The sequence below is a fragment of the Antechinus flavipes genome, chromosome 5 (genome assembly GCF_016432865.1).
Source record: "Antechinus flavipes isolate AdamAnt ecotype Samford, QLD, Australia chromosome 5, AdamAnt_v2, whole genome shotgun sequence".
NCBI lineage: Eukaryota > Metazoa > Chordata > Mammalia > Dasyuromorphia > Dasyuridae > Antechinus > Antechinus flavipes.
This window is the reverse complement of record NC_067402.1, coordinates 99,459,215-99,747,572: the sequence shown is the minus strand read 5'-3', so window position 1 is coordinate 99,747,572 and position 288,358 is coordinate 99,459,215. Positions and strand designations below refer to the sequence as shown.

The following is a 288,358-nucleotide window of genomic DNA, read 5'->3' as shown; positions in this document are numbered from 1 at the left end:
GATTTTTTCTTAGGAAGTTGATTAATAGCTTATTCTATTTCTTTTTCTAAAAAGGAACTATTTAAGTAATTTATTTCCTCTTCTGTTAATCTAGGCAATCTATATTTTTGTAGGTATTCCTCCATTTCACTTAGGTTATCAAATTTATTAGCATAAAGTTGGGTAAAGTAACTCCTAGTTATTGCTCTAATTTCCTCTTCATTGGTGGAAAGTTCTCCCTTGTCATTTTTGAGACTAACAATTTGATTTTCCTCTTTCCTTTTTCTAATCAAATTAACTAAAGGTTTATCTATTTTGTTGGTTTTTTCATAAGACCAAGTTTTAGTTCTATTTATTTATTCAGTAGGTTTTTTTTTATTTTAAATTCTATTAATCTCTCCTTTTATTTTTAGAATTTCAAGTTTGGTATTTGATTAGAGGTTTTTAATTTGTTCTTTTTCTAGTTTTTTTTTTTTTTAATTTCAAGCCCAGTTTGGAGCTGGTGATTCTTAATGAAAAAGAGTTCCTGTTCTCAACAAACTTACATAATTCTAGGAGATAAAACACCTGACTAGATAAACAAAGTATGAATGAGGAGGAGAGAGACTTAACATCAATTGAGATCAGGAAAGGTTTTTTGTAGTAGGTGGCACATGAGTATCATCCTTGATGTATCATCAGTTAAGATGTCATTTTCCTCAGGAGGTCTTTCATAATTCTTCTTTAATTCTAGTACCTCCTCTTTCTTCATTATTTCCTATTTATCCCACATATATCTTTTTTTGTAAATATTTGCTTCTTTATTGTCTCCACTTTTAGCTTATGAGTTCCTTGAAGTCAGAGACTGTCTTTGGTTTCCTTTTGTACCTCTAAGCATTGACTAGCTGACTTACTGAAAAAAATCAAGTATTGTTAGAGGTGAAGCTAAAGAGAAAGAGCTCTCATAGGAAGAAGGATGGTCTAAATAAAAACATAGAGATGGAAGATGGAATTTCATTTACTAGGAAAAGCAAAAAGGTTAGTTTGGGTATAAAAGAATGTTTCAAAATGAAGAACTTAAAATAAGGTTTAAAAAATTTGAATTTTAAAGAAATTCCATCTTGTTTGTACTTTAAAGACAAGAAGAAACCATTAAAGGTTCTTATACAGGGAGAATGGTGTGAATGAATTTGTGCATTAGAAATATTATTTTAGCAAACAGAATATAAGAAGGAAAGGAGAGATCTGAAACAGGAAGACTAATTAGGTATTCTCTCACTGGTCTAGGCAACAATGGTGAGGGTCTGCACTGCAGCAAGAAAGGAATAGATGGAAGAGGAAATAAAAATCAACGAGACATCAATTGGATAGGGGAATATTGGAAGGTAAAAAGAAACATTGAGAAGGGCCAGGCATCAGTGCTTATAAGAAAAGTGAAGAGGGAAGTCTTCAGAGGAAGATACGATATTCTGTTTTGTAAAGCTGAAGTTTGAAATGCCTATGGGACTTCTAGATGTAGTTTAAGAGAAAGATGAAAATTGAACATATGGATTTGAGAGTAGATGATAATTTTACAAATGTGAGCCAACAAGATCACCAGGAGAAGACATAAATAGAAAGAAAAAGAAAACAGATGCTCTAATAGCCACATCATTAAGAACCAGAACATAGACGATGTACTAACAAAGGATACCAAAAGGAAGAGTTAAATAGTTAGCAAACAAGTATTTCAAATCAGATTTAAAATTGAATCTTCCTAACGTCATACTCAGCACTCTATCCACTGTATCACACAGTCACCTAGCTCTAAAATGCTATAGTATGAAGAAAGAGAGGAAGAGATTAAGAGTGAAGGAGTAGAACCAGAAGAAAGTGTACAATGAAAGCAGGAAAAAGAAAGGATATTCATGAGAAGCACATGGTCAGGGACATCAAAAGTAGCCTACAGGTCAAAAAGAATGAGGCCTAAGAAAATTTTGGGGGGATTTTGTAATTAAATTTGTAATTTTGTAATTAAAATTGTAAATTAAAGTTAGAGACAGAAGATTCAGTCAAGTGGTGAGGATAGGAAATAAGATTACAAGGCTAAAGCATGGAACAGGAGGTAAAGAAGTTGGAAGAATGAATAAAGATGATTTTTAGGTGTTTAGAAGGAGAGATGTAAGGTAATATTTTAAGGAAAATGCTAGGGTTCATTGAAGAATGTTTAAGGATAAGACCAATGTGGGGATATTTGGACCAGGGAACAAGGCAGTAAATAAAAAGCTCTAGAAGATGAAATGAGAAGATGAGTGGGATAAGAATAATCTAAAAAAGAAACTACCATAGAAAACAGAAAGGCATTAAAAACACAAGGAACCTCCACTCAAAAAAGTTTGGCACAGTAATGCATACAGAGAGAGGAAAAAAAATAAGTGAATGAACATACCTTTTGCATAGGCAAAGATAAAAAGACAGATGGATAACTAGTTTAGTTGAAAAATGTACATAAATTAGGAAGAAACCACAAATGAAAAATTACTTAATCCAGAAATTGAATAGAAGGAAGATAGCAGATAAATTTCATTTGATAAACTAGATATAGTACTTCCCACAGCTCCATATGCCCCCGAAATAAAATACTACTTCTAACAATGATGGTCTTTGTGTGAAGCCACATGACCATAAATCTTGGAATACCTAAGTCAGCAAGCAATGACAGATGATAGAAATGGCAGGAGAGCTGTATCATGAACATAAATATTCTACAATCTATTCCTAATGACATTTGTAATAAGTGGCGTAAAAGATACGGCATATGATCAGTAAAGGAGATGATCCATTTAAGTTGTAAGAATGAGGAATATCAAATGAATAGCATGATGCACTGGCACTCACACACAAAAAAACTGTGGCAAGACAAGCACACAATATTTATGGCATGGAAGACATTTGCACAGAATAAGAACATATGAGTGAATTTTGACTTTTGGGAATATAAACATGAATGAGATCGTATAGCTATCAAAGTACAGAAGTCAGTTCAAAGAGCAAGATACTGGCTCCCTTTCTTGGAACTTGAATGATTAATCTGTAGCTGATGTTCTGAGCTCCCAGTATCTGCTAAAGGGGAAAAGAAGGCTCCTCTTGGGAGACTGGAGAGTTTGAAGGTGGGTAAAGTAAGCAGATGTGAGATATTAAAAGTCATTATAATCTGTAGGAGTTAGAGTGGTTTCATGGAGATAACTGTCAAGGTCAAGTTATCTTCCAAGCTTGACACTGCCTAGAATTGGAAATTCTAGGACAAACTGTAGAGATTGTATCCACACAGAGGTCCAAAACATGGCAGCTGCTACACATGGAAAAGAGAATGGGGGACTTCCGGTTAAGATGGCGGAGAGGAGGCACACATCTGTGTAGCTCCACGCTTTCTCTCACTATCCATTTCATTACAAGCCTCTGAATTAAAGCTTGACTGAAAAAAACCCACAAATAGTTACCAAGAGAAGCCATCCTTGAGATTCGCCAAGAAAGGTCTGTCTTTACTGGAGGGCTGGGACAGTTTTAGATCGGGCGCAGTCGGCGGGCAGCGGCAGTGAGAGTACAGGAGCAGACTGGAGAGGGGGTGGGGAGTGATTGCAGCCGTCTCTGCGGGGAGAGCTTCGCTACAGGACTGGATACTTTGCTCCGGCAGCAAGTCAGCAGCCCAGCAGAGAAGCTAAAAACACCGGGAGTGAAGAATACAACCCCAAACAGCTGGAGTCTCTCGGGACCTGGCCGCCTCCCCTTCCCCCCCCCCCCCACAGTGACTCAGCACGCTCTGGGATCTCAGAGCGCAGGCGCCGCACAGTAGGGCTAGTGCCTCACTGCTACCCCCCCCCCCCCTGCAGTCTATAGAGGAAGCTCAGTAACACCACCTAGCCCCTCCCCCAAAGAAAGACTCCAGTTTTTTTTGTTTTTCTTTGCTAGTTTGTCTTTGATTATTAGACAGAATGAGCAAGAAACTGAAGAGGACTTTAACCCTTGACAGCTTCTATACAGATAGAGAGCAGACTCTAAATCCTGAGGAGACTAAAAACAGACTGTCTCCAGGTGAATCCCCAAAGGAGGAGATCATCTATTCCTCAGCACAGATGAACCTCATAGAAGTAATTAAAAAGGCTCTCACAAGGGAGCTAGAAGAAAAATGGGAAAAGCAGAGTGAGGCTTGGCAAAAGGAGAGGGAAGCTTGGGAAAAGGAGAGGGAGGCTTGGCAAAAGAGCCTGGAGAAGTCAGTTAAAGAGAGAGTGGATAAAGAAGTAAAATCCTTGAAAAATAGAATTGGTGAACTGGAAACAGAAAATAGCTCTCTAAAAAACAAAATTGGCGGAATGGAAAAAAATTCCACAGAACAAAAGAACTCAATGGGACAATTAGAAAAAGATTTTTTAAAAGTGAGTGAAGAAAATACTTCACTGAAAATCAGAATTGAACAATTGGAATTGAATGACTTGAGGAGATAAGAAGAATCAGTCAACCAAATCCAAAAAAATCAAACAATGGAAAAGAATGTGAAATACCTTCTGGGGAAGACAACAGACCTGGAAAACAGATCCAGGAGAGACAATCTGAGAATCATTGGACTCCCAGAAAAGAATGATGAAAAAAAGAGCCTGGACACTATTTTCCAGGAAATTATCAAAGAGAACTGCCCAGAAGTCATAGGAACAGAGGAAAAAATAAACATTGAAAGGATTCATCAATCACCCACTGAAAGGGATCCTAAAATCAAAACACCAAGGAATATAGTGGCCAAATGCCAGAACCCTCAGACGAAGGAAAAAATATTGCAAGCGGCTAGAAAAACCCAATTCAAGTATCAAGGAGCCACAATAAGGATCACCCAGGATCTGGCAGCATCCACATTAAAAGATCGAAGGGCCTGGAATATGATATTCCAAAAGGCTAAGGAACTTGGTATGCAACCAAAAATAACTTACCCAGCGAGAATGAACATCTTTTTCCAGGGAAGAAGATGGACATTCAACGAAGTAAGCGAATTTCATCTATTTCTGATGAAAAAGTCAGAACTTAACAAAAAGTTTGATCTACAAATATAGAACTCAAGAGAAATCTAAAAAGGTAAAGATTAATCTTGGGAACTATATTTTGACTATATAGATGTATAAAGAATACATGTATACCTTGTTCTAGAAATTGATGTGGAAAGGACATTGTACCAGAAAAAGGGTAAAGTGGGGGTAGTACATCTCATGAAGAGGCATAGGAAACCTATTATATCTGAGAGAAAGAATGGAGGGGGATGAATATAGTGGGTATCTTACTGCCTTCAGAATTGGCTTTAAGTGAAAAATCTTAAGACATATTCAATCTATGGTGAAACTTCTCCCACCTCATTGAAAAGTGAGAAGGGAAAAGTGAAAAGGGAAGGAATAAGCTAAGAGGAAGGGAATACGGAAACTGGGAGGGAAAGGGGTAAGATAGGAGGAGGAACTCTAAGGCGAGGGGAGGGATACTAAAAAGGGAAGGCTGTGAGAAGCAAGTGGTGCTCACAAGCTTAATACTGGAAAGAGGGGAAAGGAGAAAGAAGGGAGAAAAGCATAAACCGAGGTTAATGAGATGGCAAGTAATACAGAATTGGTCATTCTAACCATAAATGTGAATGGGGTAAACTCCCCCATAAAGAGGAAGCGGTTAGCAGAATGGATTAAAAGCCAGAATCCTACAATATGTTGTTTACAGGAAACACACCTGAAGCGGGGAGATACATGCAGGTTAAAGGTAAAAGGTTGGAGCAAAATCTACTATGCTTCAGGTGAAGTCAAAAAATCAGGGGTAGCCATCCTGATCTCAGATCAAGCTAAAGCAAAAATTGATCTAATTAAAAGAGATAAGTAAGGGCACTATATCTTGCTAAAGGGTAGCATGGATAATGAAGCACTATCTATATTAAACATATATGCACCAAGTGGTGTAGCATCTAAATTCTTAAAAGAGAAATTAAGAGAGCTGCAAGAAGAAATAGATAGTAAAACTATAATAGTGGGAGATCTTAACCTTGCACTCTCAGAATTAGATAAATCAAACCACAAAATAAATAAGAAAGAAGTCAAAGAGGTAAATAGAATACTAGAAAAGTTAGATATGATAGATCTCTGGAGAAAATGTAATGGAGACAGAAAGGAATACACTATCTTTTCAGCAGTTCATGGAACCTATACAAAAATTGACCATATATTAGGACATAAAAACCTCAAACTCAAATGCAGTAAGGCAGAAATAGTAAATGTATCCTTTTCAGACCACGATGCAATGAAAATTACATTCAACAAAACGCCAGGGGGAAGTAGACCAAAAAATAATTGGAAACTAAATAATCTCATACTAAAGAATGATTGGGTGAAACAGCAAATCATAGACATAATTAATAACTTCACCCAAGAAAACGATAATAATGAGACATCTTACCAAAATGTATGGGATGCAGCCAAAGCGGTAATAAGGGGAAATTTCATATCTCTAGGGGCCTATTTGTATAAAATAGAGAAAGAGAAGGTCAATGAATTGGGTTTGCAACTAAAAATGCTAGAAAAGGAACAAATTAAAAACCCCCAGTCAAAGACTAAACTTGAAATTCTAAAAATAAAAAGAGAGATCAATAAAATTGAAAGTAAAAAAACTATTGAATTAATTAATAAAACTAAGAGTTGGTTCTATGAAAAAACCAACAAAATAGACAAACTCTTAGTAAATCTGATTTAAAAAAGGAAAGAGGAAAATCAAATTGTTAGTTTTAAAAATGAAAAGGGAGAACTCGCCACTAACGAAGAGGAAATTAGAGCAATAATTAGGAGTTACTTTGCCCAACTTTATGCCAATAAATTCAACAACTTAAATGAAATAGAAAAATACCTCCAAAAATATAGCTTGCCCAAACTAACAGAGGAAGAAGTAAATATCCTAAACAGTCCCATCTCAGAAAAAGAAATAGAACAAACTATCAATCAACTCCCTAAGAAAAAATCCCCAGGACCAGATGGATTTACATGTGAATTCTACCAAACATTTAAAGAACAATTAACTCCAATGCTAAATAAACTATTTGAAAAAATAGGGATTGAAGGAGTCCTACCAAACTCCTTTTATGACACAGACATGGTACTGATACCTAAACCAGGTAGGCTGAAAACAGAGAAATAAAATTATAGACCAATCTCCCTAATGAATATTGATGCTAAAATCTTAAATAAAATATTAGCAAAAAGATTACAGAAAATCATCCCCAGGATAATACACTATGACCAAGTAGGATTTATACCAGGAATACAGGGCTGGTTCAATATTAGGAAAACTATTAGCATAATTGACTATATCAATAACCAACCAAACAAAAACCATATGATCATCTCAATAGATGCAGAAAAAGCATTTGATAAAATCCAACATCCATTCCTAATAAAAACACTTGAGAGCATAGGAATAAATGGACTTTTCCTTAAAATAGTCAGGAGCATATATTTAAAACCATCAGTAAGCATCATATGCAATGGGGAAAAACTGGAACCTTTCCCAGTAAGATCTGGAGTGAAGCAAGGTTGCCCACTATCACCATTATTATTTAATATCGTATTAGAAACACTAGCCTCGGCAATAAGAGTCGAGAAAGAGATTAAGGGAATTAGAGTAGGCAATGAGGAAACCAAACTATCACTCTTTGCAGATGATATGATGGTATACCTAGAGAATCCCAGAGATTCTACTAAAAAGCTATTGGAAATAATTCATAATTTTAGGAAAGTAGCTGGCTACAAAATAAATCCCCATAAATCCTCAGCATTTTTATACATCACCAACAAAACACAACAGCAAGAGATACAAAGAGAAATTCCATTCAGAATAACTGTTGATACCATAAAATATTTGGGAATCCATCTAACAAAGGAAAGTCAGGAATTATATGAGCAAAATTATAAAAAAGTCTCCACACAAATAAAGTCAGACTTAAATAATTGGAAAAATATTAAGTGCTCTTGGATCGGCCGAGCGAACATAATAAAGATGACAATACTCCCTAAACTAATCTATTTATTTAGTGCTATACCAATCAGACTTCCAAGAAAATATTTTAATGATCTAGAAAAAAATAACAACAAAATTCATATGGAACAATAAAAAGTCGAGAATCTCAAGGGAATTAATGAAAAAAAAATCAAATGAAGGTGGCCTAGCTGTACCTGATCTAAAATTATATTATAAAGCAGCAGTCACCAAAACCATTTGGTATTGGCTAAGAAATAGATTAGTGGATCAGTGGAAAAGGTTAGGTTCACAAGACAGAATAGTCAACTATAGCAATCTAGTGTTTGACAAACCCAAAGCCCCTAACTTCTGGGAAAAGAATTCATTATTTGATAAAAACTGCTGGGATAATGGGAAATTAGTATGGCAGAAATTAGGCATGGACCCACACTTAACACCATATACCAAGATAAGATCAAAATGGGTCCATGACCTAGGCATAAAGAATGAGATTATAAATAAATTAGAGGAACATAGAATAGTTTATCTCTCAGACTTGTGGAGGAGAAAGAAATTTGTGACCAAAGATGAACTAGAGACCATTACTGATCACAAAATAGAAAATTTTGATTACATCAAATTAAAAAGCCTTTGTACAAACAAAACTAATGCAAACAAGATTAGAAGGGAAGCAACAAACTGGGAAAACATCTTCACAGTTAAAGGTTCTGATAAAGGCCTCATTTCCAAAATATATAGAGAACTGACTCAAATTTATAAGAAATCAAGCCATTCTCCAATTGATAAATGGTCAAAGGATATGAACAGACAATTTTCAGAGGATGAAATTGAAACTATTACCACTCATATGAAAGAGTGTTCCAAATCATTATTGATCAGAGAAATGCAAATTAAGACAACTCTGAGATACCACTACACACCTGTCAGATTGGCTAAGATGACAGGAAAAAATAATGATGAATGTTGGAGGGGATGCGGGAAAACTGGGACACTAATGCATTGTTGGTGGAGTTGTGAACAAATCCAACCATTCTGGAGAGCAATCTGGAATTATGCCCAAAAAATTATCAAATTGTGCATACCCTTTGATCTAGCAGTGTTTCTATTGGGTTTATATCCCAAAGAAATACTAAAGAAGGGAAAGGGACCTGTATGTGCCAAAATGTTTGTAGCAGCCCTATTTGTAGTGGCTAGAAATTGGAAAATGAATGGATGCCCATCAATTGGAGAATGGCTGGGTAAATTGTGGTATATGAATGTTATGGAATATTATGGTTCTGTAAGAAATGACCAGCAGGATGAATACAGAGAGGACTGGCGAGACTTACATGAACTGATGCTAAGTGAAATGAGCAGAACCAGGAGATCATTATACACTTCGACAACGATATTGTATGAGGACATATTTTGATGGAAGTGGATTTCTTTGACAAAGAGACCTAACTGAGTTTCAATTGATAAATGATGGACAAAAGCAGCTACACCCAAAGAAAGAACACTGGGAAACGAATGTGAACTATCTGCATTTTTGTTTTTCTTCCCGGGTTATTTATACCTTCTGAATCCAATTCTCCCTATGCAACAAGGGTTCGGTTCTGCAAACATATATTGTATCTAGGATATACTGCAACATATCCAACATATAAAGGACTGCTTGCCATCTAGGGGAGGGGATGAAGGGAGGGAGGGGAAAAAAAATCGGAACAGAAATGAGTGCAGGGGATAATGTTGTAAAAAAAATTACCCTGGCATGGATTCTGTCAATATAAAGTAATTATTAAATAAAAATTTAAAAAAAATAATAATAATATTAGGAAAAAAAAGAGGAATTTTGATCTGGGTATCTTAATCTTGGAAACTAATAACAAATAGATAGCATTAAACATATATTGTATCTAGGATATATTGCAACATATCCAACATATAAAGGACTGCTTGCCATCTAGGGGAGGGGGTGGAGGGAGGGAGGGGAAAAAAATCGGAACAGAAATGAGTGCAGGGGATAATGTTGTAAAAAAAATTACCCTGGCATGGATTCTGTCAATATAAAGTAATTATTAAATAAAAATTTAAAAAATAATAATAATATTAGGGAAAAAAGAGGACTTTTGATCTGGGTATCTTAATCTTGGAAACTAATAACAAATAGATAGCATTAAACATATATTTTATCTAGGATATACTGCAACATATCCAACATATAAAGGACTGCTTGCCATCTAGGGGAGGGGGTGGAGGGAGGGAGGGGAAAAAAATTGGAACAGAAACGAGTGCAAAGGATAATGTCGTAAAAAAAAATTACCCTGGCATGGATTCTGTCAATATAAAGTAATTATTAAATAAAAAAAAACAAATAGATAGCATTTATGTTGGAAAAAGTAAAACATAGCCCTCAGAGAATAATCATATTAAACCAGATCATACTTCATTGTGGGAGGAGGGGCAGGGTGACCAAATATCTTTTGAAGAAAGCCAGAGATAAAAGTTAATCTTGCCTTGTTTGTTCAATTATATAAAGAATTTTAACATATATATATATATATATATATATATATTTAAAAATCATTCCTCTAAATAAATTAATTGAAACTTTAAAAAAAAAAAGAAAGAAAAGAGAATGGGCACTGTTCAGTGGAAATAGCCCCTCATAGCTCAAGAGGAGGATAGGAAGGGAATAAAATGTGTTATAACACATTCCCTAAACATAACACAGCTCCCTAAAAATCAGCCCATTGTGGGAACAAATAAAGAGAAACTATCCTAACATACAGCATCTGGAAAGCTTCCTAGGGAGAAATTGAAGAATAGATGACTTAAAGAAGGCAGAAAAATCTCTGCCTGGGTAGAAAATTGCAGGCTATAAGAAGTGAAAGGAATTTTAGAATTTACTTCAGCCAATTTCCTCATTTTACAGGTAAAGAAAATGAGTCTCAGAGAGTTTTAAGATCACACAAGTAGTAAATGGCAGAGTACAATGAAAACCCAGATTTCCTACCCAGTCTGTTGATTTTTCTACTCTTCCATTTCTATCTTCCGATGATTGACAAAAGGAGAAAAGCCTAGCTTACAAGAAGTAACTGAGTAGTTGTTCTGTTTTTCAAGGTCCCTTGTAGCCTAAAGACTCTCTGATACTTAGAAATAAAGAAGGCCAATGCTAATCTTTACTCAGGATAATACCCTTCCAACAGTAGAGTATGTTGACTTATTTTTTCCTTACAAAAACAAACCTGATGGCAATAAGAACAGAAGAGGAGGAGTCAAGAAAAAAAGAGCAAAGCTGGTTGGTTATTTATTCTTCTAAATCATTTCTCTACCTTCCTCCTTATCACTATAAGTAGGGGTCCTGAGCTATTACTCTGGTTAGCGTGGAAGTCACCCTTTTTGCCCTACAAAATGTCTTTTCTCCAAGCAACAGTGAGATGCAGCCTCACTGCCTTGTTCCTGGGGCTCTGCCTACAACTATGCATTGGGCAAGATGATAAAAAGTAAGCACCCCTTATACAGATACTTTTTCCTTGTCTGCCAGGAAAAGCCCATTTCCCAACCTGGGGACTTCACATTCTCTCCTGTGGGGATTCATTTCATGCTCTGGGTACCCATCTTCCAATATCCAGATTCTCTGTATCCCCACTGGGAATCTACTCTCCCCACAGATGAGTGAATTTTTTCCCAAATCCCAGAAACTCTATGCCTAGTCTCTGATGGCCTCAATAGCCCCACATAGAAGCAGATTTCCCTGGATAAAATCTGAAGTTTAGGCTGTTCTTTATTCTCAAAAACTTCTTATTCTTATCCTGTGCCTTAACTTCCATCTCACCTAGAATCTCTTCAAGTCACTCCTAATCCATTCTTTATCTCGAGCTATGGAAAAAGAAATCAATTGTTCTTACTCACTAAAGCTGGCATTTGGGTTGAGTTTACCTGGACTCTAAAACTGGCCATTCTCATGCAATCCCTGGTTTGTTTGCTTTTTCATATATAATGACTGGGGACCAACTCAGGTTTGTGGCCTCCCAATAGCTCCCAACAGTGGATTAGCTACTACTCTTTTGTTGTGAAAATCTGTCTCAGGGATTCAGAACTGCATGGAGTGGGACTGAAGAGAATCTTGTCTAAGTCAGCAATTACCTTTTGGCCAGTATAGCCATAGAGAAGTTACAGAAAACATGAAAGTATAGTTCCTTGAGAAGGAAGGAAACACGTATGAAGTACTACTATGAGACAGGCGCTGTGGCAAGCCTTTTTAAATTACATCATTTAATTCTCAAAACAGCCTTGGGAGGTAAGTGGTATTATTAGTTCCATTTTACAGTTTTGGAAGCTAAGAATTTTGAACTCTTAGGTTATATTTGGGAAATGTAAGAAAAGTAAATAATACCATTTCAGGTCTTTGGGTGTTTTTTGGTAAACTTCACCAATCATGTAGACTTAAGCCTCAGAAAATGGGCTGAGAAAACTGTTACAGATCATTGTGCAAAATGAAGTAAGTGGTTTTGTGAATTTTCATATCAAATCTCAGCTGAAGTTATAGGTCCAGCTTAGAGTGGTAGGTAGAGACTGGAGGATTGGGAGGTTAAATCTAAGGACTTTCAATCTTTCTACAAAGACACATGCCCCAGGCCAGTGACCTGAAGTGCCTAGCTGAGTAAATATGACAGGAAACACTTTGCTCTCAATTTCTAACTAGGGGCCAAGTGTAGTTTTTCATTGCAGGTTGCTCCCAAAGTCTTTCAGAAATTTTTAAACTTTGTCAAAAGATTAAAATTTTAGGCCCTTGCCCAAGAACATTAAACTAACACAGGGAAAAATAAAACCACACTTCAGAAATGCAAGTTGCTTTGTTTCAGGAAAATGGATATTTAAGGAATATGTAGGGCTAAAGATGCACCTCTCTTGAGCTCCTATTGCCTCATTTGTACAAAATAAAAGCATGGGAAGGTGATCTAGTATTCCATGTAGCTCTAAAATTCAGGGTACCATGGTTATTTTGTATCTTTCCCAGGATACTATGGACCCCGGTTAAGGACTAAAGAGAAAAGAAGGGAATTACTCATTGGTCAAGGTATTTACAATCTGGTCAACAAATGAATAATCATCTCATGACTTTCTGGAGCTCAGTTTCCTTCTAGTGCCCAAGACTAAGGAATGCTGGAGTCCTAAATAAAAAAGAGACACTCATGCCCTTGACAACTCTCTGTTTATTTTTCAATCTTTCACCCTCTCCCTCCTCTATTCATCTTGCTTTTTATCCCTTGACCACTTTCCAAGGCCATAAGTTATCAGAGGTTATAAGGACTATCAGAGCTGATCTGCTTCTCTCTCTCTCCATTATTAGCCGGAAGCCACTTGTTCTGAAAATGAGCCCAATACCAAGTGTTAAAAGAAGTGAACAATGGGAAGTAAGATGTAATGTTTCAACTGAAGCAAGAGAATGTGTGCCAGTGAGTATGGAACATACTTTGTGTATCTTTAAGGAGGGGGATTTCAGAAAAATGAAGGAAAAGGAGGAGGGAAGAGCAAGAAAGGAAAAGATAACAAGAAGGAAGAATAAATATTTGTTGGGAGAGCAAAAAGAAGGGATAGGGAAATCTCAGAAGTCAAAGGAGTAGGAATAAAGAGTCCAGAAATCCATGCCAGAGCGATTGAGTGAACCTAATGTCATTGAGGAGCGAAGTACGCTAAGAAGACAGCCATCACCCTTTGTCACATCATGAAAGTAGAAGATGATGTGAAAAGGAGGGACATAAATTATTTGTAAAATGAGAAATTTGGACAAAATGGACTTTAAATTCTCATCTAAATCAACTATGAAAGACTTAGTAATTCTGAACAGTAAGATGATCCAACACAGTTCCCAAGAACTCGATAAGAAATACTATTCACTTCTAGATAGAGAGCTTATACACTCAGAATACAGACTGAATCATTTTTTTTTCTTTTTCTCTTGCTTTTTTCCCCTGGACATTGCTAATGCAGAAACTTGCATGACTTCATATTTGCAATGAGTTTGTATTTATTGCTTTCTTAATGGGTGGAGGAGCAGTTGTGGGGCAGGGAAAATTTATAACTGAAAATAAAATAACATTAAATTTAAAAAAATAAATTCTCACTTAGCTCTGTTCCCATCAAATCTCCCATCTAGAAGCAGATAGATAACATAAAGGCAGCTAAGTCACTCAGCAGATAGAGCACTAGGCTTAGAGTCAGGAAGACCCAAATTAAAATCTGACATCAGACATTTACTAGCTGTGTGGGAACATAAAAATATCTATTTTTCAGGGTTATTGTGAGGATGAAATGAGATAATATTTGGGAAAATGCCTATCCCATGCCTGGAATGTAATATGAACCATATAACAGTTTATTCCCTTTCTTTCCCCTAAACCCCAGGAGTCTGATTCTAATAGAGAGGAAAAGAGGTTTCATTAAAGATAAGTCAAATTCTACCTGATATGTACCAGAACTTCTCTGCTTACATGATTCCTTTAGAGATGTCTGTTCATTCCTTTCCCTCCATCCATGAATTCTCAGCCTGTTTATTTTCAGATCCATTAATTCTTCTTCTCACCTCTTCCTTCCTAGTTATAATAATGTTAATACATTCTCACTTCTTTTTTCCCAGATGCTAATATATACTACGACCGATTCAGCCACTAATTGTGCTTATAAGGAATACGTATATAAAGCCTGTATATGCCCAGGGGACAGTGCAAGGAACTTCTACTGGGACATGTGCAGCCAAAGTAAGAGAAGATTTGTAAAGGCTGGGTCACAGAGAGACAGCTAAAGGGAATCTCAAGCAGAGGGCTACCCAAAAAGAAAAGATTAGAGGTGGTAAATATGATGAGGAAGGACAATGAGTATTGATTGGGTGATGGGGAATAACAGGAGGGGCAAAAGAGTAACGAGAGGACTGAATCTAAAGAATAGCATCTGGGTGGGGGCTCAATTACAGAGTTTGCACAGAAGTTTCAAAGGTATGTGATAGATGGGATTTGAGAGACCTGAAGAATATAAGCTATTTGGGGGAAATTGAGTTTGGGAAAAGCTAAATGGAGAGTAGGCAGAAACCAATAAGGTGTTTAATAAATATAATTTATATAAATGAACAAATGATATCTATAAAAAGCATATAGTAAGTTGGGTTTTGGCTAAGAGATGTTTCTAAAAGTTTTAAAGTACCATCTCTACTTCATTTCTCTCCTAGATGATGTAACCGTGAACTGTAAGGCTGTTACTATTTTAGAAAAGGGCATCTGTGAATATGGTTACGTGCCAGTAACCCGCTATATTGCTAAAGCAAACCAAACATACACTCCAAGTGACTGAATTGGACTCCTGTTCTCCCTGTCCCTGGCTGGTCATGCTGCAGAGAGATGCCTTGGGAATGAACATCTGAAGCCACTGAGGTCTATGAGATAAACATCCTACAAAGCTTCTTGTTTGTCTGGGTTATTCCAATCTTGTTTTGTTTTGATTGCTTTCCTGCCCCACAATACCTACACTTAATGCCTGTATACCTTCTAATAAACTCGAGTGATCTCAATAATATTTTTTCTTTCTCATAACAAACACTATGGATTTCTAGGATGTCGTTTTTTAAAAACTACTTTCATAGCTGGGTGCAGTAGCCTGTTTCTGTATTTTCTGCTACTAGGAAGATGAGCCCTGGATTCTGAAGTGGATGGAATTAGCCCAAATCAGAAAAAAGGAGCAAATTAAAGTTCCCATGATGACCAATATTAGAATAAAGTCAATGTACTTTCATTTTGGGCAAGATAGGACAGCTAATCTAGAAGGGGAGGAGAAAAGAGAGGAAGGAGAGGGGAAGAGAGGGTAAAGAGAGAGGAAAGTATGGGGAGAGGAGAGGAGGGTATGGGGAAAAGAAAGGAGGGTAAGAGGAAAGTAGGGGAGAAGAGATATATACAGATATATACCCGTATATAGATATATACAGGTCCTTGAATCAATCCATCAGCTTAATAACTAGTAAGTACCTGCTTTGATGTGGCAGAAAAGCACCCCTATATCATTTATCTCAAGGGATTGTCCACATAATAAGCAAATGATAATAACCTAAAGTATTACACTCAACATTTCCTAGCATCACTTGGTTTTAGCTGAAATGATCCTCTTCCCCAAGATCCTTTGTATCTAGATCCCACAAAACCCTTTCCCCCAAAGTCTCCCTCCCTGTAGTAGCTCCATTTGCCTATTGAAGATGCTACTTTCTTTTACACTCTTCCATATTTTCTCCTCTGCCCTCTTGTCTGCCCTTTTTGCGATCCTCGAGTGATTTATCCTATATAATATCTTCTTTTTTCATGAAAAGAACACACTGTTGCTTTCTTCTGGATTTTCTAGGGGGAGTAGGAAAAAGCTACAGTAAGGTCTACTCCCAATATAACCCAGGGCTACACCTCTTTCAGAATTTGTAACTCTAAGAAGAGATTCCAGTCTGTTATACAGATTTATTTATCTAGATATCTGTATAGACACAAGGAGGTTCTCTCAGGAAAAAGATTTTCAATGGAAGCTCAATCCCAGCTTCCTCCACTTATCCAATTACATGACAAGCACATGGTACCAATCTTCTTCCAATGATAGGATGAATAAATTCAGTCTCAATTCTGTTGGTACACTAACTCTTGAACTTCCTGGAACAATATCATATTTTAACAAGAACACAAATCAAATAGTCCCATTGTTGTAGTTATTTGATACTTCATCATTTATTCTCTCTTCCTATGAGCTATTTCTACTTGTTGATATTAAGTTTGAGCACACCTTCAGGAAGAAAACTTAATAGATTCCTACGATAGAACTAATACTTATCAGTGTTCTCCTCCTCTTACCTCTATCAACATGAATGATGCTAGGTTTTCCCTAAAAAGCAACATATATGAGACTTCAGTCACTGAGGTGGAGCAAGGTTCAACTGTGTCTCCTTTGACATAGCTTTTCAAGTTCTAAAATTTTCTAAGGGTTGAACAACTAGATAGACTTACTCAAATCATGTATAATGGAGCTATGATTCTCCCAGTCCTTAAATCATAAATTCTCGCATGGCTTAGAGTGCTATTAATTAGCTTGGGGTAAAGCTGACAAACATTCACAATCTTCTTTTAGACTGAATCTTGAAGCATAAATGGCCTTAAGGAAATGGAGCTGTGAACCAGAAAAAATAATCAACAATGAAAAATCCATCTATGACTTAGATAAAACATAGGTACAAGTTACATAGAGATCAGGTAACTTTTCTAGGGTCACACAGCTAGTAAGGGTCAGGAACAGGATTTAAATCTATACCTTCCTTTCTCCAAGCCCAGCACCCTCTACAGTGTGGCACTCTGTCTCTGTATTATCCCTCTCACTTAATCCATATTGAATTCTCTCTGTGTGCTGCCTAATAAATCAAAGGTTAAGTCACCAAATATTTATCTTTCCCTAACTGCTATCCTCTTGTCCTCCAGTCAAAATATTTATCTTCCTTATTTTTTGGCATCTAAATACTCAAGGCCATTTTATTTACAAAAGACAGAGATCTCTCTATTTATTTGTACAAAATTTCACATTCTAAAATTATTTACAATGTTTCAAAAGATCCATGATACCACTGACATGAACAACTCAATTAATTTGAATCTTCTCACCATTTGTTAATCTTTATATCTGTCTTCTCAAAAATCCTCCATAAAGGATAACCCACATACACTGGAAGCTTTATTTTGGATCATTTAATATCTCATAGATACCAATACAGCTTTGGGTTTTTGTGAGAATCAAATGAGTTAACATATGCAAAGTATTTAGTAAATCTACTATGTACATGACAACTATTATTATTTTCATTATCTATTCAGGAATCAATATATTTCCAAAGAGGACCTCTGCCTGTTTTTCATGGATACATTCAACCAAATAGCAATCTAGAAGGAAATAGAGGGTCTCACATATCCAGTAAGTAGCATGATAATAAATGCCAAGCAATCATTACAATTGAAAACTGAAAACATCTGATCTACTTTTTCAACCTTACATTTTTTGACTGGCCCATTGTGCATATTGAATAGAAACCACTAAGCATTTTTTCCTGACAAACTCTTAGGGATGAGTCAACCATACAAAGCCATTTTTGGAAAGGATAACAGCCTTGATGCATGTGAGGAACAACTTATCTGCCTTGCAAATGCTCTGGACTTTCAAAATCTTAAATTTTACCTTTGAAAAACCAAATATAACTAACTTCTAATTCAATAAACTTTCACCAGTGGCTTGATGGGGGTGGCAATTGAGGGTAGATATCATTTCTACAGATTGAAACTTAACTGGACAAAATGATTATTAACCTCCTTTTTGTTGTATTGTTTTGAATAACACACTCATTTATCTATCTATATGCACAACTATTCTTCCCCAATGAGATCTCCAATTTTTACTACTTTGGATCTATCTTGTTTGGCTACATTCAAGGTCCATTTGAGCAGATACTCCAAAAGTTTATAAGAGTAACAAAACCTGCGATCTAAGGTTGCCATCATATCTGTCATAGATCACTTGTACTCACTTTAAGCATAATATGTCTCTCACTCCCACCTCCAAATTCTCCCACCTTTCTTCTGCCTATTGCAATAGATCTAATCATTTTTAGTCTCCCCATGAGACAACTCTCTTCTTTCCTCCAAACTCATACAAAGAAGAGAACAGTTTAAACTTGGAAATGTCAGAAACCAAAAGGAATAATCCAGTACTAATGGGCCAGAAAAGAAAATTCTTGCCACCAAAACTTAAGCACTATTAAGTGATTCAACATAAAAAATGGATATGGTTTTATCAGTAGAAATTACATTTTTTAAAAGTTGCATTATTGGCTGTTTCGCCCCATTAGAATGTGAGCTCCTTTACAACAAAGGAAGGTCTTGCCTTTCTATTTGTATTTGCTTTGCAAGGAGCAAAGGTTTTCTTTTCTATTCAGTTATAATATTATCATAGAACAACAGAACTAGAAGAAAACTTACATTTCATTTGCCTCAATTCCTTCATTTTACATGAAGAAAATTGAGTCCCTCTGAGGAAAAACAAATCTCTGCAACATCCCATAAAAAGTGAATGCCAAAGCTAGAACTTTAACTAGGTCTCCTTTTCTTCCAAGGAATGATCTGTATATTTCCCAATTCAGTAAGTTTTTATTGACAATTCTGTCTAATGCCCATTTTATCACACACTAACTCAAGCAAATCAAATAGATACTTGGTTGCCTCCATGACCACTACTGCTTTGGCAGGACACTCTGTGCCTTATGCAAATTCACATCAGCAGCTATATCTTGGCCAAAAAGGCAATATTGACAAGTAACTTCAAAAAAAATGCTAAACAATTCAAAAATTATTTGCCAATCTTATGAATTTAAGAGCATTTATCAATATGAAGAGAAGTGCTATGAGCTCACAAATTAGATATGATTATTAATAAATCCCCTCTTAAGTCTGAATTCTTTAGCCAGTTTCCTAGTAAAATACTTTGCATTAATCAAAAGGTAATCAAAATCATTTTAAAACAGTTTGAGTCAAAATTAAGCTACTTTGATAAGCTGGAATTTCCTTCCAGATGCTAGGAATCAAATGAGATGGTTTTATAGTTAGTATAATTCCAATATATGAATTAACTATGGTTTCATCAGTACAAGAAATTTTCAATGTGAGAACTCCCTCTGCCAATCCATATATGGTCTTATAGCATCATTGGCATAATATTCATCTAAAAGATGAATTATTGTTTGAGAAATCAATGAAAATAATGTGAGCTTTCTCAAAATACAACCTAGCCCATTTTCTTCATCTTAACCAGTTATGATCCCATCTCATTTATCCATTTGCAGTGATGATCTGGCTCAATGTGTCAACCATCCAAGCAACTTCATGTCATAATCTGAACAACACACATTTTCTATCCACCTGGTTTTTCCTATATAGATTGCTCAGTCAATTTGTTTTGAGTAAACATTCACCTACCTGAGCATATCTTGTAATGCTTTGAGCCTTGGGAGAATCATTCCACTATCATCCATAAACAGGAGCAGCTAGAGGACCTCACTATCTATAGGGAATCCCTTTCCCTTTTGGATGATACATTGTCTATTCTCCATAACAGAGGAAAATACTCTTAGGAATCACTTATTTCCCTATATGATGTTATATTAACTATTGATAGAGTTAAAGTCAATTGTGTAGCTTGTCTATCACAAAACAAATTATAAAACCTTAATATATTATAAGAGATACTTTACTGGAAGAGAATGTAAGGTTTTGTGCTTTGTGTTTAGCCTTAAGAAAAACAACTAATGTCTATATAACACCCTAATATTTAGAAATATGAATTAAGTATTACAGCTGGGGAAACTGAGGCACAGAGCAGTTACATGACTAAGCCAAGATCATACAATTTAGAAGTAACAATGTTGGAATTTGAACCTACATTTTCTGTTTCCAAGACCCAAGCTTCTGTCGCTCATACCAAGATGGCTATCAGCAAAAGGCCAAAAAGCATGACATATAAGAAATGGAAATTTGCATTATTCAGTTTCCATTATTATTTGCATCTGGGCTTAGCATGATAAATAAAATGAGGAACTCTGTCTCTCCAGTTTTGTTGGAGAGGCAGAAAGTCTGGCTACTATGAAATAAAAGAATAAGATTTACAAGTAAGAAAACACTTCCCTGTACCATCTCAATACAAATAAGTGACATGAATAGAATTTGAGGCAGTTGGAAAAGAATCTCCCCATTGTCTTTTGCCAGAAGCCAGAGAATAATTTTGGCAGTGTGGCAGCTTAAAGACTCTCAGAATCTTCCATTTGGAATGGAACTGGGAGGTTATCTAATATTATCTCCCCAAGAACATGAATTCTAAATACAGTATGCTCTAAAAGTGATCAACCAACTTCCATATGAAGATGTCTAATGATGAAAACTACCTGCTTTTCAAAGGAAACCGTTCTGTTGCTATAGAACTCCTCTATAGATCTGCAATCTGCTTTTTAATTTCTAGTCATTACTCCTTGTTTGCTTTTTTTATTGGAGGGAACAGTAAAAGAAATGGTAATGATAATAAAAAGAATGTCAAAAAAATTTTTTTAAAAAACAGTGATCTCATCTTGAGTGCCTTCAGTTTGTCATGATCCTTCTGAACATATTATTTTGTTTTGATAGCTTCAATATGAATTTGAAGGCAGAATTTCATTTCAGTAAATCACTCAGTTAACAAGGATTTAGTAAGTACCTACCATGTGCGATGCATTAAGCTACGTGCTGAGAAATACATAGACAAGCAAAAGATAGCTGTTACTCTCAAGGAGCTTATAATATAATAGTGAAGATAATATGAAAAGAATTATGTTCAATTAAGATAGATAAAGAACAAATTGTATATATTCAAAGGATGGAAGGCACTACCATTAAGAAATGTAAAGTTTTCTCATAGAAGATGGGATTTTACCTGGAACTTGAAGGAGGCTAAGGAAGCCTGAAGGTAGAAATGAAAGGGAAAGTTTTGCAGCATCAAGAAAAGCAGTGAAAATGTCTCATGGGGAGTATCTTGTGCAAGGAACAGCAGAGAGGTCAAGGCATTGGATCTCAAATTGTGTAGGGTGAGTAAAGTGTAATAACACTGAAAAGGTAGGAAGGGGCCAAGTTGTGAAGGACTTTGAATGCAATACAGAGAATTTTATATTTTATCTTCCTAAATATTGTTCAGTGGCTTTCACAATAATCATCATTCTTCCAAGCTGCCTAATTTGACATCTTCTAAGACATCAAGATTATATCCTCAATTACATTCCTATCATTGAAGCAAAGTGTCTCTGCATACCTTATTCAAAATGATTGAGCCAATTATGTATTTACCTATCTAGTGGTATTCTAGTTCTTTGGGTTTTTTTTAAACTACTTCTTATCACCTTTTAAATATCCCTTCTAATTCATAACATGAGATCCTGAAATATCACTGCAAAAAGTAACAAAAATGAAATCAGGAAACATGAATGTCCTAGCATTTCCATTTAAAATATTAATATTATTTTAGATAGATAATACAAAACATTTGGGAATCTACCTGCCAAGACAAACCCAGGAACTATAGAAACCATAATGACAAAACACTTTTCACACAAATAAAGTCAGACATAATAATTGGAAAAATATCAATTGTTCATAGGTAGGTTAAGATAATATAATAAACATGACAATTCTATCTAAATTAATTTATTTATTCAGTGTCATCCTAATTAAACTACAAAAAAAATAGAAAAATCTTAACAAAATTCATCTGGAAGAACAAAAGGTCAAGAACATTGAGGGAAGTAATGAAAAAAATGCAAAGCAAGGGGGACTAGTTCTTACTACATCTAAAAATAAATTATAAAGGGCAATAACCAAAACTAATTGGTACTGGATAAGAAATATAATGATGAATCAGTGGAATAAAGTATATAAGATGCAATAGTCAATAACCGAAAGACTCCAGCTTTGGGGATAATAACTCACTATTTAACAAAAATCAGAAAACAGTATGGCAGAAACTAGGCATTAACCAACATCTGACACCCTATGCCAAGATAAGATCAAAATGGGTCCATAATTTAGACATAAAGAGTAATACCATAAGCAAATTAGGAGAACAAGAAATAGTATTCTTATGTGATCTATGGAGAAGAATTTTTTTTACCAAACAAGGGATAGAGAACATTATGCAATGCAAAATGGATAGTTTTGATTACATTAAACTAATAGGGTTTTAACAAACAAAGCCAATGTAACCAAAATTATAAAGGAATCATAAAATTGGGGGACAGGAATTTACAGTCAATGTTTCTGAGATAGGTTTCATTTTTCAAATATATAGAGAACTGAGTCAAATTTAAAAGAATACAAGTCATTCCCCAATTGGTAAATGATAAAAAGATATGAACAGACAATTTTTACATGAAGAAATCAAAGCTATCTCTATCCTATGGAAAAATACTATAAATGTCTATTGAGTAGAGAAATTCAAATTTAAACAACTCTAAGGTATCATTTCACATATATTAGATTGGTTGATATGGCAGAAAATGAAAAATATAAATATTGGAGAGGTTATGGGAAAAAATGGGAACACTAATGCATTTTTGATAGAGTTATCTAGAATTATATTCAAAGAGCTATAAAACTGTGCATACCCTTTGATCCAGCAATACCACTCCTAAGTCTGTATTCCAAAAAGGGAAAAGGATTCACATGTACAAAAATGTTTAAAGCAGCTCTCTTTGTGGTGGCAAAGAATTGGAAATCAAAGGGGATGGCCATCAATTGGGGAATGGCTAAACAAATTATGGTATATGAATATAATGGAATACTATTGCTCAATAAGAACACAGCAACATTGTCTAATAATCAGTTTTGATAGACTTTGTTCTTCTCAGCAACATAATAATCTAAGACAATCCCAAAAGATTCATGATGAAAAATGCTATCCAGAATTTGAATACAGATCAAAAAATATTATTTTTATCTTTTTGCTGTTTTTTTCTTTCTCATGATCCTTAATTTTTTTTTATTCTGATTTCACAACATGACTATTGTGTAAAATGTTTAATATGATTGTTTATGTATAACTTGTATCAGATTGCTTACTGTCTTGGTGGGGAAGGAGAGAGAAATGCTTATAAAAGCAAATGTTGAAAACTATTTTTATATATAACTTGAAAAGATAATATTAAGCTGGGGAGATGTATGCCATATGATCAATCAGAGATCTGTGGTCTATTTCTAGCCCTGCCATTGACAAGTTTTATGCCCAGGATCAATTCCATAGTCTCTTTCAGTCTCAATTTCTTCACCTGTGTAGCATTAATGGGCCTGCATGTATAAAATGAGCCACTATAAAATGAAGTCTGAAGCTGAATTATATACATAGGAAAGTGCTGGAACAACTCCCTACTAGTGACTAGCTACAGTCAATTAAACCAATGTCCTCAGCAGCTGGGACATCAATGCCCTAAGCAGAAATGGTAGCAAGTCCCCAGTACCCTTAATGCCAAATTTCCTAACTCTCCCTTCTGTCTTTTCCTCCTACACTAAAGAAGGATGTTGAGTAATATATCAAGGAATTAGTGAGTTAATGGCTTTAAGAGACAGAAAGAAGAAGTGGGGCCCAAGTGGTACCTTGCAATTCAATCTTCACCAACACATGAGTAATTGCTGATATTCTTTAGCTCCCCCTCTCCAGTTCCTGCATCAGCAACTCACAATACTCATAGTAGATAGGAGTAAATGGCTGGGGAAGGAGGGAGAAGTCAGAGAAGGGCTCCACAGTTTGTTTCACCCTCTTATACCACTGCCATGCCTTACACTTCTATATGAACATGTATCTCGAAATAAATTTCTCTCATTTGCCTACTCTCTCTTTTTTTATATGAGCCTATGGATTCTTTCTTTAGGTTGTCATTCAAATTTAGAATTTTAACTCCTAGGAACAGAAAGACATATTCTATGGTCACTGACAAGCAAGAATATAGATCAAATTCTCCAAATCCTCTGTCTTTTCCACAGGAAATTCCACTCCTAGTTTCATCTCCCAAATTCTATCAATACTACTTCTTCTAGACTAATCCCAAGGAACTCAAAAAAGACAAAATATATCCTCCTCCTTCTCATTCCATCACTTCTACCATCTATCTCCATAATGCTCTACAAGGATCAAATCACAATAGACTTACAGACTTGAAGATCTAGGTCAATATCATCTATTAGTAGGATAGTCTCCTCCTAGAAGTCTCTATTTTTGGTGGGTATAGACAAATCTAGTTACATCTTTAAGATAATAAGATGATCTTTAAATTCTCTTACAATTGTTGAGTCTGAAATTCTCGTGATTTTTGCTGCCCCATCTAATTTTCAGGGAACCTATTATTTGGGTTAGATTTTGTAATTCTGGTAATGTATTAATTTTCTTTTTCTAAGTCTTCCCCCCAAAAAAAATCTTTCATTTCTTTTACAATTTTTCAGTATCATTTTCATTTCATTAATATTTTTAATTCATTTTATTTTTTGAAGGTACTCTAATTGACCTAATTGTATTTTTGAGGCTTAGAAAACTTCTGGCAACTACTCTAGATTTCCCAATCATTAATCAATCTGGCAGGTTTCTTAAATTTTTTGTTTAAGTAATTATTGGAGGCGACAAAGCATCTACTGTTTCCTTCTCTTTCCTCTTGGCTCCATACATTTCTCTTAATAAGAAGATGGCTGTTTTACTCTTTCTTACTAAACTTTCATTTCTTCATCTGCAAAATGGAGATTGATAATAAGGCTTGTTACCCTTTGATCCAGCAATGTTTCTATTGGGCTTATATCACAAAGAAATGTTAAAGAAGGGAAAGGGATCTGTATGTGCCAAAATGTTTGTAGCAGCCCTGTTTGTAGTGGCTAGAAACTGGAAAATGAATGGATGCCCATCAATTGGAGAATGGCTGGGTAAATTGTGGTATATGAATGTTATGGAATATTATTGTCCTGTAAGGAATGACCAGCAGGATGAATACAGAGAGTCTTGGAGAGACTTACATGAACTGATGCTAAGTGAAATGAGCAGAACCAGGAGATCATTATACACTTCGACAATGATGTATTTTGATAGAGGTGAATTTCTTTGACAAAGAGACCTAACTCAGTTTCAATTACTAAATGATGGACAGAAGCAGCTACACCCAAAGAAAAAACACTGGGAAACGAATGTGAACTATCTGCATTTTCGTTTTTCTTCCCAGGTTATTTTTACCTTCTGAATCCAATTCTCCCTGTGCAACAAGAGAACTGTTCAGTTCTGCAAACATATATTGTATCTAGGATATACTGCAACATATTTAACATATATAGGACTGCTTGCCATCTGGGGGAGGGGGTGGAGGGAGGGAGGGGAAAAATTGGAACAGAAATGAGTGCAAGGGATAATGTTGTAAAAAAAAATTACCCTGGCATGGATTCTGTCAATATAAAGTTATTATTAAATAAAATAAAATTAAATATTATTTAAAAAATTAAATTAAATTAAATTTAAAAAGATAATAAGGCTTGTGCTACCAAAAATCTTCGCAAGGTCACTTTGAATTACAAAGTATAATAGAAAAGTGAGCTATGATTATTGCATAATTATCATGATTTATTTGCTCACTACTTATTATTCTTCAGGATGGACCAAATTCTTTTTTTTTTTTTTTTTTGGAATCCTGCATCAAGTAGGTTATCAGGCAAACTCTGTCCAAACCCACAGTCTTTGAGGAAAGTGGTAGAACCCAAATTATGTCAGACCTAGCATAACAGCTCTTGTGTGTTTCATTTCTCTTCATTACACCTTCTACACTCCAAGGCACAACTTGAAGACAGAAAGCTAAAATCTGAGTAGGAAGAGAAGAATAAAAGAACTCAGCTTCTTCTGTCATGTATGTCACTATATCATATATGTTATTCTTTATTTTTATCAATTCATCTCTCTCTTTGTGTCTGTCTTTCTATCCCTCCCTCATCTCCCTTTCTATTTCTCTACCTTTTACTTTCATCATTCTATTCCTCTCATTTTTATTTCCTCTCTTCATCTCTTTGAGTTTCATTTCACTCATTTTAAGTAAATCCTCTGACCATCGACTCACCACTATAACTGAATACAAGGAAATCTACAGGGAGAAAGTGGAGAGAGGTATTGAACACTGAAAAAGCAAACCTCAATAAAAGGAAATTATAAAAATGAATGTTGAAAATTGTCTTTCCGTATAATTGGAAAAAATACAATTTTAAAAAAGCAAAAGGAGAAGAAACAAACACAAAAAAACACTAAGTGAACCTGTTTCCTCTTACTGTCTCCACTCTCCTACCAGTCTCTGATCCTCTTCTCTAAACTGTCCTTCAGATTAATTCTTGAGTACATAGGGGCATGTTTTGTGGTCACGCACAATTAGAAGAATAGATCAAACTTTCCAAATCTTCTCCCTCTCTCTAGGTGACTTACCATTCCTCTTGGAATCTAAGCTTGAACCAATTCCAAGGATCTCAAACAATCAGATGAAGGAAGGAGTTCATGGGACTGAATCTACATCTGTCTTTCCATTAATAAGTCAATTTATACTCACAAGCATTTTTTAATAAATACCTTAATTAACTATCTGGCTAAAATGAATGCTTCATTGGTCTGTCAGTTAAATCAAAATAATTGAAATGGTTATCAGTTTGAATCTTAACCAAAAAAAGTGACTTTGTTCAAAATGTTTTGAAACTATCCATGGCTATATACAGATCTTAATGCAATTAAAGAAAGAATAATAACTTTATATTTTCCAATTTGATAAAGTGTTTTATTTTTCACTCTCCTGACTTGTTTCAGATGTTGATACTCCAGTAGCTTAGAAAAGATAAATCTGTTTTGGGATTTATCCCCGCAAAAACATTTTCTATCTATTATTATCTCAGAGCCTGCCTCCTTATAACCATGGCCTCAATAACACACTAGCTGAATGGAACAGACATATTTTCTAAAATTATAGATTTCCAGCTAGAAAGGATATTAGAAGTCATTTCATTCCACCCCCTTATATCAGAGATGAAAAAAAAAATGAAGTCCCAAAAAGGCAATGTGACTTGCCCAGATTCACACAGATTAAGTGACAAAACTCAGATCTATACTCGCACTTGTTAATGATCAAAGACTATGTCCCTCTGTTCCCAGGACTTAAACTTCTAAATCTGAATGCCAGGTCAAGGAAAGGGGCCAGAGACTCCCAGAAAGGAGGCAAGAGAAAAGTTTCTTTAGAAATTCATCTTCATTTAGAAGTTCAGTGTATGATAGGTACATGAAAGAGCTTGATCATTGGTGCCCTTTCCTGACCTCTTCCTCCCCCATTCACTTCTGTGCACCAGCATCATTTTGGGCTCATGACGCAGAAATCAGAGAGGGGGAACTGCAGGGGAACAGCAAGTGACTCATGACACTCTCATCCTGGCAGTTAACTCATTTTTCTAGCCTGTCTACTTACTTGGAGATCATTTTAAGGGCCTTTTTTATGACTCAGTTGTCCCATTGGTCCTAATAATAAAATCTCACTGGACTAACAGTCAAAGTTCGGGGTCTGCCACTTATTAGTTGTACAATATGAAAAAACCCTCCTGGCAGTACTTCAGTTTCCCCCTACAAATGAGATTACCCAGAGGCCTGTGATTTTTATTAGTATCTACAGGAGATTTATTAGTGATTTATTAGTATTAGTAGATTTATTAAAGAACTCCAACTGAGGAAACTCTTGTTCTGAATAGAAATGCTGATTGACAATCAAATTTTTTACTGGAATTAAAAGGGATTTCCCAATCCTAAGTGAGATAGAGGGACTGGACTGAATTTGAAGATTTTTGAAGTCTCTAAATACTTGAATGGATAACTATATACCAAAAAAGCTTAACCTCTGAAGATCAAGATCTTGATTGGTGACCAAACCCCTCTTCTCTTAAAGAAAGAAAGTTGCTTTTCTCTAATCCTGCCCAGTTGGATGTTGGAAGGTCCTATCATCTTTAAAGAACTGGTTTGAAACAGTGATGGCTGACTTCATTCCTCCTTTTATGGCAAAGGGAGAACACCTCATCTAAAAGATCCAAATGAAGACTGGTAAATAGCAGCAAAGATAGGTAAAAAGGAGCAGAGACTTAATGCAATATATAATGCATTTATACCACACTCTGGTGGGAGAAGGTCAAAAAGACGAAAGCAGCCCAAGCATCAGAAGAAATGGGCAATCCTGAAGCATCAGTGACATGAGTCAACCCTGCACATCTAACCTCTGGCCATAGGTTCCCTAATTTGTGACCTCATACTCATGTACTAAGTCTACATGATTTGCCTTTCTATAAATGATCTGTATGTGTGTCTACTCATTCCACGGATAAAATGTATCCTACTACACTATGTGTGTACACTGCACTAAATGTATCATACTATACTATTTCATTAAATGGCTTGATTTGGATTAACTATGTTTGTTGGTTGATTATCAGTGGGAATTCAAAAGCTGTGTAGGGTTTGAACACGGTACTACAGAAGATCAGCAGTCTCTTTTCATAGTTTTCCAAGAGGAACTTTTATGTAAATAAGGGCTACTCCAGATGATGTGCAAAACACTTTACAAACTTAAAATATCATATGAATATCATTATGACATGCAAAAGACACCTCTAGCCTTTAAAAGCAATTTTCAATAGTCACAGATTAGAAATGACTAACAAACTAATGACAATTCCTGAGACCACTGAAGGACAATGATCTCAAAGCAGTATCACTGAATTTGAAAGAAGAGTGTAAGATAGTTCAACTCTGCTTGAGTCCTTTCCAGAATCCCCCAGCTGGTCCACTGCCAACCTGTCTTAAAATAGAGAGATGCCTAGGAATCAAATCCTTCAGTCATTTGCATCTCTAGGCTCAGAGCTAAGAATCCTGAAATAAACAAATCATATGAATTTAGAAATGCTACATCAACTGCTTCCTATGAGATAAATTCTCGATACTCCTAGGGATCTGCCAGTTAGGTGTCTGAACAACATATTTCTTCCATAAATAGAAGATCTGTAGTTGATAATAATGATTGAAACCTGCAGCTCCTCAGAAGATAAGCTATCAATGTTTGTTATTATCGTATCTTTCACAGTTCCAGGAATGGAATGCATCATTGGCATTATTGGGAATGGCTTCATTATGGTTATAAATGGGGCTGAGTGGGTTCAGAACAAAAAGTTCTCCCCAAGTGGTAGGATTTTGTTTTTCCTTAGCTTGTCTAGAATTGCTCTTCAGAGCTGCATGATGATAGAAAATTCTGCTGCTTTGATATTTCCATCATTTTACAAAGAAGATACTGTCTATGAGATATTCAAAGTCATTTTCATGTTCTTGACATTTTGCAGCCTCTGGTTTGCAACTTGGTTGAGCATCTTCTACTTTGTAAAGATTGCCAATTTCAACCATCCCCTGTTCCTCCGGCTAAAGTGGAAAATTGCTGGAATAATGCCCTGGCTACTGTGGTCATCAGTGATCATTTCCTTCTGCTACAGCATCCTTTTCTCCCAACAGGTGTATAATACATCCTGCATTCACTCAATACCTAAACCATTTTCCAACTTCACAAAGAAGAAACACAAAATCAATTCCAATATGATTAACTTGGCTATTATCTACAATGTGGGAATGTTCATCCCTCTCATCCTTTTCATGCTTGCTGCTGTCCTCTTGATCATCTCTCTGAAGAAACACATCTTACAGATGGAGAGCAATACCATAGGCTACAGGAATCCTAGCATGGAGGCTCACATAGGAGCCATCAAAGCCATAAGCTCTTTTCTCATTCTCTACATTTTCAATTTTGTTGCTTTGCTCCTCTACATGTCTAACATTTTTGATGATAACAGTTTCTGGAATGTATTCTGCAAAATCATTATGGCTGCCTATCCCTCTGGTCATTCAGTATTATTAATCTTGGGCAATCCCAAACTGAGAAATAACTGGGGAAGGTTTCAGCACCAGATCTGTTCTTGCTGTTTGTCTCACACAACTGGACCCTGTCAGCAAAATGAAGATGAATTTTTCAACTGAGACTCTGGGTTTTCATCCTAGAGCCTCTTGCCTCCTGGGACACCAATCTGAGTCATCACTTGCATTGGGGTTTTTTTGCCTCTCCCTTTCCTTCCTATAGCTTAAGACAAGCTCTGGAATTTGGGTTTTGTTTCTTTTTTTCCAAAACACTGTACTGGCCCCTCTCCTATCAGTGAAGCTATGAATTACTTCATAGAGGAGGTCATCATTAGGAAGGTAATATTAAATATAATAATCAAATTATGATTAGCCAACCTGCTGAGCAGAAACAGAGGTAATGTATTTTACCTCCATTCTATGAAGAGACAACCAGAAGTAGAAAGACTTAAAATGGAGCTAGGCTGTATACCTGCCCTATCTGTCTATGCAGAACAATCCCTGTATTTGTTGTCCTTTCCTTTTTATTAAATGCACATGTAAGAGTCTTATAATATGATTTTGTGACTAGAGATTTAGTCACAGAATTTGTGCCACAGAAAGGCACATTCATCTACTCCACGTTTGATTCAAATACCCTTCAAATGTGATTTTTTTTGGTCACACACATTTTTCCAGATTAACACAAAATGATAAAAGAAAGCAAAAACGATAGGAAATTCCAAAAATGTGATGAGTTTGAACTTTGCCTCATATACTTCCCTCTTCTCAGTCACTCATAAGTGACTTTTATAACTTAGACAAGTGTTTTGTACTGACTGAGGATAGATTGAGAAAGGAAAAAAAATACATGTATTTCTATGTTTTTGGAAGAAAGAACTGAATGGAAAGGGCTGTTATTGAAAGTTATATGACTTGAAAATAAAATACAAAATAATTCCTTCTGAGGAAGAAACAGTGAAAAGCTAGGTGGCTTATTTTTTAAGTGGGTGACATAATAGATAGAAAGTCAGGCATGGAGTCAGTAATTGAGTTTGAAGCTTGTCTCAGACACTTACTAGTTCTGGAACTTTGAACAAGACACTTAACTTGTCTTAGTTTCCCCAACTGTAAAACTGAGATTATAATTCTACCCCATAGAATCTTAATGAGATATGAAATGTCATAGGTAAAAGTACTTTGTAAATGTTAAAGAACCTATATTAATGTCACCTGTTATGATTATACCTACCTATTACTATCACTTATTAGGACTGCTCATGTACTCAAAAGAAGTAATTATAACCATGGGAATGGGTGTTTTTATAAGACATACCCTAACCAACTTGTTAAAAGTTAACTGTTCGGTTTTCATTATAAGTGTTTACACCTCAGAAATCAGCAATTACTATAAATCAGACTTGATTTATTGTTTTGTTGATTATCTAGACTTAATAAAATGTTAATAGTTCATATTAAACTTAAAAGTGGTATATATATATATTTCCCCACCCGGAAATCCAATTATTAGAAAATCCCTGAATCGCTCTGTAGATATTACTTGAGTTCAGCATCAGTGTAATAGAAGGCTCAGAGAACTAACTAGATCATAACCAAACTAGAGATCTAGTGACTCTAGATAATAATGATAACAACAACAACAATGGAAATTAGGGGATATAAAGATTTTATTAAGTATAGTCCTATCTTCATGCAGTTTCCAATTATCACAATGGTAGAGGGTACATACTAACATTCACAAATAACTATAAATCAAAATAATGACAATAATTTAAAATAAATGCTTACTTTGACTAATAGGAATCCTATAAGATCTTGTTTCTGTACTCTCCCTTATTTATACTCACCTTGTTGAAGGGCTGTTGTGAAGCTCAAATGAGATAATAGAAGCTAAGCACTTCACATTAATTAAATACCTGCTTTTGCTGTTGGTTTTCTTGTTGCAAAATACTTAGAATCTATCTATCAAGATAAACCAAGGAACCATCTGAACACAATTACAAAACACTTTTTACCCTAATGTCATATCTAAAGAAGTAGAGAAATATCAGTTGTTCTTTAGTAGACCAAGCTAACATAATATAATAAAAATAGACAATTCTACCTAAATTAATTTACTTATTCAGTGCCATGCAAATCAAACTACCAAAAGTTATTTTATAGAGCTAAAAAAAAATTTTTAAAATTAATCTGGAAAAACAAAAAATGAAGAATAACAAAAGAATCAATGGAAGAAAATGTAAAAATAGGTGACTTGGCTTTCTCAAATCTCAAACTGTATTAATAAAGTAGTAATTCAGTACTAATGAAGAAATAAAGTGGTGCAACAGTGAAATAGATAAAGTATGCAATACATAGTAGTAATCCAGGGTTTTATAAATGTAAAGATTCAGGCTTTGAGGACAAGAATTCACTATTTGAAAAAAAACTGCTGGGAAAACTGCAAAACATTTTGGCAGACATAGGGTATAGACAAATATGTCACACCATATACCAAGATAAGGTCAAAAAGAATATATAATCTAAACAAAAAGGATGAGACAATAACCAAATTAGGGGAGCATGGAATAGTTTACTTCTACCAAGGACAAGGGAGGAATTTAGGACCAAACAAGAGATTAGAAAGCCTTAGAAGATGTAAAATGATCATTCTGATTACATTACTTAAAAGATTTTGCATAAATAAAACCAAAACAGGTAAAAGGAGAAGAAAAACAGAAAATGGAGGTGAGGGGAGGAAGTTACAACAAGTTTCTCTGATAAAGGTCTCATTTCTCAAATATATACAGAGCTGATTCAAATTTATGGGAATATAAATTCCTCCCCAATTGATAAATGGTCAAAGGAAAAGACAGTTTCAGATGAAGAAATCAAAGCTATGTCATATGAAATAGTGGTATTAAGAAAAATGTTGTAAATCACTATTGATTAAAAATGCAAAATAAAACATCTCTGAGGTATCACCTCACACCTATAGGATTGGTTAACATAAAAGTAAAGAAAAATAACAAAACTGAGACACTCATTCACTGTCAGTGGAGCTGTGATCTGATCCAACCATTCTGGAAAACAATTTTGAAGTATGTCCAAAAAGTTACAAATAAATGTATAATATCCTTTGACCCAGCAATCGTACTACTCAATCTGTATCCTAAAGAGATAAAGGTAGGGTGGAGGAAGAGAACCTATATGCACACAAGTATTTATGACAGCCCATTTTGTGATGACAAAGAATTGGACATTGGTGGGGATGTCCATCAATTGGGAAATGGCTGAACAAGTTGTGGTGTATGATTATGATGGAATATTACTGTGCTATACGAATGATGAACAGGATACTTTCAGAAAAACGTGGAAAAACATACATAAACTGATGAAAAGTAAACTGAGCAGAACTAGAAATACAGTGATCCAAAACAATTCCAAATAACTCAGGATAAAAATTGCTATCCACCTCCAGAGAAAGAACTAATGGAATATGAATGCAGATCACATTATTTTTTTTTACTTTACATTTTTGAGGGGGTTTTTGTGTTTTCTTTCATAAAATGACTAATATGGAAATGTGTTTTGCATGACTGCACATGTATATCCTACATTAAATTGTTTGCCTTTTCATGAGGGCAGAGGGAAGGAAGGAAAAGAATTTGGAACTCAAAATTTTTTAAAAATGAATGTTATATTTTTACTATGTTTAATACATATTGGATTACTTGCCATCTGGGGAGGGGAAGGGGGAAAAAGAGGAAAATTAGAACACAAGGTTTTGCAAGGGTCAATGTTGAAAAATTATCCATGCATATGTTTTGAAAATAAAAAGCTTTAATAAAAAAGAAGAAAATTCCATTAAAATAATAATAAAGATCAACCAAAGGGGGGGATTAATGTTAAAAATGTTTACACATAATTGAAAAAATAAAATATTTTAAAAATAGGCATTTCCTGTATTCATGGAGTTTCCTATGTAGCATGAAAGAAAAGAAATGGTAATATACATAAACAACTAATTCAAAATAAAGCATAAGTGCATAAACTAGAAGTAAACACAGTATTTTTATTTGGTACAAGAATACTAAAGGTCATTATCAAGGGAAAGGGATAAGGTAAGACCTTGTACAAAAGGCAATGTTTAAACTGGGATTTAAAGAAAATGAATATGATTTTAACAGGCAGGGATAGAGAACAAAGTGAAGGATGGAAGGGCACCTCAGGCATAAGGACAGCAAAAATGGAAGTATAGATGTATGAAATCAAAAGAATTTGTCAGGTCCAGTTTGACTAGAATAGAGACAAAAGTAGTATGAAGTTAAACTAAAATGTATAAATAATGATTCCTAATAGGAGGGGGCCTTGAACATCGTGCCAAGGAATTTGAAAATTATCAATTAGGCAACAGAACTACATTAAGGATTTTGAGTAGAAGGGTGACATCACCACAAATGTATATAAGAAAGATTACTCTGACCAAAATTTGAAGGAAAGATTAAAGAGGGAAAGAGATAGCATGGAAGGATGTTGCAATAGCCAGGCAAGTAACAGGTAGTGACAGTGGAAATAATAATCAGAATATAGATGCAAACGATATTGTAAAGATGGAATCAAGGAACTGAGGAAAATATTGGGAGAAATAGATTTTAATAGTTGGACACCAAGGTCCATTACAATTCTGAAATTTAGAATAAGTAACTGCTTTACATATGCTTTACATATATATGTAATAGGATTTGATCCTCATAACCCAATGAGTCAGGTACTATTATTATCACTATTTTACAGTGAGGAAACTGTTTTCTTGATTCCGAATCCAATGCTCAATCTACTGTATCACTTAGCCAAAATTAAGTGATACTTCAAAGAAGTAGAAAAAGATAAGCATCAAGATTTTGAAAGTGTAAAATAGATGGATAATGGATATTGCCATTGATAGCCATATGAGTACAGAAGCAGTAGGGCAGGAGCACTGCCAGTTTCAGTTACTTATAGAAAGGGAGAATTCTTGGTTTGGGGTTCTAGTCCAGAGGGGAAAACTGAAGGAAGACCAGAGGCACTAATCCCCCCAATAGGAGTAGAAGTGATTCACTAACAAGCTCTTGTTTTTTAAAAAAATGAGCAGGCAAATGTAAGAGAACCCAATCATAGAATATACAATGGGAATAGGGAAGACTGAGGTTCATCTTCAGAGGAGCATATTGAAGTAAAAAAACAAAAGTCTCTCCTACCCCCAAAAGGTAACATTAAATGGTTACCTGCCAAAAAATTACAGAAGAACTGAAAAAAGACTTTAACAATCAAATAAGCAAGATTGAGGAAAACTAAAAATAAGAAGAACAAGCCAAGGAGAAAAAAAAAGATTATGAAGGGAAAAAATGTCAGCCAACTAGAAAAGGAGATCCAGAGCTTTAAGGAAGAAAATTACTCTGAAAATTAAAATTAGGCAAAAAGAAGGCAGAGAAGTTACAAGAGACCAAGAAATTTATATATATATATATAATATATATATATATATATTATATATATATATATATATATATATATATATATATATATATATATAAGAGAGAGAGAGAGAGAGAGAGAGAGAGAGAGAGAGAGAGAATGAAAAAAAGTAGAAGAGAATATGACACCTTGCATAAGGAAAAAACTAATCAGGACAACAGATGAAGAAGAAATAAAGAAGAAGAAGAAATAATAATTGGACTATCTGAAAGCTATGACCAAAAAAAAATAATCTTGATACAATAATATAAGAAAATTGTCCTGACCTGTTAGAAGAAGAAGGGAAAACAGAAATGGGAGAGGAGGGAAATCCACTGATCACCTATTAAAAGAGATCCTACAAGGAAAACATACAGAAACATCATTGCTGAATTTCAAATACTCCAGATCAAAGAGAGCACAACAACAAGAGTACAAGCAACAACAACAAAAAACATATTAAAAAATCAAATACACTGGATTCACAACTTGAATCATACAAGATTTATCAGCAGCTACAATAAAAGACCACAGATTTTGTGATCCTATATTTCAAGATCAAAATAACTATGGCTGTGACCAGAAATATTATATCCAGCAAAATTAAGGGTTATCCTGAATGAGAAAAAGTAAATGGATATTCAAGAAAATGACAAACTTTCAGGATTTTGTTGAGAAAAGTACCTGAACTTATTAGAAAATTAGAAGACCCAAGAGAAATATCAGATAAACATCAAAGACTAATATCAATGGACTCGATGAAGACAAATTCAATTCCTACATACTCCTAACCCTAAAACAGTATTGTGTCTTCCTTTTTGAATCTTAAAGTGACATTGTACTTCACAATTATAATAATAAATAAAACAATAAAAATTAAAATTAAAAAAAATCCAGCTTTAGAGAGAAAACTGATGATCTCTGAGTATAAATTGAAGCACATTTTCTTTTCACTTTATTTTTCTTGTTTTTCCCTCCCTCACAACATCCTTAATATGGAAATGTTTAGCATGATTTCAGATATACAATGGTATCATATTTCTTCCTTTCTCAATGAATAAGGTATAGAGTGGATGGAGGGAAAAAATTTGGACTTGAAAATAAAAATAAATTGACAAAAATTAGGGTTTCTCGGGTCTTGCATCTTTCTCACACTTCACCATAAGGAGCTACCAGTGAGAATTTCCTTTATCAGTAGAATTTGGCATCTTCTTAGCAACTTATATACTTATAATTGCCTGGGAGAACTGAGAGTGATTTACCAAGTTTCACATCCAGTATGTGTCATAGGAAGGACTTGAATCTAGGTTTTCTTGACAGAAAGATTAATTTTCTATCCATTATTCTCTGCTGCTCTGTTGATTTGATATTGTAACTTTTTAAACACTAAAATTGTTTTGGAAAAAATAAAGGTTGAGGGATTTCACACCTGAACTCTGACATCACAGTCCCAGATGTACTTATGCAAGAGACAGATTAGCTTATAAAAGCAGCTCTAATGAGAATAAAAATGAAAAACAGCCTGATTGGCTCCCTGTCCTTAGAGGAGTTATGTACTGAAAGTATCACCATTGAGAATGCAAGGCAGTGACTCAGAATGTATCTGAAGGGGAAGGGTAAACATACCGATTATGTGGAAGAAAATCTAAGACCTTCCTAATACTTTAAAAAGAAAAACAAAAGACATCAATAACTACTGACCTATATTCTCACTTTTCCAGCTATCAAAATTTTATGAAAATTACTTCCACACAAGCTAATGAACATAAACAAGTGAACCAAATCAATACAATTAATTGAAAGCAGAAAAACACAGAATTCCATTTTTTGTTGGCTATTGACTATAAAAAGCATTTGCTTTGACAGAAGAAAATAATACCTTAAAGTCTTGTTTGAATAAATGTGTGCCACTTGCCTACTTTTTGGGTATCTTTGGGACTATAATAACAATATTAGATCATACTTAGATAGTTTTTCTACTTTCTGCAACCTACAGAAAAATAGGTTTTTATTTACTTATGTAATTATTTAACCAGCAAGATCTTGTTGGTCATGAGATGATGCTTCTCATTAGCCAACAGGTTTTATTAGAGGTCAATCAGTGAGAATGAATTGGTTTTCTGAAAGCCTGCAGCATTGCTATTGCTCACTAGAGAATGGTATTAGACTACTTCATCTGTATGAATTCCTAGCTAATGACTAAATACTGTTTGCATAGGTGAAAAGCAAGAGTATCAATTTTTAAAAACTAAAGTAAAGGATATCTCAATTTAACTTAATCACTGGTTCAGCATAACAACAGGCTCCCTGCATTTACATATAGGAAATTACTTGCTATTTTTAATCAACCTTGTGCAGAGAACACTTTAACGGATTTCAGTGGAGCTACACCAGAAGCCCTCTCTCCGCGGCAAGTTGGTGGCTGGGCTCCCCAGAAGGAGATAAGAGAGACCCTCCATCTCTGTCTTGGTTGGAGGCAGAAGAAAGCAGAGGCAGAGGCTGAAGGACAGAACCTTTGGATTTGGAGACATCCGAAGGGCTCCAAGCCTCTAAACCGGCTGTGCTGTGAGAAGAACAAACTCCAACATTTGAACTCTAACATTTGGCGCCCAAGCGTGGGAACCAAGGACCCTACTTTCACTGAAGAAGTCTCCAGTGACCAAGAACTGAGTGAGTACAATCTTTTTTGGCTGAAATGGGACAGATCCTAGGTAAAGATTCTCCATCCCCCACCCCACCCCCCCCAACCCCAGACCCACCCAGGAGTGGTGCTATAGAAAGCCTGCTTAAGCTGATAGAAGATCAAGGGCTACTTGTAACTTGGGGACAGACAGCTAGACTTCTGGCTACATTAGAACGCACCTCCCCTTGGCTCTTAGAGGAAAAGCAAATCTCTCTAAAAAACTGGGCATTGGTTGGTCAACAGATCTCTGCATATAACAATGAAAATGGTCCTCGTTCAGTTTCCATTGCAGTGTTCTATTTATACAATACAATACAGATGGCCTTAAAATACCGGGATAGCCAAAGGGGGAAGCCTGAGATAAAGGAGGAAGACAAAAACAGATTAATGGCCATATCCCCACAGGGCAGGGAGACTTAAGTGAGGCTCAAGGGTGGGTGAATCTGAGGCAGCCTCAGCCCCATCTGAGGAGCAGGTAATTGACTCTCCTTCATCAACTCCACCCTCCGGGATGGAGGGAGAGGGGGGTAGTGGGGGGGGGGCAGTGACAGCACCAGCACCTCCCCCCCAGCATCTAGCACCTTCCCCCCAGCATCCAGCACCTCCCCCCCAGTATCCAGCACCTCCTCCCCAGCATCCAGCATCCCCCCCCCCCCCCCCCGGCATCCAGCACCTCCCCCTCCCCCCCCCCCCGCATCCAGCACCTCCCCCCCAGTATCCAGCACCTCCCCCCCAGCATCCAGCTGCTCCTTTGAGTAGATTGCAAAAGGGACTAATTAAGGCCAGAGAAGAAGGGAAAAATGTATCAGAATTTCAACACCACATTTTTCCTGTAATTCAACAGTTTAATTCTTCAGGTCAAGAAAGTAGAGGATACTCACCTTTTGATATAGAAATCCTCAAAGACCTGAAAAAAGCTTGCACTCTTTATGGGGCTACATCAGCTTATGTTAAGATGCTATTACAAAATTTGTCTTTTGAAATCTTGACCCCTAATGACTGGAAATCGATAGCAAAAATATGCCTAGAACCTGGACAGAACTACTTGTGGCTTTCTGAATATAGTGAGCTCTGTAGGATACAAGCCCAACAAAATATTCAAAGTGGAGTTCATACTGCAATCACCTGTGACCTACTAACTACAGATCCTTATGCAGATGTCACAGCACAAATTAGTTATTCTGTAGCAGCATATCAGCAAATTGCTGATAATGCTATCAAAGCGTGGGCTTCTCTTCACAATAAAGACGACAAGGGGGGGGGCCTTCACAAAAATAACACAAGGGCCAAATGAACCCTTCGCTGACTTTGTGGGATGCTTGAAGACAGCTATCATAAGAACAAATGGAGAAAATGCAATAACAGACATCTTGATAAGGCAACTTGCTAAGGAAAATGCTAATGAGGTTTGCAGAAGAATTATACTAGGACTGCGCAAGGATGCTCCTTTAGAGGAAATCATAAGACGCTGTGCCACAGTGGGCACAAATACCTTTTATAGCCAGGCTATGATGCAGACTTCCCAAAATCCAAACATGTGAAGACAGAGTCCCTCCTGGCAAAGGACTTCCAGAGAGACTCGTAGATGCTTTCAGTGTGGAAAAGTAGGACATCTGAAAGCTCAATGTTGGTATAGAGATAGAATGGGAAGACAAGGTGGGAGAACAAGACCCCAAACCCCATGTCCAAAATGCAACAGAGGCTTCCATTGGGCCTCAGAATGCAGACAGATTCAGGGAAACGGGATGAGGGGCCCAGCCCCAGGGCCCAAGGCAAAAAACACTTGGGGCATGATGGCAGCCAATGGTGCACCCAGAGAGTGCCTAGAAGTCCAGTACCCAGACATGACCAATCAGCCAGAAATCCATATGATGGGAGAAGGGGATTACACAGTCAACCAGCCAGGAAGCAACCTGATGGCAGAAGGGAATTACAATTGGGGAGAATAGAGCTGTATGCAGCTGGGACAACTGAGATACCCCCTGGAGAGGTGAAATCTGTTCCTCTCCAGCCTATGGATCCCTTACCTCCAGGCACAGTAGGCTTGACCATTTCACCTCCTTGTATGTACAAAACAGTGTCCATCCACACACTGATGTGGGAAACTGGGGAATGTGTAGATAATATCCCAGTCACTAATACAGGTAGTCAATGTGTGACTTATCACCCAGGAGACGTAGTAGCATCAGGTTTACTCATACAGAATCCTAATAAGCAGCCTCTTGATAGTCACCCAGGTTCTGACTCCAGACCACAAAAACCAGGAATATACTGGACAGCAGCAGTAACGGCTGACCGACCTATGCTCACTATCTATATAAATGGCCTACCATTGGAAGGATTGGTAGACACAGGTGCGGATCGTACAGTTATTAGAGGTGCCAGTTGGCCCAGTCACTGGCCAAAGATTAAAGCAGATACCTATATGTCTGGAGTAGGAGGATCAATAGCAGCTGAAGTTAGTGCTGCCCCTATGAGATGGACTTTTGAAGGCAAAACAGGAGTTTTTACTCCTTTTATAGTTGAAAAAATCCCCATCAATCTGTGGGGAAGAGACGTTTTACAACAATTGGGGTTAAAAATGAGTACTTCGGTTTTGAAGGCCTGCCAACACTTTCACCTATTCCTATCCAATGGAAAACTGATACACCAGTGTGGATAGAACAGTGGCCCTTAAGTAGCGATAAAATTCAGGCCTTATTGATATAGTACAGGAGCAGCTTGAACAAGGGCATTTACAACCTTCTCTAACTCCTTGGAATTCACCAGTGTTCGTTGTAAAAAAGAAATCGGGAAAATGGAGGATGCTCACTGATTTAAGAAAAGTGAACGAACAGATGGAAACTATGGGAACTCTTCAGCCTGGACTTCCATCTCCTACTCAGCTTCCTAGAGAATGGCCTCTTTGGGTTATAGACATCAAGGATTGTTTCTATTCCATTCCTCTGGATAAGGAGGATATGAAGAGATTTGCCTTTTTGGTGCCCAGTGTCAATTTAGCTGAGCCTTATAAAAGATATGAATGGACGGTTTTGCCACAGGGTATGAAGAACAGCCCCACTATGTGTCAAATGTATGTTGCTGCTGCTCTTGCTCCAATAAGAAAAGCATTTCCAAAAGTTATGCTATTACATTATATGGATGATATATTGGGATGTGCACCGGAGGAACAAATTCTAGAAGCATGTCTACAAAAAACCATAGAAACACTAAGATACTACAAACTTCATATCGCTACAGAAAAAATTCAAAGACATGCTCCTTTTCAATATTTAGGATATGAAATATATCCTAAGGCACTTACACTACAAAAACTGTCTTTAAGAACAGAGAGGTTGAACACCTTAAATGATTTCCAAAAATTAACAGGAGATATCCAATGGATGCGTCCAGTATTAGGTTTAACTACCAATCAATTGCAACCCCTATATGACATTTTAAGGGAGACACTGCTTTAAATTCACCACGCCGGCTTACAAAAGAAGCTCAAGAGACCTTGAGAGAAGTTGAACTGGCTTTATCCAATGTAGTTGAGAGAGTAACTCAAAAACCCTTGGAAATATCGGTTTTTGCTACGAAAGAAGCACCCACAGCAGTCCTTCATCAAGGAGACAATGTGATAGAGTGGGTGAACCTCCCAGCACAACCAGAACAAAGCCTTACGCCTTACCCAGTGCTTGTGGCTAGAATTCTATTAAAGGCCATTAAGCGAGCAGTACAATTATCTGGGACAAGACCTGACAAGTTATATACCTTCTATACAAATGCACAAATTAATGTATGCTGTGAAACCATCCCAGAGTGGCAGATTTTATTGGCCATGGCTCCAAATTTTGCACATGGATCTCCATTAAAGATAACCAGACTACTGCATAATTGGCAATGGATTTTTGAGGAGAAGGTTTCTAAGGTTCCTCTTGAAGGACCAACCATTTTTACAGACGCAGCCAAACACAATATTTGTGCTGTATACTCTCATGATCTAACCGTAAAAAGAGTAGTCAGAACTCCTTTTCAGTCCACTCAGCAGAACGAATTATATGCGATCATGCTAGCTCTCACTTATTACCCAGGCGACATAAATATAATATCTGATTCAGCCTATTCAGTAGGTGTGGTACAAAGAATTGCCACAGCCCAAATAAAATTTGCAGCTTCTAATATATATCAGCTCTTTAAGGAACTTCAAGAGCAAGTGAGAAAGCATCCAGGAAAGATTTATATCCTGCATGTCCATTCACATAGTGGACTTCCAGGTCCTATTTTTGATGGAAATTCAAAGGCAGATAGCCTTTTAACTATGTTGGCCAGTATGCCTTTATTTCAGGAGGCCCAGGAATCCCATTCTAAATACCATCAGGCTGCTCGAGCTTTGCGTTTACAGTTTGGGATTACAAGAGAAGAAGCTAGGAGCATAGTGAAAAGCTGTACAGCTTGCCTTCCCTTCCACGCTCCTACACTGCCTCCAGGGAAGAACCCTCATGGTTTGAGACCCAATGAAATCTGGCAAATGGATGTGACTCATTATAAATCTTTTGGTCGTCTGTCTTTTATCCACGTTGTAGTAGACACCTTTTCAGGATTCACTTTTGCCATACCAGCAGCAAAAGAGACAGCCCAAGTGGTCACTGAATTCCTCATTCAAGCATTCGCAATTATGGGTGTGCCACAAGAAATAAAAACAGATAATGGACCGGCATATACCTCCAAACATTTTGAACACTTTTGTGCACAGTATAGATTCTACACACTACTGGCATACCCTTCAATCCTCAAGGTCAAGCAATAGTAGAAAGAAGAAACAGAGACATTAAGACACTCCTCCAAAAACAAAAGAAAGGGGGAGCCACGGGTAACCCTAGAGAACTTCTAAATTTAGTTCTCTATACCATTAATTTTTTAATCTTTGATAAAGATGCACTGCTCCAGCAGACAGGTTTTATAACCCACCAGAAGAGCAGTGTCCAGTGCGAGCAGCTCCACTATCTTTAGATAATCGCCAGGTGATGTGGAGAGACCCAGAAAGTGGTGAATGGAAGGGACCAGATAGGCTAACTGCTTGGGGGAGAGGATTTGCTTGCATCTCTACAGGTGGAGAAGGAATCAGATGGGTGCCTACGAGCCGCATTCGCCTTGTCCATCGCAGAAAGATGGAGCAGACCCTTGAAACAAAGGAGAAGACCCAAGAAATATCGGGTGGTTCTGTTGCTGATTGTGCTCATAAGAATTATTAGATTCCTGGCACATGAACTAATGGACAATGGAATCCTATTGGACTGTTTCTAGGACGTATGGACATGTGTAAATTTTCAGATTGATTCTTGTTATTTGTTACATTACTACTAGCCTGTATTATATTGCTATGTGCTCATGTAAATTATGTATAATGCCTCCCATATTGATGGATTTATGTGTACCCCCTCAGAAACCCCCTATGTTTTAAAACAAAAGAAAGGGGGAGATGTTGGAATCCTTACTAACTGCTAAGTAATTAGAGTTGATCTAATCTTACAAGAAGGTGTTTTGGCCAGAACCTGAAACAAGGTACTAAGTAGAACTAATCAAGACAAGGCTTGTGTTCCCACCTTTACTCAAGGGAGTCCACACCTTAAAGCTCTTTGGGCCAGAGAGCACTATGGGAGAAAACCCATAATCCCATTCTCTCAGAAGGTTCACATATAAGGCGAGACAGCCATTCCAGAATACATTTTTTCCTCTTGGCTGGCTGATCGCGCTGGACTCGAAAGGAACGACTCTTGTGCAGAGAACACTTTAACGGATTTCAGTGGAGCTACACCAGAAGCCCTCTCTCCGCGGCAAGTTGGTGGCTGGGCTCCCCAGAAGGAGATAAGAGAGACCTTCCATCTCTGTCTTGGTTGGAGGCAGAAGAAAGCAGAGGCAGAGGCTGAAGGACAGAACCTTTGGATTTGGAGACATCCGAAGGGCTCCAAGCCTCTAAACCGGCTGTGCCCTTGAGAAGAACAAACTCCAACATTTGAACTCTTAACAATTATACACAGCAACAACAAGACTATATGATGATCAATTCTGATGGACAAAGCTCTCTTCACCAATGAGATTGTTCAGTAATGAAGAGAATCAGCTACACCCAGAGAGAAAACCATGGGAAAGGAGTGTGAACCACAATGTAGTACTTTCAGTCTTTTTGTTGTTTGTGTACATTCTTGTTTTCCTTCTCAGATTTTTTTCTTTCTTTCTAGATCCAATTTTTCTTGTATAGCAAGATAATTGTATAAGTATGTATACATATATTGGATTTAACATATACTTTAATATATTTAACAGTATTGGACTACTTGCCATCTAGAAGAGGAGGTGGGGGAAGGAGGGGAAAAGTTGGAACAGAAGGTTTTACAAGGTTCAATGTTGAAAAATTACCCATGTATATGTTTTGTAAACAAAAAACTATAATAATAAAAGAAATCAGCAAAAAGAAAATAAAAAAAGAAGTTGGAGGATCTGGAAGTGCTTTTCTTTCTTTCTTTTTTCATAGTATTTTATTTTTCTAAATACATTCAAATATAGTTTTAAACATTCACCTTTGCAAAACCTTGTGTTCCAATTTTTCTTCTTCTCTCCTTCCCCTCTAAAGATAACAAGCAATTCAATATAAGTTAAACATATGCAATTCTTCTAAACATATTTCCATATCCATCATGCTAAATGAGAAAAATCAGATCAAAAGAGAAAAAGCATGATAAAGAAAAAAATTAAGCAACCAAACAACAACAAAAAAATGAAAATAATATGCTTTGATCTACATTCAGTCTTCATAGTTTTCTCTTTGGATATGGACAGCACATCACAAGTTTATTAGAATTATCTTGAATCATCACATTGTTAAAAAAAAAAAAAAAGCCAAGTCTATCACAATTGATCACCACATATTCTTGTTACTGTATACAGTGACCTCTTGGTTCTACTCATTTCACTTAGTATCAGTTGATGTAAGTTTTTCGAGACTTTTCTGAAATCAGCCTGCTCATCATTTTTTGTAGAACAATAGTATTCCATTACATTTGTGTACCATATGTAGGAGGAGATACCACTCTTTTCAAAAACAAAAGGAAAATAATTTGCTGTTTTCTTTATTTGTGAAGTTTCTTTTGTATGTTACTTTATCTAGGAAATCAAAGATAAAAAGAAAGTTTCCATAGATGCCAAAACAGTCACAACATCTTTTTGTTAATAAAGAATTGTATATTAAATAAATATAAAGCAAATGGAGGATGGATAATTGTGGTACACAAATGTAATTGAATATTCTTCCTGTACTGTAAACAAATAATAAGATGGCAGCAGAAATAAGAAGTTGAACCAGGAAAACATTATGTGCAATAACTACAATAATGTTGTTTTATTTCTTAAGTTCAAAATAAAAGGCATGTTAGAAAGAGGGAAATGACATTTTAGAGGGAGAAAGGGAGAAAGAGAGAGGGAGAAAGAGAGAGAAAGAAAGAGAGAAACCGAGAAAGAGATTCAGAGACAGGGAGACAGAGAGAGGTGTTGGAGGGCACTGAGAGGAGCAGGATATTTTGATGGGACCAAAAGATGTGATTCCAGAACCCAAAAATGGAGGGATAAAACAGACAGCAGAAATAGTAAATATAGTTTTAATAATTAATGATGGAAAGGGCAAGTTCTTTGTGAAACTTACCATTTGCCAGAAGAAAGGAAACACCCCATGAGTTTGATGCATACCCTTAGCTGGCAGGCTAAATCCTGAAAGGAACTTAGCACCCTAAAAGAGTTAGCCATAAGGAGGAGAAGTGGGGTCAGAAAGCAGAGTGGAGTTTGGAGAGATACCACGTGGCATGGGGGAAGGAGAAAGGGAAAGACACCAAGATGCAGAGTGCCTTGGTGGACTGACGCAGGGGAGGGCAGTGGTCATGTGGTGACCCATAGGTAGATTTTATGGGGAGGATTTAATCTCAAGGACATGACTAGGATTTCTGGCAGGCATGGTGGAATTAGACTTTCTGCAGAGGGTGGGTCTCAGGGATTTTACATAACCTGGAACTCAGACTAGACTACCTCCCCACAGGCTGGAACCATGGAGCTGAACTGATCTTTATCTGCCTTAATCTGCCCCTGCCTCAGGCTCTCTAAGGTAGGGTTGAACTGGAAGGGGAGGTAGACCAGCCCAATTATTGAGGATAGGACGTAACAAGATATACACCTTTTATACCAAAGTATAAATTAATGTATGCTGTGACACCACCCCAGAGTGGCAAATTTTATTGGCCACAGCTCCAAATTTTATGCACAGGTTCCCCTTAAAGGTAACCTGGCTATTACATAATTGGCCATGGGTTCTTGAAGAAAAGGTTTCTAAAGTTCCTTTTAAAGAACAGACCATCTTTACAGATGCATCCAAGCATAACTTGTGCTGCATATTCTCCTGATTTAATTATAAAAAAAAAAAAGTAGTCCGAATTTCTTGAAGTCCACTCAGTAGAATGAATTGTATACAATCATTCTAGCTCTTACTTATTATCCAGGAGATATAAATATAATTTCTGATTTGGCCTATTCAGTAGTTATGGTACAAAGAATTACCACAGCCAAAATAAAATGTGTAGCTTCTAACATATTTCAGCTTTTTAAGGAACTTAAGAAGCAAGTGAGAAAGTATCCAGGTAAGTATTACCTCTTGCCAGTCCCCTTTCATACTGGACTTCCAGGACCTATTTTTTATGGAAACTCAAAGGCAGATAGTCTCCTCACATGTTAGCCAATACTCCTTTATTTCAGGAAGCCCAAGAATCTCATTCTAAATATCATCAGGCTGCTCGAGCTTTATGTTTGCAATTTGGAATAACAAGAGAGGAAGCTAGGAGCATAGTAAAAGCCTGTACAGCTTGCCTTCCTTTCCATGCTCCTACGCTCCCTTCAGGGAAAAACCCTTGTTACTTGACACTCAGTGAAATTTGGCAAATGGATGTGATCCATTATAAATCTTTTGGTCATCTGTCTTTTATCCATGTTATGGTAGACACCTTTTCAGGATTCACTTTTGCAATACCAGAAGCAAAAGAGACAGTCCAAGTGGTCACTGAATTCCTTATACAAGCATTTGCAATTATGGGTGTGCCACAAGCAATAAAAACAGATACTGGACCTGCATATACTCCTAAACATTTTACACACTTTTGTGCATAGTATCAGATTTCACACACCACTGGCATGCCCTTCAATCTTCAAGGACAGGCAATAATAGAGAGGAGGAAGAGAGATAGCAGGATGCTCCTCCAAAAATAAGAGAGGGGGAGCCACAGGTAACCCTAGAAGTTATCTAGAGAACTTCTAAATTTAGCTCTCTATACCATTAATTTTTTGGTTTTTGATGAGGATGCATTGGCTTCAGATTTCATAACCTGCCAAAAGGGCAGTCTCCAGTGCTAGTAGCTCCACTATTTTTAGATAATCATCTGATGATGTGGAGAGATCCAGAGAGTAGTGAATGGAAGGGACCAGATAAGTTAACAGAGGGTTTGCTTGTTTCTTTGCAGATGGAGAAGGAATCCAATGGATGCTGACACACCGAATCCATCTTATCCATCAGAGAGAGACAGAAAAAGAGAAGATCCTCAAAACGAGAGAGAAGAAACAGGAAACATCAAGTGGTTCCATCTCTGACTAAGTCAGCCACTAAAAGAGAATAGCTGTTAGCCTTATGTGTATAGCAATTGACTAACGAATATTGCCATGAACATTAAAATAATAATTAATGAGACTAATGCAGGATTTCAAAACCTGCAGAAATCATTGGATTTCCTGACACAAGAAGTGATGGACAACAGACTGGCTTTGGACTATCTCTTGGTTGCCAAAAGAAGTATATGTGTGGCTATGAATTAATAGTTATTTTCTATACCTTCCTTCTGGGATTCATGGAAATCTTTTACAGTATCTTGTTTATTCATATTGCTTGTTATATTACTACTTGCCTGTGTGAGTCCTCCCATACTGAAACTTGTTATATGGATTTAACCACTGATGTATACCTGCTCCAACTAAAATAAAAGAAAGTGGGAGAGGTACAGGGTCATAGATAGAGGAGAACCCTGGGCAAAGTATAAGACCCTTAGTCCAGTAGAAGAACTTGCTGATGTGTCTGGTTTGGTTCCTCATGTCCCCCGGGGCATCTTGGCCTGCCTGAGAAGTCAGGGAACATGACAATCTGTGTTATAATTAAAGCAGTTATACTAAAGTGGCAAGGAAACATCTGCACATAATAGCAAGTTGCTTATGTGGCCCCACATGCACAGTATCCTATAGTTAGTGTATGTGCACTATGTCATAGTTTTATAAGTATATTAGGATATATAAGGCTGAGAAAATTTTGAATAAATGGAGTCCAAGTTTACCATCTTCATGAGTTCCACCCCTTCACTTCTCATCCAAGATCAGGATTCTGGCTAGTGCCAAAATCCTATAGTGAGCAGGTCTGGACAGAATAGTTTAGGATCTAAAATCTGATTAGTGAAACTTGCTATTGAGATGAAATCTCTTGTGATTATAACTGTTAAGAGTTTTGTTAAGAGTTAAGATGAATTATTGTTAGTAACCCACTATTTGAGAGTTGAGTTGGCCATAAAATGGAATTGTTACCACATAACTGGTTGTCAACTGTGATTTATGTGTCCTTAGGCTGAGTCCCTGAAGGCTAAGTTTTGGTGCTATTATAACCATACCCCTGGTTTTTCCACTTATGGCAAATTACTCAGAGTAAGTGGTCAATAAAAACTTTAAGCGCAGTTCAAGTATGTAATAGCTTGCTGTTTTCAATCGTAACATTTATGTATACGTAGTCAATGTATCTTATAAATAGGTAAATGCATATTTAGCCCAGTCATCTATCTGTTGATAGATATATGTGTCTGTATGAAATAAGATCTTTTAAGGACCTTATATAAATGTGAAAACAATTGCTACAATTGTCTGTGGGCCTGTTATTTCCTTGATTATTGAAACTGAAGCTCAAATCTTAAGGTTTAGAGAATAGGATTTTAGTGTACTCAAGTTTTCTTAGAGGGATGTAACTTATGGTATATTTTATTATAAACTGGAAAGTCACTTTTTTAAGTTTGTTACTAATGTGGAAATAACATTTGTATAGTGTTGTATAATGTGTATAGTATTTCCTCTTGAATAATTTATATTAAAAAGCTGCAGTTCAATCTATATTGGCATTCTCCAGTCCATCCTACAACAGGCAAAAGAGGAGGAATATCTTTAAAAAAAAAAAAATATTGGCAGAAGCTTTACACATACATTATGCAGAAGTCTGGGTTAATCTCTATCACTATCCTGCTTTTGATAGCTAAATGACACCTGTTAATGAAGGATTTTGTGAATACCTCTGATATTCTGATGGGATTCTCCCTTTCTGAAAATTCTTTTGGGGTATAATGTAATCTATAAAAGGAGAGATGATACCGATAAATACCTCCCAAGAATGAGGGTTCTGCTCTTTATACTTGCTCTCTCTCTCTCTAGTTCTTTTGGGTTTGTTATCCTCTCACCTTTGAGCAATTCACCTTCAAATGACAAGGCACTAGACAGCTGTATTGACCAGTTTCAGGGGTCTGAGTCAACCCACTAGATCTTCAATCAGTTCAAACCTCTTCAAATGGGACTCTGTAGGATGACCTAGCTTAATGCCCATTCTCAGCAGGAAGTAATTTCAGAAGATGAGATCATCACCCCATACCCCAAAAGACTTTGGGCACCATTTGTTTGGGAAGAAACTAGAATCAGTTAGTTTGGATCCAAACTATCCAGTGTCTAGGTGGGTTCCCCATAAAGTCCATCAAGCCTGTGAAGGGGAGAGGTTATGTAAGATTAATGCTATTTCCCTGTTGCAATAGTATTTGGGGCTTAGGATGGGCACATAGGGTTAAGATTTAGGTTAATATTACTGGGAAAGATATATCACAAACAATTCAGTTTGATGCTTGTCAAATAATAGAATTATAAAGGCTTGATTGGCTGTAGATAAATAGATACAATAAGTGTTTGTGTCCTAATAGAGAAAAAGAGGACTTATGGACCTGACTGCCCAATTTAGAATAATGTTTGGTTTGCTACAAGGGCTGGACATTTAGAAAATGTAGATCAAAGAGTAAATTATTAAGAGTTATAGATATCTTAGGAAGATTTGGATTCAAAGGCTAGCCATAGACACTAATCCTGGGTAGAATTGGTAAAGTACTCTGTAAAGAGTCTGAACAAAAGCAATTCCTATCTTTGTGCTATGGTTGCCCAATATCCAAACAGTGCCATTCCCTTTGGGCATGGAAAAGCATTAGAATGAATACTTCCTGTTCCCCAAATAACATCTCTGGAGAAAATTGCAATGCTCTATACTAACCCCTTACCTCTGAAGCTCAATCAGTTTGCCTCTCATGGCAGGGTGAAAGATTCCAAAATCTAGGTATTGTCATGGCATGGGCCCAAGGCTGGAATGTAATTGAACTGAAGGTAGATCTGGCAATTTCTCAGGGATGAGAATACCCTGAGCAAACCTTGGGTGGTATTGTGGAGGCAGCACTCTCAAACTTGCTTTGCTGAATGGGAACTGAGTGGGCACCTGACCACCGATGGCTATTCCTTTTACCTTGGCATTCGATGAAGTAAGATCATCATACTGAATCAGGACAAATTAAGTCAAGGATAGTAACTGAAATTAAAGTAACTAGAAATCTAGTTCTGGATTTGGGTCATTCCTACTCTGGTGAATAAATATTATTGGATAAGTTAGACCAGAGAGGTAATAAAGGGAATTGCAGAGTAGTTAGATGTCACAAGCAGAATGGCATGGGAAAACAGAACGATTCTAGAAAGTTTATTGGCAGGAAGAGAAGGAATATGTGTTACAATTGGAAGTAGTTTCACTCCTAGTACAGCCCTATGAGAATTAGCTAAGAATTCAGGAATTATCCATCCTGTGTAAGGAGCTCTGTGCAGGAAGTAATAGACTTTTATGAAGTCGAATTTCAGGGGTTAGAAAAGAATGTGGAAATCAAATTATTAAAAAGAAAAAGGGGGAATTTGTGAGAAAAGGATGGACATTCTGGTTTCCAGTTATGGAAATCAAATTGGAGAAATGAAACTTAAATTAGAAAATTGAAACCCACAAGGACATTAGGAATAATCAAGGGTGAAGTTTATCTTCCTCCCAAAAAATGAAAACTCCTTGGGGGCAGTGGCCTGAGATTTGAAAAGAATCTTTTGTCCTCTGCCCTTAGTCCTTCTCTCTTCCCTTCCCTTTCCTCCGTAGCTCCTTTCTAGAATGGAAGCTCCTTTGTGGCAGGGACTAGCTATGTAATGAGGGGGACTTCTGTTACATCCAATTAATGAGGAATCAGGGGAGGGACTTGTGCTTCAAGATAGAAAATAAAATGCTGCCTTTGGAGTTTCAAAGGTGTGTCTACTCACCTAGGCACCCGTTCTTGCAAGAATGTAAAATAAATCTTTTCTACATTCTTCAGTGACTCAGTAGTGTTCTTGGTAAGATATTTTGTTTGTACATAACCAATAACCTTTTTTTAATGATAGTTTTCAATGTATTCAAGAAAACCTAAATTATCTCTTCTTGATTCTTTCTTGAAATCAATTGTTCTTTATAACAACTTTCATTTTTTCCTATTTTTTCAATCTTTATATTTTGTCTAATATCTCTTGTCACTGATTTCTATTTTGTTTATTCTGCTTTCTCAGGATTTTATTTCTTGGGCTTTATTTCTCTTCTTTACTGATATTTATTAGTTTGATTCTTCATAACCCCATGAACCATATTGTCCATAACGTTTTCTTGGCAAAGATACTGGAGTAGTTTACCATTTCTTTCTCCAGTAGATTAAGGCAGAGAGATGTTAAGTGATCTGCCCAAAGTCACACAGCTGATAAGTGTCTGAGGTCAGATTTTAACTCATCATTCTATCCACTGAGCAACCTAGCTGTCTCCTAAGTAAAAAGAGGATAAATAATTTGCCCAAGGTCACACACCTAACAAATATGTGAAGTCAGATTTGATTTCCAGATTCCTGGCTCCAGTGAGCCACCTAGCTGTCTCCTAAGTAAAAAGAGGATAAATATTTTGCCCAAGGTCACACACCTAACAAATATGTGAAGTCAGATTTGATTTCCAGATTCCTGGCTCCAGTAAGCCACCTAGCTGCCTCATTTCTCTTCTAAGCTGTTTATTATCCTTTCAATTCTTTCTCCAGAAATTTTATTCCAATTCTTTATTTCTAAATATATATGTATATATATACATGTGTAGATGTGTATCCATATAATATCATCTTTGGTTTACTTAGATGTCCTGAATTGGGGTCTGTTCCAGAGCTAGATTTTGCTCCCTGTTCCATTTTTGGTTGACATAGCTGGCCATTCTTGATCTCTCTCCTAGATTTCTGCCCATACTATTGGTGCTGGTGCTGATACTGGTGTGTATCTTACAGATTTCAAATCCAATATCAGATACTATCTGTATGATCCTGGTCAAGTCACTTAACCCGTTTGCCTCAGCTCCTCATCTGTTCAGTGATCCTCTATCTAGGAAGAAGGATACCATAATGATATGTTATTCGGTTCCTACCATTTCCTTGTACTATCTGTATTAGTCAATAAATCCAGCTCCTTAAAGATACCATGTCTATAATTTATGGTGTCAATAACTGATCCTGAATCACCATTAAAAGATGCTTTATTTCTATCAACCAATCCATATGATTCAGCCTTTTTTTCAATGCTTCTTAATAGCTGATTGAATTCTTTAGGATATTACCCAAGGAAGGCTTTTTGATTCAATTTTGCAAACTTTAAGGTTTGCTAAAGAATTTCTTCCTATGAGAAAGTAATCAAGTTTTGTTTTCAAATCTTCCAGAGCCCTTTGCACTACACTATGGTAGCAGGATATATAAAGCTGATGACACAGTTAGGAGAGCATTGGAATAAAAAGACTTGAGTTCAAATCTAGTGTCAGATATTTCTTAACTGTTTGATCCTGGGCAAGCCACAACTTCTGTTGGCTTCACTTTCCTCCTCTATAAAATGAGGATAATAATAGCATTTACCTTCCAGGGTTGTAATAAGGATCAAATGAAATAATAATTGCAAAGTGCTAAATGCTAAATGTGCCCAGCACATAATAGGTGCTATATAAATGGTAGTTATTATTGTTATTGTGATTATTACTGGAGGTGGCCAGATGGCACAGTGGCTAGAGTGCCAGGCTTAGAGTCAGAAAGCTTCCTGAGTTCAAATCCAGCCTCAGATCCTAGCTTTGTCAGCCTGGGCACGTCATTTAACCCTGTTTGCCTCAGTTCTTCAACTGTAAAATGGGCTAAAGGAGATAATGACAAAACAGCCCAATATCTCTGCCAAGAAAACCCCAATGGGGTCATGAAGATCAGACATGACTGAAAAATCATTAAGTGAATTGTTATTATTAAAAATTGCTTAGCCCAATAATATTATCCAATGATTAATTCTGATGGAAGTGACTCTTCCCAACAATGAAATGATTTAGATCAGTTACAATGATCTTGTGATGAAGAGAGTCATCTACACGTGGAGAGAGAACTGTGGGAACTGAGTATGGACCACAACATAACATTCTCATTCTTTTTGTTGTTGTTCTCTTGTATTTTATTTTCTTACTTATTTTCTTTCCTTTTTGATCTGATTTTTCTTATGCAGCAAGAAAATTGTATAAATATGTTTATATATATTGGATTTAACATATTTATCATGTATGACATATATTGGATTGCTTGCTATCTAGGGGAGGAGGTGGGAGGAAAGAGGGGAAAATTTGGAACACAAGGCTATGCAAAAGTCAATGTGAAAAATTATCTGTCTATATGTTTTGAAAATAAAAAGTTTCAATAAAAAAGATAATTTAAAAATTGCTTAGCCCATAATATCAGCTTAAAAAATAGTACTGGTTCCCTTCCTTTTATTTTCCTTTCCTACCTTTTGTATTCTTCCTATGTATGAGCAGAGATTGTCTTATCCCAACTTTGTATCTTCCTATATAAGTAGATACTTAATAAATATTGGACTAATAAATATGGTAATATAAAGAAAAAATAAAGTATTCCTTGTTCTTAGATAGAGGGCCACCTAGATAAATGAATTGAATTTCCTAGCTTTAAAATCCTATAATCTTAGCAAATCCCTTATTTATGCTGTAAGGTACTAGATTCCATCATTCTTTTGCAAGGTTGCAAAGTTATAAAAGGGCACTTAATAAAATTATGATTGTAATTATAAATGATTCCACAAGGAACTTCTGGTTTTATTAGAGCCAGAGTAAAGTAAAAAGAGTAAAAAGGAAAATTAGATACAATTAACAATCTATGTACCTGTAGATCCAGGAAACTAGAAATTCTCTAAGTGATGCCTAAATTATTGTGAATACAAACAAACATTTACTCTATGAAGAGAAGAATTCACCTCAAAACTGGATCAGATTAAAACCCGGATGAACAAATTGACTTAGGTTTGTGAGGAATGTCTCCCTTTGGAGAGATACATCTGGAAACTCATTAGTCTTCAGTCCAGCAGCTGTTTTCTACTGTCTCTTTCTTATATTTCCAGCTGTACTCAGTACCATCAATCTATGCTCCAGTTTCTGGTTTGAATAAGGCACTGATTTATTTGTTACCTCCGGGCCTGGAGATGCAAACAATCAGCTCTCCCTGCTGAAAGTTGGTAGTAATAGAATCCTCCACCAATTTGCATGCTGTAGGCTTGCAGGGTTTCACTGAGCCACATCTTGTACAGCTATTTGGTTGTTGTTTTACATTTCTGTGACAGTCAATAATGTCCCTGGGAATGAAAAGGATCATAAGATCATGGACTGAATCCTGGACAGTCCAGTCCTCTCATTTTATAGGTGAGAAAGCTGAGGATAAGAGAATTAAATGGCTTACCTAAGATCCCATAAATAAGTGGCAGAACTGGAATCTGAACTCAAGTTTTGACACTCTAAGCTCATCAACCTTTCTGCTGCAGCATATTGTCTTTCAAGGTGAAAAGCAAAGGAGATGAATAAAGATTTTCCAGATGAGCAAAAATTAGTGACCAAAGGTGAAATTCTTTGAGAAAAGAAATTTACAGTCTGAGGGGTAGCGGAAGCTGAAGATCAGGATGGAAATTTCTTGTACTAAACAATATTATAAATAGGTTATTTAGATAGTGCATCACATAGATCAAACCAGGCCTGGAGTCGGAACGACCCAAGTTCAAATCTGGCCTCAGATGTTTACTAACTGTCAGATGCTGAGCAAGTCACTCTTTTTGCTTCAGTTTACTCTTTTGTAAAATGGGAATAATAATAGCATCTACTTCCTAAGGCTGTTATGAGGATTATAAGAGATAACACTTGTAAAGTGCTTAACATGGTACCTGGCCCATAGTAAGCACTATGTAAATGTTAGCTATTAGTATTATTATTATTATCATTGGAATTTATTATCATTTACTAGGTGACCCTCTATCTAGGAAGAAGGATACCTATCATTTTCTTGGACTATCTGTATTGGTCAAAAAATCTAGCTCCTTAAAGTTATCATGTCTATAATTTATGGTGTCAAAAACTGGTACTGAATTATTGAATTGTCATTTAAAAGTTCTCTATGTCTATCAACAAACCCATATGATTCAACCTTTGTTTCAGTGGTTCTTAATGGTTAATTGAATTAATTTAGACTTTGCCCAGGGAAGGCCTTTTGATTCAACTTTTACATCATGGCTATTTAACCGACTTCATCTGGAATAAGCCACTGTAAGTTACTAACATTCAACAAATCCAGTGGCATTTACTATTTACCAACCTTTACTATTGTTTAGAGAAATTATGTTGATTATTTCAAAAGTATTTCTGTACGTTTTAAACATGTTCACCAATTGTTCTGAGGTTTGTTAATCCTCTTTCTCCTTTTGATGAGGAAATGTTAATATTTCTAATGAATTTAAGATGAAAGGCTCTTCTGCTTCATTAACATTATATGGAATTTTGGTTATGATACCCTCCAAGTCTGTTAATGGTATACTGTATAATTTCAAAAGTACATGTTAACATTGGTATTTTGAAGATTTTAATTTCTTTAATTTCCTCCTCCTGTTAGCTTTATCCTGAATAGTCACAGCTATCTCTTTGATGACTTTATATTTTTATTGGTTCAATAAATCACTTGGTGACAAATCAATCAAGTAAAGGAGGATGGAATAGAAGCTGTTTACATTCTCTCCTACTAAAACAAAGTAATATAAGATAATTAATTATTGCATTAAATTAAAAACTTTTGTATAAACAAAATTCAGCTTAAAAAGGGAATAGGGGAAAATCGCTGCATCATAATCTCTGACAACAGTATGATATAGAAAGTATTTAGAAAATTATCACAAATATGTGGCTAAAAATATATTTCTCAATAAATAAATAAAAGGTATAATATATGCATATATGTAATATAACATTTATATGTAATATAAAAATAAATAAGAGGAGATGAACAAATTGCTTTCAAAACTATTGAAAACTATTAACAGCCATTTTAAAGATAAACTTATAAGCTGAGTATTATCTTCTAATAAGGAAATTATCAAAGAGGTCAAAAGATTTAAAATGTCAACCTTGGAGACACTGTGTAAAGGCAAAAAATATTGCTATACTTTTGGTATAGTTGTGGATAGTTTTAATGATTCTACAAAGTAACTTGGAATTATATCCCTCCAAAAATGGTTATATTCTTTAACAGAGAAAATTCCTAAATTAAACCTATGTTCCAATGAAGTTGAAGATAGAAATAAAATTCTCTTATGCTTCAAAATATTTATAGAAGCATTTTTGTGGTAGCAAAGAATGAATTGGAAACAGAGTAGGTACTCTTCAGTCGAGGAATGATAAAATAAGTTTTGGTACATGAATATGTTGTTATAGTACTGCTCTAGGGCAATTGTTTGATGAATCTGTGGCTTTTAATGAATTGATTACCACTCACCACCACCGCTTTTTTATTCTTTGCTAAAAGGAAAGACTTACTTGGCTCAGGAAAGTACAAAGATATATTAGGAAACAAATATGCATGTGAGTTACAAATGAAAATAAGATATAACTAAAAGTGAAAATAAAAGAATAAACAAATGAAACTTAGAGAAGAGTTTAAGTGCAAAACAACCCAAATAGCTACTCTCTTTACTGAAAAGGAAAAAAAACATTCACCATATTTGTAATAGGGACCAAGCAATCAACAAGTATCTATTAAGAAGCACAAGGCAGGACATATTATTAAGGATAAAGTCACTGAGGATAAAGGAAAATAATGTCATAAAAAAAAAAGAAGCTGGTTCTAAGAGGAGAAAATATTGTTTTAAGAACAACTTTGAGTGACTAAATCACTTTGACCATTATAAATAACCAAATTAATTACAAAGTTCACATAAAGGAACACATTATCTGCATTCAGAGAAAAGAATTGATAAACAGAAGTATGCATTTGTGTCTAATTGTTTCTAGGGGAAAGGGAAGGAAGAAAAAGGGGGGAAATGAGAATTACATGATAACTTTATTACATATTTTAAAAGAATATATTTATATTTATAGTTTCATGCACAATCATATTTTTTATTCTACTATGTTGTAGAAATGCTTATTTTATTTCTTAAGTTGAAAATAAAGCTTTTCAACCAGAAAGTAGCACAAGTAATGCTTTAATGTGAAAATATCATAGATGAGGCCCACACTATTCCCAAGTTTAATCTAAAGCAGATTAAAATGTGATTGGAAAATCTTTACTAATATAAATAGAAATACAATAAAATTATGATATTACATTTTAAAACAAAGCCAATATGCAGCCTGCAAGGATCCAGCTGTATATTTTGTTAGCCTATTTTCTATTTGTGTCTTATACTACTACTTTAAAGAATAGTATTATGAATATTATTGTACCATATTCTTATGGTACAATAATGACAAATTACTGATTATATTAAGTTTAAAAGTTTTTATACAAACAAAACCAATGTCGACAAGATTAGAAGGGAAGAAGAAAATTGGGAAAACAATTTTACATCCAAGAGTTCTGATAAAGGCTTCATTTCTAAAATAGAGAATTGACTCAAATTTATAAGAATGCCACCCATTCTCCAACTGATAAATGATCAAAGGATATGAACAGATAATTTTCAGATAAAGAAATTAAAACCAATTCTAGTCATATGAAAAAATGCTATAAATCACTATTGATCAGAGAAATACAAATTAAGATAACTCTGAGGTATCACTACACACCTCTCAGATTGGCTAAGATGACAGGAAAAGATAATGATGAATGTTGGAGGGGATGTGGGAAAACTGGGACATTGATACATTGTTGGTAGAGTTGTGACCTAATCTAACCATTCTGGAGAGCAATATGGAACTGTGTCCAAAGGGCTATCAAATTGGATTCAGCAACATCTCTACTGGGACTATCTCCCAAAGAGATCATATAAAAGGAAAAAGGACCCACGTGTGCAAAAATGTTTGTAGCATCCCTTTTTGTAGTGGGAAGGAACTAGAAACTGAATGGATGCCCATCAGTTGGAGAATGGCTGAATAAGTTATAGTATATGAATGTTATGGAATATTATTGTTTTATAAGAAATGATCAACAGGATGATTTCAGAAAGGCCTGGAGAGATTTACCTGAATTGATGCTGAGTAAAGTGAGTAGAACCAAGAGAACACTGTACATAGCAACAACAAGATTATACAATGATCAATATTGATGGATGTGGCTCTTTTCAACAGTGACCTGATTCAGGCCAGTTCCAATGGACTTGTGATGGAGAGAGCCATCTGCACCCAGAGAGAGGATTGTTGGGATTGAGTGTAGATCACAACATAGTATTTTCACTTTTTTGTTGCTGTTTACTTGCTTTGTGTTTTCTTTCTCATTGTTTTTCTTTTTTGATCTGATTTTTCTTGTACAGCATAATTGAAGAAATATGTATAGAAGAATTGCACATGTTTAATATATATTGGATTACTTGCTGTTAAATGTATATTGGATTACTTGCTGTCTAAGAGAGGGGATGGGGAAAGGGAAGGAGAAAAAAATGGAACACAAGGCTTGCAGGGATGAATGTTGAAAACTATGCATATATTTTAAAAATAAAAAGGTTTTTTTAAAGAAATGACAAATTAGATAGTTTCACAGGAAACTGAGAGGATGCCAATGAATTGATGATGCAAAATGAAGTCAGAAAAACCAAAAGAACAATTTATACAATGATAGCAACATAGAGAAAAACATAGTTGAAAAACTTTAGAACTCTGATCAATGCACAGATAAGCCACAAATTCAAAAAGCTGAAACTTAACACAGTATTGACCTCATGTCAAATAGGTAATGGACTTAAACTGTGGAGATATAAATACATCTTTGGGCATAGTCAATGTGAAGACTTGTTTTATTGAAATATGCATATATATGGCTAGATTTTATTTTCAGAGGGATTGGGGAAGAAAATGAGAGGTATAGATCTATGATACACATACACATCTATTATTTTTTATATCTGATTATGCCTAATTTGTCTTTGGAGAGGAAAATCCTTCTCAAAACTCCTTTTTTATAAAGTATTCCTAAGCTTATGCCTCTTCCTTTCTTTCTAATGCTCTCCAAAGGGAAAAAAACTCATAGAGACTCTACATAGAGTCATGCTGATAAAAAATGAACAAGATATATAGAAATATTGTCACAGAACCTTTTTTCTATATATAATTAAGCTGACATTTTATTTTGATTTTTTTCTGTTCATTATTTCATCCCACCAAGCTTTCCTGAAGAAATCTGATTCCAAAGTAGCAGTATCTAAGGAATGGGAATAGAGAAATTCTTATATATGGCATAAAAATAATCTAGACCCAGAATTTCTCACCAGAGTAAGAAAATAAATAAATGATCTGACCAGGCTTCTGAAGTCAAGGAAACTAATTTAAAAGGCTAGGAAACCTAGAATGAAGAAGGAGTAGTCAAAGCTACCAAAGATTAATCAAAGTAAATTTATATGTGACACCAAAAAAACTTGCATATTGGCTATTCTATCAGACATGAATTCAGAAGGACTGATATGGATTCTGGAGATAGAAAGAAATGATGATATAAACTGTTAGCAAGTTCTTTCTTTACAACACCCTGCTGAAGGCCCAAACATGATGTGTCTATGACAAATGGAGACAGGGCTAGTAATCAAATCCTGTAGTAATTTGCATTCCCAGCTTCTCAACTTGTGATCACGTGACAAGCAAATTTAGAAAAATTGGGAATGATCATTAACTGAATTTAATAAGCAATAGGTACCTTGAACATCTGTTAGCCAGAGGATTAAGAAGCAAATGTGAACTGGAACCTCAATCTGAGAGTGAAGTTGAGGACACAAAAAAAAAAAGAAAAGAAAAGAAAAGAAAATGACAAAGGTAACTGATTACACAGATAATGACATATCTGAACCTGTTCTTCTGATCACCTTAATAGTCCCAGGAATTGAGTGCGTCACAGGCATGATTGGGAATGGTTTCATTTTGACTACAAATACCATTGAATGGCTCCAGAACAAAAGACTGTCCACTAGTGATTCTATTTTGATGATTCTGAGCTGTTCGAGGATTTTGCTACAATTCTGGATGATGCTGGAAAATACTTACAGTTTATTATTTCGACTTTCTTATAATCAAAATGTAGTGTATAAAACTTTCAAAGTCAACTTCGTGTTCCTGACCTATTCCAACCTCTGGTTTGCTGCTTGGCTCAATGTTTTCTACTGCATCAAGATTGCCAACTTCACCCATCCCTTGTTTCTTAAGCTAAGGTGGAGAATCACTGGATTAATGCCCTGGCTCCTTTGTCTATCAGTCTTCGCTTCTCTGTGCTGCAGTCTTCCCATTTTAAAGGATGTCTACAATGTTTATGTTAACACTTCCATCCCAGTTCCCTCCTTGAATGCCACAGAGAACAAATACTTTACAGAGACCAATGTGGTGAACTTTGCTCTCATCTACAACCTGGCCATTTTCATTCCTCTAATCATGTTCATCTTTGCAGCTACCCTATTGATCATCTCTCTCAAGAGACACACACTACAAATGAAGAATAATGCCATGGGTTCCAGAAATCCCAGCATGGAAGCTCACCTGAGGGCAATCAAAGCCATTAGTTTCTTCCTCTTCCTCTACATTTTCAACTTTGTGGCTTTGATCCTCTACATGGCCAATGTCCTTAGTACCAACAGCTTTGGAACTGTTTTGTGCAAGATCATCATGGCTGCTTACCCTACTGGTCACTCTATTCTTCTGATCTGTGGCAATCCCAAACTAAGGAGGACCTGGAAGAAGCTTCAGCATAATCTTAAATTCAACCTGAAAGTTTGGAAATAGTAAATGGTACCCAGAGTACTTGACAAGGATCTGATCCAACAAACTTGGCTTTTTCCTCATAGTCTTCACTGATTTCTCTTGTCTTTGGGACAAAATACTCTTTTCTCTGCCTAGCATTTGAAGTTCTGCAAAATCTGTCTCCAACTTACCTTTCCAGACTTATCATACACTACTCCCTCCATATATTCCATATTTTAATATGGAATGCATATTGCAGCTAAACTGGTCTATCCCTAGAACTCCCACCTACATGTCTTTGTACTACTTGTCCCCATTCTTGCAATATACTCCCTACTCACCTCTATGTCTTAGAGTTCTATTTCTTCCCAAGATTAGCTAAAGTTACACCTCTTTGGGGAAGATTTTTTGTGATATCATTAGTTACAAGTACTTTATAATTCCTCAAATTATATTTTAGATGTTTATATGTAGTTCCTGAATAGCATGTAAACTCCTTGAAGTTGGGGATCAGTTCTTATTTTGATATTTTCAATATCTCCTATATAGCACAGTATCTTGTACTTAGCGGGTGCTTAATAAAAGCTTGTTGAACTGAATTGCATTCTGCCTATCTCCAAAGGATTCTCTAGATATCCAAGAGCTAGGGATTAGATTAGACTCTTTTTTAAAATCATAATTATGGTGTTGAGGAGAAGGTATCCCTGAACCTACAAGCATAAGTATCCTCCTCAAAAAAAAAGTTAACTCATTGATATAAGTCTAAATTCTTCATCCCTAAAACGCTGAGCAAATTCCTCAGAAAGAACTTTTTTATACTTTGTGATCTCAAAACAAACAAAACCTTGCATATCAGGCCACTGCACATTACCTCCATCCCACCCAACCTCCTAACCAGTGCCCTCCCACCCACATACGCACATACACAATGTAAAAGCTATTTAGGCAATGTTTAACTGAATTGCTGGTACCAGGAGAATAAAACATTTATGGAACCTTTTTTGCTTCAAGTACTTTTTGGGGAAAAAAACTATTTATTGGGGTCATATTTAAAGCTTAATACAGTTTTATTGGGGAAATGTAAACTCTGGCTCTCCCAAGGTGGAAAGAATGGGTATGAGTCATGAACCATGTGTTTTTCATCCAAGGACTAATCTAAATGACTCTGAAGAGATTTATCTCTGAACTGGATGCAGCGATGAAATTTTTAACCACAGTACTAGAGGAACAGCTATTGAGTTGTTGCAATCTCTGTCAGTGAAAAAATGTCTACCACCACAATGAAATCAGTCCAGGAAATCTCTCAGTAAGTACTTCTAGTACAAAGAGATAGCTAAACTATTTATATATTTTTTCACTACTAAGAAAGCATTCAGTGTTTTCCTAAATGCGGATATACCAACAAAGGGCTAACCTATATTAAAATATGACTCTCTCCCTTCAATTCCTAATTCCATTGTCCTCACTATAAGGATGTTCCTCAGTATCCCAGCTGAGACATTGTAGCAGAAGAGAGTATTTAACTTAAGAGTCAAGAAAATTGGCATTCAAATGCTGACTCTGATATTATCTGTATGATCCTGGGTAAATTATTTAACTGTTATGAACTTCAGTCTCCTTGCCTATGAAATAAGTATAAGCTCACTTCTAGTTTTAAATCTTTTTAAATGTAATCTCTGAGTCCCTTCTAGTTTTAAATCTAGGATTGTATGAGTTCTCCCTCTTCAAACTTTCTTAGACCACCTTGTCTGGATCTCTCTTTATTGTAACCATATTCCAACTCATATCATATTGATTTGCACAAATACATATATCAGAGTGCTAGCAGCATCCCCATTAGAAACTTTAAGTCTTTACTGGCACAATCTATACAATTTTTCCCTATTTGCATCTATAGTCCCTAGGATAATGCTTTGTACATAATTAGTTCATCATACATATTTGCTGAATTGAGCTGAATTAAATATGAGTATCCTTACTTAACTGGGGTTTCAAAACCACCACAGAATAACACAAAACATGGTTACAACTCTACCAAGCCATTAATTTGAACTGTTCCAAAAAAGGAGAATAAATGAGACTTTTAATATTTTAATTCAAAAACACAAATAAAAAATAAAACTCTACAAAAACTGCAAGATCTATTGGAAAACATTGTCAGAATGTAATATAAAATTGAAAAATCTCTGCCCTAGAACTGTCACCAGATTTAATACCTTTCAATTTATCTTTATCTCTTTATTTAAAGAACCCTTGAGGATAGTGAGGAAGTCAGAGAGAGAGGGAAATAGAACTTGGAGAATGTCCCATCCTGAAGCAAATTGACCTCTGACAGAGCTGGCAGTAAGAGCAGGTAGGTGGCACAGTAAATAGAGCACTGGAGTTGAAATGAAGAAGACTCATCTTCCTGAGTTTAAATCCAGTCTCAGACATTTACTCTGAGCAAGACCCTGTTTGCCTCTGTTGATCTATAAAATGAGTGGAGAAAAAACGGCAAACGCTATATTATCTTTGCCAAGAATGCTCCAAACAGGATCACAAAGAGATGAACATGACTAAAATGACCAAACAATAGCAACAAAGAGCTAGTAATTCCAATGAAAACCCAAACTGGGACACCTCGGAGTCTAGGACAAGGACAAGAAATCTGGATTACCATGTCCCCCAAGGTCCAGAAAGACTCAGCCTATAAAGGAAGGGGTGAGTTGTTCTATGGGTGACCTCTGAATCCGGAAGGATATAGTGGTTCTAAGGAGCAGTTTCTTATAAATTCAATTAACTTGCTGAGAAGCAAAAAGATCTTGAGTTTAGAAAGAGTTCCGATTCCAAATTTCCCTATTTCTGTTGAAGACATTCTTCCAGTCACATGGGTCCACAGTTTCTTCATTTCTTCCTTCTTTCTCTCTCCATATCTAGTTAGCAAGTGTTTCTCTGTAATATTTTTGCATCTTCTTCCTTCCCATATTCACACACTCTCTGTGTAAGCTCAAATCTTTATAAACCACTTGCTAAGACTATTTCAATAGCTTTCTAACTGATTTTTCTAAATAATAATAATAATGACAATAGTCAAAAATAACAATCATCAGAGTTAGTGAACATTTATATAACACCTGCTATGTGTCAGGCACTATGCTTTAAGTATTTTTACAAAATATTATCCCTTTTGATTTCTTTTATAAATTTCTTTTTTATATAATATTTCATCTTTCCCCTATTGCATGTAAAAAAAATTAACTTTCATTTTTTTTTCAATTTTGACTACCAAATTCTCCTTTCTTTCCCTTTCCTCCTTCACTGAGAAGGCAAGCAAGTTGACACAGGTTCTACCTATACAAATATGCAAAATATATTTACATGTTAATCATGTCATGAAAGAAAATACAGACCAAAAAAAAAGAAAAATAATATATTTTTTATTTTTTAAAAAGTATACTTCAGTCTGCACTCAGACTCTATCATTTCTTTCTCTTTGGATGGCAACATTTTTCATCATAAATCCTTCAGAATTGTCTTAGATCAGTATTGCTAAGGATAACTAAATCATTCACAGTTGTATAGTATTTTCCTGGTTCTTCTTATTTCACCTTCCATCAGTTCGTCTAAGTCTTTCCAGGTTTCCTGAAAGCATTTTGCTCATTATTTCCTTTTTACAATAGAATTTCATTAGAACCATATACCATAACTTGTTCAGTCATTCCTCAGTTAAAGGGGGTTCCCTCAATTTCCAATTCTTTGCCATCAGTAAAAGGGCAGCTATAAAAATATTTGTACACATATAGGTCCTTTTCCCTTTTTAAGATATCTTTGGGAAACAGACATTGTGGTGTTATTGTTGAATAAAAGGGTATGCATAGTTTTATAGCCTTTGGCAAATAGTTCCAAACTCCTCTCTAGAATGATTTAATCAGTTCACTACTCTACTGCCAATGCATTAGTGTCTTAATTTTCCCACATCCCCTGAAATATTTGGCATTTTTCTTTTCTGTCGCATTAGTCAATTTGATATATGTGAGGTAATAACTTGGAGTTTGGTGGTGGGGGGTTTTAACATTTTTATTTAAAGTTTTGAGTCCCGAGCTTAAAGCCAAAATGACAGAGAGTAGATAGGTCTTTGCCTGAACTCTTCCTGGTTTCCCTTACATCAACACCAGATCAAGCCTCTGAATTGGTTTTGGAGTGACAGAACCCATAAATATTTGGAGTGTAACAAATTTCCAGCATAAGATATTTTGGAAGGACTTCAGAAAAGATCTGTTTTGATCAATAAAGGGAAGTGGAAGGGAGAGAGAAAAAAAATTTGGAACACAAGGTTTTGAAAGGGTGAATGTTGAAAACTATGCATATATTTTGAAAATAAAAAGCTTTAAAGAAAACAATAGAAATAATAATTGACAAAAAATAAAATAAAAAGTTTTTAAAATAATAATAAATAAATAAAGTCTTGAGTTTCGAATTCTATCCTTCCTTTCCTTTCCTACTTTCCCCCCTCCCTGAGTTGGTAAACAATCAGATATAATTTATACATGTGGAATTATATAAAATATTTCTTTATTACTGATTTTATACAAGAAGACTCAAAAGAAAAAATGAAAGAAAGCTTAAAAATAGCATGTCACAATCTATATTTAATCAATATTAGTTCTTTCTCTGGAGACAGACAGTATATTTCATCATTGGTCCTTTGGGATTGTTTTTGATCATTGTAATGCTGAGAATACTAAGATATTCACAATTCTTCATTGAACAATATTGCTGTTACTTTGTACAACATTCTCCTAGTTCTGTTCATTTCACCATGCATAGATCAATATAAGTCTTTCCTTTTTCTTTCAGTGAGTTTAGAGAAGGCCTTTTCTTCCCTGAATTTTTGTATACCTTTTTCCTCTGCTTTCTAAGGAGTTCTTGTCAGGAGATTTTTGTGCCCATTTACTAGTTGGCCTATTCTATTTTAAAGATGTTTTAAAGATGTATTTTTTGCGCCTCCTTTACCAAGCTGTTGACTCTTTTTCAAGATTTTATTGCATCATTATTGTTTCCTTTTTCAATTTTTTTCCTCTAGCTCTCTTATTTAATTTTTAAAATCCTTTTTGACCTCTTTCAGGAATGCTTTTTGGGCCTGAGACCAATTCACATTTTGCTCTGAGGCTCGGAATATAGCAGTTTTGATTTGGTTGCCTTTTGATTGTCTGTTTTCATTTTTCCTATCATCATAATAATTTTCTATGATCAGTTATTTTATGTTGTTTGCTCACTTTTCCAGACTATTTCTTGACTTTTAACTTATGGTGGAAGAGGAACTGTCCCAAGTTTCAGGCTTTTTTTGATGCTTTCTCAGAACTAGTTCTGGGGATCTCTGAGTTTTCAGTTCTCCCAAGGTGATAAGATCTAAGGGGAGATGTGATCACCACTCTCCTAGCCTGTACTTTGATCTGTGAGCAACTACTGGAATGGTGACCAGTGTCCCTACTCCCCTGAAGTACTAGTACTGCTCCTCACTTTGGAAAAGCCTACCAGGATTTCCATCGAAAGTCCTACATGACCCCCTTACTATCTGTGGCCTGATAGATCCAGAAACTGCCATGGCTACCACTGTTTCAGTCACCTCCAAAACATGCTTCTAGTTTGCTGTGGCAGGGCCTTCACTAGACTTTCATTCCAATTCAACCTTTTATATTTTCTTTGACCAAAAATAGTGTTTCACTCCTTCCATTTAGGGATCATGCTGCTCTAGAATACACTTTGACACATTATTTAAAAATGTTTAGAGGAAATTTCTAAGAACTCAAATAAGTCCTTACCTTTTCTCCATCATTTTGTTGTATCTCATTTGATTTTATTTCTGTTTCTCTTGGAAACAGGGTATACTATATCCCAGTAATAAATTCTCTGAATTTCTCCTTCCTTCCTTCCCTTCTTCTTCTACTTCTTCTACTACTTCTTCTTCTTTATCATCTTCATCTTCTCTCTCTCTCTCTCTCTCTCTCTCTCTCTCTCTCTCTCTCTCTCTCCCTCTCTTTCTCTCTGTCTCTCTCTCTCTTTCTCTGTCTCTCTCTCTCTCTCTCTCTCCCTTTCTCCCCTCCATCCTGTCATTCAAAATATTCATAATCTCTTCCATCCTTCACACCTTTCCAGTCTTTTACACTTTAAACTGCTCCCCAACCCCCAAATACACTACAATAAAATGACATCATCCTCCTTGCTACTCCTTGACCCCCAACTCTGGCTATTTTCACTGGCTATCCCCTGTACCTGGATTGCTCTCCTTCATCATCTCTACCACCTGGCTTCCCTGACTTCCCTCAAGTCCCAGCTAAAATTCCACTTTCTATAGGAAGAATTTTTTGATCCCCCACTTTGATTCTCATAGCTACCCTTATTGATTATTTCCAATTTATCTTATGTAATTTTATTCATCCATATTTGTTTGCCTATTGTCTCCTCCCATTAGACTTCAAGGTCTTTAAAAGAAAAGACTATCTTTTATCCTTCTTTGTATCACCAGCATTTAGCACAGTTGCTGACAGGCTCTTAGTAAATGCTTAATAAATGTTTATTGACTTACCATATTACATACACATCAATGGAGCCATAAACTTTCTGACGTATGTATTTTTCGCAATAATAAAGGGCACAACCTATCCAGTGGAGGAAAAACAAAGACATCATCAATACCTATATGAAGATTTAACAGCACTAAGCAGTAGGTAGGCCTAAGGAAAGCAACACAATAGACTTACCAGAATTACCTGCAACCTTGTAGCAGGTACAGATGAGTTGTCCCTCCATCCCTGAGCTCCTGATGCATGTTCCCTATATGTATACATGGGTAACTCCTAGACATAATCATTCTTCCCACTGATGTTGTCCATATTTCTACACGTGTATCCCTAGTTTAAGTAGTAAATTCTCTACTGCTATTCTTTTTACTATGTGATTTAATTAAATTAATTTGCTTTTAACTTATTTTGACCTCTGGCTTACTAATGTAATTAAACACACTCTTGGGAGCTTATAAGCTATGGTTTGATTGATACAAACCCATATAGATGCATTATGCATAGTTTTTCTGGGAGTCTCATTACAACAGAGATGTGCCAGATATCATGCTTATCTGATATTCACCAAATCTCAGTGATTGGTGATATTCACACCAGTGATATTCACCAAAAATCTCAAACATTTAATGTTAAAGGACATTTGATCTTTATATTTTATTTTTAAAATTCCCTTTTGAAAATAGTATGTGATGCCTTTTTTTTACCAGATTGGTTACATAATATGGTTTTCTTTAATTATAGTTTTGTCACAAAAATAGATGCTAATGTTAAATATTTATTGTTAAACATAATGCACTTTAAAGGTCACCTGCTAGTCCTTTTTATATTGGAAAGGAACTGGAAACTGAGTGGTTGTCCATCAGTTGAAGAATGGCTGAATAAGTTATGATATATGATTGTTATGGAATATTATTGTTCTATAAGAAATAATCAGAAGAATGATTTCAGAGAGGCCTGGAGAGACTTTCACGAACTGATGCTGAGTAAAATGAGCAAAAGTAGGAGACCATCATACAAAGCAACAACAAGATTATATGAAGATCAATTCTAATGGACATGACTCTTTTCAACAGCAAGGTGATTCAGGCCAGTTCCAATGGTTTTATGATGGAGAGAATCATCTACATGTAGAAAGAGACTGTGGGCACTGAGTATGGATCACAACATAGCATTTTCACTTTTTTGTTGTTGGTTGCTTACATTTTTTCTTTCTCATTTTTTTCATTTTTGATTTGATTCTTCTTGTGCAGAATGATAATTGTGGAAACATGTATAGAAGAATTTCAAATGTTTAACTTATATTGGATTACTTGCTGTTTGGGGGGATTGGGAAGGGAGAGAGAAAAAAATTTGGAACACAAAGTTTTGCAAGGTTGAAGGTAAAAGGATAAAAACTATCTATGTATATGTTTTGAAAATAAAAAGCTTTCAACATAAAGTCATCTGCTACTTAAACTGTATATGAGAATTTCCAAGTGAGCAGCTACACTGTAAAAACTGCTCATACAGAATGATAGGAGCATATGAAGGCTTCAGTCACATGAGTAGAAGAACTAGTTGGTACTAGGAATTTTTCAGAGAAGTGATTTAGAATTTATAATTCTTTAAGAAAGGAAAGAAAGCTTGGAATAGTCTAACTCTAGAGTTGAGAATAACCTTTCATTGGGTCAGAGAGAGAATAGTTATTCCCTGGATTATTCCTGTGCATACCAGTCAACCTATGAGAAATAGGAATGAACTTCTGAAGACACAATTATAAATGATTCTAGTGAAGAGAAATGAGGAGAGATGTCAAAAGATATGAATATGGATGCACAGGGGACCATCAACCATCTTAGATGCAAAATGAGTACAGAGTCAACAACTATACTCCTGATAAGATGGCAGAATATGTACCATAATCTCCTCAATGGAGACTGTGAATTTACATCTAAAGAAGAGGAGCTCTATGGCCCCATCTGTTAAGTTCCCATGTCTGAGCTACTGGATGCCCTTCCTATTATTCTCTCTCCCCCTTCTCCAAAGAGCTTCACCATCATAAGAATACAAGAGCTAGGTACCCATTTCTTGGGTGAGAAAATCAGAAATCAGCTCAGCAAGAGAAATAGCACCAGGATATATCTGACCACAGCTCTCACTAATGTTTACTTTTGTAAGTTTGGTAAACACTGTCATATGTGGGATCTGGAACAATATGAACCAAAGACCAAGACTAAGAGACAATAAAAATAACTAGATGGCACAGTGGATAGGGCATTGGGCCTTGAGTCAGAAAGACCTGAATTCATATTGGTCCCAGACACTTACTAGCTATGTGATACAGGACAATTCACTTAATCTTATTTGCCTCAGTTCTTCATCTGTAAAATGAGCTGGGGTGGAGGTGAGGACAAGGAAGAAGAAAAAAAAAAAGAAATCTACATGATAATTTTGTTGTATATTTGAAAGGAATAGCAAGTTGTGCATAGTAGATTTGAAGTTACTTGTGCAATTATCTTTTTTATTGTACTGTTATAGAAATGCTTGTTTTAGGGCATTAACTTAATTTTTTTTATTTTAAAAAGACCAACACAAATAAAAATAAGAGACCAATATAGGCCCTTCAGTCAAGAAAATCACATTCTAGTGAGGGAGGAGGAAGAAGCTGGAATATAAATAAGCAAGATACAAAGTAAATTATGATATAGACAGAAAAGAGATCTGGAAAAGGCAATCTAGGAAGATTTGTGGAACAAAGGATCTCCTTCTCTCTCTCTGGCTCTGTCTCATATCTCGATCTCTCTCCCATCTCCCTCTCTTCCTGGGCAAGTCACTTAAACCTTTGCTTTCCTCAATTTTCTTATCTGTCAAATAAGGATAATAATGGTACTTTTACCTCCCAGAGTTGTAAGAATCAAATCTTATAATGCTATATAAATGTGAATTATTCTTTTAGCTATAAGATTAAGAGAAAGCTTTCCCTAAAATAGTGAATGTGAAACCTGACATTGGCTTTGAAGAATAAAAAGAATTCCCACAAAGGAGATGTGAAGGAAATTTACTATAAATCCAGAGAATGGCCTATGCATTCACAGTAGTAACAAAGGACAGGATGAGAGGGGGAAATAATGGCAAACAGTCCACTTTGGCTGAGCCAGAATACGTGAAAGAAGGTTGGAAAGGTAAATTGGAATCATATGTGAAGAGATTTGTATGCCAAATTAAAGAGTCTTCATTTTATCTTTTGGATAATAATGATCAATACTAATAAGTAATAGCTAAGACTTATATACTGCTTTAAGATTTGCAAAGTACTATGTGTGGGTGTGTGGGTCTGTATACATATAAACATATAAAAAGGACAGTTAGGTGGTACAGTGAATAGAGCACTGGGCCTGGAGTTATAAAGACTTATCTTCCTGAGTTTAAATCTGGCTAGTGCTCTGTGACCCTTGGCAAGAAACTTATCCCCGTTTACATCATCTTTTTCATCTGCAAAAATAAGCTGGAGAAGGAAATGGCAAACCACTGCAGTATCTTTGCCAAGAAAATCCGAAATGGGGTCACAAAGAGTCCATCAGGATTGAAAAATGACTGATCAACAATGAAGGCAAAGAAAAAGGGGCTGAATGGACAGTGGATCTGACTCAGGATGTCAATCTATGTTTTTTATGTTCTCAATAAATAAATAAACCATTTGGTTTGATTTATAATGATAATAGAAAAATCCTACAGATGTTAAGTGAATTCTGACAGGGTATTATTCTTTCTGACATCAGGTCTTATTGGGCCAATTTGTAAAGATGATTGAGAGAGTATGAGAGGAAGATAGCATTTGTTTATTCTACCTCCCAGAAAGATTCAGATGAGGCCTAGGGATGCAAATCAAGCAGAGATCTATTACTACCAAAGCTTAACCAGAAAAGACTGTTGTTTGCATCTCTGGATCACAGCTCTTAGAGACTGCAAATAAATCAGTGGTTTATTCAAACTAGAAATTAGAATGTATGTTGATATCCCTGGGTACAGCTGGAAATTATCTGAGATTGGTACATTACCCTAGGAAATCCTGGAACATTCAGGACTCATCCCATACTATATATACTCAAGTCCCTCACCCAATCAGAAAAACATTTCATCTATTTGAAATGAATCTGATTCAAAGATGTGACCAGACCTTATTCATACTTCATTCTGAGTGAAAGATTCCATCAAAAAGTATTCTCATCTAGTTAAAGTAATGTGGGATAGGGTGATACCTTGAGGAGCTTGTATAGAAGCAGGAGCTAGTTCAGAATGGGAGGAAGATGTTAAAGATTAGCTATGGAGACATCAAGAACTAAGCCAGAAAGAATCAGTAGGATAGGGGCAACTACTGAAAGGAGGAGAAAGCAGGATAGAGCTATGGCAGAGAGGAAAGATGAAGAACCATCAATCCAAAAGCATCCCAGAGTAGGCGATTCAGACGGATAAAATCAGTGATATCCACCTCTGACTGAGGAAAGAAAGTTCTAAGAAAAAAAATAGGGAATAGTTCCCTATTTCTCCTCCTGGTACCTGACTATTAACAGATGCTATAATACAATGATATCAAACTCAGATAGAAATAGCAGTCACTAGCCATACATAAGGATCCTTGAGATGTCCAGATGTATTGACTTAGAAAACCACAAATTAACATTATTTATGTTTCGTGGTATTTTCATTTATTTTTGTGAAATATTTCCCAATCATATTTTAAACTAGTTTGGGACATACTTGGAAGATATGTGGACTGCTGTAATATACTCTGCTAATTTTTTTACCTAAATGTTTCCAGTAACCATGATTGTAGAGACATCTTTTTCTTCCAAATTATAAAGGCCCTCAGGCTATAAACTATAAACCAGGGAGACAATCCAAGTATTTGGAAGTCACTTGTATGAGGCCTTCAGTGAAAAAAAAATCATACTTTTGTCACTTTGAAAGAATTGAATTGTACATAGTTAACAGCAAAATTGTATGATAATCATTTATGATAAACTTAGTTCTTCTCAACAATATAGTGATCCAAGACAATTCCAATAGACCTGGAATAGAAAATGCTATCCGCATCCAGGGAGAAAACTATGAATACAAATCAAAGCATATATTTTCAACTTTTCTGTTTGCTTTCTCTTTCTTGTGGTTTTCCCTTTTGTTCTGATATTTCTTTCACAACATAACTAATATAGAAATATGTTTAAAATGACTGTACATGCATAACCTATATCAGATTGCTTTCGGTCTTGGGGAAAGGAGAGGGAAAGGAGAGAGATAGAAAAAAATGGAACTTAAAATTTTACAAAAATGAATGCTGAAAACTACCTTTGCATGTAATTGGAAAAATAAAACACTATTGAAGATTGGCTTAAGAAAGAGATTTTTTTTTAATTTTTTAAAGCATTTATCCATCAGTTGAAGGCCAAAAAGAAGAGTAAGTAGGGATGGAGCATCTATTTTAAGGAACTCACAGTACTGTTAAAATTCATGGAAACATGACAGCATCAACATAAGGGCATAGGCCCATGTAGGTTCAACCAATTGCCTTCAGATCCAGAGGACCAAATAAGTTAGCTGTTACAGTACCCTCTTGTGGTGAATAGTAGACTTTACATTGATAAACTCACAAGTGGCTTAAAGTTCTCTAAAAGCTCAATGAGTTCTTAAACTGTGAATCATACATATAACTGAATATGGGGGTCCCGAAAAATTTGGAAACTGTATGTGATATCAAATAGATACTTAATTCTTCATGTAAAAATAAACAAGCAAAGAAACTTTTGTCTTTAATAAATGGTAAATTATATGTATACCAAAGAATTGTTTTAAATATATTTCTTTGTGATTTATTATCAGGAAATGTTTTATTTGTTCACCTATTTTATATGCTATATACCCAAGGTTGCATAAAAATTTCTCAGGCAAAAGGGTTGATAGTGGAAAAAGTTTTAAAAGCCCTGGTGTAGAGGAAATAAGACACAATTTCACTCACTGTAAACTAACCATAGAATTTGTTGATAGCTTATCAATCCTTAATAAAACACCCAAATACAAGATCAATACAAAGAGGCACAGACTTCAAGCTCCCATCCATCTAAAGTCCCAGTGTTGTTCTGATTGAGGGAAATGAAACAGTACACAAAGCCACAACCCGAGCAATCAGCTCTACCTAGGTCTAGACCATCTGGGAAGTAAGGTCACAGAAATCAAGGGCTATGATTTTTTGTGAAGGACTGAGTCTGGAGACAGAACTCTAGAGTTCAAATCTAGCCTCAGACACTTATCAGCTATGTGACCCTTATCAGCTATGTGGGCAAGTCACTCAATCCTGTTTGCCTCAGTTTCCTATCTGTAAAATGAGCTGGAGAAGAACATGAAAAAAACACTCCAGTGTCTTTGCCAAAAAAAAAAAAAAAAAAAAAAAGCCAGGTTAAGTCAATTGAGTATCAAAAGATACTTTTGAATAACATTTGTCATCTGGTTCCTAGGGCTGTGAAAGTTTTATTATATAGCCATGCTTGATACCTGCTGCTCCTGTTGTAACCAAATGAATTAGGAAAGGAAGGAAAGGAAATGTAGGGAAACAAACATTAATTAAGTACTAAATATGTGTCAGACACTGCACTAAACATTTTACAATTATTATTTCATTTGATCCTTATGACAATTCTAGAAAATAGGTGATGTTATTGGTCCCATTTTACAGTTGAAAAAACTGAGTCAGATAGAGATTAAGTGACATACCTAAGCTCATATACCTAGTAACTATCTGAAGATGGATTTGGACTCAAGTTTTCCTGACTTCAGGCCCAATATTCTATTCACTGCACTACCTAACTGTTAGGAAAGCACATTCCTATGTATTACTCAAAGATTCTTCCTCTGCACTTTATATTTGTCTCTCTCTTGCTCACAGTAAATAGAATCATTGACTTCCACTGAAAAAGAACATGGGTTTTATCAACTATATCCTACCCTCATTTTGCTGATGAAGAAATTAAGGTACAAAGAAATGAAGAGGAAATAATTTTCTCTAAGATCATGTGATTAGTAACCACAAAAACTAGGATTTGAACCTTTCGCTCCAAATTAAATGTTCTTTCTGCCATACCACGATGTCCTCCTGGAAGTGTCTGTAGCTCTGGGTCTCTGGATATCCCACCATGACCTTTATAAAGTCTCTTCAGTTGAATAGAAGGCTAACATGGAAATATGTTTTGCATGATTGCTCGTGTATCACTCATATAAAACTGCTTACCAGCTCTGGGAGGAGAAAGAGGAATTTAGAGTTCAATTTTGTTTTTAAAATGAATATTAAAAATTGTCTTTACATATAATTGTGAAAAAATTAAATATTATTTTAAAATAGACAGAATCAAAGACTTTCAGACTAGAAAGGTCATTAGAGATCATCTAGTCCAATTTCCTCTTCACTAACTCATTCATGTAATAAACATTTATTTAAATTCTTACTGAATTTATTCTATAAGGAAGTAAAAAGACAAATAAAACAGGGCTATTGTCTTCAAGGAGTTTATAATCTGAACTGATGAGGAAATTCAGATCCAACAACAGAAAGATAAATAGCCTAAAGTCAGTTCTGCTTTCTTCTTCTCAACTACTTCTTGCTCAATCAATTCAATCAATCAATAAACATTTATTAAATACCTACTATATGTCAAATACTGTGCTGTGTTGGGGATACCAAAAAAAAAAATGGAAAAAGTCCCTGACCTAAAGGAGTTTAAACTCTAAGTGGGGGAGAGGGTAGAGAGAGACAACATAAAAATATTTCTATATAAAGCAAGCTGCATACAGGATAAATAGGAAATAATTAACAGTGGAAAGGCACTGGAATTAAAAGGGGTTTGAAAAGGTTTCCAGTAAAATATGGAATTTTAGTTGAGACTCTTATGGCCCTGTTTTGATGGCAGATACATTTCCACAAATCTGCATCACAGCAGCTCTCTCCCAGACAGACTTCCACATTCTTCCCATTGCCAAGTCCATTCCCAGTTATAATTCTATTTTTTTGACTTAGATCTTCAATGAACAGTTCATTTAAAGAACAGATATTGACCCCAAATTCTTAGCTCAACGAATGATCAAATGAGTTGAATGATTAAATTATTGGTGCTAATTACCATTCATGTTTATATAGGAGTCTGATGTTTACAAAATTTCCTTACAACAATCCTGTAAGATAGGTAATACATATTATTATACCCTTCTATATAGATAAATAAGCTAGGGCTTAGAGACTTTAAATAAATTTTTCAAGGTTATACAACTAGCAAAGTGCCTATACGAAAGTATAGAATTTAGGTCTTTTGATACTAAGAAGAGTGCTCTTTTTCTGATTAGCAACTCTGGTCATTTCCCCAGGTTTTCTTTGATGACTCATTATTTATGATGATAACAACTAATTATTATAATGATGGTAAAGGAGTCTTCTTCCCCAATCATCTCTCTAAATCTCTCTTCTATTAAAATGGTCAGGGAATTTCCAAACTGTACTTACCTGCACATAGATTATAGAAAGGGAATAACAAAGATGAATTATGTGTCTAGAACGACCAGCTCTGGGGCTTGGAAGGTCACAACATTGCACCAAATGTGAAGATTTTTACTCACTTCTAGCCCCTGAGACTCCAGATCTGCCTCTTTCATACTGATCCATGTTGGCTAGTTTTTAGGCACTTGAGATTTGTTGAGTTTTGAGCTGTTTGTTTGCTTTCTTCTTCTATAATCCTGAGCACTGGCAGACAAAGTCTAGGACTATGGCAAACAAAGCCTTGGATCTTGGCAGCCTGAAATCCCTGAAGTATTCTTTCCCAAAATCAGCCAACATGATGTTTAGCAAGGAAGCCACCAAGCAACTCCATATGATCAGCAAGAAATCTTTCTCAAAAGTAAAGTATAAGAAAACGGTCTGCCCTGAGAACTATATATTCATGCATAGATTCCATCACTTTCTAGTATTTTAAAAATCTCTTTTCCTCACAGGGACTTCTCAAAGTCCTTCTATTCCAAGTAGATAGGAAACATTTCAGAAGTACCTCCAACAAATACATACTACATAATTTCCAACCAAACTCTGTTATATCTTGCTCACTTCTAGATTACTAAATAGGACATTGTTTCATTTTTGCCAAAAGTCAGTCTTGAATAAATCAAGTCTGTGCATTTCATAATGGTATTACTGAAAGAGATCTTCAAGATCAAGCTTAAGTTTCTCCTCCTTCCCCAAATTTCACAAATGAGAAACTGATAAGATGTTTCAGTGCCTTATTCAAGGTCATACAGCTAGGACTCACCATTGCTCACTAGAATGTGAGCCCAGGTCACATAATTCCCAATTCTCTGTCTCTAGCCTCAGATTGATGTGTGCCCCCAAGAGTTTACATCAAGCTGGATGTAGTTTATTTGAATGTTCTCCTACAGGGTCATTCTTTCCATGTTCATAAACAATTTAGAGGGGGAAATTTTTTAAAATTTCTTTCCAATAAAGGGAGGATAATGAGAGTCTAGGACATCATGACATAAGGGGGTAAGTTGAAGGAAATTATTATATTTAATTTCATGCAAGGAAAATTTAAGGAGACATGATGGTTATCTTCTAATATGTAAAAAGCTATCATCGAAAGAATAGGAATAGCAGATTGCCCTCACTGGAGACATTCAGGCAGAGGTTAGATATCATCAAGGGTACTAGAGAGGAAATTCCTCTTCAGTTATAGAGTGGACCAAGTTTATCCCTGAGTTCTCTGAGCTGTGACTTCTGAGGACCCTTCCAGCTCTTAAAATCTGCAATTTTTTTAAGTGTAGTTTGTAACAGCACTCAAAGGCCACATAAAGAGGTTATAAAACCTCATGTGCATTCTAAACATTTCCCCTCCAGATAAGCACAAGAAAAATGGCTTAGTCTGTAGTATTCGTCTGTATTATTCATTTGCTTCTCCAGTCTTTCTCAAGCTTCAAATATTTCTGGGAACAATGAGATGAAAGATCTCTCTCCCCTTCATAGGTACATACTTGATGTCTTAATGTTTGTACAAAAAAGTCCAGCCACGTTACTCCAAGAACAAAAAGGGTTTTTTCTTCACCAAGTTACACTTTTCCTTTTGATCCTTTTAAAGTGTTTGCAACTTCTAGCTTTTCAATTTAACTTCGTAAGAGATGGTCCAAGGAACAAGCAAATCGTGAAGGTGCAAATAGATGGGTAGCATTTTGGAGGGTTGATAATTGGTATCCAGGACTCCTTCAGGAAGAGATGGAGGTTCAGGAAGACAAAATCAAGATTAAAAGGAAAGAAAAGTATTTGAATACAATACCATCAGCAAAATTTTATAAATAACAAGTGATTGTTGATTGATTAAGGTATTGTCTCCACACACTGCTACTAAAGTTACCGATGCAGTTTCATTGTTCTCCTCATTCAATCAGTTTTATGATTCTGGCAATGATTTGCTCTTCCTCAATAGTGCCTGTTGCAATAAACCCCATCATTATCACCAGTCCAACACACACACACACACACACACACACACACACACACACACACACCTCACACACACATCTTCATACACACTCCAGAATAAGGGTCCTTTGGTTTTTTTTTCCTTTTGGGTGAGCAATCTTAGGGAAAGAAACTGTTAAAACTATTTCTACCTAATATTAAGCTTGTTTATGTGTATCATAAGGCTTATAATAGGCTATCACCTATTATTTTGCCTCAGCTTTCAGTCGTAAAACCAAAAGGGACACTGAAGAACACTTAGTCCAATTCTTTTAATTTACAGGTAAGGAAACAGGCTCATGGACATGAATTTTGGTTTTCTGACTCTAGAAGTAAGAATTATTGATAGAACCCATGCCAGGGTAATTTTTTACAGCATTATCCCTTGCATTCACTTCTGTTCCGATTTTTCCCCTCCCTCCCTCCATCCCCTCCCCCAGATGGCAAGCAGTCCTTTCCATGTTGAATAGGTTACAGTATATCCTAGATACAATATATGTGTGCAGAACCGAACAGTTTTCTTGTTGCACAGGGAGAATTGAATTCAGAAGGTATAAATAACCCAGGAAGAAAAACAAAAATGCAAGCAGTTTATATTCATTTCCCAGTGTTCTTTCTTTGGGTGTAGCTGCTTCTGTCCATCTTTGATCAATTAAAGCTCTCTTTATCGAAGAGATCCACTTCCATCAGAAGACATCCTCAAACAGTATCGTTGTTGAGGTATTTAATGATCTCCTGGTTCTGCTCGTTTCACTTAGCATCAGTTCATGTAATACTTCTATTCTACTGCACTGTCTCCTTTTATCCTAGAAATTCAGTAACTATTATTTTGTAAATCACTAGATCATCTATAATAGGTAAATAGTAAATTAATTCTGGTGGTGTTAAAGTTATTGTGGAAAAATCAAACACATTTTGAGCTCTCAAATCTCTGTTTATGCCAGAATCTATAATGATAGCAACAGTTTAGTAGTGTAACTGTTTGGTATTTATAACATAAAGCAGTCCTAGGAGGTATTGTATTATCCATTTGTTATTGTTATATTGTTATATCCATTTTAGAGATGAGGAAATTGAGGCTCAGAGAGGTGATAGGACTTACTCATGATCACATAGTAAATGCACAACCAGGAATCAAACAGCAAGCCATTTCCACACAATATATAGAAACTTCAGCCTTCTTTGTCAAACAAGAATTTTTCATTAAAGACCTCCATCCCTTAAGATTTCAACCTTACAGCTACTTCTATCCCACAACCTGTAAGGTTTCTCTCCATTACTTAGACAATTTATTGATTTTTTTAAAATCTTCTTATTGTTATTTTTTGTCTCCTTCTTTAGCTCTTTGAGGAATTCCTATTGGGTTTGTGTCCAATCCTCACTTTTTTTTGATGTTTTCATTTATGAATGTTTTCATGAAATTCTTTGCTTCTGAGTTTATGATGTCCTGAACTTCCCTATAATTCTGATAGCTTTTCATGGTCAGGTTCTTTTTTGTTATTGTTTATTCATTTTTTAAATCTATTTCTTTACTATTAGCTTTAGAGTTGGATTCTGCTCAACTTGGGGTGAAGTCATTGCCCAAGCTTCAAACTTTGTCATCCTAATGTTTTTACAACTAGTTCTATGGGGTCTGTAAGTCTTCAGTGCTTCCAAGATGTATAATCTAGGGAAAGGTGCAATCATGGTTTTCCTGGTTTGCAGTAAGGCTCCACTTCCTTGCAACTGTCAGCAATAGCATTCCTTTCCACCATGGAACTGTGATCATAGAGTGAACATAGAGCCCCTAATTTATCTCTGCCTTGGAAGTGACACTAGGGTCCCTGCTCCCTTGCAACTATAAGCACTCCTCTCCACTCTGGAACTGTTATTTAGAACTAAGTAAAGAGCAATGGAGTTGCCAAACATCATTGTTCCCTGTATTCTTTCTGACCAGTTGTCCAATCCCTTTAGTACATTTGGGTTGTGAAAGCTATTAAAGCTGTTGCTGCTGCCATAGCCACTTCCACTGACACCACCACTGTCTTTCCAGCAGCTTCCCAGGTCTTCAGCTACTGATGCTGTAGCATGTACTCCTGGCCAAACCCTACTCAGTGTCCCAGACCTCTCCTTCCTCCCTCCCTCTCACCTTTACCTTTTTTTGTTTATGCTGTTCCAGAAATCAATTTGATGCTATTTTTTTTTATTTGGAAGGGAATGATTTGGAGAGTTTAGCTGAAGTGTTCCCTCTACTCCCCCATCTTGGTCCCATGACCTAGATTTAAATTATTGAAAAAACTGGATGACATTTCACAAGTGGCTACTCCTTGAATTCTACTACTTAAAAACTCTGAGAACTATCAATCATTCTCTCTTTCCTTCCTATCACAAAGAAAAGATTCCTCTCCTCCTTTCTAAGAATAATTCTTTTATTGCTCCCTTGATCCCATCATGTCCTGCATATTTTATTATATTAGTCTAGCCATGTTGCAGCTTCCATCTATTCCTCTCAAATGGTTCTTTCCTAGGAACCTACAATTAAATTATTCAGTTGAAATTTAATAAGCATTTAGTAAGTGCATATGCTGTACAAAGAACTATACTGGATCTTAGCACTAGACAAAAATAAAACCAATTCCAGTCTCCTAGGAGCCTATATTAAAAAACATATAAACAGAAAAGAAAATAAAGATAATTTGAGGAAGGAATTTGAGAAACATTAATAACTGAGTGGAACTTTTACTAGAGCAAAAGACAATGAATTGAATCATGAAGAAATCTCTAGGTGATCCTTTTCCAAAATACACATGTCCCACATCACTAAGTTCAATTTCAGTAGACTTAAATTGTCTAATCTTTGGATTCTGGAATCTTACCACAAGGGAGAGCCATTGTTCCTCATTTGATTTGAGCAGATCCTGAGTATCTGTTTTGCTTTCAATGCAGCCTCAAGAATTACATACTGTTCATTTTCCATTTCTTATAACTATCAGCACAAAAAATATAGAGCCATGTTTTTTACCACAATAAGTATCCTGGGCCTTCCCCTCCCATTTTTCATGAACAGTCCCAATTTTGTCTTTCATGTCCAAGTTGCCTGATAATAAATAAGAGTAATTATAACTGCTAAGGTTTACAAAGCACTTTTATCTCATTTTTATCCTTACAAAAAACCTGGGAGGGAGGTGCTATTATTATCTCCATTTTACAAATGAAGACACTGAAGTACAGAGAAGTTAATGATTTGCCCAAGATTATATTGCCAATATGTTGTTGAAGGTCAGTTTTGAATGGGGGTCTTCCTGAATCCAGGAGCAGTACTTTAGATCTTGGTGTCTTCCAAATTCCTGGACAAGAAGTCCCATCCTCTCTCAAGATAACAAAAGGGAGAAAGACCTAAGAAGTAACTAAGTCAGAAAATCAGTAATAATTTCATGAGATTTCCTTTAAGGAATATAAAGAAAACTTCTTTAAAATAAGGATCAATGTATAACCAATAAGAATACCAAAACTGATTACAATTCATCGGTAATCTCAATTTTCATCTCCATGCCTTCGTTGCCTACAAATTCTGGGGGCATGGAGGAAGGAGAAATCTGGGACTCAGAGCTGGGCTTATACTGGAATAATATAAATCATGGAAAAGACAGATCTAGAACTCTCCTTGAGGAAACTGTACTTCATCTAAAAGAATCCCTGAGAAAGCCTCTAGAAGATCATGATTTATAAGATATATAATTACCCAAAAGGTATTCTTTTGTATTTTACTATAAGGATGTATCAATACTGAGGACTGTGGACCCAAATCCTCATGAGAAAATTTTGATTATTTTCCCACTTACAGCATATTATTTCTCCTTTAAAATCCAGAATGCTAAATTTCTTAAAGGAAACACACATTAATAACAACCAAGTGATTAAACCTTCAAAATCTCCAACAGAGAAATACTCATTAAAAAAAAAATCAACCATTGAGATTCCATCTAACACCATTCAAATGAGCAAAGAGAATTAAAGACAATATAATTCAACACAAATGTGAGCATGGTAAGAGAGGTATAATAGCTGGTAACATGAAATGGTTCAAATTTCTTGGGAAGTAATATGTAGCAAGAATTACAAAAATGTATGTAACTTTTAACATGGCAGTCTCATACTAGGACTATATCCCCAAGAGAGATTACTTCTAGTGAAAAGAGCTCGCTGATCAAAAATACATCAGGCAGTATTATTTATAGGAGCAAAAACTGGAAACAAATGAGATGTACATAAATTGCACATAAAATGTGCAACATTGAACAATATACGGTTAAATGAATATAATGCAATATTATTATGTCTTCAGATGAAATTAATTTTAATAATGTAAAGAAAAAGTAACACTTTTATGAAGTGCAGAGTGAAGAAAGCATCAATAAAAATTGATAGCTGTTATTTAAGATAATAACAGCAATAAAGCTAGATTATATACAAATTAAGGAAGTCAAAAATCATCATGAAAACAAGAATGATGCTGAAGCTTCTATATTCAAGTCAATGTACACATCTCTGGGAGTAGGATTAATAATTGACATTTGGTTGCTTACAGAAATATTATAATTATTTGCAACCTTGGTATGTGTGTGGGGGGAAATATTCACTTCACCTTTCACATTTACTTTTTTTTTGTCATGCTCTTATTTGTGCATTTAAGTACCTGCATTTTTCAATGGAACATGAAAATAATATTAATATATTTTAAAAGAATAATAAATTTGATAGAGAAAATGATCAAGAGGATGAGGAAAACTTCTGGATATAATTAGTCTTTATACAGTGGCTACAGAGGTAATTGTTAACAACTTAATGAAAGGGAAAGTAAGGGATTTTGATGAAATATCGGTTGTCAGTAATGTGGCTCAAGGGAGTCTGGTTACCTGGATGACTTTCCCTGTGTGTCTGAGTGTTGTCCATGTGGGGACACTCTTATGGGATGATCTGTGCTATCTGAAAAGTAAAGCTTTAGCTATAGAGAACTTCAAAGAGCTGGCTTTGGGTCTAAAGATCAGTTAGAAACAAATCCTTTTCAGAGGTGTTAACATGGGCCTGCAGGCCACATATAGTCCATGACACTTTAGATTGCAGCCCAAACCAGGTTAAAATGAAACTGGGACATATTTAACAAAATAAATTAAAACACAACAAAACATATGAAACCCCAGTCCCAAAGCCCATTAGCATGAGATTCTCTCTTTATTGGTGGAGATGAATACCCTGTCCTACATGAGGGGGAGTAGAGTTTGCAAGAGGAAGAGAAAGCTCCTTGTCTCTTCAGTTTTCTTCAAGCTTCAAGTTGCTTCAGTCCCTGCAGTCTCTTCAGGCACTTCAGCTCTCAGCTTTGGCAGAGAAGATTGGATGGAATTAACTCTACTTCAGTTTGCAGAAGAAGCCTTTGTGAGGCTCCCTTGAATCACCCTAGTATTCCAAGAAAAAATATTTAAAGCTTGGTATTGCACTCATTTCTAAAATCTCGTCAAAGGACAGAGATGAATAATAATTATTGAGTAGTATAGATCGTAATATATATCGGGTACAGGACAGATATAATTTTTTTTTGTTTCATTTACACACACACTCATAAGAAACAAAAAGACTCACAAGAGTTCATTGTGAGGATACAGTAACTGATAAATACTACTACAATCTCCCCAGCAGTTGAAACAAAACTGTCATGGTACTAAGTAATTTATGGGATTGTTAATTTGCATTTCACTTATCATCTCAGCCTGGCACTGTCCAAAAAAAAATCTCTGCCAACTCCATGTCTTCTGGCAACAAGATGGTGGGCTGAATATCTCCCCCTGTAAATGGTTATTTTCTCCCATTTACAAACTACCTCTTTTGCCAATCAGCTCTAACCAAGAGAAGAAAGACTCACAGAAGGGATGGCTTCTTGGGATTGCTGTTTAGCTACCTATGTTCAAATCAAAAAGCAGAAAATACAGATAAGCTCAGACTTCCCTCACCTAGCCAAAAATCTGTTCCAATTACCAAAGGAGAACAATCACCTTAGGGTGAGAGGAGAGGAGGAAGAGCAACTCCTCTCTCACTCCATGGAAAGAGTGGCAGAAACATCTGTGCTTAACTCATAATCGCATCCCACCTTCCTTACTGCTGGAGATCAAGAGACAAGCACTTGCTACAGAGTTACCTGGTGTTTTAAGGCGCGTGCATACTCCATGAAGTTAAATCCCGCTGCACACTCTCCCTTGGTAGTCCCTTTGTTCTCCAAGAGGACAGTGACATGGGGGAAGGGATGCCATGACATGCAAGTGAATTAGATTGAAGGGAGAGAGGGCTGGGCAAGGTCACCTGCCTCACTTTCCCCTCCAGAGCCATTGGGGTCCAGTGACCAGATAGAGATCAGGACCACTAGAGATTGCCTTGGCTGCTGTGGGAAACCTTGACCTTTTTTAAGCTAAGGTCTTCAGCAGGTCTCAGTTTGACTAAAGCTACCCTCATTCAGTGATTAAGACTAGGCAGCAAATGAGGCAAAGAATTTTGAATACAATATTCTATGCAATACAATACTGAATAATCAGTGAAAATGGGAAACCTTCTTTTTAGATCCCCATCTTATTGGGAATGCATCTATCTTTACCTCATTACAAATGATGCTTACTGATGGTTTTAGACAGATGCAACTATTTATTCCTAAACTCTGTCTATACAGGAACTCCCTAATAAATCATTGTTTAATTGAATCATTAACAATATACTTATCTGGGATGTTAGTTGTTAAGTTAATAATTAACTATTACATAATTAATAGTTAAATAGTTAATAATGGGGACAGCTAGGTAACTCCATGGATAGAGTACTAGCCCTGAAGTCAGGAGGACCTGAGTTCAAATATGGCCTCAGACACTTAATACTTCCTGGCTATGTGACCTTGGGCAAGTCATTTAACCCCAATTGCCTCAAAAAAAAATTAATAGTGGGGAGGTTTTTTTGTTTAGTTTTGAATATTTCCATGTTGCTCTCTGGTTCAAAGGGATCTAGGAGGTTTGTGATTTTTTTTTTTTGAGTCATTATAGTCAGGCTCTTCATTTTGATAATGGATTTTAGGTATTCCAGTGATTTTTTATTACTCGAGTTTTTTAGATCAGTTATTTTTGCTGAGATACCTTCCATTTTATTCCCTCCCCTCCCTACTCTTGATTTTGTTTTAATATTTCTTGTTTTCTCATATAGTTTCATAGTCTCTGTTTGGTCAATTCTAATTTTAAGGGAATTATTTTCTTGAGTATTGAGCTTTGAGAATAACATTTTTTAAAATCCTTTTTCCAAAGTGAGGTTAGAATGTAAGCTTTTTAAATGCAAAGACTATCATGCTTTTTTTATTTATATCCCCTGTACATAGCTGAGTACTTGGCACAGAGCAAGCACTTAATAAAATCTTCACAGTTCTTTTTCTGAATGCAGATGGCATTTTCTATCCAAAGTCTATTGGTATTGTCTTGAAGATACATGTATTTCAATATAATTGTTCTTGTAATCCTATGTGTTTTATTTTATACATTTAAAAATATTTCTCTGAAAAGAAGTCTATGGGCTTAACCAGACTGCCAGTGAAGTCCCATTATATAAACAATGTTTAGAACCCCTGACCTCGAGTTTCTTTAGTGTAAACATTCATCATCCTAGAAAGCAATGAAGCAATCAAGAGTTGAAAATTTGCCCCATCTTTCAACATTTGATAATAGGAAGGAAAAATGAAACTAGCCGAATGACTTGGTTTATGGAATTAGAGCACCTATTTCAAAAGCCTTACCTAAGAGGCTATAATTATGGTCACTATAGCTTTATGAATCAAATTAAATGTTGTAGAAATGAAAGTTTTGATTGTGAGTTTGGGGAGACTTTTAAGAATTTTTGTTTGAGAGAAGTGGGATGAAATGGAAAAGTATTTATTAAGTGTGAACTATGTGTGGAAGATAGTATTTTCCTGTCATGGCTATAGAGAAGCTAGAGAACATAAAAAGGAAGAATGGAAAAACTTTTCTTGATGAAAATGTTTTCATCTTGTCTTGAAAATACAAAGAATTCTCACAAAGAGACTTTCTTGATTTGTTATTCTGAATTAACTAAATCATTGTGAAAATGAAAATGATTTCAGATGTAAAAAAAAAATTATTTCAGCATTCTTATATCCCATATCCCTTCACCTAAGGACTCAAAGGATGGGATTTATCTTTTCTCCTTACTCCCCACCTCCACCTACCCTCAATCAACAAATACATACATGTATGTAGAATAAATAAATACAGAATTCTTTATATAATGTATGTGCATGGATGCATAAAAATACAAAAATATGATATGTAAACACTGTATGGGATGCACTATACTAGGTTCCTTTGAGAGGTAAAAGAAAATAGTTCCATGTCTCACAGACCAAAGGATACACTTTTTCCAACCTATCTGTTCCATATTATTCCATTTTACTTATTTTTTAAAAATTCCAAGCATACTAGAATTTTTAAAAATTTGTGGGTTTTTTTTTTTTTGGTTAAAAAATTTTTTTTAAATCTGTTTCTCTCCCTTCATCTATATCTCCATTTGAAAAAAAAAGATTAAAGAAAAAAAAAGAAATTCTCTTTGGAATTTAGGCAACATAGTAATATTGCTAAGTCATAAAGCATACATGGTTTAATAACTTTGGGGACAGAATCCCAAACTGTTTTTCAAAATGGCTAAACTATTTCACAATTCCATCATCAGAGAAGTAATACACCTAGTTTCCTAAATCTCATATGAGATTTTTTTTATCATTTTTCTTTTATTTTGACATATTTGCCCATTTGATGGATGAGAGGTAGAACTTCAGCATGGCAATAATTTGCATTTAACAATTAGTGACTTGAAGCATCCTTCATATGTTTTTTATGACTTGGTTTTGTTCCTTAGAAAATTAGCTAATGATATCTTTTGACCATTTATCAATTGAGGAATGGCAATTATTCTAGTCATTTGAATCAGTTCACTTATATACCTTGGGAAATGGGACTCTTCAGAGAAACTTGCTGCAGACTTTTTTTCCTAGTTACCTGCATTCCTATTTTAGATGCATTGCTTTTGTCAAAAAACAAAAACAAAACTTAATTTTACATAACCAAAATTATTTTATCTTCTGTGATCCTCTCTATTCCCTATTTAGCAATGAACTGCTCTATTCGTAGCCCTAAAAAATAATTTCTTCCTTGTTCCTCTAATTTGTTTATAATGTTATCCCTTATAGCTAACTTGTATATCTTTGAAATTAGTTCTAGCATCCGGTTTTTGGATGTTGGTCTACACCTACTTTCTGCCAGACTGCTTTCTGGTTTTCCCAGAAATTTTTATCTAATCATGAGTTTTTACCCCTTTAGCCCATGACTTTGGGTTTGTTAATTACTACGTTATTGTGTTCTCTTTCTCCTGTGTGTGGTAAATTCACTCTATTTCCCTGATCAACCTGTATATTTAACCAGTACCAAATCATGTTGATGATTTCTTTCTAATATAGTTTAAGATCTGGTATTGCTGGGTCTCGGTCTCTGTCTCTGTCTCTGTCTCTGTCTCCCTCTCCCCATTATTTTTCTTGAGATTTCTACTCCTATTTCATTATAATCTTTTCTAACTTTATAACCTTTTGGTAATGTGGCAAGGTGGTAAATTGAGATCTATACTATTGTCATTTTGTATTTTATTGACTTGATCTATGAGCAATTAATATTTCTACATTTATTTAGGTCTCTATTTTTGGAAATTTTTCTTTGGATTACTCTCCCTTTCCATTCTACTTCCTCTCATCTCTCCATTCTCTGGTGCCCAAAACGACCTCACTGCCTTTCCCAGACCTGCCATCTCTTCTTTCCAGTTTTGTGAAGTCTAATCCTTATCAATTTGTATGCCAATGGCTCTAGGATTTTTCCTCTGAAATTCCCTCCACATGGAAGAAAAATGATCTCTCCCCATGTTAGATTAAATTGTTAAATTCTGTGAGGGCTGGGACTCTCTTTTGCCTCTTTTTTATATCTGCTGCACTTAACACAGTGTCTGGCATATAGTAGTATGTGCTTAATAAAGGTTGATTTCTTTTAGCATTTAAACTGTTCTCTTTTACACTTCTCATTCTTTCTCCCAGAAAGTTTTTTGTTTTGCTTTTTCTTCTCATTGAATGACAATCTAAGCACTTTAAAGAGCAGCATCCTTAACTACTCTCTGGGATCTCCCAAGGTTTTTTAGAATGCTTTTAATATTTAAGACACTTAACAAACCTTAGTTGACATAAAATGAAGTGGATTGCGGTCAGGTTCATTGTAAACAATCTCCCGGATTCCACCCTAAGCAAGAGCTCAGAGGCAGCTCCGCGGGCTGTCCGGCCCGAGGTGTACAAGGAGGCACATCCTTCCGGCCTTCTAGTCAGTTACTCATAGTCCCACCGCGCGTGGCCACACGGAGGCAGCAAGAAGTCCGCAAAGCAGCCCGTAGCTCCTCCTCCCCGGCCGCAGCCTCAGCCTAGGGCACCTTCTCTCTTCCAACCATTACGGCTCGGCGTGGGGCGGATCCCGCCCACAACCTATTGGGCTTAGGAGGAGCTGAGAGCACCGTGCCGAGGGCGGGGAAAGTAGAAGCGAAAGCTTTCTCTGGCCGCCGCAGAGCCGTGACATCTTCCAAGAACCAAGACCATGGCGAGCTTGCCTAGGAAGCTGGAGCTCTTCTACGATGTGCTGTCCCCGTATTCCTGGCTGGGCTTTGAGGTGACAGTCGCTTAGGGAGCTTGCTGGGGGTTCCGCTACGGGGAACGACCCGGGGATTTGCAAAAGGGGCCCGAAGCCTTAGCGGGAAGGCACTGGAGCAAAGGTTACAATTTGCAACTTCCGGCCACTGTCCTTAGGAGACTGGGAAAGGTACCTCAGTGCTGAAGGTTACTGGATAACTGGTTTCCTTGGAACCAAATGGAATTTATTTCCTTGCTCTCCAGAAAGATGAGATAATTCAATTAGCATTTTTCTTGCCTCCCTTCTACTCACCACTACTTCCACCCCATTAGAGCAGTGAGACTGATCCCGAGGTGATCTCTTGGGTTCTCCACCCGTTATAAGTGGTGAGATGTAAATCCACCTCTGACCTTGTGGACTTACCCCAAGTCAAGTTCCTACGTCCCTCACTAGAGAAATTATTCCAGCTTGAGCCGAGTGACCACTTGCCTGTTATCTGTGACCCTGAAAGTTTCGCTACCTACTCCACAGTCCTGAAAGCCAGGACTCGCCAATTCTTGTCTTTCTGGCAGGTCCTTTGTCGATATCAGAACATCTGGAATATCAACCTTCAACTGCGCCCCAGCTTCATCGCAGGAATCATGAAGAGCAGTGGTAGGGGAAAATCCCCAGAAAGGGTGGTCAGTATGAGTGCCCGGGATGGGGTTTTACAAAAGAATTACATTGCTGTCATCAGCTTCCCTTCTAAATCCCCAATATATATTGGATTTGAAAAAAATTTTCAGCAAAGTCCTCAATAACCCAACAAAATGGAAATTGCTTGAGGTCAGAAACTATCTTCTTTTTGTCTTTGTAGGTCCACATCCAAATGCATTATCTTGTATTTAGTAGTTATTTACTAAGTTTTTACAGAAATGGATTGAATCACTGACCCACAGGGAACAAACCACCTGCCTTGGTGCCAAGAAAAGGCAAATACATGATGACAGACCTCCAAAATCTTAAGAACTTTTACCAGGTTCCCATCCAGATTCCAAAGGATTTCCTCTCTGTCATATTAGAAAAAGGTGGGTTTAGATGGGGTGGGTAGGTAAAAAAGGGAGGAGGGAGGGAATGAAGATAAGGCACATCCTAGAGGGGAAGTTATAAATTTGGGGTGAAATAAAAGTCTGGGGTTACTAAAGTTGAACAGATAGACTCTAGGTCTATTGAAAGTTCTGGACAATATGGACAATATAAAAAAGGAACTGTAAGAAAATATAGGGGAAATGGGGAAAATCAAAGTTTTAATATATAAGGGATGGGGGAAGATAGGAAAAACTGATTTAGAGGGAATAGGACCCAGAGGGAAAAGGTGTACTGTCGGTGAAGCAAAAGTGTGCAATAGTTAGAAATACATAATGCCAGAATTGGTCCTAGACTTGAGAATCCAGTGAAACCTGGATTAAAATCCTTCCCTGTAACATGTGGTAGGAATGTGACCATGGACAATGTGACCACTTAACCATTTGTAGCCTCATCTGTAAATGATAATATTTATGTGATGATAATATCCAGAATGCCCATCTCATGTGAGGTTCCAGTGAGCTAATAATACCCTTTGTAAATCTAAGTATGCTGTATAAATCTGGACTAATATTATTATTGTTATTAAACCCTTCTCACCCATCTCTGATATCTTTCCCTCAGGAAGTTTGACTGCTATGCGATTCCTCACTGCTGTCAACATGGAGAAACCTGAGATGTTAGAAAAAGTGTCTCGAGAGTTGTGGATGCGTATTTGGTCACGAGTGAGTTTCTTTTTATGTTTTTTTTTTTCTTTCAAAAAACATATATTTTCTTTCCCATCTCCTCCTACCCTGCTAAAGAGACAAAAACAAACAAACCTTGTAACAAAGCATAATCACGTGCATTCCTGAAGTGCAAAAACTAGATGTGTCCTTGTGCACCCTTAGTCCATCATCTTTCTAGTGAGAAGTATAGGCATTTTTCTGTACTATCAGTACTCTGGATGGTTGGTCATTACATTGTTCAGTTCATTTTAAACAACAATTATCAAACATACTTTCTTTTCTAACTGCCCTTATCCATTGAAAAAAATAAAAAATATAAAACTCTTTTATTACATAAATCAGTCAAAATAAATTCTCATGTTAGGCATGTCTTTAAAAAAGTTTCCTATTTCAAATATTAGTTGTTTTAATAAAATGTGCAGTTCTCTGTAAGTTTATTAAATTTATCAGTTCTTAAGTTTCAGAATCTTTTATTTTAAAAATATTGACATTAAAATATAAATATTTCTTATTCACTTCATTCTGCAAGTTTGTATAAATCATTCCATGTTGTTTTTAAATCATCTTTTTTTTTTTTCATTTCTTATGAAACAGTAGTTTTCTTAACTACTGGATTAAACTTTCTAAAATCCCCTTTCTTCTACATGAATTCCATTCCTCTATCAAAAAGGTGATTGAATTCTTCTACTATTTGCTTTTATAGTGGTCCATTTGATTAATTAGCACCAGTGTTTCTCCTGCACCTATGTCTACAGCTACATATATGCCCTAAGATTTATGTCCCTTCCACAACTATACTCTGTTCATTACTCCTAGGATGAAGATATCACCGAACCCCAAAGCATCCTGACTGTAAGTATCCTCTCTGCCCCCATTTCCCCTGACTGAGTCTGAAGTTGTTGGAGGAGGGGCAGCTAGGTGGCACAGTAGATTGAATACTAGGTAGAATTCAAAGACCAGAGTTCAAATTTAGCCTCAGACACTTACTCACTAAGTCAGCCTGGGCAAATCACCTGACTTACATTTGCCTCAATTTTCTCATCTGTAGTGAGGATAACAGCCTCCCAGGGTTGTTGTGAGGACCAAATAAGGTAATAAGATAAAGCATTTGATACAGTAAGCACTATATAAAGGTTAGTTATCATCATTATTACAAATGAACATTTTTTTTTTAGGTGAAAGGAATATTGTGCTCTGGAGCAACAAAGTATCCAAGAAGCAGGGTACAAATGACTGGCAGGATAGGGGTCAGAAAGACTTAGTCAGATTCTTACTGATTGGCCAATAAAGGTCCCCAATCCAAGCCTCAGTTGGTTTTGTTTAGGTTTTGTTGACTTAGAATTAGTGTAAATAGCAATTGTTTCTGTTCTGGACAGAAACCCTGAGGCTGCCCTTCCCAAATTAATTTTCGTTCTTTTTTGAATAGATAAAAGAGGCCATTTTTTGCCTCATTCCTTATCTAGTTTTAATCACTGAATGGATGCTGCCTCAGACAAACAGAGACGAGGCCATTTTTTGCCTCATTCCTTATCTAGTTTTAATCACTGAATGGATGCTGCCTCAGACAAACAGAGACCTGAGAAAAGCCTTAGCTTTAAAAAGGCCAAAGTCTCCCACTGCATCCAAAGCCATACCTAGTCATCTTGATCCAAGTCTTGTCATTGGATCCAGATGGCTCTGGTGGGCGTCATTTGTCACAGCTAGTGACTGCTGGGGATCTAATTCTGACAAGCAGAATGGATCCCTTCATGTGAGAGAATGATAACAATACAAGGAGACTAAGAAGCAGTTGCATTCTCTGACCTCTTTCCTCTTCCTTCTTGCCTCCAACTTATTCATTCCCAATTCACAAGCAACATTTGTGTCAGTAAAGGCTGATTTGCAATTCCTTAAACTATGTTAAGATTCACAGCTGTGGGGGCTTTTGGAGAATTCATCTGCCCCTTCACACTTAGGCATGGTCCATAATAGTGTAAAGTCACTAGAGTCATCTAGAGAGGGGAAACATCCAGCAGCATCTTGGAGAAAAAGAGATTCATCATGTTAAAAGTTCTAAGAATCTTCCTTGTACATGAAAAATCTGGAAGCAATACTATAAGAAACCAAAGGACTAAAATCAATGTTATTTATTGATCTGTAAGACAGGAATAACTCAAAACAGTCTTTCTGTTAGCCATAAAGAAAATGAAAGCTTTCATAAAGCAAGCCTAAACAACGGATTGTATTCATTGAAGTGAAATAAGAAGCCAATCTCTAACCAGATTGGGTCAAACTCTAGGGTACATAAAGCTTTGTTTTACAAGCACTTTCCTCAAAAACAACTCCACAAATGTTAGCTCCACTTTCAATTGAGGGAACTGTGGCTCTGAGTGGTCAAATGCCTTGGCCTGAATTCCATAGCTAGTAAGTGGTAGAACCAGGATTCAAACCCAGCTCCCTGATTCCTAGAAAAATATTCTTTTCATTTGAATACTATTAGCATTTGTTGATGTTTAAAGTATTTTGATAATTTCTTGATAGTTCTAAGCTTAGAGCAGAAAGGATCAAGAACTTATAGCAAAAGTCCGATTTTTCTTTTGCAGCAAAATAACTATGGATGTGTGTGTGTATTATATTTAACATATAATTTAACATATCTAACATGTATGGGTCTACCTGCCATCTAGGGGAGGGGCTGGGGGGAAGGAGGGGAAAAGTTGGAACAGAAGGTTTGCAATTGTCAATGCTGAAAAATTACCCATGCATATATCTTGTAAATAAAAAGCTTTAATAAAAAAAAAAAAAAAGAACTTATAGTAAAATTACCCATGCATATATCTTGTAAATAAAAAGCTTTAATAAAAAAAAAAAAGAACTTATAGTAAGTAGTTCCACCTGATAGACCCGGATTTATAATACGCCTCCAGATCAATTGCTGCTATCCTTCATTACTTGGCCCTCTTCTCTAAGGTTTTTCAAATTTCCAATAGGGAAGAGAATGTAGTTCCTCCTTTGTTCCATGCACCACCCAGCACCTTTATTATCTCAAAACTTCAGGAAAATGAAAAGTCATTCCTGTAAAGTTTGAGAACTTTGGTAAAGAAGGAAGTAGCAAACAATATTAGAAAGAATGATCCCAGAACTGGGAATCAGGAGATCTTTATAAAAAGTTTTTGCCCTCAGGTTTCAGTTTTGTTATATGTGGAAAGGTAAGAGTTAGACTAGACAAATTCTCTTAAGTCCTTGAAGATCCAAAGTCAAAGTCAAGGGAATAGCCATGACATTAGGGATCCTCACAGACAAAGCCAAAAAAAAAAAAAAAAAAAAAAAGATACATACACACATTTATGTACATATATCCTTTACTTCTGAGATCACTAAGCAAAAGTTTAGATATAGAAGTTGACCCTCCCATCCCAACTCAACCATATCTGTTACCTATCTCACTTCACAGGCTGCAAAGAAAGCAGGACTTTCTGAAGCAGAGGCTAAGGGTCTACTGGAAAAGTGTTCAACTGACAAAGTGAAGAGCAGACTCAAAGAGACCACTGATGCAGCCTGCAATTATGGGGTAAGGAGCCTTTGCCTCCCTCCTTGACCCAAAACTCAATCTATGATACTTGAAGGAACTCACAGGCCTACTTCTCAGTATGGTACCTTGCTATTTCCAACCAGTCTTAGCAATCTTAAAGACATAGGAAGAAAGGAAATGAGGGAAATAAATGAAGTTAAAATTCTGGTATGAGAAAGAGGGATCAATATTAAGAGACAGAAAATCAAAGGCTCTCCTATCTCCTGCACTGATACTGGGTCTTCCACCCCCACTTTCCTTAATCTAAGTTAGCATCAACTCCCACCTTTCAGAGTCTTCTTCCTTGCCTTTTTTGTACTGTACTGTGGTCACTTTTTTTCCAGGCCTTTGGGCTGCCCACCATAGTGGTCCACATGGATGATAACAAATCCCACATGCTTTTTGGTTCTGACAGGATGGAGCTGCTGGCCAGCTTACTAGGTGAGTTGGAGACTCCTTCCTTTACCATTGTTGAAACATTCCTTACCCTACTACCTGCCAAATTTATCACTTAGGAAAACACAGAGAATGCAGCTATTCTTGAGCAAGTTTTAAATTTCCAAGAGACAGAGCCTTAGAGGGCATTTCAAGTAGGAATAGGGTCTATCTTAAGAAGTAGAAGTAATCTCTATTGTAAGGAAACCATGAACATTATAGAAGATATGGAGAAGCCAACTTCTCCTTAAAACCAAGAATGACCCCTTCCAAGAATTCTCTGGGTTCTTGTGGATAAAAGAAAGGATGAAGGAAGAGAATGGATAGTTTACTTTGCCCAGGCCCCAGGACCACACTTCCTCTAGAACTATATATATAGAAGGTATCTGGTTTTCTTCTTCTAGGAGAACAGTGGCTGGGGCCAGTGCCCAGCACTGTGAAGGGCAAGCTCTGAGCAGTTATTCCTAGGAGCCAGCTCCTTCCTCCCTACAACATCCATATCATGGAATCCAGCATGCTAGGACTCTGCATTCTGTATTCTCAAGTTTGGAGGAAATATGGTATGACATTCTGAACTTTCAGCTCTGGGCTCTTCCTGTTCCTTCTGCTCACAGGTGCCTTAGGTAGAACCCAAGCCTTCATTGTTTCAACCAAATAAACTCCCCACTGGGGAAAACACTTGTGTTCCTGTCACTATTCAGGTGTATTTTGTGTATTCTTGATTCTCTATCTATTCTTCTCTAGATTTAAGGAAAAGAAGTTCTCTCTGCAACTTCCTAACCTTTGAGCATAGAATACCTAGGAGAGAGATGATTTCATTAATAGAATGAGGGAGGGAGGACCGAGTTTTGGTGAAACCCAGAATTTGGTGGAGGTGGAGAAGGAAGAGGTAAAAAAGAAAAGAAAAGTAGGATTTCCGTTGGTCCTCTTTCCAAAAAAAGAAAGGAAATCCAGAGGGAAAGTAAGAGAGCTTTTTAAGTTACTTGTGGAATTTATTATGTACTTTAAAGGAAAACCAAGATTAATGTAACATAGAAATGTGGCAAACAGGAAAATCACCCATCATCCAGATGAAGACACTAAGACTGGGAATAGTGACTTGTCCAAAGTCATCTAGCAATCTGCAAAGCTACTACTTCCACCTTAGGCTATCTATCTTTTGAACATCTTCAGTGGTAACAAATCTTTATACTTTGTCATTAATATAAGTTACAGAAACAACTGGTAATAATTTATCAAAATGAATACAGCCCCCTTCTACAATTCATCTTTTGGTAAATCTGCTAGAGTAAACTAGGCTTGCTCAACCATCGGTCCAAAGATTATTCCAACTATAGTGAAAGGTGCAATAGGCCCAAGTGTGGCTATTCCTGAGACTAGACTTACATTAGGAACTGGCCAGTGTGAACCAAGGAGTCTTGAAGTGACTTAGATCCAGAGTGATGAGGTGGGAACTGATTGGTCTCTAGCTAGATGTCAGCGTATCTGATAGATGGGTAGCTCTGGAAGATAAATAATGACTAAAGATTACAATTAATGCAAAATTTGAAAGGACTCCAGAAGTAATCTAGTTCAATCCCTACCTACACATGAATTCCTTATACTTCATGTCTTAAACGAAATCAGGCAGAGCACCAAGAAGTTACATTCAGAAATACATACTGCTTGACAGCTGCCACAATAAAATAGAGAATCATAAACAGTCAACTAAAAAGTTATTTGGTACCAGAAAGTTATCAGAATATAAAACAAACCCATACAAAGTATTAGCATCTTTGTATATTTGTATATCATTGATAAATCCATCAGGACAAGGTAGAGGAATACCATTCAAAATAACTTACAGAATGTATAAAATATATAAATAAGTCTATCTACCAAGACACATATAGGAATCGAACTACAAAACACTGTTTACAGAAATGCACAGACCTAATTAATTGGAGAAATACTAATTGCTTGTGGTTAGGCCATAATAATGTCTTGGTTTTCTTTTTACATACATAATAAATTCAACATGTAACTTTCAAAACTTTCTTGCTTTGATTCCCCCTGAATTTCCTTTCTTTTTTAGGGACAGAGGACCAAGGGAAATCCTACCGATCTTTTTCCTCTTTCATCCCCTACTCCCCCCACTAAATTTTGGGTTTTATCAAAACCTGCTCCTTCTTCCCTTATTCTGTTAATGAAATCACCTCTCTCCTATGCATTGTATGCTCAAAACCATTTTGTCATATTTGATTCTTCCTTGTTCTTCATCCCCTATATCCAATAATATGCCAGTCTGTTCATTTCATATTCTCCTATTCATTTTCCTGACTTAGTTTAACCTTTGTTGCTAAGGTTCACATGAGTGATAGATATCAATCCAGGAAAATCTAAGTTCAAAACTGGCATCAGATATTCAACCTCTTGTATACTTTCCTCATCTATTAAATCATAATAATAACAGCACTTTCCTCCTAGAGTGAGAGTTGTGAGAATTAAATGAGATAATTTTTGTTAAGTACTTAGCAAACCTTAAAGTACTACATAAATAGTAGCTATTGTCAATCAATCACCATTATTATTTGGACTAGCATAATCTTGTAATTAATCTCCCAGTTCTGCTCTCTTCCTGACATCTGACCTCCAGATGTTTGCCAGAGTAATCTACTAAATGTGACCTCTGACCACAGTTATCCCTCTCCACAAAGACCTTCGATGGATCTCTCAATTGAGTAAAATCCAAATTCCTTATCCTGACATTCAGGGACAATCATAACTTTCTGGTATTGTTCCACAGTAATTCTTTGCCCTATATTTTCTCATTTTAGAGGGTCAACTGAAGGTTTCCAAAACAATCTGCATATGACTTCCTACATGGTACAAAATCACAAATTTGAATCCAAAATATTCCTCTTTATAACTTCCACACTTAACCTGGCCTTCAATCATTCTTACCTCGGCTCATCCTCCCTTTCTGCCTCAAAATCTTTGCTACATAATGTCTTACATCTGGATGATGCTTGCTCTGCTTCTCTGTTTTTTGATCCTTAAAGGCCCAACTCTGACACTATGAAAATTTTTCAATTCTTCTATGTAATCTTCCTACTCTTATTTATATTATAGCTCTCTCTTTGCCTATTGTTCAGTTGTGTCCAACTCTATGGCTCCTTTTGGGGTTTTCTTGGTGAAGATACTGGAATAATTGCCATTTCCTTCTCCAGCTCATTTTCCAGATGAGGAAGTGGAGGCAGGAAGGGTTAAGTGACTTGCCCAGGGTCACACAGCTAGGAAATATCTTACTGATGATTTTGCAGAGCTCTGCTTCACTTAAATCCAATTCACAAACAAATCAAGACATGGCCCTTCAAAAATGAAAGATGAATAATAGCTTGATGACAATAACAACTCTATGCCTATATGCTATCATTTCTCCACTGATCTATTCATAATAGTAGTTCACATGTACCTAATCTTTTAAGGTTTACAAAGCCTTTTTAATTCTCATCAATCCAATGAGATAATTAGTCAAATGTTATTTTTCACATTTTCTCTTGAGGAAAGTAAGGTTCAATAATTAACTCCCTTCAGGAAAAGAGGGAAAATTTACTAAGCACCTACTGTGTACCAGACTCTGTGCTAAGCACTTTATAAATATCATTTTATTATCCCAACAATTCTAGGTGAATGCTATTAACCCATATTCTTATGCAAATATCCTATGCATATTTTGAGAACTTTGCTCATTTTTCATAGTTCATATGCATCCAACCTAGAAATCCATGGTACCACCTGGCATTCTATGCCCACTCTCCCTATAAAAAAGAGTCTGTTCACAATCTTGGTAACAGAGAAAATCTTGGTAAAAGAGGGAAAAAAGCATTATTCTTTTCATTAAACTCTTTATACCCTTTATCCCCAGGATCCAAAGGCTGACCAAATAAATGCCCTTAAAGAACAAAAGATAGAAATAAAGCACTATGTGATCTACAATATGCCCCACATCATTCCAATGTCACTGGCTCCTCTCTATTCTGGCAACATAACACATTCCCGGGCATCATGCCTGGAATGCTCTCCCCAATTTCTTTCAGAACTTGTAGAAGTTCTTTCTGGTCTCTCCCAGAACTGCACTGTATTAATTTTGTATATATATACTTATAAATGTATATAGGGTCACCCTCACCAGAATGAAAGCTCCCTAAAGGCAGAGGTGGTTCCATTTTTGCCTTTATGTCCCCGTCATATACAATTAGAACCTAATAAACTCTTGTTGATTAATAGCACCTTTTTTTTATCAGCACCAAAAAAAAAAAAAAAAAAAGAAAACAAAGTGCCTACATTTCAATTGGGAGAGGACTGAATAAATTATAGTATAGTAATATAATGGAATATTATTATGCCATAAGCAACAAATGATATGAGGAATTTGGAGAATCACAAGACAATTTGTATGAACTTAATAAACAGTTAAAAATAAACAGAATCTGATGTTTAACAGTATTATGTGGAACCCAAAAAATATAATGTAGTCTTAGACTTTGTTAAGAGAAATATAATAACCAGGAATATGAATACTTCCTCTTTCTGTATTCTGCCCTGGTGGAATTATATTTAGACTATTATTTTCAATTTAAGAAGAATATTGAAAAACTAGAGAGTATCCAAAGGGAAGAAATCAAGATGGTTGAGTGTGTTGAGATCATATCATATCAAGATCTGTGGAAGGAACTCAGGATAATTATCCAAAAGAAGACTCAGGGAAGATAGTATGGTTATTTTCAAGTATTTCAAACATTGTCATGAAAAATGGATTAAAATTGTTCTAGTTGGCCCCAGAAGGCAGAACCAAAGACAATAGATGGAGGTTTAAAGGAAGCAAATTTAAACCTAATTATGGAAAGAAAAAGGAAAAAAACCTTTCTAACAATTAGTGGAATGAGCCACTTCAGCAATAATGGATTGCCATTAGTGGATTAATGGATTTCAATCAGTGATTGGATGACCATTTGTTGGGTATATTCTGATAAGGGTTTCTTCTGGGCATAAATTGTACTAGATGGCACTAAGGTATCCTTCCACTCCAAAAAAATCTGAGATTCCATGAAATTTTGTGAACCAGGAAAAAAAAAATTTCCAGTGACTTTGTTGTTGTTCAGTCATTTCAGTCACATTCTATTCTTCATGACCCCCATTTGGGATTTTCTTCACAAAGATACTGGAGTGGTTTACCATTTCCTTCTCCAGTTCATTTTACAGATGAGAAAACTGAAGTTTTTTACCTGATTTTACCTGAGCTAGCCATCTGACAAGTATCTAAGGCAATATCTGAACTCAGAAAGATGAGTTCTGACTCCAAGGCCATCACCCTATTCACTGGACCATCTAACTGCCTGACAATGACTACAATAACATAAATGAAAAGAATAATAAAATGAGGTCAAATGTTACATAATTGTATATAACTAATTTTAGTTAATTTCAGACAAGGTGACTGAGCTTATTGGTTTTGCTTAACCAATTTCATTGTCAAAAAGGAAGGCCCTCACAGATGTGTGTATATGTTACAATAAGTAGGATCTATGTCATAACTAGAAATTACTGAAATGAGGAAAAGAAAAAAAATCAAAATCTTAAAATCAGAATGAGTTAGGAGAGATATGAGATGGCTCTCTGGGACTGGGAAGGAGAGTAATGCTGGTGAAAAGTTTTGTGATGTTTAAAAAAAAAAAAGACCAATATAATTTATTTAAAATAAATAAGTAATAAACAGAAATAGAAGTCCTTGAATGAGTAATGACTTGTCCCAATGTAAATACCCAATATTGTTTGTCATCCTGAAATGTAGGACTTCTCCTTCTGAAGTGTTTGTTCCTTCTCATCCCAAGTTGTCTGTCACCTGCCCTGTATTCTTTGCCAGAAGCTCCGGGGCTCTGTGCCATTCCTTTCGCTGCTGCTGCTGCTGTAAGCTCTCCAGGTGCAGTTCTCTACTGCTTCCGGTAGTAAACCCTGAGATTGTTCTTTTCTCCACAGCAGAAACTGACTTTCACTTAAGTGGGAGAAATTTTCCCCCATGCCGGGGGTTCTCCATGTTCCAAACAAATGATGAGTCTTCCCAAAAGGAGCCTCAGCCTTACTAAGGCTATTTATTCCTTTCACCACTGGTCAATCAGCTTCTGAGCTCACAGACATCCCCAAAAGGGTCAAATATGGAACTCCAGTTGTAACGAATAAAGTCTAGCTTCAGGCATCCAAAATCAAAAACTGATGTCTTCTTTCCTTTTGTTCAGAATGGGTAGCCCCAACTCTGACAAAATTCCATTTATTCATAAGCTAAAACAGAACTCTATTTGTCTCCCCACAAAAGTCACATAATTAAAATTACCCAACACTGGCAAAAATCTTTGATAGCTCTTTGTCCTCAAGACCATACAATTCTAAGTTGGAGGAGGGAGATAGACCAAAAAAAAAAAAAAAAAAATTAAATAAATAAATAGCCCCAAACCCAAGCAACTTTATAATACCAGGCTAGCACATCGCCTCAAACATATTTCAGTATTTCAAAAGATTGGTGATTTCATTGATATGGTCACTCCTGCCATCAGGGCAGTCATCCACTCAAAAAACAAAAAACCGTTTATTAAGTACCTTCTACATGCCATGAGAAACAAAGGAAGGCAAAAGACACACTCAATCATGTACTTTAGGAGATAGTTTTCATGAATTATGACTTTAAAAAGGGAAAAAAAAAAGTGTGAAAGAAAACCTGACTACTTCATGGTTATTTGGGGAATGTCCTACTCTTTTATTCTGTCCACCAAAAAGCCCTTCAAAAATACTTAATCCTTATTCTTTGGAAGGCACCTGCCGTTTTGAGGAGAGATATTTAGTCATGTCTTACTGTGTTTAACAGAACAAAACAAAACGAGGGAGTTTTTTTTTTGTCTTCCTAAATGAATATTGGCTTCTTTAGACAGCATCATTTATTTTACTATTCTGGATTCTTTTTTCAAATCTGATCATGTACTTTGAGCAGGATAAACTAAGCAGGATTTGTCACCTGTGACTCCGAGTACCACTTTCTGGCCATCTCTGTGCCCTTCAGATTCCGCCTCTCACGTTCTCGTGCCTATAATGGGGCTGTTAAGGAACATATACTTATCTTCCAGGACCCAGATCGAAGTGACCGACCAGCATCTTCATGCCGTGCTACCTGCACGAACACCACCTACCTCCTTGCTTACCTTCTGCCATTTGCAGGAACAAGACTTCTGCTTTGTTCAGTTTAATTCATTTTCAATTCAAAAGTATTACTCGAGGAATAAGTAAATACTTGAAGCCTAGTCACGAATCGGGGCTTGTTCTTGTTCCTGTTCAGCTAAAACTCCAATTCGATCCGATAAATATTGAAATGCCCACTAAGGGCCATCAATGTGCTAAGAGTAGGGGATACAAAAAGGAGTCCCTGCTCTCAAGGAACTTACAATCCAAGGGGGCGATATTTTTTAAAAATATATCTATATTTTAATTATATATATGCATATTTATACACATATGGATTCTCATCAATATCCAAATACACATCCGTGCTCAGAAATGTGTGTATCAGCTTTGCACCGTACCCACTTTCTGACTCCTGAGCTCGTGGGTAATTTTGAATACCCAAACGCTCCAATCCTTACCGTTGTGATATTACCTGGCTCCAAAACCTACTGGAGAAGCCCTGTGATAAGCAAACGCCGAGATGGACGGCGCTATTTTTCCGAGGGGTGTGAGCAAGCTCCGCGCTAAGGAAAGCCTCGCTAGGCCGCCGCCGCCCCCGGCGCCGCGCCCCCCGCCCATCGTGCGGCCTGATCACCCTCCCGGCAGCGGCCTCGCAGGCGGCCGCACGGAGGCAGCAGGAGCTCAGGGCAGGCAGCCGTGGCTCCTCCTCCCGGACTCCGGTCGCTAGGCTCGTGACCTCCCCTTCTCCCAATCAGGGCCGCGCAGCGGCAGGGGCGGATCCCACCAGGAACCTATTGGTTGGGAGGAGCGGTAAAGAACACAGCTGTTCCCCGCCCCCCATTAAAAAAATAGGAAAAAGAGGAAAGAAAGAAAAAAAAAGAAAACGAGCTTGGGTGGGCGGCTACGGTAGCGGCGGCGCGATCCTAGTCTGCCCGGAGTCGCCACCATGGCGGGCCTGCGGAGGAAGCTGGAATTCTTCTACGATTTGTTGTCCCCTTATTGTTGGCTAAGCTTCGAGGTGACCCTCTGCCGCGGCGGAGGGAAAGGGGACGTTGAGGAGTGGGCTGAGGGCCAAGAGCCGAAGGCCGGGGAGGAGAAGGGCACCGGGGCGGTCCCGGACCCACTCTGATTCCCAGCTTCTAGGAGCCTGGGTTTGTGATAGGGAGATGGAGACGAGGGCTGAGAGGTGACAAAGATAAAAGCAAAGGGGTTGGCGTCTCCATCTCCTGCCTTGAAATAAAAAGAAAAAGCTGGGAATCTAGCGAGCCAACCCCACTCCCCTTGCCGGTCTCTATGCCAAACTGACCCACTGCCTTTACCGACAGATTGCAGTCTCCTCCTTCCACATCACAAAGACAATCCCAATCTCTCTGGATCTCTCTGACTGGAAAGTCAGTCCCCAGCCGTGAGAGGAGATTGGCTCCCCAGCCCCTGGCTGGCCCGTGGCCTGACTGACGAACTCACAAAGACTGAACTAGACCATCCAACTTGAAGCAAGAGTTTGGTCCAGCCCTGCTGTCCCAGGTGGCCCCCGGAGCCAGGGATTGGGAATGCCCCAGTTTCGAGGTCCTAAAAGCCCCCGGCACAGCTCACGGTCGTTCTGGTCTATCCTGGCAGGTCCTGTGTCGATATCGGAACATCTGGAACATAAACCTGCAGCTGCGCCCAACTTTCCTAGCAGGGATAATGAAGGACACTAATGTGGAGGAATACATGAAGGACATTGGTATGGGGGAATACCGAGGGAAAGTATGTGATAGAGAACCCCAGTGCCCACAAAGGTGCTGGTAAAAAAAAAAAAAAAAAAAAAAAAAAAACCATAGGGTCAGCCCAAAGGATCTGGGCCCTGTAGCTTCCTTTTCTTTCTGACCTCAGCTATAAAATGTCCTCCTTTGTCTTAAATACCCAGTCTGTTGAAAGCAGTGTTCTGTCCCCAGAAGCTTCCATGGCTAATAGAATAGAAATTCCTTGAGGATACCAACAATGTCTTTTTGTAACTCCACAGATTAGACTATTCTCTTGCACAAAAGAGCTATATAATATATGTTCATAGAAATGAATTAAATAACTCCCCCGCAGGGAACCTATGGCCTTTACTTGCACCTCAAAAAAATAAATACCTGAGTAAGGAACTCCAGTACATGGCGAAGTTTTACCAAGTTCCCCTTGTGATTCCCAAGGATCTTCGAGGAGTGATCATAGATAAAGGTGAATACCTTGTGTGGATGGATGGAGGGAAGGATGGGAATTCACAACAGGGCAAGGGGCTAGGAGGAGGAAATAGCTGACCAGAAGAAAGTCCTGCTGACTAGGGCTTAGCAAGAAGGGCACTAGGAGATACTGAGCAGTAAAGAAAACATGTCTAAGCAAGGGAAGAACCTCAGAGACTTAGATGGACAGGCTTGAATAAACAGGGAATTGTAGAAAAATAGAAAAGAAAGGGAAAGAATATATAAGGGATGCCTGACAATAAGAAAACTTCATTCTAGTGAACCTAGAGAGAAGAGAATAACCAGTGAAAAAAACAGGAAAGTCCATTTTTAAAATAATATGTAGTATTTATAATTGGATAATTATATAACAATATAATTATATAATATATAATGTACATCCTATATAGGAAAGAGAGGAAATAATGTCATAGGAAAAGAGTTAGTGTGTTATGGCAAACTGGTTTCTAGACTGGGAGTCTACAAACCTGGCTTCAAATCCTTCCTCTTAATACAGAGTTAACACCATAGTAGGGGTTGTAATCATGAGAAAGTGATTTAGCATCTCTCTGAGTCTCAGTTTCTTCATCTGTAAAATGGGAATACCTAAAATTTTGCCCCACAGAGGTGCAGTGAGATTAAAAATGTGGTGAAGAGCTTTGGAAATCTTAGAATGCTATATAAATCTGTTGTTATTGTTGTTATGATTATTACTCATTTCCCACACAGCTCTGGCTTCTTTCCTTCAGGGAGCCTGGATGCCATGCGATTCCTCTGTTCTGTCGAAATGGAGAACCCTGAGATGTTGGAGAAAGTGTCTAGAGAGCTGTGGATGCGCATCTGGTCACAGGTGAGGTGCTCAGAGAGTCCTCACACTCCAATTCTTGGGTTCTACTCTAAAATTTCCCTCCTTTGGTTAGTAAACATGTCCAATTCTTGTGACTCTCTGCCTTTAGAATGCTCCATCAGATTGATTTACGTAGGGCCAATATTTTCCCTGTATCCGTACCCATAGACACATATATCCTCTCAACATGCTTTGTCAATTTTTCTCTTGACTCTCCAATTCTGCCTTCTACTCATGACTCCCAGGATGAAGATATCACGGAACCCAAGAGCATCCTGATTGTAAGCATCCCAGTCCTGCTCCCATTTCCCCTAACCAAAGCCCAAGGTTGTTGGGAGAACAAATGAGGGTCATTTTTTGGGTAGAAGACAGCATTGTGCTCTGGGATTATAACGTGTCTGAGAAACAGGATACAAAGGTTTGAAGGGTAGGGCCCTGGAAGGCTTGGCTGGAGGAGATACCAATAGCAAATCTTTGTCTGATGAAACACAAATCACAGTTGAAATTTTATTTGAAAAGAGACCTTAGTGGTAAAAAGAGGAAAAAGGCAATGGAGTGTGTAGGAGAAGGAAGATATTCAGCATCATTTTGGAGGAAGGGATATTCACCATGTTAAAAGTTCTAATAAACAACCTTCCTTTTTACATGGAAAATCTGAAGGCAATAACACAAGAAATGAAAGATTAAAATTATTATTTTCTATTGGTCTGAAAGACAAATGAGAATAACTCAAAACAGTAATCTTTCTATTGGCCAAAAAGAAGAGAATGAAAGCTTTCATAAAGCAAGCCTATTTAAATAATTAATTACATTCATTAAATATATATTCATATGTGTGTATATGTACACACACACACACACACTATTCCCGATGTCTGTGTCCAGAAAGAGTTCAGATCCAGAATTTAATCCTCCCACTTCACTCTACTATGGTCTTTTTATATACCTCACTTCTGCAGGCTGCAGAGAAAGCAGGATTTTCTGAAGAACAAGCTGAATTTCTTCTGAAAAAGTGTTCAACTGAAGAGGTGAAGAAGAAGCTAAGGGACACTACAACTGCAGCCTGTAGACATGGGGTGAGGAGTCCCATAACCCCAAACCCAGCTCTTGATCCTTGAAGACACCAGATAAGGAATTCTAATAAACATTAGAATTTATTCCCTGTCACAAACTTACCTTCCCAGTATAACATTAACCAGTTATCAGCCACCTTATAAATCCATAGAAAGGAAAGAAAGAAGATAGGTATTAAAGGGGATGGGATAAAGAGAATGTTGAGAGACAAAAAGACAGAGAATCTCCTGCCTGTCTCCTGTGTGATCCTTTGCAATTTGCCTTGATCCCATCTCAACTTCTCTTCGTCAATCTAAGTCAAGATTGAATCCCAATCTTCAGGGTTCTCTTCCTTGTCTTTTCTGTATTGTACTTTGATCACTCTTTCTCCAGGCCTTTGGGCTACCCACCATAGTGTTCAACGTGAATAAAAAATCCCAAATGCTTTTTGGTTCTGACAAGCTGGAGCTGCTGGCCCACCTAATAGGTGAGTTATAGTCATTTTCCCTTTCTATTGTTAAGATATTCCTTATCCCATAACCTTGCCTATCTGCCAGACTTACTGCTAAGAAAGAGCTCAGAGGAAGCAGATATTCTTAAGCAACAAGCTTTAATTTAGTTTTCAAGAGGCAGAGCCTCGTCCTGGACACTTCAAATGGGAACAGAGCTCTGTCTTAAAAAGTGGAAACCATCTCTGTTGAAAGAACATCACTTATATTGTAGAAGATGTAGAAAAACCATCTATTCCCTGAAATCAAAAATGACCCCTTCCAAGAATTCCCTGTGTCCTTGTGGGCAACAGAAAGGAAAAGAATAATGGGAAGAATGGTTGACCAGACCTGGGGACTCCCTTCTTTAAGAACCATCTGTAGAAGATGCATGGTTTTTTCCATCCAGGGGAACAGTGGCTGGGCCCAGTGCCCAAAACTGTGAAAGGCAAACAAACTCTCAGAAAATGAATAGAAGGAGAAGCTGCCCAACGCTAGCAGTCAGGCCCTTCCTCCCCACAATGCTCCCTTCATGGACTCCAGTATGCTAGGGTTCTTCAATCCCATATTCTCATGTTTGTGAGAAAAAGGTATGGTATTCTGAACCTACAACCCTGAGATTGCCCTATTCCTTTTGCTCACAAGTGCCTTAAGTAGGGCTACAACCTTCACTGTTACAACAAAATAAATTCCCCAGTGGGGAAGAGCTTTGTGTTTTCACTAATTCTGGTGTGTTTTGTGTATTCTTGATTCCGTGTCAACACATATTCTGCTCTAAAGTTTATAAAAAAAAAGATCTGCTCAGCTAACATATCAGGGGAAGGAGCCAATGAGAAAAAGAAAAATATCACTCATTGTATGAAATTGAAAACCAGAGGAAAAGCTTGAAGTAGTAACATCCAAAATCTTACAGCTAGTCTGCAGCTAAGCCGAGGCTTTGAACATATGCTGCCTGTCTTTTGAATATCCTCATTGGTGGTAAATTTTTGTTCTTCCGAATTGACTTGAGTTGTGGAAATAGACAAAAATAATCTGTTGAAGTGGCTGCAATACACATCTGTAATTCATCTTCTGAAATACTACTAGATAATTCTAGCTTTGGTCAACCATGAATTTGACTTATTTGGTACTACTTATGATTGATTTGTTGCTGTCCTTCCTTCTCGAAGAGGACCAAAATGACATCACTATGTTAGCATCAAGTTATGGCGTGTCCAACTGTGGCTGATCAGACTAATATGAATTCAGAATACTCTGATGCAGGTCAGACACAAATAATCTATATGAACACTTGGGGTGGATTCTCCGATTTTGTCCATCTCCCATTCCTTCTGAGCTAATCCAGTTCTGCTTTGCTCATAACGCACAGCCCCTTCTCTGAGGAAGGTACACCATGCTGGGCCTGCACCAGTGTCTCCCATGTCATGCAATCGATTCTAAATTTTTTTTTTTTTCTGAGACAACTGGGGTTAAGTGACTTGCCCAGGATCACACAACTAGGACATGTTAAGTTTCTCAGGCCAGATCTGAACTCAGGTCCTCCTGACTTCTATCCACTATGCTACCCAGTTGCCCCAATCAATTCTAAATCTTGAGAGACCTTGAGTGACCTTTTATCGCTTTTTTTCTGACCACCAGAAGAACTGAAACTGGATCAACTGTACAGACCAAAATTAGGCCATGTCTGATACTTGATTGTATATAGGAAATGAATGCCTTGAGCTACAGACTCCCCAGGAGTGACCAGGACTCAGAAGTAAGTTGGGAATTGATTGGCACCTAACCAAAGGAACCAAATGATATTACTGATGAAATATGAATAGTGATTGTAAGATCATAATATCACGGGGCTGGGAAGAGTCCCAGAAGCCATTTAGTTTAACCTATACCTAAACAGAAACTTCCTCTACAACATATATTATAAATTGTCAGGAAGGTTTGAAGAGAAGTCTAGATAATGGAGAATCCACTCTTTCCAAAGCATTCCATTCCTCTTTTTTTTTTTTAATCTATAATTCTTAAGATTGTTTTCCTTATCTTTGTTTCTCCAATATCCACTCAATGCTTCTATCTCTGCTCTTTAGGGTTGAGCAGAAAATAGTCTGGTGCTTCAAATGCATAACAGTATTTTGAATACTTGATGACAACTAACATGATTCCTCTAAAGTTTCCTCTCTCAAGGGTCCTCAAACTACAGCCCACGGGCCAGATGCAGCAGCTGAGGATGTTTATCACCCTCACCCAGGGCTATGAAGCCCTTATTTAAAGGCCCACAAAACAAAGTTTTTGTTTTTAGTATAGTCCGGCCCTCCAACAATCTGAGGGACAGTGAACTGGCCCCCTATTTAAAAAGTTTGAGGACCCCTGCCTAGACTATCACCAGAATCTTTATTTTATACCTGCTTGTTCATTGTGGTATAGGTATAACATGTAGATCTTTATTTAGTTTCTGTCAAATTCCTTTCCAGTTTTACCAGCAATTTTTGTGAAATAGTTAAGTTCTTGTCCTAAAAACTTGGATCTTTGAGTTTATCAAACACTAAATTATTATGGCTATGTATTACTGTGTGTTGTTGGACCTATTCCGCTGATCTACTGCTCTGTTTCTTAAGCAGTATCACACCAGTTTTTATCTTATTTTTTGCAGGGAAAAGGGAGGATCAGGGTTAAATGACTTGTACTAGTAAGAGTCAGAGGTCAAATTTGGGCTCAGTTTTTCCTGACTCCAAAACTGGTGTGCTATCCACTATGCCTTCTAGCTGCCTCTATTTGTGATTATTTCTCCTTTGAAATATAATTTAAGATCTAGTACTAGTAGGCCAGCTTCATATGACTATAGATAGCTTTGATTTCTCCTGAAAACTACATATTTATGTCCTTTTATAATCTTTCAATTGGGGAATGGTTCTTAGTTTTTATAAACTTAGCTTACTTCCTTAACCTTACAGTCTTAAGTAACATCATGCTGGAGAAAGTTCATAGAGATATGAGGAATGTGGTACTGTGTTCAGATAAGGCTGAATCCTTGTTATCTTATCTGAAAATTCACATGGAATCCGGAGAGAAGTGTAATAAATATGCATAATCCAAACTTCTTTCAACACCTAAAAATTCATGGTGCATTTAAAAAAAAAAATTCACCCCTCCAAAAAAAATTGTTTTTTTTTTTTAATTTATGAATGCTTAGTCTGGTCTTTAGGTCCCTTAAACGTTCTGGTTATCTTCCTCTCGATATGCTCCAACTTGTGAATTCCTTTCCTAAAATGCACCCAATCACATCTGTAAATTAGGAACTCTAATGTATATAAGGTGGTTATTTGTCTGGACCTGCAAATTTAGGCATTCATAAATCCAGTTGCTGTATTGTTGCTGTTTACTTTTTTTTTTTTTTTTTTATCAATCCTTCCCATATTATCTTTCTTGATGGAAAAATAACAAAGAACAATAGGAGGTGAGTGATTTCTTCCTTTTGTCCTAGTTTGATATTAGAATGTTCTTCCTGAGCAGTGGCATTGTTGGGGTACAGGGACACTCCCAAAATACATTGTGGTTCTAAACCAGTGTTATTAGTGTCCCAAAAGAATTTGGAAGCTTAGATCATGTCTAAGTCAAGAGGCAAAGTTTTATTATAATTGTAACACCAAGTAAAAGTGGGCTAAATGGCAAAAGAGGGAGATAGCAAAGAGAAGAGAGCTAAAAGATAAATTTTTAGGGTTTGGGAAGTACCGAACAAAGAATAGAACAGGGTAAATGATGTCATGGGGTTAGGGTTCACATGATTGGTGGAAAGCTTGGTAATGGGAGCAAACAAGGACCCTCTTTCTTCTTTCATGAAACCAAGAGGCATTTATTGTCTGAGTCCAGATATGAGATAGCAGCTCAGACTCTTAGAAGTCAAACCAGACATCTTTGAAGGATAGCTTGGTAGAATAAGGAACATTCTCCAAGGTTGTGCCAAATCACTTCCAATAGCTACATCCCTAAGGTGCCTCCATCATTCCCAAGGCCAGATGGCCTAAGGTTTCTAGAAAAGTCTCTACTATTGGAGTTTGTACTACATAACCCTACTTATTCTTGTTCAAATTCAAATATAAATTTAAAAAGGTCCCTTCTTGTATAATTTTTCATAAAACTTATCATTTTGCACAAAGAATCTTACTGTTACAAAAGACTAGAAATCACCTGGTACAACCTTCGTTCCAAAGTACATATCCTTTTTCATTTTATAGTTCTATGATTACATCTTACACAACAGCTGCAACAGACTGAATCTCAGAAACAGATATTTTTGTAAATGGGAATTTTGCACAGTTGTGATATAACTGTCATTCTGTGAGGAGGGTTGATTATGAAAAACTGTTGATTGTGTTAACTTGAAAGAAACTGACAGTACAGAGAGAAAGAACTAAGTTAACTTCTTTCCTGAAAGAAATTACTTTAATTTCTATCTTGTGAAGAAACAGAGTTATTGAGAAGAGACAGTTTGACATCCTCAGAGAGCTGAATAAGATTTTGTTTCCAACATTTAGAAGTCAGAAATGCCAGTGATGGTTACAAGTGGCTGTCATATATGATATTTCATTAATAATTATATATTTAGCTTAGTGTTTATTACTCTTAATAAATTGCATAGCCAAGAACCTTAATGTTTGTTTAAGCCTAAGGAATTAGGAGTAGGAGGGGGTGAGAAGTAATAAATATAGAAAAAATATTTAGGGAAAAGAAGTTTCTCTAGTTTATTAAAGAAATTGAGTAACTGAGTTGGAGACTCAGAGCTAAGTAATTATTGAGAGGTTGTAATTTTGGGAATTGATGAAGAAATACCAAATTGCTTTGGAATCTGAAAAATAAAGAAGGAAATTAAGCTAGTGACAGATAGAGAGAGGGGTAATCATCCCATGGAAACTGCACGTAGGATTACGAAAATGCTAAGTAGGCTAAGCAGGTAGTTTAGTAAACAAGCATTTCATTATAGATTGACTATGAAAAATTGTCAGGAAGCCCCAAAATCTGAGAGAGGCGTGTGAAGGGAGAGAGAGAGAGCATTTATTAAGCCTTTACAATGTGTCAGGCATCTTGCTAAGCACTGGGGATTCATATGAAACAAACAAGATTGCCTAGCCCTCAAGAAATGTTAGATGGATGGCATTCATTAGATGGAAGAAGATCACACATTAATATTAGAAAAATAAGGGACATTGAAATGAGAATGCAGGGAGTAGCATAGTTGCCTAGTTCCTAGCAAGATAACAATGATGGTGGTGGTTGGTGATGATGATGCTGATGATGATGATGATGATGATGATGATGATGTTGATGTTGATATAATGTTTTCTGTGTCAGGCACTGTGCTGAGAACTTTATAATTTTTAATCTCACTTGATTCTCACAATAACCCCAAGAAGTAGATGCCCATATTATCCCCCTCTAATGAGGAAACTAAAGCAAACAGGGTATAAGTAATTTGTCCAGAGTTCCACAACTAGTAAATGCTGAGTCTGGATTCTTACCTGTCAGAGGAAGGAGCCAGGAATGGATAACTACTTTTTGATGGAGTGGAGAATGTTGAAGACAAAAGACAGGATGGAGTACTACATTACAATACAGCCAATATATCTTAGTAAAATCATTAATAAATTGGAGATTGAATAGAGGAGTGCCACATGGGTGATAAAAGCCCGAGAGTATGCTATATTAAAATCTGCTCAAAGGGATTAGGAACGAATTTGTTCTGTTTGGCCTCTCCTGGTATAGAATGAGAATCAGTGGCTAGAAGTTATAAAGAGGGAAATTTGGTCCTTATGTCAATTAACAAGCAGGATTAAGGGTTACCTCTGTTCTAAAGTCCATTAGCATGGAGCTCAGAGTCCCATGTGTTTACCAAGTGCTAGGCCAGAGCTAAGCCATACCCTTCCTCCCCCCACAAAAAAACAAGCAAAAAACAAAAATAAAAATGACAATTCCTTCCCTCATGGAGCACCTAGTCTAATAGGAGAGATCACATGTAAATAACTATGTAGTGGTAGATTGGGTCAATTGGAGAACATTTCCCAAAGACACCATCTGCTTTCTATCTCCCTGGAAGCTTTCAAGCAAAGACCAGGTATGGTATAGAAACATGGTTTTCAGGCAATGGTTTGAACTAGAAGGCTTTCTATTCTGGCTTTCTGTGATTCTGTATTGGGGCAGGGTGAGGTGGGAGATAGGGAATGTAGAGAAGTAAGGGTCAGACCAGGAACCAAAAGTTGAGGGTGTGGAATAAGGGATTTGAGAGTGGAGAGATAGGAACAACAATAAAATGAAGGCAGGGTCAGGTTCAGGAAATTTGGAGATCTGGTCAATCAGAAGTCTCTACCTTAGGTCACAGTTTTAGATTCATCCTTGAGATCACCTTGTATATGGTTCTTATAAGGGTTTATTTGATGTTGGAATAAAGCACAATCGACCTAAAGCAGTGCCTTCACTCACTCTTCATCAAATCAGAACACTGGAGACTGCCTTTCTATCTTTCCATAGACTCTTTGGTTGCCTTTTCACAAATTTATTTTCTTGAAATTGCCCTTGAAATTAATCTTAATCTTATTTCATCTATTTATAAACATGGTGCATGGTGTAGATCACAAAATTTGGGGTTGGAAAGGATTTGAAAGATCACCTTGTTCAACCTCCTTATTTTCCATACTCAGAAAATAAGAAACACAGAAATGGAGAGATAAAGTTACTTAGCTAACTTACAATGAGAAGCAGAGCCTGGAAAGCTATTATTAGAGGAATAGCCATTATTACAAAGAAATATCGGGCTCAGGGACAAACAGATGGCACAGGAACTGAAGATGGTCAAACAAGTCAGATCCCTGGCAGAGGAGACCATCTTGCTGGGCACTTCCTACCCCCCACTCCCTAACCCATCTGCCCTTTTCTCTGTATTTACTCCAATCCTCAATCATAGACTGTTAGAACTGAAAGGGAGCCTACAGAGTCATCCCTCTCAATTTAAAGATGAGGAAACTGAGTCCTACTTTTAGTGACTTGTCCAAGTCACACAACTTGTTAAGTGGCAGAGGTTTCGTCTTGGGACTTGTGATCTTCACACTAATCCCTTTGAATTCAAAAATGACTATCATACAGCATAGGAACTATCATTCATTCATTAGAATAATTTTGGGAAAGAAAACAATGCTAAATAAAACACAGACCATTCCTCTGATATAGTCACTGCAGCTTACAAGCTATTAAGAGATGGCACCCACATAACCACAATATAAAATAAGCCAGAAAAGATAGATATTAATAAACTGTTATGAAATTTCATAGCATAGAGATATTCCTCTTAGCTAAGATGATAAGGAAAGATTTCATTGAGTAAGTAGCCCTTCAGCTGCCCAAGTACTTTAACAATCTGAAATCAGAGGAAATCCATTATAAGTGAGGAAACCACATAAGGAAAGACATGGAGATTAGAGAATGAGATGTATATTTTGGAGAGAGAAATTGTTAGAGTATGACATGAATAAAGTGAGAAAGAATAATTGATAACACTGGAAGCAGATTTCTGGGGAACTGTGAATGCTAAACTGATTTTGGAATCTATGCTGTCAACAATGATAAGCCACTGAATGTTTTTTTATTATCAGAGTGATTTGATCAGATCTGCACATTGGAAAGATAAATTTATCTGGCAGCAGTGGTTAGGAAAGATTATAAGAATATAGGTTTAAATCTGGGACACTTTAGAGATTATTTCACCCTTTAGTTCTTATAGATAAGGGAATTGAAGCCCAAAAGATGTCACTTGCCCTAAGTCACAAGGTAGTAAAAGATTCAAACCCAAACCCTCCCATCAAAATCTGGTGCTTTTTTCATTACAGTATGTTGACTCTAAGAAGCAAAAACTGAGGGTGGAAAGAGAGTAAGAGACTAGGTAAGGTAACTATGATCCTTGTCACCTGATAGGAAGGACTCTAAAGTGAGAATTGTAACAAGGGCCCAGTCCTGGATTTCTTTAGCTATTTTAAACTAAGGCTTGTTCCCTCACCTAAAAAATGAGAGGGTTTGGGCAAAATGATCTTTAAAGTTTCCTCTGATTCTGAAATGTGATAAAACTCAGCTAGGGGATACTCCTCACTTCCTACCATCAGCCTGAGGCTTTGAATAAAGGGCACTAAGAGACAGACACAGAAAAAACTGAGATTTAGGCTGATAACTTAGTAACAAAAATGTCATTCCTCATGTCACTTTTAGTCAGATACACTCACAGAGTCTCATTTACAGACTCTGTACAGCTTTTTACCTACAAAATGGCCGTATGATGGGAAAATGGAATCCCACCAAACAGATCTTTTTATAAAAACATGGACAAGCCTATACCTAAAAAAATCAAAACGGCATCCCAAAACAAAGAGGTGCAGAATCAGACATATGGGAGGAACGAAATAATCTCTTTTCTCTCAACCCAGACTTTTTCAAGTTTATCTCCTTTATCACTTCCTCTGCCTCCCCCTCCTCAGTAGCTGAAACCTATGAGGATGGGAGAAGGAGACAGATTTGGATATAAAAAAACCAGAGAGTAGGAAGGGGTGAAGTGGAGATGGGGATCAGAGTTTAGTAAGGAAGAGAAGTTGGGGACACAGAGATAGGGAGGAATCTGCATACTGACAATAGTTGAGTTCTTCAAATTCTCTTTTTAAAAATGCCTGAGGAAATACCAGCCTCAACTCCCCTTCTCCCCATTTCATAAGAGAGATGAAGAGGGATCATCAGGATTCCTCATACTATTGGATAAAAATAGTATAAATAAATAAATATATATATACATATATATATGTATATATATATATATATATATATAGGATAAGATATATGTAATCATACATATAAATATATAGTATATAAAGTAAAAGTATAAAATAAAATATTAAAATGGTTTAGTACTTTATAGAGAGACAGCCAACCCCTAATTCCTAGGGCCCTTGGCTCTATTCCCTCCCCTCAGCTTCTCCATTTCCTATGTAGCACCCACTCTGCCAAGCTGTTTTACTGGTCATTTAGCCAACATACACCTTTCAAAGTTCCCTTCCCTAGGATTCTCTCCTGTGGTAGGAGAGAGTCCAATAATACAGCAGGTTGATGGGGGGAGGAGTACAACACACAGCCTAATCTGTTCTCTTCAGCATCCCCAAGCTCTCTTAGCCCTCACCTTCCCTCACTACCAACCCTAAAGAAAACACAGACAGGATCATAGAGTCAGAGTTAGGAGGAACCTTGGATGTCCTTATCTAGTCTAATCCCTTTTTTATGGAACAAGAAACTCAGGCTCACAGTGTCCATGACACATTGGTACACTACTTGGTACCCAAGTAGGAGGGCTTCAAATCCTATAATGGGACTCAAATCCACATTTTCTAACTCCAAAGCAAATCTTTCTGCTGCATCATGTGACATTATCCTCATCATCTTCCCCTTCTATCTCAGACCCACACCCCAGGAGAGGCCGCGTGGGAAGACTTAAGTCTGGGAGCTTGGGCTATTTTTCCCCAAACTGGCCTGCCCCTGTGCACCGCTACTACTGCATGGATATTCCTTGGTTTCTGGAGTGCTAAAAGTCTCTTTATTCAGGTCTGCACAGCAAGTGCTCAAGGCAGAGGCCTCCAGTCTTCCCCTTTTCTCCCCTCAGGTTCTTCTAACTCCGGTCTGAAGAGACAAGGATCACTCTTATTAAAGGACAGAACCTGGGAAACACTGGAGGTCATGTGGGACTGGATTCCTGTAGTCAGGGAATGAATCTGCTGTGGGACAAAGGGACACTTTGCCCCTACGTGCAAAGAGCTGGGCAGTGGGGGTGGAGAAGCCACTCCCATCTAAGGCCTTTTGGAGCATGGAGGTGCCGGCAGGAGAATATGCTTGGAGGTGGGGCTGAATGTCAGAGTTCCAGAAGGGGGGAAAAGTAGGGGTGCCCGACTGAGATTAGAACCCTGGGACTGGGGCAGAGGAAAGGGGTGGGGCTGGGACACTCCTCCCCTAATACCTTCTGATTTCAGAGGAGACTGGCCAAAGAAAGATAGGTGACATACACTACATACCTGAGACTAGTGACTCGAGAGGAAGAAAGAAGAAGGAAACCTCTAACCTGGGGGATGGGGGAGGTAACCATCTCTTTTTCTTGTCCCCTTTCCCTGACGGGGGCTTCCTGCTCCTGAATTTGACTATAGGGGTTGGGAGGGGGAGGATTAGAGTACTGCAGTGGGCTAGAGTCCTAACTTTGAATCAGGAAAGGGTTTGGGGCCCTAGATTGTGGGTGGGGACTCGAGGATCCTGTCCTCTAGAAAGATTCTGGAGGAAAGAGACGAAGGCAGAAATGGAGACAAGAACAGAGAAAGAGTTTGGGCGTCTCCGTTCCTTAGTTTTTTAAACATCCCTTGTCATGTATCCCTATTCTTGTGGCACTTCGTCTTTGTAGGTGGATCTGCCTTCATGGCTGGCCCTGTGAGGGGCTACCCAAAAAGGGACAGAGTTTGGGGGGTCAGATTGAGGAAGCAGCACCTGTGCTGAGGAGAGGTAGGGAAAAGATAGTCCTCGGAGTCAGTGGGGTAAGGACTTCAGACCCCCTCACCTAGATTCCAGGGATACTTGTGTGCATTGAGGTCTGAAGCAATATCTGCCGACCAGAGCCCGGGAAGGTACAAAGGATTGAAGTTGTGATGGAAAACTTTACTAGGGGAAAGGAGACTGGGAGTTCCAACTGGGGAATGTTGGGCCCTCATCTGTTTAATCAGTAGGGTAGATGAGATTAACCTAGTGTCAGGGTTGAGAAAAGCATTCTGGGTTTCTTCCTCTGTGGTATTGACTATGTTGTCACTATTAGTCATACAGACTCCTGTTGTCACCTGTACCCCCTAGAGTGATTGCTATAACCCCAAGTACCCTTCCTTAGACCTTCTTAATCTTGTGTCATGGCTTCTTTTGGCAAGCTGGTAAAGCCTGGGGACCCCTGCTCAGAATAATGTTTTTATGTCGAAGGTAATAAATTTCAGTCCAAGGTTAGTGAAAACAAATATATATATATATATATATGTATATACATATATATTTCTTATTCCAAGTTCATGAATCCTCTGAAACCCTAGTCCTCTGCTAATAGAGTATAAAAATGTGTAAAATATGGTTCACCTAGTATCTAATACCATTTCTCACTCCTCTCTCCTACACTCCCCAAAATATTCTCTTGTTCCTGTCTCTGATTACTTAGTATAGACATAAAAATTACGTCTTTAAAAAAAAGACAATTTATTCTGCACTAGACTTTAACAGAAGCAAAATAGCATATTATTACAACTATTTACACTTATAAATTATAAATTTTATAAATAGCTATGTTTAGCTATTGCATCATATTAGTTACTTCCTCCCTACACTCTTCTGTTCTCTGAATGTTCCTTTGCCTCTTTTTTTTTCAGGAGCCCAGGCAGGGGCAATGCTTCCAGGTCAAGTATGGAGAAAGTGGTGAAGCCATTGACCCTTTTGTGCTGTGCCTCCATCCTCCTAGGGTTCATCCTGATGGGCCTGCAGCCAGACATCAAGCCTGTGGCTTATTTCTTCCTCTCCTTAGGTGGACTCTTTCTCCTTATTTGCCTCTTTTGTTTCATAGAATGGGGGTTCCAGGCAATTCGAACAAATACTACAAGGGCTTTGAACTCAGCAAGGTAAATTGGGGGCAAGTAGAATGGGTAGAGAGACGCACGCGCTCCTTGGGCTCATTCCACTAACCCAGTTCCCATGTCTCAGATATAGGTAGCTTGCTCCCCTATGCTACTGGGTTCTGAAAGGGAAAGAATTAGTAAAAGAGATCACCTGGAGGTGAGGGAATTCCAAGGGTCTCCCAGGGTTGATTGGAGGAGTACTGACCTTGACTGTCTCATTCTTAGGGACAATGCAGCCTTTGAAATTCCAAGCTATGAGGAAGCTGTGGTATCACCTCAGGATCCCAACTCAAATTTGGGTGAGCCCCCACCCTACAGCACTGTGATTCCCTCACAGCTTCAGGAAGAGGAATCTAACCATGTAGCAGGACTCACAGGAGCCAGAAGAGAGAGGCGAGGAAGGTCAGAAGGTACAGCGACCCAGACAGGAGGATCTTTGATCACCCCTGTCAATCTCCACCTTCAGGGCCATATAATAGGGTCTACAGAACCCCCATTACAAAACCCGGCTCCATTGGAGCCTCTTACCCCACCGCCAGCATATGAGCTCAGACCTAATAACCAAGACATTGATGATGATAGCGTATTCTATGAAGAGGGCTGGACACCTCCCTAAACCTGTGTTCCCTGGACATATAAGATTTTTTCCATCAGTGACTTTCTTTTTATAACCTGGACAACCTGAGCAGGACCTGGTACCTGGCAAGAAGAAGAGAACATCAGATGCATTCTCCATGCTTTGTGTCCAGAGTGAAGAGTCCAAATGGTCTCCCCCATCCTCATCCCATAACCATGATTCTCTTACCAAAAACTGGATGAGGATGGATTGGTAAAATCACTGGGAAAGGGAAATTGGAGCCCTTTCTACTTGGAGAGTTCTCATTGTTTACAAAAGTCTTCCTTTACTCAGCCAAAAACTGCCTCTCTCAAACTTCCACCTATTGTTCTTTGCTTTCCTTTCTAGCCAGAGTTAGCCTAATTCTTCTTCCTTATTACTCCTCCCAGATCAGATAGACATCTCATTCTCTCTAATGTTCTCTTTTAAGACTTTTCTTTCCCAGGCTAAACCTTACATTTTTCCTCAGTTGGGCTCATTTAGCACATTCTCCAATTTTCTCACTGTTCTGTTTATTCTGTGGACACAAAAGTTTGTCAAAAATCCATAGTGAAACCTTGTCTTTAGAACTGAACATAATACCCCAAATATGAATTGACCAGGGCAGAGTAAAGGGAATTGTCACTTCCTTTTTTTCTGCTTCTATCCATTCTATCTAAAATTTAATTAACTTTTTTGGCTGCTATGTCATATCATTGACTCATGGATGTTGTTGACCTTTAAATCTTTTTAAACACAAAATCCTTATTTCTTCCTTGATTTTTTTTTTTTGAACCATTGAGTAGAATTCTAAATTTAACACTATTAAATATCACCTTATTAAATTCAGCTCGGCTCAGCTTTTCAAAGCCTTAGTATTCTCATTCTTAAAATCATTATATTAGTTGTGTTAACAATTCAGAATGTTGTCAAGATCAAATGAAAAAGAAAGCATTTAAAGTGCTTTGTAAAACTATAAATTTCAATAGTTTATGATTTAATTATTGTACTCTCTTCCCACTCAATCAATCATATTTATTTGACTACTATATTACAGCTACATTAGACACTGGTGATACAAGTCCAAGGTTCAAACAATCCCAAAAAATTAGCTTAATCTAATGGAGGAGAGTAAACATAAATATATATATAGCATAAAGTTAACAAATATATATGTTATATACACATAACACATGCATTATGTGTACAAAACAATTTGTATGAACAAACATAAATATTTGTATATATATGCATAGATGTATATTCACAATACATATATGTGTATATATATATATGTGTGTGTATATATATATTACACATACATCTATTAAATAAATACAAGTTAATTAGGGAGGGAGAGCACTAGCTGGAATTATCAGGAAAGACTTCATGAAGGTGATGCTTGAGATACTTAAAGGCAAAAAGGAATTATGATGTGTGGGGTAAAGAGAGGAGGGTGCATTCCAAGCATAGAGAACAGTCAGTGATAAGACAGACAAGTGACATGGACTATTATAAGTGAGAAACAGGCCAGTTTGGCTGGATCACAGTTTGAGGAAAGGGAAATAATATGTTGATGTTGAAGACATGTTGTTTTGATACTATAGAGATGCTGTGGAGATAAAAATAGTAAAATATAGCAAATTATTGGATATTTGGGGTATGGAAATGTTAGGAATGATGAGGTATAGTTCCCAGGGAGGTTGCAGTGATAACCCTAGTGATACAGGGAACCCCGATACTATCCTGACTTGGGGGGGACCATGAGGTAAACACTTGAGAATTCGTTGAAGGGAAGAAACTCCTTGAACTCTCTCCTGAGAAAGATCCCCCCCAGCAAATCAAAATAAGTGGTTTTATTTTGTTTATCTTGGTGGGACTAGCGGAGTCCAGGACCACTCCTATTTAGCTGGAGCCAGGGATCTAGATTTCTATAGACCTCTATTGAGTTGAAGATTAATCCATTCAATTGGAAAATTCCTATTCAATTTGAGAATATTTCCGTCTGATTTCAACTCAAACTGCTCCAATCCCTAGCTAAAGTTTCAAATTATAAAAAGGGGCAACTTGGAGCTCATTCCTCGCAGAGAGCCAAAAGCAGGAATCATGCCAAGGAACCTCTCTCTCTCCTTGGCATCACTGCCCTCGAGGACCTTCTGCTGGCTGAGAAGAATTCTCTTTTCAGCATTACTCCCTCTCTATCTCTCTCACCTATTTCCCTAACGGACCACATCCCTCTTTACCTCTTTGTCGGGATTTCTTTGCCAGGAACTTTACCTTGCCTCTGAGGAAGTCAGCCTTCCTAGCAAAGGCTGGCTTCTCTAGTCCAACAATAAACTTCTTTTGCCAGGCTCATTTTTCGGGTTCAGACGTTCTTTTGCAAAGGACCTGCGCCAACCAGAAGGGGTTCGCACAACTCTCTGCCCTGCGCCGAACATCATCATTAGGACGACCCCAGAGTCACTCCCAAGGCCGGGCAGATTTAGGATTATTGCGACACCCTCCCTGGTTGCTATACCTCGTCAGGAGGATAGGATAATTCTGAGATTATGAACTTGAAATACTGGAAGGTTGGTAGCGCCTTTGCCAGAAACATAAAACTCCACCCATGAGTATTCATCTGAACTTAGGTTGAATTGTTTATAGGCAAAGGACTTCAGTGAAGGAAACTGGTAATTGCTTTATAGATATGAGCAATTATTATTTCTATTAGTATTATTCCCAGGGAAACTGGAGAAGGACTTCTGTTAAGGTCAGGGCCAGGTAAACTGTGTTCTTGGTTTAGGGGTAGAAGATCCATAAGCCCTTTACCTTGTGGATCAGGAAGCCATATCTGAAAGAGCAACTGACTGAAAGTTAGAAAAACTGGATCCTAATCCAGATTGGGACTATTACGAAGATATCGGGCAAATTCTTTCATTTAAAAAAAAAAAAAGTTATTTAAAGGGAAGGTGGTAGGTGGGGTCTTAGAATGGGCGGTCAAAACGTCAATTTCCGCGGGAATCTATGACCAATCCTATCCCGACGTAGGGAGCGAGCACGTCGTCTCCGTCTTCCCCCCCTCCCCCCTTTTCTTTTCTCCAACCACTACGGTCTTCTATCTTCTTCCGGGGGAGGCCAAAAGCTCCGGGACGGGACGTTCTGCGCCTGCGCAAGCATCCCTGGAGGTGCCTAGAGTATTGTAGCTAAAGATTTGGCGGGGGCGGGGGTGAAGGTGGAAATGGCTGCGCGCAGGCGTATTCAGCGTCGCGAGGGAGAAGGGAGGGGCCAAAGTAAGGGTCGGGGGCGGGAGTATGAACCCCGAAGGGGCGTTTCATTTGTTTGTGGAGTGGGCGGCTCTCTCCCGGGCTGAGAAAGGCGGGAAATGGCGGAGGCGCGCGCGAGTGCCCGCCCAGCCCTCGGTCGAAGAGGGTCGACGGCCGTGGACGGGGGGCGCAGGTGAGTGGAGCTCAAAGCGTGCCGACTCTTCCCATCTTGCCGGGCAGCCCGGAACGGGACCGATTTTCCAGGCCGAGCGGGGAACCCTGAATCTCGGCTGCGGCTCCCCGGAGACACTTCTGACCCTGACCCCTTAACCCAGGGACCACCGCCCTTTTCCCCACTAGGGGGCCTGAAGCTGTCGAGATGTGTAGATAGCCCGGCCTGAGAACCAGCATCCGGGTACGAGGTGGGGGTCCCCTCCCCCCTTCCTTCCTTCTCCGGGTGAGCAAGAAACAAGCATTTATTCAGCACAATGTGCAGTGAGTTTTTACTGAGTTATTCTTAGCACTGAGTTAAACTCTTTGCAAACTTTTGATCCTCACCATCACCTGGGGAGGAGGGGCTCAGGGGCTCATATTGGTCCCGTTTTACAAAAAAGGAAACTGAGTGAGACTTCCATCCGGACACATCCTTGGAGAGAGTTGGCAGGTGTCCAGCGGGGGAAATGGGGGAATAGTGGGCAGTCGTATCCCGGCCCATATCTGTCAGCGCTGTGTCGCGCCCGGGTGATGTGAAAGACACAGACATTTGGGGGAGACATTCGGGGGAGATCGTGTCCAGTGAGGAGTCAGAGGGTCAGAGATCAGACACTGCTCAGATTAATGCTACAGAATATATAATATTGCAGAGGAAAGGCAATTATCCGAATATTTTAAAAAATTAGTTCAGGTCACTCCTTCTACCCTTTTAAATTAAGAAGCCCTAATCTGAACCTTGGATCAGGTGATTTCTGAGATTCCACGATTTTGTTGGTACCTTCTAGGTTCTCTTGCTTTATTACAAATATAATTCATAGACTTCGAAGGGTTCTTAGAGATTATCCAGAGCATTCATTTTTCAGAGCAAGAGCACCAGAGAAAAGCTATATATCCCTTAACTAATGCCACATAATTGATTAGTGGCATGTGCCTTTATAACTCCCAGTTTTGTTTTTTTTTAATGTCTTTTGTTTTTAATGTCAGTTTCCTTTAAGTCAGTATATTTAAATGGCAATTGAGTACTTTCCTGTGCACTGTGCTAAACACTGGAAGTAAAAAGCAAAAACAAAAAACTTAATTTAAATACTGGTACTCTTAATCTGGATAATCTGGAGCAGATAACTTCACCTCTCTGGAATTAGGTGACTTTAAGGGTCCTTCCAGTCTCTAAATCTGAGTAACCCTGGATTCCTTAGTTCATAAAAGTTTATACACTCATTTGAAGTGTAACTAAGTGCTAAATGTGTGATATAGGAAATGAATTCCTATGCCCTCCCTTAGTTCTAAAAGTGTTACAATTTTGTGATTCTGAGAGCTGAAGAATTGCAAAGAAAGCTGTAATCACTGAAGGGGCTGGCCTCCAATAAAGAAATGTTGAATATATCTACCATGAGTAAAACACTTCAGTATTTGATAGTGGCAAGAAAATAAATAAGACATGGTTTCTTCCCTGGAAGGATTTATAGCTCAGTATAGAAAGCTTCCACTAGGTCTTTAAGTAAAATAATGTCAGAGCAGTACAGAGGGGATTCCAAATGTGGTACTATCAGATTAGAATTTTCCTGGCACTTTTCCATCACCTTTTGGGCCCCCACACTTTTGTCTTGGCAGTTTCATCATCTCTCTGAACTAGACCTATAGCAGGCTATATTCTTCAGTCTGTTAGCAGTTTACTTTCATTTTCTATTAATAAGTGGCTTGGTATAGTCTTCCAAGATAATAAAATTTCATTTTAAGAGTCCTTTTGGAGTTACATTGGCATGTCTTTGGTCGAGCTGTTCTGAGGTACATATTACCTGTTAGAATCTTTTTCTCCTAAATTGTTGTAGCAATATTCAAGTGTTAGGAAATTATATTCCCTCAAGATAAGCGGTTTAACATTCCAAGTCAGTGTAAGTAATTTTGGAAATCCTACATTTTGAAATGCCCTATCTGCTCTAGAACCTCAGGTTATTTTGGGGCATAATGAGTAATGTTCTTTGTAGAGATCACTTACTTGCATGATTTTTTTTCCCTAGAAACATTGAGAGTTTTTGAAATGTTAATGTTACTGCCTTTCATTTGAAATTATCTCAGATTTATCCTGATATATCTTATTTGTACATAACTTTTTGTATATTGTCTCTCCTCACCAGATTATTTGCAGTAACTTGAGGGCAAGTACTATTTTTGTCTTTCTGTGTATCCCCAATGCTTAGTGTAGTAACTAGCCTATGATAATCACCCTTTACAATCACATAATAAACACTTATTGGCTTGACCAGGGAATAGACGAATGCATCATGACAAAAATCTAATTCTTTTAGGAGGGCCAACTCTTTCCCTTCCTTGGTTCTCTGGGCATATGGGATTACTGGGAATCTACAGGAGATTCCACTAATCAGCAGTATCCTTCCTTAGATCCCCATTGCAGAATCTGCCTGTGATAGCAGTGTGCCACTGATAAGCAAAGAGAAAGAGCCATTTGATCTGACTATACTCCTTAGGTTGTCATAGCTTCTCTTCCTTTTCACAGCCAGTCTTCTAGAAATACTTTACTGTGCTGCCTGCTTTAAGGTCTCGCCTTCCACTCACTTCTCAGTCACTTATATTCAGGGTCCCAGGAGTTACCCTTGGTTACCAATGATTTTTTCACTGTTAAATCTGATGGCCCATTCTGATTCCTCACTCTTGATTGCTGCTGCCTTTGATACAGCTGAGGGCCCTTCTTCCTGGTTACTTTGTTGCCTCCTTTCATGTTATTCTTCTTTCTACTTATCTGGCAGGTTTTCCTCAGTCTCCTTTGCTGGATTATTATATATGTCCTGGCTTCTTCACTTGATTTTACATCAGTATTTTGTCTTGGGCTTTCTTTTTTCTCTACACTTTGTCTTTTGATCATTATTTCCATGGGTTCATTTATCATTTTTGTGCTGATGTCTCCCCAATCCATAAAAATAGCCCAAATGCAATAGGTAGTATAGAGTCCCTGGACATTTCTTCTATGTGTGCCTCATAAGCATCTAGGATTCAGTATCTTCTCCCCCAACTTTTTCTCCAAACTTTTCATTTTTGTTGAATGTACCACTCTCCTTACAGTTACCCAATTTCTCAACTCTTCATTCTCCTTCCACCTTTTTCGTATAAAATCAGTCACAAATCTGATCATTTTACTCCCCTGCGATTATGGGACTTCAAAATTTTATTCTACTTTACTTTTCTCAACTTATTTCATGTTACTGTTTCCCTCTTTGTGCGCGTTAGGTTATAGCCAACTTGGCGTATTTTGTTTTTAAATCTTAGGATTCCATCTCCTACCTCTGTCTTTGAACAAACAATTTCTCAGGCCTAAAATATACTTTTTCTCCATCATTGTTTCTTAGATAGAAATCACAAATTACTTCAAGGCTGAACTCATGTTACATTCTTGTATAGACAGCTTTACCTGATACTTCTAGTTCTTAGTGCTTTTTCTTTCTTCAAAATATCTTGCATTTAGTTATATAAGTATGTGCTATCCCTCAGTAGACTATAAGCTCTTTGAGCACAACACTTTGCATATGGTTTTTTAAAATGCTTGTTGGATGTAAAGGACTGCTTGCCATCTAGGGGAGGGGAAAAATCGGAACAGAAGTGAATGCAAGGGATAATGCTGTAAAAAAAAAAAAATTGCCCTGGCATGGGTTCTATCAATAAAAAGTTATTTTAAATAAATAAAATAAAATTCTTGTTGGATTTATTCTTAAGAAAATCTAATCTGTGAGCAGAACCAGGAGATCATTATACACTTCGACAACGATATTGTATGAGGATGTATTCTGATGGAAGTGGATTTCTCTGACAAAGAGACTTAACTGAGTTTCATTGGATAAATGATGGACAGAAACAGCTACACCCAAAGAAGGAATACTGGGAAATGAATGTGAACTATTTGATTTTTGATTTTCTTCCTGAGTTATTTTTACCTTCTGAATCCAATTCTCCCTGTGCAGCGGGAGAACTGTTCGGTACTGCAAATGTGTATTGTATCTAGGATATACTGCAACATAATTAACATATATAGGACTGCTTGCCATCTTGGGGGGGGGGAGGGGAAAAAATGAAACATAAGTGATTTCAAGGGATAATGCTGTGTAAAAATTATCCTGGCATGGATTCTGTCAATACAAAGTTATTATTAAATAAAATTAAAAAAAAAAAAAAAGAAAATCTAATCTGTTATTACAGTGTGTATATCTTCTGAGAGAGCATATAGTAATTAAGTTGCAGAGCCTTGAATTGTGAAGGTATTCATCGAACAGTTGAAGGGGAAAAGAGAAGTGGAGGGGTCAATTCTGAGGAAAATTTTAAAGATCCTGGTTCTGAACATTACTGAGTTAGAAGATTTCACTGCTATCATATACTATGAAGTAGATACCAGTATTTTTTTTTTTTGGTAGTTATGACTAATCTGGTAATCTTGATATTTATATCAAACAGATCCACAAAATTTAGAGATCTATTTTTCTATTAAACCATGGCCTTATCACTTAATAACATTGATTCACTACTTCCTTTCTCAGTCTCTTTCTCTCACCCTTTTGCCAGATTCTGACAGTTTCTGCAGTGTCATTTCCTATCGAGACTGAGTTCTTTATAACCCAGTTAAAGTTTTATCAGCTCAACTAGGCCAGAGGTATTGTTTTCACTTAAAAAGAGTTTTCAACATGAAATTATCTATTGTGTCTAAAGTTGGTGTATTTTTTTTATTCTGCACATTTTAAACAGATCTCTGTTGGCAATCTCAGTCTGGAATGTCCATTAGATTTGCTAATTTAGTGATATGCTTTTCTTAAATTGAGATTTGCTTCTCTTTGCAGAATCCTCTGAAGAAATTGATTTTTCTTGATACTAAGATCCTTCTTCCCAAACCATATATATACACCTCTATCAAACTGTATTATACATACAGGCCTCAGTAGTCTATAAGATGGAGTTGTATTCTGAACTAACAGAATTCTTTAAAAGCCATGCCTATATTTTCTTTATAGACTTGAGTGTACTATATCTCACACAGTATAAATAAAATCAAATGTTATACAGAACTGAGGCTTTATTAGGCCTTTTCCTCTATGGTTATTCTTCTACCTTATCTCCCTCACAATTCTTTCCTTATGCTCCATCCTCTACACTAAATCCCAATAGGAGTAAAAAAAGATGCCTTCTCGGGAAAGGGACCTGTATGTGCCAAAATGTTTGTAGCAGCCCTGTTTGTAGTGGCTAGAAACTGGAAAATGACTGGATGCCCATCAATTGGAGAATGGCTGGGTAAATTGTGGTATATGAATGTTATGGAATATTATTGTTCTGTAAGAAATGACCAGCAGGATGAATATAGAGAGAACTGGCGAGACTTACATGAACTGATGCTAAGTGAAATGAGCAGAACCAGGAGATCATTATACACTTCGACAACGATATTGTATGAGGACATATTTTGATGGAAGTGGATTTCTTTGACAAAGAGACCTAACTGAGTTTCAATTGATAAATGACAGATAGAAGCAGCTACACCCAAAGAAAGAACACTGGGAAACGAATGTGAACTATCTGCATTTTTGTTTTTCTTCCCAGGTTATTTTTACCTTCTGAATCCAATTCTCCCTGTGCAACAAGAGAACTGTTCGGTTCTGCAAACATATATTGTATCTAGGATATACTGCAACATATCTAACATATATAGGACTGCTTGCCATCTAGGGGAGGGGGTGAAGGGAGGGAGGGGAAAAATCGGAACAGAAACGAGTGCAAGGGATAATGTTGTAAAAAAAATTACCCTGGCATGGATTCTGTCAATATAAAGTAATTATTAAATTTAAAAAAAAAAAAAAGATGCCTTCTCTTGACAACTTCCTTTCTTTTTCATTTTTCTCAGCAGAATGTTAGGAGTCTGGGGAATGGAGCGGGAACACCAGGAAGCTCTGAAGAAGAATCGGGTTGTGCTGGCCAAGCAGCTATTGCTTAGTGAACTCTTAGAGCACCTCTTGGAGAAGGACATCATCACCTTAGAGATGAGAGAATTGATCCAGGTAGCTTAGAGAAATAGTTTGAGAGTGAGGAAGTGATGCAAGGCATGAGCAGGGGGGATAAGAGGACATAACCTTAAGGAGAGGGTATAGCTATAAAAGCCAGGATATCAAAGATGGTATAGGATCTCAGGGGTGAGAAAGGGAATGTACTCAATTTTCCTAAGTATTAATAATTTGAGTGATGATGCTCTTTAAAAAATTATTAATAGCCTTTGTTTTTGCATCACTTTTATTTCTAGATATTCCCCTCCACAATATATTAAACCATATCTTCTAACTAACATTTTAAAAGAAAGAAGAAAAGCAATTCAGTAAACCTCACTGGGAATGGGAGATACGTTGTAGTATGGAGTAAGCAAACACAATTCTTTTTTAACCTTCTTGTCTGCTGTAGGCCAAAGTAGGCAGTTTTAACCAGAATGTGGAATTTCTGAACTTGCTGCCCAAGAGGGGTCCCCATGCTTTTGGAGCTTTTTGTGATGCTTACGGGAAACCAAGCAAGGACATCTGGAGGATCTGTTGCACAAAACCCTCTACGGTTTTCAGCAATTACTGCCATCGGTATGGGACACTGGGAATATGTTTGGGAAAGGAATCTTTGCCCAAGTGAGCTTTGTGTTGACAGTTTTGGAATATTGAAAGAAGAGATAGCTATGACTGGGATATCTCTTAATATTCAGTTTGGTAACTGTTGTTTTCTTACAGTTGAACTGTGATGATGACTCAAATCTCCCTCTCCCAGTGTGTGAATCCTGTTCCCCTCACAAGCAACTCCGACTGTCTGTAGGTGAGGATTAAGAGGAGAGGATGATAGTTGGATTTCCCATGGTCTGACTGAGCACTAGCTTCCTCTTTCCTGTGTGCTGGAAATAGTATTTTCAGTTAGTTAATTGGGACTATTAAAGCTAGTCTTTGGTTGGATGCTAGGTGTGGCCATCACCCTGTCAGTAGTGAGATTGTTATTATTTAGTATATCTATTAGTCAGCTAGGAAAAGACTTTCATATACTATGACCATGAAAAGTGACCTACTGCTCTGCTTCTATAAATTGAAAGACCCCATAGTTAATTAGTTCTTGCATCTATGAATCTTCCTTAATAAAACTAAGCTTGTTTTTCTAGAATGAGAAAGAAAATCACATTCAACTTCTTACTGTAGTAATTAAAGTTGTTCTTCAGTAAAGCTGTTCTCTAAGAGATAGGAAGAAGGATTAAATTCCTTGTAGTACTAGGTATAACCTTGGGTTCTGAAACTGTTTGTCTCTCTATGCTCAGAGACCATGGAGCATTCTCTGGACAATGGAGATGGACCCCCCAGCCTCCAGGTGAAACCCTGTACCCCAGAGTTTTATCGGACACACCACCATTTGGTGAGTCTTACAGAATGACTAGAGGATATAGGAAAGAAGAAGGGGATTCCTTCCTTGAAAATGTAGTCTCCATTTTCATCCACATCCCTTTTCTGGCTATGTCAGGATGAGCAGTAAGTCCTGATTAAGGATTTCCTTTTGTGCAGACCCCTATTAGTCTCAGTGGGAAAAAAAGTAAAATATATTCCCTATCTTCATGAAGCTTATGGAAAGTTAGCTTGGATAGCTAGATGGTCTTGGTACTCACAATGTAACCTGAGTCTTTCCTATACAGGCCTACAGATTACAATCTCGACCTCGTGGTCTAGCACTGGTGCTGAGCAATGTGCACTTCAATGGAGAGAAAGACTTGGAGTTCCGATCTGGTGGGGATGTGGACCATAGTTCCCTAGTAACCCTCTTCAAGCTTTTAGACTATGATGTTCATGTCCTGCGTGACCAGACTGCACAGGTACTACCTGGGAAATGGGGGGAAGAATTCTAGCCATTAGTTGTAGAAGAGAAAGAGGGATCAGAAAGTTGGGTAGAGAGATAAAACACTTATTTTTTTACAGTTTAATTAATAGTAGTTTATTTTTGCTATTACATATAAAGATAGTTTTCAATATTCATCTCTGTAGGATTTTGACCTCCAAATTTTTCTTCTTTTTTTTCCCTTCCTCAAAACAGCAGGCATTCTGATAGAGGTTATACTTGTACATTCATGTAAAACATCCCTTTTTCAGAGCTTCTGCTGCTACTTTGTACATTCTTCCATTTACAAAAAGGCCCTGTATCACTTTGTAATTTAGTAAAGATGGGTAAGACTGACTGCTTGAGAATCATTTTCATAGAGTACCAATTTCCTCAGTGTAGTCATGTGTTTGACCCAGATTATAGCGTCAGACATTGATTTTCACTTAGTTTGACCAGGGATACTTAAGTCTCTGGGACTGATTCATGCTTATCAAACTCAGAAGAGTGTGATTTCTAAATCTCAATGCCAATTCTTTTATAATGGAAAATATGCTTATCCCACTAATCAAGACTAGTCTGTATTAGGAGTTCATTTCTTGGCAAACACAGAATACTAAAGTAATGAACAGAAAGTTGTTTGGTGAACTTAGGATTAGAGAAAAGGGAAGTTAATTGTATGTTCTGATGGTTAAACAGGATCAAAGGTCTCCTCCCTTGAGCAGTATTGTAGAATGTCCTTGATTCTAATCCTTTTTCAATATTCCTTATTGTCACCAAGCCAACTTTAATGGCATTACCTGCCTCCTATTAGATTCTGATACTAGTTATTTTACATTATTAGAGAATCATGAAATGCAAATCAAGTTCTATTTCAACATTTCGTGGTCTAGAGGTAACCCTGTATTTTCATATATTTTGCCAGCAGAACACAAGTTCTACCAAGCCGAAAAACTTTCTTACATATACCTGGCTACTGATTTGTCTAAGAATTCGTTTTTCTAAGTTTGATAAGGCTGACCAATAAGGGATGATTTTTACTCAGCCTCAACAACTTACAAAGACCAATTTAAAGGTGGCACAATAGGGATGAAAAATCATCAGATGAAATAACAGATCCCTTCAAATATTAAAGTAAATTTCATAATATTTGCTTTTGTAACTACCTTATTTTTATATTTTTAGCTTTTATTTCACTTTTATTTCTCATTACAATTCTTTCCCCTCTATTGCCAAGCCATCCCTTAAAACAAAATTTAAAATAAGAGGGAAAATAGTTTGGCAAAACCAATTAATATATAAGTTTTATCTTATAGTTGAAGTAATATTCTTCACCAATGGTCATTCATCTCTGTAAAGAAAGAAGGGAGATGAATTTTGGGTTTTTTGGGATTTTTTTAGTTCTTCATGCCCAAACTTCTTCATTATAATACATTGTCCCATTTTTTTTTTTGTTCTTTCTATTTGCATCATTGTAATAATTCCATATGTTGTATTCCTGTATTCCTGGGCCTATTTATATCACTGTACATCAATTCATTCCATGCTTCTCTTTGGCAGTTTCTTTTTATTCCTTACTTTTAATAGTAGAATAGTATTTGAGTAAACTTAGCTTTGATTTGTTAACCACAACATATATTCTATTAATATTTTTTGTTGTTACATCACCTATATTTCCCCCTGATTCTTTCTCACCAACCATCCTCTGTAACTTTTTTTGAAAGAAAGAAAGAAAGAAAATGGGGGAGGGGAGAAGGAGGGAGAAGGGATTCAGTAAAATCAACATATCCAAAAAAAAAAAAAAAACCTGACTTTATAGGAAATATTCAATACTTGTGAAGACATTCTTTCCATTATCCCTGCAAAGGAGAGATATTTTCTCATTTTTCTATAATTTGATTTTTGCAATTTTTCTTCATTCATTTCTCAGGTTTTGTTTGTTTTGGTGCTCATTCTTTCCATTTCCATTTTTACAATTTTATTTGTTGTTTTTCTGGATCTGTTTACTCTACTTTTCATCAGTTAATATAAATCTTTCCATACTTCTTTGTATTCATCATGTTTATTTCATTCCACAAAGTAATATATATAAAATGAATATAATGAATATTCATGTACCACGATTTGTTTAGTCATTCCATAATTGAAATTTCTTATTCTTTTAAATGCATTTATTTTAATAGATCAGTTTTTATCTATCTTGTTCTTTTTTTCATAAGTGTAACTTTGTCATAGTCTCCATAAATAATGCTTAAACATTTTATATCTGCTTAAAAATGTGTGTGTGTGTGTGTGTGTAAGATTCTAGCATGTCTATAGACAAAGGAATAGGAATAAGTTTTTATTTACCAGCTATGTGTAATCATTCTACCACAAATAAATGGTTTTTGAAAAGTATATATTTCTTTTTTTTTTTTAAAGATGTGATGACTCATAGATTCAACTTAGAAGGGTAACTTGTATATAGTGAATTAGCTTGACAGTGCCTGTGACATTTAGCTTTTTAGAAAAAGATTTTCATTTTTTCCAAAGAACAGGAAAAAAAATACAAATATAGATTTTTAAAATACAAATATAGATTTTTAAATGATTGATAGTTAAATTAATAATTTTTAATTTTAGAGCCTGCAATTTATTTAAGAGAAAGTATATTATCTTTTTGTTTTAACTTTGTCAAGCCAATCAGACAAATTTTCTGTTTAAAAACATCAAGCTCAGGATTATATTTTAAACATTAAATGGATATATTTAGAACCCAAGTAAAAGTGCCATATGAATTTTTAAGGCTTTTTTTTCCTTTTAATATAGGTATTTTATTTGACATTGTAGAATCTACCAAACCTTTTAGATCATTTAAGAAAAACAATATCAGTTACTGTATTTTTATTAAAGTTATTTACAAAGAGATAGCTGTATTTCTTTTAACTAGGTTTTTGTTACTTCCAAGTTAGGGTTTTAGAGACAAAGAAAAAGTTGCAATCATCCATAATCTATAGGAACTAGGTAATTTTAAAATATTGAAACAATATTTAATAGCAATAAAATAAAAAATAATAAATTACATTAAATGTTGTTCAGAGCAAACAAGTCTTTATTGCTGATTCAGAATATGCATCTATCAGGATGATCTATTTATTCGTAGTATTTTGCATTCCAAACATGTTAAGATAGAATTTCTATTAAAAAAAAACTGCAAAAATTTATTCCATATAGTAAATTGTATAGATTAACTTAACTTTGGTTGCATAATAATGTTTTCCCTTTCCATTATTCATTTTCTCTTTCATTAATTAATTAAAGATATATTTTATATATATGTATGTATCTTTTGTTGGACTCATATTGAATCATAAACTAAAATGTGAACATTAATATCTTATAAATAGTATTTTTCTTGGTAAATGATTTCCTAGTTATAGGAAATTTTCACATAGCCATTTTCACATAGAAATAAATATGACAGTTTCTTTTTGCATTTTTACTGCCAAGTTAAGAGTTTTCTCAGTAGAATTCTTAAAAAAAGAAAAGCTTCAAATGCATTCATTCACTAATTATTTACCATAAAGTGAGTGTCTCAAGTTAATGAGAAGTTGCAAATCTACTAGCATCTTTTTGATAATCCCTTAAATACACTATGCATTTAATAAGAGCTACATGTGTGTATATGTATATTTATGTCATCCAAAATATTAATGATATAATAATAATAATTGGCTTTTAATGTAGCACTTTAAGTTTTGTAAAGGGTCTGTTTACTTTTTCAGGAGATAGCAAGAAAAGATACAATTTTTAGATCCAAATCCTTTGAAAGATAGAACATTTCTAAGTAATAATTACAGTGAATTTTACTTTAGTTAACTTAGTTGTTAATAAGAAATGTATAGCATAAATACCATAGATTGTATATTGCCATTTTAAACTTAAATTAAATTTCATTCTTCAGCATTCATCAAATGTCTATATCTAGATTGTCTCAGAAATAAGCTCACTTTACTATACCAGTTAGTATTGTTATAATCTGTCCACCTAGATCTGGGGCCTTCGGCCCAAATTATGATCTCCAGTATTTGACTACCTTCAATTTTCCTATGTTACATGCCTTCAGTTACTAGCCTGAATTCTTATATATTCCTTGTTCTCATCTAGCTCTCCCAGTAGTAGCATTTGCATATATGCCTTTTCTCGTATGTTAGCAATGAATTAGACAAAAAAAAAAAAAGCCTTTTAAGGTTTGTTTATCTATTCATTCAAATATATTTATATTAGGAGTCAAGTCTCAGTAGAATCTCCCTCCAACTATGCAGATAGGCAGTCGTTTTCTAAATTATATTCCCAGATTGCTCCCTGGTACCATGAGAACTTAATTAATTACCACTGGTGGTGTCTCTGCTAATATGTCTTACAGAGGAAGTATTCAAAGTCTTGTTTTCCCTGCTCCAAAGCTAACATATCTGTTATACCTAGCTACATCTAAAGACCTGAAGCTACAAAGACAAAAAAAGGAAAACGTTATTTTCAAGGAGTTTACTGGGTAGTATTCTGGAAAGAAAATCTTCAAATTTATTTTTCACTTATAATTTAAGGAATTTCATTTTAAAAATAAAGCTGAAAAAACAAAATAGAAAAGCAATTAATTTACATATCAAAATTATAATTGCTTTGCTTGCTTCATCCTCCCAAATATACAGATACTTCTAAATTCAGCAAATACAAGCATCTCCCAGTTGACAGATAAGTTGTGTTCCAGAATTTATTGAACATTCATTCATTTATTCAACACATGTTTAGAATTGGGAATACATTTTCCCCAGAGAAACAATGTTTTAAAAGGTGCTTAAAATTTACAAAGAAATCTGTAAGCCATAGTATGGCTAAAATATAATCGAATTTATGCTTTATCTTTGAATTAACATAAGTATGTTGTCTTTCTTTTTTTTTTTTTTCCCCCATTTTGTTTCATTCATGTTTTCAGTCAGACAAGTTTTTGTGCTTCTTTCTGGGAATCTTAACTACCATGTTGTATCATATTGTTTCTGTAAGAAAATGCTTTTGCAGCAAGAATGAAATCAAGTAGCATCTTCCTCCTTATTACAAGTTCATTGGTGACAAGAAAACAGTCATTCTGCAGTTACTTGTCATTTGAGGAAGTTCACCTCCATGATATGTTTGTGGAATTTTCATAAATTAGGGGATTTGAGACTTTCTATTTTATAGATATTTAATCCATTAATTCACAAACCTAGAGTTTTATTTTTAAAACATTTTTCATTTTCTTTTAAGATCTCTTGTCCCCTTTTATCTGGACTTAAAAGCACATTCTTTGGTGATTTTTGTCCTTTAAACTTGTTAGATCTGGTGAGCAAATCAACCATATCTACTTTGTAGTAGGTTTAGTACCTTTTGAATCTGACATTTTAAACTAAAATGTCAATCTGAATTTTATGTAACAAATTGAATTAGGCTTTTTTTGTGTCTAATTCATTGCTAACATAGTGAGAAGAGGCATGTATGTAAATGCTACTATTGGGAGAGCTAAATGAGAACAAGGAATATATAAGAATTCAGGCTAGTAATTGAAGGCATGCAACATAGGAAAATTGAAGGTAGTCAAATCCTGGAGATCATAATTTGGACCGAAGGCCCCAAATTTAGGTGGACAGATTATAACAATACTAATTGGTATAGTAAAGTGAGCTTGATTCTGAGACAGTCTAGTTCATCAAGAGGCTTTTCCTATATTTCCTAACAGGTTCAAGATTGATCCATTCAAGAGGTAGGGTGCATTTGGAGTTAGCCATAGGTTAAGCTATATCAATTACTACACTCAACCTTCCACTAGAGGGCAAGAAAATAGTGGTATATCCTTAGACTGAACAGATTATTTCCTTGAAAAAAGTGCTATTTATTTCTCCAGACAAATGTTTTATAAGGAACAACCTTTTCCTCATGATATTTCATTAGTATACAGGAATAGCCAATTTCTTTATTAAGGAACTTCCTTTTTTTTTTTTTTTAATAGTATAGTGTTTTGTTTTGTTTTAACCATAGTTTTATAGTAGTTTGTAAGATATTCCTGCATCTCATTTTTAATCATTTTTTCTCTATTTTTCAGATGCTGTCATAACTATTATATAGATTATTTATTTATGGAAAATAGATCATTTTAGCTGCTGTTTTAGATGTTCTTTTTAAGCTATGAGATTATTTTCCACAAAATCAGTTTGAGTTTTAGCTTGATATTTTCATATAGTTTAATTATAGATAACATAAAATCAATAATTTCCTCATATTACCATTGAGAGTATTTAGCATTAACACAGAATAGAATTTAGGTAAAAAGTGAAATAGAAATAAATTTGAAGGGAGATTAACATAGGAAAAGATAGCAGTCAAAAAAGACAATTTTATGTCTTTTATTCAAATATTTAATTCTTTCCCACAGTCTCTATATATATTAAGTTTTTTTGAGGAAGTTGTCAAATGTTTTTTGATTTCAGATAGCATTGACCCAAGGAGAGAGAGATTGTAGCACTGTGTCTGTTTATTAGGGAGAAAAGGAATAAGTACCCTAGGGCTAGGTACTAACTAGTATATAATAAAAATATCTATCTTGTAGATAAGAAAATATGTAATGGGGAGCAAATATTCCTTTAAATGCTGCTACTATCACATCAGTATAAATTCTTATTTTTTGTGTTTGTTAAACATCAGATAATCACAAATATATCATCTCTACCTTTTGAACCATACTGACTCAAAGGCAACATAAAAACAATGTCTTTCATTTAATTTGAGAAGATTTTACTGTTCACATATTCATCATGCTTTTCTTATGAAAGAGATAGATTTGTGCTCCATTTGTGCTTTCACATCTTGACAAGCCTTATAACTATGTGCATTTATAAAATGTCTTTTTAAGAGTTCAATAGGTTGAAAAGAAATTAGACCTTAAAATGCAACCTAAAAGTGTCCTTAGAAATACCATGCTCTTTCCAACTGACAGTAGGACATATTAACATAATTCTGTATAAGAAAATCTTAAAATTGTGGGCTAATTGGAGCTTTTACCTAATTGCTAAGTCACATGGGAATCTTATCTTTCAGGAGATGTATGAGAAGCTTCAGAGGTTTGCACAGCTGTCAACTCACCAGAACACAGATTCCTGTGTGGTGGCACTCCTTTCTCATGGCATAGAAGGTGGCATCTATGGTGTAGATGGCCAACTGCTCCAGGTACTTGGGTTATCTAGACACAGACTAATGAAATTAGGGTTTCTCACTTCTCTCCCTTTCTTACATGTGACAGCTATTCTAAGTACTGTGGAACTCTAAAAGTATAGTCCTGAAGATTTCTTAACCCACTTGCTTCATTTACTCTTTTTACTACAGCTCCAAGAGGTTTTTCAGCTCTTTGATAATGCCAACTGCCCAAACCTGCAGAACAAACCCAAGATGTTTTTTATCCAGGCCTGTCGTGGAGGTGAGTGCCACCGCCAGCCCAGTGCCTGGATAGTGGCTCCTAGGCAGCCCCCTTGCTGGTCTCACTTTCCTGTTTGCTCCTCTCAGGTGCTATTGGATTCCATGGGCACCCCCTTCTGTTCACTGCTGCCACCGCCTTTCTCACTCTGTAAGTGTCTCGCCCTCTGCATGGGCTGTGCTAGGACTTGGGCAGCCCATGGCTCTCAGGTTGGTCAGCTCTTTGTCTTGCATCTTCATGTCATCTTCTCATCAGGGCACTCTTACCAGTATCGTCATTTTCCTATTGGCCCTCTCTGTCTCTCCAGCTTTTAGCTCTGAGATAATCTCTTTTTGGGTAAGAGTAATGAATGACAAAGTTCTCTGTATCTCATCTCTGTCTCTCTTACTTTTTATTTCTTTGCTACTTTCTTTCTGCCTTTTCCTTTAACCCTATTTATCTGTATCTGTCTTTCTCTTCCTTTCAGCCTCTTTTCTTTCTTAAACTGCCTTTTCTTGACTACCCATGCATTCTGCAGAGGACCCAAAAGTTACTAATTTCTGTGCTATCCAGCTGCTGCCTGAAGTGCTTCTCTTTCCTTTATTTCTATGCATTCTAACCTTTTTCTTCCCTTGCATGAAGTTTTTCCAGCTCCTTTAGAAGCCAGAACCTTGAGCATTCTAATCTTATTTGGCTTCCAACCAATGTAAGAACTTAATTTGAGTCCATATTATGCTAATTACTTTTAGGGATAGAAAAGAAGATATGATCCCTCTCTTCACAGTGCTTATAATATAGTTTGTGAGATAGAATATATATCTATAAAATAAAAAGAATTCTAAAGCAACCCCAAACAAATAGGCACTGATATAGTAAATTACGAACATAAACATTGAAGTAAGAGGAAGAGCTCATTATGGGGAAATTTACAAGTAGCTAAGGGGATTAGGAAAGACTGAACCTTAAACAAAAGTAGGGCTTCTAAGGAATGAAAGTGAGAAGTGAAGAGCATTCCAAACTTGGAGGGCAGCCAGTGCAAAGACAGAGGTAGAAGATCGTGAGATTGAGAAAATCAAGTTAGGTTATGAAGAGCCTTAAGGGCTTCATAAAGGCATTTATATTTGCTCCTAGAGGTAATAGGGAACCACTACAGTTTAATGTGCACTTTAAGAAACCCACTTTTGCATCTATATGGGGGATCATTTGGAGGGGAAGAGTCTTGGAACAGAGTTCCAATTCTTAGCTATTGAAGTAGTCCAGGTAAGAGGTGATGAGGATCATAGTTTAAGGTGGTAAATATGGGTAGAGCCAAGGGGGCAGATGTGGAGATAGTTACAAGATTTGACCAGTAATTAGTTATATGACATGAACTTTCTGGGATTGGAAAAACTTTCTTTATCTCTAGTACATTCATGTGTCCATTACCAATCCACTTTCCCAACTTTTCCACAAAACCTCTAGGGAACCACTTAGTATCCAGCCTCTGTGATAATTAGAACCCCATCTACTTGCCCTTTTCTCTTGAGGAAAGAATTATATATATATATATTGGCTTTCATCCCATTTCCCCTCCCCAATTCTGTTCCCTGACTTTTCTTTGAGTCTTACAAAGAGGGAAATATTATAAGATTCAGAAACTTTCTTTCTGCTAGAATAAGCCAGCAAGAGGCTGAATGCATTTGCTTTTCTTTTTTGTCCAAAGGTAGATGATTAATTAGATGACTTCTAAGGCACCTTCCATTGTATGGAGTCTTTTTCAGCACTTCCAACCATTCATTCTATCCTAACAGGGCTGGAAAGAGCTCATGTTATGTCAGAGGAGGGAGAGACATAGTGCTAAGTTTGTATCTACAAGCACAAACTTTGCTGAGGCAACAGCCAGAAATGGCTGTCCTGATTGGGTTGGGAAAGAATTTTGGTTTCCCATTGTCAGGCCCGGGGGGGAATGCCGTTTTTGTTCATTCTCTCTGCAGATGAGACAGACCGAGGGGTGGACCTTCGAGATGGGAAGGAGCACATGGCTTCTCCAGGGTGTGAGCAAAGTGATGCCGGCAAAGAAAAGATACTGAAAATGCGACTGCCTACACGCTCTGACATGATCTGTGGTTATGCGTGTCTCAAAGGTACTTGGGTCCTAGAGCAAGGGGAAGGGAAGGGAATAGGCATTTGTATAGCATCTGTTAGGCACCAGGCACTGGGCTGCATGCTTTTGACACTGTGGTATGGCACAGGGAGAGGGGAGTGATGAAGGAGTCTGCCAGTGTCCTACTCAGGTTGGTATTATGTCAGGATGGACTGTGGGATGGAGAATGAGCCAAAAGGCGGGGGTCTCTCATTCAAACATAGTCCTGGTCTACCTGTAGGCACCGCTGCCATGCGCAACACCAAGCGAGGATCGTGGTACATTGAGGCCCTGACTCAAGTATTCTCTGAAAGGGCTCGAGATATGCATGTGGCAGACATGTTGGTTAAGGTAAGTGTCCCTAGGTTTGACTCAGCAAATCTTCACAGTTTGCCCTTCCTCCATTTTGCTTTCTTTCCTTCCTCCCTCGTCTTTTTTCCCTAACATAGCTTCTCTTACTTTTTTTGGTGATCTTATAAAAAGTCTGAAGTCTTTGGCTTGAAACTTAGCAAATTTCTTCTTCTCCAGGTTAATGCACTTATTAAAGATCGAGAAGGCTATGCCCCCGGTACAGAGTTTCATCGATGTAAGGAGATGTCTGAGTACTCCAGCACCCTCTGCCGCCACCTTTACTTATTTCCAGGACATCCTCCTACACGATTGGCATCTATTTTTCCATCTAGCCCAGAGTGAGACCACAGAAGGCATGATTGAACTGTCCCTCTTCAGAATGGACCGTTTATTCCTCCCCTCAGGGATAATGGGACTCTCCCAGGCTTGTTTTATAAATATCTTTTGTTTCCCATTTTGAAGATGGGTTCTGCAAGCCAGCTCTTCTTGTATGTGAAACTCTAGAGCTATTTCTTGGCAATCCCTGGTCTGAATCACTGCCAGGAAGAGTGCTTAGGGTGTACAATAAGGGAATCTGGCAGGTATTTCTAGAATACAATGCTTTTATGGGTTAAGGGATATGTGAGCTTTAGTCCTGAGTACTAGTATTCAATACTCAACCAAGCCTCAGCCTTAGCCTCTTGTGGATATTGAGTTCACTCCCCAGGATTATTGTGAATAGCACTTTGAGTGTTGTTTTTATTTTGTGAGTTAAGCCATTTTGATGATCTTCTCCACTTCTTATCTTGTCTGTTTTCAAATACTACTTTCCTTGCCATTCAGGGATATTTGGGGTAATGTCCTTTAGTACTACTTAATTTGGTACTTTAAAAACCTATGATTTCTTCAGTATGAGTATCACTCTGTTATATGATGAAACTTCTCCATGATTTAGTAAGTGGTAGTCCAGAATTACCATGGCCAAAAAATCATTGTATCCTTTCGGTTTGGTGATATTTCTTTTGAAATTAGACTAAAGCTAGATTCCTCTTTGGACATAGGACCCATCACTGAATCCATTTTCAAAGCCTTTCTAGCTTTGTGTAGGTTCTTTCTATTAGAATTTGTACTTCACTAGCTTAGTCTTTGATATTCCAATGGATATCATTTAAAAGGGGAATTATTTGGTCTTAGAGGACCAAGCACAATTCAAGACACTGTATCAACAGTAATGACCTATGCATTCTCCTTTTTAGTACTGTAAAACTTCCCTCTGGTGGGGACTGTCTTCCCCTGATCACCTTCTCTTCATCATCCCAGTGCTGGAGAAGGTGAAAACTCCCCATACCAAGTGATTAAGGTGACTTTTTCTTATTCTTCCCCCAGGAAGTTTCCTAGATTTCATATATAGTTACTTTCTCCTGTATTTTCCTATTGAAATGGGCAATACAGCATAAGAGTGGAGAATGGATGGGAATGGTACCTCAGAATAATCTAATTTCTTTTTTTACCTTTATCTCCTATCCTGAGTTGTCACCATGTCCCCATTTTCTTCATTTCAGATGCTTTGCCTTTCTCACTATTCCCATTTTCCATCCAAGCTAGGTTTTCCATGTTTTCTGCCAGAATTGATTTAAAATCTTCCTAGCTAATATCCCTATTTCCAGTCTTTCACTCTCCATCCGTTCCATATGCTACTATTAGATAAATTTTCTAAATTATTCCCCTGCTAAAGAAACTATAGACTCCTAAACCCTTGTCTCACTGGATTTATTCAAGCTTTTCTTGCTCTATTCTTCAATAGGCACCCTCTGTTCCTCTCAAATTAATATGCTCACTTTCCACAGTGTTCATTTCTTCTGTGGTGCCTTTGCTCATGTTGTTGTCCCCCTTTAATGCTTTCCTTCCTATCCTATATTTCTACACAGCCTTACCAATCCTTTGGCTCAGCTCAGTTCTCATGTCAGTCAAGCCTTCTTTGAATTCCTTTGCACTTAATACTACCACAGTTTAGTACTTAACTGTATTCCAATTTTTTATGTATGTTGGTTACAGTTGCCCAAAGAAACTATAAACTTCTTGAGGGCAGTGACCATGTGTCATACTTATGTAGCCCCCATAGCATGGGCACAAAGTAAATACAAAGATCATGTATTATACACACAGCGTATAATCTCCCACAGTGCCCTGTACTTTGCTAGAGTCTATAGGTGCTCAATAAATATTTACTGATTGGAGTTGGGGTCCTGCAGGAAGATATTCATTTTCCCCAACCTATCTTCCTAATCCCAATCTAGGGGTTAGTATGATGTAATAGGGTCTAGAAGTGAGTCTTTTCCCCACTTCCCACTGCCAAGGTTTTGTATTACTTTCAGGTGCCAAATAAATACTTGTGTTTGTTACCAAACTTCACCAGCACCTCTCCCTGTGGCTTACCAGATGCCTGAAATCTTTCATTTACCTTGTAAACCTACCTCATCATCCTCTAATTTCATCAAATGTTGTCTCCAGAACCCCCCAAAAAACAAACTCTAGCCTCCTTTTATGATAAAGAAACAATTATACTTCACCTTTGAATAACCACTCTGGCTGTGTCCATGGACAAATACATCAAGCATTCAGAGTTCTTGAGGAAATTTGGCAGGTAGTAGGTCAAATGGGTTCAATAAGTCTGTCAGTCTTTCAATAAGAATCTAGAATAAATGAATGGTCTACAGTAGGGTTATATTTCTCTGTCTGGATTGAACTAAAGCCTTTAAGTACCTTTAAGGAGTCTTGATATAAAACTTAAATAACTACGGTGGCAGGAAATAGTGAATTGTATAGGAGGAGGACAGATTTGGGGATCAAAGGGCCAAGATTGGACTGTGTTAAAAGAAATGAACTTTGGTAACTTTGATAAAATAAAGGGTAGGGTGGGAATGATAGGAAAAATAAATGTTAAAATGATGATGGGTTATAGAAAACTTGTGGAACAATGATAGGAAATGTGTGTGTGTGTGTGTGTGTGTGTGTGTGTGTGTGAGAGATAAGGAGTTACTCACCAATAGAATCACCAGTAGGAAAAATAGGCTGAAGGAGATTGATGAAGGATAGTTATTTATGATTTAATGTGAACTTGAAAGGAAATCACTAGTGGAATGCCCCAGACATTTGTGCTTATACTATTTAATGTATTAGTGATTTGGATAAGGCATAGATGTCATGTTTATGTTTACCATATTTGCAGGTGACCAAGGAGGGATAACTGTTGAAATACAAAAACAGCATCCAAAAAGATCCTGAAGACCAAAAACTGACTCAAATCTGATACTAAGAAATTCAATATGAATAATGGAAAGTCTCATACTTGGATTCAGAAAACCAACCTCATAAAGTACAAGGTGGGGAAGGTTTGACTAGATTGTAGCTCATCAGATCTAAGTGGAGGATGTTAATATCTTAATATATGTTATGAAAGCTCCCAAAGCTAAGTCTTAGGTTACATTCAGAGAAATACAGTGTATTCAATTAAGGTCATTGACAAACTGGAGGGTCCTGATGTTCATGAGAAGTCTCAGGTGCACATCTTGGAAAAATATTATTGGTAAAATGAACTTGGGATATTTAACCTGGAGAAAAGTAGACAGGGCAAGGAATGGTAGAAGGGGATATGAAGATTTGGGGGTTTTAGACAGTTATAACTATTTAAAAGTAGAATAACTTGCCCTGGGAGGCAATGGGATTCCCTTTACTGGAAGTAGTTTGACAATAGCTAGAAAGCTACTTGTTGGCAATGTTATGGAAAGAAATTTCTCTTCCTATTCCTTTTTTACAGAGTTTCCATGGTGAGGGTGGGGTTCTGTGAGTAAGAAGAATGCCTTAAAGGGGATTTAAGAACTTGAAGAAGTTGAAAAAACTCCAAGATAGTTTGAGGTATCAGCAGGCAGGAGGGAAGTAAGTACGAAGATGAAAAGAGGTTGCCCAATGAGACTGAAGTGGGGAAAGGGAAAGGGATTTTTAGAGTGAGGATGTTTTTTAGTGATGTATAACACAAGAGATGAAGTACTTTCTGTCTCTGAACTAAGGATTCTTTGCCTTTCTCCCCAACTTCTTCAAAGGTGTTAGAGGTTGGATTTCACAACAACTCTCTTGACCACCTTCACCTTCATCTCTTCTACAATTATTTCTCTTCCTATAATGGGGGCTCTCCTCTTCTTCCCACTCCCTTGTTTAGAGCTTAGTGAGTAAGAAGTAGAAGAGGTAGGGGTAAAGTAAAGAAGGAAAGTGTGTTGACAAGAGAAAGAGGGAAGTACTTCCTTCACCCCAGAACCAGTCTTAAGATATCAGAATGAAGAGGTATCATTGATAAGAAAGGTATTCCTAAATCCTTTGCCATGGGGAGCAGGTGCCCAGGTCAGCTCCTTTTGTCTTCACCATCCCCTCCCTCTCCCAATATCCAGATATTGGCTTAGAAAATCCCATACCTCCCTTCTTGTGAGTCTCAGACTTTCCTCTAGCTTTCAACATAAAAGCACATATAGTCCATTTCTTGGTTTCTTTTTCACATTTATCATTGTATACCTATCCCTAGACTTCTTTTGGTTATGAGAAATAACCTAATTCCAATATATAATTCAACTTTATAAAGCATCCCTGCAGTACAAGCTCCTTATTCTTAAATTCCTAACTCACTTAACATTCTGTCTTCCAGATCTTAGCCAAACTGATATAGAGCTTGTAGCTCTTTGTTCATCACTCACTTCACTTTCCAGAAACTGTTTTCTCCTCTGGCCCTTACTCTCCAGTTTGAGAAGGCAGTGCTGGATTAACAACTGGATGAACTGTCCAGATAATTGACTCCTTCCTCCCATCTGTTGATTCTAGCTCAAATGTAGAGAAGTATCTAAGCATAAGCACTTGTTTTTGAGCTGTCAGACTCTTTCAGAAGTAATATTGTATTGTCAAGGGCCATAAACATTTAATGTAAGAGTGTGTATAAGAATATATGTATTCATATATGTACACACACACACACACACACACACACACACACACACACAAAGACAGTATTAATCCCTAGGATGAGAATCTTCTCTTTCTTAACACTTCTTTGAAAGATGGCTTACCCCCTCTTTAAATCACCACCATGCTCCTGACCACTTCTCCCCCTTTCTTCACATAATACCTTTCTACAGAGAGATTTGGGGGTTATTATAGTATGTTTGTGGAAATAGATGCATGTTTATTGACCCATTCCTTTCTCCTCCCTCCCCCAACCCTGTACATTTTCACTGAGCCTTGGCTAGCATTAAATTGAAAACTAGACTTTGGATTTCTCTTTCATACCAATCCAGAATCTTGAGACAAACCCATACAAACAGCCCCAGATCCGTATTACTTTTCGAATATCATTTTCCATGTCCATGATTTGCCCTCCTATCATCTTGAGGTCTGAGCTACCTGTTCATTTATAACTTGTAACTGAGGGATAGGGCTCGGGGGTATGAGGATTGGTGGGAGAAGTAACAACTGAAATAAGAGAAAATGTCTCAGGTGGGGGGAATATCAGGCTATGGTACACATGGCATAATTTGCTTCTGCATTATTTCTTATGTTTCTGTCAAGCTCTCATGAGAAAGTCTACATACATATGTCTTACTAAAACATCAGCCCCAAAGACCTCACATCACACCCTGGATCACAGGTTCCCAACCTTTTTCAATCTCTGTTCTCTTGGATTTTAGTGAACCTTCCTGTATCTCTTAGTAAGAAATACTTTAAAATTTACATCTTACAGGGCACATGCACACAAGAAATAAAGATTAACTTTTCATAAACTGTCCTCTTTATAACTTTCCATTCCCTGTGAGGCAATACATACCCCAGATTGAGAGCCCCTTCTGCTCTACATCTCTATTTCTAATATCCCAATTTTGATCCTATTTCTCAGGATATCCTATTCCTTCTCTAACTAATAGACATCCCACAAGCTTTCTGAGAACACAGCCCTTCCCACTCTCTGGCTCACAGAATAAAGAACGTGACATTCATAAATCAGCCTAGGATGTGGGAGAGATCAGAGTCCAAGGTCATTATCCCTCTGTTTCCCACAGGCACTCCACACCTCGAGAGATAAAGGCAGGGACAAGGGAATGGCATCAGTAGCAACAGCTTTTACTGAACATAAGGATACTGTAGAAATACAGAGGATCAAAGGGACAGAAGCTCAAATAGACTGGCAAGGATGGAAAGATGGAAGATGTTGCACAAGGAAAAAAGCCTTGGGAAAGATAGAGGGCTAGGGATGGGGCAGCAAGTAGAAATGGCAGAGCAGCACCAGCTCCTTTCCAAGGTAAGTGACTGGATGTCCTCCATTCACTGAGCCTCAGACCATTCATCCTTTCCCACCCACCTCTACTTCTCCCCCCAAGGAAGGATGTGAAATAGATTAGAAAGATAAAAGTCCTGAGCAAGACTTCATTCTGGCCTCCAAATCAGGGACAGATTTTTGCTTGAAAAAAGGAAAAACTTTCTAACAATAAGATCTGTTCTCAAATGGAAAGGACTGTCTGTGTGGGTGGTGCCTCATTTCTAGAAGCATTCAATGAAGTAGAGCTGGATGATCACTTGTCAGGAACGTTATAAAAGATTCCTATTCAGGTATGAAGCAGACTAGTGATGAGACTGGATCTATGACGGGTATGTTTGGCTGGGACAGCTGAAAAGAAGGAACATCTATGTCCTCATTAATGTTAAGCTGGAGGAGGCACTTGGCAGTGGGATGAGGAAGGGTACTTTTCTCAGGGAGTCCCCTGTGGGCCCTTCCCCCCTCCTCACACCTGCTTTGACCCCAAGCAGATCAGATGTGGCAGTGGGGGGTCATGTGACAGGGGGTAGCTATAAATAGCAGGAGGGTGGGCATGTTGCCCTAGACTCCTTGGGGCCAAGTAGGAGGTGAGGTTCAAGGAACTCTTGGGGAATAGGGGACCAGTCAGGCCGGGGCCCAGCCCAAGGCTGGGATCATGGACCGTGCTGGGTCACAGAGACTAGGGGGAGAATCAAGCTGGTGGGGTAGTGCCCCCCAGTACCAGTATGTCTCATTTGAGCACTGCACCAGTTATGGCCTGCCCTCTGAGAACGGAATCCATGAGCACAGACCTCAGGGGAATACAGGCCCCCGGGCCAACATTCATCCTACACAGGTATGACAGTGGGTTGGAGGGAAAGAAGGCTTGGGAGGGGGATGAGGTGAGAAGAAAGAAGAGATAAAAGATGCTAGGTAAAAGAGAGTTTGAGCAGATTTGGGGCAAGGAGGAAGAGATTGGGCACAGACTAAGGGAACTAGGAGAATGGAGAAGAAATAGCAGAAAGTGGAAAGATATATCTTAAAACTGGAGATCTAGTTTTAAAAGCACTGTTTTACACAAGTAGAGATGGTTATACTGAGGCCAAAAGAAACAGATATGTCTATAATTATGCACATATGTTCACATGTGAATTACCTAGCACATTGTAAAAATAGGTATGTTATTTCTTTACCTGCACATTCATGACTGCTCTCCAATTCTCCTCTATCCTCTATACCATCATGTATATATCAGTATTTATTTCCCAGTCTGTTCTCACTGTCTTACCTGCACACATACAGGTTCTTATAGAACATTTTGGATTGTACAGGGGCATGCATACACAGGCACACAACTACTTTCTGAATTTTGTAGAAGTAGCCATGCTGCTGAGGTTACACTTACTCATGTGGGGGCATGCTCACTGCCTAGACACCTACATACAAACATGCAAACAGATGTCTATGCAAACTATGGAAACTATTGTTACTTCTTATGGATACCCCATTCCCAGAAAAAAAAAATGGAGAAGATTGAGAAACTGATTAAGGCCAGTATTTCAAATACATCAGTGTAGGATAATGTTGCAAATTGTTGCCGCATTTAAAGAGGGATATCAGTTGTATACTTCTGTCGCTGAATTTAAATTTGACCTCAGGCACTATTAGTTGTATGACTAGGCAAGTCACTTAACCTCGGCCTGCCTCAGTTGTTCATCTGTCAAATGAGCTGGAGAAAGAAGTGGAAAATGATCCAGTATCTTTGCCAAGAAAAACGCAAATGGTTTTACAAAGAATTGGACATGATTGAAAAAAATGAACAACAACAAAATTCATGGTATTGCATCTGGTGCTATGGAAGATACCAAGATGCGACCCTTAGCCATGAGGAGCTTATAGTCTAGTTGAGTGAAACATAGATATGAATTAAAAGATAATGCAAGACAGTATTGAAATATATGTAAATATATAATAAATATAAAGTGAATATATAGTGTCAGAGATTTAGAAGAGAGAGCCATAATTGTGGCTGATAATTCTTAAGAATAATACACAAATTGGAGAAAGAAAGGTTAGGAGGAAACCTAGGAAAGACAGAGCAAAGATGGACATAGCCATAGAGAAGAAGAAATTAGGGGAGGTGGAAGGAACCAACTCAGCTCTGAAATTTTTCTGGAAGAAACTGATTTTGCAAGGAAATATGACTGATTAAAGAAGGCAGAAAGAAATGGCAAAAATGTGGAAGAAAGAGATTGCAGGGGAAAAAAAATGGGAACGGGGTTCGATAAGGAAGAAAATATATTAATGAAGGACATGTGGGAAATGTCAGGAAAAAAAAAAGGAAGTCAATAGAGAAATTACTTTATTTCATGGGAATTGTGTTGCATTGGGGAAGGACTGAAAATTGAAGAGGATGGATTGTCCAGGTATTATGGGAACTAGACTCCCACAGTTACTGATTATGGAAATTTGTCAGGGCCTCTTGAGGCCAGACTATGAGCTCTGTGGGGGCACCTGCATAATAATTAGTGATGTGGTAAACTCACTTTGGTGTTCAGGAGAGAGGAAAAAAACAGTCATTAATTAGAAAGATGTACTTGCCTCAATGGTGGGGAAGGCTCAGAAGAAGGGGTATGGATTCTACTGTTACACTGATCAACTTAAAAATATGTTTGAAAACCCATCTTGTGTCAAAGAAGATACAATTTGTGGAAGAGAAAAGAAAAGCCTATTTTAAATATTAAGGAACACTACAAGGTAGTAAATGATAAACTGTGATGTTGGCTAAAAGTGTTTTTGAGCAGTTAGCAAGCTTCAGAGCTTTACCTAATTAGTAAATGTATAATCTTCTCTGAGCCTTAGTTTCCCCATTTGTAAAACTGGCTTAAATAGCTGCCCATACTTAGGGCCTACAGTGATATCCTGGAGGAGATCCAATATGTCAAAATGCTTTATAAACACAGTGAAGCACTTTAAATTGTCACCCATTACCAGCCATGTGGCTGAAAATGCTGAGATTCCTTTTGACTTTGAAACTCTGTGATTCTGTGGATTGAAATGTGAAAGGCGGCTTCATGGAGAATGGTTCTACTTCTCCTGGGGCTCTTACAGCAAGGGAAATAGCCCAAAGAAAGACTTCTGGGTGGGAAGCATGACATTGCAGGAAAGAAGAGATGGACTTGTCCAGGAATGAAAGTACAAGGTGCTAAGTAGTGAAACATTCCAGAAAAGAGGTAGGGTGGCCTGAGATCCTGAAAGGCCTTGAAAATATGGCTGGAGTTTTTATTTCTCCTTTTCCCTGTCCTCCCCTCTTCTCTTCCAGCCAAAGAGTACATATTTAGCTCTTTTAATCTCCTCCCACCTAAGGTCTGATATCAACCCTCCCTCCCTCTAGTACACACCTACTTCCCCTTCAGCCTGGGACCCAGGGGAAATCAAGCATCAGGGCCAGTGAAAGTTAAGCAGCTAGCCTTGGCTTTGCTGGCTTAGCCGCTAGTGGAGGAGTAGAAACATAGTACCTTAGAATTTAACCCCAATGCAGAGAATGGGATGCCCCTAGGAAGGGTCTCTCTCTGGAGCCTGGAGCTAAAGTTTCCAAACTTAGTGGCTTTTATTATGAAACCTAATCTCCCCTAGCCCAGGCTCCCAGAGCCAACCCTATGACCTAAAGTCACCTTGGTCTCAAGAAGTGGTTGCAGAAGGAATGTCATAGGGTCTATAGCTCTTCACATATACACATGTTTGACACTAGGCTGGTAGATAGGTGGTTTGCTGAACAAAACCCCTTGGTCCTTCTCTGAAACCTCATCACATCTGATGAATGGTGTGATCTTTGGGGTATAGGGTTTCTAGGCTATGAAAATCCCTACCATCAGCTCCGAGTCCATCTCTGGTCATCTTATTCTGGAGACAAGTGAATTGACAACTGTGGAACTTGTTCTTGTGTTGAGTTACTGATTCCTCAGGATAGAGAGAAAGGGATGGGAAAGATGAAGTGTAAATAGAGAAGGAAAGTGGGTGGGTGGGGCCAGCTTGAGTGAGGGAAGCATCCATGTACTATCTCTCTGCCTTGATAGGACAACTGGGGAGATACACACTAAGATAGAAGTAATACAATTTTATAAGTCAGGATGGTCTGACAGAATAGGATAGTAAGATGGGGAAGGGTCTTGAAGGATTTTGTTAGGAGAGGACCTAAGGAGAAGCTGGTGTTTTAATATTATGAATTAATTACATGTAAAAGTATCTAATATTAGACTGAGAATTCATAGTTTCATGTATTTTGGATCACAAAATAAGGCTCTAACATTCAATGCTTCCTACCTTGTTCAGTCATTTCAGTCATGTCTGACTCTCCATTGATTCAATTTGAAGTTTTCTTAGCAAAGATATGGGGAATGATTTGCCATGTCCTCCTGCTCATTTTGCAGATGAGGAAACTGAGGTAAACAGTTAAGTGATTTGCCCAAGGTCACACACCTAGTAAATGTCAGACTAGATTTGAATTCAGAAACATGAGTTTTCCTGGCTCCAGTGCTCTAATCCTATCTTATGCCAAAACAAAAAGAAATTGGGATATCGATAACAAAAGCATAGTGGATAGACAATGATGGTGGAGGGACAAAAGCAGGTGTAAGAAAGATAGAAGCTAGAAGACTTGAAATAAGTGGAGAAGAAGAAATTCAAAATGAATGGGCAGAGGCTAAAAGGGGACAGTTAAAAGATGGAAAAAGAGAAGTAGAGAATAAAAAATGGATAGGAGGATGAATGGTATCCCCAACTTCTGATGCCTGCTTTTAAAAGGTGAAAAAGCCTACACTTCCAACTTCTTTTTCTGTGGGTGGCTCTATCTCTCTCCATCTGCTTCAGTTCAATAAATATTAAGTACCTACCATGTACAAGACACCATCCTAGATGATGCAGACAAAGACAAAATAATTTAGTCTTTGCTCTCTAAGACAATGGCAGAAATTTTGGTTGTATGCTCCATTGGTAATAAAAGAAATTATGACTCTCATCTACAATATATGTACATTTATTTATAAATCTCATGCTTTGGCTGCTGTTCCAATATTTTGGTATTAAATATATACAGAATAGAAATAAATAAGCAATATTTTAAATAATTTTTGTGTGATTTCTTTAACAGTACCAAAACATTTTGCTCTCACTGAAAAATTGAATATACATCATTATTTTAAGATCTTTCTGATTAACACTTTATGATATAGTGATTCAATGGTCTGGGTCTACATTCAGTTTATTGATTCTTAATAACTATCATAACTGGAAGAAGATACCTCACGATGATATATAGAGCCAGGCATAGTGCTACAATTGAGGTTGAATCTGGTAGAAACTTGAGCTTTGGACTTCTGAGCTGCCTAGCACTAAACTAATTGGGGTCCACCCTAAATTCAGCATTAAAATGGTAACGCCCAGGATTAGAGGCATCAGATTTCCTATTGAGAATGCTAAGTGGTTAAGTGCCTAGAATGCTGGACTTGAAGTCAGGAAGCCCTGAATTCAAATTTATTTTCAGATACTAGCTATATGACCCTGGGCAAGTGACTTACTCTTCGCCTCAGTTTTTTCGAGTGTAAAATGGGCATAATCACACCTATTTGTAAGAGTTGGGAGGATCAAATAAGACTTTTTAAAGCACTTAGCACAACTGTGCACACAGGTACTATATGTTTATTCCCTTTCCCTCTCCAACTCCCAATCTCCTTTACATATCCAAGAAAAAATGAAGTACCCTTTCTTGGAAATGGAGCAGGTCAAAGTTCTCTGGTCCTTCAGTAGTGGGATTAGGTCTATGAGTGGCTGTTATATTTCTAGCCTTGGTGAGACTCAGTCTTAAATAATATAAATAAAGTTTGAAAATTTAAAAAAAAAAAAAGATTTGTAGATCCAATGAAAGAAACATTTTGTTGCTTAAATTTAACCAATTCAAAATACCCATTTTCAATCTTATCCATCCATTATTTTAAGATTTTGGCAAAAAAATTGCATCATTAGGAAAATGGTCTATGGTTTCTGAAGGACAGATCTGAGGCCCAAAGGGTGACAGTACTGGGTAGGGAGAAGAGATTTTATGAAGCCCAGATAATTCCTGATTTCCTTGTGGTAAGTGGGCTTCTCACTTGCTTCCAAATATAATGATGTGGGTTGAGGGATTATTGTTTTGTTTTGGTGGGTGCTGGAGGGGGGGAGGGTGTCTTAGGAGCAGGTTGCAGAACCAAGAGAACTCTGTATATGACTACTTGAGCACCAAACCCAAGGATAGCCCCCAAAACATTGTTTGGCCTCTTGCTTCTGTAGATTTTTCTGGTCTATTATAAACCTTTCTCTCTTTTTTTTTCCTTCTGAGGATAAAATGGGAAAGGGAAAGAAGAACCTGAACAGATAGAGAAGGGCAGCTAAGTCCAGTTCAGGGAAGATTTGTGCAGCTGCTGCTGCTAGTGTACCAGTAATGCAAGTCAAGCTTGAGCACTAAACTAATTGGGGTCCACCCTTAATTCAACATTATCAAGACTTCCTGAGGACCAGCCGGTGGCTGCCTATAAATGTCCATGATGGATACTGGCAGGAGAAAGGATAACCAGAGTTGGATGAGCGTTGCCATTATGTTGAACTATTTTGTGGCTCTCCTTGGTTCTAATTCCTGCCACAACCATCCTGCTGGCCTTCAACCAAATGGATTATTATGCATACCCCCAGGAATGCTCTGAGGACCAAAACTCAAGGAATTTATACACTCACTTTCTGTTTTCTCAGGTGAAGAGCAGAAACTAATTTGCTTCTTTCTTCTCCTACCTAGCTCTATGGCTACCACCCTGAACAACCCTTGGATTTCTCTGGCAAGGAAAAGAGCATGGCAGGTCCCAATCAGAAAGCCCCCAGCTCTGCCATAGAGAGCAGTGAGGAAGATCACCATTCCAAATGCCAAGGTAGTAAGGACTGAGGATCAATGGAGGTACAGAAATCAAGGGCAAGAGCATCATAACCAGCTTTAGAATCTAGATTTCTTGATAGAACATTCTGAGCTTTTCCCATATACCTAGCATTTATATAGGATCTTCTACGTGCTCCACTGTGATGAGTACTTTATAACCATTATATCTTTATATTTTTATGATCATTATTTGGGATTTTCCCAATAATCCTACGAAATAAGTACTATTATCCTTATTTTGCAGTTGTGGAAACTGAGGCAAATAGAGGCTAAGAAACATAACTAAACTCACCCAGGTTGTAAATGTCTGGGGTACAGCTGAATTTAGGTCTTCCTGATTCCAGCCCCAGTTCTTTATCCACTGTGTCACCAATAAGATATCTGTAGCATCGAAGAGAGAGAATGACACTGAAGGCAAAGCACGGGAGGGATCTTTGGAACTCTTCCAGGTGACTATTCGAAGCTGATCACCTTGATCTTCCTCTCCCTCAGACTGTGCCCATCGAATGGGACAAATCATGCGAAGGAAATTGGGAGAGGACTGGATCTTCCTGGTATTGCTGGGATTAGTCATGGCACTGGTTAGCTGGAGCATGGACTATGTCAGTGCCAAGAGTCTGCAGGGTATGTCGGACCCCTTGACCCCATTTTAGAACTTGACCCTCAATTCTCTCAGTTCCCAGTCCCTGGATCCTTAATCTCTTTCTGGGGTTTTCCCATTCTTCCCACCCTCTCTCCAGATTTGAAGGGGACAAGATGATTTTAAGATCTCTAATTTTCTATGCTTTTTGGGTCTCTGATCCAAGATGGACTTATATCATGGGTGAGGAAACTTCTGTCATAAGTTGAGGGTCTAGCACTGCCCCTTTTAAATCCCTGACATCTTTTCTATGTCAATATCTCTCAAGCTGTGGCTCCCTTTTGTTTATAAATCTATGTTTATTGGTCTGTTTTCCATATCTGATGGCCTGTCTCTGCCTCCCCAGCCTACAAATGGACATACTACCAGATGAAGCCCAACCTCGCCCTTCAGTTCCTGGCCTGGGTCTCATTCCCACTTACCCTCATCCTCTTCAGTGCCCTCTTTTGCCAACTCATTTCCCCACAGGCTGTTGGTAAGATCTTCCCATCAGACTTTTATTTCAGCTCTTCCAAAAATTTCATTCCATGGGTCTGTAAGCCATTAATAAGAGCTCTTGCTTCTCCCCTTTCCTCAAGCTCATTCCCCAGTCTCCCTGATCTACTCCCTGACTAGTCCCTCATGACTAGACTCCTTACCCCATCCCTCTCTTCTGGCTACACAACCCCCCAGATCTCAGGGCCAGCTTGTCTTAGTTGCCACTCTCCATGTACAGGCTCTGGAATCCCTGAGATGAAGACCATTCTTCGTGGGGTGGTTCTGAAGGAATATCTCACTCTCAAGGCCTTTGTGGCCAAGGTCATTGCCCTGACTGCCGGCCTAGGAAGCGGCATCCCTGTGGGCAAAGAGGTAGGCACAGTCGGTGGTGGGGTGAGACCAAAGGAAGAGCTGTGAAGGGGTGGCAGAGGCAAAAAGGACCTAACTGGAGGTTGAGGTATCCTGAGGACTTGAGGTATAATAAGAAATATAGGGAACAAGCTGAGAGTGGAATTTTTAGGCACTAGATATTGTCCACCATTAACCTCTGGACCTTTTTCTCCTTCCCTTTTCTTCATGATTTTCCCCTCAGGGCCCATTTGTGCACATTGCCAGTATCTGTGCTGCTGTCCTAAGCAAATTCATGTCTATGTTCTGTGGCGTATATGAGGTAAGGACTGGGAGGGAGGATGAGGAAGAGGCCAGCTTGGGAAAGGGCTAGCTGCTGTGATGGCACCAGATAAATATAGGGGAGGGGGAGAGGGAAGCATTGCCTTTGCTCTGAGCTGGCCATGATGCTAGGTGGGGTATTGGCGGGGAGGGAGAGGCACTGCACTAACCCAGGCCTTACCCTCAGAATTCGTGGCCCTTTGAACCATCATACCCCTCCTGTGCCCTAGCCTGTCCCTGTCCCCATGCCTGTTCTCTGTCCTTGTGACCCCATGCCATGTCATTCCCCCACAATCCCCTTTTCTTCCCTCTCCTCCCTTATGCTGCCCTATCACAGCCCCACCCTGTTTCCCTCCTGTGCCGAATCCCCCCAGTTGTGGACCCTCCCCTTTGTTGGTCCTTCTCCCCTCTCCTGCCCTCTCCTGCCTGCTTCTCTGTTGCAGACCGTGCCTGGGCAGCTTGATCTCCTGGTGTCAGCCTGTGCAGTAGGCGTGGGATGCTGCTTTGCGGCCCCCATTGGAGGCAAGTTTTACTTCCTCCCTTACCCTGATTGCATTGCTTGAGCAAGATTTGGGAAGGGTGTAAGGGAGGAGCTTTAGGGTAAGGCACAGAGGATGATACTGAAGGCCTTGCTCTCCATAGCAGGGGATAGGTAAGGGCAAGGATTAGCCATTCAAGGAATAACCGTGGACCTCCAGCCAAACATCAGCACTTCCAGCCAAGGAGAGTTTCCTGAGGGCGTTGTGAAGTTGCTTCCTATTTCTCATAACCCCAAGGGTGCTCGCTCCATCTGAAGTCACTCCATGTGTCTCTCTGATGTCTATTGCTGATCTGGCTGGACCCGATTTCTTTGGGTGAACCTACGAGAGGAGCTGGTTATCATGGCTTGACTACTTTGTCTAGGCTTTCTGAACTGTTAAACATCTTTTCCTATTTCTGGGGATATGCTATGAGAGGTCTCTTTCTATGGGTCAAATCTCCTGATTTTTTGCCACCTTATGGCAGTAAGGTTTCAAGAGTCTTGAGGACTGATGGATGAGGTTGATAATCAACTTCAGCCCCATGATTCAGGCCTCTCTCTGCCCTGTTCCTCACCAAACGGTGTTTTTCTGTCTCTGTCTGTCTGTCCATCTCTTTCTCATCTCTCCCATCGGTCCTTTCACCTGTCTCTTCCCCAGTAGCAGCCATACTATTACGCTGATATCCTGACGGTGGGTGTGCCGTGGGAGTCGGCTGTTGCTTTGGGACACCACTTGGAGGCAAGTGATTGCTGACGTACTATTATCTCGCTAACCCAAGTTTCCAACTTCCTTTCCCTTCTTCTCTTACCACTAGTATTAGGAAATTATGTGTGTTTTTTGGTGTGTGTGTGTGGGGGGGAGGGTTGTAAGTGTGTATATAAGACATATAGGGTGTGTATGTATATATGTATCTAAAGCTATGTAGTGTGTGTCCATACTAGATGCTGGCAAGAATAAAGATTCCACACACATTATTCCTGTGAAGTCCCTTGTCCTAGTTCCCCTTTAGTGCCCTGCCCCTGCTGCCCTTTAAAAACCAACAATTCCAACCCCCTGCTTCTAACCATAATAATTATTCTTAGGCCTGCTATCATATTGCTTATCCTCTAGAGAAATTTGCCAGCCTGACTCATACTCTCTTGCTAACAGGAAGTTCCTCTTTCTACCTAACCTCAATTCCTCTTTGCTGCAGTATAAATCCTGTTTTGTCTTCACTAGCCAGGGAAAAACAGCTGGTCATCAGCCTCTTTATCAACCTCTTAAACATACAAAGCCAGAAATGCATTATTCTAATAGGTTCTTCTCAGGTACTCAGAGTCATCATCCTTTCTCATTTTCAAATATAGACACTAGTTTCTTTGGTTCTTGTCTAGATATTTCTTTTCCTTCTGTGAAAGTTTTCAGCAATAATACTCAAAGAGGAAGCTAGATTTTCCTGCCCTACTTCTGAAAAAATATTATTTGGACTTATGGGCAAGAAGAGGAGCAGCCCAAAATAATATATTCCTGCCCAGAATTATACTCTGGCTTCCCCATGCAGCAAGAAATTAGTGTTGGGGTGCCAGGACTGGACCCAATAACAGCCCCTTTACTGGAAGCTCCCAAATTGTTTTGCATTATCTTTTCAAAATTTAAAAATTCAGGTGGTCTTTGCTTAAATGATTGAGTCATCTTAGATTAAGAATGAAAGGTAACTGCTTGGGAGTGCCAGAGCTGAGCTTAGCTTGCTCCTCAGTTATTAGGCAAGCAGTTTCATTCACATATTTTTTAATAGCAAGTAACAAACTAATCAGTGAGGCCCAGAGAAAGAAATAAAAGCACTTGTACAAGTTTGCCCAGTATATATACACTTAGTAGAACTCAGAACCAAAGTCATTCCCATGGATAGAGAAAATAGATTTTATCAGACTGAACATTTCTTTGGAAAATCACTCTTTCCAGTAAGATTTTGACTTGTAAATTTTAGAGAAGAGAGGATAAGTCTGCAAAACAGTGATAAAACAATAGCAAATTGGAGGGACAAAACAGTGGAGGAAAAAAAAAAAAGATACATATTCCCTGAGGATGAGGCATTGGGCTAAGTGAATCTCTAAGGTCCCTTCCAGCTCTCACATTCTACATCTAAAATGTCAGCAGTATGAGGCATCTTTTCCATTATGCAAATGAAATCAGTGCTTTCAGTCAAGGAGCCAGTTTTCCCAAGGTTAAGATGGCTAAGGTGACCTGGATCAGGAGAGGAATGCTAAAGACAAAAGCTTAAAGAGAATGACAAATATGTATGTGTTTGTACGTCCATACATATATCTGTAGATAATGTAATTATTCTATGATAATTCTAATTAAAAAATATTCTTTAGCCACACTGGATACAATATTAAAGAATGAATAAAGGTTCATGTGGGAATAGGATGTGAAACACCAAGCAAGTACAAAGATATGTGCCATATAGCTGTATGCCTCTCCCAAGGTCTAGGGAGAATTTTGTATATTTTTTTCTCTGGTTTAGGCTTATGATCTTATCAGTATAGGGAACTTGCTTCAAGAAAAATCTCTCTGGCAATGCAAATCTGTCACTGCAATTTTTGGTCCTAAAGGGTTATCTGGAAGTCCTGAAGATGGTAAATGACTAGCCCAGGGTCTCACAGCCAATGTGTGTCAAAGATAAATCCAGATCTTTACTCCCAAACTTTTTCTCTCCATTCTAACCATGTTGCCCTTCATAGTGCTTTGCCCATGATTGGCCTTAATAAATAATTATTAAATCAACTTTGTCATACTAAAACCAAAACTCTTTACTAAAAAGAATTGTTTAAAGTCCAGGGGGCACAAATTCATTAATTAAGGTTCTGTTTGCATTTCTGCTGTCAGTTTCAGTCTTTGTAGTCATTAGTGTCTGTCAGTGAATCTGAATTTCCCTAAGTCCCTTAGAATCTGCCTTCTATTATTCCTACATGAGCCTTTATTCATTTATAGGTATCTACTGGGCCAAAAGAATAATGTTGGAATGGAGTTGGTTGGTTTGTTGTTATAATGTTGTATATATTGTATGAAATGAAGAGATTTGCCTTTTAACCAGAAGTCTTACTTTCAGCATAAGGATCCCTCCCTCTCTTTTCCTTCCCCCACTGGAATGAGCAAGGAATGTTCTTTTCCTTCCTGTAGATTAGTACATGGCAAAGACCCAACCCATAGGGAGACACAGACTGCAGCAAGCTATTCCTAGCATAGGATATTGGAAGCATCCAACTGTCAACTTTGAGAAACATACTAAGGTACCTCATGGCCCTAGAATGAGCACAAATATAAAATGACATTACTAATACTACAAGAAGGAAAAATAATCAGACTTAGAACACACACACACACACACACACACACATACACACATATCCTTCATACAATAGATATGTCTTCTCTTGAGTTCTTAGATAAAAGTGTAAAAATAGTGGTCAGATAATCCCAAATGATGAGTGATTCCCAAACCAATTCCTATATGTTATGTTTTGGGAGCTCATTTCTAATTATAATCAGTTTAGAATAATATTAAACTTAGCTTTCATGTCTTGAAAGGACACAATGACTAACAATAGAAATGTCCTGGAAGTGAAGTGAGGAAAAAGATGTCATCCAAGGTGACTTGTTGGCCAAACATGATCAAAAAAATCAGTCAATTTATAATTGGACCATCAAAAATGAGCTATCCTCTAGTGCTAGTAAAGGAAAGAAGAGGTCGCTTCACCTGATTTCTCAAGAGCACCATTCTATCACTAGCTGTACTGGGAAAAAAGGCTTCCACCATGATTAGATGTCTTAGTATCTTAGGAAATTTTGCCCTGAAAGAGATCCCTGTTACTATCTAGTTCAATCCTTTCTTTTAGCAGATAAGGAAACTGAGGCCTAAGGAGGCTAAGAACCCACAGCCACAGAATTTAACAAGTGTCAGAAGCAGGATTTCAGATTAGCTCTTTCCTGATTTTAAAGTCCAATGACCTATCTACTCTGCCATACAAATTGTCATCTATACTATGGCAGACCACTGACCCGCCTGGAAATTATGATATGGAAATTGAAGCCAAGAGAAGGAAACTTGAGCAAAGAACAATTCACTCACAATCCCAGAGATAAGTAAACAGCAGAGCCAAGATTTGATTGTGGATCCCATTCCAGTGACTCAGATTCTAATAATTGTTCCACAGAACCAGATTGCTTTGTTAAAATCCTATTATGTTACTTGAAAAGGGGTAATACATAAAGATTCTGTCCTCATCACAAAAATTATTTATTAGCTAGCTGTCAACTGTCAAAGCCAGGTAGCCTGAAGAGTATTTGGTGAGATAGAAGGAGGTGGGCAGGGGGAGTAAAGAAAAATGAGCAGTCAAAAAATAACTAGTGTTGCTTGAAGGAAGTAGACCAAGTAGAAACTGTGGGGAGTTGCTAGTTGGGCATTAGTTACCAGTATAAGGAGTGAAAAGCAGGATGCTTGGTAGTTTCTGTTTCTGAAGTGCTTTAAAGTTGACAAAGCATACTACATTGTCTGCTTCTTTCAGACTTTGCCTTCCGAATCTCAAATTTTTCTAGAGCTAGTCGTGTTTTCCACCCATCCTGTTTGTCTAGGGTCTCAAATCACAGTTTTGATAAAGATGAAGTTAAAAAGAAAAATAAACACTAAAAAGACTTCTTTGGTGTCTCTATTATGAGTTTGCTCTCAATTCATCTCATCAAGGGCCCAGCATCTTCTTTCATCTTTTCCATTTATAGAATTTTTTAAAATCCTGTCGTAGTTTCTGTAAATTGCATCTCAGGGCAGCATCTTTTACATTTTCCCTACCAACACTTGTGTTTTGTTTGCTTTTTGTTCCTGTCTCAATCTTGGTAGTATTCCTAACCTGGGATTAGATAACTAAACTGGGATTAGATAACCCTGTTAGGGGCTCCTATGAGCCCCACCTCTTTTTGGAACAGGCATGGGCTTGTCTTGTGGTATTCATCTCTCCCATATTCCTTTACCCTGGACTTCCCTGCCAAAGAGCTTTTTCAGCCAATTCTTGAAATGTTTTCTCCTTCCATTCCCTATTCTTATTCTTCACCCTTCTTATTCTCTTCCTCTTCTCTTTCTTCCCCTCTTCTCTTCCCTCTACCTGTTCTCTTTTTCCCCTCCTTTCATTTCCTCTACATCCTCTTTACCAAATGATTTATTCCTAATCATTTTCATCAAATTTCTGCCTAGACAGCTGCCTCCTTAGTACCTTGAGTCTTGTGCCTAGTGGCTGTCTTTAGTAGAATCCTCATAATTTTGGAACTCTGGCTTTATAATTCTGTTCAGGGCTTGTATGTATCCCAAAGAACCTTACTGATTCACTAGAGAGTTTATCTAGAAGTTTTCTCTCAGACCAACATGGCAAGCCCAAGATTGGGAGAAGGAGGGAGATTGGTTGAGAAAATTCTCATTCCTTCACAAGGACCACTTTTTTCCTCCTTACCATCCTCATTACATTTAGGAGCATAAGTAGGACATTTTCCTGAGACATATAATATGGAAAATATAACTGAATTGGGAAGAAAGCATTGGATGTTTCTAAGTGAGTGAGTGGCTCCCCATGCTTTAATATAGTCACGGCTACTTCTTCCATGAGTGCTGAAGAATGGAACCCACAGCTGCTTTTACCTCCATATTCTGCTTACTCTGTTCCTGCATTTTGGGTAGTACCACGAGAATGATTTGTAGAATTTCATCAGGACTTGGCATTGTGCTAAAAAAAAAAACAACAAAAAAACAAAAAACAAAAAACCAAGGTTCAGAGAGGCTACTGCTCTCTCCTTCAATATGCACATTTATAGCAGAAAACCCTTTGGGCTCTGGGTTGAGGTTGTCAGATCATTTTGATCTGGACTAACACTGGACCCCATAACTCAATAGGAGTGCTATTTAGCATTGAAGTTACTTCCACCTATTTTGCTGTCCGGAATTACTGGCGAGGATTCTTTGCTGCTACATTCAGTGCCTTTGTCTTCCGTGTCCTGGCAGTGTGGAACAAAGATGCTGGTAATGGGGATGAGAGAAGGGTAGTAGGTCTGTGGGGGCAGTGTGTAGAACAAGGATGCTGACAATGGGGAGGATGCTCAGGGGAGTCTTGTGAGACTTATAAGTGGGACAAATATGTTGGTGATGAAAGGGGGAAAGAACAAAACTCATAAATTTAGGACTTAAAGGAAAGAAAGGTGATGAGAAGGGAAGACAAGGGTCTGTATGTTACAGTATAAAGGAGGCATAAAGGAGTTAGGAAGTATTTTAATACCCTAGACACTGAGTATCTTCCTGTCAGTTGAGTTTTTGTATCATCTCTCCCTCTCCCTGTTTCCCTACAGTTACTATTACAGCCCTGTTCAGAACCAACTTCCGAATGGATTTTCCTTTTGACCTACAAGAGCTTCCTGCTTTTGCCATCATTGGGTCAGTGTGGCTAAGTAGGGGAGGGAGTGAAGAGGGAGATGGTGAGGGACTGGGCTTAGGAGGAGACAGGGGAAGGCCAGGGGAGAAGGACCTTGAGAAGGAAGTCTGATGCTTCTTCCCTTTGGAGGCTGGGGTCATGATCCTTTGATCCTCTAAGTCAGGTTGCATCTTCCTAATTTCATGTCTCCTTTCAGGATCTGCTGTGGGTTCTTGGGTGCTGTGTTTGTCTATCTGCATCGACAGGTTATGCTGGGAGTCCGAAGGCATAAAGCTCTCAGCCAGTTCCTTGCTAAGCAGTGAGTCACTGCTCTCTAAAGGCCCACCTTCTAACCATGCTCACTTTCTGCCACCCTTTTCTGCTCATTAGAAGCCACTCCTTCAGTGTCTCTGGAGGGCATTATGCACCTCCACAGCCGGACTTGGATTTCTATCCAGAAAGGGACTGGATATTTAGGATTTAGGGAAGGAGGGAGAGGGGCAAAATTAAGAGACATTTCTCCCATCTCCAACCCAGTTCCTGTATAGTCTCTGTCCCTTTTGAAAGCAGTCATTTTGGGGAGTAGAGAACTCTTTAGTTGGGGAATTATGATGGCCAGTCTTTTCATTTGTAACCCATACCATCCCAACACTAAAATTCTATAACTTAGGATAAAATGGAGGAATGGGATCTTGGGAGGGGGCTGGGTTGGGGGCAAGTGCCAATTCTGTTTCCTTTGCAGCCGTCTACTGTATCCAGGGATTGTCACTTTCATCATTGCCTCATTTACCTTCCCCCCGGGCATGGGCCAGTTCATGGCTGGAGAGGTCAGCTATGGGGAAACTGGGAAGAACCTTTAAAGTCAGCCGGGCAAAGCTCAGGTTTAAGGGCTCAGGATATAGCTATTCCTTTTTCCAGGGGGTTCTTGAACACTCATTCCAGTCACTGGCCATGGGAAGAGTCTTGCCTTGATCCTGAGTAAGAAAGGATTAGATCCCTGGGAGGAAATGGGGGCTTTCCAGAGGAAAGGGCTGACTTTTTAGAGACCACCTGTCCCATGCAATTTTCCCCTTTATTAATAGCTTATGCCCCGAGAAGCCATCAGTACCTTGTTTGACAACTACACATGGGTGAAACATGCAGGTGACCCCCAGAACCTGGGTCGCTCAGCTGTTTGGATCCACCCCCAGGTCAGCGTCATCATAGTCATCTTCCTCTTCTTTATCATGAAGGTATCATTCCTTTGTTCTTCTAACCCCCTGATTACCCAACCCTCAATCCAGTCTGGATCCCCAGTGGTATAGGGGTAGGGACAGGTTGAAGAATAGTAGCTTTACTCCCACCTTCCTAAAAAGGCAAAAGGTATCAAGGATAATAACCTTTGCTGCCTTTTAAGAAATAAACCATTGTCAAAGGAAATATATGACATGTGGACAAATTGTGGAGTACACTTTGCTGCTTAGCAAATGACCATATCAAATCTAAGTTAATTATATTATTTTTCACAAAGTAATTCAGATTGTTCATCCCTTAGACTTAAGAGTATGTTTTATGAAGTGTAGAACAGGTCTGTAGAACAGTTGTAGAACAAAAATAGACCCAAAGATTTCAAGCAGGTTTTCTGTAATGAACATCCTGGTTTAAAGGATACAAGCATTGAAGTTAGTCTTAGGACTATGGGAAAAGTAATTCTGGTTGTTTTATGCCTTCTCCCAATCCCATTCCTGATTGACTGTAGGAAATATAGTTACTTTCACTAAGAGAAATATGGTTAGATACTAGGAAGAACTTCCTGATGGGCAACATAGGGTTAGATTAGGAAAGGGAGGATGAGAAATGAAGGAAAATACAGAAATAAGGAGCAGATATTTCAGAAGTTCCTAATCTAGAAATATTTTTTCCTGCTCCCCTATCCTCCAAAATAAGTATTAGAGGTAGAAATATAAATATATTAATTTCCTGAGAATTTAGAGAGTAATTGTAACTACTAAGAATGGAAGGGCATTTAGGAGAAGGAAAGGGGGGAAACTGGCAGGCTGGATCCAGGGAAAAGACTGTCTCAGCACTGGGGGAGGAAACCACCCTCTCCCTGCTCTGATATCTCTATCTGACCCAGTTCTGGATGTCCATTGTGGCCACTACTATGCCCATCCCCTGTGGGGGCTTCATGCCTGTGTTTGTTCTGGGTGAGTGCTTAAAGGGTTGCAGAAGTTTGGGGTTCTGGGAAAGAGATGGAAAACTTGGTTTTGTGGTTCTGGGAATAGGGTTGAGCTTTTGGGCTTTGAGGAGGGATTGGCTTGATTCTGGGAATCTAAGGGGTAGAAGTTTTGGGTCTCCTGGAAGGACTCTGATATTCTGTCTCTCAATTACCCATTCCATCTGTCACCCAGGGGCAGCATTTGGGCGACTGGTAGGAGAAATCATGGCCATGCTGTTCCCTGATGGGATCTTATTTGATGGGATCATCTATAAGATTCTTCCTGGGGGCTATGCAGTAATTGGTAAGACTCTTGCACTCTCTTTCCTCCCCTGCTTTCCCTACCTCCACCTCCACACACAATCAAATACTCTAAACTAAACCCAAGGGCTGTGTCATTAGCAATTAAACGCCTCCACTCTCCTCATCCAGTAACTATTATTGAACAATAATTCTCTAGCTCCTCAAACTTAGGGATTGTGTCCTAATAAGGGAGACATAATCCACATGTCTCCTTTGTTCATCTAACCCAGAGACTTTACTGTCATTGGTGAGAATTTTTCTAAAGATGCCCCTGTGCTATCTTTGGTGAGATTTCCCAAATAACTTTATCCTCTAAGCCAAGGCAACACATTTTTATCAGTGGGACTTCTTCCCTTCCTTATTTTGCTGCCTCCCCCACCCCCAACAGAAACCTAGACCACTAGAGTCAGGAGACCAGAATTCAAGTTTCATTTCTGCTACTTATTATGATCATACCAGTTATAGATTTAGGGTGAGACATAATCTTAATGATCATCCAGTTTAACTCCCTCTTTTTTATACATGCAAAGTCAAAAGAGATTGAGTGACTCACAAAGGCAGGAAAAAGCTGAGCTAGAATTTGAATTCTGATCTTCTGACTAAATTTAGTGTTTTTTTCACTATCCCAGCCTACCACTTGTTAAATTTTCTGTAATTCAGTTTCCTCATATATAAAATGGAGGGGAGGAAGAAAGAAGTAGAATTGACTAAATAATCAGCAGTTTTCATAATTCATGATACTATGAAAATTCCCATTTGCTAAAAATTCATCAAAGCCATGCAATTTCTAGAGCTATAATACCCACCTTTCAAAATGTCCAAGTCCAGGCCTCCCTCAGGAATACAAATACTAGCTACTGTGGCCTTCATAGTAACCATATTCACCCCTCTTTTGCCCCTCTCTGGGCTAGTCCCTCATAAGCCCCTGGCTTATCTGTAGTGATGACCTTTAACATATCTTCCTCCTTCCTTTGTATCATTCTCTCATAAATTTCCACTTGTATATCTCTCTCCCCCCATCAATGTTCTTTCCTATCTTCTTTAGTGTCCTATGCTGGTGGGATCCTCCGCGTGTCCTCCAAATGACCCATTTTATATCTTTTTCCTACTGAGGGAGAGAGTCAGAAGGGAGGATTCATGTCATGTTCTTCCTAGAGTTGGACAGCATTGACCAGCATAGTGCAACTCTATATTCCTAATCCAGGGGCAGCAGCACTTACTGGTGCAGTGTCTCACACGGTTTCCACAGCAGTAATCTGCTTTGAGCTGACTGGCCAGATTGCCCACATCCTACCCATGATGGTGGCTGTGATCCTAGCCAACATGGTAGCCCAAAGTCTACAGCCCTCACTCTATGACAGCATCATCCAGGTCAAGAAGCTGCCATATTTGCCTGATCTAGGCTGGAACCAACTCAGGTCTGGAAGAATAAGGAGGGGTGGGAGGGGAAGGGCGAAACAGAATAGGTGAAGAATCCTTCCTGGGTGGTTTGTCTTGGTTGGTATTAGATTAGGTCTAGTGCAAAATGATTTCGTTATCATTGGGAAAATGGAACAATGAGGGGTTCAGAGGCAGAAGAAAATATAGGCAGTTCCTGGTATTCTGCAAAGGAGATTCCTAAGAGTAGTTTCATCAGGACTTTGGGGTTACCCAGAACAGCTGAGAAGAGTGACAGCTTCACTATTTTATGAAAACTGGTTTAATAGGAAGAAGGTCAGCCTGTATATGATGGTAGGAGCACCAACCAATGGAGAGAGTTCAGGCAGTTGACGCTTGAAAGTACAGTGACTATGGGGACACTGATGTTTTGTCCAGAGTCTTTCTTCCCTTGTGTTATCATTGTGACATACATGTTCCTTGTCTATTTGTTGCTGTTCAGTTACTTCAGCTGTGTCTGACCCTCTGTCACTCCGTTTGGAGTTTTCTTGGCAAAGTTAATGGAGTTTGCCATTTCCTTCTCCAGCTCATTTTACAGATGAAGAAACTGAAGGAAACAGGGTTAGTGAGTTGTCCAGAGTCACACAGCTGGTGTGTGAGACTGGATTTGAACTCAGGTCTTCCTGACTCTAGGCCCACCATACACCCAGCTGCTTCCACTGTTGATGAGTTAGTCTTGGTCTTTGGCTCAGATTACTCCAGAGCCTACGTACACATGTACCAGACTTAGGGAAGGTGAGAGCTGTGATCAGTATATCCTAGTGCTATTTCTTTGTATTTGTTGAGCTGATTCCTGGTTTTATGATTTCAGAAAAGAGTGCACTTATACTCTTATGATGGTAAACTTCTTTGGAGGAGGGGAAGAGATAATGTTAGGAAGGGTGTTTGGTAGACTAGGCATGGGAACCTGACAGATGGGACCACAGAGCTCACTCATTATGCCTTCTTCTTTAGCAGCAAATACACACTCTTCGTTGAGGACATTATGGTGCGTGAGGTGAAATTTGTTTCAGCCTCTTGCACTTACCGGGATTTGCGAGCCCTGCTTCAGGCCACTACAGTCAAGACCTTACCATTAGTAGACTCCAAAGGTTAGTGGAAAAGGAAAGAGGCATGTTCCCAAAGGAAGAACTGAGCTGGGAGGATGCCCTCAGAGAACACTTCTTATACTGGAAGGGATGTGTCCTTTTCCCCTTGAAAAATTCCTCAACTGATGAGGAGAACTCCCCAACTTTAGGGAGAAAAATAAAGTTAGGATAAAAACACAAGTGGACAATATCAAGCAGGCAGTGTTATACAGTAGAAAGTTTTCTGGATTTCACCTCAGAGGGCCGAGGTTCATGCAAATCTGAGCTTTGTCACTTGCTTCCTGTAACAAGGCATTTGGCAAGATATTTAAGATCTTTGGGACTAAGTTCCTCAATTATAAAATGAGGGGTTTGGACTAGATCACCTCTGAGGTTTATTCTAGCTCTAGAGCCATACTTCTAGAATTCTGAAATAGACAGCATAGTTCTGCTGTCTTCCCAAAGTCTGAATTTATAGTGTCTTCTAATGGGTTTTATTGTTTGGTGACTTCACAGTAAACCAACTTTATTATTTTAAAAAAATAAACAATCAATATATTTTGCTCTTTACATCACCAGAATTGTTCCCAGTATCTCCTTCTTCTCAAATAATCATCCATATAACAAAAATTCTTTATTCATTTTTTTTAAAGAGAGTAAAAGAAAAATCAGCAAATGCAATAAAAAAAAAAGTCTGAAGAAATATTCAATATACTGTACCTGTGGACTTTTTTTTCCCTCTGCAAAGAAATAAAGAGTGTTTTCTCATGTTTATTCTTTGGGGGCTATGCTTGTTCTGTGCAATTTTACAATGTTAAATTTTGATTATTTTGTGAGCTTTCTTTTTATTAACGCTGTAGTTGTATATATTGTTTATAAACCATGAACATCAACTTTCAAGGTGTATAGACATTTTATATCAACTAAAATGAGGGTAAAGTGAAAATTGAGGCTCAGAGAGGTACTCAAGTAGCAGAGCCATGATTCAAAGACCTTCTGTTCTGTCCAAATTAGTTTCATTTTCCAATGTAATATGCACTGGAATCATATGAGATCAATCAGAAAAATTATTGAAAAAAAATTTTTTTTTCCTTAAGAAGGGAAGGGACATAACAGCTCACAAAAGCAACTGCTGGGCCTCCTTGGCTCATAACTTAACATTGCTGAACTTATGGATCATGACTTTCCCCTAGACTCGATGATCTTGTTGGGCTCAGTGGAGCGATCAGAGCTTCAATCCCTTCTTCATCGTCACTTGAGCCCTGAGCGGAGATTGCGGGAAGCTCAAGAGATGGCAAGGAAGTTGGCAGAACTGCCCTTCAATGGGCAAGTGAAGCAGGCGGGTCAGGAATTCTCTCAGAGCCCTTCATCACAGGGCCGGCCACAGTCCTTCGCCTTTGTGGATGAGGATGAGGAGGATGATATCACTGGAAGGACAGAGGTGACAAAACTAGAGAAACACGGGGAAAAGCAGAGAGATGAGGGAGACAAAGGGAAATCAGTCTGCAGGAACAAGCAGATGGGATTGGGATTTTTTTCCTCCTTTTTCTGGAAATGAGGGGACATGGCAAGCAGAGAAAAGGTAATTGGAGGGTGGAGGAGGACATGAGAGAGAGACACAGAGAGAAAGAAAGAGAGGCAGAAAAAGAGTGAAGTTGATACCTAAGAGACCAGAGGCTCAAGACTCATAAGGGTTCTCTACAGCTAGGGCCTGGAAGACGGCATTTCTGAGACTTACCATTCACAGATTAGGTTGGAGGTGGTGACAAGAGGTATGAGTGCAGACAATATAAGAAAGGCAGAGGAAGTATATGAGGCATAAGTATGATTAGACTGATTAGGATCCATCTGGGGTTTGTGTGTGTGTGTTTGTGTGTGTGTGTGTACATGTACATGCACGCCTCCTTGCTAGAATTGATTCTGTTGTTTCTCACAGTTGCCTCCTCCTCCTCCTTCTCCTCCTCCTCACCCTTTAACTGCTCCTTTGCCCCCTGAGGAGCCCAATGGGCCTTTGCCACACCATAAGCTGCAACCAGAAGTGCAGGGTGCTACAGGTAAGGAACAACTTATCTCTTAACTCAGCCTTCTTATGGCTACTTCCAACCTCTTCCACCTGCCCTAGGAGGGATGGAATATTCCTCTGGGTGGCTATCAGTGATACAGGGAAGTTCTAAGGGAATGGGGAAGGGATTTTCTTAGTTGTGAAAATGCAGGGAGTGATTTTAAGAAAAAGCCATAAGCAAGTATTGTCTAGAAGGATCTAAGGGAGGAAGCTCCAGAAACGGTATCAGTCATTCTCTCCTGCTCTGGCCCACCCTTCTATTTAGGTCGAAGGTTTCCCATGCTACGATCCCTGCTTCGCTGCTTACTGGGAAATAGCTTCCGCACTAAGAAGAGAACATTTCAGGTAAAAAAAAATCTCCAAGGAATATTCTGAGAGAGGATCTCAGAGATAAGAATAACTCCTTTGGGGGGTGGGGAGTTGGGGTGGTAGACTTGGGTATTGTCTCTCAGGGAAAAGGGTGTTGTGACCTGGAGGTGGGGGCAGGTACCACTTATCTTACTTACTAGGTGGCCTCTGGGCCTAGAGGGAGCAGTGACCCAAAATTTAATTCTTTCAGGATCCCATCAACTTAGTGGACAACATGCCACCTGAGGAGGTAAGTATGGGATGTGAGTATCAATTGGACAATGAGGGATATGGGGAAAAATAGGTTGTGACAGATAAGGAATAAAGTAGGAGGCATTATATTTTAACATAAGGAAAATCAGGAGATTTGTGTTTTGGATTCTGTTGTCACTATCTGAATGACATTAGCCATCTTACTTTCCTGTGACTTGATTTTCTTTTTTTTAAAACAAAGCTAATAACATCTGCCTCATTTGTTATGGGGCCATAGGAAGTCCTTCTGATGATATTAAATGCCCAGAGAGGCCTCCCAGATCCAGGGCTAATTTCCTACTTTGTTCTCTTTTGAGAGCCCCAAGGCTTGGCTGGCTGACTGCCTTAGTGCACTGCCGCCCAAGCTCTCTCTGGTGACTCATCCTTCAGGTAATCCTTGGGGAGTGATTTTCAGGAATGCTATCACTACAGGTTTAAAAAAAGAAAAAAACCCACTTTACATATGAATACACATATACAGTAATAAAAATGTTCTAGCATTTCTTAGGGTTTATTGTATGGCTCAAAGGTGATAAAAGATGTGAAAGGTTTTTCTTTGAAAATGTAAAATTCTGTGCAGGCAAAAATGAGGTATTAGTTTGGGGGGCCAGGAGAATAAAAGAAGGAGCAAAGATTCCATTGACATAAGGCTGGGAATTGTCTCAAGGGAAGATGAGAGACAAAGACATGTAGATGTTTGTAGAGGCAGGATTACCATAGTACATATCATTGGATTTAGGCCATAAGAAGTCACCAAGTTTGATCTCTCCACCCCCCTTTTTTTGAATAAACATAAAGCTCTTTCATTGCTAAGGGAGTTAAGATTATGACTCTGAGCATGACCTAACTGCTTTTCCTTACAAAATAATATTAAAATGTCCATCTTAAATCCCTTTCTGATGATTAAATTAACACAGAACCTTCCCTTTCTTCCCCCAATCCTTTTCATGGCAGTGGCAGTGAGAAACTCATTCTGGTCAGCTGGAAGGAAAGGGGATTGGTCTGGGGGAGACCTGAATAAGAGTGGTAAAGTAATGTATCCAGGCTCACATAATTACCCTTTTAGCCAATATATACTTTACCTAGACCCAAATGGCACCAGATTGTAGATGTTAATAACTTAAACACCAAAAAATCTATGGTTAAACTAAAACTTGGAGAAGAACCTGAATGACTTTAAGCTTTAAGCTTTAAAGCTTAAGCTTTAAGATGATCCATAACATAAAGGTTCAAACCTTCAACAAAAAAATCTTTCTACAATATAATTAGTCATCCCAACTTTACTTTTGGATTTTTAATAAGGGGAACCTACCATTCCATGGATCTAAGCAGAACAGGCTTAGTCTCTTATGGGTGAAATTCATTGAAAAACTCAAAGACAGCTACTTGTTCTCCCTAAGTTTCTCTTCTCTAGGCTAAAAGAACCTAATTCCTTCAACCAACCCTCATATAATATGAATTCCTGATCACTTTTCTCTAGATGGTCTCTAGCTTATTAGTATCCTTCAAGTAACATACTTTGCAAACCTTAAAGAACTATAGCAATGTTAGTTTTTATTATTCTTGGAGCAATTAAGGACAGTGGATAAGAAAGTTGGACTCGTAAGTCAAGAAGACCTGGGTTTAAAAGCCTGCGTCAGACAGTTACCAGGTCTGTGAGCTTGGAAACATCACTTTACCACTCTGAGACTCAGTTTTCTCACCAGCAAAATAGACATAATAATAGCATTTATCCCTAGATTATTGGGAGGATCAAATGAGTTAATAATAATTAAAGTGCTGTATAAATGTGAGCTAGTATCATTATTAGTATTATCTTCCTACAATGGGATGCCCAAACTGAACACAGTAACAATATAGGTGTATCCTGACTAGGGCAGAGTACAATAGGAGCATAACTTTGCCAACTATTAGTGCTATGCCTCTTTTAATGAAGTACTAATGAGTACAGAAGATCAGAAAACTGGAATGGACAAATGACATGCCATAATGACCAACTGATAAGTTGAACAATTGTGATAAGACAGGAAATAATCACGGAGTCACAGGTCAATAATAACAATAATATTGGTTAGCATTTATACAGCACATAAAGTGTAGTGTGCTTTCTGGAGCCCCCGTGCTGGGTTGCCAAAATATACCTTCCAGACTAGCTCTCTGGAGGATCTCAGGACCAGTGGGAGTCCTTGGTCTTAGTAGAAGAGTGATGAGGCGGGACTCATGGTCAAAACATGGAGTCCGTTTATTCCAGATTCTCTCAGCCTTATATGCCCTAATATCCTTACAAATCATAGCATTGTGCATAGGCTAACTGTATACTGCACATGTGGGACCACATAAACAACTTGCTGTTGTATGTAGTTTGCCACCTGATATCACTCTGCCTCAATCACAACACATGTTGTCACTGCCCCTTGACTTCTCAGGAAGAGTGAGAGCCTTTAGGGGAGCCGAACCAAACATTGTCAGCAGGTTCCCTCTGGGCTGAAGGGTCTTATATCTCACCCAGAGTTCCCCCACTCTCTATGGCCCTCTACAATGAAGATTTGGAAAGTACTTTCCATATGTCATTGGTACTTCATAATAACCCTATGAGGATGTTAGATTTGGAAAGTATCTTAGAGTACCTTAGAGATCTTCTGGTCTAATTCCCTTGTTTTTCAGATAAGAAAAATAGGCTTAGAGAGTTTAAGTGATTTTTCCCAAAATCACACAGCTAGGAAGTAGCCTTCTGACTCCCAAGTCCAGGCTATGTGAAAAGTTTGGGTAATTTGAATAAAGACCAAAGCAGATCACTTCTCTCTCAGACTTGATGTTGCCTTGTTTCTTAGGGAGAAGACCCTAAAACAAAAGCTACTATTTTTGTAGGATGCAATAAAAGTAGTGAGTGCAGTGCTCATAGACAGTCTATGTAATGGGATCTTCTGTTAGGGAATCACACACTTGGCATAAGACCAGATTCTTGCATATTATTCCCTGTACTTACAGCAAATTCAATTAATTCAGTTTCTATTTATAGCACTAACTGTTTCTAGGAGTCTATTAAATCATTTTGGGGGTAGCTGGGTGAAGGAATAGACAGGTGGAATCAACGCCTCTAAGAAGGTCGTAATTCTTTGTCCACTATCTTACCTAGTCCGCCATCACCACTCTTTCTTGTCACTTAGCCTAACTCATTTTTGAAATATTTGGGATGCTACTAGTAGGGCAGCTGCTACCCAAGGGCCCTACTTCAGGCCCTGTGCAAATTGTTGATGCCAAGCAACAAAAGCAAATACCAGTTTGCTTGGCATACCCTGGAATGGCTTCCAGGAAAGAGATTTTGCAAGTCCAGAGAAAGCTCATGTGCCCCACCTACATATTAATAAATTTGTCTAGCAGTATGATACTTAGTTCAATGATTATACAATTGCTTAGCCCTGAGGTGACTAAAAACATAAGAATGGCGCAGAATGCCAACCAGGTACCCAGACCTTTTTGAAAATAGGTAAACTGATATTCATGAATTGACTGAAAAAAAGAATTATATCCTAAATTTTCACTGCTAGGCTTTTTTTTTTTTTTTAAATAATGGCCATTTTCCAGCTCCATTTTGTCTTCCAAATTAATTTTTCTTACTTTGTCCTAGCTTTCTCAAGCCTTTTTGATTGATTACAAGACACAGATTATTAGAGCATTTAAAAGTTTACAAAGTGTTTTATGGACAAAAGGTAGATAGATGGTGCAGATAATATTACCTCAACCTTAGAGACGAAGCTGACTGAGGCTCAAAGATGTTAAGTTGACTTGCCCAGGCTAATACTAGAAAGTGTGGAGCAGTGACTCAAAGAATATGTCATGACTAAAGACTGGTGGCCTTTCCAATTAGACTAACCTATTTTATTTAGTTCAGAAAGAGTTAAGATTGTGTGGAGCTGAAAAATCAGGCCAGAAAATAATAAAGGGGGACTTGAATTAACTAAACACAGCCTGGTGAAACACCTCACCAGGAGGGGATGTGAGCTGAGCCTTTTGGACAAAACAAATGATGGCTTACAGGGAGAAGTAGTCCTAGAATCCACTTATATATTGGACTCAATCCTAAATAGTGAACAAGAACTGGGGCAGGAGGTAACTGTGGGTGAGTGATACAGCACAATGGAATTCAACATCCTGGTGAGAGACAGAATGATTAAAAAAAAAATCTATCATTCGGTTATTCAGTTTTAGGGGGGAGGGAAGAGGAATTATGATAAAATTCAGACATAAAATTCAGAGAAAACTATTAAAGGAAGAGTTTTAAAAGGTAACCTACAGGAAGCATGGATTCTGTTGTTTAAAAAAGTTTATTATTATTCCATAATAAATAGTTTTGAGGATCAAAATGTCAAATGTTTGGTTTGAAGGAGGACTAAATCATAGATTTAAAAAGAAATGTTTTCCCCTAAAGAATAAACAAGGGAGAAGAATGATTCCCTTTTTGGATGGAATGGTGTACCAATATATAAGTGAGATCTAGAATTACCTCTCTTTGAAGCTATCATCAGATCCAAACTAGAAAAACAGCAGCCCCAAATATAAATGACTTTTCAAATGACTCAGAAATCCAGTAACAAACCCTTTGTGATAATATTTTAAAAGTGCTTATCAAAATGCATGACTGCTTAATAAATACTTTGTTTCCTCTATTACCTTCCTTCCTTTGAATACCCTCCCCCAGAGAAGCCCAGTATAATGTGGGACAGCTCAGTGCTCATAATGCAAAAAGTTTGCCAAGAGATAACAGAATATAATAGAGAGAGAATGAATTCTTAATGGGTAAAATTTCCTCAAGACAATGTTAGGGTGAGCCCCATTGCCAAACTAGTTTTTGAAGGGTCAAGTTGGAGGAACTGAGTAGCAAGTAGTTGACAAAATTAGCAAGCAAGAAAACAGGTAAATCACAGAAACCACAGGATAACTTCCACTTAGGAATTTTGAAAGAATCTATTTTAAGTGACCAGGGATCAGTTCTATAGCCAATTTTATTTTAGGTCTTAAGATTTGATCTGGACAGCTAAGTATGCATAGAACTCCAAGATTGTGGGTAATGATGGCTAGCATTATATATTATTTTAAAGTTTTTAAATTGCTTTACAAATAATATCTCATTTTATCTCCACAACAATGCTAGTAGGAAGGTGCTATTGTTATCTCATTTTACAACTGAGAAAACTAAGACAAGAGTTTAAATGACTTGACACACAACAACATCTAAGGCAGGATTTGAAGTTCTTTCTGCTTCTACATCTATAGAACCATCAAACTGCAGAGGACATTAAACTTCTTAGAGGAGGAGGAAAAAAATACAGATCCAGGATGTTAAAGCCAAAAAGGATCTTTGAGAAATATTTAGTTCCATCTTCCTGGACGGCTAAGTGGCCCAGTGAATAAAGTGCCAGTACTGAAGTCAGGAAGAATCATTTTCCCACGTTCAAATCCAGCCTCAGACAGTTACTACCTGTTGTGTCTCAAGTAACTTAATGCTGCCTCAGTTTCCTTATTTTTATAATGACTAAGAGAAGGAAATAGCAAATCAGTCTAGTATCTCTTCCAAGAAAACCCTAAAGAATTGAACACAACTAAACAACTTCCCAAAGTCATGCAGTTACCTAATGACAGAGCAATGACTAAACCCTAAGTTATTTGTTTTGAATTCTCATGCTGTTTGGACTATTCTGTGCTGCCTTGTTGTCCTTAAATTTATAAGGTGCTGCTTAGTGCAACTTCTTAAGGAATCATGGATGTTTCCTTGGGGGATTCTACTATGCCACAAAACACATGGTGCACAACATTAGGATGCTAGGTCATCTGCCACCTCCAAATTTCTGGTGCCTAAGGATACAACGCTTTGCACTTAAGAATTCATGTTACAAATGTTTTATGAGCCCTTGGATGGATGGTGTTGAATTAGCACATATGGAATCTAATATGTACCTTTGGTTGTCACACTGCAAGACATACTAGGATCAGGGGTTGTCAAGGAGGACTTAAATACCAGTCTAGAATTCTTCAATTGGAAAGGAAAACAGTATATAAAGCTTGTTAAATCATAAAGGAAATAGAGAGGGTAACCTTGTACCGGAGCACATTTAGGATAGAATTTCATGTTTGAGTTGAATTAGCTTGCCACTGAGATCCCTTGCAACTCTCAAATTCTGGTTTTTGAGTGAACAGTGAACAAGGCCTTGCTGAACAAATCCTTGCATATTCTAGAGATTGAGGGCATCCCCAGAAGCTTGAAAGATGTTGTTTAGAACAAACCTCATATTTTACATAGTAGATAGCAAACTTCAGAAATTCCTTACCTATAATCAGTAATACTGGCTGTGTGTATGATATATGTATATAATATTATATGTGTGTGTGTGTGTATAGGACATGCCCCACATTTTATATTTATATATACACATTCTAATTTGTGTATACATATGTATATACATACATATATACATTATTTATATACATTCTAATCTTATACATGTATACACACATATGTGATTTTATATTCATATTCCTATGTATACATTTTAATTTTCTTTTATACATGTGTCTACATGTGTACATACATTATATATTTATCCTCTATTTGCATTCTGATTTTCTCCTATGCATATGTATATAGGAAAACACACAGCCTACAGTATCATTGTTTTAGAAAACTCCCTTTACCAGTGTAGGTCAGTATCTGTTCTGTAACATATAGTCTGGAAACACAGTTTCCAAATTTATCAAGAGATTTAGTGACTGGATTGTGGAGCCAGTATATATCTGAGGTAAGACTTATACCCTGGTGATTCTGCCTTAAAAGTCAGAACTATCATGATATCCATGAAATAAACTCCTTGGCAGATCTGTAATAGATTATCTCATATAAGGAAGAACCCGATCTGACAGCTTTCTGTTACACATACACATATGCTTCTGTCAGAGGCATAAGAACACAGGGCTAGAATGAAGACTGAGCCACTGTGTCAGTCCTTAAGATTTTAGGAGAGGGCTTGGTTTCTTAGTTTCAGAGAGACATCTATGAGAGTCTCATGTTTAGTAGTTTTCCTTCAGATCATAGATCTAGAATTAGAAGGGACGTTAAAGATCATCTCATCCAAACTTCTTATTTTATAGACAGGAAACAGACCCAAAGAGGTTTAGGGATATTTCCCAGATTACACAGTTAAAAAGTGGCAAAGACAGAATTCAAATTCAGGTCCTGTGATTCCAAGACCATCACTCTTTTGGCTGCCGCACAATGACAAAAGGACTCTGTAAGAGGCAGAAAAAGTGATAGAGGTGTGAGGACTTTATTTGATAGTTCTCAAACAATGAGTAGGGAGAAGGAATCAGCCTTCTATTAAGCACCTACTATGTGCCAGGCACTGTGCAAGGTCCTTTATAAATATCTCATTTGAGCCATACAACACTGTATGGTGTTGTTATCCCCATTTTATAGTTGAAGAAGCTAAAGGAAATAGATAAATGAATTGACCAAGGTTACCCACCTAGGAAAGGTCTGAAGCTGGATTTGAACTCAGGTTTCCTTTACTTTGGGCCCAGTGTTCTATCCACTGAACCATCTAGTTGCCTCTAGGCAAGAAGAAAAGATAGTTTTTTTGGGGTTTTTTTTAGGGTCTTAATGGGCTGAAAGAGTTTAAATAACATCAAACTGGTGATGGTTGTGTGAGAAAGGAAACTGGACACTGGGGCCAGGAGGACTCCTTCTGGGGTAGATCAGGGAGCTCTGTGGCAGTGAGAGTTGGGTCCAGTTGGCTGCCATAGTGACTTCCTAACATCCTATTCTTTCTCTCTCTACAGATCGAGGCTTGGGAGCAGGAGCAGCTGAACCAACCTGTCTGCTTTGATTACTGCTGCATAGACCCTTCTCCCTTCCAACTGGTGGAGCGGACATCTCTGCACAAAGTTAAACCCGAATACCTCCCTTTTTTCCTTGGTTCCTAACATGGCCTCTCAGCCCTGGATGAAAATGGCAAACTATTCATTTGGCAGGGGAGGGGGAGGTCCGAGGAAACTGGGAAAGCAGTTACAGCTTTTGAGCCCTTGGTGGGAGGTGTGGAGGGCTGCCATGCTATTAGTTTGACCCTAATTCTCTGATTCTTCCACTCAGACTCACACGTTGTTCTCACTCCTTGGCCTCCATCTTGCCTATGTGACCAGCATGGGGAAACTCCGGGGTGTACTGGCTTTGGAAGAGGTAATATATCTCCTGTCCTTCTGAAAGGGCTGAGACATAGAATCCGGGTTGGGGGACGTGAAACACGTTTCCTGGGCACAGATGGAGAGCCGATGCTCCATTGAGTTCCTTTGGGCACATTCACCCTTTTTTTCTGCCATCCCTTCCCAGTAAGCCGAACCTCCCCCACTTTCAGTGCTGAGATTGGGAGTCCTGTCTGTGATTTGCTCTTAATGCTATCTCCCCTGATTTCTGCCCTGTGGATCTCTATCTTAACTGTTGTTGTTGGGTTTTTTCCTTTCTTCCCATTTCCCTTTCCCTGTCACTATTTTTTCATCTTCTTTTCCCTCTCTCATATCCTCCCTAGTTACAGAAAGCCATTGAGGGTCACACCAAGTCAGGCGTCCAGCTGCGGCCCCCACTTGCCAGTTTCCGAAATACTACTACAACCCGAAAGACCCCGGGGGGTCCGCCCCCACCTTCTGATGGTTGGAACCTTCCAGAAGACAACACTGGGGGTGGTGAGATAGAGGGGATGGTCCCAGCTTGTCCTGAAACTCCAGAATCACCCTCCCCTATCCCCCCTACCTCCTGTCCCCACCCCTGGCAGAGGGGGAGCTAGAGGAGCTGGAGCTGGGGGGAACCTCTGGGCCCGAGGAGGATCTGGCTGACATTTTGCAAGGCCCCAGCCTTCGATCTACCGATGAAGAGGACGAGGACGAACTGACCCTTTGATACCTAAACCAGTAACTCCCCCCATTTGTAATAGAGGGATACTCCTAAGGAAGGGCCCTGTGTTTCCTAATGAAGATATAATAGTCTTAAAGGAGTCAGAACCTAGTCAAGGAATAACCATGATCCACCGTCCCCCCTGAGTCCTGGCTGGGTGGTCTTGCTACCAAGATCTTCCTATCTTCCCCCTCCCCATATCTGTGATACTTCAGGTTCCCTGAGGCCAGGCTGAGGGGCCTGGAATGGTAGAGGTTCTTTCAAGCTCCTTGTTGAAAATGAGGGAGAGGGCCACCTTTGGGGTCTTTCAATAAACCCGCAAACTACAGGTTTCCATCTGTTCATGCTTTCCTGATGCCCACTTCTCTTTGCACTTGATTCTACCTCTTTCCCATTGGAATCCAAGTAGGAATGGGATGTAGATAGCGAATGTGCTGTGATGGGTCGGGCAAAGAAAGAGCACGGATCTTGGCAGGGGGTGCAGAGTAGGAGGGAAGTAAGCAGCTTGCAGGGGAGCAGGGGAGAAGGAGGCGTAACAGTAGACAATTTACTGAGGCCTTCTAGACTGTCCCTAAGGGAGTGCAGAGCAGATCACACTGGGTGCCAACACTTTTTATTCAGATGAAATTTGGTTAAAATAAATGTCAAGGACAGCCTTCAGAAAGAAAGATACGCCCCAAAAGGGCTATATGCAATATAAAGGGGATATATAGAAGGGGGGAGGAGGCTGTTGTTGCCAGGCAGCCAGCACCAGTTCCCCCCCAGTCATGTGCCCAAGTTCATGGTTTTTGTTGTTGTTTTTAAGCACCAGCTGATACAGCCACCACTTTCTCCCCCACCCACAGTCTCTTTGCAGCATCAGCTGCCTAGTCACCCCTAACATCTTCTTTGGGTAGAGAGCAGGGCAGGCCCTTCAATTTGCCACATCCCAAAAACATTTTAGAGGGTCGTCCATTTGCTTTCCTTTGTACTAGAAGCCACCAGCCCAGCTGTGGAGTGACTGAACATTAGAGCCAGAAGAGAATTCAAAGACCTAGTTCAATCCCTCCCACCCAACCCCATTTCTCAAAAGAAAAAACAGGCTCAAGAGGTTAAATGATTTGCCGAAAATCATGCAGCTCTTCCTAAAGTCTGGGATGTCTAGGGAAGTCACCCTGGACAGCCTGGCTCTCAGGTCCCTCTCAGTTTGACTGTCCAGTTGTCTCCCTTCCTCAGCTAGTGGCTTCTCTGATTCTCACCCCACCCTTGACAAATAAAACACAGCCAGAGGCAATATAGGAGACCACAACCTGTTTAGTGCCAGCAAACATGACCCCTGGCCCATCCCCAACCTTACTCTCTGTACCTCCCTAGGACAGAGAAGCTACAGAAAGCAGCTCCCTCTCCCTAAGGGAGAGGGGGCTGAGGCAGGAATGGGGAAGACAGGGAGTAGAATAGCCACTCCTACCCCATGCCTACATATATAGATAGACTTCAATACTGAAGTAAGTCTGAGTTTATATAATCTATAATATCATATATATATATAAATAATTCTTTCTTTGATATATGTCATAGAATCTCTCTTGGAGTTGGAGGGGTGGTCACATTAAGAAAACATGCAAAGAAAAACTGGCCACAAAAGTGCGTGTTCCCCAGAGCTGGAAGACAGAAAGTGTAGGATGTGTATGTATATGGGGTAAGGTCCTCATTTCCTGCCCCCACCCCAACATGCCCAGGAAGACTCCCTCCTTCATGGAAGGATGAGGAAGAGGGGAGGTGGGGAGGTGGTGAATGAAGGTGTAGGTTTTTCCTTGTTGAGTAAAGTGAATATTGATTTTAAATGCCCCACTCCCACCCCATCATTAGCAAGAGCAATTTCATTCACAATATTAAAAAAAAAAACAGCCCTCAGCTGCTGCAAAACGTGCTGCAAGATCTGGTCCCCCAAAGAAAAGCACCCCAGAACCCCACCCCAAACATCCTCCCTTCTGCACATGCCCCTCCCCCCTACAAAAAGTCTATGATTAACCCCCCATGCATTCCCCCCAGCAAAATCAAGGGGGCAGATCCTCCCCCTTTCCCCATGAGTCCTAGAGACCCCAGTCTAACTCCCTATATCTCTTTATCATGGTGGGGTGGTGCTTGTCAGAATGACAGATTCCTCCTTGCCCTTTGGCCTGCAACGATCCCTTTCTAGCATCCCTGAGCAGGCAATCCGTTATCCAGAGATGACCTCACCAATTTGCCCTTATTTGGGGTTTTCCTTGGCATGATTTCTTCAGGAGGAGGGCTTGAGCCTTTAGCCTTTTGATTTCCTTCCCACTAGCCTCAACTAGAAAGGAACTGCAAGAAATGGACTTCACGTAGGTGGGCCTCTCCCTCCCTCTGGGACCCAAAGGATCATATATCCATCACGAGCCCAGGGATAGAAATGTTGGCTTGGTCCAGAACAAAAAGAGAATGATACATTTATTGATGAGAGACTGGGCAAGGAGAAACATTGGCTCCTGACTGGAGAGGAGGAATGGAAGACTAGCTTTTAGGAGATTGAGTGGAGGGGAGGTTGGGGGCTGTGGGTGGGAGGAGGAGGTACCCATGTACCTCAGTGAGTCTGGTCACTCACATCCAAATATCTCTTGGTTTTCCAAGAATTATTATTCAGGCAAGTCTGGGGGCTAAACCCACTCCTACATGCCCCTCAAGATGTGTTATTGGAGTGACCGTGTCCCTTTCTTCTCCAAGCCCTCCAACCCTAGAGGAGATAGTTAGTTCAGATCTGAGCGTGCTTGGTGGAAGGGGGCGGTCACAGAACAGGAAGACAACCCTCTCAAACCCTGACTCCAGAGGATAGTCGGAAGGATATCATGGGCAGTCTGCTCTGGTCCAGGCGTAGGGCAACTGGAAAGAGCATCTGCCCAAAGATAGCAAGCCATGTAACACACCCAGGAAGACTGCCATAAGGGTTGGTACCTGAGCAGGTAAGGGAGCAGGGGGAAAGAGGAGAATGGGGGAGACGTGGCACCTTAATTGACTCTTTAGCCTTTCTTCCTTTCTCTTAGTGCCTTTTTTTTTTTGCCAAAAATTTACATAATGATTAGCACACTAGAGGTATAAAGGGGTATGTCAGTACAGAACAAGGGAGATATAGGAGGGCAGGGTCCAGTTTTATCATCTACCAGTCCCTTCGGAGCTGTGTCATTCTCCACTCCTCCCCTTTGGGTTTCCAAACCACCCATCAAATCCTTGGGATCCCAGAACTCAGCTGGCCCCGCAGTAGACCTGAGGGTCCAGAGCAACCAGAACACTCTGGGGATGTAAGAGAATGATGATTTCTGGAGTGTGTGCCACACTGTCAGACCCTCGCTTATGATGAGAAACGCTTGATCTACTGCCTAGGAGTCTGGAGTGGGAAGGGTTTAACCAAATAAATAGCACCCTGTGGGGTGCTAGATGAAGGGGCAGAATGGCCAAGTGACCATACTGCCTCCATCCCCAGCAGCTGACCCCACTCCAGCCCGGACACTAGGTCCCCCAAACCCCACCATCTCGTTCATCCCTGAGTCCCCAAGAAGATATAAAAATGTAGAAAAGGCAAAGAGAAAAGTGTAAACAGCTCCAGAGAAGAGGGGGGAATGGATGGGGGACACGGCCCCAAAGCTCAGCCCCCTTGCCAGGGTACCTGAATCAGAATACTCAGGCCAAGTCCCACTTCTCTGCCCAGGGGTGGACTCCCCAGGCAGAAGCCAGGGGGAGGGATGGATGGAAGAAGAGCAGGCCGACCCCAAAGGCCGATCAACGCCACCGTCACCAACCCCGTTAGTGCAGCCCTCGGAATCACCTCTCTGACCCAACCGTGGTCTACATCCCAGATGCCAAGCCAGATCCAGCGGGTGACGCTGCTATCAGGACAAGTTCTTCACCTCCCTGTGCTTTTTACCTGGATGAATCACAACTGGACACGTCCAAGTGTCCCGACAAATACATTATTGATCCTCAAACTCTGCCTGAAGGCAGCTTCTTTATCCTGGCATTGCAAGTCTCTTCCGAGGAGAGAGCCACACAACCATCAGCAAGATGGGGACTCCCCTCTCTATAGCTTCTGCATCCACTTCAAAAGTCGGCCCTTGAAGTGCATTCACTGTAGCCATGGCCAAGCGCCCAGGTGATCTGTTCCTTAGGGAAGGAAGAAGCCGGAACCATGGCCACGATGAACGAAGTCTGAGGAATAAGCCATATTGGAAGGGTGGCAAGGAGGCATCAAGGCAGCCAAGAGCCCAAGCCTGGAAGACTAAATTAAAGGGAATGAAGAATCGAGTCCAGTCTGTATTCACGGGCTTTCTGTTCATAGGCTGGTTTCTAACATCCGCAGATATTACCTCCCTCTTCATCACGATGGATCAGTACGTGCAGACCCCATGCACCGTACTCACAATCTTGACATTGTTCAAGGTTTCACATCCACACAGCCGCGTCTCTGTCTCAATTATCAGCCTCATAGTCTCTGGATCGTAAGCAGGGATCATTTCTTTCCTGATGCCCTCCATCGCTGGGACTCCCGGGTCCCTCAGCACCCCGTGACCCTGCCTTGGCTGGGCTGTTCCCCTTTGCCCTCAGGATGTTTGATGCAGCCATGCCCCTCTGGTAAAATTGGGGAGGGGGAGGGCAGGAGCACATGGATGGAAGGGAACTAATTATTGGCTTCTCCCTCCTCCTCATCAAAAGACTGTACCCCTGAGGATGTAACGTCTGACACTTTCCTACTGAGGGCAGCAGATGCCTCAGGCTCTTCTCGTGGGGACAGTGACTCCAGATCCCGGCATCCTGCATCTTCCTCCTCCTCAGCAGGTATTTGCCTTTTCTCAGACAGATCCTTTGCAGGGTCCATTCCACCTCCTCCTGGAGCCCAGTCAGAGTCTCCTCCCAGTAAGGGTTGGGGTCCCTGGGCTGAGTGTCCAGGTGGAGGTTGAGGAGGCCCTACTTCATGCAGACTGGGCTGGGAGTCATCAAAGGCTGGACCAAGGTAGGAACCGGTGGCCGGAGAGGCTATGAGAGACTGGTCGCTGGCTTCCCAGGCATCGGACGACCCCAAGCAGTACATGCCTTGGGATACATAGGAATGCGGCCATCCATCCATCGGGGCCTGGGCTAGGGCATCTGTGAAGAGAAGGGGCAAGAGGAGCTCACTCAGGGGGCAGGCAAGTAAACGAGGGCCATGGGGAACGTGGAGGGCATGCGGACGAAGCATGGGGTAGTGAGGGGTAGAAAGTGAGTGGGGTCTGGGCAGAAACGACAAGGCTTGTAGGAGCCAGGAGGAGGAGGTCCTGATCTTCAGGAGACAGTTCTGGGTCATCTCTCACCCTGACTTTCCATCAGCTCCTGGTAGTTATCACTGTAGTTGCAGCCTAATGGCTCCTGGGTAGAATTAACACTCATATCTTCACCATCCATCGAAGACCAAGCCATGAGTGTAGCCTCAGAGATAGCAAACTGTTCCATGACCCCTGAGGAAGGGGGGGAAAAAAAAGTCATCACAGGAATCACTTCCAACCACAGTCAGAACCGGAGTCACCTTAATACAGCTCTTGAATTAGGGATAAAAATGAGAGAAAATTTCTAGGTCTTACCATCAAGAAATTCTAAGGGAAAAAGGTAGAGGCCCCTGGCAAGAGGTCTCTGGGGATAAGGAAGTTGGAACCGAGGGGAATTTCCATACGCACTCTAGAGATTGGGACTGAGGAAAATCAGGGGTTCTTGTCTGATTTTTAGAAATTTCTTTGAGAGGCTCTTAACAAATCACAGTTCAATGTTTTAATAGACTCTGTAGGTAAATCAGGGTTAGGGAACTTCAAAAGTCTTAATGGTGGTGGTGGGCAACATGAGAGAATTTCTCTGGGGACTAGTGAGATTAGGGGTCCTGACTCTAAGGAAAATTGTAAATGGGAAACTTTATTTAGATGATCCTCATTAAACCAACTTCCCTCCTATATTTATATCCCCATGCCCTCCATTTTCTTCTTGACCCAATGCTCTAAGGCTGTCCTCTCTGAGTCAGGGCTCAGAGCCTTGTCATTCACGCCATCCATGACAACTTGATGTAGCCTTTTCAGCAGGTGCTCTTTACTCCCCATCCAAGGATCAGAAATATAAAACTAGAAAGGACTTCAGAGATTATTTCACCCAACACTTCCATTTTATAGATGAAGAAACTGAGGTACAGAAGTAAAGTAACTTTCTGAAGGTAATCACTCAACTAGCAAGGTACACAGCTGTGATTCACACCTTATTTCACTACTAATGAAAACTTGCCAGCCCCATATTGTATATTCTTAGGACTGCTCCCCATGCCACTCCATTATTTTTCACAGTGAATTTGATAAATTAATTTGTGACAATACGCTAATAGATGAAGGATCACCATCATCGTCCTGTCTCTTTGGATAGCATGCAATCGAACACTGACCTTCTGGGAACAACCTTTGTCTTTATTTGCAATATAGGGCGTCAAGGGAGTCAGATGGAGGGAATGGGAGAACAGGAAAAGAAATATTCTGAGGCAAATAGGCACTCATCCCACAAAATTCTGTCTCTGCATAGTATCAGCCCCCGTATGGGAGAACTTGCAATGGAAAGGTCAGGGTGAGAAGTCCAGGGAGATTTATGAGTGATATATATCTGGGGATAGGGAGTTGGTTGAGGATGTCCAGAACTGAGGATGAAGATACCTGCAAGGAATCGAGCCTCCTTCTCGCCATCACTGAGATCAGAGTAGGCATCCGTATCCCTTCGGACAGACTCATGACTGTGCTGTGGCTGAGCAGCTGGGGCCTTCCCCCAGCCCTGCCATTCGATCATGTGGGCCACTCGACCTTGCCCCATGGCTGTAGGCTTTGTCACGTGGTCCTTCATGCTACGTGAGATCCCTGAGAAGCCAAAGATACCCATTCCCTCCAGGCTATTACCTGTCCAACCCTCCACACCCCCCATAACCTATGACCTCCCAACCAAGGGAGCCTTATTATGTAGGACTATCTCTGGGTGCTACCAATGAGGGACAATTTCTTGAAGGGCAATGAGGATAGATAGAAGACTCTGGGAGTCTAGGCAGAGTCTGGAAGCAAAGCTAGCATTGGAAGAAAACAGACAGAGGAAGCAATAGTTGTCAAGGAGACATACGGTTGTTGGGAAGAGGTTCCTTGGACATGAAGGGGCTATAGGAGCTCCGGACTGGGGTCTCACCTGAGAAAGACGACTTGGCCAAAGCCCCAATACCATAGGCATTGGAATTCCGCTTAAGCTTGGGAAGGATGGAGGTTGTATCCTCCATGGAAAGCTGAGGAAGGGTGCAAAGAAACAACGACAACAACAACAACGACAACAACAATAATAATAACAGCTCACATTTATATAGTGTTTAAAGTTTACATCGTGCTTTCAAAATCCTGTGATGTAGGGAGTACAGATATTCTTATCTACATTTTACAAGTGGAGACACGGAAGTTCAAGGGAATTAAATGACATTCCCCAAATCACATAATTAATCAATGTTGATGCTAGGCAAAGGATGTCTCTGAGTGTGGGGGGATGTGGGTACATAATATGCACGGGGAGAACTCAGGATATCCAGGGGAAGGCAGATGAGATTTACAGGATTAGGTGAAAGGAGGAAGGGAGAAGATATTTTCCCAAGAATCCAAATGAAGTGATATTCTCAACTAAAAGATAAAGTGTGTGTGTGTGTTTTATGTTTATCATGTGAAAGAGTGAGCCAGGTAGAACATAGATAAAGGGGAGGATTTAAGTAGTAAAAGGGAATGGAAATTCTGGGAGCAGTGAACCTTACTATAGGAGATGGAGGGATAAGTAAAGGTAGCAGACCTCATGCTTCTCATTGGAACCCTGGTTCTACTTGAGCTACAGATGATTAGAGTGGGAAGAAGAGAGGATGAAGTACACCATTCTTATATTGAGGGAGGGAAATAAGAAGGAAGTTAAGAGGGGAGAGGGTTACACCAGGAGACTCAGAAGATAAATACTCACATTGATGCCATCCCAGGAGAAATCTGTTCGAGTTTGCTGTGAGGAGACACAATAAGAGAGTACATTGTTTGAAGAGTTGCTAGTGAGAACTGTAGAATTATTCCTTCCATAGAGCTCCCTTTTCACTACAGATCAGGGCCACCCATATGTAGTAAAAGGGACTGAGGCTAGTCTTAATTCTAAAATGAGAGTCTGGGGATAAATGGGGAGAGACTGTGGAGCATTCCTGGAGAAATATCATCCTAGAAGACTGGCAAGGTAACAACTGGTGACTTCTTGGGCAAAGGAATGGAGATCCTTAGGTCAGGACCTAGGAAGGTCTAGGAGGGGTAGGAGATTATACTGCAGGCACAAAGGATGGATTTCAAGGGGGCCTGGAGATATAGGAAGTTCATGGAGGTAGGAAACATTTGGGGTGGGATTGGGGTGGGGTGAAGGCCTCACCTCAGTGGATGGCCGGTGGATGCTACTCCCATGCAGGGAGCTGGTGCTGTCCATGTTGATTTGGTCAACATCCTTCAGACCTTTCCAATCCACTGCAATCACCTCATTCCCTAAAGGTAGCCAGGGGCCAAAACTCAGCCTCTAGCCCCCCTGCCCATACCCCATCTGGCACCACTACTCAATCTAAACTGGGTACTAGCTCAGTCCCATTTCTGCAAAAAGGTTCAAGTCCCCATTCCAACAAGCAATACATCCCCTGCCAACCCCATCTTGGGAAAAACTCTGCCCTGTGATCCCTAATCCTTCTCTCTCTAGTCCTCTATTTCATTATTCAATTACTATCCTTATTCCTCCCAACATTGATAGTATTAACAATAAATTGAATTTTAGCTTCAGATGAGCTAAACAGAGCACACTCATAAATCAAAGAGAAAACTTTCTATTGACTACTTTTTTCCCAGTAGGAGGTTTACTAGTGAGGTGAACACAGAAATGAGGTGGTCAGTGCAAAGGATAGGATAGAGGAGTTTAGCCTGGACTTAGGAAGGGGAGGGTGAAGCTATTAGTGAGGAATGGGATTTACGATAGAAAGAAAGTGTTGGAGAAGAAAGGAAGCTCTGGACCCTGAAGCAGAGGAAAGCTAGAGGAAGAAAGGGAGGACTTGGAGATTGTATTTGGAGAATCAAAATTCTCTTCCTAGAGTTCCCAACTTGGGGAAAAAGTAAAACCAGTGGGATAGTTGGAAATAAGTCTTAATGAAGAAATTGTCTGTGGCTCTGATGTCACCACTGGGACCCTATGGTTGGGGGCAGGTCTCAGAGGAAAAAAATGTTTCAGTTTAAGATAGTAGTTGGTATAAGTTGCAAACAACGGGGCTATAGGCAAAAAAAAAAAAAAAAAAAAGACTAAGAATCGCTGAGCTCCTTGGAAAAGCTCCCCAATACTGTTAGAAAGGTATGTGTGTGCGAATATGTGGGAAGGAACTAGTGGGTCCAAATGGCAAAAGGCCCAGGCTGGTAGGGGAGGGCAGGGGGAAAGAATGGGTAGCCTTGAAGAGTAAGAGAGAATTTGGGGTAGATTGGAGGCCCAGAAATATGCTTTATCAGTTTTAGGGGTGGGGAAAGTGAGAGAGATAAAGAAGGGGAGGTTGAATTTGTAGCAATAAAGAGAGCTGAGTCACAGATGTGGGGGGCAGGAAGGGGGAGGAATCGGGAGAGAAGGTGAGAGTAGAGGAGGGGTATCCATGGAAATGAATAAGGTCTCAAAGAAACCAGGGCTTCGGGACAGTGAAATTGTGAGTAATATTGGGAATTATTCTCTTAGGTTACTAAGGGGAGTAAGTGGGGAAAGTTGGAAATTGGGATGAGAACAATTTTGGAGGTTGAGGAAGAGGGTTAGACTTAAATTGCCATGCTGTGTGAAAGATATGGGGACAGTTTTCCTGAGCTCTATTTTAACCAAACAGGAGCAAAGGGGAGGTAGGAGAATGTAAGGAGCCTTCCTCTTCAACATCCCATCCCCTAAAACCAGGTAAATAAAGTCAAGGTCCCACCCAACCTTCCCCCATCAACACAGGTGCTGTCTCTCCTCCGGTTTTTCCCTTTGCGCCCCCTCCCCTAACCTACACTCAAACTCTTCATTCCCTACACTTCTTCCCAACCTCATTCTCCTAGGATAAGGAACCCACCCACCTCCCTCAGTTACCGAATCCCTAGAGTTGAGCCCGCCCCCGCCCCAAAGGAAAATGCACGTGAACAAAGCAAATCTGGGGGAGGAAAAAAAAAGGCAGAAGAGAGGGAAAGACAAGGAGGGGGGTAAAACATAGGGAAACAGATGGAAGGGCGGGGAGAAGAAAAGGGGATAGGGGAGAACCCAAAAGAGACTCCGAGAAACTGAGACGGGAGGCTGAGGGGAGATGGCAGTTAGAAGAGGAGACTATTTTGGAAACGAAAAGGAGAGGATGGGCAGAAAGAGGCAGGAGGAAGCAGGGTGGCTAAGGTGATGGAGAAATGAGGAAATAGGAGTTGTAGGACAGAGGATGAAGGGAATGAGAGAGGCTGGTGGAGTGATGGGGACAGGGACAGAGGCTTGGGGAGGACATGGAGGGAGGGAGAATAGAATGAGAAAAGGAAGGAGAGAGGTAGGAAGAGAAATAGAGGTGGAGAGAGATGAAGTGAGAGAAGGATGGAAAACAGGGAGAGGTGAGTGATGGAGAGAGAATGGATGCACGGAGGGTGCGGAGGGAAAGAAGGATGGAGAGAGGGATGAAGAGGAGCCAGATGGGGGGAGGGGGAGGGCTGAGGGAGCAGGCAGAGAGGGGCTGCGGCCAGCCCCCGCCCACTCCCCCGCCGCGGTACCCACCCACAGTCCTAGAGCCGATGCAGCCCATGGCTCCGGGGGGCCGGGGCCGGGGCCCTCACAGGCGCTGGGCGGGCGCTGGGGGGAGCACCCGGGGCCGTGCCGCCGCCCCAGCCGCTCTGCAGCGCCGCCGCCGTCTTCTCTGGGCTCCGGCTCCGCTCCCCCCTCCCTTCTCCTCCATCCCTCCCTCCGGCAGCCTCCGTCGCCGCTGCTGCTGCCGCCGCCGCCGCCACCGCCGCCGCCGCTTTGCTCCCCCCGCCCCAGCCCAGCTCGACTCAGCTCCCTCGGCGATGGGAGGGGGTGGGTCTGGGGATTGGCTGCTCCCGGCTTCTCCCCGCCCTCTGCCCCTTGCCCGCTACCTGCATCCACATTTACGCTCCTGCTTTCCCTTCAGGCTCCTTGCTCTATCGAGCCCATGTGCCTCGTCTCTCCCTTTCCCCTTCATTTGCTTCCCACGGTCACGATGCCCATCCTTCCCGCAGTCCCCCTGCCCAGAATTGGGGATAGGGGAAGAATTCTCTCAGGGAGAACGTGGAATGGGGATGTGAATACCCAGTTTGGGTTTTAGGGACTTGATTCATTGTTGGAGGAAAAAGATGCAGGGCGGGGTAAAAAGTCGCGATTAAGGGCCTTGTCCCCCAGATCTCCACACGTCTGTTTTCCTTTTAAAGATCACATCTAGGACATATACACCAGGGTAATGATCTGCTGCTTTGTAGTGTTCGTTGATTGTTCCTTGTGTGTTAGGTTAGGTATTGTTAGCTCCGTGAGGGTAGGGCTAATGTGTCATGCTTGATTTTTAACATTCCATAAGTATTTATTGACTGATAATCCAATCTCAAGTAGAAGGGAAGGGGCTAAAAGGGCGAGATAATCCAATTCCATAAATACTGGTTATGTATGCAGAGAAGGATGGGACCCTGAAGAGAAAAGGAATGATGCCCCTCAGGATATATGAAAGAAACAAAATTCAAATCCAGGACTCGGTGGGGGAAATTAAGTACACTGGAACACATGAAAACATATATCCTTGTCCTCTGACAAAATCAATATTATATTCTAGATCCCTATCCTTCTTTCCATATTATACCCCCCTCTCCCATTTTATCAATAGTTCTCCCGGACAAAGATTGGTCAGGTTTCTATTGTCTTTTAATGTTGATTTTGTTGACAATACTGCAATAAGAAAAATATAATAAAATCAATACTTATAGAGAACTTTAAGGTTTGCAAAATACTTTTTTTTTGTATTTTCATTTGAGCCAGACAACAATCTCATAAAGTAGATTGCTGCAATTATTAAAACCATGCCCATTTTATAGGTGAAGAAATTATGATTCAGAAGAGAAACTTATATAACTAGCTATTGTCACAGATGGAATTTGAAGCCACATATTTCAAGTCCTGTGTTCTAGGCATTATATATATATATATATCCTGATTCTACTTATTCCTATTGTTCCTATTTGCTCTGTAACAGTTTATACAGGTCTTCCCATATTTCTCTGAATTCTTCATATAAATTGTTCCAGCATTGTAATATCCCATCAGTTACACTCATAAACCACAATTTCTTCAGCCATTCCCCAATCAATGGGCATACACTTTGTTTCTACTTTTTCACTATGTATAAGTGCTGTTATGTGAAACTTTTGGTATACATAAAGGATTTCAGTCTGCCTATGAATTAACTCACTGCTAGTATATGCTGGAAGGGGATCTTAAAGTCTCTGTAGACTTGATTGGTGGGCTGAATGTCATCAAATGAAATGCAATAAGGATAAGTGTAAAGACATTCATGTAGGTTAAAAAAAACTGCATGGTTACACAAGGAAGAGAAGATGTGGCTAGCCTATAGTTTGTGTGGGAAAGATTCTGGGGTGTTTAGTGGCAATATGAGGCAATACTATGATATAACAACCTTTAAAAAATTAATTCAATCTTAGGCTGCATTAATGTAAAAAATGTTTTTCTATTATAGACAATTAGACTAATATTTTAAGCCTAAGTGTGGAAACTACCAAAGTAGTGTTTTGAGACTCAATGCAATTACTTCTGTGCCATTTGTGAGTAACAATATTTGGGGAACTGTGACAACTTTAGTAAATCTTCCTTTTTCTTAAGAACTAAGAGATTCTCTGACAAATAGACATGGCCCCTTATCTCAGGAAGCTTACAAAAGATGAAGAAAGATAATATAAGTACACAAATAATTAGAACACATGTAAGTACAAGGTACAATGAATGTTTTAAGTAAGATCTTTCTAGTTAGCAGAAGGGGATTTGGAAAAGCTTCACAGATGATGGGAAATGCACAAAGTATAGCAGAAAGACCACTGAGCTTGAAATAAGAACTTGTTCAAATCTAGACTTACTGTGTGACCAAGGGCAAGTCAATCAATCTTTCTCTGCCTCAGGTTCCTTCCTTATAAAATAATTGAGGGAAACTAAATAGTATAGTGGATAGATCTCTGGAGTCAGGAACACTCAACCCTCTGGCTTCAAATCTGGCCTCAGATATTTGCTAGATTTGTGACCCTGGACAAATCATTTAATCCTATTTGCCTCAGTTCCTCATTTGTAAAATGAGCTAAAGAAGGAAATAGCTTCAATATCTTAGTCAACAAAATCCCAAATGAACAACAATAGTAATGGTTGAACTACTTGATTCATATTGTTGATTTGAAGAAAATAATTCTAAACACTGAATTATAATGTGAACATGAGCTATTATTTAACTCAGTTTTGAGGTTTGGTTAAGCTTTTAATAGGAATAGCTGGGATGATAGAGCTTCTCATGCTTAGGCACTCACATGAGCATACACAGATGCAGGAGCTTTCATGTCCTATGGCCTAAGAATAATCCAATTTGACTGGAGAATATAGTATTTGATGAAATTAATGATTTATAAAGTCAGAGAGACAGGTTGTAGCAAAGTTAGAGAGATTTTCAAGCCAAGATAAGGGTCTTGATTATTAGAAAACAAGAAAGTTTTGAAGGGTTTTGATCAGGGAAATGAGAAGATCAGTTTTCTAGTTATATTGTGGAATACTAAATTTGGAATCAGTTTATGTACAAATCTGGGATCTTGATTTATATTTATGCAAGTCATTTCATCAATATGAATTTATATATAAATGTATATGTAAAATGAAAGAGTTGGATTGGATTATCTGTCTAGATATCTAGATCTGCCTAATCCCTTACTGCTCTTTCCGTGACTCTGATAAAATTATTCTTATCTTCTTGAGTGCTTGGTGAAGCTTCAATTCATGCATCTTAAAAACCTTTTGCTTGAATTTTCCCCTTGCCTCTCATGTTTACCATTATCTAAGTAGTTTCAGATCTCCTGGTTTCATTTTTTCCCCTCAACATCTTTTTCTTTCTGAAGGTTATTATTTTTGTTCATCTACTCTTTCTCACTTGTGAAATGAAGGATCCCAACAACTGTTTTTAAAAACATGTTAAAATATATGTTAAATCCAACATATGCATACATATTTGTACAATTATCTTTCTGTACAAGAAAAATCAGATCAAAAAGTAAAAAAATGAGAAAGAATGCAAAATGCAAGCAAACAACAGTTAAAAAAATGAAAATTCTATCCAACAATTATTATATAATAGAAAAAACTTTAATATCAGTATCTTATTACATTAAAACAAAGGAGATATTATCTTGGTCAAGATTTCTACAGTGTTTCCTTTTCATTACATTTTAATTCAATTTCCATTAACAGATATTGTAGCATTCTATCAGTTCATATTTTAGGCCTCCTCCTGGATATCTTAGTGCCAGAAGAGGCAAATAGGTACAACTGGTTAGAATAGGAGAGGGGAACATGCCATGCCTAATAATTACCCCAAAGATGTCTACCTCTCTGTGGCAGAGTTCTCTTAAAGCTCTGGAGAACTCTTTTTTTTTTTTTTCTTTATCATCTTTAAGACAGTATCCATGTCTTAGCTCAGTGGTCCAAGAACATGTTGGTTCAGAGACCTAGTAAAAGGTCTTCAGAGCCAAACACATTTACCACCTATCTACATGTTCAGCCGAACTTCTATATTGCCATGGTTAAGCCAAGTTGGCTATGTCTTTCATCTTCCCTAACCCAAAACTAAAATATCTCTCCATTACTATTAATACCAAGGCAACCAGAGTAATGGTGTCTATACTTCATGTACATGGGGTGGGAGGTCAATGGAACCTTAGAAAAATACTGGGCAACTGTTGTACTTTTCCCCCTCATTTCACTAGCAGTGATCAAATATATCCAGTCCCTTTTCATGGAGATTGCAAGAGAGTGTTTTATTTTTAATTTTAAAAATTGTTATTGACATGTTATTGTTCATTTATTTTAGGGTCATATCTGACTCTCCATTATTACATTTGAGTTTTTTTTGAGAAAAATACTGAAGTCATTTCCTTCGCCAGCTCATTTTACAGAAGAAGAAACTTGAGATAAAGAAGATTAAGGGTCACACAGCTAGTAAGCATCTAAAGCTGCATTTGAACTCAGAGACATGAGTGTTCCTGTCTCCAGGCCCAGCCTTCTATCCACCAGGCCACCTAGGTGCCCCATAACATAAAATATATGTTATTGACATAATTTTGTTTTAAAAATCAGCTATACATCCACTTATATCTCTCTCATCCATTAAGCCATATCTGGTAACATTTTTTTTTTTAAAGATGGGGAAAAACAGTTCAGCAAAATTAACCAAAACATCAATGGAGTCCGATTTGTACATATATAAATAATCTGAAATTCCACACCCATTGCCCACCATCTTCACAAGGAAAATCAGGAGGTATGCTTTTCTCATCTCTTTTTGGTCACTATAATTAGATAGCATTTAGTTGCTGCTGTTGGTTTCAATTGTACCATCTTAAGGGCCATTCTAAGGAATATGTTTCTTCCAGGGACTCCTAGGACATGGTGACTCAATCCTTCAACCTTATGGGAAGACATTTGCTGGATATTTCTGGCTATGTAATAGCTCAGTCTTGAAAGGACTAAAGAAAACTCTGAGCAGTCCCTTTGTCTTCTCTCAGTCTTGACAGTGGCTGGGAGGTGGGATTCTATGTCATTTAAAAGAAGATTTAACTTCTGATTGTTTCTCTCTTTCTTCAATGTTCCAGGTTGTATCATGTAATCCTGAGACTTCCCAGTGAGGGATGATGAATAGGCTTGCCATTGCCCATCGTGGTATCATGACAATTCCCTCACTTGTCAGCTAAATGAGGAGGGCTCCACTTGGGAAATTTGAGGCTGGACCCCTGGCTGCTTTTTATGCTTTGTGTTTCCTTTCTTAAATTGGTGCCTGAGATCAGTCTTGAGATGGGTATGAAGGTCTTGTGGATTCCAGGGAATTTATTCAGTTTCAGCTGACTGACACAAAGGTGAATTTCTTCATCAGACCACCAGCTGAACTGAGAATGATTTGTATAATGTGTAGAGCAAGGAGAAATGTAGCTGTGCCTATTCAATAGTCATACACACTCCCTTATGTTCTTATGAGGCTTAATCATCAGGTCCTGGAGAGATCATAAAAAAGTTACTGAATTCTATTTTAAGTAACTCTGTTACTGTGTGTCATGAGTCTTTTGTGTTTTAGTGCTTCTTTAGTGTGCAGGAAAAAATATCTGTCCCATACCTGAATTGTATTTTATTCCAAGTACCTTTCTACTCACCTTTTTTGGGTGAGGGATATGAGCTAAACCCAACCTTTTAATAAATTGTCTTTAGCACCCAAAAGATGTGAGGTGAGGGAGTTTAGCCTTCCTTTCATTGGGTGCTAGACTCCTGTGGTACTGACACCAGACTGACTATGTTTGTGAGTCAAGGGCTGAGAGTCTTCTTTCTTTACTGGAGAAGGGAGTAGACACCATTAGATATGGTTGTGGTCATTGTGTATATTACATTCTTGGTTTTGCTTCTGCATCTAGTTTATAAAAATTCATAGGAAGACATTTTAGTTAAATATATGAAGTGAGCATATGAGAATTAAACTGAAAGCCATGTTCAAGTAGTGGAGAAATTATCATGAGGGACAACTAAGTGTTGGAGTCATCCAGACACTCTTCTCTATTGGGAGTCTCTACTTTTGATCCTCTCTGTGCACCAGAATTAGAGCGCTTCCCTTCCCTCTCTTAGTTCTTCTCTCATTTTAGCAATGAAATGCTCCTTTCTTTGGCTCGATGATGCTCTTCTTATCTGTTTGTTTGCTTCCTACTAAATAATGATGCCTGGAAGATCTGCCCCTAGCTCTTGTACTGAGTAATAATTGCTTTGAGGAATGGAAAGTGGAACTTTGACTTCACATGTTGGAGAAGAATTACTATAGATAAAACTCTGCATGATTCCAAATGCTTCCTGCTGCTTCAAAAGCTGAACAAATATGAGTTTGTTTTGTTTTTTTTTTTTTTTTTCCATTTCAGGAGTTCTATAAGGACAGAAGAATGAATCTACAAATTGCCAGTAGATTGTGAAGGATTTACCTAAATTGGGTTGGCCACTTTCAAATGACAGCTAGCCATCTCCATTTGGAACCCTTTTGGTATAAATATAAAACCTTTGAATTCAATGGATTTCCAATAGAATGAATACTTTCTGAAAATCCCACAATGTTCCAGAGATAATCTTGTTTCTTTCCATGACATCCTTCTGTTATTCACACATATTAAATATGTATTGATTGATGAGTGGATGAAGTCAGATCTAGTCACTATAGATGGAACTAAGAGCACTCTGAAGAACAGAATGCATCACATCATATATAATATCCCTTGCTCAATTACTTTACTCCCTTCCAGTGAATAGTGGTGCAGAGACCATTTCTGGTGGAAGATAATGAGAGAAAATGCTTTTAGAAAATTTTATTTTCCTTCCTCATTAGACTATCAAAAGGATCTAGATTCTGGTTCATCCTTGATTCTTTTATTTGTTATGCTAGAAGAAGGAAGGAGGGACATTATGGTCCAGGAATGTGAGCCATCCAAGGAAACAGACAAAAGAAGTAATAAGGGAATTGTCGATTGTAGGAGATGGAAAGGAATGTAATATCCTGGAAGATGCTGATGTTTTGACTTAGTGTAAGGCCCATAGGAGATGGGAATATAGTTTTATGATTTTAAAAAAAGGCAGTATAATTTTCCAATGTATATTACACTCAATAACCTATTGTCACATCTTTGCTGATGGGTGGGACGACAGAGGAAGGGTAAGCAAATCACAGGTATTCATTTACTGGGGTTTGGTAACTGAATCTTGGAGAGATTTGCATTTATTCTGAGGTGAAGGGACTTCTCCCTCTCTCTCACCAGATTGTCTGCATACCTTTCTCTAGTCTTACCTGAGCATTTAAGAAGAAACATTGCTGAAAGTACACTGTAGGTTAAGAGTCTCTTCAGAAGAGCCCAATAGGGAAAAGCCTTGAAGACTTGCCACTTGCTCTAAAGAGACCAAGCTGTCAGCAATAGAAATGCTCCTAGGAAACACAGTGCTTGAAGAGAATGTCTTTGGATTAGTGGTCTTTTTTTACCTCTTGTGTCTGGTATTGATTGCGGAGAATGGCTATATCCTTATAATGCTGGCCAGTGAATGGGCAAGGTGTGGGATGCTTCCTCCATGTGATAAGATCTTGACCTGCTTGAGTGCATCTCGTTTCTTCCTGCAGTTGGTGGTGGGTGGAAAAAACCTGTACGTCTTATTCTATCCAATGGTCTTCCCATACAACACTGTACATCAGTACTTTTCTTTCCAGTGGGATTTTTTGAACTCTGTCACCATCTGGTCCTCTGCTTTGCTCAGTGTCTTCTACTGTGTGAAAATCACAACCTTCACCTACCCTGTCTTCCTCTGGCTAAAATGGAGGATCTCCGGGTACATGACCTGGCTATTGCTTGGCTCTCTTGGCATCAGCTTTGTTATTGCCTTCCTATTTTTCATTGGCAATTACCATCTCTATAGTGTCTACTCAGTGAAGAGTCTTCTATTTCAGAATTACACTGGGGAAAATTTGAAAAGAAATTTGGAAAGATACTACTTTTTCCCTTTGAAAGTAATTACTTATTCAATTCCAGCCTCCATCTTCTTCCTTTGTATGATTTTGCTTATCACTTCCCTGGAAAGACATAGAAAGAAGATATTGCATAGCAATTCTGGCCTTTGGGACTTCAGGACCCAGGCTCACACCAGGGCTCTCAAGACACTCATCACTTTCTCCATCCTATTTGCATCTTATTTTTTTGCATTAATAGTCAATGCTTCAAATATCTTGCCATCTGAGAAGTCATGGTACTGGGGGTGGCAGGTTTTGATTTACCTATGCACAACAATCCATTCCACAATTCTGATCCTGAATAACCCCCGGCTAAGAGATGGGCTATTTTAAATTTAAGTTGGATAAAAGACCACATGGAGATCCCTGGCCTTACAGATACAGAAGACGATTTTTCCCTTGCCCATTACTCTAAGAATCCTTATTTTCTTATTGTTCCAATGAGATATCATCCCAAGACTGATAGAAAGAGGAAGGGAATAAGGATTTTCCCTGAATACCAATAGATGAACAAGAACCAGTGATATGTAGACAAGAGAAAGGGGACTTCATGGCTATGCTTTGGCAATATCTATTTGGTGATATTTGACTTATCAAATCAAAGACTCTTTGAATCACATTTTCCTACTGCCCTGTCTTTCTGTAGTAATGATTATCATTCTGGGAATTGGTCATATGGATGCTCATCTACCCACTAATTTCATCTGTTGAAGCAGCCTGGAGAAGACATTTAATGAAATGGCATCCCATTTCCTTAGATCAGCATCAAACTGGGAATATACTTTCTTGCTTACATTAAAATGTTTCCCTGCTTGTTATCTGCTAAGGCAACATACAACTGGTTCCTCTTGGAAGTCTTCCTCAGAAACAATAAGGTATAAAACAAAAGGGTGCAGATTGTGGAGTTGGGGAACTGGGATTTAAATCTCAGCACTACCATTTACTACTTGGAGTAGTGGCCTTGAGCAAATCAAGTCACTTCTCTAAACTTCAGTTTCTTCATTAGGAAAACAAGGGAATTGGATTAGATTATTTGTAAGGTCCTTCCAGCTCTGAACCTATGATTCAATTAAAAAAAAATTCTCAGTTGCTGATGGATACTGATGCAACAACATCTTTATCATCATTTTAAGTTGTACTTAGCTCTTATTTAAACAGTCAACAGTGTGATTATCTAACATAAATAAAATGTATCTCTTTACATTTTACTTAAGTACCTTTTCCTATCCTCCTTTCATCATTGAACTCATTTCTAGCATTCAAACTTTATTTCTTTGATTCATGTATAAAATAAGACTTAATTAATATCTAATGAGTTAATTAATTAGCAGGTAAATGAAGGGGTGTTATATCCTTTCTAGAAGACTTGGAAAAACAGCTGAGTTGCATTCAGACTTAAGTCATTCTGAGTTAAAAAGGCAGAGTCTATGAAACCCCATTGTCCATAGCATGGCAGAAATAAATGTCATTGAAGAGGAGGTACAAAAAAATGATGATGTGTTTTTACATGAGAGTATTACAGATATTGAGGCAGCTCAGTGACTCAGTGGATAGAGCATCGGGTCTGGAATCGGGAAGATAGACCTAAATTCAAATCCAGGCGAAGATATTTATTAGCTATGTAATTCTGGGCAAGCCACTTAATCTCTGTTTAATTTGATCCACTGGAGAAGAGGAATAATGAACTGCTTTAGCACTTTTACCAGATAAATCCCATGAAATCCCATGGCTCTTTTGAACAGTGAGATGACTGAGGCCAGTTCCAGTGATCTTGTGATGAAGAGAGCCATCTACACCCAGAGAGAGAACTGTGGGAACTGAGTGTGGATCACAACATGGCATTCACACTTTTTGTTGTTGTTTGCTTGCATTGTGTTTTCTTTCTCATTCTTATTTCCATTTTTGATCTGATTTTTTTCTGGTGTAGCAATATAATTGTGGGAAAATGTATAAAAGAATTGCACATATTTAACATATATTGGATTACTTGCCATCTAGGTAAGAGAGGGGAAGGGGGGAAATTTGAAACATAAGTTTTGCAAGAGTCAGTGTTAAAAAATTATCCATGCATATATTTTGAAAATATGTTGCTTCAAATAAAAAAAAAGGGAAAAAAAGAAAAGTATGGTCCATGGAGTCACAAAGAGTTGGACTGAACAACAACAACAAATGACAAAGATGCCATTCATTCTTAGATGGGACTTTGGATGACTATAAACTCCAAAGAAGAGATGTCACTATACCAAGTTTACACAAAGATTCTGACTGCTGGACACATCTCTGGGTATGTCTGCAAAGTAATGTAAACAAAGAAGAAGAGCCTTAATCTGGGGGTAAGGGGTAGCCTTATTGTTTTCTATGGGGAAAGATCTATAGTTATATCTATGACTATTGAAGAAACTGTAGGGTTTCTCCTGGTGCCATATCTAAGCATCTGAGTGGCACAAAGCATAAAGTACTGAGTCTGGAGTCAGTAAGACCCGAGTTCAAATGTGGCCTCAGAGATTTACTAGTTGTGTGACCCTGGGCAACTCACTCTTTGCCTCAGGTTCCTCATCTGTAAAATGGGGATAATAATAGAATTTAGCTCCCAGGGTTGTTGTGAGGATCAAATGAGATTAAGTGCAATATAAATATTAGCGATTTTATCCACAACACTATAAAGATGTCCTGAATGGTGGAGAGAAACCACTGTCTGATGGAAGATCCTGCAGAGGAATGGTATAGAGGGTCCTATGAATGTAACTGGAAGAAAATTTCCCTGGTAGAAGAAAATTCATGCTTGTATTTCAAGTGGCAATGAGAAACACTCAATATGGTATCTTTGTAGCAAAATATTTAATGTTCATTGTTTTTGTTTTCTTTTAATTACCAGTCTTTGCTACAGTGTGTCCAGAATATGTATCTTCATAAGCTAGAAGCAGACACCAGCCTTTTAGAATCTCTGGCACCCAGAGATTTCCCTACAAGTTTCTGGGTTTGGCCGTTGGGCAAGATTAATTTTATGCCTGGCCACTTTATTTTTTGCAATCAGTTTTATTTTACATCACTAAAGTCCCTGAGTTCCATAGAATTTTCTCTTGTGGCAAAAAGAAAGTTTATTTACAAAATATACATCAACCATTTTTGACAGTGTGTGCAGGATTCTGTATCTACAATCCACACCATTTCTACCAAGAAGGAAGAAGCAGTTTCATGAAGAGTACTCTGAAATCAAGAATGATCATCACATAACTGAATTCTGATGTTTTAGTATTATTGTCCTTTACATTATTGTTTTTATCAGTATCTTTCTCGTATTTCTGCTTGGTTTCTTTTCTATTATTCTTTAGACCAGACTTTGATGAATAGTTGACCTTTAAGATCAATTAAGGCCAATCCCTTCACATGTATCCTTAATTCTACAATGTTCCATCTTCTCCAACAGATTGCCATCCATTATCATTCCTTCTCTACCTCTAATTTTCTATTAGTTCTTACCTGTTGTTTGTAAATATATCCAAGTCTCTTCTATTCTTAAAAAATCATCATTAGATTCTATGATCCCTCCTGGCTTTTGTTTTATATCTCTCCCTTCTTTTTCAACTAATCTCCTTGAAAAAACTAATAATACTTATTGCCTCTATTTATTCTTTTCTAACTCTCTTCTAAAACCTCTGTAATCTGGTTTCTAACCTTAATCACAGCTACAAAATTAGTGGTAATCTTTTAATTGCCAGGCATAGAGGTTTTAAGTCAATTCTTTTTCTCCTTGATCTCTCTAGCATTTGACTCTGTTGGCCACCCTCGGCATCCTTTGAGTTTTCCTAACCCTGCTCTCTCGTGATTCTCCTATGTGTCTGATGACATCTTTTCTGTCTTTGCTTGATTATCATTCAGAGGTACGCCCCTAACTTTGGAAGTATCCTAAGGCTTTGTCTTGCACCTTTCTCTTTTTCCTCTCTTTTTTTTTGCACGTAATGATTTCATCAACTCCCATGGGTTTAAGAGGTATCTCTATGTAAATGATTCCCAGAGTTATGTGCACACCTTTAAGCAGCCTCTCTACCAAGTTCCAATCCCACAACAACTGCCTATTGAGTGTTTCAAATTGCATCTTCGATAGGCATCTCATTTTTAACATTAAAAAAAAAAAAACATTTTTTTTTAATCTCTTGCCTCGAATCTACCTCTTTCCTGAATTTTCTTATTTCTGTCTGATTAACAATTAGGATTATCGGGTTAACAAACTTAATGTCATAAGACCTTTACTCTTATGCCATAAATATAACTTGACAATTCTTGTGCTCTCCAACATCTCTCACTTCCTTCCTTTTCACTCCAAGAACACATTCATGATCTGAGAGTCTGATTTGTGTTGGGTACCTCATAACCTTTCACCTGGACTATTTCAATAGCCTTTTAATTGGTTTCACTGCCTCAAGCTATTCCTATTCCAATTCATCTTCCACAAAGCTGTCAAAGGGATTTTTCCGAAAGGGAAAATCTAACCATAACACCTCCTAACTCAATAAACCCTAGTAGCGCCCTCCTATGGATGGGTGGGGGACAGAGTGGATAGAGATCCAGGACTAGAGTCAAGAAGATCTGATCTCAAATTCAGCCTCAGACACCTGCTAGATATGTGACCCTGGGCAAGTCACTTAAACCTGTCTGCCTTAGTTTCTTTATCTGTAAAATGACCTGGAGAAGGAAATGGGAAACCATTCCAGTATCTTTGCCAAAAATAATCCCAAATGAAGTCCCAAAGAATCAATCATGACTGAAACATTGAACAACTCCCTATTATCTCTAAATCTGGCATTTAAAATTTCCTCTTCTCCAGTCTACCTTTATAGCTTTATTAAATATTACTCCTTTCGATGAACACTATGTTCCCACTAAAATGGCCTTTTTCTTTTGTTTCACAATAAGAATCCATCTTTCACTTCTGCTTTTGCACTGGTTATCTTTCATGCCTGAGATGTATTCCCTCCCCACTGCTGACTCTTGAAATCTCTTTCAGAATTCAGCATAAAGCATCATTTTCTTCATGAGGCCTATCCTAGTTTCCTTAGATGATAGGGCCTTTGCTCCAATATTACTTTGTAAATGTTTTGCTTTGTTTTCTGCATGTATATGTATGTGTGTATATGTATATATATACATACATATGTTTGGGGGAGTTATGTATATATTCTTTTTTTTTTCTGAAGCAATTAGGGTTAAATGACTTGCCCAAAATTAATCTTGCCCAACAGCCAAACCCAGAAACTTGTAGGGTAAGTGTCTAAGGCCAGATTTGAACTCAGGTCCTCCTGACTCCAGGGCTGGTGCTCTATCCACTGTAACACCTAGTTGCCCCATCTATGTATATATTCTTTATACACACACACACACACACACACACACACGTATATTGTCATTACATTTTTAAGGGGAGTGGTAAACTCTTTGATGGCGGGGACAGTTTCATTTTTGTCTGTGTCCTTCATGCCTAGCACAATACCGGATGTGTGATAAATGCTTAATAAATACTTGGTTTTTGACTGTGTTCATACATGTCTTCCTGAATTTCTTAAAATTCTCTGGAGCACAATTAATTTTCAATTACATTTTACACACAACAATTTCTTTGTCCATTCACTTTGTTTCCAGATTTTGTTTTTCTTTTGTTATCATAATCAGTATTAATATTTTGATATTAAAGTACTTTCAATTCTGCCTTTGCGCTCTTTAATATATGTGTATATATATACATATATATATATCCAGTAGTAGTAACTGTAAATGAAAGAACATTAACTGTTTAGTGATTTTTCTCACATAACTCCACATTGTTTTTTCAAAGTGATTTCAAAGTGATATCACAAAGTAGAATCAAAGATGATTTCCATCTTTTAGAAATTTGACATTTAGGTAGGTATGAGATAAAATCTTGAAATTGTTTTACTATACATTTTTCTTATTTGTGGTGATTTGGAATATTAATTCCAAATTTAATTTAATATTATAGTTGTTTATCATTTGCAATTTTTACTTTATAAAAGTTGTTCATAGTAGAACAAGGACATTTTTACACAATAATAGCAACATTTCTCAGTGATCAACTATGAATAACTTAACTCTTCTCAGTACCACAATTAATCCAAGCTATTTCTGAGAGACTTATGATAAAAAAATGCTACCCACATCCAGAGAAAGATCCCATGGTTTCTGAATTCAAATGGAAGCATACTATTTTTCCACTTTATTTTTTCATGATTTTGTCCTTTTGTAAACTGTAATTTTTTCCCAAACTATTTCTTTTCTCACAGCATGACCAACATGGAAACATGCATACATAGTTGCATGTAATGCAAACATGCAATTACATGATTGCACATATGTAACCTATATCAAATTGTTTAACATTGCCTCAGCAAAAAGGGAAGGAGAAAATCTGGAACTCAAAATTTTATTTAAAATTAAAAATTACCTTTGCATATAATTGGAAAAAATAAAAGACTTTTTTTTAAAGCAAGTTATTTATATCCTTTTGGAAATGTATTTTTGGTAAAGCTTGGAGGTACCACCACTTACTGATTTCTGTCCCATACTTCCCCTTACCACCATCACTCTCCAAAGGCTACTTAGTTCAAAGTGTACTGTGAGTCTGCATCCACTCAAAATCATACCTTAATATATCCTACCAATTTGGATTCTGATTAGCACATCAAAGAATACAAGTAGCTCAAAGAAAAAGTTTAAAATAGAATCATAATAGCAACAGAATGTTTCCCCACAATTTCCTTACCTGGACTGCCTCTTAGGTTTGGATTTTTATACTTATTTTAGAACTCCACTCTTATTTATATATTTAGATTTTATGTTAATACATCTTCCCCTCTTCTTGCTCTGGGCATCAATCTCTGAGTGTGCATCTAGACTCTGTTTCTGCTAGTGGTCTTTTCCCCAGTTTAGGTCTCTGTATTGCTTATTATTGCTAAAGTCTATATCTTAATTGTAACTTCTAGTTTTTCTAGACATCCTGGGATATTTTTTTCTCTCTCCCTTCATGGTATCCTTTGCCTTCCCTCTGGTATATAATAATAAGCACCTGTTTGTGACTTCTCGAGGGTATTCCATACTCTTTGTCATGTCCCATTCATTGGCTTTGCCCAAGTCTTTGTCTTAGCCCTTCTTGGAATATATTGTCTCATAGTCACCTGTGCCACATGTCAAGGACCAACACAAAATCTTTAAAGACTTTTCACAAATTCCATAGTTCATACCTCATATGGACATCCCACTGTTGACACTCTTGATCCTGGCTCCCTCCTTGCTTGCTGGAAGATGCCAGGAAAGAAGAATAACCATATCAGTAGTTTTCATATATGTAGAGTTTTAAGATTTTTAAACTTTTCAAAAAGTATTTCAAAAATATAATCGGTTTTCTTAGTCTGAATCTACTGGTTTCTTCTACTACACTACAATGTCAGAATGCCAATAATCATACCTCCTCAAACCTCATATCCAAATACAATGGGAATTATTCCTGTTGTTTCCTTCAGTATTTTGAGGATTTGTTACTTCATCAATGTGTGTTCTCTCCAGTGCTACAGATTTCTATTAGATGATCTTCATGAGCTGCTGCATATAGATAGATAGATATAGTTATAGACATACAGATGTATTTCTTTATTTTTTGAAAATCATGATGTTTGTTTGGTTTCAACAATTCAGTGATGAGTTTCTGCAACTAGGTTGATCTTTGGATGTCAAACGTATAGTTCTTTGCTTGACTCATCTTGAATGACCTATCAGGGCCCAAAAGGCCTTTTAATGAATCATCCTGAGAACTCAAGATCATCTCTAAACCAAGGGAAGCATACAAACAGATTTTTAATGATATATCCCATTATCATACTGTATAAAAATTCATAGAACCCTAGATAATGGAATATAGATGTTGATAGGTATAAATGCCTAGAAGACCCGCTCCTCTTGCAGGCTATTTTGTTAGACTCTGTGCAGTAACTTCAGGATATAAATTTAAACCCTAAGATACAGGGCTTTGATCCAAGGACCTTTTCATCCTTGTAAAAAAGGGATGCAAATCTCCTTCAGGCTCAAGTAACTGCTGTCCCCTTTGCATCTCTTTGATTTACATTGCATTTGACTAATTTTTCATCAAAGCTGAGTTGAAATGCTTTTCTATCTGTAGACTGAATCCATCTACCTCTTTCTATCATATTTGTCCTTTTTTCATTTTTATAATTTAATGCTCCTCCCCAGTATCTTCCATATATTTTGAAACTCTTCAGTATGATTACTTAAGTATCCTTCTTGCCTTTAACTGTAACCATAGAATTTACATTCATCAATTATTTCAGGGTTTTTGAAACTAATTTTTAAATAATGTAGTTATCCCAATTATGAAATACCATATAACCTTAGTCCAAAATAAGGAAATAAGATCCTTCCCCTCAACACACACACACACACACACACACACACACACACACACACAGTGAAGACATCACAGTAAAATCTTTAGTCCATCTATATTTAAATATTAGTTCTTTTACCATGCCTTAGGACTCAGTAAGAAAGTTCCATATGTTGTGGGACTAATGTTTTCACAGTAGATTCCTTTACTTGGGTAGCTAAGTTTGTCAGTCTATAGTTTATTTCACCAACTAAATCTTTCAGGAACATCCAAATGTCTGCCTAGAATGTCCTGAATTTCTTCCTATTTATCCCTTAATCTATAAGGGCCAGTGTTCTAGATTGGAATAGATAATCTGAGATCCCTGTTGAAAGGACAGTATAGTTGTAATAAAAGGAAAGGCCCTACAAAAAAGACACAATTAGTAAAAATCACTATCCCATTAAAAAAAAAATTGGGTATAGGTTCAGTCTCTTTGGAGAGAATAAATGAAGACACTCCTTCAAAATTGGATACTATGAATGAGAAGACAGTGATTCAATGATGGATACTCTGAAAAAGAATCAGGAGTATACACTATGCTAAGGGATTATAAAATACATTTAGTTTGATGTACAGTTTTTCTCAATGGGAGTAAACAAAGGAAATTCAGTCCCAATACCTATGGACCTGGAGCCTCAAAATGGGGTATTCTATAAGAATATATATATATATTCTATAAGAATCCAGATGACATAGACCAAGCGAAATGGCTGCCTAATCTGTGAAGGGCAACACTGCTACTGGGCAAGTATTAGAATATTAACAGTATAGAATTACAGGCTTCTTCTTCAAGGTGGCCAGTGAAAACCTGAAAGTTTTGGACTGAAAACTACTAAACAAAAATGATCTATCTATACACATATACAATACATGTATGTAGATACATATATACATTAAATAAACATATATACATATGTATACATATACATATATGTGTGTATATGTTTTATATATATTTTTCACATATGAATTCAAAAACATCAAATGGTCTCCTCTCCAAAACAAGTTACCTTCTAGGGAATCTTGCAGTTCCTCATTATTTGTGATGTTTTGGGGCTCACTTTCTTATCAGTACTCTATCATTTATACTGGTATTATACCATTTCTGCTAGAGGTTATAGATTTTTCTTTCTGTAAAATCAATATTATCTCTTCCTTTTTCTGCTCCTTTCTATTTGATTCTCCTCCCTAGGATATCATATAGGTTCTTGAACAATAGTTGAACAACAAAGGGTTCACTGGAGTCTTAACTGACAGAGAAATGTTTTCATGCCTCTAGGCATCTGTTGTTTCTTATCCAGATTCTTCAGTTTCATCCTTGACACAAAGGGTTCCTTGAAATAATTGTGCCAACTTCTTTCTTCTAGATCCCTCAATGATTTCCATCTCTCAGATAAAAATGGCTCACATTTAGTCTTCAGCCATTTACCTTCCCTCCTCACTTGGCTCCACTCAGGATCTGAACCCTTACTTGTGACAGCATTTCTTACTAATTCTTGAGGTTTGCTGGTTACATATGATACAGTGAAAAGCGTCCTGAATCTAGAGGACATGAATTCAAAGTCTGCTTATGATTCTCCTTTCCTGGGTGATCTGGTATGACAATTTTAGGTTCCCAGAGCCTCAGTTTTCTCATTAAAGTGAGAGATTGGACTCAACTAGAGATATCAAACTCATAGCCAATAGGTCACAAAGCAATGAAAACAGATTACAATGTAATTTTGAAATATTTAATAAAATGAATAGAAAGATGCTATATCAGAAATAATGCGGTTTTTCTAAGTCAGCATGAGGCTAGGAGGAACTGGTTTCTACTTATGTTTGAGCTTATTGGACTAGATGGTTTCTGAAACCCTTTCTAATCCAAGAAAAATGATTCTATAACTCTTCTTGGGAAGCTTGATTGGGCCATGAAAATTATCTGAGGTTGTCTCTTTTAGCCCTTCAAATGGGATGGAAGAATCAGGTCCTTCACAAATTGGTGTTTGTAACAATGAAGAGTCTGCACTGAGGGTGAATAGAATTTTAAAATCTTTGTGCTACCTTTCTTTCTGAGTCTTCTTCTTCTTCTACTGAGATCTATGTGTTTGTAGCTTATACCTATTTGAGGCCAGCTTATATACATGTATCAGAGTTCCAGTGCTTATTCCAATGTCTGACACATGGCAGGTGCTTAATAAATGTTTATTGAATTGAAATGAATATAGTGTATTAGGAAGAGGTTTTTTCATATAGAGACCAAAGGACAATTTCCATGGGCTTAGAACAACTGAAGTCTCTATAGGAAGCAGAGAAAGAATCAACATAGTCTTTTCAAAACAATCTCATTAGAGGGAGAGAGGGAGAGGGGAAGGGGGAGGAAAGGAAGAGGGAGAGGGAATGTGTTGGGGTGGTGGTGTATATGTTGAATTTTGATTGTGGAGAAGCTTTTCATTTCAGAATGAGTCTTATATTTTCATATGTTTCTCTTAGAAACCTCCATGGTAGTGCTACTTCAGAATTCAACATGGTGGCTCTTTTCCTGGGCCTGGGTCCTCTTGACCTATCCTCTCCACATTGGGAGGAAAATGGGATAGCTGTTAATGATATAAGTCACTGCATAGGAGACCACTTCTGGGTGGGCTCAGAAACTAGAATCTCCCTCCCTAAAGCAGAATTGATGAAGAATGCCAAATTTAACCGTACATGTCAGCTAAGGGGATGGCTGCCCATTTTACATGATTTCAGGCTTAGAGACAAGTCCCCTAAATCCCTTTCTCCTTTAGCTAATACCTTAAATTCTATTAATCTTTTAATCTAAAGTTTTTGATCCCTGTTTAAACATAAATATCTCAGGGAAGTTTTCTTATGAAGCTTGTATTGGTTGTATATAACATAATGAAGAACTAGAGACTTGAAAAAACAAGAACACTAGACTCAGAAACTGGGGAAGTTTCATTTAGAGGATAAAAAAAAGCTGGAAGCGTAAAGAATTGACTACTTACTAAATAATTTTGTCTTGAGAGACCCTAAGGAGTCACTGCTCTTTGCAAGTTATTGACTCTTTTGCTAAATTTCCATCTCTGAAATTAGCACACAACCCTATAGAGTTCAATTTCTTCTCTACCTCCCACACTCTTTACAAGTAAAAGAACACAAGTTTAGAAATAAAATAAAAGGAAAAAATTATAAAATTGTAAAATTTGAAACTTACCTCTGATCTTCCTATAAATTCTAATTTATCTCAGTCCTACGTCATCTAAAGGGCTAAGCAACACAAATAATGTAAGCTCTAGAGAGTTGCCTAGTGGAATATCCATGCTTTCATGTTAACAGTTTTGGGAGGAAGCATGGTACCATGTAGAAGCCTTTTGGGTGGATTTACAGGACCAGGGGTCAAAATCCAGTTCTAATGTTTACTTGCTGTGTGACCTCAGACAAATCACTTAACTTCAATGGGTCTCAATTTCCTCATCTGTGAAATAAGTTGGACAAGATGACCCCTTCCAGGTTACAATTCTGCAGTTGTTGTAAAAGATTGTTCAGAGTTCAAGATTCAAGCAAAGAATCCTTTTATTAAAAATATTTGAATACTCCAAGTAGAAACAGTTCCCAAAGTATTTAAAAGCATTTCAGAAATATAAAAATATACAAGCTTCCAACAAAAAGAGAAAAGGTAGTTGGGAAGGAGAGTCCTAGGGGTCTTAGGAGCTCCTTGCTCTGGTCTTAAAAACTGCTTTTATTCTCTTTTTTCCAAAAGGCCTTCAGCTGCACCCTAGATCAATATACCTGGAGCAAAATTAACCCCAACTGCCCCAAGTCTGCATTACATTTTCTTTGCTCAGAACAATCCTAGCTAGTACACTCACAATTAACTCACACCTCCATAGTTCCACCAGTATCTTGACTCATAACAGCTTCTGAAGTACCTTCTAGTTTCACAGCAATAATTTCATGACTCTAAAAACCTGAGTAAAAAAGAAGGGAAATTATCCAAGTGTTGTTATATAATACACTATATAATTAATAGTCAATAGTTGACATTGATTTTGTGCAGGGGGGGGGAGGGGGGGAAGGGGGGGGGGGGGGTTATTGTGCTAAGTGTGAAGAAAAAGGAGGGAGGTGGATATAATTACAAATAAAAATAAAGATAATCCCTGCCCTCGAGGGGTTTATAATCTTGGAGAAGAAAACACAGGGTGGAATGAGGAATATATAACCATGGGAAATACAAAAGATATAGCCATTAAGAGTTATTAGAATGTTGCTTATGTTGTAAGTTATGTCTGTGTTAACTGGTACAACTTTGTTCATAATGTAATGTCTAATTTTTTTGTTTTTACGAAATTCTTGATTAGGATATAATGCTTGATATACGTGTGGAAAGCAAGGGATTGGAGGCATTTGATAGATAAATTAAGTAGGTTTTCTGATCCTCAATATTTATTGAGAAGATTCTCATGTTCCTGCAGTTTTTTTGTTGTTGTTGTTGTTTTTTTTTTATTTAATAATTACTTTATATTGACACTCGTTTCTGTTCCGATTTTTTTTTCCCTCCCTCCCTCCACCCCCTCCCCTAGATGGCAAGCAGTCCTTTATATGTTGGATATGTTGCAATATATCCTAGATACAATATATGTTTGCAGAACCGAACAGTTCTCTTGTTGCATAGGGAGAATTGGATTCAGAAGGTATAAATAGCCCGGGAAGAAAAACAAAACTGCAGATAGTTCACATTCGTTTCCCAGTGTTCTTTCTTTGGGTGTAGCTGCTTTTGAGCGTCATTTATCAATTGAAACTCAGGTCTCTTTGTCAAAGAAATCCACTTCCATCAAAATATGTCCTCATACAATATCGTTGTCGAAGTGTATAATGATCTCCTGGTTCTGCTCATTTCACTTAGCATCAGTTCATGTAAGTCTCGCCAGTCCTCTCTGTATTCATCCTGCTGGTCATTTCTTACAGAACAATAATATTCCATAACATTCATATACCACAATTTACCCAGCCATTCTCCAATTGATGGGCATCCATTCATTTTCCAGTTTCTAGCCACTACAAACAGGGCTGCTACAAACATTTTGGCACATACAGGTCCCTTTCCCTTCTTTAGTATTTCTTTGGGAGTTTTGACATTCACATGAGCAAGTTAGCCAGTGGGAAAATCCTATGCATACATTATTTTCCTCTTGATTGATTAAGGCCTGATTCACTCAGTTGAGTTGCTAGATAAGATTGAAGTGTGTCAACAAATGGGTAAAAACACCCGGTTGGAAGAGAACAATTGGGAATTGTCTCTGCCTCCAGGAAGAGTAGGAGGAGAGCTCAACTAGAGTACACTAGAGTTCACCAGTCTATGAGATATCTGGCCTTAGTATCCAACTGGTTGAAAGAGGATTTTATCTCCATGGAGAGGCCAATTGGACTCAAGGGAAGTTAACTCTAAAGAAAATTATCTCAAGACAAAGAGGAGCCACTTTGCGATGTACATCAGTGGAATCCTTTCATTGTGTCATATGAGCCTTTCAAAATAGTGAAAGATCAAGCATTTGTTAGAATGATTTGATCAATAACCTCACAGTAATGCAGCTCTTCAAATCTTTAATAATATGCTTTAGGGTTTCAAAAACTCAATCTTTTTTCAATTTTTTCAATTACTTTTCAATTTTGTTGTTGCTGTTCAGTGGTGTTCAGAGAGTCAAGCATACTAGATACTAGAGTAGTTTGCTATTTTCATATCCAGCTTATTTTACATGTTAGAAAACCAAAGCAAACAGAGTTAAGTGACTTGCCCAGAGTCACAAAGCTAGTAAGTGTCTGAGGCTGGATTCGAACTCAGGAAGTCTTCCTGACTCCAGATCTGACCTCTATACACTGTATCATCCAGCTGTCTGAGTAATCCCAAGATAGAGACAAAAAAGGTCACAATTTTAGAAGAAACACCAAGAGAGGAATGCAAAAAAAAAAAAAAAGTACAATTTATGCCCCTGTTCTTGTGCAATTCATAATCTAGTTACAGCAACAAACATGCCTGAATGAATTGGAAGCATATGATCAGGTTCCATACAGTGAATATGCTATGAAGATTGAGAAAAGATAATTATAGAGTTGTGTTGTAATCAAATATTTTCAACAGTTAGTTATATAAGATATCTCTATAGCTATATATATCATAATCATTATTTGTACATCATTGCAAATGTTAGGGATATATCTTAGCTTTTCCCCATCTTACTCTAGAGACAGTATTTTGTAATCCTTATTCACAGTAGGTCTTTGCATCTCTGAGGTACCACTTCACACCTCTCAGATTGGCTAAGATGTCAGGAAAAAATAATGATAAATGTTGGTGGGGATTTGGGAAAAGTGCTACATTGTTGCATTGTTGATGGAGTTGTGAAATGATCCAGCCATTCTGTAAAGCAATTTGGAATTATACTCAAAGGGCTATAAAACTGTGTATACCCTTTGATCCAGCAGTGTCACTACTGGGACTGTATCCCAAAGAAATCATAAAAGGGGGGAAAGGACCATATATGCAATAATGTTCATAGTAGCTCTTTTTGTAGTGTCAAGGAATTGGAAATTGAGTAGATGCCTATCATTTAGGATATGGCTAAATAAGTTATGGTATATGAAGACAATGGACTATTGTAGCTCTATAAGAAATGATAAGCAAGCTGATTTCAGAAAAGCCTGTAAAAACTTGCATGAACTGATGCTAAGTAAAGTAAGCAAAACCAAGAGAACATTTTATACAGTAATACAAGATGATGTGATGATCAACTGTGATGGACTTGGCTCTTCTTGGAATTGGTATGAGTCAAGATAATTCCCATAGACTTGGGATGGAAAATGCCATCTGCATTCAGGGAGAGAACTATGGAGACTGGATATGGATCAAAGCATAATATTTTCACATTTTTTGTTTGTTTGTTAGTTTGCTTTTTCTTTCTTCCATTTTTTACCCTTTTAGTCTGATTTTTCTTGCATAACATGATAAATATGGAAATATGTTTAAACAGATTGCACAGATTCAGCCTATATCAGATTGGTTGCTGTCTTGGGGAAGGGTAAAATGGGAGAGGAAGAAAGAAAATTTGGAACACAAAGTATTTTTTTTCAATTTTATTTAATTTTATTTTTTCATGAGGCAAATGGAGTTATGTGATTTGCCCAGGGCCACACAGCTAATAAATGTTAAATGTCTGAGGTTGGTTTTAAATTCAGGTCCTTCTGATTTCAGGGCTAGTGCTCTATCCATGGCACCATTTAACTGCCTCTTGGAACACAAAGTCTTAAAAATAACTATTGAAAACTATCTTTACTTGCATTTGGAAAAATAAAATGCTATTGAGAAAAAAAACAGTAGGTATTTGTTCATTTGTTCGTCAATTTATTAAGTGTTTGCTGTATGTGTATGTTTTGGCTATTCTTTCTGCTTTGTTGTTTGGATTTGTGTGTGTTCACCAGCTGACCTCCTTGTACCCTAATTTCCCTAATACTTATTGCCAACTAGCTCATAAGATTGTTGTGAAGATGAAATGATATATTCATAGAGCTTTTCAAATCATAAAGTGCTATATAAATGTAAATAGCTTCTATTATTATGACTGACTGTCTGCCTGATCAGGATTACCAACCTTGCTCTGCCCTGTCATTGATCTCCTCCTGGCTTCTGATCTGATCTTGTTCAGTCTGTGGTATTTATGCACTATTGATGTGTATGACTTACCTAGCCTTTGACTCATCACTGAGTAGATCCTTGTGTTTTTCTTGTAGGCTTTGCTTCCAAGGTCCTGGCATCCTGCCTGCTCTTCTCAGCCAACTGCTACCCATGATCCAATATGACAGGAAACTAAGGCTATACCTCAGGCTCTCAGCTGGGGAGTACTATAGATAGACTAACCATATTTTCTGAACCAAAAAGTAAAATACATGTTCTGGGATTCATGGGGTTAATAGGATTTTTTTTTCTGATCTGTGACTTTGTTGATATGAAAAGTCTTACTAAAGTATAAAAATGAAATCCTATGAGACACATATTTTAAACACTTTGAAAATCTGAAAGGACTATAGAAATGTCATTTACTATTATTGCTATCATTGCCAGTAAAGATTTTTAAAAATTACTTTGACAGCTTTTACAATTGCACAAGCACATATATTAGTGCAACCAGTGTTGTCTTACTGGCTTAACAAGTATCATTGCCTCTGCTAATTGTCACCCTTGAAACTGAGCCCTTACTACCATCTGTGCTGCCTGCACCACATGCACATGTGTGTACACAGTCTTAGATACTCACAATATGGGCTCAGTTTTTATGTTTGCTTTTTTTTTGGTGAATAATCATAAGGTTTCTTTAGGTTGCATCTTCTTGTATTTCTCAATCTTTCCTGGCATATATTTTATCACAGTGCTTATTGACATGGTTCATGTAGTTACCCACTTTAAAAAATAGAATTTCCAAATCTTTGATGATTTCAAGAGAAATTAGAAAAAAAAAACTGGGCTATTACCAGAAAAGCTTAAAAAAAAAAAAGATAAAGAATGATTTCAGAGAAGACTTACATGAACTGATACTAAGTGAAATGAGCAGAACCAGGAGATCACTGGCAACAAGAAGATTATACAATGATCAGTTCTGATGGATGTGTCTCTCTTCAACGATGAGATGATTCAGAGGCATCTACACCCAGTGAGAGGACTATGGGAACTGAGTATGGTTCACAACATAGCCTTTTCACTTTTTTTGTTGTTGTTTGCTTGCATTTTATTTTTTTCTCATTTTTTTTCTTTTTGATTATTTGATTTTTCTTGTGCAGCAAGATAATTGTATAAATATGTATGCATATATTGGATTTAACATATATTTCTACCGTGTTTAACATATACTGGACTACTTGCCATCTAGGAAAAGGAGTGGGGAAAAGGGGAGAAAATTGATATATTGCAAGGATTAATGTACAAAAATTGGACATGCATATGTTTTGGAAATAGAAAGCTTAAAAAAAAAGATAAAGGTTCACTGGGGATTTAATTGGTCCTCAGTTTTCTGATGCAGCTTCCTGATGATTTAAGGACATAAAAAGTCCCTGACATATGGAGTCTAGATCCATCAGATTTGGCGGCTTTGTGAAGACCACATGAATCACCATATCCCTGACCCTATCTTGCCCTGCTGACCAAACACATTTCCATATGGAGAAGCTAAATGACACTGTATCCTATTCACATATCCTTGCTGTGTTAGGGCAAAGTAAACCTCCTTCTGTTAACTATTCAATGACTCATAAATGTCTAATTTCATCTTAACATTAAACCTGAACTAAAAGAATGCTTAGCACCTCCAACATATGCCTATAAACTAATGACATGTAAGTCTTCCAAAACATTCAGGATATCATTATGTTCTAAGCCAATGGTGACTGGATGAGTCCATATCAGAACAGCTGCTACTGCTGTATTCTCTGACAGCCATCCTGCTGCCCTCGCCTTGCTTTGCTGGAATATTTTTGATGTGAACTCTCCAAGTTACAGGGGTTGTTCTGCCAGCTAATTCCAGTTTCTTCTCCAGTCCTGCCTACCAGCCTACAGCTCAGGGAGATGTTGGCCTGGACTCATTTTTACTTTAGGCATTGAACTTAAACTCATAAATTGCTCCTCTGTGGAATGAAAAGATTAAAATAAGTGACTTCTAAGGAAATCACAAGAAACAAGCTTGATTCCAAACTACACAAAAGATACTTTCTCCTGCTTCTTCATAGAGGTAGGAGTTGATGAGTGTAGAGCAATATAGATAATTTTATACTTTTTAAACTGTTTTAATTTTTTCTTCTTCCTCTTTAAAAAATTCTGCATTATAAGGGATGATTGTGGGAGAGAAGTTTAGATAGAAATATAGGAAATACCAAAAAAAACAAAGAAATAAAAAAATCTATTAAAATAAAAAAAGAAAAAAATCACCATTGCTTTTCCTTCCAGCTTTAAATTTATGATCATGTGACCTTACACTCCATAAATTAGGGTTAATAATACATGCAAAACCTACTTTGCTTTTTTTTTGTTTTTGCAAATAAAATGATATAATACAGAGAAAGTATTTTGCAAACCTTAAAGTACTATATACATGTTAGCTGTCAACTTTTTTTAAAAGGAGAAGAAAAGGAGGCACAACTTTGGGAAATATGGGCCGAGCAATCTAGGATATATGTGATGACCACGTATTTAAAATCAGCTGGAGTCAGAAATTCAGTTAAGGGAAAAATCTTCAATCTTTATTGAAGTAAAGAGATGAAGAAGGATTGTGATAGCAATATGGGCAGAAAGGAAACCAGCTAGCAGCTAGCTATTGGAGGTGAAGGGCGGTCGCAATAGCAATGTGAGCAGCTGTGTCAAGATGCCAGCCAGCAGTCTCTCTTTCCACTGCCTTTTTCACTCCCCTGCCTCCACCCATCAAAATCATCATTTCCTATACATCAGGACTTGCACAAAGAGTGGGCGGGGACGATTCTTTCTCCAAACTTATATATTAATAGAGTATGGTCCAATTATTATTTAGCCTCACATGCTTGGGACCTCAGTGCATCAACTCAAGCCTCAGCCCATTACATTAGAACACAGGGGGTCATGCCATCCCTGACTCCTCAGGGAGGTCAGAGCCCCCAAAGGGAGGTCAGAGCCCCCAAGGGGAGGTGATCACGACCTCCTTGACTTCTCAAGAAGGGAGGTGAAAGCACTAAAAAGGAGATAATCATGCCCTCCCTGACATCTCAGGAAGGGAGATAAAAAGCACCAAAGGGAAGTGGGGGTTGCTAGCGGGTCTCTGGGCTGAAAGGTCATATTAGAAACAGGTCTGCACAAACCCATCAGCATGGGAGGTATTACATAAGCACATAGCAATAATGCAGAGGCTATTAGTGATGACTCTTCCACAGTCAGTGCAGGCTTGATGTGGTGTAACAAACATGAGTTGTACACACAAGTAACAGTATAACAAACAATATAAATCAACATGGTATTGTAAAAGATTGCCAAAAGTCCTAGAAGGAGGGTATGTAAACAACAGTCATACATATGCCTTCTTCAGCAGCCAAGAGATAGTCCAAAACCAATCTATTGTCCATTGCTTCACATATCAGGGAATCCAATGATCCCCCCAAGTTTTTGAAGTCCTGCAAAAGTCTTTTTATGTGTTAGGGAATCCAATGATTACAGCAGATTTTGAAGTCCTATAACAGTCTTATCATTTCTCAGAAAATCCAATGATTCCTGAGGGCTTTCAAGTCTTATGTCTCAAAGAATGCAATGATTCCTGAGGGTTTTCAAGTCCTACAGCAATCTTATGTCTCAGAGAATCCAATGATTCCTGAGGGTTTTCAAGTCCTACAACAATCTTATCATGTCTCAGAGAATCCAATGATTCCTGAGAGTTTTCAAGTCCTACAATTTTCTATGTCCATGAGTCAAACGCTATAACTGCCATGCTCTTTCAATGGTGAGCACAATCAGCAACAGAAGCACCCAATATTTCTTGGGTCTTCTCCTTCATTTCAAGGGTCTGCTCCGTCTCTCTGTGATGGACAAGGCGAATATGGCTCGTTGGCACCCATCTGATTCCTTCTCCACCTGTAGAGATACAAGCAAACCCTCTCCCTCAAGCAGTTAGCCTATCTGGTCCCTTCCATTCACCACTTTCTGGGTCTCTCCACATCACCTGGCGATTATCTAAAAATAGTGGAGCTGCTCGCACTGGACACTGCCCTTCCAGTGGGTTATAAAACCTGTCTGCCAGAGCCAGTGCATCTTTGTCAAAAATCAAGAAGTTAATAGTATAAAGGGTTAGATTTAGTAGTTCTCTAGGGTTACCTGTGGCTCCCCCTTTCTTTTGTTTTTGGAGCAGCATCTTAATGTCTCTCTTTCTCCTCTCTATTATTGCCTGTCCTTGAGGATTAAAGGGTATGCCAGTGGTGTGTAAAATCTTATACTGTGCACAAAAGTGTGCAAAATGTTTGGAAGTATATGCAGGACCATTGTCTGTTTTTATTGCTTGTGGCACACGCATAATGGCAAATGCTTGTGTGAGGAATTCAGTGACCACTCGGGTTATCTCTTTTGCTGCTGGTATGGCAAAAGTGAATCCTGAAAAGGTGTCTACCACAACGTGGATAAAAGACAGACGACCAAAAGATTTATAATGGGTCACATCCATTTGCCAGATTTCATTGGGTCTCAAACCACGAGGGTTCTTCCCTGGAGGCAGTGTAGGAGCGTAGAAAGGAAGGCAAGCTGTACAGGCTTTTATTATGCTCCTAGCTTCCTCTCTTGTTATTCCAAATTGTAAACGCAAAGTTCAAACAGCCTGATGGTATTTAGAATGGGATTCCTGGGCCTCCTGAAATAAAGGCGTACAGGCTAACATAGTTAAAAGGCTATCTGCCTTTGAATTTCCATCAAAAATAGGACCTGGAAGTCTACTATGTGAGTGGACATGCAAGATATAAATCTTTCCTGGATACTTTCTCACTTACTCCTGAAGTTCCTTAAAGAGCTGATATCTATTAGAAGCTGCAAATTTTATTTGGGCTGTGGCAATTCTTTGTACCACACCTACTGAATAGGCTGAATCAGATATTATATTTATGTCTCCTGGGTAATAAGTGAGAGCTAGCATGATCGCATATAATTCGTTCTGCTGAGTGGATTGAAAAGGAGTTCTGACTACTCTCTTTATAGTTAAGTCATGAGAGTATACAACACAAATATTGTGTTTGGATGCATCTGTAAAGTTAGTTGGTCCTTTAAGAGGAACTTTAGAAACTTTTTCTTCAAGAATCCATCGCCAATTATGTAAAAGTCTGGTTATCTTTAATGGAGACCCATGTGTAAAATTTGGAACCATGACTAATAAAATTTGCCACTCTGGGATGGTCTCACAGCACACATTAATTTGTGTATTGTTGTAAAAGGTGTATATCTTGTCAGGTCTTGTCCTAGATAATTGTACTGCTCACTTAATGGCCTTTAATAAAATTCTAGCTACAAGCACTGGGTAAGGAGTAAAGCTTTGTTCTGGTTGTACAGGGAGGTTCACCCACTCTATCACACTATCTCCTTGATGAAGGACTGCTTTGGGTGCCTCTTGTGTGGTAAAAACTGATATTTCCAAGGGTTTCTGAATGACTCTTTCAACCACATTGGATAAAGCCAGTTCAACTTTTTTCAAAGCCTCTTGAGCTTCTTTTGTAAGCTGGCGTGGTGAATTTAAAGCACTGTCTCCCCTTAAAATGTCATATAATGGTTGTAACTGATAGGTAGTCAAGCCTGACACTGGTTGCATCCATTGGATATCTCCTATCAATTTCTGAAAATCATTTAAGGTGTTTAGCTTCCCTGAGGACAGTTTTTGTACTGTAAGAAACTTAGGGTATACTTCATATCCTAAATGTTGAAAAGGAGCATGTCTTTGAATTTTATCTTCAGCTATGTACAATTTGTAGTATCTTAGTGTTTCTATGGTCTTTTGTAGACATGCTTCTAGCATTTGTTCCTCAGGTGCACATCCCAATAGATCATCCATATAATGTAATAGCATAACTTTTGGAAATGCTTTTCTTACTGGAGCAAGAGCAGCAGCAACATACATTTGACACATAGTGGGACTGTTTTTCATTCCCTGTGGCAAAACTGTCCATTCATATCTTTTATAAGGCTCAGCTAAGTTAACACTGGGTACTGAAAAGGCAAATTTTTTCATATTCTCCTTATCCAGAGGTATAGAATAGAAACAATCCTTAATATCTATGACCCAAAGAGGCCATTCTCTAGGCAACTGAGTAGGAGATGGAAGTCCAGGCTGAAGAGTTCCAATAGTTTCCATCTGTTCATTCACTTTTCCTAAGTCAGTGAGCATCCTCCATTTTCCAGATTTCTTTTTTACAACGAACACTGGGGAATTCCAAGGACTTAGAGAAGGTTGTAAGTGCCCTCGTTCAAGCTGCTCCTGTACTATATCTAATAAGGCCTGAATTTTATCGCTACCTAAGGGCCACTGTTCTATCCACACTGGTGTATCAGTTTTCCATTGGATAGGAACAGATGAAAGTGTTGGCAGGCCTTCAACAGCAGTCCTGCTTAAAAAACTGAAGTATTCATTTTTAACCCTAATTACTGTAAAATGTCTCTTCCCCACAGATTGATGGGTATTTTTTCAACTATAAAAGGCGTAAAAACTCCTGTTTTGTCTTCAAAAGTCCATCTCATAGGGGCAGCATTAACTTCAGCTGCTATTGATCCTCCTACTCCAGACATGTAGGTGTCTGCTTTAATCTTTGGTCAGTGACTGGGACAATTGGCACCTCTAATGACTGTACAATCTGCACCTGTGTTTATCAATCCTTCTAATGGTAGGCCATTTATATAGATAGTGAGCATAGGTCGGTCAGCTGTTACAGCTGCTGTCCAGTATATTCCTGGATTTTGTGGTTTGGAGTCAGAATCTGGGTGACTATTACCAGGTTGCTTATTAGGATTCTGTATGAGTAAACCTGATGCTACTTCTTCTCTTGGGTGATAAGTCACACATTGTCTACCTGTATTAGTGACTGGGATATTATCTACATGATATAGTTATCCTAGTTCAGGAGAGGTAGCATCTAGCATCAGTATCAATAGAAAAACAATTCTGAAGTTTCATCTTATTTCTAATAAATTGGAAAAAATGACAAAAGACAGATAATGGTCAATGTTGGAAAGAAGATAGGCTCACTTCTCTCAGTTCGTGATCTTGCCACTTCTACAGTAGAAATAGAAAATTTGGGGGGGTTTGGGGAAAAGACAATGAGGTTTCTTTTGGTCATATTGAGTTTGAAATATCTCTAGGAGATCGAGTTTGAAATGTCCAATATGGCCCTGGAGTTAGGAGGAGTTCAAATCCAGCCTCAGACACTTGACACTTACTAGCTGAGTGACTCTGAGCAAGTCACTTACCCCAATTGCCTCGCCAAAAAAAAAAAAAAAGAAAGAAAGAAAGAAAGAAATGTCCAATATGCAATTGATGATACAAGATAAAAGTTCAAGAAGAGACTGGGATTTGGATTTATAGATTTGAGTCATCAACAACCAAGAAAGCTGATGAAGTCACTGAAGTGTGGGAAGAGAAGACAAAAGGGCTTCAGGTAGACATTGAGGAACACCTCCATTTAAGAGGCATGATGCAGAAGATGATCCTGCAAAGAAGACTTGGAAAGAGCAGTCAGATAAGTAGGAAGAGAATCAAAGGAAAAAAATATCATAAAAGCTCAGAGAGGAGAATAAATTTAGGAGCTGGTCAGCAACAGTGCCACATACTTGCTTGTGGACTAATAATAGTTGGTCAGCAACAGTGTTATAGCAGTATCACAGCTTGGTCTAGAAAGATGAGGCCTGAAAAAAGTCCAATACATTTGTCAATTAAGAATCATTAGTAATCTGCTACCACAGGATGATTATGTTTCTGGCCACAATGGCACAGCAACAGTGACTGTTCCAACCAGAGCCATAGTTCCAGCCCTTCTGCTCTACTGGATCCCAATCCAGAATTCAAATTCGAAGTGAGAAGGAAAAGTGGGAAGCTATCTCTCTGTATCACCATGCAAAATAGATGTACATAAATCAGCTCCCAACTCCACTCCCTCCTATCACATGGATTCCTTCCCTAGGATGCATTTGTGGCAGAGCAATTTCAGTTTCCCCTTCTCTATCTTAGAAAGAATTGAGGCTATCTTTTTGTTCAAATGCCCCTCACATACTGTTCTAGTTGTCTCCCTTTGTGGAAACTTCCTGGACTTTGTGGTCCCCTTGTAATGATAAGACAATGAAGAAAGTCTGGGTGCTACTATTATTATTAAGAGCAACAATTAAAGTGATGATAAATAATAAGTCCCTCAAAAAATAAGTCCCCTCAAAATCCAACTCATTTTCCATGCCACAGATGTAGTGAGGGAGGGAGGAGGAAACAAAGTAAGAGAATATCAGCCAGGATGATGAGCCTTGGGAAGTTCATGTGTCCTGAGGCCGTTATAGAAGCTGTGAGGAGCCTGATAGGAATCAGGAAATACTAGTGAAAAGGACAGTAGTGAATCTGTGTGATTAAATTGCTCCTAAGAATCATAGAAATAGACAGGGTAGCGTCTAGCAGGGTATTTCTTTATATTTTGATATCAAAAGCAGGCAAGAAGTCAGAACAAATCAGAAACATCAATACTCCACATGCTGGAAATGTTTCAGTTTAGACAGCACTGACCACCAAAAGTAGACAAATAAATGAATGCATAAGAAATAGACTGAAGACATGAATACTTTCATTGTGTGCCAGTAGCTTATCTGAATAAAATCAGAAACAGATCTCACCAGGTAAGAGCTTTATGCAAATAGCAATAACAACAGCAACCACCACTACAACAATAATACTAGGCAGATATCAGATACATGACACTGGATTTGTCTGAAGTAACAGAAAATTGATTAATTCCTTATGAAGTCTATAAAATAGCAAAGATTCAAGAGTGGAATAAAAAGACCTGCCATGGATAACATCTGCATAAACAGAGACAACAACACATTGACAAAGAAGCATTGAACAAATGGCTGAGCCATGCAGATTTCTTTGTGGAAATGAAAAGAGTTCATTATGCAATTCAGGACCAGGTTTTTGCAACCAGAAATTGCAGATGGGTTGTCTTTAAAAGTACAACTTAATTAATGCATGTTATGCATAGAAATTACAGTAACTGTTCAATGTTCCACTTATACCCAAGGATGAGCTGGTAAATATTTAACAACTGGCTTTCTAGGAAAAAATTGTACATACAAAACAGTTTTAAATGGTTGAACAAGTTGTGGTATATGAAGATAATGAAATATTATTGTTCTATATAAAATGATGAACATGCTGATTTTACAATGGCCTGGAAAGATTTACACGAACTGATGATGAGCAAAACAAACAGAATCGGGAATACATTATACACAATAACAGCATGAATGTGTGATAATCAGTTATGAAAGACTTGGTTCTTGCAAGGTTTTGCAGGAGTCAATGTTGAAAAATTATCCATGCATATGTTTTGAGAATTAAAAGCTTTAATAAAAAAATTAATTCAAACAAACAAACAACTTGTTTCTTCTCAGTGATCCAAAGCAATCTCAATAGAATTTGGACAGGAAATGCCATCTGCATCCAGAAAAAGAACTAAAGAAACTGAATGGAAATCAACACATGCTATGTTCACTTTTTTTTTTTCTTTTTTTAAATCTCTCCCATGGTTTTTTCCTTTAGCTCTGGTTTTTCTCTTCCAATATGGTTCATAAAATAATGTATATTAAAAATAAATGAATTTACTAGAAAAAATAAACTTCAACACATTTGACTAGATGTGTGAAGTGAGAAACAATGAGTTTTTAGGCAAAATTCTAAGGTTATGAACCAGGTTGACTGGGAAGATGTTGGTATCCTTGACAGAAAAAGGGAAATTCATGAGAGGCAATTATTATTCAGCCATTCTCCAATTGATGGACATCCATTCAATTTTTATCAATCTATTGATAGAACCCATGCCAGGGTAATTTTTTACAGCATTATTCAGAGTACTCACTTCTGTTCTGGTTTTTCCCCTCCCTCCCTCCACCCCCTCCCCCAGATGGCAAGAAGTTCTTTACATGTTGAATAGGTTACAGTATATTCTAGATACAATATGTGTGTGCAGAACCGAACAGTTTTCTTGTTGCACAGGGAGAATTGGATTCAGAAGGTATAAATAACCCGGTAAGAAAAACAAAAATGCAAGCAGTTTATGTTCATTTCCCAGTGTTCTTTCTTTGGGTGTAGCTGCTTTTGTCCATCCTTGATCAATTGAAACTGAATTAGCTCTCTTTATCGAAGAGATCCACTTCCATCAGAATACATCAGAAACAGTATCGTTGTTGAGGTATATAATGATCTCCTGGTTCTGCTCATTTCACTTATCATCAGTTCATGTAAGTTTCGCCAGTCCTCTCTGTATTCATCCTGCTGGTCATTCCTTACAGAACAATAATATTCCATAATGTTCATATAACACAATTTACTCAACCATTGTCCAATTGATGGGCATCCATTCATTTTCTAGCTTCTAGCCACTACAAACAGGGCTGACACAAACATTTTGGCACATACAGGTCCCTTTCCCTTCTTTAGTATCTCTTTGGGGTATAAGCCCAGTAAAAACACTGCTGGATCAAAGGGTATGCACAGTTTGAAAAATTTTTGAGCATAGTTCCAAATTGCTCTCCAGAATGGCTGGATGTGTTCACAATTCCACCAACAATGTATCAGTGTCGTGCAACAAGAAAACTGTTTGGTTCTGCACACATATATTGTATCCAGGATATACTGTAACCTATTCAACATGTAAAGGATTGCTTGCCATCTGGGGGAGGGGGTGAAGGGAGGGAGGGGAAAAATCGGAACAGAAGTGAATGCAAAGGATAATGCTGTAAAAAATTATCCTGGCATGAGTTCTATCAATAAAAAGTTATTTTAAAAAAATTTGGATACTATTAACAAAACAAAACCAAAAAAACCCAATGTATCAGTGTCCCTGTTTTCCCACATCCCCTCCAACATTCCACATTATCTTTCCCTGTCACTCTACATCCATTCAATTTTTAGATTCTAACCAAGGGTCCTCAAATTACGGCCCATGGGCCAGATTTGGCAGCTGAGGATGTTTATCCCCTTCACCCAGGGCTATGAAGTTTCTTTATTTAAAGGTCCACAAAACAAAGTTTTTGTTTTTATTATAGTCTGGCCCTCCAACAGTCTGAGGGACAGTGAACTGGCCCCCTATTTAAAAAGTTTGAGGACCCCTGTACCACTACAAAGAGGGCTGCCACAAACATTTTTGCACATGTGGGTCCCTTTCCCTCCTTTAAGATCTCTTTGGGATATAAGCTCAGTAGAAACACTGCTGGATCAAAGAGTATGCACAGTTTGATAACTTTTTGAGCATAGTTGCAAATTACTCTCCAGAATGATTGGATCTGTTCAGAATTCCACCAACAATGTATAAGTGTTCCAGTTTTTTTCCATATCCCCTCCAACATTTGTCATTATTTTTTCCTGTCATCTTAGCCCATCTGAGAGATGTGTGTCCACTAAGACTTTCGAGACACCCTGAATATCACTGTTGGACACTATATATATATATATATCCATTGTTGAGTATAATTGCCAAGACATATTATTCCCAAAGTCCAAAGGTCCTCAAACTCTTGGTATATGTAACCTCCATAGAAGGAAGTACAGTAAAAGTATAAAGTGATTTCTCCAAAAATGAAAGAGGAAAAATAGCCCCCAACAAGTTGGGGAAGTTTAAGGAACTAGTTTATAAGAAAAGGAAAATAAATTATAAAAGCAATACTTAGTAGGACAGAATTCTAATCAATTTTATTTTTTAAGATGACTAGGCTTAGGAATACAAAGTATGACTAGTTAAGAGTTTAAATCCTAGCAAATGTCACTTGACCTAGTATCAGGCTCTTCCTTTCCTCAATCATCCTCCTTGAATAAATAAGTGACTATAATAGTCCTTTGTCAAAAGAATTAGTTTGCATATTTCTATAATGGCATCAAAGTAGAGGAGCACAGAGTACATGTTTTGGTAAAAAAGAAGGTCTCATTTTCAGCCATGGATCAGTGCTTAATTGATGATTACCTGCTAATTATGTCCCTTAGCAAGCTCTCTGAGATTCAAGATTTTTTTTAAGTTTTATTGATGAATTTTGTTTTTCAAATTTTATATGTAATGAATATTTTCAGATTATCCCTATTCTACAAGAGCTCTCTTACAGTAAAGTATTCACCATTAATAACCAATAGCTAACTTTATGTAATACCTACAAGTGCCAGGCACTGTGTTAAGATGCTATATATAATAGCATCTCATTTGATCCTCATAATAGTTTTGTGAAGATTTTGTAACAATCAGCTATGATAGATTTAATTCTTCTCAGCAACACAGTAAAAAAGAGTTCCAATAGACTTAGGATGGAAAATGCCATCTGTATCCAGAGAGAGAACTATGGAGACTGAATATGGATTGAAGCCTACTATTTTCACCTTTTTTTGGTTGTTGCTTGTTTTCTTTTTTTTCTGTGGGTTTTATCTTTTGTTTTTATTTTTCTTTAAAACATGACTAATAGAAAAATATGTTTGAAATGATTATATATGTATAACCTATACCAGATTTTTTATGTCTTGGGGAGGAGGAAGGGGAGAGAGGGAAGGAAAAAAAATTGTACTTCAAAATCCTACAAAAAGTAATATTGAAAGCTATCTTCACACGTAATTGGAAAAATAAAATATTGAAATTTCAAAAAGTAATATTCATTTACTAGTTAATTATTAACCAATTAGAGTTGATTGCCATACTCAGGAATACCCTGAAGCATATGTATTGTAATTCCACCACCATAAGGAGTCTTTGCCACTTGAGAGTGCCATTGACTTCTTTTATTAATAATATACTAACATTATTAATAAAATGATTAATTACTAAGAAAAAATAATAGCTTTGTTATATATGTTATCATTATCCCCATTTTACATTCACAGCTCTAGTAACCCCCAACCTCCCTATTTTTAGTGTATTTCTTTTAAACAATAGGAATCTATTATTTCTACTCTCTACCTTATTAAAAAAGGAGAAGAAATAAAAAGGAAAGCAAATTTCTTGGAACAAACAGGCCTAATGACACAAAACAAATTCCCTTTTTAGTTGTATATATGAAATATATATCTCATTCTGTATCCTAAACCCACAATTTCAAAGAAGCCCTGAAGTACTAAAGCACAAAGTAAGAGCTAAAATATAACTTAGCAATTTAATATGATACTTCATGAAGCTAACGTGATCTTAGATAGTATCAAGAGACTTAGCGACAAGATGAAAGAGATAATAGTGCTCTCTCTGTCCTGGTCACACCATATCTGAAGTGCTGCCTTCAACTCCAGGTACCATTTTTAAAAAAAAATGTATGTATTTATTTAGAACAAATATAAAATAAAAAAAATAGAAAAAGACAAAAAAAATTGTCATGTACATAGCAGAATATAAGGGACGATTCAAAATGTGTAAAAATAAATTTTCATTTCAAAAAGTATACATAATAAGAGAAGAATTCAGAATTGTTCATCTTTTCTTTGCTTACTTGTAGATTTTCTTTTCTTCTCTACTGTGCACTTTTTACATTATTCTTTTCTCTCCTTTTTTTTCCTCCCTCCCATATTCCCCAAAGAGGTTATAGTTAAGTACAGATATATTTATGCATTTATGTTGTATATGTTTATGCATGTATATATATGTATATATACACACACACACATATTTTATATATATATACACTGTCTATACATACAGATACATAGACACATATCTATAAATACAGCTAAAACAATATTAATATGACTGACACATATATATGTATGTATATATGTGTCAGTCATATTAATATTGTATATATATATATATTTCTCTCTTGATTGAATCTTTTTAAACTTTGACTTTGCTGAGATCAGTGATTACTACCTCTGCCTTTTTCCCTAATGAATTCTACTCCTAATTATTGTCATTGAGTTTGTATATATTTCTTCCTTCTTTTCTGTGCTAATTCTTCTACTTCACTTCTACCTGTTAACTTGTTTGCTTCCCCCTCCCTCATGTTCTTCCCCATCCTTTCCTTCCACCCTCGTTCCATCTCCATTAATCTAGATACTTTATCTCACTTCTGTTAACCTATGCACCTTTCTATACCCCAACTTATCCTATTATATATCCTCTTATTTCTTTATAGATTTTGGAAGGTATTGGATATATGTGCATTGTTTCTTCTTTGACTCATTCCTGATATGGGTAAGATTTCAGAACTATCAGCCTTCCTCCCTCATTTAAATCCTCTGTGTTGGGTCTAGTTCTCACATCTCAGTTGCATAGCATAATAATTGCTTTTACCTTTTCCTACATGGCTTTGCTTTTTTAGAAGCTCTTACTTTAATCTTTCTTTTGGACTATCCAATTACTAATGATAATCTTAGACAGGTGGTTTACATTTCCACATATAAAGCATAAATGGTTTGACCTTATTGAGTCCTTTGAAATTAGCTTTTAATGTTGGTCTTAAATGTTTATTTTTCTATTGAGTTCAGGTTTGTTTGTGACAAAATACTGACTCCCCACACTGTCCAGGAAGTGAAAGTTGCTGTATCTCCTTGCTGTTTCAGGGGAGTTAGCCTGGAAGTGTTTATACTTCACAAGGCCATACATTTGTCTTGGGGTCTTTTTTTGGATATCCTATTTTGTCCCTATGTCTAGGTTTGCCCTGAGGTGCAAATTTAGTTTTTTTGTGGGGAAATCTGGAGAGTTTGGAATTTTCTGATCTATTCTGCAATCTTCCCTAGATGACATATTTTAAAAAGAGCTTGATAATGGAGACTGTACAGAGGAGAGGCTGCTGCTGGGTGACACAGTGGTCCTAAAGTCAGAAAGTCTTACCTTCTGAGTTCAAATCTGGTCTCAGATACTTATTAGCTGAAAAACCCTGAGCAAGTCATTTAACTCTATTTCAGTTTCCTCATCTGTGAAATGAGCTGGAGAAGGAAATTGCACACTAATCTTTGCCAACCTCAAATTGGGGTCAAGAAGAGTAGGATACCACTGAAAATGGCTGAACAAGTACAGAAGGTAACTAGGAAAGATCTGGAAATCTATGATGTCATCTGAAGATTAATGGGAAAAATAAGTATTATTTAACTTGGAGAAGAGAAGATTTAGGGAAAGAGAAGTGAAAGGTTATACCACAGGGAAGAGAATTTAAATAGGTTCTGCTGGACCCAGAGGGCAGAACTGGGGAGAATAGGTGAAGTTTGCAAAGAAGTAGATGCAGTTGAGATTAAAATAAACTTCCTGACAATTGAAGTTGTTCAAAGTAGAATTCCTGAGACAGGGACTTTCCTCCTACTAAAAAATGCTTAAATGAAAACTTTTTGTAGGGAGGATTCTTATGCAGACAAAAGTTGTACTGGTTGGTTTTTAAGGTTTTTTTCTAATTTGAGGATTGTGTAATTATGTGATTGTGTAATTATTGAAGCTCTTAAATGACTAGTTGAGGAATTTGCATTTTATTCTAAAAGCAATAGGGAACAATCAAAAGTTGTTTAACAACTTGTGTATGAGGAAGATTATTTGGTTAAATACATGAAGAAAGAATTGGAAAGGAAAAGAGATTAGACATAAAGAGCCCTATTTCTAATCCGAATTTCAACAAAACTGGAATGGGGGAAGCTGTCAAGAGATGGAGAGTGACTTAATGTCACACATAGGAGGAGAAGGAAAAGGATAATAATACACTTGGAGCTAAAACCAAATTGAATCTCTTTCAGAAGAGGAGGACTAGGACTCTTCATGCATATCCTCTTAGGGATGATAAAATAATTAAGTTTTATCAGAAGCAGGTTATCTCAGGCTAACTTTGTCTCCTTTTTGGACAGGGCTACTAAGATACTAGAACAACAAAATAAACTTGAAATAATTTACCTAGGTTTTAATAAAGAAATTGATAAAATATCTTCAACTTTCTCTTAAAAAAAGAGAGATGCAGACTACACAGATTCAGAGCTGCTTAAATAGTTGGCTTAAAATAATCATTAATGGTTTAGTACCAATTTATTTTTAAACTATTCAAAGGCATATTATTTCTTTTATTTAGTATTTTATTTTTCCCTGTTATATATAAAACAATTTTAACATTCATTTTTAAAACTTTTGAGTTCCAGATTCTCTTCCTTCCCACTCCATTGAGCATTCAAGCGATTCAATATAGATTATACATGTGTAGTCATGCAAAACAGTTCTATAATAGTCATGTTGTGAAAGAAAACATAAAACAACAACAAAAAGCAAACAAACTCTCAAAAAAATAAAGTAAAAAAACTACTCTTCAATATGTATTCAGACATCTACAGTTTTTTTTCTCTAAGTATGGATAACATCTTCATAAGTCTTTCAGAGTTATCTTGGATCACTGTATTGCTGAGAATAATTATGTCAGTTAGAGCTGATCATTTTATACTTCAATGCCATTTTTTTTTCCTGAGGCAATTGGAGTCAAGTGACTTGCCTGGGGTCACACAGCCAGGAGGTGTTAAGTGTCTGAGATCAAATTTGAATCCAGGTCCTCCTGACTTCAGAGCTGGTGCTCTATTCACTGTGCCACCTAGCTGCCTCTCAATGCCAATTTAGAAGGTTGTTTCTCATGAAGTGTATTACCCTGTGTTAACATTTTTATCAGTAATCTGGACAAAGGAAAAGAAGGCATGCTCATCAAATTTTCAGATGACATCAAATTGGATTGAATACTTAAAACATTGGATAATGGTCAAGATCTGTAAAGATTTTGATGAGTTGGAACATGGGGATAAATTTAGTAAGACAGCATTTGTTAGGAAGAAATGCAAAGTTTTACACTTGAGTCCATAAAATAACTTCACAAGTACATGATGGGGAGGTGTGACTGGAAAGCAGTTTATACATGAAAAATTTAGGAGTTTTAATCAACTATAAGCTCAGTATGATTCAGCAGCATGATGTGCAGTTAAAAAATTATTAGGACTTTGGACTGCATTAAGAAGGACATACCTTTTAGGAACAGCAAGATAATAGGTTCTCTGTCTTATGCCTTTTTTGGACCACATCTGAAGTATTACATTTTGTTTTGAGAACCATATTTTAAGAAGGACAATTGAGAATGTGAAAATCAAGCAGAGTCTGAAGGCACTTTAAGTAGGGTGATGAAGTGCCTTGAATCTATGCTTATGAAGATCATGTGAAAGAGCTGGGGATGCTTAGATTGGAGAAGTGAAAATTAAGGGGGACATAACTTTTTTTCAAGTATCTAAAGGCCTATCATTTGGAAGAGGAATTAAAATTGTTTTTCTAGACCCCAGAGGGCAGAAACTAGAGCAATGAGTGGAAGATGCAAAGAGAAAAATTTAGTCTTAATGTCAGGGAAAAAACACAAAACAACTTCCTAACAATAGAGCTGTCCAAAAGCGGAATTAGCTGCCTGCATACATGCTGACATAATTACTATCCTCAGAAAAGAGTCCCACAAGGGGCTTGTTATCAGCACAAACATAACATCACAGTCATGGAGGTCATCATGGAACTGCTTAACTCTTGTGATAAAAGGTCAAAGTTCTGTTCTGTAGTTCGCATGTTCTTAAGGATTAACAATGGATGCCTTTTTGGTATTCTGTGATTGAGCCCTGCTCTGTCATGGTAAGGTAAAGCATCAGTGGTAAGGAGAGTGACAGTACACAAACACATATTCAGAACTGTTAGACTTTTCAGAACTCATTTTCATACTGGCAAGTCAGGCACCACAGATTGCCTTTTCCGTCAGAAAAAGAAATGACTCAGCCTTTTGTGAAGAAAAACATAATAGAAAAGTGAGCAGTCTCAGGAAAAATTTACTGTTTTTGGAAAAGGTATATCATACATTGTCTTGCTGTTGTTGTTTGCCCTTCATTCTTGAAAAGGACCATGATATCAGGGAAGTGATGTCATGACATGCAAATAAATTGGATTTAAGTGAGGGAGAGCTGTGCAAGGTCACCTGCCTCACTTTCCCCTCCAGAGCCATCTGGATCCAGTGGCCAGATATAAATCATGATGACTAGAAATGCAGTGGGAGATCTTGGCCTTTTTAAAAAAAATTATTACTTTTTTCTGAGTCTATTGGGGTTAAATGAGTTGCTCAGTCACACAGCTAGAGAGTATTAAATGTTTGAGGTTAGATTGAACTCAGATCTTCCTGACTTCAGAGCTGATGCTCTATCTACTATATCAACAAACTGCCCCAGAGTTTGGCCTTTTTAAGCTAAGGTCTTCAACAAATCTCAGTTTTCCTGAGGCTGTATCCATTCAGTGATTATGGTTGGATAGCAACTGAGGTAAAAAATCTCTTCTTTAACCATGTCAAAAAAAAAATCTAAAAAAAAAAATAAATCTAGGAGGGGAAGACTCTTAGGCTTTAAGCTTAAAAGCCCAAAAGATCTGAGTTCAAGTTCAGGTTTATTATAACACATATTGGCTGAATACTTCTGGACAAATCACTTAACTTCTCAATGCCCTGGTCAATTTTCTAAGATTATAAGTTGTAGCAAAGATGTCAACCTGCATTGGTAGAACAAATTCCTTCTACCAATGAAGCCATAGGTCTAATTCCTATTTCTCTCCTCGGAGTAAGCACAATATGCATTATACATACTGAATAGAAGGAAAGACTCTAAGAAATAACGTAATTGCTTCAGAGGACAAAGCTTAAAGTTAACATTCTATATTTCTCCTGTTCCATTCAGATACCTGAATAATTTTAGAATTAAATAACTATTGATTATAATTATTAATTATAAATTATAAATAGGTATTAATTAATAAATAATTAAATCAGAAATAAATAATTTTAGACCATCCTGAAATCCTTTTCTAAGCTGATTTTGTATTGATTCCATGATCAGGAAATTTATTAAAATATAAGAAATTAATGTGAAAAATCTGAAAAGCAAGGAAAAGGTGTAGATTAAAACAGTTGGAATCAGAAAAATAACATATGCAATGACTAAAAAAATGTAAATGAAAGAACAAAAAAAAATGGAAGTAAATCCAATGCATGACCTTGGGGAGGAGTAGAGAAAATGAACTTTCTCTTTCTGCAAATAGAGGACTGTCTCTATGGAATAATATATAACCAATTTGTCTAGACCAAGCTTCTTTAAACAGTGGTTCACGACCCCATATGGGTGATGGAGATATCAGAGAATGTAGAGGTTCCAAAATCATGATTTATTATCAATAAATGTTTTATTTGTATACCTGTTTTGTATACTTACATATCTGGGGTCATGTAAAAATTTTTCCCAGTGGAAAGGGATCACAAGTGGAAAAAGTTTAAGCCCTGGTTTAGGCTATACAACCAAAATATGTTTGAGGTGGGGTCACACTTCCTCATTCACAAAGACCTATAATTCAAAATGGAACCTGAGAAATGCACTGGAATGCTAAGTGAACCCATGGAAAGAAAATTTATTTCTGACTGGTGGCTTTAAAAAGGCATTTCATGGAGGAAATGACATTTGAGTTGAGTCTTAATGGTTAGATAGAATTTCAACAGGTAAAAATTTACAGGTGTAGCAGGGAAGACATTTTTAAGGACAGAATAGCCTGAGAAAAGGCATGAAGGTAAAAAAGAACTGGGAGAATATGATAATGAAGCATAACTGATTAGAATTTAGAATAGTATGGGATAAAGATAGGAAGGTTCTACTTTGCCAGTGTTATTATCAGCTTCTAATCATTGACGTTGCTGATATTGTCACTAAAAAAGCTTTAATAGTGGCTAATGCTCATTTTTGGAATGTTCTCTAAATTCAACCTAAATAGCTTTGAGGTAAAAGGACATGTATCTCTTTCTAAAGTTCAACAGGACCTTTGAGAAGCCCAAATATGACTTTTGCTGATATAACCACTAGCCTAGAACTGAAGCCCTGGGTTTACAAAAACTGAATTAAACTCTGGGAAATTCTCATAAATATCTTCTTTTTTGTTGCAAGATTCCACTTAATTTCCCTGGGGAACATTAGAATATAGCTTTTGTCTAGGTCTGGTTAAAAAAAAAAAAAAAAGTAGTGTTTTACAAGTCCAAACAAGTTATCGCTTGCCATATAAATCACCAGACTAGTAATATTTAAAACATAGGATGAATTTTACTTCATCCAAATGAAAATATGAAATCCAAAGAACTTTCTCCTAGTCCATCAGAACATATAAAATTGAGTTGACTCTTCTTCCTTCTTTATTGGGCCTCTGTTTTCCCCAGGGAAACCTATGGTCCTGTCCAGTGGAGAACTAGGTCCCGATGCAAACACTTTTTTGTGGTCCCCTTGCTACTCCTACTTGGTTCAGCAAATCCTTTTTTTTTTTTTTTTTTTTTAAGACATGGTCCTGGTATTTCTCTACTGCTGCCATATGATTCATTTTCTCTGAGGAGTCACATTGTTCCCTGGAGCAGCTTTAAAGATCAACGAGTCAAGTGGGAGTCTCTGTAGCTCTTCCCTGAATTTCTTAACCCCGTTTTTCTCTATTTCTCTTACTCCCTTTTAAAGGTTAAATCTAAAGGCCTAGCCCAAGTGGTGTGAATTGTCCATGAATCAGTTAATCACCCTTGTTCTTGTTTTTGTTTGTTCTCAAAAAAGCCCAGACAGCAGGAAGGTGATGCCATGACAGGCAAATGAGTTGGATTTAAGTGAGGGAGGTCTGTGCAAAGTCACCAGTTTCACTTTCTCCTCCAGAGCCATCTGGGTCCAGTGGCCAGATATAGATCAGGATGACTGGAGAGGGCCCTGGATGCAATGGGAGACCTTGACCTTCCTAAACTAAGGCCTTTCTCAGGTCTCAGTTTGCCTGAGGCAATGCCCTTATGGTGATTTCAAAGAGCCAAAAGACACTCAAAGTAAGGAAATTTAACACTCTCAATGTCAAAACAAAAGCCCTACCTTTTAATCCTATTAGGATGTTCATTTTGACTAGAAAAATCTTCTACATTGGAAATTCTCAGTAACTAAAACTCACAGACCTAAATCTACAAATACCAACAGGACTTTATATTGTAGTAAATGAGAAACTTTCAATAACTAGAACTCACAGATTTAAGTCTACAAATACCAATAGGACTTTATATTGTAGAAAAAAAGACATGGTAGATCACATATATGTATTGACTTTTTCAGAAAATAAAGATTATTTTTACAAGAAGTTTGGTGGTGAAAGAAATGAGAGAGATTAGAAAATACTTCAAGGAGGTAGAAGGGTAGAGAGAAAACTTTTGAAGGATCAGGAAGATCAGCATATGTTTACAGGTATATAGAAATGGTGTTTTTCAGGTCATACCATTGCTAAACTGATAACACTGATTCATCATAGCCCAACCTTTTTGTTGTTCTCTTTTCCTAGAACCTCAGGCAGTTCACTGAACAGCATAGCACACCAGAACTTTCTCAGGGACACATAATAGGAGGATATACAGAAACACAGGAAAAGATACCAAAAGAGAATAAACCTCTGCAGTTGAATTTTTCTGTCATGCAGACATCTCACCTGACATCCTCCTTTTCAAAATAAAAACTACAACAGCAATGGAACATCAATCCAAAAATTCTACCTCTCTCTTTGTTTTTTATTGTCTTTCTTGCAGCCAGACACTGAGTAGAAGAGGCAGGTGCAGTGCCCATTGCTATACTGTTTGATGCTTCTACAGTAGCTCAGTTATCTTCACTTCTGCAGTGTGGTAACTGTATCTCCTTCTAAGACCTTTTCCTCCAAGTGATGGCTATAGTGGTCCTGACTCTACCTGTTTGACTGAGGCATCAAGTACTAACTATGTCAGCTCTGCTATTCCAATAGGACATTTACTCCAAGTTTGGATTTAAGCCACAAAGAACTTGACTGGCAGGGAGATCAAACTGAAACATTCTCACTGTAGGCATTCACTTATCTGAACTCTCACAACTGCTCCTTTTAGTGTAGGAATCTTCACCAAAAAGATATTGGTCTGTGCCCTCAGCAAATGAGAACAGTGTGAATGGACTGTGCTCTGATTACAGCCTTGGACAACCCAACAGCAATAGGAGCTCCAAGCTTCAGCAGCAGTTTGAGAGTGTTACATCTTTGGGGCACAGCACAATTGCTCTTTATATATCAGCAACACATAGAAAGCCAAACAACTCAAAGGATTGGATGAATGTGCTTGGTTTGTTTGTTTGTTTTTAGTGTAGTTTTTAAAAGCTTGAATCATTGAAAGTCACAGACTCCATCCAAATGACCTTTATCATTCCCAAGTAATCCAATCTTAAAACAGGCATTACAGAGAACTCCAGCTGAATCTCTCAAATCAAGACACACTGGGCAGTCATAGCTTGTTTGTTTTAAGAATTCTTATTTTTGTTATTCTGAACTTGAAAAACACCAATACATGAATTGTTCCATGTACAAAGACCATTTTTAAAAAGGACTACTTATGGAACTTGGAATTTTCTTTATGTATAGATTACTTTTTAAAAAATGCATAATAATTACCCCCAGAAAGGACTGTGGGAACTGAGTGAGAATTACAACATAGCATTTTCACTCTTTTTGTTGTTGCATTTTGTTTTCTTTCTCAGTTTTTCTTCCTTCTTAATCTGATTTTTCTTGTACAGCAAGATAATTGTATAACTATGTATATATATATTGGATTTAACATATATTTTAACATGTTTAACATATATTGGACTACCTGCCATTTGGGGGTGGGGGAAGAAGGGGAAAATTTGGAACACAAGGTTTTTCAGAGGTCAGTGTTAAAAAAATTATCCATGCATATGTTTTGAAAATAAAAAAGTTTTAATAAAAAAAATTAAGTTTAAAATTTAAAAAGAATAACTGAAGACTGAAGCATGGTTAGTCAAGTTGACAGTAATTTATTCATTGACTGCCACATACCTGACACTTTTCTAAGCATTGGACTATAAAGATAAATAAAAAGTACTTTCTTTTAGGACCTGATCACAGGTTAATTGAAGAAAAAATATGTAAAATAAAATTTACAAACATGATTTTTAAAAATAAATAAAATGACACTGGGAAATGAATATAAACTGCTTGCATTTTTGTTTTTCTTCCCGAGTTATTTATACCTTCTGAATTCAATTCTCCCTGTGCAACAAGAAAACTGTTCGGTTCTGCACACATATATTGTATCTAGGATATACTGTAACCCATTCAACATGTAAAGGACTGCTTGCCATCTGGGGGAAGGGGTGGAGGGGGGAGGGGAAAAATCAGAACAGAAGTGAATGCAAGGGATAATGCTGTAAAAAATTACCCTGGCATGCGTTCTATAAATAAAAAGTTATTTAAAAAAAAATAATAATAAAAATAAATAAATAAATAAAATGCATAATAAATTTAACTTGTTCATTTCAAAGCTATCCTGTTTTTTTCTCCCTCTAATCTCTTTTATGTTTTTAAAAAATGCTTCAATGATACTCTTTTAGATAACATTTCTTTCGTCATTACTACTAACCTTTCTCCCTACCAAATACTACCCTTCCAAATTAAAACAATAGCAACAAACTTTCTCTTTTAATGAATAAGCAAATCAAGCACTCACATTAGTACTATCTGAAAATATATATCTTATTTTTCACTTCATGTTCATCACTTCTCTGTCAGTGGTGGTTGGTATGCTTCATACTTGATCCTCTGGATTCACACTTGGTCATTGCCTTAATCAGAGTTCTTAAGTCTCTCAAGATCATTTTTCCTTAAAGTGTTTTAGTCTCCTGCAGTCCTATTACAAGTAAGCCAGTCAGGGCATATAGCTTAACTAATTGTAGTACAAAATTATGTCAATCACTTAACAGAATATTAGCTAATCATACAGGAAACAAGTTAGACATCATATCAAGTACCATCTGTTTTATGGCAGGGGTCTTCTGTAGACTAGGTGTGGTATGCCCCCTCTTAAAGGGGAGAGGGAACAATTTTAGAAATTGGCAGGATAAGTACTCATGAGTAGAGGTAAGCTAAGTCAGGGGATAGAGACAATCTGCCAAAAGTAAGTCCCATGAGTCTTTGATGATCATGTCTTTAAAATTGTTACACTAATCATGCTACTCTGTATGCCCCTTGCTAAGGGTTGAAAGTTGGCAGGTAAATGGAGATGGAATCTATTTAACTACTGTAAAATTTTCTCCTCACTTCAAAAGAGAAAATGCAGATAATGTTTTGCAAATCTTAAAGGGCTTATATGTCTATTTTCATTCTTTTTTCCCCTCAGTTCTCACTATAGCTTTTCTTTTACAGCTCTTCCTTTTTTTTTTCTTATTGTTCTTTTTTTAAATTGTTCTAAGGGACGCTGTTTATTACTTTTTTTTTTTTTTTTTGTATTTTCTGGAGCCTACTATGAGTACAAACTGCTGGTCTTTGCAGGGTTGCCCTAAATGGTCTAGAGTATGAGGGTGGAAAGAAACTCCCAGAGGATGAGACATATAATTTCAGACCCCTTCTCCAGAAGGAAAAAGCCCAGAAATTGAAGGAAAACTATTTTTTGTCTTAGCAAAGAAACTGGAATAGTTTTCCATTTCCTTTTCCAGTTTATTTTATAGCTAAGAAAACTGAGGTTAACAAGGTTAAGTGTTTTTCCCAGGGTCACACAGCTAGTATGTGTTTTAAGCCATATTTAAATTCAGGTCCTCTTGATTCCAGGTCTAGAGCTCTATCCACTGAGCCACATAATATAATGTATATAAATACATGATCTCATTTGATTCTTTTAATCTCATGAAGCAGATACATTTTACAGACAGGGGACCAAAAGCTCAGGCTGAACTAAATGACCTCTAAGATTCTTCCACTTAACTTCCCTAGGTGCCACCTTCCCTATGTATAGAATGAGAGTGTTGGGCATTGCTCAATCTCCTCATCTTTAGAGATGAAGAAACTGAGGCATATAAGTACCAAATCCAAGATCATATAAGTAGCAAATGACAAAATTAGGATTCAAATCCAGATCATCTCATTCAAATTCAACCCTTTCAACTGTAACATACTATCTCCCCTTGGCTGTGTCTTAATGACCAACTCACACTGACCTAAGGCTGTCAGTGTCTGCTCCCATTGCCCCTGAAATATAGATGGAGTTTTAAAAAAGGCCAAGAAAGAAGAGCTCAGTTAGAGGCAACACTGAAGCAGCTGTGAAGCTTAGTAGTGGTGCTGCCTAATCACTTGTATAGGTCATTCCTATTGTGCCACAAACTGACCAGCTACCCCCCTGTTGCTTCTGCAGCTGTTCACTCAATCTTTGCATCATCACTACTGGGTCTGCCCGAGTAGATATAATAGTAATGTGATGCTCACATTATAGTTCTCCTAGCTTTAGATGCAGATCCACCTGAGAGAAAAGCGTTCAGAAGACTTTGTCTTATATACATCCTACTTTTCCAAGCACTTCAATGGTCTCTGTATCCAGGACCTCAGTTTGGAAGCACAGGTTGGCACTCAAGATTTCCAACATAACAAACACAATATAGGGGAATAAAGAGACATAGGGAAAGCCCTGTAGGAATAATAATCCCCAATGGCTGCACTGTTCTAACTGACTATCAGTATATGGTGAAAAATACACTGGATTTAGACTTGGAGGACTTGGTTTCAAATCTCCTTTACTTACCCAAGTTTCCTTTATTTACTACCTATGTGATCTTGAGCAAGTCATTATCTGGGCCTCAGTTTCTCTATCAATAGGGTGTGGAAATTGGACTAAAATAGTCCCTGAGATTCCTTCTATTTCTAACTAACCTTTCCTTTCCCAAAACAGAGCTATTGGCTCTGTGATAGCAAGAGGATGGTCCAGACTAAGAAACACTAGCCTATAAATTCTCTCTCCCTATTTCATCCAGCTACCTGAAGTCAACCTGAAAAAGAGAGAGAGCAATTCCTGTGGCAATATTCAGGCTTACCTGAATTGCTTTTCTTCTTTAACATTGGAATTCCTTGGCAACACTGGCAAATCTGTTAACAACTTCCTGTAGTCAGACTGTGTTAATAATATGAATGGTTTGGATGCTGATTCCTTGTGGTGTAAACTAGTTCTTCCTAAGAGGCTATTGCAACATTCCCTTGAGATGACAACAAAAGATTTTCATGAAGGAGCCACCATACTATGCATTCCCAACAGAGTTTCCAGCTACATGAATCTAGCATATTGAAGCATTATACCTTTGAAAGGTAGAAGAGAGGGTGGTTCAAGGGATGTGGGCAGTTTTTAGAAGAAGAAATGTAGACTATCAATCAATTTTCTTTTTAATGCTTCAAATGAATAATAATTTTAAAAACGCAAATTTAAAATGGCTTTGAGATTTCAAAACCTCCACCCATCAACTTAGCAAAACAATAAAAGATGAAAATAGTTGATGTTGAAAGGGCTATGGAGAATCACACATACTGATTTACTATTGGTGATGTTGTGAATTGGTCCAGCTGTTCTGTAGGAAATTTTGGAATTGTGCAAGAAAATCACTGAACTATTCATGCTCTTGGATCAAGCAATCCCATACCACTAGGCATATTCCTCAAGGGAATTAAGGATAGAAAGATAGCTAAATTATAAACCAAAATGTTTGTAACAGCACTTATTTATTTATAAGTAAATAAATACACTTACTTGATGCATTTTGTCTTTATATCAGAGTCATTTCTGGGAGGAGTGGGGAAATCTCTCCTCATTAGAGAGTGTATCCTCCCCTGTGACAGACTAACAAATAAGCAAAAAACCATCTGATACAGTGATCACATCTGACAATGTGTACAACATTCTGTTCAATTAGTCCTCTGTCTCAATGCCATAAGGAGGAAGATATGTTTCATTATCTACTCTCTAGAGCCTTTATGGTTTGTTGTTTACTGGTGTTTTTAGATCAGACATGATTTTCTTAATAAAGGAGACTCTCAGTGAGGAGGAGAGTGTACCATCCCTCACTCTCCCTCCACTGCAGATTGGCACCTGATCTTCAATTTATGTTCCTCATTGCCTAGGGTACTAAGAGGTTAAATGCCCAGGGTCATAGAGACAGTATGTTTTAGAGACAGGGCTTAAACCAAGGTTTTCTTGAAGTAGAGACCACTTTTCTAAACACTATATCTTATTGCCTCTTTCTCCTTCACTGACTATTTTTTCAGTTACTTAAAGTTTACTCCCTTTTAGTGATTTTTTTGATTATACATGTTTTTATGTTGTTTGGAATATGTTTTCACATTGTCATTTACATTTTGCAATTTAAAAAATATTAATTATTCATGTAATCTGTTTCATTAATTCTTTATCCATAAAGCTAGTCTATCAAAACTCTTATTTATGATATTTGATGGAAATGGTTGAAATCTCTAGTTCCTTTCCTAATCCAATATTCATTGATTTTAAACATAAAAAGCTTTTTCAATTTTATGCTAGCAGGACTTTTTGTGGTAGTGAAAGACTAGAAGCAAAATGGGTACCCATCGATTAGAAGAAAATGACTGAACAGATTGTGGTTTATGAATGTAATGGAATATTGTTGACCATAGAGAACAATAAAAATGAGGAATTCAGAGAAACATGGGAAGAGAGAATAAAGTAAACAGAATTGGAACAATATTCATAATGACTATAATAAGGTAAAGGGAAACAGCACTAAAACACAACTGATCTCAAATGAAATGGAAGGAACAATCATGGTCCCAGAGAAGAGATGCTGAAACATTTCATTAATTAGAAAAAAGGTCGTTGGGCACAAAATATTAAGTACATACTATCTTTTATGATTGCTGTATTGGTTAGTTTCATAAAAATATTTTTCTTTGTTCCAGGGCAAGCTTCTAATTGAGTTAGATATGTTACATTGGGAAACAATTGTGGCATAAAAAAACAAAAGCATCAAAAAAAAAACCATTTTAAGGAATGAATGGAAATTATAATAATCAAATTTGGCCCTGAAGAGATTATAGGAGAAAATAGTTCCTTCAGATTCTTGGCAAAAGTGGGGAAGCATAAGTATAGATTTTTTTTGATATATTAGTTTTACTAAACTTTTTTCTTTTTTTTTTGTTATAAGGGGTGACTCTCTGAAAAGGTACATAATGGGAAATGTGAGTGATATAAACACAAGAAAAAAAAAACAATGTGTTTTTTAAAAGGATGAATGATGGTCTCAATAACTTTTACAATGAAACTTGTGAGGAAATATTACGGAAGATATCTTTACTGATTATTAATGTACCACAACCAGAGTCAACTTCCATTTTGTGCTCATGACTGATTATAGAGTATATTACAATTGACCCAGTGAATATGATAGAATTCTGAAATTAACTGATTATATAAATAGTCAAGATCATTTGATTCCAAGTGATTTGAATTGCTATGACAGTTTCTGGGCTTTACTCCTGTGAATTCTGAACGGCATACCTTTTCAAGGTGTCCTTCAATTTATAGCATTTGTATTCCACTTCTTAGAGCCTATGATTAGAATATCAGCCTAGCCTGCCAAAAGTTGATCTGTGGATATTGCAGAACATCTATTACTTGTATTCTTATCATTCTCTTGGTGAGAAATATCTGTCTTCATGGTATGAATAGCACTTACATTAGCAGCTGTCCTTTTAGCTTAAGTGGAAGATAGTAATGGAGCCTTTTCTTTGATTATAAGAAATTATAAATATAATTTAACTAAGAAGTTCCATAGAGGGCTTCATCATGCATTTTGTAAATATGATCCCCTAGGTTGTTGTCTAAGAATTTTCCCAGATTGCAGTGTTGAGAAAAATGATGCCGTGCTGCAATATAAATAGCAATGCCCCGAGCAGGCTGTTCATTCCATTTGTGAAATTTAAATCTCTGCCATACCACTGATGGTCTCACTGAGTACACTTTCAATAATCTCACAAGGTCACCAAATGTCTTGGTCTTTCCTACAAAATAGAAACAGAAAGATTAGATAAAGCATGGGGGGGGGGTGTTAATTAAGAAACTTATTATAACAAATGTTTGAGGCCCAGAGATGGCTAAGACACAGCAGACTTCTGTATAGGGCCCTCTGTTTTTTATGCTTGAGTTGGACATAACAATCCCAAGTCAAGCTCTTCAATACTCCTTAAAGCAACGAGAGCCTTTTCAGATTCCAAGAGGAGGGCTCCAAGCAATTGTTTATTGGGAGTACATATACATATCTATGGTTATTCACTTTTAATGATGTGTTCTCCTTTGTCAGAAAAGTTGTCATATTCACTATCAGTAAGGAAGCAAGGTAGATAAATAGGCCTTTACATGAGATAGTCAACTTTCTCATGAGAGAACTTTAATTGTTCTGAATCTGCTCTAGACAAAAGGCCAGCCTAAACATCCAGACAGAAATCTGAAGAAATAAAATAATTAATTGGAACTCAAAAGAATAGATATGGAAAGATTGCATCACAGTGCCCCCTAGCATACATTCCAGATAAAAAAATGTTTTCATGGAAGAAGCCAATCAATCTCTGTTTTCAAGGTTCATACATATACAAACAACAACTTTTTCAGTTACCAATTACCTCGTCAACCCCTCTATTGTTCTACATATGAGACCTAAAAATGAAGAAGAAAAATATATTCTCAGGATGAAACTGCTCTCCCTCCCTCTCAGTAATGATACAAAAGTAGGAAAAATATAAACAGTTTCAAATCAGTTACTTTAAAAGAGTACATATAAAATTGTACTTTCTTATTTATTTGGTAAGATATGGATGAGTCCCAGATTCATATCCCAATCTTGGTTTCAGTCTTGTGATTGACTGCCCCTTTCAGTTCCCTTCCATGTGTTGTTTTTTCCCACTAAATTGGAACTTTGAGGGCAAGGAACTTGCATGCAATTTGTATTCTTAGCACTTGACATAGTGTATGGCACAGAGTAAGTGCTTAATAGAACAGTTTCTTTCTTTCTTTCATTTCCTTCTTTCTTTCTTCCTTTTCTCCTTTCCTTCCTTCCTTCCTTCCTTCTTCCTTCCTTCCTTCCTTCCTTCCTTCCTTCCTTCCTTCCTTTCTTTCTTTCTTTCTTTCTTTCTTTCTTTCTTTCTTTCTTTCTTTCTTTCTTCTTTCTTTCTTTCTTTCTTTCTTTCTTTCTTTCTCCACTGACTAGAATAAAAGCTCCTTGAAGACAAGGATTATTTTCTACCTTTGTATCCCCAAACTTTAGCAATCATTTTGTTGGGTGATTTATTGGTTTGCTGTCTTTCTCTTTCCCATCCCCGACTCATTAAATCCTTCCTTATTAAAAAAAAAAAAAAAAAAAAAAAAAAAAAAAAACCAAGAAAACGGACCTACAAAATTACCACATCTAACAACATATGCTACATTGTTACATTCCAGAACTATAGTTCCCCTTTCCTTTACTAAGAGAAGAAAAATGTGTTTCACCATCTGTTCTCTAGACCCACGATTGTTCATTAAATTTAATCAGAGTTCAGTTGCCTTTTAATGGTCTTTTCACTTACCTTATCATAATCATTGTACATATTGTCCTGCTGGTTCTGTTTACTTTGTTGTATATGAGCACATACAAGCCTTCCCATGTTTCTTTTCAGCCATTCAATGGGAATGCACTTTGTTTCCACTTTTTTCCCCTGATAGGAGATGTGCTACTGTGAATACTTTTCTTCATAGGGTATCTGTTTCTCCTATTAGACTGTGAATTTCTTGAGAGCAAGGAGTATTCTTACGATTTCCTCTCCAGTGTGTCCCAATTTTATAGATGGGGAACTGAAACAAATAGGAGATAATTGACTCATACAGTCACACAGCTAGTGTCTGAGGCTGGATTTGAACTCAGATCTTTCTGATCTTTTCAGATTCCCAGAAATTCTTATTATATAGGGAGCTCCTTAACCAGTATGTGTTTTCAGGTTTATGGAATGTTGGGCTACCTATTCTATTACTGCTGAATCTTGCTGATCTAATGTGGTTCCCAGTTAGTATTACTTTTATACAGTCAAATCAGGGATTCTTTGATCAGCTGTAAGGACAGAAAGAACAAACCTAGGAAAGCGAGAGAGCAGCCCTCTGAAAAGTACCCTGATCCTCTAAATTCCTTCAAATTACCTCCTAGAGAGTTAAACAAAAATTACACTCTTTAGCCCAAAGGTTCTGAGCCTTTTTGGATCAGACTTTTTGGAAGTCTGGGAAAGCCTATGGACCCCTTCTCAGAATAATCTTCTTAAATACAAATAAGATAAAATATAGAGAATTACAAAGGTAACCAAAACAAAATGATCAAAATATTAAGGAAAAAACTAAACTAAGTAAAGATTAAGCCCTTATCGCATCTTTTCCTTAAAGCTTGGAAAAGGATTGGAGTATTTTGGAACACAAAATCTGACAAAAATGAATATTGAAAAAGATGTGTGGGGAGAGAAGTGAAGCTTCTCTAGGGAATTAAGCATATCAGAAAGTTATTCTGAAATCTCCCTGAGAACTCCAAGTTCTTTTTTACTTAATGTGTTTTTATTATGTGGTTCAAAAATGCAGATCCTAGTTGATCAGTGTAGTACTATTAAATTTGAATTAGAAGAATTATAAACAAAAAATATCTTCCCTTTCCTTTCTGAAATTTTCATTTTGGATTCATTTGATATAATAAATACTCCTGAAAACAGAATCTATCAACCATTCATTCTCATGTATTACTTCTTAGACTATAGAATATAAAAATAAATTAACACTGAAGGAATTTGTGGGGTGTTTTTTTAATGTTCTGGAGTAGAATATATAGTGGAGATATGGAAGGAACAAGAGTGGAGAATAGGCAACAGCAGATACCAAGAAATAGGAGTGGGATAGAGAAGTGCCTGAATAAGCTGACTATTTTTGGTGAAATATTCAGGAATTTTGGCTTGCTCATTAGTGAAAACCATAGTGTCTTAAAGTTATTGCCAGAAAATTCGGAGTTTTTGTTTTGTTTTGTCTAAATTAAGAACTCTAGGAATCCAGAGACTTCTGAATAGAGTACAAATAATATTGAAGAAATTTTCCATGAAAGAAAACAGCATCAGAGGATCTCAATTCAATTTCTGGTGCTATCATTTACTTATGTACAGATATGAATCTATACAAGTCACTTGTATTCTTGGAGCCTCTCTTTCCTCATGTCCCTCATGAAGGGACTGTTTTGATATTCTTGAAGATGCCTTCTAACTTGAAACCTATCACATAGGAAAGAAATCTTCAATCTCTTTTTTTATACTGAACCTATTTGATTAGATGAGAGTGTCAATTAAAGCTATTCTCTTCTTTTTATTTTCTTTTTCTTTCCCTCAATGATTTCATCAATGTAGGGGGCACTCTTTTGGGTGAAGTAACTCCTTGTATTAACAGAGAAGAACAATTATTATGCAATTTCAGGTTTCAAACTATATTATAAAGCAATAGTCATTAAAACCATTTGGTATTGTTTTAAAAAAGAAGTGTATCATTGGACAATGAAGAATCAGAAACTGAAACTTAATGACCCAGTATTTCAAAATATAAATTACTTAGGAAAGAACCCCCTATTTGATTAACAAACAAACAAACAAAGAAAAACAAAATCTGTTGGGAACACTAGAAAGAAAACTTGCAGAAATTAGTATTAGACTAATATTTCATACCATATTCCACAATAAATTCTAAATGAGTAAGTGATTTTTTATGGATGTTTTTATTTTCAAAACATATACAAGGACAATTTTTCAACACTGACCCTTGAAAAACCTTGTATTCCAATTCCTTCCCCTCTTCCCCTTCCCCCTTCCTCTAGATGGCATGTAATCCAATATATGTTAAACATGGTAACAGTATATGTTAAATTCAATATAGGCATACATATTTATACAATTATCTTGCTGCACAAGAAAAATCAGACCAAAAAGTTAAAAAAAAAAAAGAGAAAGAAAATAAAATTCAAGCAAATCGCAACAAAAAGAGTGAAAATGCTATGTTGTGATCCACCTTCAATTCCCATAGTACTCTCTTTGGCTATAGATGGTTCTCATCATCACAAGATTATTGGAACTCACCTAATGGATAAGTGATCTTAATATTAAAGATCATAAAATTAAGAAAATTAGAAGACAATTAAGTGACATGTTTTTCTCAGTTTTGGGTAGGAAGTATTTTCTTAACCAAATAAAGAACAGACATAATTGCAAAAGATTAAATAGATAACTTTGATGGCATGAAACTGAAAAAAAAAAAACTTTTACACAACCAAAATTAACCAAGAGTGTTTTGGAAGATATATATTTTTTTGGTGCCAGTATGTCACTTTCTTTCTAGGATCCATTTTAATTGAGGTCAATATCATTTCTCTAACTAAAACATTCCCTGGCCACCACTGCCTGTAAACTCTTTGAGGTGAGGAACTATCTTGCTTTTCTCCGTGTCTTAATCCATTAATATCCTGTTTTGATTCCATTCTCTTAGAAATCCACTGGGTTTTTTTTTTTTTTTTTTTCCTCAATGGGTATTAGGTGATTCAGTTTCTTTTTCTTGAACTACTTATTCATGAGGTGTATGAGTGTGAAGGCAGATTAGTATCTCTGATGTAATGGCTGCTGAGCCCTTTTTAAGGGCTGCTTTCCACCTTTGGGATCTACTTGCTACCCAATTCTCACCTATGGTTTTAAGAAGCTGTAGTATGCATACTTGCCATACTTGGGGAAAACAATTTGGCAGATGGGTTAAACCATGTTAAGGATAATTGACAAGCCTCAAACCCATTGGTAAGTTAAGAGGATGTCTACCCAAAACATGTGAAAACTTTTCCTGACCGAATGGGTGGATATGAACAATTTGTTCCAATGACCTAAGAAGGTGGTAGAAGCAAGTATTGTGGAGAGTTTGTTGTTGATGTTTGTCCTTTGTTCTTAAAAGCAGTCTGTGACAATAAAGAAATGATGCCATGACAGGCTAGTGAATTGGATTTAATTGAGGGAGGGCTGTGCAAAGTCACCAATTTTATTTTCTCCTCAACTGGGTAGTATTTAGATCTTGACCAGAGTGAGAGATGCCAAGGTCATCCACTGCATCCTAGATCATTGCCAGTCATATTGGTTTTTATCTTGCCACTGGATTCTGATGATTCTGGACCAGCAATTCAAGCAATTCTGCCTCACTTAAATGTAATTTATGCTTGGGTCTTTTGACCATTCAATCATTTTTATGTACCTCAAACTCCTGTGGTGATAGTCAAAAGATGAAACAGTAACAAATAAATTGGGAGCTACAATTACATTACCTGGGTAATCTTGTCTCTGAACTGAAGCAGTAGTGGGATTTGGCAGCCCCCTGGGGACTAAACAGCCTTTTCTAAGAACCACATTATTTATCTTGTTGAGTGAAGAAGTTAGAAAAATGTCCTAAAAATTATCTGGTCTGCTTACTTCTGCAAGCAGAGGATCCTATCGTAGGGTCAACACACACACACACACACACACACACACCATGATTGCTACCACAACTAATGTTCATATGCTCCTACCACAATGAAACCTGATGAAGTCAAAGAAAAATTTTATGAAGACCTGGAGACTGTCAACATCAATGTGACTATGGGGATTAAAACTATCCCACCTACAATAAAAGAGACAGAGGAAGAATTCTGAGTTAATGACACTTTGTTAAATGGTCCCCTCTCTGGTCCCCTCCAATGAAGTAGATCTTAGATCTTCATTATGATCTGAGATGCTACCTCTCCTTAGGGCTATATTTTTATAGGGTTAACAGTTATGCTAAATATAGAACAGCAATTTCATTGGTTAACATATAATACAGAGACTAAGATATGAATACCAGCAGGGTCACAATTAGGTGGAGCTATAACAATCAATGACCTAAGTGGTCATAAGATGGTTAGTGGTCATTAGATGGCCACCTGCTCCTATAGGACAAGTGATTGGTCCAGAGATACAAAAATGTTTTGGGAGACTTTCCATATAATTATGATATCTGTCATGCTGGTCTTGGTCACATCATAAGGCAAAATAAGGGTGAAGGGCCTTTAGTTAACTTCCTATAAGTAAGCAAGTGAACTTAGAATCTGAAGTTCATAGCTCTAGGGCCTTATATACACAACTTTGACATAATTCTATCAAATTGATTAATACTGATTGGAATAGAGCAGGGGTTTGAATGAATTATTCCTCTCAGGACAAGCCTATAATTCTAGGTGACTTTAATCTTAGAGTAGCCTCAGACTACTAAATATGGCAGAGTCCTTGGAAGGAATAGAGTTGGAAACAGCAACAGCAATGGTTACTTACTGTAATATTCTCTTTTCTCAAATATAATTGTTCTCTGGGAGCAGGTTTCCTGGGGAGCTTCTGGAGGCAGCATTAGTTTCAGTTCAAAGTAATAATCACCTCAAATGCAGCCAGGGGTTAAAGTCCATTCCTTTATTGTCTCTTCCAAAATAACCCCTTGCTTCTGAGAGCTCTTGTTGCTAGTCCTTTAGCTCTATCAGCTTCAGCCTCTAGCTCAACTCTGAATCCTGGCTTCTCAATCTCCCAGAGTCTCTAGTTGGCTTGTGGGAGCTCCTTATATATGATCTCTTAAAGGGGTAAATTCTAAGGTTGATTCCTCCTCTGAGAGTGGGCTTGTGGGTTAGTAGGTTTGTCCTTCCTGACTTGTGAATCTCCTGGAGTGCCTATCAATTCCAGTGACTTAGCACCTTGTAAGAATCATAACAATTTACAATTGAAGACTTGTGTCTTCATGATTTTCTCATCACCAACACTATCTTCTATTTACCTAAACACAATAAAACTTTGTAGATGCACCTTTGCAGAAAACTTTGGCCTTTAATTGACTATCATTCTAAGAAGAGACAGACAGGATGGGGGAGTGAGGAAGGAGGCATGGTATAGAGTGCTAGACCAATCATAGACTTATCTTTTCTGAGTTAAACATTTGAATTTGACAAAAATGGAGCCTCCAAAGCAAGATGCTAACAAAATTTTTATTATTAACAGATTAAAGCAAGTAAAACTGAGAGACATGCAGGATTCTTGTCTTAATAAGTAAGCAGATGAAATTCAATTTTATGCTGATAGTAACAATCCAAAGTACTTTTATGATGATCTGAATATCATTTATGAGCCAAAGATCAATGGTGTTTCTCAACCATTCAGTGTTGATGGAGCCATACTGATTAGTGATAAGAATATGGTCCGGGGAGAGGCTGAACACTTCTGTAGTGCTCTCAGTAGATTGTCATCAGCCAATGCTGAAGCTATCAACCATATATTTCAAGTTGAAGTCAATCTCTCTCTAGCCTAACTTCCAACTGAAGAAGAGATTTTGAATGCCACTAAATTCCTTTCACATGAAAAAGTTTCTGGTGCTGATTCTATTGTGGCCAAGATTTATAAGGCTTATATAAGCTGATTGAAATTTTTTGGGTTCTATGACAAGAAGTTCCACCCCTGAAGTTCAAGGATATCTCCATTGTCCTATAAAGGAAAAGGAAATAGCTTATCTTGTGACAGTCAAAGGGGGGTCTCTTTCATTTTAGCAAGATTCTTGCCAGAGTCCTCATTAACAGGTTGATCCTTTAGCTGGAATACGGTCATCTAGCTTAGAGTCAGTGTGGTTTCAGAAAGGGCTGAGGAATACTCAATATGGTGTTCAATCCAACAACTCCAAAAGAAATGCCAGGAGCAGAATAGAGGTCTGTACAAAATGTTTGTCAGTCTGATCAAGGCATTCTAGTGTCAGTCATGAGGACTTGTGGAAGAACATGGCAAAATTTGGTTGCCTGAAGAAGTTTATCAGTATTATATGTCAGTTTTATGATGGCATGCTTGCCTGGATTCTGGATAATAGAAGATGCTTCATGCTTTCGCAGTAACTAATCAAGGAAAGCATATCTGTATGGTTACTTCTAGTGCTTTTAAGATGTTTTCATTGATGTTGTTGATCACATTCAAAGAGGATGAAAAAAAGCATGGTCAATTGTCACATTGACAGTAAATTATTTAACTTGAAAGGGCTACAAGCCAAGAATAAAGTGGAGGGAGAGTTGGTGTATGATTTTCTGTTCAGGATGATTGTATACTCAGTGTAGCATCTGAGGCTGAGAAGCAATAAATTGTGGAATAATCCTCTGTTGCTTGTCCTAATTTCAGTCTAACAATTAACAACAAAAAACCCAGGTTTTCTACCAATCGGCACTATCCACACATGGAACTATCAGTTACATGATAGCAAATGGAGAAATTTAGAATTCTGTGGATAAATCCATTTACCATTGTAGTATATTTTCCAAAAAATGTACAGATAGATGATGAATTTGATACATACATTGCCAGAACTAGTTGAGTGTTTGAGAGTCTTCCAAGAAAAGTCCAGGAGAGAAGGACTAGACTGCTTAACAAACTGAAGGTCTACAGAGTTGTCGTGATGACCTCATTGTTGTATGCCTGTAAAATCTGGAGATTATACCAGTACCATGCCAACATATTGAATTGCTTTCATTTCAATTGTCTTAGATATATTCTGACGATTTCCTGGCAAGATGAAGTATTAGATAGCCATATACTTTTTCAAGCAGAACTGCCACACATTCAAACTCTATTTCAGGGAGCACAACTCCAATGGACTGGCCAATTTGTTCAAATGCCAAAAGTACTTTTGCCTAAAGGTTTGTTTTGTGAGAAGTCATACAAGGCAAACTCTCAAATGAAAGTCAAAATAATCATATAAGGAGACTCTCAAGGTCTGAAGAACTTTGGAATGAATTGTGAGACACAGGTAACACTGCACATGGTGTGCCCACATCAAAGAAGGTGATGTACTCTTTGAATGAAGCAGAATTGCAATAACTTAAAAGAAACATGAAATGCACAAATTTAGAGACTTCTACACTCCAAATGTTCATATGTACTATTTGTGCATAACCTGTGGTAGAGCCTTCTGAGCTTATATTGGTCTGATTAATCACAGTGAGATATACTGCAGCTTCACTCCAATATAGTGATGTTATTTTTGTTTGAGCATAAAAGACCACAAAAACCACTTGTTCATATACAGACACACATGCAAACATGTATACACATCCACATATTGTGATGTTATTTTTGTTCTCTTTGAGCATAAAAGACCACAAAACTACTTGTTCATATACAGACACACGTGCACACATGTATATACATACACATACATACATATACATAGAATATATACACATCTGTATATATGTGTGTATAAATATACATATGTATATAGACTCATTTAGAGGAAGTTCATATTCCTTTCTATTATTAATGTCTTATCTTTTGGTTCATTTGCTTGTGCTCAACATCTTTTAACTGAGTTTTCTTCCTCTTGAAGAAAACCCTCCTATCATTCACTTTGTGACTCCTTTCCTTATGACAGAAGTTTTCTTGAAAGCTCAATCTCAAAGCTATTTGAGCTTTTTTGCATGCTGCCTCAATCCCTACCCTTAAGTGATTCTTTAAGGGACAGAACTGGCCACAGATGTATACCAAAGCACTTTCCTTTAAACCTGGTAGAGCCCAACATATGTTGGTGCTCTGTCTCAGTTCCTTTTTTTCCTCAGTTTAGGGATGAGCAATGTTACAGCATAGCAAGCTGCTTGTTGTCTTTGCAGGCAGAGCAAGTTTCTGGCTTTTATCTTTCCACAATGCAAGGGGAAAAGTAATGTTAATTAAGTCCTGTTGCAAATGCATGAGTTACCTTGTACAGCCATGCCAGAGTATGGTAGCCTGGGATGGGGGTGGGGTTGGGATGGGGAAAAGTTGCTGAGTGAGCCTCTTAGGGATTAGCCTCTGTTGTCATTTCATTGAGTTATTACTTTATTAGGGTTCTTAGTGTTTTAGATTATAGAGATAACTGAAAATATCTTATCTCTTACATATAGTTCCTATTTTGGAGAGATTTGTGAGGACTGGAGAAAGTATTTAGCCCTCTATTTGTTGATTATGTTACCCAAAAGTCCTGCTTTTTCTGTTTCTATTATTAGCTCAAAATAGTGCTTAAGAAGATCAAAGATGGGGAAATGAATGGATTATAGAAGAGCTCATATTGAATATTGCACAATTGTGATGCGCATTGGCAGACTAATATATACATTTCATTTAAAGAAGATATTAAAAGTGTGGAAAAGGGAATCTTGGACTTTAGTAGTACTGAAAAAGCAACCACAGATCATTAGAAATTAATCATCTATATACCTACTCTCTCATTTATACAAAATCTTTCTGAGAATCACCTATATAGTAATTGAGAACATCCTTATTCAAATAAATAAACTATGGTTCACACCTTTATTATTTCAAACTGATTGAAAGATTAGAGAGTTTTAAGATTCCATTGAATTCATTATTTGTTAATTATGAAAAAAAAAACATTTAATTTAGTTGAACAAAATGCTTCCAATATGGCCTTTTAAAAACAAAGTATCTCCCATACATAACATTTGTGAATATATCTATTAAAGTCTCTCCTTTGAGGAAATCTTTTAAAAATTTTTCCTTTTTCTTTTTTTTTTTAAACAAAGTAAGAAAAAAAAAAGGAAAACAGAAAAAAAACCCAAAACAAAATGAAGTAAAATAAAAGAGAACATTGTCATATGACCAACAGAACATCAGAAATGATTCAAAATATATACAAATTACCAGATCAAGATAGTATATATATTAGTAGAAGAAACTATATTTACAAATGACTATATTTTCTTTACTCCTATGAAAATTGTTCTTTGGTTCTCTGTTGCTCACCTTATTTACTTTATTCTTTTTTTCTCCCTCTCACCCCTCTTCCCCCCCAAGCAAGCTACATTTAAGAAGAGATTTATTGATGTATATATATATATATAGATAGATAGATAGATACATACATACATACATTCACACCCACCCCCATTCCACATACACACACGTCTTAAATGAGGACATCTTAAGAAATTATATTGTGACAGGATCTAAAAGGGGGCAACTAAGCAGTACATTGACTAGAATGCTGGGCCTGATATGAGACTCATTTTCCTGAATTCAAATCTGACCTCAGAGACTTACTAGCTATGTGATCCTGGGCAAATCACTTAACCCTGTTTGCCTCAGTTTCCTCATTTGTAAAGTGAGCTAGAGAAGGAAATGACAAACCACTCCAGCATCTTTGCCAAGAAAACCATAATAGGGGTCATGAAGAGTTGGACAGGAACATCAAGAACCTAGTCTAAAGTCCTTGGCCTCTCCTTAAGGAAAAATACCTTATCAGTCTCCCTTCAATTGAAGGCGTAGTCAATGCAAAGGAGTCAACACCCTATTCTGAAATCCTGAGTTTCATTCTTATCAAGACCTAATTGAGTCAATCAAATTTAGGAAGGAAACCTGAACCCTTGAAACTAAGATTACGTTGGTGACCAAACTAAGAGCTTAAATATCTTATATATGTGTGCTTATGCCTATATGAAATTAATATATAAATAACTTTGAAAGGATATATAAAGAACTCCGATGCAGACACCACATGATGGTAGGCACCAAATGTTGGGGTCCTGTCACATGAAAAATTCACAATGGTCAGGATCTTTGGCAAAAGACAGATTTACTTAGGGAAGAGGTTACAGCAAAATGATGGGATACAACAGGCATCAGGAATGATAAATATGAAATAAAGTAGGAGAGTACATGAAAGACAAGTTCCTTAGTGGAATTCACAATTACCCAGTAGAAAGGGAGTATCCCATAAGGTTGAGGTATGTCATTAGGTGTCAGGTAAACCCTAAAAGAGTTAGTCAGCTATAAAGACAAGAAGTGGAGTTGAGAAGCAGAGTAGAGTTAGGAGAGATACCACTTGGCCTGAGGAATTGGAGTAAGTGGAAAAGATCCCACCTGGCAGAGTGCTGGGGGCAAACACTAATCCAAAAGAGGGTAATAGTGAAGCCTTGGGCCATGAATTGTTTTATAGGGAAAATTTAGCCTTAGGGATTTGACAAAAATTGAATATCTGACTGGATTATCTCTGCAAAATGGGATCATAAAACTAAACTGATCTGGATTATCAATGCCTTCTTCCTGACTGCCCCAGGAAATAATTTTTAATTCTTTAATTTCTCTCTGCCAACCACACCTTCATTCAGGACCTAAAGGTGATGGGGAGGAGTGGAATATCCCTTTACCTTTTCCCACTTTCCATTCATTTACATATGGGACCCAAAAATTATCTTGAAGTTGGGAAAAACTGGGGTTTTTGCTGAAAGGGAAGCCCCTAGACTATTTCTGAATCGGTAGTGTTTGACATTTGGAATTTGAACAGTTATTATAAGGATTTTGATTTTAAACTCGATAGAAGTTTGGAATAAAGACCCTACTTTTGGTAATTATGAAATTGGAGTTAAAAAATAGACTTCATGCCTTGTGGGCACAAAAGGACTAACTATTTTGCAATCTAAAAGAGCTTTATTCCAGAAAGAAAATCTCTGCTTATAAAAATGAAAAATCCATCCAGACACTCAATTCTGAAAACTACCAAACTAATCAATGTGAAGGAAAACAAGAATTTTTCTTGAAATGTGAAAGCACTGCAATTCTAAAAGGTTTGAAGCCTCTGGATTTTAAGCTTAAAAAAATTATGATGGAAAGTCCATTTCTCTCCCTTTTACAGGAAGATATAGCACTTCAGCTGATGATTTTAGCGGAAGCTAAAAATTAAAAGCAGAAAAAACCTATTCAACCCTTTCATCTAGTGGGTCCATGTTTGGCAGAAACCATGGAAACCAAGGGGCGGAGGGAGGAAGTATTCTTAGTTGGAGCATCATGCTAACATCTCTGGAACACATCTTTGATATCAAAAGTGTGAGTTGCCTGTCCCTGTGTGTACTCTGGAAGAAGTATTCCTTATATATGTGCACCTCTATACATATTTCCTACATATAGTTAATTTTTTTTCACTGATGGTATGTATTTGTAGAAGAGTATTGTTTGATTTTATGGGGGGATTATTCTAGTAATGTTTTTCTTAGGCTAATTGATTAACAGTCTTTGCATTGATCTTTTGGTATTTGTTCACTATTACCTAGTGAAAATCAACACATCAGTAGGGGATAATTAGTTATGGTTTGAGGGAAAGTGATCTCCAAGGACCTTGAACTTGTAATGGCCAATAAGAGAAACCAATTGTGAGTGGAGTATTATCTAATTCTTGCAAATGACAGCCTCAGTAGTTTATAAGCAGCTTGAGTGAGTGCTGGTTTTCAACTTTGAAATTCAATGTCTAACACTTTACATTATATATGATAAGTATTAACAAATACATTTGGTAAATTGACTTGTTTATTGAATTGATATGATAGGTAGTAGGAATAGAAAGTAAGGGAGTACATTAGAGACTTGGAAGGAGTTTGGAACTTAAAATATTTGAAGGCAGAAATTCCTAGTGCTTAACCCAGATCTGGCATCTAGTAAGTGCTGAATAAATGACAATTGACTTGTTATCTTTCAGAAGATATCTTCAAAAGAAGAACTATAGCATTTGGTGATAAAGGATAAAGACTGAAGATGACTAGAGACTACAAGTCCCCACCCAGTTCTTACTGGGTAATATGACACCAGACAAAGCATTTACTGTTTATGGCCTAGAGATTCTCTTTAAGAAGATTTGGATTAGATCTAAGGTCTTTTCCATTTATAGTTCTCTTCTTTTATTTTATTTTTTCTTACACATTAGGTTTTCTTTTTTGGCGGGGTGGAGATGCCCCAAACTGAATTGGTTCTAGCTTTTTCGTGTGTGAGTACGTGTGTGTGTCGGCGAGGGCGGGGCGGCGGGGGAGAGGGAGGGAGAGTAGGGAGAGCGGTTGTGTGAGAAAAAATACCTCCCTAATTCTCTCCCCCAAATCTTCAGTAACTAAAAAGGTTACACTCCCCACTCCACTAAGGGGCCAGCAGAGTGCATGCTTCGGGCGATTCTAAAACTTAAATTCACTGACCCGGAGGGGCTTTTGGGGTGGAGTCCTGGCTACTCCAGAGCTGCTAAGAGGGAAGCTACGAAATGACCTATTTTGAACTCGTATCTCTGATCTGGAGACCTCACCCCAGGGAAATAGGGTTTGGTTATTTAACTGATCTTCCTCATTTCACTTTCTCTAGCGCCTCCCTCCCTGTCCCTAGAATGTGGATTTGAGTCCTAAACGTGTGTTAGTGGCGGGCTAGTGAGGAGTGAGAAGAGATCTGGTTAGTGCTTAGAAGGAGGTCTATGTCCCTTCTCCTCGTAGTCTTGTCCTAGAGCAGGAGATAGGCGGGAATTCTTGGGGAGTTGGATGGAAGAGGGCATAAGGCAGAGGAGTTTAAAACAGAACAGCTGGTAGGAACAGCTGGTTTGGACTTAAAAAGACCAAGTCGCGGGCAAGGGCTAGGGCTGCTCATCCCGCCCCCAACCCGACTTTGGCCGGCACAAACCCGAAAGAGGGTGGGAGGTGAGCATAGGGTGGAATGGGGGAATCGGGACTGTGAGTCAGATCTCTGGCAGCTGTGTGTCTGGGAAGGAGGAGGGGGCCGCCGTGGGGGGGTGTGGGGGTGGTGTTAGGAAGGTCAGGAAATGACATCAGCTGAGCGTGTTTTGGGAGGGCTGGTCGGTTTCTGATTCTGTAGCCGGCGGGGAGGTTTGCTGGGGTGTGTGTGGGGGGAAGAGGACAGTTCTCTGCTTTCCCCCGCCCAAGGCGTGCTCAGGGCCCCTTCCTGGGGGAGTTTCCTGCTCTTCCATCCCCCCAGCCCAGCCTTGCCACCCCAGTTCTCCCCGCCTCCTCCCCTCGAGCTCTCCCCGCCCCCTCTCTGGGCCGCTCCTTGTATGGTCTCCCAGCCTCTCTCTCTCCCCGCCCCCCCGGCCTCCCTCCAGCTAGAAGCGGCTCGGGACACCCGGACTCCCGGAGTCACAGCTGTACTGGACGCAGCACTGACGACTATTCTTTCGGACCGATCGCGTAGACAGGCAGAGCTCCGCGGTGAGAAAGGAGTGGGGGTGGGGGCCAGGCAGGCAGCGGCCGAAAATGTAAAGTGGGGGTGGGGGCTGCGGGCATTTCCCAGTCTGGGGGCTGCGGGTTGAGCCATCCATTCATCCATCTATCGATCTTTAGAGTAACTCTGGCCCTTCCTCCAGCACAGCCTCCGCATGGCGGCCCCCCGCCCCCCACCCGTGATCTCCGTCTCTGTCTCGGCGCCCGCTTTCTATGCCCCGCAGAAGAAGTTTGCCCCGGTCGTGGCCCCCAAACCAAAAGTGAACCCCTTCCGGGCCGGGGCTACGGAGAACCCTCCGGGGCCCGGGGCCCAGAGGGCCCAGATGGGCAAGGTGGGCGAGATTCCACCCCCACCCCCGGAAGGTAAGGATTTGGGGGAGATGTCTGCAAGTCAAGGGGGGCAGGGGTTCGGGGAGCTTGTATGGATAATGGGGAGGTGGAGAGGGGGGGTTGGGCCAGGCGTAGCCACTTATTCCTGAGCAGATGTTCTTACCTCATCTTGGAGCCGTGGCCTCAAGCCAGGACTCCTGGGTCCGTTTCAAATTCCTTGCCTGGGGGTGAGAGAGAATGAATGTGGGACAAGTCTCTTTTTGAGTTTTCTTCCTAAACTGAAAGGGGAAGTGAGTTCCCCTTCTCAGCAGGACTTCCTGAAGTAAACCACCTTAATGTAAAGAGTTCTTTACCTTTTGCTGGGATACCCAAGACTTCAGAGATCTGTACAGGATGCCAAGTAATCAATCTTGGGTCTTCCCTTACAGGCTCTCCTAGAGAGAAAAACAGTTCTTAGGAGTTTGGGTTTTAGTGAGAGAACTTGGGGAGCTTTTTTTAATGGACCTCTTTTCTCTACGTCTAGATTTCCCTCTGCCACCACCTCCCTTGCTTGCTGGGGATGATGGAGATGTTTCTCTGGGGGGGCCATTCCCACCGCCCCCTCCTCCATTTGAGGAACCATTCCCCCCTGCTCCTGAGGAAGAGACATTCCCTTCCCCTCCACCTCCTGTTGAAGAAGTGGGGGTTGACCCTCCGGCACCAACTCATCAGGTAAGTGAAGGGAAAGTAAAACTGGGTTGAAATTGATACTCCATAAAAGGGCTAGAAGAAGACCTGTTGTTTCTACATGACTTCCTCCAGTTATGGGCAGGGAAATATTTGGTGGGGGGGAGGGAACTATGTATGAAATTTCTACATAATCCTATAGATTATATAGAAATCGAAAATCCTTGGGGAAGGGGACTTAAACTCAATGCATGATATATAAAGAAGTCTAGCTGGATCCTCAAACTCTTTATTCTTCAGCCCAGAGGAAAGGTGAGCAGCATTGACCTGGAGATGGACTCTCTGTCCTCCTTGTTGGATGACATGGCTCGGAATGACCCCTTCAAGCCCAGGGTGAGGGATGGGAGGGGGGGAGGTCAGAAACTTGTGTATGTATGTATGTAAATGTGGGGGGAATGTCTTTGTAGAGAGACAAAGTGAACCTAAGAAGGGGTATGATAGGATAGACAATGTCATCCTCTAAACCAATTTTCCCCCTACCTTCCCTACCTTTTAGGTTTCATCTGGATCTGTACCTCTCCCAACCGCCCCCCGATTCCCTCCCAAGCCAAGTGTCCCACCTGCAGCTTCAAGCACAGCACCTCTTCCTCCTTGGTTGGCTCCTACTGGACCTCCTCAATCTCGCTCTGTATCTGTGGCTAAGACCTTAGTCACACAGCCTCAAACTCCCCCAGCTCCAGCTCCTTCAGCTCCTCCAGCTCCTCCAGCTCCAGCTCCTCCATTGGCATCAGCCCCATCTGCCACACCATCTGTAATTCCACCCCCGGCTCCAGCCCCATCCACAATCTCGACCCCAGCCCCTAATCCTACCCCCAAGTTTAATGCTGTGGCCCCCAAATTCACTCCTGTGACACCTAAGTTTAGTCCTCCAGCACCTGGAGGTCCCCCTCATAAGAAGGGGGGCCCTTCACTTCCTACTAGTACAGGATCCTCTCAACAGCCTCAGCCTCCCAGCTTCACCTATGCTCAACAGAGAGAGAAGCCCCGTGTTCAGGAGAAGCAACGTCCAGTGCCCCCTCCTGCCCAGGACCAGGTGAGGGGGAACTAAATGGATTGGAAAAGTAGAAAAGGAGAGGCTAAGTAGAAAATCAGGGAGGCTAAAGTTGGAGTATGGGAGGGTGTATTTCTGTTTAGAGTGGTGGGGTAAAGGGAAAAAGGGCAACAGCACCCCCAGAGGAGGGACCTGGAAGGGTGTTTGGGTGGGGCAGGGTTGAGAATGGGTAAGTAAAATCATTAAATTTTAGAGAAGGCCTGAATGGTTAGTGTTTTAGTGGGGCTGTTCTGGATTGTGGCCTCTAAACTTACTTTTACTCTGTGGCGGGTCTCAAGACTAGATCACTAGGTCAGCATTTAGATACTTTCCCCTTAGTCTTTTAAGTTCATACCCTTTAACCATGGGAGGATGAGGGAGTCTAATCAACTGACTTTCCCTTATCAGCTGTCCACATTGTTTCCTGAGTAGTCATTATTCACTTGGTGGGGGTTGGCCTTGGTCTTTGGGAGCTTTCTAGCAATAGCGTCATTAACATAACATATCATCAAATTTTATTAAATATCTACTATGGTAGAGTAATGTTCCAGGTTCTAGAAATTGTTAAGAAATATATTATGGGCTATCCTTGAGACTTCTCATCTAGTTGGGAAGAACAAGGTGTACACATAAACATACTTAGCTTATACTACATTCTGTTCTGTGCCAAATAAATAAATCCAGAATGGAGAGATTCTCCAGGGCTTGAGACATTTGGGAATGACTTTATAAAAGAAGTAGAACCAGAATTTGGCCTTGAAGAGTAGGAAGGAAGGAAGTAGAAAGGAAAAGTGAGGGCATCCTGAACTCTAGGGAGTGGGAATATAGGACATAATGAATAGTGATAGAAAGTGGCAGTAGGAATGTGTGTGAAATATTACAAAAATCAGTTGGGTTTCACTTTAGCTAGATTGGAGAGTTATTAGCCTTGAGGAGTAGTGGGAAATGTTTGGAACGTTTATGAGATGTTAAGCCTTTCGAATATTTTTCTGTAGGCAATGGGAAAGTTTTTGATATGTACAAAATACTTTAGGATCTGGAAGATATTGGTAGGATAGATTGTGGGGAGAGACTTATTAGGAGACTTGTGCTAGTCCAAGATTGAGTTACCTGGGGGCTGCAGTGAGAAAGAAGTGTAAGGAAGGTGAAGGATGAGAAGAATTGATAAGTAAATAGTTATGGGAGGAGTCGGAGGGATGACTTCAGGACTTTCAATTTAGGTGACTGGAGAATGAAAGCATTGTTGACAGATAGGAGTAAATGAGAAGATCTGCTTTAGGGAAAAGTTTAAGTTATGAGTCAGGAGTACGATTATGAGAATTGTCCACTTGGAAGTTAAAAATGAGATTGAAGTAAAATGAGAAGAGTCTAAGAAACCAGATTTTGAAAAATATACACATTGAAGGAGGAATAAGAGGCAGTGTAACCTATGAAGGAGACTGTCATAGCTCAAGGGGAAATGACTGACAATGGCAAAGAAGCTAAAGAAAAGTTTCAAAAAATATGGGCTTGTCCACAGTGTTGAAGAAGTTAGGGAAAATGAAATCTGAGGAAAAGTCAGGAGATTTCTTCACTACAAGGTTATTTGTGATCTTTAGCTGTTTCAGTAGTGTGGTGGAGACACATAAGAACTGAAGAACTGATCAAATGGTGGAAGAAATGGAAGCAATAAGTTTGACTCAAGATGCCTTTGGAAAGCCAATAGTGAAAATTTGTTAAGATATTACTAGGCAAAAAGATAATGGAAATAGATATTGAAAAGGAGGTAACTAGGAAAAACTGCTGGATGTGTGGTCAGAGAATTCCAGCTCTACTGCTTAGTACCTGACCTTGGACAAGTATCTTAAGCTTTCTGAGCCACAAATTCCTCGGGTAAAATTACAGAGGGGGGTGTGTGGACTTGTTCTTGCTATAATGAGGAGATTAATAGTAGATTGTTTTAAGACCAAAGATGGATGTCTAGGCCATGGAAAAGGGATCTATTTCTTTCTTTGAGACAAACAATAAGGAGATGATGAAGATTTTTTTTTTAAGTTAGTATTAAAAATAGTGTAGCTTTGGAGATTTTTGGAGATAAGTGAATATAAGGGAACTTGAGCTCTCTTAATAAAGTAGGGGATGAAGTCATCTATTGGGAGTGAGGGGGTGGTAGTGGAATGGAATGGAGATTGGGGGCTTGAAGAGCGGGAAAAGGTTTGCAATAGAAAAGGAGAAAATGCAATAGAGTGAGAGAGCTGAATAACTGCTGGAATAGCATTTGTATCCAATTGAAATTAGAGTCCATGTAGCAAAGTCAGCACTTTTTCTTTAGTAGTGTCCAGCAAATGGTAATATGATCTAGCATGCTAGTGTGGTCTGGACTAATTCGCCTTTTCCCAAGTGGGCTGGGGCTTTCCTATGGATGGTTTTTCTGGGGAAAGGCTAAATTGGTTCATAGTATCCACATATAATTGTCTATAATATTTCCTTAATATTCCCCTCCTCTACAAGTGCTTTGGATCCAGTTCATGGCCCCCAGAAGTCCTTGTTCCAACATAGGGCCCTGAGATTCCTGGTGTGAGAATTCAGAAGTGGGATGGCTAAGGGGACCCATAGGCAGCATTTTGGGTTTAACCTGATCTTCCTGCCTTGTGTTATATTTCTATGCTGGCAGGGTTACTCAGCAGCAGTTGGGACGGGTAGGTGTGCCTCTGGTGTATATGTTCTTTGGAGATGGGGGCTATGCATGTGCTGTAGGGGTATATGTATTTATGTATTCTGTGAGGCTTCTGTGTTTGGGTTGTAAAATTTTTTTTCTGATTCTGGGAATCATTAAACATCTTCCCTCATCATCATCTCAACCATTAGGTGTTAATAAAGTTACCTGAACCTATGAGAATTTTCACTTAAATATATATATATATATATTTAAATCCATCTAAAAATTTAGGTTTTGTATTGATTTCCATGTATTTAATTTTAAAATTGTCACAGATGGTGTTTGGGGTATTTTGCCTTCTATATGAGGCTTAATAGAAAGAGCCCTGGTCTGGACAATGGAAATGCAGGTTCAGCCCTAACTGTGCCACGCTGTGACTTTGGGCAAATTGGTATATCTCTGGGTCTCAATTTCCTTAACCTGTAAAATGTTGCAGCCACACTAATTTCTCAGGTCCCTTCCACTTTTAGAATGCTATAATCTCTGGCTCTGGTGTGTCTGTGATGTGTATGTCTAGTGCTATAGTGATCTAAGCAATGTATGTGGCCTTTATCTGCACAAGTCTTATTCCTCACTGTCTGTGATACTTTGCATATAGATGATTTTGGGGGAAAGGGATTAAAATGTGTCTGGGGTAAGTATGGGTAGTTGGAACCTGTTTTCCTTCCTCCATGGTAGTAGGGGTGGTATGGGGAATGAGGGGCTTTAGTAATCAGGACAAAACCTTTTGGCAGTGGGTGGAGGGGCAGATGGTGAAGCCGCTGGGGAAGACTAAAGTGAAGGCCATGCTAACAGAAAATGCTGAGAAAAAACAAGACTGTTGGGGTTCTAGGTACGTCCTCCTGGGGCCCCAGGACCTCTGACTCTTCGGGAGGTAGAGGAGCTAGAAGAATTGACACAGCAGCTAATGAAGGACATGGAGCAACCATCTAGTAACAAACCCTCTACCAATGGTGAGATTTGAGTTCCCCTCCCCTCCCTTTTCCCAGTAAGGCCTTAAACAGGAAGGGGATCCAGGTCACTACCATACCACCATGTTCCCTCCCTCTCTATCTCCAGCCAGCCTTTCTCCTGATTGTTGTGACTGGCACCTTTTGGCTCCTCTCCCACGTCCTTCCTGCCATTTCTATTGTCCCAGTGTTCCCCTCCTTCTTCCCCCAGAGTATTGTGGGCAGTGCCACCAGGCCCTGGTACGATCCCAGCCTGCAGTCCGAGCACTTGGGCGTCTGTTCCATGTGACGTGTTTCACATGTCACCAGTGTGAGCGGCAGCTTCAGGGACAGCAGTTCTATAGCCTTGAAGGGGCACCTTACTGTGAGCAGTGCTATGAGGTGAGGAAGACACACGGGGAAACCTAGGACACAGCTTGGGGAGACACAGGGGGAGGTTGGTTCCAGACCTTTGTGACCCTTATTTAATTAAATCAAATACTATTCATAAAGCATTTAATAAATGTCCCTTGCCATCCTTCTCTGTTCTACGAAAACCCAGAATACCTTGGAGAAGTGCAGCACATGTGGAGAGCCGATCACTGAGCGCATGCTGAGAGCCACAGGCCGGGCCTTTCATCCCCAGTGCTTCACCTGTGTGGTCTGTGCCTGCCCTCTGGAGGGGACCTCCTTCATTGTGGACCAAAGCAACCGGCCCCACTGTGTCCCTGATTATCACCGGTGAGCAATGACTCTTGATCTTGCAATAACCAGCCTTGTCTACCCTCACAATAGGGCCTGGGCTTTTTGTTGACTTGGTGCATTTCACAAGCAATTCTTTATTTCCAGTTTTTCTTACGTCAGGAGGGGCCCAGTTAACCTGCCTTTGTCTATTTTATAATTTCTTGGTTTAGTTGTTTTTCAGTCATGTCCCCCATTTAGGGTTTCTTGGCAATGATACTGGAGTGGTTGGCCATTTCCCCCTCTATCTTATTTTATAGCTGAGGAAACTGAGGCAAACAGACCTGCCTTAAGTCACATAACTATAAGGCCATATTTGATGATGATTCTTCCTGGATGCACAATCTAGTTGTCATCACCCTCTTCCCTCCTTCCCCTTTAAACAATACATTGGAATATATTGGCTTGCTTTTTGCTGCTTCATTAACCCTTCTCTTCCTGGATCCTTGGGATCCATATATTATACTCCTCTTGTCTGCATATGTAGTTTTTAATGAAGGTTCCCAATTTATGCAAAGCTTGTGTCCTGAGAACTCTTTTTCCGAGCATTGTTTGACTTGGGATACATTTTTCTGTAGAAACAATGAATTATATATATATAGTGGTTACATTCCCAGGCCAGCCCACAAAAGCTTCTTTCTCTCAGTATTTCTAATTTGTAACAATGTTCCAAGGAAATGACCTTGGGTTTCAATGTTTCTCTCTCTTTTTTTTTTTTTTTTTTGCAACTAGGGCACTGGGGACTTGTGTAACTCCTAGCTCAGCCAAGGGTTGGAGGAGTATAGTTGAAGAGAAATAAGTAGGTAGATCTAGCTCCCAGGGCAGGAATTAAATGTGAGAAACTTGCCTGGATGGGGACATCTGTGGTGACCTTAGAAAGTCATCTAGTAACGATAGCATTTTCGTAATACTTACTATGTGCGTCCCTGTGCTAAACACAGGAGATGATCCCTATTTTATAGATGAAGAAACTGAGGAAGAGATTAAGGATCTCAAAGCTAGTTTCTGAGACTGGATTTGGATTTGGATCTTGACTTTAAGGTGCCTCTATTCACTGTGCTACAGAGCTTCCCTATAAAAAAGGAGACTTTCCTTTTTGAATGACCTTATTTTGTATCGCCTCTTTTCTGCTCCAGCATCTCCTCATCCTCTCTCCTTCCACCCCAGTCCAGATTCCACCTGACACTGATAGCTATTTTCCTCACTTTCCTTACCTCCACAGGCAGTATGCCCCACGCTGCTCAGTTTGTGCTGAGCCCATCATGCCTGAACCTGGCCGAGATGAGACTGTCCGAGTGGTGGCTCTTGACAAGAACTTCCACATGAAATGTTACAAGTGTGAGGTCAGAACAATCACTAGTTTCCCATTCTCCCACTCTGCCAAGTTTCCATGTTTTGGGTTGGGTGGTGAGGGGATGACATTACAATTAGAAACCAAAGGTGGTTTTAAAAAATCCCAGCCTGTATTATGTTCAGAGGTTGTCCAGGAAAAAAATTGGGGTGTGGGTCATTCCCTCTTCACCTCAAGATCTTTGTTGGAGTGAAGTGGGTGACCTTGAGCTTATAACCCTGGATTTAGGGGTCATCCATTCTAAAAGATTTAGGAAAACAGATATTTGGCAGGTGAGGCTTTTTAAAAGATTTGAGGTGAGGTGGGGCAGGATGGTTAATTGCCAAACCTCCAGAAGGGAGGAGCTTGGAGCGGAGAAGAGGAAGTAAAAGGGTGGTGAGAAGTGGGGGAAGTAGGATGGTAAATAGCTGACTGATAGAGCCTACAAGTGTATAGAGAGATAGGGAACTGTTTACACTGGGAAGATATGCATCGTGTTCTACCATCTTGTCCCTTTTAACAGGACTGTGGGAAACCCCTGTCAATTGAAGCTGATGAGAATGGTTGCTTTCCACTGGATGGACATGTACTGTGTCGTAACTGCCACACAACCTGGGCCCAGACATGAGGGTGAACTCATTGATGAACATCTTGAAGACTCAGGATCTACTCCAGATCAGAGAACTACCTACTTTCAGATCAAGTCTTCCTTCACTCAATTCATCCTCATTCCCCACCTTAAAGCCACAAGAAAATTTACAGCTAGTCTTAATGCTTGTCCCTTTTCAGTTTTAGGGGGACAGAAAGATGATGGAAAGCAGCAGAACCCGAGACCAATTCCTTCATTTTCAATATCCCTTTCCCAACCTGGTATGGGACCACCTGTTTGTCATCTTACAGGCTTCACAGCATCCTTTTGTACCCTTCTCTCTATCCTTTTCCTTTTTGGGGAGCTTGACAGCTTGGGCAGCAGTACGCTTTTGCTCTTACACTGAAGCTGTTGGCTGGCTCACTCCCAGCAACCTTTGTACTCTGTTTGTTGAGGGGTTTGAAGAGAAGCTCTATCCCAGAGGCTGGACTGGTAGCACCTTTTTTGGACCACAGGTTGTGGGGCTCTGGCCACAATTACAAATAAAGTATTCACCCCCACAGTTCCCAAGAATTCAGTGTGATCTATTCTCTAAAGGCTAGGGGAGGGGGCAGCAGGCCCCATTAGCATGATAAAGGGGTAGGTATCTACCCTAAACTATTTATTTACAAAAATATAAAAATATCAGTTGACATCTTAGCCCCTTCTTGCTGTTGCCCATAACTCTTATCTACCTGTCTCCAAGTATAAAACAAGACAACAACCTCCTCCCTCAAAGCACAGGGTGTAATTCCTCCATAGGAGGTGTGGGAAAGAGCAGCACCAATAACATACATGATCCAGAATAAGGGATGGGGCATAAAAAGATCACATTTTCAGCAAGGTGTGCTGAAAATAAACATCATGAATGGGTTTCAAATTTATCCTGTCTACAAATCAGTCCTTGAAACCCTGGATACTGCAGAGAATTCGCTTTTGGTGTCCAGGCTGGGTAATCCCCATTTGCTTCAGGTCCCTGTCAAGAATGAAAAAAATTGGTTTTCTGAAACCAAGACACAAAAGGCCCCTTCCTTAGCACACCCATCCCTCAGTAGTCATTCCAGTACCCGTTCCCTGGTGTCCACTTGTCTCTTTCCCTGTACCCATTTCTTTGCTTACTCAGCATTCAGCTCCAGGACACATTCCATAGTGTCCAACCCTGCAGATCGGAAGTGCAGTATATATCGTTTCATGCGGATAGAGTCCAGCCATTCAGAGACGCTTCGGTACGGAATCCCATCTGAGCCACTTACACTTGGCAGCCGAAGGGTAACCCTAGGAAGAGGAATGTACTTGTCATGCTCCTGGAGATTCCAAGGCCCGCCTTCACTGCTCTTTCTACAGTTTTCCCCTTTATTGATCATTCCATAATTAGCTCTCAATTTTATGTCTGTGGAATATTCATACAGTACTGTTGGAATATACTCCAGCTTTCTAGTTCCCTTCCTAGCAAGTGCGTGTGTGTGGGAAATACTAAAATAATGGCAAAATGTTGTATAACCAACAAATCTGGATAATCTTTAACATGGTATATATCTTGCCAACATTCAATTGAGAAAAAGAATCATGGCCCTCTCCTAACCTCAAAGTTTACTGAGTTGATAACACTGAAGGGGGAGTGGAAGCAGACAGACACTGGGTGACCCATCAGACCTGCAAGCAGCTATTGCAGTGACCAGAACTTAGGTGACAGGAAATGTGAAATCAAGTATTCTTGACTTTTGGTGGTGTGGCCACTTGGCTCTGAAAGTAATGGTTGCTTGTAATCTATCAATGTTGTATTTGATAGGCTGATTTATGGAAAAGATTATACATTATTTTGTTTACCTCAAAGTGGAAGTTAGAGGAAGGCAGGTTTTGGCTCAATATAGAGAAAAGCTTCATAATGATGAAGAGTTCTTTTAAAAGGGCTATCTAGGAAGATCCCCAACACTGCACAGCTTTAAGCAGAAGCTGGATGAACATTCTTGGATGATGTAAAGTGTTTGGATCAGATGACTTCTAAGATCTTCCAGTTTTTGTTATTCTATAATTACAATTTCTGCTTCTTTCTATCCCAACTGACACCCATGTTCCATATGAAGGACTTTCCTGTATTGTTAGCTAGAGCCAGAAGTCATTAGGATGTGTAAGCCTGCCAGGAAAAAGACAAATACATTCCAAAAAGATAGACGAGCATTCCCCAACTTAAACAGGGTGTGTTCCAAGAGTTTGTTTGTACATTGATTGTTTGGAAAATGTTTCCCTAGAAACAGTGTTAAAGGGTGGTTAAGTTTCCAGGCTAACACACAAACGTCCATTTAACTCATGGTGTAGCTGAATGTTATATTATAGACCTGATTCAATCTACAATTCTCTAAGAAAATGGCTCCACAGGTAGATGAATATTCATATAGTGTAGTTGTCTATAGAAACATTTTTGACTGCTAGAAGTATCTCTGATACCGGCTGCTTTTCATAGATGATCAAAAACTTTTAGCTTATCTTTCAAAAAGTTTTCTGCACATTTATCAGTAAGATTTGTGCATTTCCTAACCTCATCAGTATAAAATTCCGTAACTGTAGGCAGATACGTCATTTGACTTCTGAGCTTATCTACAAAATGAAATAGATGGACTAGAGGGACAGATGTGGGAGCTGAGGTAGATGTAAATCTTGTTGAATATTATCTATTACTGGACTAGCCAGCTTTATTCACCCCTTAGAATTCCCCGTTTGGTTACCGAGGGTCAAAGTTGGCAATGGTTCTCAGTGTATGGGGGCTGGCAAGTAAGTGTTCTAGCTGTGTTTGAAGCTGTCGGAATCGTGGTCTGCATGTTCGATCATAAGCCCAGCAGCATTTCATGAGATCGTACAATGGGGCTGGGCAATCAACTGGAGGAGGTAGGCGATAGCCATCTTCAATGCTCTTCATCACCTGAGATGGAGAAAAAGGGATTGGGCAATGGCAGTGGTAGTGGGAAAGGCATGGGACTCTTGAGGAAGATAGAGGTTAGAGTCGGAAGTAGAGGTCATAAAGGAAAAAAGTGAGATGATATATAGTGATGTGGGGAAGAAAGACCCAAAAGATCAGAGATGCAACAGTCCTAAAGCAGGTCAAAAAGCATTTTTGTGGGAAGACAAGGGAGACATATTGGAGACAAGGGTAGGATGAGGGGGAGAATATAGATTGTAGAGAGAATAGGGAGGGAGAGACAAGAGGTTACCTATCAGTTGAGAATGGTCTTAGGATTGTCCTTGGGCTTACCTCCTGGTTGCTCATGTCCCCATACGGCTTATCTCCAAAGCTCAACACCTCCCACATCACCACCCCAAAGCTCCACACATCACTGGCTGAGGTAAAAATTCGATGGGCTATGGCTTCAGGGGCTGTCCAACGGATTGGGATTTTCCCTCCCTGGAACAGGAAGAAGATACAAAGGTAATGATGATTAGATGATATTTTAAGGCTTGCGAAGCACTTCCATGTTGTGTCATTTGTTCCTCACAACAATTCTGTAAAGAAGGTCCTATTATCCCCACAGATGAGGAAACAAGTAACAGGGATGAAAGTAGTGAAGTGGGGACAGCTGGATGGTGCAATTGATAAGAGCACTGGCCTTGGAGTTAGGAGGACCTGAGTTCAAATCTGGCTTCAGATACTTAACACGTCCTAGCTGTGTGATCTTGGGCAAATCACTTAACACCAGCTTGTCCAGGGTCCTAAGTGATGAAGGCTTTGGGTTCAGAGCTTCCTGACTCTCAAGTCCAAAAGAGAGTGAGAAGGATTGGAACCTGTATATGGGTGGGGACAGGGGAAAATGGGAGGAACACAAAGGTATGTGACCTGGGTTTCATAAGTGCCATCGCGGTCATTATCCAGCAATCGAGTCAGGCCAAAGTCAGACACCTTGCAGCACAGGTTCTGGCTCACCAGGATGTTTCTCGCAGCTAAGTCTCGGTGAACATATCTATGGTCACTCAGGTGGCTCATGCCAGAGGCAATGCCTTGCAGCATGGCAACCAACTGTCCAGGGGCAAGTTGTTCTTCCTGTGCCTGATGTGGTAGAAGTAAGATAAAGGGGCAATAAACATTTATTAGGCACCTACTAAGTGCCAAGCATTATGCTAAGCATCTTACAAATACCTCATTTGGCTAGATGAGCAGTGCTTTCTTTCCCAGGAACTGGGACAACCACCAGAACTTCCTTTTATTCTTTCCTCTTTCAATTCTCCGTTAACTGTTACCTTCCCGTACCAACCAACCCACCTCCCATGCAGACAAGTAGGGACAAGGCTGACTTTAGTCACCACTCTCCCTAGCCCAATTGATTTGATCGATTCCCCTCACCCTCAAGAAGGCATCCAGAGCCCCATTCTCCATAAATTCCGTGATGATCATAATGGGCTTTCCTAGGACACAGAAAGCAAATTACAGATGGCTTCACTCATGTAATAGATCCTAAAATCTCTGTCTAGCACACAGGGTTCCCATCAGCCATCTCATCCTGATCTCTTTACCACAAACTCCCAAATCCCTTCACTGCAGCCATCATTTCCATTCCTTTTCATCCCACCATTTTTGGTGACTGTACCCCATCTCCATCCCTAGTTAATTCTCTTTGTACTCCTGGTAACTCTTAACCTTTTCCCTACCCCCATATTCTTGGTGATCCAATCCTTATGCCTGCCAACCTCCCACACCCCCTTCTTTCATACTCTTGGTGACCACGCCCTCCAGATGCAGGATGTGCTGGTGATTAAACTGGCTCATGATAGTTGCCTCTCGAAGGAAATTCCACCAATGGCCATCTGGAGATGTAGCTTTCAAAGTCTTGATAGCTACCGTGAAACAGTCTTGACCAGGGATTCTCAGAATCCCTCGATATACTTCCCCAAACTCTCCTGGAGGTGGAGTGGAAGAAAGGAGACATAAGATCAGGCTTTTCATGCTGGTTTTAAATGACAAATTTGTCATTTATTACAGTCACTAGCAGTATCTTGCATATATTATATAGAGATAGGGAATGGATCTGTGACGTTATTGGGAACATTCTTTACCAAGGCATAATTGGCACCTCTTCAACTACTAGTCTTGGAGAATTGTTTATAGCAATGGGAAATTAAGTGATTTGTTCAGGGGCACACAGTCAATATATGTCAGAGGCAGGACTTGAACTCTGCCTTGCTGATGGAGGCCAGATCTCTGTTGTGGATGCCAGGCTGGCTCTTGCATAACATAAGTTGTTACTGACACAAAAACAATATGGGATGACTTCCTCAAAACCAGATGGGCCCTTTGCCAAGATCCTGGGTCACTGAGAAAAGTATTTGTTGTTGTTCAGTCTTTCAGTCACGTCCAATTCTTCATGACCCCATTTGGGGTTTTCTTGGCAGAGATACTGGAATGATTTGCCATTTCTTTCTCCAGCTCATTTTGCAGATGTGGAAACTGAGGCAAAAAGGGTGAAGCAACTTATTTTGAGTTACATAGCTAATCAGTGTCAGATTTGAACTCAGGAAGATGAGCCTTCCTGATCTATTGGGCTATCTATTGGTGCTCTTCAGTATATCATCACCACCCTGACTTTTGCATAACATATGGTAGGTTGGTTAGTTGTTATCCTTCGTGCTTGAATAGGACAAAATTCTGCTTCCTTTGGGCTAATACAATTCTGTTTTATGAGCACAGCATCTTCTCTGACGAGGGACACCATGCTGGGTGGTCCTGTGCCAGTGTCTCCCATGTCATACAAACTAAAGTTCTTCAGAAAAACCTTGGATAACTTTTTCTGGCCACTTTGTGAATGCTTGCCCTGTTTGAGTTCACCATAAAATAATATTTTGAGCAAATGGAATTTGGCATTCAAACAACATGGCCGGCTCAATGGAGTTATGCTGTCTGTAGAAGAGTTGGAATGCTTGGCAGTTTACTTTGAAAAAAGACCTTAGTGTCTGGTATCTTATTCTGCCAGGTGATCTTCAAAATGGGAGCTAGGTAACATAGAGAGCAATAGACTTGGAGGCAGGAAGACCTCAGTGAAATCCTGCCTTAGACATTTACTAGCTATGTAATCCTGGGCAAGTCTCTTTCTCAATTTCCTCATCTTTAAAATAGGAATAATCTCTTCTACTTCACAGGATTATTATCAGGATAATATATAAAGTCCTCTGCAAACCTTACTAGCTATTGAGTGGAAGTCTATGCATATAATGTCATTTTTTTGAGAGAGGATATATTGTCTTTGCTGAATTTTTAAATTTTTTTTCTAATTTAAAAATATCCATTATAAGGGATAGCCTTCTGGGTGAAGATTGGGGGATATGGGAAGAAATTTTGATAATGTAGAAACAAAAGATATTAATGAAAATCTTTTCTCTCATAATCCTCATTAGGACTAAATCATTTTTTATTTCAGGGCAAGTCTTTTCAATAGACCTGGGTATTTATTTACACACATACTCCCTAAGTGTACATATTTCTGTTTGCCTACTGATACCTGATTATATGAGCAATAAATTTCATTATATATGTATGCATTCACATATAATATATGTATGTGTGTTTGCATATCTATCTACATTGCTTACTAATACCCCAAATCCCTTTGATGAGAAATAAAAGGCTTTAAAAACACTGACTACCTGTATGAACCTAGATAAGTCACTTAGTCTCAACCTCAGTTTCCTCATCTGTAAAATGGGGATAACAAATCTACATTATAGGATTTGTGAGGATCAAGTAAAAGAACAGGCAAAGCACTTTGCAAACTTGAAAATACAATACAAATGTTGCTATTGTTGCTAATAGTTTTATCCAAATGAAAAACACTGGCCACATGGTACGATAGAAAGGGTTCTGGCTTTGGAATCAGAGCATCTGGTTATGAACCTGGTTCTCCCACTTACTATTTTCATGATCTGGAACAAATCATTTGATCTCTCCAGATCTCAGTTTTTTCACTTGTGGAAAAATGAAGGGTTTGGACTAGGTGTCCTCCCAGATTGAAATGTACTGAGGGGCAGTGGGGCAGGGTGGGGAGGCAGAAAACTTCACCTGTCTTACAATTTTACCCCCTTACAAGGTGAAGGCAAATATAAGTGTGTGTGACTCTGGATTTAGGGAGCTCTTCTTTTTATGATATGTGAAAGCTTAATAATAATAGTAAATCACAGCTAGCATTTATATAGCACCTATTATGTATCAGATCGTGTGCAAAACATTTTAAAAATATAGCATTTGATCTTCACAACCCTGGGAGGCAGGGGTTCTTGTTATCCCATTTTAACATTCAGGGAACTGAGACAGACAAGTTAAATGACTTGCCCATGTTCACACGGCCAGGAATGTATCTGTGATTGGATTTGAATGAGTGTCTTCTTGACTCGAAGTACTTCAGTGCTTTATCTACTTTACTACCTCACTACAGATTTAAACTCAATGGACTCTGTTGTAAAAGCTGTTCACTTCTAGAATTTCTTAAAGGGGGTTTCACTCAGCACACTTATTATATATAGTTCTTACTATGGCTTAGTTACAGTTTCTCTCAAGGAGAATCAACACACTTATTATATACAGTTCTTACTATGGCTTAGTTACAGTTTCTCTCAAGGAGAATAATCTCAGAGTTTATTCTTGCTAAAAGAATTCACTCTGAGGAGGGGTGTGGGAGATTATTATTATTTATTTGTTTATCTGATTTTTTTGGTGAGGCAATCAGGGTTAAGTGACTTGCTCAGAGTCACACAGCTAGGAAGTATCTGAGACTGGTTGAACATGATCTCCTGAATCCAGGGCTGGTACTTTCTCCACTGTATCACCTAGATTGGAGGTGGTAAATTTCTGAAATAATGGCCAAGAGAAAACATCCCCATCCCTTAAGAGATGAGAGCCAAAGCAGGATAGTACAGTCAGTTTCATGTCACCAGGGGTAGTTTTGAAGGGCACAAGTACATTTGTGTGGATGTTTGCTGAGAGGAAGCTGAGGATGAATAGGAAGGGTTATTCAGTGGTAGTGATACTGAGTGAATAAGCTGGTGGTAGAGAAGGGTCACTTTAGAGCTTACCTTCCCCGATGACTGTGTCAACTGTCAACCAGTTTGGATCAAGCTCCCGTGCAAAGTCCAGCGCACCCTGGGCAGGATCCTCATATGCCTGGAGGTCCACATAGGGCTTCAGCCAGAGCTTATCCTCTAGGATGAAAATGAGGAGAGGTAAACTAGAGATACTTAGTAGGGAAAAGGATTAGAGAGAATAAATGACAGAGTCCTGATCTGTGCCTTTTCTATCCTTTCTTCCACTATGATTTTCTCCAAACCTCTTTGTGGTTTAGGAAGGGGGGAACTTCAATTTACCATCATTCTCTGATGTTCTAATGTAAATTTGAACAGTAAATTTGAGAGTAAAATAGCAAAACGACCAGAAGGCCTGGATTATTCAGTTTCCCCTACCCACCAATTTGTTCGCCTTGTTTTCTAGCGTCCACTGTCCAAATCACCTCTACTACTCATACCTCCCCCACATTCTCTACCAGGATGACCCATACCCCCAGCTGCTCTCAGCAGCTGGATGGGTCATTATGTCTCCCCTCTCCCTACTTTTTTTTTTTTTTTTTTTTTTAAAGAGGACCAAGGCTGGATTTCTAATGAGGTCAGTGGGATAAGGTCCATCTGTCTCAGCTGGACATCTCCATACCTCTCCCTGAAGGCATGCACTCCCACCCAACAAGCTACCCAGAGTGTAGCTGGGGTGAGGAGAGCTAGGGTTGGGGCTGATGGAAGAGGGGTGTGTGTGTGTGTGTGTGTGTGTGTGTGTGTGTGTGTTGGAAGGGAGGGGTAATGGAGGGTGCAAAAGAGCTAGCAACTAATAGATAATTACACCAGAGCTACACTGGTGCTATTAGCACAAGATTAATTAAGCTATACTTAATTAAGTAGCAAAACTTGAGAACCCAAGAGACAATCTCAAGCCAGCCTCCCCCCTGTCTCAGAAACTCTAGAATTCTTATATCCCTTTCCCTAGCCTTATTCATTGTCCCCATCAGATTCATTGCCTCCTATGAGTTCACTGCTCCCCATTACTGACTCACCACGATCCCCACCATCAGAAGCACACTCTCGTTGCCCTTTTTGCTTTTTTGTTTTCCTCCTACAGTTTAAGGAGAGGAGAAAGGAAAAGAAAAGATAGTTTGTTACAGTCCTTCACTTCCTCAACCCCCATCTTTCTGTTCTCACACTTCCAGAGAAACTTTTGAGAACAAGTCTGTTCTCTGGGAACCCAGTGGTATGATATGTGCCTTCTTTTGGGATAATGGGAAAGTGTGTGTGTGCTAGGGAGGCAGGGGTAGTTCTGGGATTTTGACCTGAATTAATTTACTGGGTATCAGGGGAGAAGCAAAAGGGGTAAGGGAATCTGGAGGAAGAATTAGAATCACTACTGATGTATGGAAACTGTGAGTGGGAAGGTCAGTGGTGAGGGGAGGGGGGGGGGGTTCTGTTTTGCTCATACCTTGTGCGGAAGACCAGGAATCCGAGGATCAGAGCCAATGCTAGCAGCAGGCCAAAAACAACAGCCACAATCTCTCCCCCAGACAGGCCCTTAGAAACTGAGGACAAATGAACTGAGATAAAGCATTTTGGAGCCTGAAACTACTTGGAGGACAAGAAAGTAAGGATGAAAAGATGAGATTAATGAGTAGAGACAAGGAAGGCAATTCTGTATTTACTGGTGTGGATATGTGGTCAATCACAGCAGTGCAGAATTGTAGAGTTGGAAAGGAACAGAGTGACTAACAGTCAAATCCATACTGGAGAAAGTGAGGCAGAGGAGAATGATTTCTGTGAAAGGATCAGTTATTGGTGGGGTGGGGGGTAGAGAGAGAAGACTGGTGCATCTATGTAAGATCATTCTCTAGGGGCTCCAGCATGAGAAAGGTCGGTCATTAGAGTTTGATACATGAGTATGATGTTGATCACAAGCTCATTGAGCAGAGTTCTCTCTCTCTTACTTTCTCTCTGTCTCTTTCTCCCTCTCTCCATCCATTTGGGAACTATTTGTGATGTCCTGGAAGTTGTTTGTGGGGGTGAGATCCAGGCTTAGCACCTGAAGCAGGACTGATCTGTATGCATACACATATCACATCTGTATATTAGCTATGATATCATGTTTGTACAGATGAAGGAAGAGAACAAAGTCCTGAGAGATGAATGTATATGGTCCCTTCTTGTAGAGGCTGATGTTTGTTTAGAGCAGGGGTCCTCAAACTACGGCCCGCAGGCCAGATGGGGCAGCTGAGGACACTTATCCCCTTCAACCAGGGCTATGAAGTTTCTTTATTTAAAGGCCCACAAAACAAAGTTTTTGTTTTTACTATAGTCCAGCCCTTCAACAGTCTGAGGGACAGTGAACTGGCCCCCTATTTAAAAAGTTTGAGGACCTCTGGTTTAGAGAGAGTTCACTCAGTGAAAAGGCTAGGGCTATGGTATCACTCTTGGAGGCCGGTGCATAGAATTCTGGACACCCCATCAAGAAGAGTCTGTTTGAATCCTGCCTCAGATACATACTATTATCTTATGTCCTTTAACCCATCTCAAATTCTTCATTTGTAAAATAATAATAATTATTAGAGTCCTTACATAACAGGGCTATCCAAACCTAGAAGTGTAATATATACACTAACTGTTAGTATTATTGGAAAGAGAGTTTTTATTGGAAAACTGGAGTATGTGAGTTATGTGAAAGAACCAACTCACTGGGGGAGCTGGTGTGAATTTTTTGAGAAGATCCCATTCAACAGAATGATTGTGTATGTGTGTGTGAGCCCTCAGAGCACTGTTTGTTGGTGTGTGGTCCCTGACAGGGAGTGCTAGCTATAGGTGGGGCAGGAACTGTTGTTGTGTGTATTCTTAGAGGGGTCCCTGATGAAGGAGAGGGTGATATCTTTGTGTGGGCAGAAGTCACTCACAGGAAGGTGGGGGGGGGTAGTTTTTACACATGTGTAGAGGGCTCACTAGATTACTGTACATATGTGTGATCAATCTTGGGGGATTGATTACTCACCAGGAGGGCTGGTCCGAAACTCATGATCGGGGGAGAAGGGTCCAGGCCCCAGGGGAGTTAATATGCGGACTCGCACCACGTAGGTTGTGTCTGGCTGTAGTTCTGTCAGTGATACTCTGGGCTCTGGTACCATCTGGTACCTCTCTTCCTCCTATGTGGTGGTATGGGCTTCAGTGATTATAAGAACAGGTGAGAAAGGGCTTTGTGGAGATACATCAGTAAGGAGGAAGGACCTCATCCTTTGGCAATTTTTTACTTAGTGAAGGAACGAATTGATTTGGGGTCCCCACCCTGGACTAGGGATGTGGCTGGGCCTGGATGTTGGGGAAGCTCTGGAGGGATGAGTTCTGACCTGGTTCAGCACATGCAACTCATAGCTCAGATTTACTCCAGGGCTGCGAGGTCGAGACCCTGCCCAAGACAGTTCCAACCGTCGGGGCCCTCTTTTCACCAGACTCAAGGACAGGCCGGACAGTGATTCTGAATAGTGTTAAAGTCAGTATGTTGGCAAGAGGAGAGACCTCAGAGAGCCCAACAGAGGACTTTAGATTTCTCCCCCATCACTTTTTCTTGACCTTTAATGGTTCTTGACACTCCTCCCTCATTTCTCTTTCCCCAATGTTGCTCTGGCTGTCCCCTTTCCACGGGCCCTCACCTGCATGTCCAATGCTAAGGCTGAGTGTAGCGCTGGGAGAACCATTGGGATCTAGATCAGATACCCCATTTCTGGCTTCCACACGAAAGGTGTAGTTGGCGTAGGGTTCAAGGCCATCAATTCGAACGGTAGGCAGGGTGAGTCCCTTGGTGCTAGGAGAGAAGTGCACCTCTGCTCCACATGGCTGGCACGGCCCCTTCTCCGGGGCTCCTCCCTGGCACTGTGCACACTCAACATTGTAGCTCACATCTCGCCGTCCTCCGGAATCCTTGGGTGGCTTCCACTGCAGAGAAAGCTGAGTCCCCGAAAGAGAGAAGCTGATATTTTGAGGGGCCGAAGGGGGACCTATGGGAGGGTAAATAAAATCAGATGGCAGAAATCCCCAATATCAAGACACTCCTATCAGTGAAACTTTGATGTATAACATTCTGAGGTCATGACTGAATAAGGAGACTCCCTTGTGGATTAGGAGGTTTTCTGAAGAAAATGTGGGAGAGAACCGTGGTAACCCTAGTACATGGAAATTCTGTCTGTGATTTAGGTGATGGTGGGGCATTTACCTGGTTGTTTTGGAGCGGGGAGAACCATTGCCGGGGTACCCCTTCATATTATCTGGGACCCTTCCCTCCCTAGTCACCCAGGACACCCACCCCACTCACGTGTGCATGCTACCTGGGGCCCTTCCCCAGGAGTTCTGTAGTGGCCACTCACACAGGTGCAGACTGTAGCCCCCACAGACTTAGCTGTACTATGGGGAGGGCACTTGAGGCAGCTGGGGGTATCCATCTCAGCACGGTAGAAATTGATGAGGCAGGCTAAAGAGAAGAAATGGGAACCCAACTTCAGCTTTCTGGATCATGTCATTTTTGTAGGCTGGGGAGACTCAAGAGTCACAATAGTGGCTGATCTGAAAGGATCTGGGTCACCAAGTTGTAGAGCTGGATCCATCTCAGAGGAAAGTTGGTTCAATCTTACAGGTTTAAAAAATTGAGGTCTAGGGAGGTCAGGGGTCTCATCCAAGGTGACACAAGAATATATGTCAGAGGAAGACTTTGACTCTAGATCCTCAAATATTACAGCCACCTTCTATCTATGGTACCAGACTCTCCAAACTCCTCATTCTGACAGTCAAAGCCCTCTAGAACATGACCCCATTTCACTTGTCCAGAAGTAACTTCTACTACTCTCCACCAAGCACCTTCCACTAAGGCCGGCCAACATCAGTCAACCATGAAAGATTCATTCTTCTTCTTCCTTGCTTCTCATTTATTATACTGTGAGCTCCTTAAGAGCAGAGATTATTTTTTGGGACTTTCTTTTTATCTCAGTGTTTAGTACAGTGCCTGATACATAGTAGGTCCTACATCAATGCTTGTTGACTCGTCTTTGTCTTACTTGGAAGGAATCTCCCCCCTCTTCCTTTCCTATCCAAATTCTACTCATCCTTTTGGGGCCACTTCAAATTCTCCTCAAAAACATTCCAAAAGTAAACTCAGGCCCAGAAAACTTACTCCCCACTTTTGTAATTCTGTCAGCTTTTCTGTGAAGCTCTTAGAGAAAAATGAATTTATTTCATATATCATTTTTCAAGAATAAAACTTTTTTTAAAAAAAGAATAAAACTCTTCAGAAATGTACAGGCAAATCACAAAACCTTACTTGCCTCCATTTCCTCATCTGTAAAATGAGTTGGAGAAGGAAATGGCAAATCAATCCTATATCTTTGCCAAGAAAATTCCAAATGGGGTCAGGAAAAGCTGGATATGATTCAACAACACCTATATCTGACTCAGTCACCTAGAGGGCAATTTCCTGTTAAGAGTTCCAGGAAAGTTAAATAATGGATAGAAAACATATATCCTTTCTAATTTTAAAGTGACTATGGATGAAACATAGCTGCAGTTATCTATCTTATTTTGTGAAGATTGTGTTTCTTTCTGAACAGTTACATCTGAAGCACATTTTTATAAATCTAGCTTCATTTTCTCCCATTTTTTTAGCTTTTGATTTTCAAAATACATGTATAGTTTTCAACATTCACCCTTGCAAAATCTTGTGTTCCAAATTTTTTTCTCCCTCCTTTCCCCCATCTCCTCTCCTAGATAGCAAGTAATCCAATATATGTTAAACGTGTGCAATTCTATACATATGGTTTTATTTTCTCATGAGTAAATAATAATTTTAGAGCTCTACTGGACTTCATTAGATTACCTCTAAGTTTTTTAGTCCATTATTCTGACTAGTTGGTAAGTCATGTTGACCTTATCATTTCTTAAATATACCTCATCCTTCCACAAGAGGTAGGATGATTATTAACAGTGTATGATTTTAACATTGTTGATAATTCCCTTTTCCACCTAAGGCCCCCAATTTTGCTGTCAGTTTTATTCCTTTATTTCTGTCTAAATAAAAACATCCTGAGAAGGGTTAAGTTGCTTTCAGCCATTTATGCCAGAGTATACATGAGTTTGGGAGTAGCTTGGTGAAGAATTGGATAGAATATTGGGTCTTGAGTTGGAAGATCTATCAAATCCAGCCGCAGATTTTTACTAGCTATACGAACCTGGGCAAGTCACTTAATATCTTTCTGTCTTAGCTTTTGCCCTCTGTAAAATGGAGATAATAATAGCACCTGCCTTCCAGGGTCATTGTGAGGAGGAAAAAAAAAAATCAGATAATATTTGTAAAGTACTTCAAATGATATATGAAAGCTAGCAATACAACTCCTATTCCATTCCCCCTCCCACAACAAAACAAAACAATACTGTTTTGTACCCTGCACTATAATATGTCTATAATATGGAAAAGATAGAGACTCTAAGAACACTATCTATTTAAGGGCATGGCCAGGGATAGGGATGGTGATCATCAAAGAAAAAGGGAGTAAATTTGGAAAGCTGAGTATACCAAAAACCCAAGTGCCTGCTTCCCAATTTTTGCCTCGAGTCCATAAAGCAGAATGAACAAGAATTTGGAGGTTGGAATCAGAGTGTAAATAGCTGTGGATACCAGGATGAGGAGTCTGGAATTTTCTTTCACCACCTTAAAGTCACTGGACATTCCTGAGTATGTCAGCGGCAAGTCAAAATCTGGATTTTAGAAAGACTACTATGATGTAGTAAAGCATATAGGATAGTCCGGAAGGGGGAAGATGTTGGAAACAGGGAGACCAGTTAACGGAGTACTGCCACAGTCCAAGAGGGAGAAGGTATGGGCTTCATTTCAGTAGAAGATGGTGGATTTAATAAGTGATTGGTAGGGAGTCAGGAAGGAATACACCTATATAGTGGATAAAGGACCAAAGAGAGTTGGGATATACGAGTTTGAATCTTGTCTCACTCATATATACCAGTTTGGCAAGTTCCTTACCCTGATTCTCACTTTCCTCATCTGTAAAATGGACTTAATGGCACTTACTCTACAGCAGTGGTTCTCAAACTTTTGTTTTCAATATCTTTATCCTATTAAAAATTATTGAGGATCTCTCCAAAGCGTTTTTGTTTATCTGGGTTATATTTATAGACATTTACCATATTGGAAATAAAAACTATTTTTGAATTTGTAGACCCTCTAAAAGGTTTCAGAGATCCCCAAGATTCTCTAGACCATACTTTGAGAACCACTGCTCTACAGAGTCGTTGGATCAAATGAAATATGATGTTTATGTATATGAATACAAATAATATATATGTATACATACACATTTCTTTGGAAACCTTAAAGTGTTATAAAATTATGAGGTAGTTGGGTGGGGAAGTAGATAGATCCAAATCTGAGTTAAAATCCAGTCTCAGACACTTACTAGCTGTGTATACTATAAATCACCCAATCCCAAATTAACCACCCCCCCCAAAAAAAAAAAAAAAGTGCTATATAAATGTGAACTACCATTATTGGTCATCTTAATACTTCAGGGTAAGGTACAGTTTTAACACATGAGTTCCTATTTCTTATCATCTCTACATAATAGAAAACTGAATGGCTGGACCTAAAGTTGAGAAGGAAGATTAGTTCAGCAGTCAGTACTTATTCCTACCCCTCCCTTACTCCTACCCACGTGACCCTGATCTGGTCTGCGTCCCCTATCCATAGTTCCATCCTTCCTATTTGTTTTACGAAGTCACAGAGCTTAGAATAAGTGAGGCAGAAAATGAAAATGCATAACATTGATGATGAGAATAGAGGATCCAGGTAAGGATGAGGAGAGTGGCTAGCATAGACTTACTCACATTTCTAGCTCTCTTTAAGGTTTGCAAAATCTTTTGCAAATAGGACTGGAGAGAGGGGAAGGGGGAGGGATGTGGGAGAGGTGAGCGGAGAAGGTAAGGGGTGATGAGGGTGATGGTCACAGGCAGATAGTTGGAGACTTGAGGAGAGTGCAGGGTACAAAACTAGCTAGTGAGAATTGTCTTGTGCTCCCTCCCTAGCCGCAATCACTCCCCCAGATGCTCCTCACGCCCTTACCGGTACATCCTTCGACACCATTTTCCTCCTTGACCTCATAACCTGGTTTGCAGTAGCATCGTCCCACAGGTACCAGCCATTCTCCATCGGGGCTACAGTGCATTCGAGGGGCAGCTGAAGGGCTAGGGCCGTACTGGGCATGGGGCAGGCAGGTCCCTGACACGTTAACCAAACCCGCAGACGCCGGAAGGGTGTTGGGGAAACGTGCCAGCTTATGGACGGTCTCAGCACAGCGCTGGTAGAACACACGAACGGCCACCAGGGCCACACAAGCCCCTGGGTTGTGAAAAGCAAGGTAAAGGCCACGCCGAGTCAGGTGGCCCAGCTGGCAATGCTCCACGTTCAGCCGCACAGCGCCAGTTTCCAGGTCCCGTATGGTAAAGCTCTGGTCTGCGGCCACTGTAGTTACCTGGAAAGACAAGGGAATCGTGAGACATGTTCTCCGCATCCTCACCCACTGGTCTCATGATTCTCTTCTTTATGGTAGCCAGGGTTATCTCAGAAATCAGGCTAATGAAACGGGTCAGTTGCTGGCTATGAAAGAATAGGATGGACAATGGCACCTTCTGGAAGAGGGGTCGCCGGAGCTGGATGCCCACATCATGGTCACTTTCCATGTAGAAAAGGTTGAATGTCTCCTTGCAGCCCTGTGGTCCTGACCCCCCTGGGAAGCTCTTGCAGTCTCGAACAGTGAACTGAAGCTCAACGTGGACTCGGGACGCAGCTTCTCCCCGGTAGATCCAATTAGAGCGAAGCCAGTGATCTGTGTCCCCCCCAGCCAGCACTGGGCAGTCCTGGTACATATACATGGGCGTCCCATTCAACATCTGTTGTACTTCACTCCACTGGAAGGAGAGGAAAGGTGTTAGTGTGTCCCTTCCCCTTCCGTCCCACTCCATTTGTGAAGAAGGATTGGAGTGGAGAGCCCACTATCAGACTCACTCACCCAGGCAGCAAGATGCATCCCTGCTTTAGGGTGGGCCTATAAAGCTGCAGGGCAGAATATTGAAGGCCCAGGTCACTGGTTCCCCTTCTCCATCCAACCCCACTGAAGAAAGGGCTTCTTTTGCCGGCTGCACTGCTCCTGCCTCAGCTTATCGAGAGCAGGTTCAGTATACCTAGTTTGTGGCTCAAGTTTATCCCATATCACAAGGACATCAGTAATGTTGGGGATCATAAAAAGGATGAAATCCTCACAGATAAAAGGACACTTAATAATGGTCTCTCACTGGGACTGCCTAACATTGAGGAGTTTGTTTTGCAGCTTCAGGAATTAAAAACTGGCTACATGAACTTTGGTAGATGGGACTGGTAAAACTGAGTGGCAAACAATATTTTAAAAGGCAAATTAGTGGTGGTGGTGGGAATGGTGGAAAAGGAGGTGTGAAGGACCACAGTAACAACTCTGGGGATTTAGAAAATACGGGAAGAAGGCTGAGGTACCTGGGCATAAGTTGGTGTGCTTAAACAAGCAGCGGGCATAGAAGTGAGCATGAGGGGGGTGGGTTGCCATTTTAGCCAGGTCTCTAGAGTCTCAGCTAGAGCTTTCAAAGACTGTCTTAATTGCAAGATGTCTCCCCTCAGTTTCAGCAGTAACAAAACAGGAGACAGGGCACACAAACAGATGTTCTGTACTTGCAATAAGTACCCGTCACTAATCGGCTAAGTTGTCAGCTTCCCAAATGCACCCTGGGAAGCCAGGTGGTTGGCTGCTGGTTATTTTTACTGATTTTTAAATTTGGGGTGGGGGTATGTGTGGGACGGACAACTGAAGGAGGAATTCCCCTTGATCTTCTACGCCCTGCAGATCTGTTTAACTGAATAATCTACTACTTTTCAGTTAAGGATAATTAGTTGTTAACGAAAGAGTAAATTGGGGTTAGGAATGGGGATGAGGTTTGGAGGGGGCGGGAGTTCAAGGGGCTGGTGGGAACCAGTAGGTGGGCCGGTAACCATAGTTGTGGGGTGATTAGCTGGTTTATGGGATAAGGCGCCTATTAGGGCACGTCTCATTCAGGATTTCCTAAGCAGCCCCTCCTGGAGGATACATTATAGTTTAGTCTATTAATTCTAATTACAGGCCACACTGTGGGAGAGCAGAAAGCGTGGAGCCAGGACCCTAACACGCAGAAGAAAAGAAAACAGCAAAGCTAGAATGAATAGTCTAGCACCTAAGAAATTAGAGAAGGTAGCTGCCATAAAATGAAAACCACAACAATGAAGCCCAAAGGGGAAAAGGCTCAAAGTGAAAACCCAGGAGCTTTAGCCAGCTGGAGCACCCCTCCAAACTCCCTGCTGTTTTCACTACTCCATCACCCTAACATAATAGACATAAAACTCTCAAGCTTTACTTCTCCTGGCTAGGTAGTCCCCAAGACTCTCCTAGCCCTTGTCCATAGGATCCTGCTTTTCTTCTGATGACCAGGACTTAAAGTAGGTTGTACATGGAAAATGCATGATTCCCCCCTAAGGATGGCATGATGAAGAGTTTAACAGTCAGGGGACTTGATGGCAGGAAGGGCAGCATGAGTCAAGAGTTTGGGGGCAGGGAAGAAAATGTCATATTTTTACACTTTTTTTTTTAACCTTTGTAAGAGTAACCGTGACAGCAGCCATCAGACAAGCCCAGGATTTTCCTTCACACCTTTCCCTCTCCCATAAATTTTGAGATCCTTTAAAGTCTTTACAAGGACCACCTCCTGCTGGCAAATCCACTCCTTCCTCCCACCTCCTCATTTGGGGGAAACAGGAAAGGGGAGGAGCCAACCTATGTTAAACTATTTAGACAATTCCCATGGGGAGAAGTCTGCTCCCCCCACCCCACCCTACTCACTAGGCTCTGACTCAGCCTCTATTCCACCCCCTTCCCCCCCTCCCCAACACACACCCGACAGCCTCCTCCCTGGGAGACACTTCCAGTTTTTCCTGCTCTTTTCTTTTCTTCCCCCACCCACCAGCCTGTCCCATTTCCCATTGGTCTGGAGCCCTCCCTGGTCCTAAAAGCCCCTCTCTCCCTGGGTACTCACCCCAGTCTCTGGTGGGTCCAGTAGCCAACCTAGCTCTCCTTGTGCAGTGCTGGTGTCTAGCAGAGTTACTGGGGGTGAAGAGGGATGTCAGACCTTTTTGGCAAAGGAACCTGCTCAATGATGTTTCCCTCCTCCCCTTTCAATTTCTCTTGCCCCTCATCACCCTTCCCCCCATCAAACCGCTTGCTTTTTCTTAAGCAGAACATGGACTAGCAACGAGGAGTATTCATACCTGTGAAATACACATTATCAAGACCTTTAGAGAATTTAGAAGAGAAGACAAAATATGTAAAAAGCTAGGATGCTGGACCCTCTGCTGGGTTCATAGCCAGAAGAATTCAGGGGTGGAGATTCCAGATTGACTAGATGATAGACCGGATATATAACCCTTGCCCCCAGGGGACAGTCCATTTAGCCAGGGTGTAAGGTCTGATAGAAAACAATATCTTCAGCAAATCATTTGGTCTCATTGGACTTCCATTTCCTCTTCTGTAACTGGACCAGATCTTTGATTCAACTCTAAAAACTTGTAATTCCATAAACTATGGCAGGACTGCATGAGAGTGGCACTTGGGCTCTGGCTTTCAGTTTGAGTGGTGATGGGGAAGCTTGGTATAAGGAGCCCAGAAAATGCAGTCTGAATCTCAAAGTCCAGGAAAAAAAAGGGAGGCCCTACTGTTTTCACTGCACACAATTAGGATAGCGGTGGTGGAGAATGTTTTGGGAAAGGGTGGGAAAGGGAAAGGGTACTGGATTCCCAGTAGAGATGCAGACCGTCCCCAGGAGTAGGGGGTCGTGGAAATCGCACTGGTCAGCGCATAATAAACTATCTCCCACCCGGCCTCCCTTCAGTTTCTAGCTCCCATCCAGTCCCCGGTTCAGTCCTGCACCTCCACCCCCAAGATCCTAGTTGCTAGTGGAGAGAGTGAGGGGAGTGACTGACTCCAGCAAGCCACCACATAGGGGTTAAAGAGCAAAGTTTGGCCTGCCAAATCCATAGCCTAGGCTGCCGGGGGTGGGGGTGTGTGTGTGTGTGTCACGGGGAAGGTGTGTGAGAGGCTGCAGGAAGCTCTGTAAAGAACGGGAACAGGGGCTAAGGGTCGGAACAGGAGAGTGTGCGCGCGCGTGGTGGAGGTGGATGGTGGGGGACGAGCAGGTGGTCCTCAAAGCCCGGGGCTCCTGGGTAAGGGAGGGGGTTGGGGGAAGGGGACGACTAGGTGGGAAGAAAAGATCTGCGGCGCAGGGAAGTCCGTACCTTCTTCGGCGGGCGCCCCCGGGGGCAACGGGGCGCAGAGCAGCAGCAGGAGCCCGAGCCCCAGGGGGCAGCGCCGCTCCATGGCGCCGGAGCCGGGACCGGGACCAAGGGCCGGTCACCCGGACTGGTGGAGCCGGGAAAAGCAGGGCGGGGGCGGGGGGCGGTGCCTCGGCAGAGGGCGGAGTCACAGCCTCACCTGGCTCACCTTCTTAAAGGGCCAGTAGCATAGACTCAAATGCTCCACTGAAATTCATGAGGAAAGTAATCATACCTGAATGAAACTACAGATCCACCTAGTGGAAGCCACCTGGAACTGATTAATTGACAAGCCCACCCCCCAATTTAGACCAATCCTTACCGGATTTAGATTCCGATACTGCCTCTGATTGACGTTAATCAGAAGGATTCTAGTACTCAATCATTAACACAGGATAATAATAATTATTATTAATGATAATAAGGCATGGAGTCTGGACTATATTCTGCAGTCATAGATGATAAATTTAGAGCTGAAAGCAAATTCCCCTCTTTCCAGTACTTCTCTGTTATTTTTCCTCATTAGAATGTATTGAGGGTAGACCCTATCTTGCTTGCTTTGCATTTGTACCCCGCTCATATCCCCAGTCTAACATAGTAAGCACTGAAGAGGTGTTTTTTCCCCTCCCTCTCTCTCAGTGCCTTACAATTTCAAATTATTTTTGCATTCGTTTTCTCATTTTATAGATCGTATCTGAATCTCAGAGTTATTGGAAGAGTTGTCATGTAATTATAGGATCAAAGAATTTGGGAAAGTCCTCAGTTTGGAAAGGTCAAGGTCACTCATTGTATTCTGGGCCATCACCAGTCTTCTTTTCCTTGTCTTAACCCTAGACTGTTCATGACTCTGGAG

General features: G+C 38.5%; 12 protein-coding genes and 1 long non-coding RNA gene across 20 annotated transcripts; 10 read left to right on the top strand and 3 right to left on the bottom strand.

Moving 5' to 3' along the window:
- Positions 1-11,324: 11,324 nt before the first annotated feature.
- On the top strand, positions 11,325-15,526 carry LOC127537954 (prolactin-inducible protein homolog). The gene is made up of 4 exons (XM_051961326.1): positions 11,325-11,462; positions 13,313-13,418; positions 14,600-14,720; positions 15,185-15,526. The coding sequence occupies exons 1-4, from the start codon at positions 11,371-11,373 to the stop codon at positions 15,304-15,306; spliced, it is 441 nt and encodes a 146-aa protein (XP_051817286.1). The 5' UTR covers positions 11,325-11,370; the 3' UTR covers positions 15,307-15,526.
- Positions 15,527-29,625: 14,099 nt separating this feature from the next.
- On the top strand, positions 29,626-30,611 carry LOC127564648 (taste receptor type 2 member 39-like). Its single transcript, XM_052001357.1, is given in 2 exon segments — positions 29,626-30,577; positions 30,580-30,611. Coding segments are annotated over 2 exon segments (984 nt in total).
- A 30,552-nt stretch (positions 30,612-61,163) lies between these two features.
- On the top strand, positions 61,164-62,129 carry LOC127538572 (taste receptor type 2 member 40-like). Its single transcript, XM_051962380.1, has one exon. It carries the CDS (start codon positions 61,164-61,166, stop codon positions 62,127-62,129), a length of 966 nt encoding a protein of 321 aa, XP_051818340.1.
- Positions 62,130-89,768: 27,639 nt separating this feature from the next.
- On the top strand, positions 89,769-104,816 carry GSTK1 (glutathione S-transferase kappa 1). Of its 3 annotated transcripts, XR_007947897.1 has the most exons (9): positions 89,769-89,929; positions 90,463-90,544; positions 90,829-90,957; positions 91,580-91,680; positions 92,500-92,535; positions 95,117-95,233; positions 95,578-95,674; positions 102,823-103,895; positions 104,203-104,816. XR_007947897.1 is itself a non-coding variant. In XM_051963390.1 (8 exons), exons 1-8 carry the CDS (start codon positions 89,858-89,860, stop codon positions 102,837-102,839), a joined length of 651 nt encoding a protein of 216 aa, XP_051819350.1. In that variant the 5' UTR covers positions 89,769-89,857; the 3' UTR covers positions 102,840-104,155. The 3 variants fall into 3 exon arrangements, 2 of the variants coding, with proteins under 2 accessions (XP_051819350.1, XP_051819349.1); XM_051963390.1 differs by lacking the exon at positions 104,203-104,816 and having other exon boundaries at positions 102,823-104,155; XM_051963389.1 differs by lacking the exons at positions 102,823-103,895; positions 104,203-104,816 and adding an exon at positions 96,073-96,364 and having other exon boundaries at positions 89,770-89,929.
- LOC127539283 (glutathione S-transferase kappa 1-like) lies at positions 103,814-108,199 on the top strand. Of its 2 annotated transcripts, XM_051963387.1 has the most exons (8): positions 103,814-103,895; positions 104,495-104,603; positions 104,957-105,085; positions 105,837-105,937; positions 106,180-106,215; positions 106,894-107,010; positions 107,381-107,474; positions 107,885-108,199. In XM_051963387.1, exons 1-8 carry the CDS (start codon positions 103,824-103,826, stop codon positions 107,944-107,946), a joined length of 720 nt encoding a protein of 239 aa, XP_051819347.1. In that variant the 5' UTR covers positions 103,814-103,823; the 3' UTR covers positions 107,947-108,199. The 2 variants fall into 2 exon arrangements, with proteins under 2 accessions (XP_051819347.1, XP_051819348.1); XM_051963388.1 differs by lacking the exon at positions 104,957-105,085.
- Positions 108,200-117,507: 9,308 nt separating this feature from the next.
- On the top strand, positions 117,508-120,528 carry TMEM139 (transmembrane protein 139). Its single transcript, XM_052000160.1, has 3 exons — positions 117,508-117,617; positions 118,929-119,174; positions 119,397-120,528. Exons 2-3 carry the CDS (start codon positions 118,963-118,965, stop codon positions 119,785-119,787), a joined length of 603 nt encoding a protein of 200 aa, XP_051856120.1. The 5' UTR covers positions 117,508-117,617; positions 118,929-118,962; the 3' UTR covers positions 119,788-120,528.
- A 2,511-nt stretch (positions 120,529-123,039) lies between these two features.
- Positions 123,040-143,408, top strand: CASP2 (caspase 2). The gene is given in 12 exon segments (XM_051962180.1): positions 123,040-123,204; positions 129,118-129,271; positions 129,666-129,750; positions 129,753-129,832; positions 129,977-130,058; positions 130,546-130,640; positions 130,915-131,091; positions 138,198-138,326; positions 138,483-138,573; positions 140,523-140,672; positions 140,913-141,022; positions 141,200-143,408. Coding segments are annotated over 12 exon segments (1,392 nt in total). The 5' UTR covers positions 123,040-123,130; the 3' UTR covers positions 141,365-143,408.
- A 4,122-nt stretch (positions 143,409-147,530) lies between these two features.
- Positions 147,531-179,951, top strand: CLCN1 (chloride voltage-gated channel 1). The gene is given in 25 exon segments (XM_051962179.1): positions 147,531-148,185; positions 154,153-154,282; positions 154,780-154,911; positions 155,274-155,402; positions 155,643-155,776; positions 155,997-156,074; positions 157,255-157,282; positions 157,285-157,332; positions 162,512-162,637; positions 162,961-163,045; positions 163,240-163,341; positions 163,765-163,849; positions 164,105-164,254; positions 165,139-165,208; positions 165,413-165,523; positions 166,727-166,940; positions 167,917-168,050; positions 169,220-169,467; positions 169,963-170,080; positions 170,354-170,433; positions 170,648-170,686; positions 178,519-178,623; positions 178,829-178,915; positions 179,262-179,469; positions 179,472-179,951. Coding segments are annotated over 25 exon segments (2,979 nt in total). The 5' UTR covers positions 147,531-148,005; the 3' UTR covers positions 179,630-179,951.
- Positions 179,952-180,220: 269 nt separating this feature from the next.
- FAM131B (family with sequence similarity 131 member B) lies at positions 180,221-190,694 on the bottom strand. 2 transcript variants are annotated; one of them, XM_051962181.1, is made up of 7 exons: positions 190,448-190,694; positions 188,087-188,196; positions 187,643-187,678; positions 186,842-186,935; positions 186,328-186,525; positions 184,963-185,106; positions 180,221-184,759 (listed from the first exon to the last, which is right to left on the bottom strand). In XM_051962181.1, the coding sequence occupies exons 1-7, from the start codon at positions 190,473-190,475 to the stop codon at positions 184,293-184,295; spliced, it is 1,077 nt and encodes a 358-aa protein (XP_051818141.1). In that variant the 5' UTR covers positions 190,476-190,694; the 3' UTR covers positions 180,221-184,292. The 2 variants fall into 2 exon arrangements, with proteins under 2 accessions (XP_051818141.1, XP_051818142.1); XM_051962182.1 differs by lacking the exon at positions 188,087-188,196 and having other exon boundaries at positions 190,448-190,691.
- Positions 190,695-197,927: 7,233 nt separating this feature from the next.
- On the top strand, positions 197,928-198,839 carry TAS2R60 (taste 2 receptor member 60). The gene has a single exon (XM_052001694.1). It carries the CDS (start codon positions 197,928-197,930, stop codon positions 198,837-198,839), a length of 912 nt encoding a protein of 303 aa, XP_051857654.1.
- Positions 198,840-242,067: 43,228 nt separating this feature from the next.
- LOC127539029 (uncharacterized) lies at positions 242,068-259,230 on the bottom strand. Its single transcript, XR_007947809.1, has 3 exons — positions 259,114-259,230; positions 245,113-245,377; positions 242,068-243,555 (listed from the first exon to the last, which is right to left on the bottom strand). It is a non-coding gene; the product is annotated as an uncharacterized LOC127539029 (long non-coding RNA).
- On the top strand, positions 258,255-267,558 carry ZYX (zyxin). 4 transcript variants are annotated; one of them, XM_051962976.1, is made up of 10 exons: positions 258,258-258,608; positions 258,769-258,983; positions 259,474-259,661; positions 259,917-260,009; positions 260,173-260,709; positions 264,237-264,357; positions 264,566-264,735; positions 264,896-265,074; positions 266,297-266,417; positions 266,928-267,558. In XM_051962976.1, the coding sequence occupies exons 2-10, from the start codon at positions 258,776-258,778 to the stop codon at positions 267,030-267,032; spliced, it is 1,722 nt and encodes a 573-aa protein (XP_051818936.1). In that variant the 5' UTR covers positions 258,258-258,608; positions 258,769-258,775; the 3' UTR covers positions 267,033-267,558. The 4 variants fall into 4 exon arrangements, with proteins under 4 accessions (XP_051818937.1, XP_051818936.1, XP_051818935.1 ...); XM_051962975.1 differs by having other exon boundaries at positions 258,764-258,983; XM_051962977.1 differs by lacking the exon at positions 259,917-260,009 and having other exon boundaries at positions 258,255-258,608; positions 258,764-258,983.
- A 202-nt stretch (positions 267,559-267,760) lies between these two features.
- On the bottom strand, positions 267,761-287,601 carry EPHA1 (EPH receptor A1). Its single transcript, XM_051962974.1, has 18 exons — positions 287,470-287,601; positions 286,215-286,282; positions 283,752-284,033; positions 283,189-283,597; positions 279,385-279,540; positions 278,726-279,070; positions 278,423-278,550; positions 278,071-278,221; positions 276,520-276,616; positions 276,101-276,159; positions 275,079-275,204; positions 271,731-271,916; positions 271,363-271,424; positions 270,859-271,068; positions 270,280-270,429; positions 269,756-269,949; positions 268,152-268,307; positions 267,761-268,008 (listed from the first exon to the last, which is right to left on the bottom strand). The coding sequence occupies exons 1-18, from the start codon at positions 287,549-287,551 to the stop codon at positions 267,930-267,932; spliced, it is 2,940 nt and encodes a 979-aa protein (XP_051818934.1). The 5' UTR covers positions 287,552-287,601; the 3' UTR covers positions 267,761-267,929.
- Positions 287,602-288,358: the final 757 nt, after the last annotated feature.

Excerpts from the sequence above, each read along its gene's own strand:
- LOC127537954 (XM_051961326.1), top strand. The coding sequence starts at position 11,371 with ATGTCTTTTCTCCAAGCAACAGTGAGATGCAGCCTCACTGCCTTGTTC. Across the intron at positions 11,463-13,312 it reads ATTGGGCAAGATGATAAAAA|CCGGAAGCCACTTGTTCTGA; the intron begins GTAAGCACCCCT and ends CTCCATTATTAG. Across the intron at positions 14,721-15,184 it reads CTGGGACATGTGCAGCCAAA|ATGATGTAACCGTGAACTGT; the intron begins GTAAGAGAAGAT and ends TTTCTCTCCTAG.
- LOC127538572 (XM_051962380.1), top strand. The coding sequence starts at position 61,164 with ATGACAAAGGTAACTGATTACACAGATAATGACATATCTGAACCTGTT.
- GSTK1 (XM_051963389.1), top strand. The coding sequence starts at position 89,858 with ATGGCGAGCTTGCCTAGGAAGCTGGAGCTCTTCTACGATGTGCTGTCC. Across the intron at positions 90,958-91,579 it reads CTCTGTCATATTAGAAAAAG|GAAGTTTGACTGCTATGCGA; the intron begins GTGGGTTTAGAT and ends TCTTTCCCTCAG. Across the intron at positions 95,675-96,072 it reads GCTGCTGGCCAGCTTACTAG|GAGAACAGTGGCTGGGGCCA; the intron begins GTGAGTTGGAGA and ends TTCTTCTTCTAG.
- LOC127539283 (XM_051963387.1), top strand. The coding sequence starts at position 103,824 with ATGGCGGGCCTGCGGAGGAAGCTGGAATTCTTCTACGATTTGTTGTCC. Across the intron at positions 105,086-105,836 it reads AGGAGTGATCATAGATAAAG|GGAGCCTGGATGCCATGCGA; the intron begins GTGAATACCTTG and ends TCTTTCCTTCAG. Across the intron at positions 105,938-106,179 it reads GGATGCGCATCTGGTCACAG|GATGAAGATATCACGGAACC; the intron begins GTGAGGTGCTCA and ends CATGACTCCCAG.
- TMEM139 (XM_052000160.1), top strand. The coding sequence starts at position 118,963 with ATGGAGAAAGTGGTGAAGCCATTGACCCTTTTGTGCTGTGCCTCCATC. Across the intron at positions 119,175-119,396 it reads AGGGCTTTGAACTCAGCAAG|GGACAATGCAGCCTTTGAAA; the intron begins GTAAATTGGGGG and ends TCTCATTCTTAG.
- FAM131B (XM_051962181.1), bottom strand. The coding sequence starts at position 190,475 with ATGGGCTGCATCGGCTCTAGGACTGTGG. Across the intron at positions 187,679-188,086 it reads TCCACCGGCCATCCACTGAG|CAAACTCGAACAGATTTCTC; the intron begins GTGAGGCCTTCA and ends GTCTCCTCACAG. Across the intron at positions 186,936-187,642 it reads TCTCCTGGGATGGCATCAAT|CTTTCCATGGAGGATACAAC; the intron begins GTGAGTATTTAT and ends ACCCTTCCTCAG.
- TAS2R60 (XM_052001694.1), top strand. The coding sequence starts at position 197,928 with ATGCTCCTAGGAAACACAGTGCTTGAAGAGAATGTCTTTGGATTAGTG.
- ZYX (XM_051962976.1), top strand. The coding sequence starts at position 258,776 with ATGGCGGCCCCCCGCCCCCCACCCGTGATCTCCGTCTCTGTCTCGGCG. Across the intron at positions 264,736-264,895 it reads ACTGTGAGCAGTGCTATGAG|AATACCTTGGAGAAGTGCAG; the intron begins GTGAGGAAGACA and ends ACGAAAACCCAG. Across the intron at positions 265,075-266,296 it reads TGTGTCCCTGATTATCACCG|GCAGTATGCCCCACGCTGCT; the intron begins GTGAGCAATGAC and ends TTACCTCCACAG.
- EPHA1 (XM_051962974.1), bottom strand. The coding sequence starts at position 287,551 with ATGGAGCGGCGCTGCCCCCTGGGGCTCGGGCTCCTGCTGCTGCTCTGC. Across the intron at positions 279,071-279,384 it reads GCCCCAGGTAGCATGCACAC|GTCCCCCTTCGGCCCCTCAA; the intron begins GTGAGTGGGGTG and ends ACCCTCCCATAG. Across the intron at positions 271,425-271,730 it reads GGAGGGCGTGGTCACCAAGA|GAAAGCCCATTATGATCATC; the intron begins GTATGAAAGAAG and ends TCTGTGTCCTAG.